At 44.7% G+C, this 280,583-nt stretch overlaps 17 protein-coding genes and 2 long non-coding RNA genes across 28 annotated transcripts; 13 read left to right on the top strand and 6 right to left on the bottom strand.

Moving 5' to 3' along the window:
* Positions 1–8,771: 8,771 nt before the first annotated feature.
* MYL2 (myosin light chain 2) lies at positions 8,772–12,643 on the top strand (the record flags this gene model as incomplete). Its single annotated transcript, XM_082293204.1, is given in 8 exon segments — positions 8,772–8,817; positions 8,820–8,884; positions 9,769–9,858; positions 10,496–10,571; positions 11,398–11,502; positions 12,158–12,233; positions 12,321–12,369; positions 12,480–12,643. Coding segments are annotated over 8 exon segments (606 nt in total). The 3' UTR covers positions 12,579–12,643.
* A 660-nt stretch (positions 12,644–13,303) lies between these two features.
* On the bottom strand, positions 13,304–22,962 carry CCDC63 (coiled-coil domain containing 63; the record flags this gene model as incomplete). The annotated part of the gene is made up of 11 exons (XM_082293416.1): positions 13,304–13,437; positions 13,617–13,808; positions 14,458–14,629; positions 15,060–15,134; positions 15,545–15,753; positions 16,438–16,619; positions 17,071–17,252; positions 17,728–17,847; positions 18,954–19,143; positions 19,557–19,711; positions 22,948–22,962. The coding sequence occupies 11 exons, from the start codon at positions 22,960–22,962 to the stop codon at positions 13,304–13,306; spliced, it is 1,626 nt and encodes a 541-aa protein (XP_082149542.1).
* Positions 22,963–38,807: 15,845 nt separating this feature from the next.
* On the top strand, positions 38,808–53,928 carry PPP1CC (protein phosphatase 1 catalytic subunit gamma). Its single transcript, XM_082293642.1, has 7 exons — positions 38,808–39,039; positions 47,926–48,057; positions 49,105–49,335; positions 50,487–50,591; positions 51,519–51,742; positions 52,127–52,261; positions 52,701–53,928. The coding sequence occupies exons 1-7, from the start codon at positions 38,985–38,987 to the stop codon at positions 52,788–52,790; spliced, it is 972 nt and encodes a 323-aa protein (XP_082149768.1). The 5' UTR covers positions 38,808–38,984; the 3' UTR covers positions 52,791–53,928.
* Positions 53,929–58,336: 4,408 nt separating this feature from the next.
* HVCN1 (hydrogen voltage gated channel 1) lies at positions 58,337–62,137 on the top strand (the record flags this gene model as incomplete). The annotated part of the gene is made up of 5 exons (XM_082293211.1): positions 58,337–58,534; positions 59,014–59,118; positions 59,374–59,605; positions 61,460–61,572; positions 61,877–62,137. 5 exons carry the CDS (start codon positions 58,337–58,339, stop codon positions 61,940–61,942), a joined length of 714 nt encoding a protein of 237 aa, XP_082149337.1. The 3' UTR covers positions 61,943–62,137.
* Positions 62,138–62,335: 198 nt separating this feature from the next.
* TCTN1 (tectonic family member 1) lies at positions 62,336–76,004 on the bottom strand (the record flags this gene model as incomplete). Its single annotated transcript, XM_082293415.1, has 15 exons — positions 62,336–62,693; positions 63,497–63,641; positions 63,990–64,115; positions 64,808–64,964; positions 65,269–65,409; positions 65,755–65,837; positions 66,174–66,299; positions 66,845–66,970; positions 67,382–67,402; positions 70,081–70,190; positions 71,060–71,147; positions 71,571–71,737; positions 72,095–72,225; positions 74,152–74,272; positions 75,848–76,004. The coding sequence occupies 14 exons, from the start codon at positions 76,002–76,004 to the stop codon at positions 63,498–63,500; spliced, it is 1,698 nt and encodes a 565-aa protein (XP_082149541.1). The 3' UTR covers positions 62,336–62,693; position 63,497.
* An 866-nt stretch (positions 76,005–76,870) lies between these two features.
* Positions 76,871–78,504, top strand: LOC309579908. The gene is made up of 3 exons (XR_014226928.1): positions 76,871–77,096; positions 77,204–77,494; positions 78,305–78,504. It is a non-coding gene; the product is annotated as an uncharacterized lncRNA (long non-coding RNA).
* Positions 78,505–82,122: 3,618 nt separating this feature from the next.
* PPTC7 (protein phosphatase targeting COQ7) lies at positions 82,123–102,739 on the top strand. Its single transcript, XM_082293633.1, has 6 exons — positions 82,123–82,706; positions 91,794–91,973; positions 94,699–94,897; positions 97,023–97,146; positions 98,805–98,934; positions 100,274–102,739. Exons 1-6 carry the CDS (start codon positions 82,505–82,507, stop codon positions 100,330–100,332), a joined length of 894 nt encoding a protein of 297 aa, XP_082149759.1. The 5' UTR covers positions 82,123–82,504; the 3' UTR covers positions 100,333–102,739.
* A 1,621-nt stretch (positions 102,740–104,360) lies between these two features.
* On the bottom strand, positions 104,361–111,621 carry RAD9B (RAD9 checkpoint clamp component B; the record flags this gene model as incomplete). The annotated part of the gene is made up of 11 exons (XM_082293311.1): positions 104,361–104,515; positions 104,791–105,043; positions 105,343–105,465; positions 105,987–106,051; positions 106,519–106,625; positions 108,434–108,540; positions 108,644–108,743; positions 109,389–109,503; positions 109,729–109,878; positions 110,731–110,801; positions 111,588–111,621. The coding sequence occupies 11 exons, from the start codon at positions 111,619–111,621 to the stop codon at positions 104,384–104,386; spliced, it is 1,257 nt and encodes a 418-aa protein (XP_082149437.1). The 3' UTR covers positions 104,361–104,383.
* Positions 104,376–110,078, top strand: LOC309579819. Its single transcript, XR_014226926.1, has 2 exons — positions 104,376–104,539; positions 109,748–110,078. It is a non-coding gene; the product is annotated as an uncharacterized lncRNA (long non-coding RNA).
* An 840-nt stretch (positions 111,622–112,461) lies between the features above and the next one.
* VPS29 (VPS29 retromer complex component) lies at positions 112,462–116,806 on the top strand. Its single transcript, XM_082293382.1, has 4 exons — positions 112,462–112,510; positions 114,707–114,898; positions 115,069–115,304; positions 115,603–116,806. Exons 1-4 carry the CDS (start codon positions 112,508–112,510, stop codon positions 115,718–115,720), a joined length of 549 nt encoding a protein of 182 aa, XP_082149508.1. The 5' UTR covers positions 112,462–112,507; the 3' UTR covers positions 115,721–116,806.
* A 598-nt stretch (positions 116,807–117,404) lies between these two features.
* On the bottom strand, positions 117,405–147,855 carry KNTC1 (kinetochore associated 1; the record flags this gene model as incomplete). Its single annotated transcript, XM_082293779.1, has 63 exons — positions 117,405–117,452; positions 117,724–117,814; positions 118,625–118,770; positions 119,300–119,389; positions 120,265–120,394; positions 120,952–121,015; positions 121,096–121,150; positions 121,488–121,544; positions 122,190–122,285; positions 122,564–122,699; positions 122,826–122,944; positions 123,492–123,570; positions 123,928–123,977; positions 124,350–124,459; positions 124,568–124,778; positions 125,700–125,773; positions 126,381–126,597; positions 126,739–126,797; positions 127,218–127,389; positions 127,666–127,755; positions 128,435–128,645; positions 128,867–128,976; positions 129,333–129,449; positions 130,063–130,191; positions 130,881–130,985; positions 131,462–131,625; positions 132,179–132,235; positions 132,701–132,842; positions 133,646–133,743; positions 133,930–134,102; positions 134,299–134,591; positions 134,953–135,020; positions 135,098–135,167; positions 135,476–135,595; positions 136,017–136,151; positions 136,497–136,602; positions 136,723–136,826; positions 137,261–137,359; positions 137,613–137,756; positions 138,234–138,350; positions 138,585–138,686; positions 138,769–138,825; positions 139,050–139,193; positions 139,893–140,004; positions 140,413–140,474; positions 140,842–140,907; positions 141,466–141,555; positions 141,649–141,774; positions 141,948–142,023; positions 142,116–142,181; positions 142,286–142,326; positions 142,704–142,802; positions 143,444–143,498; positions 143,789–143,901; positions 144,166–144,218; positions 144,540–144,633; positions 145,512–145,622; positions 145,851–145,885; positions 146,028–146,105; positions 146,618–146,690; positions 147,007–147,122; positions 147,506–147,626; positions 147,730–147,855. The coding sequence occupies 63 exons, from the start codon at positions 147,853–147,855 to the stop codon at positions 117,405–117,407; spliced, it is 6,672 nt and encodes a 2,223-aa protein (XP_082149905.1).
* A 1,232-nt stretch (positions 147,856–149,087) lies between these two features.
* On the top strand, positions 149,088–163,139 carry RSRC2 (arginine and serine rich coiled-coil 2). Of its 2 annotated transcripts, none has more exons than XM_082293144.1 (10): positions 149,088–149,208; positions 151,706–151,862; positions 152,395–152,438; positions 155,051–155,241; positions 156,189–156,332; positions 159,709–159,831; positions 159,929–160,008; positions 160,583–160,815; positions 162,091–162,180; positions 162,480–163,139. In XM_082293144.1, exons 1-10 carry the CDS (start codon positions 149,203–149,205, stop codon positions 162,657–162,659), a joined length of 1,248 nt encoding a protein of 415 aa, XP_082149270.1. In that variant the 5' UTR covers positions 149,088–149,202; the 3' UTR covers positions 162,660–163,139. The 2 variants fall into 2 exon arrangements, with proteins under 2 accessions (XP_082149270.1, XP_082149271.1); XM_082293145.1 differs by lacking the exon at positions 149,088–149,208 and adding an exon at positions 153,359–153,436 and having other exon boundaries at positions 151,769–151,862; positions 155,029–155,241.
* A 449-nt stretch (positions 163,140–163,588) lies between these two features.
* On the top strand, positions 163,589–175,174 carry ZCCHC8 (zinc finger CCHC-type containing 8). Of its 2 annotated transcripts, none has more exons than XM_082293554.1 (14): positions 163,589–163,757; positions 164,620–164,660; positions 165,332–165,406; positions 165,913–166,018; positions 166,691–166,765; positions 167,079–167,182; positions 168,478–168,543; positions 169,550–169,610; positions 169,724–169,866; positions 170,595–170,737; positions 171,451–171,566; positions 172,291–172,374; positions 172,843–172,957; positions 173,688–175,174. In XM_082293554.1, the coding sequence occupies exons 1-14, from the start codon at positions 163,593–163,595 to the stop codon at positions 174,488–174,490; spliced, it is 2,097 nt and encodes a 698-aa protein (XP_082149680.1). In that variant the 5' UTR covers positions 163,589–163,592; the 3' UTR covers positions 174,491–175,174. The 2 variants fall into 2 exon arrangements, with proteins under 2 accessions (XP_082149680.1, XP_082149679.1); XM_082293553.1 differs by having other exon boundaries at positions 169,547–169,610.
* A 5,691-nt stretch (positions 175,175–180,865) lies between these two features.
* Positions 180,866–242,583, top strand: CLIP1 (CAP-Gly domain containing linker protein 1). 6 transcript variants are annotated; one of them, XM_082293239.1, is made up of 27 exons: positions 180,866–180,963; positions 192,199–192,394; positions 192,879–193,447; positions 205,669–205,793; positions 206,836–207,052; positions 208,884–209,081; positions 209,442–209,545; positions 210,075–210,135; positions 211,178–211,210; positions 214,607–214,711; positions 216,034–216,978; positions 218,144–218,260; positions 219,187–219,244; positions 219,471–219,554; positions 220,191–220,347; positions 220,964–221,129; positions 221,216–221,431; positions 222,453–224,687; positions 225,850–225,987; positions 227,050–227,156; positions 229,913–230,033; positions 234,463–234,515; positions 239,233–239,350; positions 239,614–239,773; positions 239,882–239,928; positions 240,882–241,006; positions 241,646–242,583. In XM_082293239.1, the coding sequence occupies exons 2-27, from the start codon at positions 192,301–192,303 to the stop codon at positions 241,866–241,868; spliced, it is 6,576 nt and encodes a 2,191-aa protein (XP_082149365.1). In that variant the 5' UTR covers positions 180,866–180,963; positions 192,199–192,300; the 3' UTR covers positions 241,869–242,583. The 6 variants fall into 6 exon arrangements, with proteins under 6 accessions (XP_082149365.1, XP_082149363.1, XP_082149364.1 ...); XM_082293237.1 differs by lacking the exon at positions 241,646–242,583 and having other exon boundaries at positions 206,836–207,022; positions 239,882–240,887; XM_082293234.1 differs by lacking the exons at positions 180,866–180,963; positions 241,646–242,583 and adding an exon at positions 181,148–181,476 and having other exon boundaries at positions 239,882–240,887.
* Positions 242,584–243,400: 817 nt separating this feature from the next.
* On the top strand, positions 243,401–252,212 carry VPS33A (VPS33A core subunit of CORVET and HOPS complexes). 2 transcript variants are annotated; one of them, XM_082293165.1, is made up of 13 exons: positions 243,401–243,521; positions 243,618–243,683; positions 243,763–243,890; positions 244,361–244,550; positions 245,341–245,457; positions 245,832–246,006; positions 246,723–246,916; positions 248,573–248,699; positions 248,867–248,934; positions 249,392–249,529; positions 249,903–250,040; positions 250,184–250,352; positions 250,776–252,212. In XM_082293165.1, exons 1-13 carry the CDS (start codon positions 243,420–243,422, stop codon positions 250,967–250,969), a joined length of 1,806 nt encoding a protein of 601 aa, XP_082149291.1. In that variant the 5' UTR covers positions 243,401–243,419; the 3' UTR covers positions 250,970–252,212. The 2 variants fall into 2 exon arrangements, with proteins under 2 accessions (XP_082149291.1, XP_082149292.1); XM_082293166.1 differs by lacking the exon at positions 249,392–249,529.
* A 3,035-nt stretch (positions 252,213–255,247) lies between these two features.
* LOC309579860 (uncharacterized protein) lies at positions 255,248–255,382 on the top strand (the record flags this gene model as incomplete). The annotated part of the gene is made up of 1 exon (XM_082293414.1): positions 255,248–255,382. One exon carries the CDS (start codon positions 255,248–255,250, stop codon positions 255,380–255,382), a length of 135 nt encoding a protein of 44 aa, XP_082149540.1.
* Positions 255,383–256,974: 1,592 nt separating this feature from the next.
* Positions 256,975–260,799, top strand: DIABLO (diablo IAP-binding mitochondrial protein). 2 transcript variants are annotated; one of them, XM_082293287.1, is made up of 6 exons: positions 256,975–257,030; positions 257,660–257,768; positions 257,965–258,093; positions 258,980–259,090; positions 259,213–259,309; positions 260,177–260,799. In XM_082293287.1, exons 1-6 carry the CDS (start codon positions 256,984–256,986, stop codon positions 260,389–260,391), a joined length of 708 nt encoding a protein of 235 aa, XP_082149413.1. In that variant the 5' UTR covers positions 256,975–256,983; the 3' UTR covers positions 260,392–260,799. The 2 variants fall into 2 exon arrangements, with proteins under 2 accessions (XP_082149413.1, XP_082149412.1); XM_082293286.1 differs by having other exon boundaries at positions 257,962–258,093.
* A 3,167-nt stretch (positions 260,800–263,966) lies between these two features.
* On the bottom strand, positions 263,967–265,085 carry B3GNT4 (UDP-GlcNAc:betaGal beta-1,3-N-acetylglucosaminyltransferase 4; the record flags this gene model as incomplete). The annotated part of the gene is made up of 1 exon (XM_082293267.1): positions 263,967–265,085. The coding sequence occupies one exon, from the start codon at positions 265,083–265,085 to the stop codon at positions 263,967–263,969; it is 1,119 nt and encodes a 372-aa protein (XP_082149393.1).
* Positions 265,086–265,656: 571 nt separating this feature from the next.
* On the bottom strand, positions 265,657–272,574 carry LRRC43 (leucine rich repeat containing 43; the record flags this gene model as incomplete). Its single annotated transcript, XM_082293413.1, is given in 11 exon segments — positions 265,657–265,845; positions 267,969–268,010; positions 268,420–268,608; positions 268,897–268,986; positions 269,117–269,256; positions 269,465–269,588; positions 269,922–270,098; positions 270,719–270,956; positions 271,549–271,688; positions 271,822–271,932; positions 272,173–272,574. Coding segments are annotated over 11 exon segments (1,842 nt in total).
* Between the last annotated feature and the right edge of the window lie 8,009 nt (positions 272,575–280,583).

Raw genomic sequence — 280,583 nt, 5'->3', positions numbered from 1 at the left:
TAAACTTTTCCAGGTTTGTTTGGTTTGTTCCCCCTCATCTGACCCTTCCAGCACCTTTGACCTGCTGGGAATGGCTACAGCAAACACGCTCCCAGCGCTCAGCAACCAGAAACCCCCCAAATTCAAAAACACCCCAAATTCAGGCTGGTTTAGGGCTGTATTTTGAAATTTCTCAATGGCTCTGAAGAATCCAACCAACTTCAGCAGAAGAATGGAACCCACCCCGCAGCGTCTGGGCAGTGAAAACGGATGTCCCAGGAATTCCCTCCCTGCTTCCGCACCAAAAAAAAAAAAAAAAAAAAAGAACTTTACGTTTTCTACCCCAAGTTGCCCCATAGCCTGTTGTACTGACCACACCAGCATCCAAGGGGCTTGGAGAATTAATTCCCAATCCCATGGAGAAGCAGTACTCCCCATCAGAGCTGCGCCACAGTTGTGCTGGAGAGACCTCAGCCCCCCTGCCTCGGCTCAGTTTTGAGCACAGAAGGACAGAGCTGCCCCTCGGGTGCATTTTTCAGGCGGGTATTTGCAGACCAAGCAAGTGCAGAGGTTTAATATCCCTGCCAAGGAGCAGGGAACACCCCGGGCCGTCGTGCAGGCAGCATGCACAGCTCTGCTCCTGGAGGGGCTTCTGTGACAACTCCACATCCCAGCTGCCCTCCCCGAGACCCAGCATGGGCAAACACTGCCCACCACCACCCCATGGAGGGGGTCCCCAGGTGTTCCCAGGGGTTCCCAAGCTGCTTTGCCTCCAAAGCTGCAGAGGACGAGGGCAGGATATTTATCACTATCCTGGTCCCTTTGTCTTACCTGTCCCCTTTGGATCCCTGTGCTTGGAAGGGCTGGAGGGAGATGGTTGGAACAGACATCAGCAAATCCAGAAGTGCTCCTGCAGTGGTCACTGCTCCTAAAACTCTGCTTGCTGCAGCAGATCTTGCAGTGCTGGAGCTGTTCTCTGCACAAGACTGGGGAGGAAGCAGCCCCTCACTGCCCAGGTATCATCCTGCTGCTGGTCCCTGCATTTTGCAGGGCTCTTGGGATTCCACCAAATCCAAAAGTTTTTGGAAAAACCATTCCAGAGTTTGAGTTCAGAAGGCACCGAAGAAAAGGGACACCCTTCAAACTGCACCCTGCTCTGCAGGTGCCTCTGATTGGCACAGGGACAGGTCTGTTCCTGGGCCAGGAAAATTGTCCAAAAGGGTGAGGCAGACACCCAGAGTGACCTTGGCCCCACGCTGTAGCACAAACAGCCAGGAAATGATCTTGTTCTTCTCATCCTCTCCACTCAGAGAAATTCAGAGCTGCTCACAATCCCACAATTGCAAAACGCCTCAGGCAGAAGAACAAGTGAACAGAAAATCAAAGTTCAAAGAAAGATTTGCGGGAGCCAAGGCAGTTTGTGTCAGAGAGAGCCTGGATGCTCCTGTGAGCCCTGCACCAGCCTCTTCCCCACCTTCAGAGCTGGCTTGGAAAGGGGCAAATCCTTCTTATGGTCCTGCAACAAACACGTTGCTGGAACTAGGGAACCCCAGAAGGAAATGCTGAGCTGAAATCCCAACCCTGGTGGCATCAACAGCAAATTCCATGGATGCTCTGAGACCCCAGCCACAAGTGCCCAGGCGCTGCTCCTACTTGAAGGCATTCAAGCAAAAACCTCCACATGTGCTCTGGGAAACCAAGCGCTATAAATAGATCCCCTTATCCCCCCAAATCACAAAAATCTGGGAGTGGAAACCACTGGGAAACCACATTGAGATTTGTAATGAGATTTGGACTGCTGGTGGTGCCAGGCATCTGCTGTATTAGCCGAGGGTGGGAGCACAGGCTGTGCAAGGGGAGATCCCACTTGGGAATTCATTTCCACACCTCCCTCAGGGCCAGGGGGACGTTTGCTCATAGATGGGTCAGTAAATCCAGGTGGGATGAGTGGTCTTTGTGGGGGGACAGCTGGTTTCTCTCCATGCCAGCAACAGGGATTGCCCACTTTGTTCATGACCAAGGTGCTCCAGGGATCTGCACCAGGACAGGTCCCAGGCAGGGACCTTCTCCCTGTGCCCACAAAACTGATCTCACCCCCATAAATCACCACCCTGCTCTGCTGCCCAGGGAACAGAGGAGCCTGCTCATAAATCAGGAATAAAACTAACTTGGCGTCTTTGGTGAGCAAATTAAATTGTGGGCTTTGGAGGAATGTTTCTGTTTGGCCAAATCATTAATAAATCAATGGGACCGTAAGGAAGAGGAGAAGGACTGCACCCTGTGCCACCTGGAGTGAAAGCTGCGGGGTGGCACAAACCCCCCATGTCCCCTGTGTCCCCTTGGGTGCTGCCCCACGGCCCTGGAGCACCCCGGGGAGAGCAGGGGGACCCTGGTGCTGCCACCCCCCCTCCACAGAGGGCTCACCCGCCCCGGGGAGCGCTGCGAGGTGCAGGTTAATAAATCAGTTTGTCTCCAGCCCCATTTGCTTTGTGTGCCTGACAATAGCCCGTTGTAAATGGCAGCCCCTTGCCTCCTCTCCTGAAAGGCTTTTAATTAAAATATGGAAGGGGCTTTTCTGTGTACTTAAAAAAAAAAAAAAAAAAGAAGGATTTCAGCACACTCCCGTTCCAGGCGTTAATTTATTCCTGCCTTCCTGCCTGTTTGTGATCCATGTAAGTCCTTTGTGCCGTGATCCCGCCCCACTAGGCAGCCGAGGGGCGATGCTGGCAGTGAGAGCTGGTGATGGTGACCCAGTGCCAGTGGTGAACCTGTGCTGATGGGGAGCTTGCTCGGTCACCTACTCCCAAGGATGGGCAGAGGGACACCAGGAACCCATGGGACAGCAGTGCCATCAGAGAAAGAAGGGATGTGTGAGGCCCTGGGGCTGCCCAGGAGCTCAGGCCCAGCTTCAGTCCATCCCTTGTGGGATGATGACACTCTGACAGCTGCTGCAGAGCTCTGTCCCCATCCTGTGCAGGGGAAGGCACTGCAGCTCCTGTCAGCTGCCCTCCAGCAGGTTTGGTCCTGGGGTCTCAGAAGCCCTGGCAGAGGTCCTGCTGCCCTCCCTGTGCCCCCACTTCTGCATATTTGCCACTTCCAATGGGAAAAGCCAGGGCCATCCCAGGGCTCTGCCAGGCCTCTGCCAGCTCAGGGATGCAGGATTCTCCACGGCAGTGAGGTACAAGTGAGGTCCCTTCCGACCCAAATCGTTCTGTGATTCCATGACAGCACAGAAGCCCATTACCACAGGTGGTGGAGCTTCATGGCAGTGTCCCATCTCCCTGCAGCCCTTCTTCCCTCTCCCTTTGCTCCTCTCCTTTCTGCTTCTTTCCCTCCTGGTCCTCTCCCTGCCCACTCCTTCCATCCCTTTTCCCCATCCCTTTTCCCCCATCCCTTTCCCCCATCCTTTTCCCCCCATCCCTTTTCCCCCATCCCTTTTCCCGCATTCCTTTTCCCCCCCATCCCTTTCCCTCCATCCCTTTTCCCATCCCTTTTCCCCCCCACCCCTTTTCCCCCCACCCCTTTTCCCATCCCTTTTCCCCCCATCCCTTTTCCCCCCATCCCTTTTCCCATCCCTTTTCCCCCCATCCCTTTTCCCATCCCTTTTCCCCCCCACCCCTTTTCCCCCCACCCCTTTTTCCATCCCTTTTCCCATCCCTTTTCCCCCCATTCCTTTCCCCCATCCCTTTTCCCCCATCCCTTTTCCCCATCCTTTTCCCCCCATCCCTTTCCCCCATCCCTTTCCCCCATCCCTTTCCCCCATCCTTTTTCTCCCATCCCTTTCCCCCATCCCTTTTCCCCCATCCCTTTTCCCCATCCTTTTCCCCCCATCCCTTTCCCCCATCCCTTTTCCCGCATTCCTTTTCCCCCCCATCCCTTTCCCTCCATCGCTTTTCCCATCCCTTTTCCCATCCCTTTTCCCCCCCACCCCTTTTCCCCCCACCCCTTTTCCCATCCCTTTTCCCTTCCCTTTTCCCCCCATCCCTTTTCCCATCCCTTTTCCCCCCCACCCCTTTTCCCCCCACCCCTTTTCCCATCCCTTTTCCCATCCCTTTTCCCCCCATTCCTTTCCCCCATCCCTTTTCCCCCATCCCTTTTCCCCATCCTTTTCCCCCCATCCCTTTTCCCCATCCCTTTCCCCCATCCCTTTTCCCCCCATCCCTTTTCCCCCCATCCCTTTCCCCCATCCCTTTTCCCGCATTCCTTTTCCCCCCATCCCTTTCCCTCCATCCCTTTTCCCATCCCTTTTCCCCCCCACCCCTTTTCCCCCCACCCCTTTTCCCATCCCTTTTCCCATCCCTTTTCCCCCCACCCCTTTTCCCATCCCTTTTCCCATCCCTTTTCCCCCCATCCCTTTCCCCATCCCTTTTCCCATCCCTTTTCCCATCCCTTTCCCCCCATCCCTCTCCTCTCTCCCTCCCGCCGGGACCGGGCAGCGCCCGCTACAACGTCGCCACCTGGCGGCCACCGCGGGAGCTGCAGCGCGTCCCCGCCGGCTGGGTCGGGGGACACGGGGGGACAGGAGGGGACAGGGAGGACAGGGGGGACACGGGGGGACACGGGGGACACGGGGGGACAGGGGGGACACGGGGGGACAGGGGGACAGGGGGGACACGGGGGGACAGGGGGGACACGGGGAGACACGGGGGGACACGGGGGACACGGGGGGACAGGGGGGACACGGGGGGACAGGGGGGTGGCTCGGCCGGTCACGGTGGGGACACCGCCGGGGGGACGCTAAGGGACATGGGGGGCACAGGAGCGCAGGGTGAGGCAGCGTGGGGAGGTCACGGCCCCCCTCGGCTCCTCGCGGTGCCCGCGGGACGTGCGCTGAGCTGTGCCCGGCCTCAGCCCTCGCTGCCCCCCGGGTGCCCGGGCCCCTCCACCGGCCGCCTTTCTGCCTCGGCTACTTATTCCGCGCTCATTTCCTCTACAATTAGCACATGCTCTTTAATTAATTTTCCTCTTTTATTGCTTCGCCCAAATTATCTCAACCCCGGCGCCGTTCGCGTGCTCGCGGTGGATAACGCTGCTATTTATGGCTTTCCCTGTCAATGCTGCGGCTCAGGAGGCCAGGACGGCCACCTCCCGCCGGGGCCGCATCCCGTTTGCAGCGCAGGGCACAGCCCCGGGACAGGCCAGAGCTGAGGAATTGTCTGTCCTCATCCCCATCCTCGGCGCAGCCGCTCCTCGGCTTTCCTTGGCAGGTGGCTGCTCTTCCCCAAACTCCTGAGCTGGGCAAATCCTCCCAGCCATAACCACGGTGCTGTAACTGTCCAAGGGAAAACCGAGATTAATCAGGCAAAGCTGCTGCATCAAATCTGTCCGGAATAAGCTGTTATACATGGAAACCTTCTGAACACCAAGGGGAGAGGGATAAAACCCTCCAAAAGCTCCTGAGGATGCTGCCAGCAGAAAGGGGTTGTGTGGGACTGTGGTGAGCAAGGCAAAACCTCACACAATGGAAACTGAGGAGCAGGGATGTGCCAGAGGGCACAGAAACCAGAGGAGATGAATTTCAGCCACCAGCCAGCACCATGGCACATGGGTCACCCCCACGACTCCCCTCAATGCAAGCATCAGGGATGGGGCGACCACCTCCAGTATCTTCCAGCTGCAGCTCCGAGCTGCACAGGAACCCATCTTTCTACCTTTAATATGATTTCTCCCTTTAAAATAATCATTACCAACAAACAAATACAGCAGCCAGTGTATATAAGCATCAAATTAAGTAGCTACATGCATTTGTTATATTTGATATAGCCTTGTTAACTGGAATTTCCCAGGTTTGGAATATGTATTGATTTCAGCAAACATATATTACTTTACTGTAAGTACCAGCAGCCATTGTAGTTAATATACAACAGTTTAATTTAAAATGCATTAGTTTAATAAAAATGCATAAAACAGAAGGGAATTGCATTAGCTTCAATAAAAAAAAATTCAATTTCATAAATATTATCCAGTGTTAAAATGCATTGATTTCCTGGGAAAATGTATTGGTCAGAGGTAATTTACATTGGTTTGGATGGGAACGTCCCGGAGTGTTACATATGTATAGGTTTAGTCAAATGTGTCTGATCACAGAAAAAAATACTGGTTGGAGCAAAGGATATTCATAAAGAACCAGCGCGGAGCAAGCGGCAGCGGAGGCTGGCCCTGGAGCATCCTGGTGCTCTGAGGTGGCTGTGCCTGAGGCTGGACACCCCAGATCAGCTCCGTGGATGCTCAGGCTTGGGAGTACCGGGATGCTGCCGGGATCCCCGGGACACGGAGCCATTATCGGCCCTGGGCAGGCCTCGGCCGGGGCGTCTCGCTCAGGCGGAGCTCGTGCCTGGCACAGAGCGGGGGTTAATCAAATCCTTTTGACTCCATTTTTTATCGAGCTCAAGAGGGGCTGGCCTGTTAATTAGAAAGGCTTTTTCATGTAAAACACAGGCTCTTTTGCAGATAAGAAAGGACGATGCTTGATTTTGCCGTGGAACGGATACGTGTGTTATTCCTTGACATCCATTCACAGGCTGCAGCCACTTCCCACAGCTCTTTTGTTCACTCCAGGGCTCCAGAGGCAGATTTGTGCATACAGACACATTTAAAGCACTCAGGTTTTCCTGGGGGCCAAGAAGCCCCCCAATATCCGCAGTAGGAGAAGGATATGATGAGCCTAGAGGCGCTTCCATCTGCGGGCTGGACCAGGATCCTCACGGGAGAGCAGGATCTGGCCCGTGCAGCACAGAGGATTTCAGCTGACAGCAAGAAGTGAGCAGTGGAGCAGATGCACCGTCTTACAAATCACAGCAGAAACCCTGGCAGCCATCTGCACCCCATCCCCATCCCGGATTTCCGTGCCACCCTCGGCACCGCCGGCCCCTCAAAGCCCCCAGGCACCATCTCACCCCAACCACAACCCGGGCAACACCGGGGAGAGGACCGAGTTTGGCCTCTTCCAGGCAGAGCAGGCAAAAATGGTTGTTCCTAAAAAAATAATACTCTGGGAGGTCTCCACAGCTTCAGGGCTTCCTCCTGCACCCTTTTCCCCCATCCCGTGCCGTGCCCCGGCACGGACACGGAGCCGGGGACGGGGACAGGCAGCGCCCAGGCGGCGCCGGTGGCTCCATGGCCAACCAGTCCTGTGAAACCACCACACATCACTTCCCTGATGCTTATGGATTTTTCCTTAATGTCACAAATTAAGGTAATTGGGCTCGGCTGGCCGATGAATCCAACTGAACTTGGCAGAACGAGGGACCGTCCGTGCCGAGATTGATCCCTCTCATCCCTGGCTGTGCCCGGGGCTGATCCGGGCCCCAGCTCCCGGCCCCCGCGGCTCTTTCTCCTGCCCTTTTGCTCACACAGACCCCAAACCACATCCTGAAATCCCTTCCCTGAGCTGCAGCTCCATCCAGACGAGATGGTCATCCCGCATCAGGAGTTTTTCTCCTCTCCGGGCACTGTTCCCTACGCACTTCCCTGCTGCCTGCTGAAATCCTCCCCGTAATGCCATCCTCGCTGGCTCGACCGTGGCAGGGATTAAACACGATATTTGTGACCTCCGGGAGAACAAGGGCAGCGTCTGGGCAGAGCCCGGAGTTCCAGGCATCTGGTTTCACAATCCCTTTTGTTCCCAGCCCTGCCCCAGCCCTTCCCGCTCGCCCACCACCCTCCTCGGCGTGCGGAGGGGACAATGCCGGGCAGCGAGGCCGCCGGCCCCCACGGCCACCGGGTCACGGCCGTGCCAGGCACCGCAGGGGGGGGCTGATGGGCATCCTTGGGCTGGCAGCACCATTCCCACCCCAGCATGCCCGTACATCCTCCTCCAGTCTCATCCCCGGCAAGGAGAGAGGGAGGGAGATAAAATGAACAGGCTAAAAATACTGAAGACAAAAGGGAACCACCGAGTAGCCCGGTCCTGGCAGCCCCCGGTCCGGCTCCACATGGGCAGCTGATATGGAAGAGGTTTTGTGGGATTGCTGCCTGCCTGCCCGTGGATTCCTTGGCTCTTGCTGCAGGAATGCTGAGCCAGTGTCCGGGTAGTGTGAGCGTCATCACTCCCGGGTGCTGCAGGACGTGTCCCCGGGACAGAGCCCGGCATGGGGAGAGTTAAATGTGTGTGTCCCACCGGGACCAGGGCGAGCAAATGTTTGGCTCGGCTGGGTGACAGGTGCCTCGGTGGGGGGTGACACTTGAGAGAGGAGCTGCCCGGCTCTGGGGGAGCTCAGCATCCGCCTCCGGCCTCGCCGCAGCGCTCTGGGATGAGGCTGAAGCGGGATGTTCCCCATTCGGCCACAGGCAGGGTGACCAGGCAGCTGCTCCTGCTCCTGGAGCATCCCAAGGGAGGGGATCGCAGTGCAGGGGGGCTCCTCTGCCTCCAGCAGCCGAGCAGCTCCCGGCTTTGCCATGCCAGCGCTGCGATGGGGCACCGTGGCTCCCAAAGACGCCTGGAAGCACCGAGGAAAAACATCCATGCCCCAAGGTTTGCGGGATTGTAGCGGGGGCGGTCCCCTGGGGCCGACCCCTGCCTGCGTGTCCCAGCGGAGGGGACAAGCCCGGCGCCAGCCCGAGTGACAAAGGCAGGTGGGATTGTTCCCGTGCAGTCCCGGGTCAGCATCCCCAGTGTGGGAGCTGGGGGCCACCCGGCACTTCGTTAACCTTGAAACCCTCCCGGGCTCACATGTCACGTCAGCCGGTGACAACAACAAGCTGCTATTCCAGATTAGAGAGAGAGGGGCAGAGAAAGGCAGAGACAACAGGGTTGGGGGTGGCCAAATTACCCATTACAGCCAAAAGTGGGCATGGGGCTATTTTTAACCCCGAGGGGGGTGTATTTATTGTTCCAGCCGGGGGGAGAGAGGGAGTGCCTCCGGAACACCCCTCACAGCGACATCGGTGGCTGAGCGAAGCCATGGTGAGTACCGAGAGCCCAAAGCTCCAGCAGGAAGAGATAAAATCCATTAGATTTTTCACCAGAATAGCTTGAAGGGGCAGGGAGCGATGGACGCAACAGGGAACTGATGGCCAAGGGTCCTGTCTGCCCTGCAAAGGGAGTGAGCAAACTGGGGAGCATGTGGCTGGATCAGCAGCATCTCACAGGGAACAGAGACAGGTCTCTCATGCTATCAGAGCTTTCAAATGAGGGCAGATGGTTTTGGGGTCCAAATGCCATTTTTCTCCTTTCCCTTCCTTCATGCAGCGAGAGGAAGGGACATTTTGTCCCCCTAAAATCCTCCTCCTGACAGACCCCCATGAGAGGAAACGGCTGCAGGAGTGGGCACTGGGATGAGGGATGATGGGCAGGGTGGGACAGTGAAGGGTTCTGCAGACCTCTTTAAAATGCACATTGACCCATTTCTGGTTGTTTCAAGCCTCAGTGCAGGAGGAGGGGGATTTTTAATTAAGCCACATTTTAATATCTGCACAGCAGGGTAAAGAAACACCGACTGACCACAACCCTCATGTGCACCCTCAGCAGCGCTCCCAAAACCAGGGTTCCAGTGGGGAGATATCACCCTGGTGCTGACCCTTTAACCTGCCTGTGGGAGAAGTGATTTCACTCCTCATCTTTCCTTGGACCTATTTGGCTAAATTCACCAGGAGCTGTAATTTAAGCAGGAGTCTTAATGCCCCTCAGTATCCCAGAGCTGCAGGGGGAAACCACCAAGCCCCCAGGGAAGAAAGCCCCAGCCCAGAGCTACCATGAAGGACTCAAGACTAAGAATAGGACACTTTCATGCTTTTATTTCACCCCATAAAAAGCCAGTGAGTTAATGGTACATACTTGGACCCCTGCAGGCACCCAAGAAAGCCAAGAAGAGGATTGAAGGCGCTAATTCCAACGTCTTCTCCATGTTCGAGCAGGCCCAGATCCAGGAATTCAAAGAGGTAGGTGGGTTTGGTGGGAAGGACTGAGGGTCCTTGATGCAATGTGACCTTCAGCTCCTTCCTCGGTGCTCTCAAGTGACAGCTGGTTCACACCAGGAGGCAGCATGCCTGGTTTTGGGTCGTTTTATTTTAAAAGTGAGAATAACAACTCAGTGACACCGTTAAATCCGGCATCGCCTCCAAGCTTCCGAGGAGCCCGCATCCCGCAGAGGAGCCGGCAGCACCCAGGGGAGCCGGAGCACGTCTCCCAGCTCGCTCCCACCTGCCATGCCAGGAGCTCTTACCCCCTGCACGGCAGGCACGTGGTCCTGTGCAGATTCCAGTTCCAGGGATAACTGGCCCCAGTTGGAGGAGCTGATGGCTCAGGCTCGCCTCTCTCCCTGGTCTCATTCCTGGGTGAGAGGGCTTTGGCCAAAGAAAGGCTTTGTACAGCACTGGGGTTTGGGTTGCCATCACCCCGGGGTGCAGGACTGTGTGGGATTAGGGTGCGCAAGGCCCCCAGAGCCCATCCTGGGAGGGCTCAAAATGCCCTTGTCCCACCCAAGCTGAGGGGAGAAGGGGAAAGGCACTAAAGCCTTTGCAAAGGCTGACAATTCCCCCTCTCCCTGTGCTCCCTGCCCTCCTCCTGTGCTTCCAGGCGTTCACCATCATGGATCAGAACCGGGATGGCTTCATCGACAAGGCGGATCTGAGGGACACCTTTGCTGCCCTCGGTGAGCCCAGCTTTAGCAGCCTCTCCTCCCCAACAGCTTTGCCAACATTAGATCTGTTAATTGAGAAACACGGGGGGGGCCCCATTTAACCAACCCCTGTCATTGACTGGATCCCAGAAAAACCTCCTGACACAAACCTGAGCCTGTTAGCCTGGGAGATCCCTCATGGGTGACCCAGAGCAGCTCCCACAGCAGCGCTGGTTTATCCCGTTGGCACTGGAGCCAGCTCCTGGATTGCACAGCCAATCAATCCCTGCCTTTTCCATGCTTAGAAGCACCTGGCTGTGCCCATCCCATGGCATCCCAGGGAGTGTGGGCATTAAGGGGATTTAGGGGATTTGTGGGAGGCTGTGACACTGCGAGCTTGGCTCTGCCATCAGAGGTCAGCATGAATCAGCAACAGGGCCTGGGAGATCCAAGGACAACCCAACCTCAGGAAAAAGGATGTAGGCAGTCAGTCCCATTTGCTTCTGGTGCTGGGGGACAGGGAGAACCCCAGTGCTGGTGATCTTGACCCAAAACACCTTCCAAGGAGGGCTAAAGCAGGCTGATCCATGGGATGGTGAGGGAGGGATGCAGCACAGCTCAGTCCTTTGCATCCCTCTTTTCTGTAATCCTGGAGTCTGACAAGCCAGAGCTGGAGATGATTCTCTCACCTCACTCCTGCTACCTCCATTCCTTGTCAGAGGTGGCTCCCTAAGGATGTGCCACTTCCTTCCAGTGGGGGAAAAAACCCCAGGGAAGGGTTCTGCGGTGTGTGTTTTTTAGCCCCCAGCACACAGACCCAGACATGGACCCGTGATTGACCCAAAGCTGCTCTCCCCAGGGCGCCTGAATGTGAAAAACGAGGAGATCGATGAGATGATAAAGGAGGCACCTGGCCCAATCAACTTCACCGTGTTCCTCACCATGTTTGGGGAGAAGCTCAAGGGTGAGAGGGCACCTGGGGAGCTGGGGAGTGGTCAGTGGTGGTCAGTGGCATCCCTGTGCCCCAAAACCCCTGCAATACCAACCATCCCTACGTCCAGAGATCCGGATCTCATCCCATGTCTCCCCATATTGCTGGGGGGGGGGGGGGGGGGGTGATGGTCTCCGTGCCTCAGTTTCCCCAGCCATTTACAAACCCCAAAGGGCTGTGCTGCTGCTGTCCCATAGGAAGCAGGGACAGGAGTTCTTGCAGCACCTCTGAGCCTGCTGACACCAGCGGTGCCACCAGTGGCCCCCTGGCTACAGCCAGGCTTTGACCCATCATCCCACCCCGCTGCACCCTGAATCACATACTTAACCCAAGGAATGCAGATCTCCAAGAGGCTGCAGGGCCCCAAGGGCTGTGCCTGGAGCTCTATAAATACGCTCCAAAGATTAGATAAATGCCGGATGCCGGAGTGGTGGCGACACCGCCTGCTCTGTGCTCGCACCTCTACATGCCACCAACTTCACCCAAGTCTCCAGCTGCAGGGCCAGCATTCCTGCAGGGACCCCACTTTCCAGTCTGCCCCTCATTTTGCCCCCGAGGCTGGGAGAAGCAGGAGGCTGCAGCTGGCTTCCTACTTCATCTCCAACAGCCATGGCTTTGTCACCCACAGGTGCCGACCCGGAGGAGACAATCTTGAACGCATTCAAGGTGTTTGATCCAGAGGGGAAAGGCCTGAAATCTGCCTAGTGAGTTCAGGGATGCCTGGGGCAGGGAGTGAGGGGGGTGTCCCCCTAAGGACATCCCCAGCGCTAGCTGCGCTCTCTTGTTTGCAGCATCAAAGAAATGCTGATGACACAGGGGGAGAGGTTTTCCCAGGAAGAGGTATGAGCTCCTTCCCACCCTCTGCCAGCTTCCCTCCATCCCAACAGCCCCATTGCTCCTCCCAGCACTGGTCACACATGTCACTTTTCACCCTGGCTCTTCCCCGGCAGATCGATCAGATGTTCGCTGCCTTCCCTCCAGACGTGTCTGGCAACCTGGATTACAAGAACCTGGTCCACGTCATTACTCACGGTGAAGAGAAGGACTAGCCCAGGCTCAGGGCTGGGGCTGGCACTGCAAGATCACCTCTCCCTAGGTCACACGGGGGTTCCCTTTCCTCTTCCCCCGGAGAGGCATGTGCCTGGGAATTTGGCACGAGAATGGCATCCACATTAAACTGCCTTTTGGCAAGAGGAAATCCAGCTGCTGGTGTGAGCAGTGCTTGGGCTTGTGTGGTGTGTCTGTGCCTTGTGGGAGCCCTCAGACCCTTCCAGACCCTCCTGGTCCTGGCATCCCAGACCTACTGCACGTCACCCTTATGTGTCCTCAAGTCCCTCTGCCTCGCTGCCTCCCACTCCCAGCCCACACTGGGCTGTGCCCATCCCACCTGGTCCCACAGCCCAGGGCCAGCACTGAGCTCAGATTTACTTTAGGCAGCAGAGAGTTGTCAGCTTCTGCCAGCTTAGCAGGGAACACCCTGTGAGCACCCCCTGCATCCCACCTGCCAGGCCCTGCCCTCGGGCAGGGTGCAGGATTGGGACCGTGGTCCCCAACTCTGGCTGTGGGGAGGGCGTTGGGCTGTGTGACAGGAATGTCACCTTGTGGTAGAGCAGCTGATCCCACCCTGGCTGCAGGTGCTGTCAGCAGTGGGTGAAGCCATGCCAAAATATCACCTGGTGAGGTTCTGAAGCCTGTGGAAGGTTTTGGGCTCCTTCCAGAGAAGGAACATGGAATGATGTGCAGGACACAGAAGCTCAAGAATGAAACTGCTTCTTTAATTCGTCCCTGTTGAGCTCCTGGATGTGAGTCTCCTCCTCCTCTTGCCTGAGCTGGGGGGTTTGGCCAGCTCCTCCTCGTGCCTCCGGATGATGAGCTGACGCAGCTGAGCCCGGCCCAGCGGCTCTTCCACTGCTCAAGAGAGTGGCCATCCCATAATACATGGCTTACAGGACCCATACACCCGGTGGGGCAGGGCAGGCTGGGGGGGATGGACTGGGAAGGACATGTGGCAGCAGGGGTTGGCCAGGCAGCCACGGGGGAATTGCTGCTGCGTGGCCATGGCCCCTCTCCCCCACCTCTCTGCTCACCGATTTTGGGGTCAGTGGTCTCCAGGTCAGGGGGGGGTGGGCACAGCTTGGCCCGGTTCATGACCCAGAGGAGGCCAGAGGTTCTCTGGAGGGGGCTGATGAAGGACTGGGAGCGCTGCTCGCGATCGATGGACGTGTAGCGCAGCAGGGACTCCCTCAGCAGGAACTCCTTGATCTTGTTCTCCACGGGACCTGGGCAGGAAGGAGCAATGTCCCACAGCATCCCAGCACCAGGACCCTGCCCAAACCCACCCCTGGCTGTTTGCAGAGCAGGGGGTCCACTGACTCCCTAGAGTCAGAGGGCCAAGGCTGGGTCATGGAATCACAGAATCACAGAGCCATTAAGGTTGAAAAAGACTTCCAAAATCACCAAGTCCAACCTCATACTGAACATCCCCTGCCTGTTAAAGCATAGCACCAAGTGCACATCCACTTTATTTTTGGAACACTTCAAGGATGGTGACTCCACCACTTCCCTGGGGAGCCTGTTCCAATACTCAACCACTATTTCAGTGAAGAAATGTTTCCTAATATCCAACCTGAACCTCCCCTAGTGCAATTCCCCTTGTCCTCTTGCTGGCTGCCTGGGAGAAGACGTTGACCCCCACCTCGCTTCAACACCCAGAGCAAAGATGAGGGTTTGGGGCTCTACTGGGATGTTTATACATCCAACTTAGCTCCCAAATCCACTGGGAAGTTGGCTTTGAAAATTCACCTTGTGGACAGCCATGGCTGATGGGGCAGGGAAAGACAAAAGCTCAATTAAAACACAGTGCAAGTGGATGGTGGAGAGACACAGCCCAGAGCACGTGGCACGGGAAGATGGGCAGCCCTGACCTACCAAAAACTGGCACCAAGCTCTCCCCGAGAGGCTTCACTATCTTTGTAGTGTCGCAGTCCATGTCCTTCAAGAGGGTCTCCATGCGGGATTGGATCTGTCCCAGGAGTTTGCTGCTCTCCTTGCATTTGTTTTCATACTTGTTGGCTTCCTCGGTGGTCTGTGTTATTTTTGCCTACCAGCAAAGGTTTTGCCAGGTGTCACACCAGCCCCTCACTGATCCCACCAGCCCAGAGCTGCCCAGTTTCAGTCTGGAGACAGAATCACAGGATCCCAGGATGGGTCAGGTTGGAAGGGACCACAGTGGGTCATCTGGTCCAACCTCTGCTCAAACAGGGTCATCTCAGAGCACAGGGCACAGGACTGTGTCCAGACTGTTCTTGAATATCCCAAGCTCCCCATGCTGGGCCAGGGCTGGCAGGAGCCCTGCAGTCACCCTCTCACCATGCCCTGGGAGCTGCCCAAACCTTTGCAGGGCCCTTTTCTGCCCACACCTCTCCAGCCACTGGCCAGAGCAGCGTTTGCAGGACCAGACCCCCCTGGGATGAGTGCTGAGACGGACAGGGATATGCTGCTCTTCCAGAGGGAATTCATGGCCACCTTACCTCCAGCTCCTGCAGGACATGAGTCCGGGCTGTCTCTGCTTGTTCCTGCTCCATTGTGATGGCCATCATGTCATCCTGTAGGAACACAAGCACGTGGAGGGGGTACCGATGGAATGCCTACCTGGTGTGCCAGAGGGAGGCTGGGGGCACCCCTGGGAGCAGGGACATGTCCAGGCCAGGAGGGCAGGGCGTGGATAACCCCACTTCCCACTCCAGGCAGCCCCACAAGGTTCGAGGCTCCTGGCTCTCCGGGACACTGCAGTATTTTTGCTGGGTACACGGTGGCAGCATTGAGACACGTTTGGCTCCGAGAACACAGCGGAGTTCTAGTTTTGGCTACTCCTTTGCATCCTTCTAATCCCACTTTTGTGGCTGGAGTCAGGATCTGGTGTGGGCAGTGATGCCAGACACTCGGGAGAGGAAAAACGCACCCCAACCCAAAAGCACTACCTGGAAAGGGGAGACGTGAAAAGCCTGGAACAGACCTGGATCTCCTGGATCCTCTGCTTGAGACCCTCATTCCTGACGTTCAGCCTAATGGCATAGCCAAAGAGGATGAAAAATTTCCTGTCCTTTTCAAGGAAGTCCTCCAAGAAATCGTCGATGTCTCCGTCCGACAGCTCCAGCAGACGATTGTAGGCCACCTCATAGCTCTCCATTTGGCTCCGCTTGGCCCTCTCAGCTGCCTCAAGGGCTGAGAAAGAGACAGAGAGCCATGGTTGCCCTTTGCAGAGCCTTCCCTGCAGTGCTGTGGGGTTCGGTGCAGTGCTGGAGCAGGAGGGAGCAGGGCTGGAGGGGCAGAGGGTGCCTCTTTCACCAGGAAACTAAGCAGGCATGTCGTGGGAATGGAGCTAACACCAAGGGATCCCCTACCAGGAGGATGGAATGATTAGATTAGGTTAGATTAGATGTTAGGAAGAAATTTGTTCTCTGTGAGGGTGGGGAGGCCCTGGCACAGGTTGCCCAGAGAAGCTGTGGCTGCCCCATCCCTGGAAGTGTCCCAGGCCAGGTTGGATGGGGCTTGAAGCAACCTGGAATAGTGGAAGGTGTCCCTGCCCATGGCAGGGGTGGAACTGGATGAGCTTTAAGGTCCTTTGCAACCCAAACCATCCTGTGGTTCTATGATTAAAGGAGCCATGGCTGCACCCAGGAGCAGCTCCCTGTCCCAAGGGCACCCCAGGACACTCAGTCTCACCCAGTTATCACTGTCCAGCCTTTTGACTTGTAGGGTGAAGCTTGGGTGGGGGAGGCTGTGGGCAGGGCAGGGGTCCTGCACTGAGTTTGGGATGCAGTGCCATAAACCATCACAAGCAGCCCCTCCATCAACTCTGTGGACTTTGGGCTTGTGGTCCCAGCCACACACATTCTCCTCTGATACCTTCCCTCTGTTTGGCCTGCTCCTTCAAGTTCGAGAGATCTGTACATTTGGCGAGGAAGAAGTTCTTCAGTCTGGTCTCCTGCTGAAGGGCACACTTCCTCTCCAGCAACTTGATGTTGTACTGGATAGTTTCTCTGCAGCGTATATCCCGAATGTCCGAGATCCGCCCCAGATCCTCCATCCTGCACGTGGAGAGCAGCACTCACTCCGTGTGTATGTAGAAGGCTCTGTGTTCCTGGCCACTCCCGTGACCTGGCAAAGCCCCTGTGGTGCTGTGCCTGTTTCCAGCTCTCATCTGGATGGAGTGGAGTTAGTCCAAGGCCAGCAGCAAACCAGCACAGATTTTGGTGGGGTTTTGTACTCAGGCATAGTACCCAGCTCGGGTGGGACTCAGAGGAAAGAGACTCTTCCACAGGGCAATTCACCCCATCCAAAGAAACACCTGGGATAGGTGGAATAAAACACCCTGGAGGTACCAGTCTCCCCACACTGACCAGGCACCCAATTTGGCACCCAGATCCAGATGAGAGCAGTGAATCCTCTCTCTGAAGAGAAGTGTCTCTATGCCAATACTCATCGCTGGCATCACCCATCAGCCCCAAGTTTCACCCAGAGGGTGACAAGGCCACCTACCACTGCTCGTAGTCTTCCGTGGCTTGCTCAATAGCAGCGTTCAACAATTTATTCTGCTTAACCAGCCTTTTTTCCAGCTTCAAGTAGCAGTTGTCATAAATGGCTTTCTGGATTTGCAGGCTTACAGTCTCTTCTCGGAGCCTGTTGTTTCGGGTCATGATGGTGTTGTACCGGACAGTGATCTGGGAGAGCAAAGCAAAAAGTTGGGAACTGCTGGGGGACTGGGGGGTTCAGGTTGCTGCTTAAAGACCTTGACCAGGGCAGGGTCAAACACAGCCCAAGTTTTGAAGCTGGCCCTGCACTATCCTCCTCCCCAAGAGAGGAAAGGCAGCAGAAGACCAGGTCGATCACAACAGGGACATGGAACTGGCTTTGTCCAAGGCAAGGTGGCTCCAGGCAGCCCAGTTTGATCACAAAACAGGTGCAGACCTTCAGGCCTCTTGGCACAGCGCAAGTGCTGCATTTGGGTCACCAAGCCTGAAGGAGCCTTTGAGATATTCTGGGAATGATCAGGCCAGGGGAACAAGCCAGGTGCTTTATGCAGCTTGTGTCAACCAAATACATTTGCACCACTGTGCTTTGTCCTGACCGAAAAGGTCTCAGGCTCCTGTGTGACCCCACACATGTTCTCCAAAAGTCTCCAAAATGTTTCCTTACGTGACTTAGATGCATCTCCAGTAACTCGATCTTCTTCTGCAGGTGTTTGTGACTCTTTGCTTCCAACACCCTCCAGGTTGTGTCCCTTTGCTTCACAATCTTTTTTTCCAGCTCTAGAACCTGCACACACACAGGGAAAAAGCCCAGGAAGTATAACCTCCACCGCTACATTCTGGACTCTTGTCAGGACACGGAGCCAAAGAAAATCCCCTCTGTTGACCTGCACTACAGCAACCATGTCATTAATGAGCTCGCAGTTCAAGGAGCAGCTTTTATCCCAAAGGATCCCATCCTGCACGTGCAGAAACATGAACTGTAACTGGGAATGGGTTTGTTTTTGTGTCATGAAGAAGTGCAGCTGCTTTTGGAGGGAACTCCAGCAGGTGTTGAACATGGCACAGCAGCACTCTGTGGAGTGGAAGAGGCAGTGAGGATGGGGCTTTGGTAGGGGTATTGGGCTGGCCAGGCAGGGATCTGTGCAGTCCTCCCCCGGAATGAGTGGAGGAAAACTTCTGCCAGAAGTGGGGAGTTGCCAGAGGAAATAAATCCATGGAAGAATGAAGCAGTTGGAGAACAGCAAAGCGGGGGGCAGGTGGGGGAGGGATGACTCAGGCAAGCCAGAGTTATCATCCCTGACGGGAAGCTAACCCTGTTGGGAAAGCTCTGCAGCACCTCTGGCAACAGCAAACTATCCAAGCATGTTCCCTGGCTTCCAGCATGGGCAGCTGGCTCTGAGAACAAGGCTGAAGGGACCTGTCACTTCCATAGCCTCATGTTTCCCTTGGCCTCCCACCCCACTGCTGCCCAAATCCAATCAGGATGTCCTCAGGAGAAGGGATGGGACATCCCTCAGACGCTGCTGCTCCTCCTCTATTTGCCACATCTCAGGCAGCACTGTTCCAGCTCTACCTCTTTTTCAAAAGAATAAAAAAAGTGAAGGAAGAAGGAGAGGGATGTTTGTGGCCCCATGCAGCTGTGTGCCATCCCACAGCGGTGCAGGGACCAGTGGGACAAGGTTGAGAGTCCAATCTCATTTTTCCAGTCAGTGCTGCTGACTGAATGGGAGCCTGGTTCTACCCATTTGTCATGGTCATGTGTCACTTGCCAGGAGGAATATTCCAAGGCCTGAACTAAATGCGTTTTACATTGAGGGGTTTCAGCCACAGGTCTTACTCTGTGAGTCTGCCCTGCTGTGCTCAGGAAGGGAACAGTCCAGATGCTCTCACCTGCTTGACCAGGTCAGCTAACAGGGCTTTTCTTTCTTTGATCAAGGCATCATTCTGCATTCTGGTCTGCAAAAGGCTTTGGACCTTCATACGGTTTCTGTTTTGCAGTATCACATTACTCGGGGAATAGATCTGGCTCAGCATTACTGTCACATGTCTGTGCTCTTGCTGCAGATTTTCTATTGCTTTTCTGTAAAAATGGAACAACAAATGACATTTAGCACATCCCATCTGCCAGGGCAGGTCCTTACCCCTCCCCATCTCTGCACTGTGGTCCCCAGAACTCTTTATAAAAAAGAGGGAGCAACTTTTTACATGGGCAGATGATGATAGAACAAGAGGGAATGGTTTTAAACTAAAAGAGGAGAGTTTTAGACCAGATGTTAAGAAATTCTTTCCTCGGAGAGCGGTGAGGCCCTGGTACATGGTGCCCAGAGAAGCCGCGGCTGCCCCACCCCTGGAAGTGTCCAGGACCAGGCTGGACAGGGCTTGGAGTGCCCTGGGATAGTGGAAGGTGTCCCTGCCTGTGGGATTCTACAGGTCTGTGATCTCGGCATGGAGGAACTTCCCAAGCTCCAGGCAGCCAAGCAGAGCTGTACTCACTCCTGAGCCTGCATCTGCCGCCAGATATCGGCATCGTAGAACTTCCTCTTGTACGCCACATGATGAAAATGGGTCTGCAGCTGCCTGATCTCCACTTTAGCCCTTTTATCCTTCTCTTTAGCAGGGAGCTCCGAAACCTCCGCCGAGGCTTCTCTCTGCCACAGACAAGGGAGGGTTTGGTCACTTGAGCAAACGCAGCTGGCAGTGGCAGCGGGTGAGCGGCATCACTAGCTCCAGCTCTTCTTTGGCACCTGAGATATCTATCACCACGCCAAACACGTAGTGCTGGCTGAGCTGGAGCCAGCACCTCAATTCCAGGACAGGGAGAGACCTCCACAAGTGAGGAGGGCAGGTGATGGCAGGTGGTCGCCTCTTTTATCACCCAGCACAAAAGCGAGGACCATGTGAGTCAGAACCAGAGCCGCTCGTGCTGGGGACATGGATGAACCCAACGGGCTGCCCAGGACTGGAGCAGGAGTGCTCCTGTCCCTGACCATCAGAAGGTGACTTCTAGCTGACAAACTGCCCAGCAGGTAAGCACTGAAGGCACTTAGACCCACCACTACCCGTGTCCTCAGATGATTCAAATTCCCCAATTCTGCCTCTCCCAACACCCAAATCTCAAACCAGGGCCTCATTCCTGGCACAGGAGGGCTGCAGAAGCAGCCCCACTGCTACCCAGCACCTTGCTGGCAGAAGCAAGCCTGGCTCCCACTGCTGGAAGTGTATTTCCACGGGTAAGATCCCCACAGTAGATCCTCCACAGTCCCTGTGAAGTTCAGCTTCAGTTTGTCCTTCTTTGTTACCTTCATTTTTCCCGTCTAACTCTGACGGTTGCTCTGCAGACGCCTCGGGAAGGGAACAAGTGAAACTCTGCAGGTACAGGGTCGCTTTCCAAGGGAAGAAATGAAACAGGAGTAATGGGGCGGTTGTGTCCTCCTGCCCATCCCTCAGCACCCGCTAGCGTGTTTGGCACATGAGGAAACCATCACAGATGGCTGCAAGAGGAATAAAAGGAGAGCATTTCTGGTGATGTCATCGTGAAATTGTCGAGTTTTATAAGTAGGGGAAGAACAGATGGCTTGAGCTATTCCATCCCCGTTCAGTACCTGGGTTTCCATAGAAATTCCAGCAAGGCCAGTCCCCCCCACCCTGTGCCAGCGGGCAGAATCCCTGCAGAACACCTGGATTCAGCCCCCCTGTCCCACTGATGCCAGGCGGGCACTAGAGTGGACCCTGCATCCCTTACCCCCAGAACTGGTCCCCAGCAGCCACACTGCAGCCCCTTGGGTCTGCCTGTGTCCCCTGACACTGCTCGGCCCCACACAGGGCACTGCAGTTCCTCTCCAGCCAGGAGACAGAACCACGGTGGCAGTCGGGTATTCCCAAACATCCGCCTCTATTTCCAGCAGGAAGCTCAGGAAAGGGGAGAACCTAGAAGGGAACTGGGCCCAGTCCCACCCTGCCCTGCCCCACCCCAGGTTCTGTGGAACAATCACAGGTCTGGTTGCCATGGCAGCGTCACCGCAATGGAGTGTGGATGGTGCTCCATGGATCACCAAGATGGATCAAGCAAGGAGTTGCTGGGACCCCACACTACATGGACCAAAGGGGTTTTCATGCCCCCAAACCAGCCCTGAAGCACATGCTCCAACACCTCCCTGGCTGTGTGTCCCCAGCAAAGAGAAACCCTCCTTTGGAATTGACCCATAACCTGGCATTCAAAGCCTTTTGCTCCAACAGGAGCAGCCAGGGGTTCACCATCCCCAGCAGTGCTTCTGGATCACAGCTTCTGCTCCCTTCTCATCTTTTTCCCAGCTCCACATCCAGCTTTTCAGGCTTCCAACCTGGTTTTTATCTGTTTTACTCATGAAGAGACCATCACCACATCGCTGCCACCGCTGTTGGCATCCAGAGCAGCAACAACTGGTGTGCCAAACTGGGGGAGGACGCTGGGGACAGGGACCAGCTAGGTGGCTGATTAGGGGACAGATTGAGGCTTCTTGCCCGCTTCTCTCCTTTCCATGCAGGGAAGCACATGGGAGCTGTGGACTGAGTCATAAGAGCCATGATAATCCTTTCCCTGTAAGCCGGAGCGCGTGGCCAGCTCCCTCCCAGGGACTCTGAACGCTGAGATCCCTGGAGGGCAGGAGCACGGGGGCTGTGTTTTGTAGCCCTGGAGTTGCTTACTCAGCTGTGGGATGAAGGGGAACAGAGCAGTGCTGAAGGTGAGCAAAGGGCAGCCTGTCCCAGTTTGCAGGGCTGCGGCGAGTTCAAAGCCACGAGCAAAATCCCTGACCAGAGCATCAGCACCTCCCCCTTATCCCAGAGACTTTGATGAGCTAACAGCCCAGCCACCAAGTTCCAGGCTAATTCCCAGCCAGACAGGTTCTGAGGAGACATTTAATTGGAAATAATATTCATGGCAGAAAGCAGAATGTGGTGTTTGATAAGAAAAATCACAGCCGAGGGCAGAGCCACACTGGGAAGGCACCGGAGCCTGAGGATCCCACCAGGGCCGGGGGAAGCTCCCAGAGCTTTTCATGCTGTTCCTGCATGATCAACAGCTCTGTGAGATAATAACAACAACCTCTCCAAGGGCGAGGTTGTCACTCAGCCCTGGGGGCCCTGGCTGTGTTATAGTACACATCCATGTTCCTCACCCTCAGCAGAAACAGGGCCAAACCTCCAGTTCCCAAAAAAGGTAGAGGTGTAGGGATAAGCATTATTTTTACAGAAACAACGCCACTCAAAATCTTGTTTTCCCTTGGCTTGGACTAGTCCAGCCTCAAAATACAGCCCATGCTGTCTGTCCTTTTTGTGCTCTTCTCCATGGACCAATTCTCAATTGTTTAGCAATGAACAAGTCAGTAAATTAAACTATTCAGGAGGGCTCTGATTTGGTAGAGTCTGTGTCTGTCTCCCTCATTGCAGAAGCACTGATTTGACTAAAGAGGATTCTTTTCACCCAAACAATGCCTGACTGTCACACTTGCTCTCAGGGAGGGTGACTTCATTGTCTGGATGGACTTTTCAGCAGAGCAGTATTGGGAGCAGGAGGAGATTGTTCATAACATCTGAATCCAAAAAGTCTCCATCCTCTGGGAGAAACAGAAGAAAAGTGACTTTCTGTGCAATTTTCAACTTAACCCATCTTCCCTGATTTAACAAGTACATTCAGCACTGATTGACATGGAGAAATTATTCCTTCAGCAGCAGATCTGGGGGCTAATTAAAACTCATTGTACTATTTTAAGGGATGAATTCTGATCTGTGCAAGCCATGTAAACTTTTCCTGATTCCAGCAATGATTTTCCTGTTTCACCAGGTCCAGTTCATGGGGACTGCAGGGGATGGTCAGAGCTGGGCTGGCTCTGAGCTGAGCTCCCACCTGGGAGCGTCCCATCGACGTCAAACAAAATCTCTGGGGTAAACTGGAGAATTGGGCCCATATTTTCATGCAAATGTAATACATTCATGTTACTTAATGCCTATTTATAATAAATCCAGAACTTAATTCTACTTAACCCGTCTTTAGTGTTTGACACATGAAATCGGTGAGTCAGAGGGCTATATATGGAACTGTCAAAACTTTCTTTTTTCCCTCCTCTAAAAGCCTGGATTAAATCATAATCAAACTCCCGGCAGCTCCAGCAGCAGTGCTGGGACGAGCAGGAAGATGCTGACAACTGCTAAGGCAGCTGGTGGTGGGGAAAGATCTTCTCAGGCAACAAATTGATGGCTAAAACCTCACAGAAAAGGTTCTGAATTCAGACACACGCTACGTCCATTTGCTGAAATCATAGAACCAGAATGGCTTTGGTGGAAAGGAATCTTAAAGCTCATTGAGTCCCACCTCCTGCCATGGGCAGGGACACCTTCCACTATTCCAGGTTGCTCCAAGCCCCATCCAACCTGGTCTTGGACACTTCCAGTGATGAGGCAGCCTTCAGATTTCTCCGGGCAACCTGTGCCAGTGCTTCAAAACCCTCTGAGTGAAGAATTTCTTCTCAATATCCAATCTAATCTCTCTTTTAGTTTAATACCATTCCCCCTTGTCCTGTCACCATCTGCCTGTGTAAATGTTGTCCTGTGGACCTGCAGGGATCCCTTGGCCTCATGGTGTCACCTTACCAAGACTTGGCTTGTGAACGGTGTCCCATGAGCACATTTTCTAGCCAGGTTTTTATTTCTTTCCTCTGATGAATGTTATCTTCACATGTGCATGAATCAGCCTTCAACAGGCAAGACCAGTTTTGGCCTAAAACCGTCATGAACACATTGAGAGTTGGAGAGCTGCAGCTTTTTGCAACTGGCCTGAGTTTTGCTCTGTGTTTCTTACAGAAAATGTTTCATTTCTAATACACACCGTCTACTCCTCAAATGCTGAGCTGTTCTTTCCCTGCACGATGTCACTTCTTCCAGCCTGTCCCTCCTGGATGGGGTAGAGACATCTCTGTACAGGCAAATGACTTAAAAGTTTTAAGGCTAATTGGGAGATGTAAGGGGAGAGGAGGGTGTTGGCTGCCTCCTCGATTACAGCTGTAATTTCTCCACACTCCAAGAGGAAATTGTCATCGTAATTTCCTGCAGATGGTTTTCTTCTGAATTGCTGACACCAAGTGAAATGTGATTTCCAGCAGTGCACTGTCTCCTCCGTGGCTTTACTGGGTATTATTTCAAGCGTCGCAATAGGAGCAAGCTCCCCAAGCTTTGACTGACTTTAGGAAAATAAAACTCACCCACAGCAGGCTCTGCCGCTCCAGCAAAGCCAAATAACGTGGATTTCACCCATCTGTGCTAACTCCCAGCCACCTCTGGCTGCAGGAGGTACACCGTGCTGAATTACTGCTCAAAGGCTGCTGCCACAGGGGGTGAATGCAGGAGGAAAATAGTCGAGGATGTGCTGAAAGCACAGAAAGAAGAGACCTCCAAAAATTTCACTGGCCTGAGGTCAAACCTGGCATGTAACAAGCACACAGACACTGCAGGATGATTTTAGCTAAAGCACAAGAACAGGGGACTGAAGGACAGAGCCGTTGCAGAAGCTGCTGTCACACGAGGCCGTGTCTGACCTGGAACAGGGTTCTCTGTGCCAGCATGGGGTGGTGAGAGCCTGGCACAGGCTGCCCAGAAAAGCTGTGGATGCCCCATCCCAGGGAGTGTCCCAGGTTGGACAGGGCTTGGAGCAACCTGGGATAGTGGAAGGTGTCCCTGCCCATGGCAGGGAGTGGAATGGGATGAGCTTTAAGTTCCCTTCCAACCCCAATCATTCTGGGATTCTATGACTTTATTTTTTGTTGTGGTTTATGCAAAAGTGCACAAAGTTACTCTCAGTGGTTCTGCTGATCCCTCAGCAGTTTTGGAAGCATCAAACCCAAGCAGGAGGCAAGGTTTTGCTCCAGGCTGGGATATGCAGTGCACCAGCTCTCAAAGTCTGGCAGAGCACTTTGGCTATGGCTGAGCCAAGCTAATAAATTCCCACCATGACCTCCCACATCCCATTCCTCCCCAGGGAAGTCTGCTGGCAAATCCAGACGCTGTGCTGGAAACCCTCCATGCCAGATTGAGCTGGGGAGCACCGGGAGGGGGGCTGGGAGGGTGGTTTGTGGCTGAGGAAGCAGCACATCACAGGGAGAGTTGGGAAGGAAATTCCCTTCTCCACGGACTCCAGCGGCTCCATGTCAACTCTGGGCAGAGCTGGGCAGCACAGGAGAGCACAGCAAGTACAGCCTGGTTTAGAAGAGCTATTTCCAATTAATCGTTCCTGATTACCGTCCCGTGCAAGGCTCCTGGTCAGGACTAAGGATACCTCTGCACATGGCTTAAGGCAACTGAGGATTTGCTTATATAAGATCACTCAGGGAAACTGTTCTGAATTATCATTTAAAGGCAATTAATTAAACTGCTGCATGAGTGTTCTGCACCATCTGCATCCCATTCTTTTCTTTTCCAAATCAAATGAAGGCCACTTGATCTCTGGGTTAAGCACAGGAGGAAAGTTTCCTGGGGAGCCCACAAGAAACACGACTGAAATAAATCTGCCTGAAGGAATCACACCCTAGGCCCAGCCTGGTGGGGGGATATTGACATGGATGGCTCCAGAGCTTTCTGTCTCCTCAGTTTTGGCTTTATGGGAGAAGTTTGGGCACTCTTGTTCCCTTCCAACAGCAATCACAGCACAGGGAAGAAACCGAGTGCTCCAACTGCTCTGCTCCAGCTCTGTGACGTTAATGCCTGATTAAGTAGGTGACAATATCAGACAGTAAATGCTCAGCCAAGCACAGGCAGAGGACCCGGGTGGATCAGCAGTAGCCCTGCCCAAGATTAGCCCGGCGGCTGGAGCAGAAAGCCGAGGATGAGGCAGCCAGCAGGTCCATGGGCTGAGGCAGAGCACAAAGCTCCCTGGAGAGGAGTCAGCCCAGCAAAACCACTCGGAGCCTTTTTGTTTGATTTAGGACATGTCTCCTTGTAATTAGCCTGGCTTGGCCCCGCCGTTTTTCTGAAGCAGGATTGCAGACCTGCTCACGCCAGGAATAGCCGCTTTCCCAGGCTGCTGCCGGCACCACAGCCCTGCTCTGGAGCAGGAACAGATTGTTCCGAACAGTCTGGTCCATTTGCCGTTCCTCCAAGCTGGCTGGGTTTGCTGTTTATTGCCACTCACTCAGCAACTGATCTTTTGCAAGATCCCAGCTATCAGTGCCTCCCCTCCCGTCTGCCGTCTGCCGCTGCTCATGGCTCTTGAGGTTAGTCCAAGGCTTTACAAGAGACATCAGCTGATTTTTGCAATAGTTGTTACTCAAGAGTTCATTTAAATTAAAGCTTTAGCAAAGAAAACCCCAAGGGTTTGGGCTGCATGTTTCTCTTAGTGTAAATCTGAAGCAGCTTCCAAGGAAACGCAGAGGTGACATGAAGCAAAGCTGGGTTATAATGAATCCTCCTGGGTGTTTTCCCACATTTCTGGGACTAGTTCAAAAGGGAGCTGCACAGGGATGAGTGGGAAAAGGGAGCCTGTTTCTAACCCTGCTGCCGAAGGAGATTTGCCATGGATTGGATGTGCAGGGAGGTCATTCCCACCAGCCAGGAGCATCCTGTCCTACCAGCCACCAGTGGTCCCTGCCTTTCCCACTGGTACCTTTCCAGGTGGGTGGGGGCAGGCTGGGAAAGCCAAGGAGCACTGGGCTGGCCGGGGCAGAGGGATACAGGGATGCAGCCATCGCCTGCTCACTGCTCAGAGGGAGGAGAGGAGCAGGAGGCAGCAGAGCTGCGCCAGTTGCTTGGCAACTCCCTTGCAAATCTCCATCCTGTCAGAAAACATTTTTTCCAGCGATTTGGATGGGTTTTCACAGGTGCAGGATCAGGTTTGGATGATCAGGTGGTTTTAAGAAACCACACATTGTACCTGGAGGAACCACGCACCTGCTTTGACCAGAAGCTGGACTAGGCTGATCCCAGCCCAATCTCTGTCTCTCCATCATTACAGGAGCAAGGCTGGGGTGGCATCATCCCCTGCTCACCCCAGCCAGGCTTTCCCCTGGTATCCCATGCCTCAGCTGTCCTTCAGTCCATACCTGGCTTCCTTGAACCCCCAAACAGAGTGGCCAAACCTGACCTGGAAACCCATCCAGCTCTTCTGGGTAATCACTGTGACCTTCACTTTGGTAGTGGAATTAAAAAAAAAAAAAAAAAAAAAAAAGGCAAAATAGCCCCAAATCACTGCCAAGAAGGCTGGATCCTGGCACACACAGCAGCTCTGCACATCTCTACTTTGCTCTACTCCCACTTGCATTTCCCATGGGACATGCTCCTGGCTTTGTCGCCTTCAATCTGAAGAGCCACTGAGGTGGCAGCAGGTCCTGCAGGAGCCCAGTGTCACCACCAATGTCACCAGTTATCAACCAAGAGAGGAAGGATGAGCCACCCAAAACTCCCATTAACCCCCTCCGCACTTCAGCATGAGCCCATGTGTGTGGGAGCTGATTCTTCTGCTTGGAGCTAATGAAGAGGGAATTTCCTCAAGGGAAATAAAATGGTTTCAGCCTGAAAAGGTTTTTCTCTTCGGGATTTTTTGGTTGGGAACAGCGGCTGGAATTTTCCTCTCTGAGGTTGCTGACACAACCCCTTCTCCTCCAGTGTGGGAGGGGAATTTGGCCTGCTGATATTCTGTGCCAAGTTTAGATTGGGATAATGATATACTATTCAGGTTTCTATAGATTCTCAGGTCACTTTGAAAACATGAATTAATCTTGACAACGCAGCTGCGAGGAAATGGAGATTTCATTGTTCCTGATTTAAAGAGAGGGAAACTGAGACCTGGGGAGTACATGGTTTTTGTGAGGTTGCAGAGAAAACAAGCAACAGAGGCTGGGAGCAAACCCAGGGTCCCGAAAGCCTTTCCGCTCCTCGCCGCGCTGCAGAGCCTCCTTCCCACACAAACCCGTTCTGGAGCATCGTTTTACACCAGCCCAAAATGTAACTCCCTCTTTATATTTAGCTCCCAGGTTCTGTAAAGGGACGTTATGTAACAGACCTCAAGTGTGGCATTTTATAATTTACCAGCTCAACTTGTGCTGCTTCTAGAAAGCCGCCTGTGCACTCTATTCCCCGGCTGAGCGCAGAGTCCTCGCCCATCTCCTCCTGAGATGGAAAATGATCCCTCTGGGCACCCATCTGTGGGTTTAAAGCCCCGTGGCATGAAGTCCCCACGGCCCCAGCCAGCCATGCTGTCTCCCAAGCAATTAGTGCTGTCGCCAGCTCCATTTTTATTGTCGAATTCTCTGCCCCTGCAAGAGAAAGAGAGGAGGAAGCTGGATGTGCTGCTCTCAGAGGGCAGACACAGCCCTCACTGGTGGAAAACCCTCTTTTGGGTTGCAAAATGGTTCAACAGGCTCGGAAATTCCAGTGGAAGGTGGGAGGGCACCTCTGACCAGCTGCTTCCATCCATCCATCCATCCATCCATCCCTCCGGTGAAAATGGGTGTCCCCAAATCTGGGAGTGAGTGAGGGTGATGCAGCCAGCAGCCACCACATGGTGAGGCTCTGCTGCCACATGGTCCCTGTATCCCTGCTGCTCTGGCAGCGAGAATCTTCCCTGGACTCAGCTGGTCTTGCCAGGGGACAGGAGCCTGCCCCAGCACAGAGCAGGCAAATACCAAACCGCATCTGCACTGGCAGCCCACAGACCCCTGCCCCATCCGTGAGTTGAAGCTTCTCAGTGCTCTGAACATCCACTGACTGTTTGGAAATCTGGGATGTAAGGAGGGAAACAGCAGGGAAGGGTTTTTTAGGATCCATCCAGCCACGGAGGCTGCAGAGATGCACTGCAGGTAAAGCACCGTTGCAGGGCTGACACCTCCAAGGTGAGCTGCTGCTGCTGGCAGGACAAACACGACTGACAGCGTTCCTGGCTCCAATCCTTGCCTGCAGGCAGAGGCGAGTAGACACATCAAGGAATATTTGCTGAAGTGGCAAAACCCCCTGGCTCACCCCATCTCACCTCTCAGCCCCTGTGCTGCTCCTGGGGCCTGGGACAAGCCAGCAGCAGCCCTGGGTGGGCAGATAGATGGGCAGACAGCCCTGTTGTGCTCACCTCCAGGCCAGGACAACAAAGTGATTCCTCACTTCTTTCAGCTGAGCTGAGCAATAACGTGGAATGGCCTTAAATCCTCCGTGTGCCTTTTCCAAGTCATTATTTCTATAATGATATATATAAACTGGAGCTCCGTGGAAGTTTTGCCATAAGCTTGGGTGCCTGGTGCTGATGAGCAGCAAGAGCTCATCCAGCTGCTCACTTCCTTCTCCCCCCCAAAAGCTGAGCACTTGACTCCCAGATTATTTTAACCCTCAACATCTGCAATAAACAGCAGAAAGGACCTGGCGTGTGGCTCAGAGAGGGATGAGGAAATGACTAGAAACCTCAAATCCTGAGCTGAAAATGCAGTTTTACTAAAAATACACGTCCAGCCTGTTTCAGTGCATGAGGCTGTCCCCACCCTGGAGTTTCAGTCACATCTCTGAACATCACCATCAAACAAGTGAAGCAGAAGAGCATTAATTAATCAAGCAGTTGATGGCATAGCATTTAAAGGCTGTACTTGGGAGAACCAGGAGCAGCGAGCAGAGGATTGAAAACATCACTTTGTGCTCCTGCTGCAGCCCAGGGGAGCCAGGGACAGCCCTCAGCCTGACGGGCACTTCCAGAGCAGGATCAGTGGCAGCACAGGGATGTGTTCACCCAGCCTGGGCAAATATGACAATTCCCATATTAATCAGAGCACAATAAAAACCACCAAACAGGAACGAGCTCCCAGAGTGGCCGAGCTCCCACCACGCAAGTATCATGTATCGAGTGTTTTCTCCTTATCCTGGCCGCCTGCATCGCCGGGATTCCCAATCTCTCCTTGAAGCGCTGGTTTGAAGCCCCGGGGAATTCAGCAGCAGTACCGCAGTTTCACCAAGTGACTCACAGCTCTTCACCTTTAGATTTTATTTCCTCCTCGCTCCCTGCTTTTTCATGCAAATGTTACTCTGCCAAGGTGCTGCGGCTCCCGGAGCATTTCTGGCATCGCCTGCTGCTGCTGGAAGGAGTGAGTCTGGATGGGACTGGGCAGGTCCCTTCGCTAGCTGGGGCTGGGAAGAAAGAGACTGCAATATGCACATTTGAGAGTAAATAAATGCGGAATAAAAATAAGAGCAATCTTGAAAAAATTAAGTTAATTAAAACGTGTCTGCGGTCAAGTAGAAAAGATCTGCTGCCCTGTACCACCTCCTTCTTCACAGCTGGCAGCAGGGACCAGAGCACTCAGTCACAGCACGAGGGACACTGGGCAGTGTGGGAGGAGAACACCCAGGTCTGGAAAGGGTCATTTGAGCAACCAGAATTTAAAAGGGTGCAGGAAGAAAGAGGGCAGAGGCCATGGTGGCTGCTTGCCTTGTTTTAACTTGTTGCCCACACTGTTGTGGAAAGAGAGAGAGAGAAGTGAGGATCAAGCAGAGAAACTGTGGCTGCCCCATCCCAGGGAGTGCCCAAGGCCAGTCTGGGCAGGGCTTGGAGCAACCTGGGATAGTGGAAGGTGTCCCTGCCCATGGCAGGGGGTTGGAATGAGCTGAGCTTTAAGTTCCCTTCCAACCCAAACAATTCTGGGATTCTATGGCTGGGACAACAAGCACGTGCTGTGCCAGGACCATCCCCATGGGTCCTCTGCAGAGGTCACATGGCTGTGAAGGCATCTCATCATCAGGGCAGGTTCCACAGCACCCAGGACTTGCATCTCCCAGGGTCATCAAGCCACCCCAGAGCTCCTGCACAGACCCCAACAATGAGCAGGTTTTTGGGGTCAGCTCACAGCTTGTGTCCACCCCAAGTTTTTCCTCAGCAGTTGCCCCCATATCACTGGCCCTGGCACATGCCATGGATATCCTTCCTCGGCTGGGGAAGGTCAGTGACCTTGCCACAGTTTCTGTCTTGTGTGTGCCAAATCACAGCTATAAAAGGGAGAAAAGTTCAGCTGCAAAATACAGCTCACCTTTTTATAGAAGAATATGGTATCTGATACATTCCAGTTGAAACCCTTCCAAAAAGCCAGGTGGGACTTTTTCTATACATATATATATATATATATATATATATATATGTCTAAACAAAACCCTTTCTTTCTTACAAAAAAAAAAAAAACAACAAAAACAAAAACCAAACCAGAAATAAAGAAGAAGAAAAAAATGAACTCTGGCAACTATCCCATGCCGAGAAAGACATTTAATTGAAGCCACACAAAAGGCAGTCGGTTTCACCAGCAACTGCACTTCTATCGCCTCCAGAAAGCCTGACGCACAGATTCAAAACCGAGGATGAATGTCAGCTGTCAGGTCCCTAAGGCTCTGCTGTGACCTACATGCTACTGAGAAAAAAAACCACCCAACACTTGTTTGAGGTTGTGTTGGGAGAAGTGACAAAGGGAGCACGGCTTGGCAGAGGGGCGTCACTCAGTGGGAGCTGGGATGAGGCAAAGCCCCTCTCCCAGGGTGTGAATCCATCAGTGCATGGAGTTACCCAGGAGCAGCTTTCACTGGTCCCTTCCTCATCCCCTGTTTTAAAAGCTAAATGCACAGCAAGAACTCTGCAGGGAAGTCCAAAGGTGCTGGAAAAGGAGTGAAAGCAGAGCCCGAGAGCTGGAGGTCACCGAGGCTTTGGCCGTCAATGGAGGCTGCAGAGAACAAAGTGTGGGGTGAAAGGGGCTTCTCTGACGCCCAGCAGGTTTCTCTGTCTCTGAAGATGTTCCTTCTTCACCTCCAGAGACTTGTGATTCAGGTTGAACTACCTGGGAAGAAATGGTTTTGTTGGGAAGAGTGTTCTGTGAGTTATCATCAGACAACTTCAGGCAAGCACAAACTTTCATAAACTACTTTCCTTCTAAAATTCTGCCTCGTAGCCTCAAAATCTTCATTTCCTCTTCATGCACAACAGGAAGGGACCTGTTCCTGCATCACCTTGCACGTGCCAGACCAATGAGAGTGTTGGGATGTTGGCCTCATCCTCATAGGGAATGCAGAGTCTCACATGGGGGATCTCTTCCCTGCTTGGATGGGAATGCAGTAAAAAGATGTCATTATGCCTAAACGCATCCTTGAATCATCAAAGCTGTTCTGGCTGTGGGGTGAACACTTCCTCTAATCTCTATTTTGCTTTTTAAATGGAAGGAATGGACTGCCTGTGTCCACAGCCATTCACTCTGAGACAGAAGTTTAGCATCAGCCATCCGTGCCTGACCTGGAGCCAATGCAATGCTGAGATCTCACCCAACCCCAGTCTTGCCCTGGGCTGAATCTCACCCACCGCACAAGCACACAGGGGATTCTTCCTCCAAACAAGGAATCTACTTCTAAACTGCAAAATAATCACGTGAAGCAAAACATGGAGACAAAGAATGGGGAAAAGGAGTTCCAGCAGAGCAGAGACTGGAACAAAAGCAACAAGTTTCCAAGGCTCCCTTTTCCCCCAGATTAATGTTCCCGACTCTCCTACCTCACCTGCTGCCTCACAGCTACGTGTGCATGGAAGCATTGACGTAAAAGGCTGATTTATTGGCTAAACCCCACCATTGTGCACTCTGTCATTCGCAGCACTTGGATTTATCACCACATCTAGACCAAAACACTCGTGATTCATCAGCGAAGGCACCCGGCTGGAGAGCAGCGTGGGAGAGAGCCTGGCTGCATCGCTTTGGATCTGTCTCTGCTGCCGCCCTGAGATGGGATTGCAGCTCCCAGGGTTGTGTTTGCTGTGAAGTGCCGTGGGTGCCATGGGGAGCCTTGTCCACCTTTCCCTTGGGTCCAGCCCAAGTTTTCCCTCTCTGCTACTGGGCTAAGCCCCAATGTCCTCTCCATGGAGCTCCATGAAGCTGCCCATTGAATGGCCTGGAGGAGAAGGAGGAGAAAGAGGGTTTCCTCAAGTGGCTTAAGGCATCCACTGGATGCAGGTGCAGGTTTTTGAGCCAAGAACACAGCTCAGCTCGACTTGGGCTGGGGATTTCAGTGAGTTTAATCCGTTTCGTACACACTCCCTCAACTGGCTAATTACTGCTAATTACACAGGCTTGAACTCTGGCCATGCTCTCTTGGAGACCTGGGAGAAGCTGCTCCTGTGTGCCCAGGAGAGCCGATATGGGACCACATCTGCTGCCACAAGGCAGCTGTGACAAAGGCAGCTGTGATAAAGGCAGCACTCACAGAATGGGCTGGGCACCAGGACTTGAGCGATGCCGGTGGCAGAGGATGGGTCCCGAGGGATGCCGGGGCAGAGATGCCCCAGCAGCTCACAGTGGTGTGCCCAAACTGCAAGGACAAATCAGAAGAGAATCCAGGGATCAAAGGTGATTCCAGCCACGGATCCCTCCGAATCCTGTTGTACCAATTTTGGCGCAGTGTTACGTAAGAGCAGCCCAGCTCCTGAAAATCTGCCAGGCTCTCAAGCGGAGAGCAGCAAGGAGGAGGTGAGAATAGAAACAAATAAATAAGAATATGTGGCAGCTACCTCCACAATGGACCACGTTTCCAGATGCTGTATACAAGCAGAAATCCCAAGTGTCCAAGAGCTGCCAATGGGATTGTTCTGGAATTTCAGGAGCGTAAGGGAAAACAAAATCTGGATCAACAAAGCTACTGCCCTCTGAACACTTGTTACCTGTCGCTGGGAAGGCTTTGGTGCACCAGCCTTCAGGCACCTGCAGGTGGGATTTGCCACATATTCCACCTGCATTTCCATGGGAAAAGGCATGAATGAGCGAATTAGAGATCTCTGGGGTGCATGGAAGCTCTCTTTCTTGCTCCTGCATCTCGTGTTCAGTGATGTGTCTCCCACTGGCAGATGCACAGCAGCCGTTTGACCAACAGCAAATCACCAGAGCTTCATTCTGTTTTCACTTTCCTGCTCCCTTGACAGCCCTCCTGATCCTGCTTTTTCATGGGTTTTAATTAGAGAAGCAGCTCAGCCATGAAGCTGGGCTGAGATCAGGGGCCGTGTCCCAGGCTGCAAACATGCATCTCTGGCCAGTGCAATGAGGAACATCCACGATGTGCTCCCTTCGAGCCACGTGACGCTGCAGTTGCACAAAAATGTCCCACTTTGAAAAGCAGCTGCCTCTCCTTGTTTTGCAAGGTTTGCTCCACACCACAGGATAACTCACATCCCTCTGTACCACCACATCCAGGTGCTGAGAGTGGCTGACACTGCGAAGGGAAAGGCCAGTTGTGCTCACCCCACCATAAACCAGCTGGAAAAGGGGCAAACAGCCCTTTGCTGGGTGTACAGCACTGGCTGCTGCCCATGTTTTTCCCTTTCCCCTCAGAGAACAGCTCAGCTGAGCCCTGTGGAAGCCCACAACAGCTTTCCAGCCGGTTATGCAACTCCCTTTGGCGGAGCAAAGGGATTCCTGAGGAAGAGGGGAAGACGGGGTTCCACTTGGTGCCAAAGCGGCGTCAACTGATCCGCCACGGCTGCTCTCCACTTAAAGTAGGACAAAGCCTCCTTTGGAGCTGTTTCTCCTCTTTTTCCAAGCAGCAGAGCCGACGACATCCCAGGGATGCTCAGCCACGGACAGGACACATCAAAACGTCTCTTGTGCCTCGTGTAGTCTTAAAAGTCAGATTCATCTTAGAAATTCACCAAGAGGGTGGAATGTGCTGGGTTTTCCTAATCCAAATAGCTGTACCAGGAAAAATCCTATTGTGGTCACTGCTATATTAGGAAAAAAGGGACTTATGACATTTTCATATGAGAAGGATTTTATTGGTAGTATTTTTGTGAGTATGAACCTTCCAAAACTGGCCAATAGAATATTTTTCCGTTTGAAAATACCTTTCACCAGAAACCCATGAAGTACATCAGCTTTTAATAAAAAAAAAAAAAAAACACTAAGAGGGGAGGAATGGCAAATCATATTTCTCCCATGTCAAAATCACCTGTCTCAAAATTTTCTGAGCTGAATTTTTTTACTTTTGGTATCAAAAATGTGATTTTAACAAGCTCGAGATGGACTTGACATCGAGCTCAGTGTTGACAGCTACTGTTGAGGGCAGATTTCAAATGGAGACCAGCTGTTGAGACTGGGAAACCACTGGCTTGGTGGAAATCAACGCCTGGCTCTGGTGTGCAGGGTACACCCGTGAGAAGAGTGTAAGGAAGTCTCCAGCAGGAATCCTGCTGCTGGCTGGCTGGGATTGAGGTTTCATTCCGTTTCTGCACAAGGTTTGAGTCCTTGGAGAGCCCCAAGGCAAAGCTGGAGGCTCAGGAGCAGCCGGCAGCCCCGAGCTCCTCACAGGGTTCTGCACAGGAGTGCACAGGATCCACAAGTTTTGTTGCTGGAGGGAGATCACGGCACTGTGTGTTTTGTAAATAAAACATGACACTAAGAAAACTCCTGCCTGTGCGTCATCAGCTCCCTTTGGAACAGGACACGGACCCTTCCATCTCCAGATCAGCCTCGCAGCTTGTTCCAGCTGCTCCTCTTTTGTCTGACAAATTGGTGCCATCCACCCCCAAAACCCTGCTGAAATTTGGGGGTTAGCAAAATATTTTAGGCATGAGAAGCAAGAGGTGTGCATGAGGCTTTATCTTGATTGTAACACCAGGCAAGCTGGGTGCAAACAGAAGGAGTTATGAAAACATTGGAATCCTGGCTGTGGAACAAGTTAGGAAAAATAACACCTGACCTACAAGTCACCCATTCTTGTTCTGGCAGTGTTTGCAAAGCCCGTGTAGATCTTTGTTTGAAATGTACACAAACACGCTGAATTTCATGGGCTTAACAAATATGTAATCTACAAGTGTGGGTGCCTCGCGTTTCTTAGGATCCACCTACAAACAGGGATATATCAGGGAATATTTAATTATTTTTTTTGCACATATATTCACGTACGTATGTGTATATAGTGTAAATATGCATTATATTGTACACACAGTATAGGCATGTGTATGCATATATATATTTATATATACGTACAGAACAATACTGAAATCTCCTTATTTTTCTTCTGTATGTAGGTGGGTATTAAATATATAATATATATATTCTTAAACTTAACCAGATTATGAGCAACAATACAATAATAGAGCAACATGTGCAAGGGAGAGTGAGGACAAATCAGTGGGGAAAGATGTTTTATACAGAGGCTTCTAAGGAATGAGAGCAAAGTGGTGATTCGTGGAATTTTGTGGGGGGAAAGGAGGAAAAGACACAGAGGTCTCCGAGCTGTGAGCTGTGAGCGATTTGTGCTGAACAAATCATTCATCATTGCGTATTTAGCAAAGTAAGGAAAAAAGTTGTGGACAAATCGAAAGAAGGGGTGAGGATGTTGGTATATGAAGTGTGAGCTCCAAAATTATGGAATGTTTCAAGCCCGTGTGCAGAGTTTAAGGACAAAGGGATTTCCCTGATTGTTCCCTCTCTGGAAATAAATCTGTTGCCCCTCTAGAAACAAATCATTGTTGTGAGCAACACCAGAGAACAAAATAGTTTAATGATATTGGTAACACCTTCCTGGGTCCCTCTTCTAATCAGGGTGTGGGGCAAGGCTGGCTATTTCCTGCAGAGAAAAGCTTCCTTGTTAAAAAGATAATTTTGTGGTGGCATTTTAATATAACTCTGGCTCTCCACAGAGTCTACTGATATGAAAGGGTCCTTATTTTTTATGAGAATGAGGAAGACCCTGTGTAAAAATTCAGCTCCCTCTAAACAGGACACCAAACGTTGGCAGCTGCTGTTGAGATTTGGAGCTGGAACAAAGCACATCGTTATCAAGGTGATGACGAGGCTTCGACAGATTCACCTTTATCTGTCATTTCTCTTCTTTCCTCCTGGCTACGCCTCTTTTAACAAGAATTGACAGTGCTTTGGACCTTGCCTGGTGTGGTTCAGCAAGTGAGATATATTTTGAAGGGCTGGAGCTGTCCTTCTGAAGTACAGCATTTCCAAGTGAACTCCCAAATACATCTCCTGGGTTGCAGCTCCATTGCTGAGCTCTCCCCCTCCATCCCAGACCCCAGAGCATTAACAGGAGTGAAAAGGACTCAACACCCCACTAAAGGTGCTCAGATCCCCAAAGGACTCGTCCCTGGAGAGGAGGCAACAGCTAAAGGGTGGGGTGAGATGAGATGAAGATATTTCCAGAAATGAAAACAAGGCCAGGAAGGTTCCTCTGGAAACACAGGACCAATTTTCCCTGTTAAATAATTCAGCTAAGTCCAAGAGAACAACTCGCCCTGCAGAATTAGGAAGGATTTGAAAGAGAAAGAATGCATTCGGCGCAAGAGCCGGAGGGGGCCGTTCCCCGAGAAGGTGCAGCACAAAAATAGATGTAAATCTGCAAAGGCTGTCACGTTGAAGTAAATCTGAAGTAACTCTATTGTTTTCCGTGGGGTTACTTTGGGTTTACACCAGCGTGACTAAGATTAGCATATCAGCTTGGGCGTGCTCGATACGATAAGTGTTCGCTCGGGGAAGTGGAGCGTTGAGGCTGTGCTTGCAAGGGGCCAGAGCCTGTGTTTCAGGTAGACTCTGCGTCCTCTTATCTCCTTCCTCCTGCAGACCTGAGGTGTGCTGAGACTGCATGTCCTTTGCTTTATCACCCGCACGGATCCGAACTCTGCTCCGGCTCCACCACGGCGATGAGCTGTAATGAATATTGTATAACCACCGGCAGGAAGAATCCGGCAGGATAGTGGGAGCAATCCACGCAGGGAAGGGAGGGGAGGAGGAAAGAGCTTGACACAGCCATCCCTGCAAATTAAAGTAGGAGTAAATAAAGCAATTAAACAATATTCAACCAGAGATGCAGACTGAACAGCGGGAAAGGCTCGCACAGCCCATCTCCAGGGCAAACGCAGTCCTGTTTATGAGCACAACCTCATTTAAGTGCTTGTAGCCAAGCTGTGGCAACACATAGAATGAAATAATAGAAGTGTGAAATAAAGTAGAGAGATGCTTTTGAACGAGGAGGTTAATTCCTTTATCCATAAGGATTTGAAAGTGCTGTATGTTTGTTTCTTGAAGGATTTGCAGGTGCAGAGCCACGTGTCTGAAGGTGCTCTGGAGCTGAGGGGCTGCTCGGGACACGTTGCCTCAACTCGTGAGGCAGAGATGGCTCAGCGTGAGGTGAAGAACATGAGAGCTGTGCTACCCCAGCCCTAAAGTGTGGTGAACAGCCCCAAAATCCCACCTGAAGCCACCGTATCCCTCACGCGTGGGTCTGTGGGGCTGTGGCTGCAGTGGGGGGACGAGGTGAGGGCGATGGTGGCCCCTTCCTGTTCCCTGCAGACCCCAGCCTGCAGGAACCCTACAAGGCATCGACCTTTCTTCTCAGAAATGGTGACTAAACATTGGAACGGGCTGCACCGGGAGGCGGCGGAGTCCCCGTCCCTGGAAGCGCTCAAGGAACGACTGAATGTGCCACTTGGTGCCATGGTCTAGGTGACATAGTGGTGCACGGCTATAGGTTGGACTCGACGACCTCCGAGGTCTTTTCCAACCTAACGGATTCTGGGATTCTGTGACCGCCACCACTGGTTCCGCCGCGCTGTGACTCTCGCGACACCGGGAGGCGGCACCGCCGCACTACTTCCCGTCCCGGAAGCGGAAGGATCCCGCAAGCGGAGACGCATCACCCCGCCCGCTCTTCCCGCCCGGCCTATAAAGGGTTTCCGACGAGCCGCGTCGCGCTCGTAGTATCCGTGCGCCAGGCGAGCCCGCTGAGGGGACGGCGGCCATTTTGTTCAGTGCTGGCTCTGTGCTGAGGGGGCGGGGGGGGGGGGCAGAGAGAACGAGGGAAGGCGCAGAGCAGGAAAGGGCAAAAACGAGACAGAACGAGGAGCGGAGTTGGGCCGGCCAAGCCGCGAGCGGAGCGGCGGGGAAGGCTCCGCCCGGCCGCTGAGAGGCGATGGCGGATATAGACAAGCTCAACATCGACAGCATCATCCAACGGCTGCTGGAGGGTGAGGGTCGGGGACGGCGCGGTTGGGGGGGGGGGGGGGGGGCGGCGGGGCCAGTGCGCCGCGTCCCGCCCGCCCGGCGGGGTCTGAAGGGACACCAAAATGGAGGGGCGAGAGGCGCTTTGTCTGCCTGGGGTCTCCGCCGCCGCCGCCTCCCCGCCTGGCTCGGCCCCGCAGCCCCAACTTTCCCCTCAGCCCATGCGTTTCCCAGGCGGTTCTGCCTTTTGATCCCCCGGTGCAATGCTGGGACCAGCCGGCTGCCCCCTTCTCGTCCCGAGCAGCTCTGAGAGGATGCTTAATTTAGTAGTATTTTCGTAGGAAGATCTTTTAAAAAGCCTGGAGTGTTCTCTTGCCTTTCACGCGTACACATGGGATCAGCGCATGGCTGGGTAGTCGTGGGGTTCTGGAAATAAGACTCAGTGCGTTTCAAGAGTGTTGAGGCAGCTTTTCAGCAGGTCGGGAGGAGACTGTCATGGGTTTCAGTGGGGTTAGCTTTGATTAGCTGCTTGCATTAAAGCTGCCACAGGATTTTGGCTCTTAATTCGTAACATATGGTGGGTTTTTAGGTGTGAATAGAGGGTTGGGGTTTGGTGTTTCAGACAGTCTGAAAAAGGGCTTATTTTCTGGTATTGTTGGTGCTTTGGGGTGAAAAGAGTTGCATGGGAGTCTGTAAATCAAAAAAACCCCTGAAAGTTGCAGGGGGTGTCTCCAGCATCATCCCTTCACTTGCAGGGATCAGCACTGGACTGGGATTGACAGATTTTAGGCAAAGGGCTGAGAAGTTGCCAGTGACAAATTCTTTTCCAGGCATCAAGGAAAACCGTAATTATTCAGAGAAGGAAGCTCTCTTGATCCAGTCTCGTTTCACATGTGTCAGGGCAGGCATCTCATCTGGACTTACTCTTGAAAAGCTTGGTCAGGGATTTAACTTTTTTTCATTTGGCACAGTCAGCTGAGAGGTTGCTGAGAAAAATAATGAAGAAATGTCTTTTTTTACACACTTTCCTTCTTACAGGATTTTGCTTGTGTAATGCTTGGATAGCAAAAGGTCAGGCAGAGGAACAGAAATTCTACTCTAGAAATCAATTGGAGTTTAAAAATCCTATAGATGAATTATGGGATTATTGAATAAGTAAAAGTAAATGGGGTTTTTCCTCTGATCCGTTTTGGGTTTTGCCTGTTACCAATTTAAACTGCCCTGGTTTCAATTATTTAAAGACTTCCCTTCATAAAGTTAGACCAGGATTTTCCTGAAAATCCAGTAGTACTACTTGTAAATGTCAGGTCTCGTATGTCATATGTTTGGTGACATATTAATACATGCTCAGTTTAACTGCACATATTAGTTACAGTCCTTACTGATTTCTCCTAGTGTAACTAATGTGATATTTTCAAAGTGGAAATTTCAATTTTTAAAAGTATGGATTAGACCTTTTCCTTGAAAGAAATATGAGTGATTTCTCTGTTTAAAGTTTCAAAAAGTAGTAAGGTGCAGTATGTCAGTATGTTCTGCTTCTATTCAGTTTATATCATCATGAGATGTTTGGAGCAGATAAGAGTTCATAAATCAGGTTTCAGGTTTACTGACATCTTTTAAGAGGTGCTTCATGCAATTACAGACGTTACCTGAGGTTGCATCAGCTGCCAGAACTGAAATTAATTTTTTTTTTCCTTTATTAATATTGCTGCTGGGATTTTGGATTCCTTGAGGCAATGATTGTCTTTCAATATTTAAAACAATTACTGGTGTTAGTAACCTATGCTAGTGCTTTATTTGATTATTAAATGTCTGTTCTAAACATCTTTGCCAGACAGAGAGTAATGACTGACCTTTTTGAATGTCACTTTTATAGTTTTTTTTCCTAAAATATTGCTGCATTTTAGCACACACTGCATTTTAGATTTATATCAAACAAATTATTGTTTTTCAGTGTAGTTCTGGCAGAACAAGTGCATAATATTAGTTACACAAAGTGTGGTATGCCCGTGAGCTCTGTGTCAAGGGATACCCCTTCAGACAAGGCTGCACACAGATTAAAATCATACTCAGGCATGAAAACACTGCAAAATCTGGTTTAATAATCAGCTCACAAACTGAATTGCCCAAATCCTTGTGCAAGCTGTAATTTTAGAGCAATTTGGTATTCCATTATAGCTCTCTTTAAACTTTAAATACTTACACGTTTTTATAGCAGTTAACTTTAGGTGACTTGGCTACTAAAATTTAAAGAGTATGAGCAGGAAGCTTAGCTCTTTGTACAGGTAACAAACCCCAGAACTAAGGAGATACTTGAAATCCTGGAAATCAGTGAGCAGATACAGTTAGGCTGGTATCTGTGCTATCGTATGCTTTAGCATTGCCCTTTTGGAAGAAGCAGTGAATCAAGTCTAATGGTTGAGGTAAAGTGAAGGGTGAATAATAAATTACTCTTGTTTTTGTCCTTAATACAGGGTATTAATAATGTATTCGTGAGGGATTTTAGTTGCTTTCTATCCTGACTCCTCTGCTCAACTCACATTATTCTTACTTTTCCCCCAAATAGTGATGTTCTCCCACCCACATTAGGCTATTTAGGTGAAATTATTAGCTTGTTCTTTAAAAGGCCTGGAAGTATATACTTCAGCTTCTCATTCTAAGGTAATTATTTGAAGAGTCTTCCTTGCTCCAGATGTTTATAGTACAGAACCATTTGGCATTGAAATGTCACAAAAAAACATTTTTCAGTAGCATTGTTCTCAACCTTGGAAAGCCATTCAGGGAAAACATTGAAAATACTGACTTATTTTTGCTGTAATTGAATTCATATTTGCTCCCTTCTTTACTAATGAGGGTTCTGTCCTGCTAGGAGCAATTTCCTGCATACAGGTTGTCTGACGTCGTGACTTTTGGTAACTGTAATGTCCACAAGAATAAGACTCCTAAAGTGTAGTAAGTAACAGTGCCCTGCACTCTGAGTATTGAAATGTTTTTAAGTGTCCTTGATAGTGGATAAAGGCTCAGATATTGATGGAACTAATTCACCTTCCTGAGGAATAAGAGGGGTCAAACATGAGAGCAAATTATGCCCCTCCTAGCAGGGGTGCTGTAGGCAGCAACTGTGGCTTTGAGTGTGTGCTAAGTCCAAACTGCCAGCAGACAAGAAGAAGCTAAAAAACTCCTTGTAAGATAAAAAATCAGTGGCACCTGTATGGTCTTGGGAAGGGTTCCAGGAAATGGCAGAGTTCCTGCTTGCTTCTGTAAAGAATGAGTGACAAATCCTGAGACTCCCTGAGTGTGAGCATGGCTTCCTTTCTGTGTCTTGTCAGATGGTGTTCGTATGACTCGAGCCCCTTATCCATTTCCTTCATCTCATGTGCTGGCAGCTTTTCCAGATAAGTAGGGTCTGGTTTGGAGCTCACAGTCACATATTTAGAAAACACGATGGAAGTGTATTAGTCTTACCATGGTTACAATAAATAATGGGTAAAATAACACAGTTGCAACATACCTAAGTGACCCAAGTTGAAACGTGTTTCTGCAAATCTTTCCTGTGCTGCATCCTCTGCAGGCACTGTTAAGGGAAAACTAACTAATGAATGGAGGCTACTTTGGATAAAGCCATGCGAGGCTACAATGATGGTAGCCATTCTGAAAGCTGAAATCCTGGCTAGTGCACTAAAATCAGCAAAAAGACTCTTAAATCCTTAAACATTTCTGTTTGTACGCCCACAGATTTCTATTCCCAGTAAAGCCTGTTGTAGAGATGTCAAGGCGATATTCTCTCTTAATTTCCTTTAAATGGGGAAAGATTATCATATACTTATTAAAAATAGTTGAGCTAAAGAGCATGGTTAAGATTTTGCTAGCTATAGAGAAGATGTTTTCTTACAAATGCAGTCCTCTAAATTTTTTTTCACCTTTCTGCTAAATACAGCATTAATTGGGTCTGCAGGGTTGCTTGCTCTTTAGCTTCATTTACTGGGGTAAGAGTCAGGTTCTCAGAGATGTTAATCTCAAGTGTAGTCACATTTACTTGTGGATGAGTTGGGATGTTGTGATGAAGTTTCTCATGGAAAAGCAGCACTTTTTGCCCTCAAACCATATCATTTTCCCTAGTTTGTGTAGCTTAATGTTAATTGTTTCCTGCTGTGGTGCAGCAGTTTCTAAGAGTGGGAAATAGAAACTCCTTCAATTCCAAAGCCAAGCATTAGATTCTTAGCAATGCCATGGATTCAAATAAGTCTGTTAAATTCTGTGCTTGTTGCCCAGTCAGTGAAGCGGAGGAATTTGTCACCTCTGTTTGTGATCAGTGTGAGTACCTGTTGCTCCTCACCTGTCTGCAGTGTGGAAATACGTTACAAGATGAAAAACTTGCAGTCATGCAGAATCTTCCATTTGAGAACACTGCTGTGGACTTTTGACATACTAGAAAGCAGACTGGAACTTTTTCTTTTTGGAGCCTTGTGCACTGAGGAGATGCTTTTCCATTTCAGTTTTGAATTTGAAGCAATCTGATCAAAGCTGGTAGTGCCTGCAGTAAAGTAAAACCTTTTTTTACATCAGCCACTTTCAAGTTATTTATTCCCTTTGTGCCTGTGGTGCAAAACTGACTGTGAAACTGTCATTGGGAACTGCTAAAAAGTAGATTAAAACCAACCTGCAGTATTTTTGGAAATGTCACTATGATTGCAGACATCTTAATGTAAAACATGGTGAAACTGAGAGACTTGTTTAATAAGCCAGAAAAATGAACTGACCTGTAGATAGACTATTTTCCTTAAAACATTTTCTGTAGGAGAACTTGATTCTCACACTTCAGTTGACAGTATTTCAGCTGCTTCTTTTAATGCAATACTGAATGGAAATGAGATGTTTGCATCACTGAAATTTCTGGCGTTTTTGAACTTCCTGCTATTTTCGAATACTTCTTTAAGTATCTGTCCCTTTCATATTAACCTTGAATGACGTAAAGGACTGTGTGGCACCAAAGCAGGTATTGGAAAATGCTGGGGATGGGTTGGGATGTGGGAGTCTGTTGTACTCTGCATGCATATGGTCTTCAGACTGTTGTACGTTCTCGATCCCACAGCTCCTGACCCATTTATCCCTCCCAGGGAAATGTAGAATCGTTCTCAATGTCAGGCAGTGTTCTAACTCCTGGCAGCTGCAGCTACACTTTGTACTCGCTGTTTGCTCCCTCTGTAATGACAGGGGTGCCTCAAGTTCTTGCTCTTCTTCCTTCTCCTTCCTTTCCCCCTCTGCTGGGCGCCTGTCATACTGCACTGTTTATAATACACTCATTTTAGCGTTGGTATCTCTTGTTGTTTCCATCAGTTTCTCCCTGTCTTGGAAACTGTTAATTTTAATAGTGGGCCCTGTGTTCAAAGCAGTACCTCTGCAGAGATCATCCAGGCTCCAGGGAGGGATTTTTTTCTGTAGTCATTTCCATCTAGTGAAGAGCTTATTTTTTTACAACTTCTCGTATTCGTACAATAGAAAAGATTTTATGTGTTAGAAGACTGCCCAGACTGGACACTGAAATTCGGGCTCTAGAGAAATGATTTCTAAGAACAGGAACATCTCTGCCTAAAGAGGGTGGGAACATTTTGCTGTCTGGAAATGCTGCAGCAGTGTGTTCAGACACAAATAAAATACCACTTGAAATAGGCTGACTTTTTTCCCCAAATGATTAATCTTTAGCTTGTTCCACTGTCAGTTCCAGACTGTCATTTCTGAGAGGTTATTTTTTATGCATTGAAAGGGCAAATGTGCCTGTACAGTACTATTGAGCTGCTCTTTTGACTTTATGTCAAGCTGTCAATTAGTATCATACTGTCTGAGCTCTACAAGCTGCCTTATTTTGGTCCAAAGCAGAGAAACAAGCTGTAAACACAACATGTTTTTCACAGGGTATTATTTTTGCCTTTCTTAGAAGGACTAAGTAACTTGAAGATTCAGAGAAACCTTTTAAGAAGTCATTAAGACTGAATGTCCTGCATTTCTGTGCCAGCTCTTTCATTGTGGATGAGTAAATCCTTGCAGTAAAAATACAGATTCCTCAAACCAAGATGTACTTCTGCATTTTTGATTCTTCTGAAGCCAAACCCACTTTTGGTTTCCCAGCTTTTCAGGATATATAGGTTAATATCAGAAGAAATTGAACACACTCGTCTCTGTGCTGGCTCCATGTTGGACAAAGTGGTGAAGATGTCACTGGCAGGCAGAGCTGAACCAAATTTTCCTGTTTTTTCATCCATGGTGTCTGTTCTAGTGAGTTTGGGGAGTGCAGCAAAGCATCATTTCACCTTGTCAAGGTTTTCTACAGGCAGGTGACTAAAACTGTGTGAGGATTATACCAGTTCAAGAAAAATGTATTGGAAAAACCAAGAAAACCTGTGTCTGAAACAGTTTTCAGATCATTTAATCTTGAGCAAAAACGAATGCATATGCTTTATTCATGAGTTTTAGTGACTCAGTGCATTGCATAGTCTGCATAATATTTTGTACTTTTTAATTTATGGATGTGAAATACGGGGTTTGGTTTTAGCAATTTCTGAGAAGATCAAATCATGGCAAGTAGATTTTTGGCTTCACAGAAAACTAAATACAAGTATTTTGTATTATCTCAAAAACAAAGGTGAACTGTAAAATTTAGGATTAAGGGAATGTCTATTTTGTATTTACAGTTCAGCCAGTCTGTCACTTAATTCTAAAAATTTCTGTTCTTTATTGCTTCTGGATATTTGGCATTTTGAGTAACTTGCTGGTTGCTCAGGAGTCTTTGGAAAATTACTGTATGGATGAAAAAATTACTGTGTGGATGAAAAGCCTCATGCGTGATAAACTGCTGTGACAAAAATTTAACTTTCATTTACATGCTTCATTACTTCTGAGATACTAATGAAAGCCATGAAGTGCAGCGGTAATTCCGATGTTGGCATGGAACGTCGGTGGTGAGTGATAACACGTGGGCAGTGAGGAATGAAGGAGCAGGTAGCGCTTGAAAGAGAACACTGTTAAAGCCATGACTTTTGACCTGCAGTAATGTCACTGTCAGTATACATTGTAATTTGAACTCAAGTTTCATTCGAAGGTTGTTTGAGGAAAGGTGTTATGGTTTAGGGTACTGTCAGTGGTTCTGCAGGGCAGGCAGTGCCACCATGACTGGGGGTCTCTGGGAGTCAGTGTGCAGGGAAGGATTGTGTAGGCAGTAACACTGCAAGTGCTCATAGAGATCGCATCCAGTGACACGGGATTTCACGGCTGTTACACAGTCATTTTATTTGCGGTCTAGATAAGGTGCATGCTCACTGAACAGCGTTTTCTGTGCTTGATCAGAGGCCTGTGTAAAAGTCAGAAGCTTCTGTGCTAGTGAGAAATTGGAACACAACTGTTTTTTGTTCTTGCTGTTCCTAAAACTTGCCTCAAGCACCCCCAGCCTTTCCCACTGCAGTTCTCACTTGGCTTCATACAGCGCAAGGCCCACAGTGACGGCAGAGATTTGAGTCATCTGGAGCTTTCAGATTTCTCACTCTGAGGTTAAACAGTAGCAAAGGAATTAGACTGAAATAGTAGCTAGATACTAAGTTATTTAGGACTTCAGGAAGATAATACTACATAGGTTCTTGTGTTTGAAAGGATTCAGGCTTGTTGCTTGCTCTTTTTGCAATTAAAGACCAGACTTTTTTGGATAAGGGCATAGATTCTTCAGTCTCAATGCCATAGGAGTTGCTCACAGTAAGTCACCTAAGCTGGCAGCCTTAGCAGTGGAGGGATTATGTTTCTGGAGGTGTTGGCAGAGCGTTTCCAGGCATCTGAGACTCAAGTTCTTGGTGATTTGGCTTTGATGTGGCTGAACCAATGGGTTACATTGTAGAAGATACTCCTCCTTTTTGTTCTTCAGCCTTATCACTGTTACATGTTGTCACTGGTTTTGACACCAAATAAAAATACAGGCTTCACCAGTAATGGCATACTCACAATTTTTTTTTAATCCAATCTTAACCCTGATAAATGCTGTTGCATGCAATTTGTGCCGTAGTTACAGCACTGCTGCTGTAGAAATGTCCTTTGTATTTCTGGGCAGCAGAAGAGGGGGTGTGAAACTTGTTCAGGCCAGGCTGATGTCCTTGTCCAGAGCAGGAAGGAAAGTTTTAATGGGTGTTAAAGGAACAAACTGTTGTGAATTGTTGCAGTGGGAGAGATTGAAGCAGTGTTGGAAGGGTGTGAAGGATGGGAGTTAGGAGGGGGAAGTACTTTGGGGCTGGGAGATTGATCTCCTACTGCCGTGCCTTTTACTGTGCTCAAAGGCAGTGATGATGACAGCTGTTTTGTCATCATGATCCAAAACTATTGCCTTACTGATAGGCCTGATCTTCCAGTCCTGTGCTTATTTTTCTTCCCTGTTTTCCAGCTGTAGCGTAGAACGGGGCAGTACAGGATTTAGTGGTGCTGTGGTCTTGTTTAGGTACTGTCTTGGGCAAGGTGATTTGCTGGTTTAGGGAAACTTGCACATTTGTTGGTGATAGAATGGCAGATGCCCTTTTCTCAAGTTCAGACAGCTTTCCAGAGAACAAGCATATAACTGCGTCACTAAAAAATAGCATGTAAATAGTGACATTGTCCAGGATGGGTTTTAGAACTAAATAGAACTAAACTGATGCTATTTAAAATGTGACATTTTTAACGGAGGAAGTGTTGAGCCATGAATTCTGTTAAATGATAGAAGCATACAACTGGAGCAGAACACACTCCCCAGGGGTTTCCCTGGCACTGCCATTTCACCTCGGTACCCCGATCTTACCCTGGTACCTTCTCATTCAGTGCTACCCTGGCATTTAGTCAGGCTCTTGAAATAACACCAGGGATGTCGCTGGGTTTGATAACTGACTTCTGGCTCCTCCTGACAGTGCGAGGATCAAAACCAGGCAAAAACGTCCAACTTCAAGAGAATGAAATTAGAGGACTGTGCTTGAAATCCAGAGAAATCTTCCTGAGTCAGCCTATTCTACTAGAACTTGAAGCTCCACTGAAAATCTGTGGTGAGTACTGTGAGTTTTGGTTTGATCTTGGGGGAGGTGTCAGGTAAATACAGACCGTAAGGAGAGAACAAATGCCAGATGCTACTTTCACTTACTAACAATGAAACTAATAAATAATTGTAGCAAAAGGCAAAATAAAACCCTGCTAGATATGTAGGGCAGAGGAGTGGAGAGGGGGTGACATGTGGGAGTTGTATTTGGGACCAAAATAATCCAAACCCAAAAAGCAGCTGGTCCAGTTTTACCAGGTTGGGGGAGAGATTGACATGAAGTTTTGGAAAGAAGTTATCAAATAAAAAATGTTTGGCCCAATTGTGACTGAACAAGGGGAAACAATGAGGAAGCCCAGTATTTATTGTGCTGCCATGCAAAGCTGAACAGTGGTTTGACAGTATTTTAAAATCCTGCTGGAAACTTAAATTTCTGTTCCTTGGAATTACTTTCTGGTTTGGTTTCACCATATTGCATACAGCAGTGTTCATTTTGCACACATGTACATGTCTACTTACGCTAAAGAAATGAAGAATGTCAACTTAAAAGCCTCAATAAATGCACTTTTGAAAGCTTCCAGCAAACAGCATTTTACCTTACTCTAAAACAGAGGACTTATTTCAGTTTGAAGTAGCTCATTTCATATTTATAATATTGGTAGTCCAAAATCACGATTTAGTGTTCTGCTAGTCAGAAACAAGCCCATGATTTAAACCAAAGGCAGAAATACCAATTTCATTTTTGATGCAGTTTCACTGCTAGAATTTGAATTACTGAGTGTTTCCAGAAAACACAGTTGGTTTCTTGGAATCTTGATTTTGTTTTACACACTCAAATATTTTTGAGTAGCTACATGCAACTTCATGCAGTTAACCATTGCATAGATGTCAAAATGTGATAATTCTGTATACATTAACTGTCATTTTAAGTATGTTATGGGCAGTATCTAACTGCAAGCTTTTTTCTTTCTGAAGCAACTTTGACTTGTTCTTCTCTAGAATCAATCAAAGATGTAGTGAAGGGTCACTTAAGTGTCATGTCTGATTCCCATTGCAGGTGACATCCATGGACAATACTATGACTTGCTTCGACTCTTTGAGTATGGGGGTTTTCCACCAGAAAGCAACTACCTGTTCCTTGGTGATTATGTTGACAGAGGAAAACAATCTTTAGAAACAATTTGTCTTCTATTGGCCTACAAAATTAAATACCCAGAGAACTTTTTCCTCCTCCGAGGGAACCACGAATGTGCCAGCATCAATAGAATTTATGGGTTTTACGACGAATGTAAGTAACAGGCGTGTGTGCCTCTGGCTGGGGACAGCAGGGTGGCAGTGTTAGATGGTTCCTTCCTGACTTGAAATGCCCTCTGTGCTCTTTAGAGGGGCCCTTGGCCTATTTCAGAAAGGGGAGTCTGTCCTTGCCCTGGTCCTGTTGGATCCTCACAGTACAAAGCAGCAACCAAGTGGGTAATTTTATTTGTTGGCTGGTGTGTTAACTAACAAATCTCAGTGGTACAAGTCATCTGATAAGGGCATCTAATGAGAGATGGGAGAATTTAATTTGATGTGCATTACGGAAGTTCACCTCTGTTTCATTCATCTGAGGGACGATGATGACAGGTACAGACTGTGGATGGGGGCTGTACATAGACCTTACCCGAACACAAGAAGTAGTTTCACTGTGAAGCAGAAGCCAATGTTCCTGTTTCAAAGGATGTGATTTAATCCAGATAATGGAGAGATGATACTACTAAATTAATTGTGCACTGAAGCATGTTGGAACTTGTGTGGTGGGACATACTTGGCTTGCAGATGACAAGATGTGCACTCCATGTCTTGTTCTCCAGTGAGGAAACAAAGATGTGTGGTATTTCAGAGTTGTCTCCTCAGAGATTAATCACAGGCTTAGTCATATATCACAAATATGTTCAGGGTTCATATCTGGGAGAGTCCCTGTGAAATTTATAAAACTGTAGCGGTTTCATTTTTCAGTCCTTGTTTCATTTTTCAGTCCTGTTTATTTGCTGAAAGTGAGTTTATGTGGTAAAGCAGAATTTTAAAGAAAATCTGCTTTTCAAGAATTGCTGTCTTCCCCTGGAAGAAACGGCAAATGGCAAGATTTTCTGCAATAGATCAAATTCTCCAAGGGATGATCTTCCAAAGCAGAGTTGGGACTGGAGAGCCTGGCTGCCAACAGTGGAATGTTGTTCTGTTGAACAGACTTATGGTGTCCTCGAAGCTGTACCACACTGAGAGACCTTTGCCACTGTCTGTAAACAATAAAATAAGTCAGTGGGTATCAGAAAAGATAAATTATGTGTAGGCTCTAATGCTGACTTTTTGCAAATCTCAGTAAACTTAAGGCATCTGTGTTTGTTTGGTTGGATTGTGCTAGAAAAGCACATTGACTGGGTTTTTCTCCCCACTCTCCTCTAGGTAAGAGAAGATACAATATTAAGCTGTGGAAAACCTTCACAGACTGTTTTAACTGTTTACCAATTGCAGCTATTGTGGATGAGAAAATATTCTGCTGTCACGGGGGTGAGTAGCAGTTCCCTAGGCGATGTCTGAGGAACTGGAGTACTCAGTCATGGCAGTTTCATGTTTACCTTGCTGAAGCTTCAAAACGTAGGGATTTTGCTCTGCCTTGGCTCATGTGTGAGGAAGGGTTGGGCTCGAGGAGTGTCAGTTTTGTGAATCACAGAGCCAGTTTGGACATGATGATCTGCCCTTCCTTTTCCACCAAAAGGCACATTTAATAGCCTCTCCTTTGGAGTAGAGTCCTTGTAGGGTTTTCTAAGATGGCCAGGACTTTGATGTCTGTCCTGGACATACCTGTTTTCATAGAAGTCAGAGCGGTTTGGGTTGGAAAGCACCCTTGGGGTCATTTGGTAGAATTCCCCCAGCATGGGCAGGGATGTCTGTCAGTAGGTCAGGTTGCTCTAATTTGTAGAAATTGGTTTATTCCACATGATGCCACTTTTTCAGGTCATAAAATACAGATTGCACCTTAAATGTTTTATCACTTGTGAGTCATTACAGTTGCCCAGGGACTCAGATCAGTGGAAAATGGTCTGAGATGGGTTTGATGTTGTATTTCATCTTAACTGGGCCTGATCATCACGGGGAACATTCCCTGTGATTTCTGGTGTTGATGCCTCTTTTATTTAACAGCTCTTTTATCAGACACTTGCAAAATATTAGTGAGATTATTGTAATCCTGTAAAACGTGGAAATGGCCTTGCTTTATCTTGCTTCCAGTAAATCTCCTAGAAAGTGACTTCTGTTCCAAATGCTTTAGAACAAATGCTGGATTTAAAAAACATCAGTGAATGTCGCCATTGAGCTGCATAAAATGGCAGCGGTGAATCACTTTGAATACAAGTTATTTTTGTCCTGGATGAATGTCAGTGTTGCAGAGCAAAGCTGGACTAAGCTGTGGCCTGCCTGTGTCTTCCCTGTGAACAGGTTTGTCACCAGACCTTCAGTCAATGGAGCAGATCAGACGAATCATGCGCCCCACGGATGTACCGGACCAAGGTCTCCTGTGTGATCTCCTGTGGTCTGACCCTGACAAGGATGTCTTGGGCTGGGGTGAAAATGACAGAGGAGTGTCCTTCACTTTTGGTGCTGAAGTGGTTGCTAAGTTTCTCCATAAACATGATTTGGATCTCATATGTAGAGCTCATCAGGTATTTTCATTTTGCACTTAAAACCATAGAATAATTTAGGTTATGGGGACCTGAGGTGGTCACCTGGTCCAGCTCACGGTGCTGAGGGTCTTGTCCAGCCAAGTTGTAAATATCTGTGAGGTTTTCTTAATGTGTCCCAGTGTTTAACAGCCCTTATAATGAACATTTTAATATAAACTGACTCTCCTGAACAAGGGTTTTCTCAATGCTAATGGACTCTGTTGCTGAGCTGGTTCGCGGGACGCTCCTGTTTTGGTGTAAAAGTTTGGAATTCATGCTCCTTAAACATAGCCGGGTTTTCAGCTGCTACCTCTGGAAAAAGTTGCTTTGCACCTTGTCAGGAGGAAGCTGCCCAGACTAACTCTTTCGCTTCTGTCTCTAAAGGTTGTTGAAGATGGATATGAGTTTTTTGCAAAAAGACAATTGGTAACTCTCTTTTCTGCCCCAAATTACTGTGGAGAATTTGATAACGCGGGTGCCATGATGAGCGTGGATGAAACACTAATGTGCTCTTTCCAGGTACGGTGTCTGAAGATTTTCCCTCCTATTTAGTAAGATCACTCGTGACATTTGTGCTATTTTGAATCAATGTTTTACTGTTAAACAACAGTAACACTTGTTTCAGATAGATCTTTACAGCTGCCACATATAGACAGGGCAGTGTTTGCACTCATATTTTCAAAAGTGTGCAAAGCCTGTGCTGGTGTGAGTAGGGGGAACTGTTTTATCCTGGAATTAAATCACCCAGGCAAAGGTGCTGGCTGTCAGCTGCTCCCACTGCTGTGGGCTCTGGAGCAGCTGATCCCAACCCCCGGCCTAGCACAGAGCAGGAAACACATTGATTTCCTGGCACATTTAAACTGGTCCAGAAGACCCATGTAGTGCCTTTAGCAGTGAATTACCGTTTGACTGGAAGACAGCTAAAACTTTTTGCTAAATGACCCCTCTGTCTTTTCAGATTTTGAAACCTGCAGAGAAGAAGAAGCCCAATTCCAGCAGACCCGTAACACCTCCCAGGGGTATGATCACAAAACAAGCCAAGAAATAGTCACTTTGGCACTGCCTTGTTGGGACTTGTATCATAGTCTATAACCTCCATTTTTAAACCTGTCATGTGTGCTGTTCAGCTTGCTCAAAATAGATAATGTGTTTGTGATTTTCCTTTCCATTTGATGAATGGCATTTGCTGGTTGTAACAGCGAATGAAAGACTTTGCTCCCTCCCAGGAAAAGAGTTTGAAAGTCCCCCTGTGTCGGTGTTCCAGCTGCACACTCCACAGCATCTCCCTGCCAGCCGGGTAACTGAGGGGCTGGTGGGACCTGTACCATGAGTAGTGTAAATCTTGTTCTTTAGGATCTAAAGAGGGCACTCGTGTGCTGTGAGAGTAGAGATTGTTCCTGTCAGCGATTACATACTGTTTATACAAACCACTGTGAACTTTTTTTATGTTTTATTTCGTTTTAAAGGGATTGCTTTTCTTTTAATGTCTTGTCATGTACACGTTTAGTTTTATTGCTGTCGACATTAGGGATAACCTTCAACCTTGCCAGCACCACTGGTAGGATGTATATTTAATTCAGATACACGTCCCTCTCCGTATACTTCAATGACAATTAAAGCCATTATTTTAAGTGTTTGTGTCTCTTTCCTGAAGCCAAAGTTTGCTTAGAAACCCGTTTGTACACAACCCCCCTGCTGTGTTGGCCGGGCTTCCCATCCACGCCTTCCTCTCGGAGAGAAAAGGAAGTCCTGGCTGGAAATAGCAAATAGAAAGGCTTGTCCATGCTCCAAGTGAACATGTTTTTGTACAATTCCTGTGCGTTCAGTCGAGCAGATCACAGTGCTGAGACAGCAGTCCCGGGGCAGTGACACAAATGGCTCTGGATCTGCTGGAAGGGGTTTGTGCATTTCAGCATAAAGACTTTGTTCTACAAAGAAACCTAGAAACTCACTTGATAAGCCAACCAGAGGTGTTGATCTTGATCACTGGTTTATATAAATCTCTCACAGAATCTTGTTTTTTAAAAACTGTTGATCTTTTTTGAACAGATGACAGTGTACAATACCATGTAGTGAAAATCACTTATTAAATGAAGAAATTGTTAAATCTTCTCAGTGTCAGTTTATCACAACATATACACTACTGCTCTCCAAGGGCCTGACATAGAGAAATAAATTGTTCTGAAAACCCATGGATTCTTGGTTTGGATTTGTCTGAGCTGCAAGAGGTGATTTTAAACAGCAGTGTTTGGTTTAGCTCAGATCTGGAGCTTCAGGCTTAGCCCCTCCCAGCTGAGGGCTGCAGCTCCTGCAGCCCTGCATGTGGGGCCACTGTTTGCTACAGCCCTGCTCGGGGCTGGGCAGCAGCACAGGGGCGTGGGAGGACGCAAAGCTCGGCTCCCGTTCATTGTTCTGTGCACTGAGGGGTTGACCTTGAGTGCAAGTGCTGCTCTGAGAGGGTTGGAGCTGAGACCAGACCCATTTCCTCTGGTTTTTAATTAGAGAACTAAATTTCTGGTGAAATGGGGAACCTGAGTCCATTTTATCACTGCTCACAGGAGGCTCGGTGGGGATGGGTGAGTGTGTGCCAGCTCTGGGCACTCAGCTGTTGGCCCGCACAGGACACAGGAACAGCCTGAGGTCCCTCGCTGCCGTGTGGAAAATGCTGTGGGGAGGCAGCCAGTCCCTCCCCAGTGCCTGCTCTAGGACAGCTGCAGCGCTGGTGCATCTGCTTAGGAACAAATTTGTCACTGGAATGCCCAGCTCTGTCCTGGTGCCCCACTGAATTCCCCTCTACTGCAGTGAGTGGGACCTGTTTGCCCCAAAGGCCTTTTCTGGGCAGTCCTCAGCCATTGGTTTTATTTTTTCAATGTGTTTCTCTGAATTGGAGCCATTTTCCTACTCTGAAGAAATGTTTCCCTTCCCTCTACAGTTGATTAATCAAAAACCTCTTACTAAGCTCGCTAGATCAGATGTCACAGATTACCTGTTAAGGCTCTCTCACAAACTTACTTTCACCCTTTGAATCACACTTGTGGTTTCCTTTATAGCTCTATAATTTTTCTCCCTCCTTGTCCAACACCCTGTATGTCTGTTATTGCTGTGCTGAGTGACAGCACACGTGGAACCGGTTGGGATGTGCCTGCTCTCGAAGGGACACAGTCACCCCTCCTCGCTGGCCATGCTGCCACACCTTTGTCCTCCATGGCTTGTTTTTTTGTCTCCCCAAATGCAGTTTTGGTGACACAGGTGCCTATTCTGGGCTGTGTTCTCTGCCTGGCTGCATTCCCCGAGGCTGGGTCATTCCTCAGGCTCCCCCGGGTGGAGGTGGATGGGTCCTGTCCCACCATGGCAGCAGGAAGGGAAGAAAAGGAGCTGCTGGTCCTGCTGTGGGTTGTGATCAAAAGCTCCAGCGTGTTTTATGGCTGTTTGCTGGGGTTGGGTTGTTTTGGTCAGTGGAGGAAGAGAGGAGTATGATGTCCTGATTGCCAATTGTTTTTCCATAATAATACTTGTAGGAATATCTAATTGACACATGGAATGGCTGGAGCAGCCATGAGCCTCCCAGGGCCTATGTCCCCACAGCCCAACACCAATTCCTGCTGGCCCAGAGCTCTGTGGGTGCTGCAAAAGGATGGACTGGAGTGGGGAGGGGCACTGGGCTGTGCTGGAGGTCTCCACAAGAGGAGGAAATTGTGGTAAATCCAAATTCTCTTCAATCCCTGTCGTGTGCCATGGCAAGAGTGGTAAGATCTGAGGCACTCATGTGCTGGGTGTCCCTCAAGGCACTGGGGTGTTTCTCTGGTTTCTCCAAGGTGAAGCCTGTCCTTGCCATCCCCTGTTTTTCCACACAGGTCATGTTTGCCTGTTTCTGGTTTGCTTTGGGATGTGTCAGGGCTGTTGTGTTCAGCTCTGAGTTAAGTCAGACTGACTTCAACAACAACACATCAATTTTCCTTGGAACACGAGGACCTGGTCCCAGCGGAGCTCAGGCTTCCACAGGGGAACACAGAGATTTTCTGCACACACGTCCGTCCCTCGTGGTGGGGGTTTTCTCCTTAAACCCCACAGTCCTTACCCAAAAGGGCCTGGGTCTGCTGAGCTCTCAGGTGCAGATCTTCCCCCATTACCTGATTGCTGTTTGCTGGACTCAGCTGAGACCAAAATGCCCAAATTAAGTGGAAACCCCCAGGCTAAACATCCCTGCCGCGGGTCCAGGGCTGTAAATCGCTGGTTTGTGGTGATGGTTGAGGGATGGGGTATTTGGAGCTCCAGGAGGGTGTCACCTATGCTCATTCCTCATCGCCCTGGGAAGGAGAACAGGGATGTGTCTTTTGGGATGAGGTGATAGAAAACATTTAGGTTGCAGGAAAAGCTTTAAGCACTCTCAAGGAGGAAACCCTTAACAAAGAAAGAAACATCTTTCGGCTTTAAAAGTGCAAAACTGGAGAGATGTTCATTCCTTGGAGAAAACTGAAGTATTTCCAGTTTGGCCCAGCAGAGGTGCTTTGGGTCCCAGGTGCTTTTCACAGCTGAGTTTTTCTCAGGACTTTCCAAACCACCTTGTGTTTGAGAGATGGAGGGGAACCCTAAACATGAAGAGGCTTCTGACAAAACACGAGCCCATAACTGCAGGCAGGTTAATCCAGGCCTGATTCCTGGATTTTACGTTCCACACTGATCCCTGGACCTCCACCGACTTCGTGGGACTGATCTGTGTCCGGGCTCAGCAGCAGTTCTGGGCTCAGCAGAATCACAATTTAAGTTCACGACTCTCCTGGATCTTTGCTCGCTGTTTCGGGTGATAGGGGAAAAAAAGTTTAAAAACAGTGAAAAAAAAGTTTAAACTCCATCCTGCGTGTCCTGTTCCGGCAGTTCCCGCGAACCGATGAACCGCGGGCAGTCCGGGGGAAAAAAGGCTGCGGAAACGGGAAATGTCGGAGCGGGGCCGTCGGGGATGGAAGGGAGCCTGGCTTGGGAACTCGCTGAAGTTTCTCGGGGCGCGGTGGGGAGGAGGCGGCGGGGCCGGGCCGGGGCCGCCCCTGGCCGGGGGAGGCGGGGCCGGGCTGGGGGAGGCCCCGCGGCGGCGGGAGGCGGAGGGCGCAGCTGGGACCTGCAAGGTACCGGGGAGCGGGGGGCGGCCGGGAGGAGCGGGGCTCGGCCCGGTGGGTGCGGCCCGGGGTGGGGGGATTACAGCGGGACCCTCCCGGGGCTGCCACGTCCTTCCCCTCGGGGTCCCGCCGCGGCCCGGGGCTCCGTCCCGCTCTGGGCGTCGCCATGGCCGCTCCGGTTGATGCTGGCGACAGGAGAGGTTGGGGACTCTCGAAGTCCTGGAGGCTCCATCCGCCGGCGGCTCCAGGCCCCGCGGCAGCCCCGAGGCCGTCCCGCACGGGGCCGGGGGCTCCATGCCCGGGGCCGCTCTCTGCGGGCTCCGCTCGGCGCCCGGTGGCGGAGAACGAAGGTGCTGCCCCTGTGACGGCACCGTGGGAGCAGCTCCCTCCTCCCGGCAGATAATGAGGTGGCCGGAGCTGGGAGCGGAGACCACCGCGGCCCCGGGGAGCCGAGGGGAGGGCGAGCAGCCCGGGGACACGGGCGGACCGGTGGTGGCACCGGCGGGCTAAGGGACGCTGGCGCCGAGCTCCCCGGGCGGCTCTGGACAAGGACGGGTGCCCGGAGAGCGGGATGGGGACGAGCTGGCGGCAGGAGCGGATCTCAGAGGGTTTGTGGGTGAGACAGCCTCGCCGGGCTGCCGAAAGAGGAAGGGAGGCTGAGGGGGTTGCGATGGGAACACGAGAGCCTCTCCTGCAGTCGCGTAGCCCATCTGGAGGCTCCCGGGTCTTGCTCTTCCAGCGAACTTGGAGTTTCACCCATACGGTTTTCATTGCTGGAGCGTGGCCTTAATCAGGAGTTTGGTTTGATAGTCCTGCCCCTCTCTGGGTGCCCGTGGGAATGGGCTGAAGCCGGGATGCCCGAGGGTGAGGTTATGAGGTCAGCTCTGGACGGGAGGAGATGGGGAGGACAGTGTCACCCACCTGCCAGGCTGGAATGAGGGCATCACCTGCTTAATTTGCCTGCAAAGACTGAAATAACAGGGCGTCATTAATGTTAATGGAGGGAAATTATGGCTGTTCCTCATCTTGGCAGTGTGGCCGGAGGGAGAGGATGCTGGGGCCAGCTTGACCAACAGCTTCCATGGATCAGTGTTAGAAACACAAGGGCAGCTGTCCCCACCTCCATCACAAGGTGCCAGATAAGGGCTGGGGCTTTTTTCTCCTGTAATCAATGCTTTGTTTGGAGAAGTTTGGAAATACCTTGTGAGGAAGTTCTTTGTTGTAGAACAGCACGAGGTGCAAACAGAACTGGGAGGGCAGCGGGGGCTCCGTGTGGTGCTGGGGGAGATGATGCAAAACCAGAGGTACCACCATGAAGCAATTTCCTGTCAGCAGGGCCCAGCCAGCTGTGTCCGAATGTCACGCTCTTGTCAGCCTTTCTGGGTGGAAGATTTGGCATCCTTGGTCAGCCCCGAATGGGGAGGTGACACTCTTCTCTTGTCCCTCAGACGTTGGCAGGGTGATGCCAGCTTGATCCAGAGCCATGTCCAAGTACCTGAAGCACTTCACAGTAGTGGGCGACGACCCCGTGCAATGGAGCAACGACTATCGGAAGTGGGAGGAGGAGGAGGAGGAGGCTGGGGAGAAGCAGCCAGACTTGGAGATCAAACTGGAGCCCCCCAGGAGACACATCTCCTTCCAGTACATGATGAAAAAGCTCTTCAGCTCACACAGGTTTCAGGTGAGGCAGAACAAACCCAGGCCAAGGGCACCTGTGACAGCAGAGCCGCTGTGGGACGGAGCTCAGGGAGCAGCACTGAGCTCGTGAGCCCCCACGGTGCTGCAAGAGCAGCTGCTGCTTCTGAGCTGAGCTGTCCTGTCGGAACGGAGCTGCTCTGCTGCAGGTGCAGATGTTTCCTGAGAGGAGACAAGCCCCAGTGCACAATCACCACAGCTCTGGAACGTACTCTCCTCCAGCTCCCTGAGCCCCCCACGCCAGGCAGGGTCTGGTGGGGAGCCAGGTGGTTCCATGTGGAATAAGCATTCGGGGCAGCAGGAGTGGGAGTCCTGTGTGGGAGCAATGGAAAGCTCCATGAAACACAACCAGCCGAATCAGGGCTGTGGGCACTGGGGTGTGTTTAGCTGAAGGGCTACACTGGCTCCTCTTGCTCCTCTGTCCGTGCTGGGAGGGGATTCATGTTGGTTCTTCTCCTCCAACAGATCGGGGTTGTCTGCTTGGTGATCCTGGATGCCTTGTTGGTTCTTGGGGAATTGCTGATGGATTTGAAAATCATCATTCCAGACAGATACAATATAACCCCAAAGGTAAAATGTGGGGAAATGTCAACATGCACAGCAGTTCCCTCCCTTTGGTGGCTCAAAGTCCCCTGGATAGGCTGGGCAAGGCGGGCCCTGGACCTCTGGCCTTGCTGAGCCGGTGGTCACAGAAGAAAAGTTCTCAGCCCTTCTCCTTGTAGAGCCAAACCAGAGGTGCCCTCAAGCAGCAGAGGCTTTCCAGCCTGCCCTGCCTGTGTGCACACTGCGGGGGCTTCCTGGCTTAAACTTGTGCTCTTTTCCCAGGTTTTCCACTACCTCTCCCTGTCCATTTTAACCATCTTCCTGGTTGAGGTGGGGTTTAAAGTCTTCGTCTACCGCCGGGAGTTCTTCCACCACAAGTTCGAGGTGCTGGACGGGATCGTTGTTGTCGTGTCCTTCATCCTCGACATCGTCCTCATCTTCCGGGAGCACGAGTTTGAGGCCGTGGGGCTCCTGATCCTCCTGCGGCTCTGGAGGGTGGCCCGGATCATCAACGGTGGGTGCACAACCGGGCTGGATTTGCCAAACTTCCCTGAATTATCTGGGTTTTGTTCTCTTCTCAAACACAATCCTGGGGGTCTTGCCCTCCCAGCAAACTCAGAGTTCCACCTGTGTGGTTTTCCTTGCTGGAATGTGGCTTTAATTAGGCTGCCATTTCTTTAGAGCAGAAATAATCTGCTGCTTGTGTTGGTGTGATGCCTCGGGTGCACAGCAGCCAGGCACATTCCCCCTAAAAAACCCCATAATCTGTTCCTGCACCCTTCTCCTGGAGAGGGATGGCTCATGTTCTGAATTTCCATTGTAGGATCCTTTTGGCAGGGGAGCCCCTGTCTTCCTGAATCTGCTGCTACAGCAGAGTAGGTTCTAATGCTCTGTTCTGCTGTGACTCCATCATCCCCTTCAGGGATGCTGCGATCAGGAATGTCCTGATCTCACTCTGGATCTTTCTTGCTTGAATTCAAAGTGTTTGCCATAAAAAGAGAAATAGAAAATGTCCCTGAATCAGACTTCAGTGATTTCACTGTTGTAGCTATACATTGTTGCAAACAGATGTAAATTCAGGCACATCTGAAACAAGCGTAGCTGGAAACACTTTCTTCTTTCTTGGAGAAGGAATTTTGGGATTCCAAAAAATATGGCAATGAGATGATCTCAAATTCCCGCATGAAACCTCATCCCAAGCTCTGTCCTGTGCCTATGTGCTCACTTTTGGTGGGTGCTCTGTATTTGACACAGCTGGGATCAGAGGAGGGGATTGCTGGGGCTGTGTCCATTGCCCTCAGCCCCTTCCAGTGGGGAGAAGGTGCCTGGTCGGCAGCTGTAGCCAGAAAGAAGAGCGATGTGAGAGCAGCTTGTGGCTTTTGTTAGTTCCGAGTGAAAGTCAGAAAGAAACTGGATTTGCATGCGGCCGTGGGAGCCACGGGAGCCTCACTTTACAGCAGAACACCGGGACTGCAATTACAAGTAAATCCCCTTATCCTTGGGTACTCCAGGCTCCCTGCCAAGCTTTATGCAATGTCCACCTGCTTGGAGCAGAAAGGGACAAAGGGAATCTGCCCCACGCTGGGGTGTTGGGTGTCAGTGCCTGGGCACAGTTCCTGTCGATGTTATCAATGCAAATGAGCAGCGGCGTTGCTTTGTCCTCGGAGAACTGAACCCCCAGAGCCCAGACTGGTGCCTGGAGCACTGGAATCAGCCATGATCCAGAGGAGCTGTGTCGGGAGAACATGATGTTCTTCGTGCTCTCATCAAGCTGCTTTGTTTTATTTTTTGGGAAGAAAATGTCTTCAGTGTGGGGGCTGAGTTGACATGGAATCACCTAATGGTGCTTAGAGGGAAGTGCCACCTCTGCCTTGAGGAGACACTGCCTGCTCTCCCTGCAGCTGTGCAAGGTGAAGCCAAAGCCTTGTGGACCTGAGGATGTGCCAGGTCCTGTTCGGCCAGGCCGGAGCGATCGGCCCAGGGGATGGAGGAGCCCTGCGCCCCAGGCTTTGTTCTGCTCTCACACCTAAAACTGCTAACACACAGCAAAGCTGCCCCAGCTGCACCCCTGGGCTCTGCCAAGGGAGCAGATTCAGATTCAGGATTTGAATGACAGTCAGAGTGATTAATTCAGCTCCGAGGTCAGGCTGCCTCTCCCCAGCAGAGTATCAGTATCCAAATCCCTCCGGTGGTTGACTTAAAACCCTTCCTCATTAAGAAAAGCACTTGGGAAGGGTGGTTGAAGATGACAGAAGCTGAGCTGGAGAGGAACACGTTTAACTCCTTGAGCACAGAGCCTGTGTGCTGTGAACTCCTGCTCGTGGCTGTTTTACAATGTAAAGCAAACCCACTGTGAATTGTTCCACAGGAATAATTTTATCGGTGAAGACCCGCTCAGAACAACAAGTGTCCAAGTTAAAGCAAGCAAACCTGAAACTTGCCACAAGGGTGGAACAACTGGAACACAGCTGTGTGGAGAAGGTAAAAAACCACTTTTAATTTGGGTTTACCTGCTGCTGGGGATCCTTGTGCAAGGTTGGCACTGTTGGCTTGGTTTCCTCATCGGAAAGTGTGGGGTGAGCTGGCCTGAAGCAGCACAGCCCTGCCCGTGGCTCCCTGGGCTGCTCCTCCTCAAAGGAATGATGTCCCTACCTCTGTCCTACTTCTTTGGGCCAGGTTGTCCTGTTTTCCTGCAGCAGGAGATACATTATAGCAGTGGGAAGAGCTGTGGGAACCTGGGAAGCTGCTCGCAGGCTGTTAATGATTTGAATTTTGTCTCCTACAGGAGCAAGAAATCGAGAGGCTGAACAACATATTGAAACAGCATGGACTCCTCAGCCAGCAAAAATAGGAGGCCAGTTTTCCAAGGTGGGAAATTTTGCTTGGAGATTGCAGTGTTGGAACCTGCCAGCTTGACCTGAAAGGTTTTTCTGTCTCTTTGCTTCCTCTTGTATTGTGTTTTCTATAAACATTTTCTGTTTGACCCCACTTTGATCAGACCTTGGGATGGCAAAAATAGTTCTACTGGAAAATTATTCACATACAGTCCCTGTAAACAGCAATTTTTTTCCCTTTCTTGTACAGTTGTACAGTCAAAACCGCAAAATAATTTAATAAAGACACATCTTTACAAGCTGTACATCCAGAAAAGTACCACTTATTTAAAATAATTTCGTTTTTTTCTGTGATAGCATTCTTTGTTTGCAACAAACTTGCAGTATAAATGATAAGAACCCAGGCTGAAAAGGTAATTTCTTCTCTACCAGCTGCCTGTTCATCATCAATACTTCTCTTTGCCAACCATTCTTTTCATACTGTTGGTAGTTTCCTCATTTTTGTTGCTGTTTGTGCCACTTTGTTATTTATATAACATTCATTTCAGAAACACCAACACACCACTCCTTTCCCTGACAAAGAAATCAGCCCCAAAATAGAGGCAAACATGTGCCATCTTACGTCAAACAATGCCTTGTTCCAGTAGCAGATCCCAGTTCTGATCCTGCATTCCCTCATCTCTTCTTCCCTTTTCACTGTTCCTTCACAGACCGTGGGGCTGCAAAGTTCTTTGTTTCCACAGCTCATAAATCCATGTATTAAAAGAACTGGAATATGTAAGAACAGATGTAGGTGAGTGCACCGCTGGGAACAGTCAGACTCCAGAAAAGCCATGAAAAAGCAAATTCTAAAGGGCCAGGCTGGTGTTTGAACTTTTTCAGGTATTAGAGTGTCCCTGTGGAGAGGCTGTTTGAGAACTGAAGAGTGAGGTTTAAGAAGTGGGAATTCTGAGAGCTGGTGACTGCAGCAGGTGTTTCCAATGGATTTCAGCCCCACTCAGCTGGAAGGGTCACTGAGCTTTGCTGAAAGCACAACTCAACTGTTCAGATTTTTAAAGGAAGGTAATTAATTTGTGGGACAGGAAAAATAGCCAGAAATATGTGGCTTATTCATCTATGAAAGGAGATAAACCAGAGGCCTTATCTAATAGCACATGATGACTTTAATCAGCAATTTAGCTCTGCTGTTATGGGATAATGAACCTGCTTTCCCTGTGTGTCCCTGTGCTCTTCCCTTCCCCTCCTGCCTCTGCTGGGCAGGCTGGGGCTGGATCCCACATGCTGGAGGAGTGGTGGCTGTGACTGGTCCAGAGCCACCAGCAAATCCAAACTGACTTTTTTCCTCTCTGCAGAGTTATAATTGGATACTTTCCCCCTCATGGGGGTTTCTTTACCCTAACCCTTCTGAGGTTTTCACAAGGTCTCACCCTTCCTCTCCTGGCCAATTTTAGCCCAGTATCTACAACTTAGAAGAAAGTGATGGCCTATTACAGTCACAGGATAAACAACGGACTAAAAATAAGAAAAAGCAGAAATATGGCTTTTTTTTTTCTTTTTTTATGCATACTTACCTTAGACAAATGGATAGAAAAAATCAAAGGGTAACTTGATGTTAATGGTGGGCCAAGCTTTGTAGCCTGGCTCTGCAGGTGAAGAGATGTCAGTGAAAACCACAGAACTTGTTATAGGAATAATCCTTTCCCTTCCTGAGGGAAGCTGCAATGAAAATACAACCAGGACTTAGCTTCAGCCTTCTATTTGTACAACTGTTTTGTTTGGTCTGGGTTATATTGTCAGCTGTTATTTGTTAAAAGGGTTTGAGGTTTTTTTCCTATACATTTCCATGTTTCTTTCCATAAATGATGTATAGATTTTTATTGAAGTGTGTTTTGGCAAGGAGCCCACAGTTGTGTTTGAGCTGGAAGAGAACTGCTGGCTGTAATACATTCTAATGTGAAGTGCTGCCTTTAGATAAAGAGATTATCTGGGTCACTGTCACACAGCTGATACCCAAGGAAAACAACCCACTTGTTTCATCTTAAATCCTGTAATTTAATTACATACCTGCTTCAGTGTGGTGGTAGTGATTGTGGCTGTGACATTCACTATCCTGGCTTGTGGATTGACCAGGGATCCGTACTTAGTCCACTTCACTTCTATTCCCAGTGACACTGGTATTTGGCATGAGCTCTGCAAGGTGTTAGAAATCATCTCATTGTCTACCTTATGCAGAAGCCACTACAGTTAATTAATTATTTGTGTCATTAAAAATGCAGAATGTCCCCAGAAAGCTCACTGGGGAGGTTACCAGAGCAGCTGGACCCAGCACTGTTGCTGGGCAGTACAAAATCCTGAACTCTGCCAAGGCAGAATTTTGAAGGCTACAATCTTTAATATTTTATGAATTTCTTCTTGAACTATCACACTTCTGGTTACAGAAACCATTCACTCTTTGGTTGTAGAAGCATGCAAGAAACCATCCACAATCTTATATTGTGCTTCAAAGGATTCTGTCTTACCCTGGCCTGGTGTAAGAGGGGAAACACTGTTTCTGTTTGTTCACTCTTTCACCTCTGGTGCTTCATCCTTACAAGAGCAACACTCTAACCTGTGTTTAAACAACTCATTTTATACCCAACATGTAGCCCTGATCCATAGCCGAGGTGCCTGCATACCAGCTTGATTAAAAATAACTTCCACAGCAAGAGTGAAACTCCTCCTCCGAATATTCCATGAGTTCCCTCCAGCTTCTTTCTGCATTCCCAGCCCCATTTTTTTTCTCCAGTTGGTTCCTGCATTTTTAGGGTGTGAAGCTGAGCTGATGCTGCAGCACAGGCACAGATCTCATGAGGGTGGAGGGGTGGAAGTGGCTTAACTTTCACCTGTTCTGAGATGTGGAGCTGAGTTATTGGCACCCAGTCGAGCACATCCTGGGCTTGAGAATTCCCAAATGAGGCCACGTACTCAGGAAAGCTTTGGCCCTTCAGCACATCAAGGAGGGTCTGAGCCAAAGGCTGGCATTTCATAGCTGCTGTAATTCTTCCAGAAAACACACACAAAAAAAGATGAGTTACAGCAAAATCCATTGGTTTGGCACAGTCATCATTTCTCCTTGCTCTCTGCTCTGTTCAAGCCTTCTGGCTAGAGTTGCTAATGTACACAATCTTTCCAAGAGAAAGACCATTGTTAATTAAATGACATTTTTTATAATTAAATACACCATTCTCAATACTCCTTCAGCTGTATAAATGGCCCAGGACCTGAACAGAGCCTAAGGGTAAGGGTTGTCAGAGGGTTAAAAACATTAAATTAAAAAAAAAAAAAAAAAAAAAAGACTTCTTACCGTAACTTACAGCCTGATATCATGTTATAACCAAATAATACTGGGGCTCTGGCTCCCTGTGCTGCCAGGCAGTCCTGGGTGGATGTGCTCTGCAGAATGGTGAGTTGGCTGTGTTTGTTACTACTCTGAATGATGCCAGATGTAACACACAGTTAAGGGAAATTAAATGCTTGATGGATATCGTGGCAAAAAAAGAATACTTAATCATATCCTTAAAATAAAGCTGCAAATGCTATAATAGCTCAAGACTCCTCTCACGGTGTGAAAAAGCACCAGTGTGCAATGAAGGGCTAAATGTACCTCACTACACAGTCCCAGGAGACTGCAGTCAGGACTGAGTCATTCCCTCCTAAAACACAGCCAGAAAAGCACATTTTTATTTTTGGTAGAGAACAGATGTATTTCATAGATGTCCATGCTAGAAAGGGTTTGTGAAGATTGACCAGAGCAAGTGCAGCAAACAGAAATTCAGCAGGGAAAGGATATCCTTGAGGCCAGAATCCTGCTCTGACAGGCAGCCCAACAACATAACCAGGATTGCCACTGAGAGGAACTGGCTGTGTATTTTCCTGCAATGCAAACAGAGAGCATTAGCTCTTATCCTGCACTGAAGTGGTTGAAAAACACAGAAATATTTCAGTTATTTCAGGATTATGACCTGCCTTGAACAATGATGGTAAGACTGTAAGTAAGGCTTTGCTTTCTCTGTTATAGTCACAAGCTGGGGCTTGTAAATGTGACAGACTTTGGAGGCCTTTATAGCCCAGCTCTGAAATGCTGCCTCATCTGGGTATCCTGGGCAAGTTCTATTTTACCTTGCTGCTAACAATTGTTCTGATTCAAGTTTAATAAGTTTTGTAATTAAATGTCTTTCACCAAGTCACCTGTGACACCTCCACAGTTACCTGAGTGAAGCTGATTTCGAAGCTCTGCTCTATTGAAAGTGCTTCTTTGCTAATTGCCCCCAAGACAAAAGCAGCAGCTGCTTCTATTATTTCTCCTGTGTCTGTGTGGGTAATGTGATAATTCACCTGAAAATTAAATGTTTTAGATATTAATTTGAACAAATACATAAGAGAAACTAGAAAAAAAAATTAAAACCATGCAAGTATTTTCTTTCTTGCTTGCTTAAGAAACTAAATTCCAGGGTGGGGATATATTATATTCTCTAGAGGCTGGAGCCTCTTCAAAACTGACTTCTTGATAAACCTAAGCATAGACACAACGTTCTACTTTAAAATTAAAAGATGGTGTGCAGCATCTATTCCTCTGTCTCTCATTAGTGTGCCTGAAATCATCTTCTCCCAAGCATAAAGTAAATTCTAAACTCATGTCATTGTCTGTTGTGCCACATACACACAGTAATAACAAGGATTTCAGCCTGTCTCCATGTTGTATTGCACAGAGTTATTATTTTGTTGCAAAACACTCTCTTTTATCCCAAAGTCAGTGCTTCTCCTGTGACATGTGCTTTGGAGATGTCACAATATAGGGAAACTGCAAGGCCTTCCTGACAGCTTTGCAATTCATAGATGCTTTCCATCAGCTATAAGGGGGAAAGGGCTGCCAGACCTACCCCAAGAACTGCATTGATGCAAAGTCCATCCAAAACCATCGGGAGCCTCAGGACGTCACTACTGTTCAGTAAAGTCCTCATTCCATTCTGAGCCTGGACAACAATGGACTGGACAGTAATATTCACCTGAAAAACAGACTCATGTCAGCTCTGAATACTGGGTATAATTAATTTTGGCTTTTCTGTGTTATTATATGTGTGACCTTTCCGGGTTCTGTTCCACAGCAACAGCAGTCAGTAATTCTCTGAACAACTGCTGTGTTACAAGTACTGCTGAAGCTCAACCAAAGGGTCTGGGTTTAAACAAATGAAGAGGTTTACTTGAAAAGAGGGAGTTTTAAAGGAGAAATGTATCAGGCTTGAAAGTTTGCAGGCAGCATTTTAGCTTGGAGTTGCTAAGTATCATTACTGATAGCAAATGATGTAATTTTTTTAATGTAAGGATTTGTTTTGATCAATCAGTGAAAAATTCCCACCTACTGTAATTAATAAGAATTTTGCCCACAGCTCTTCCAACTAATTTAGAAGGATACTTACCATCTGACTTGATTTGGGCACCTGGGGGAGAATAAAAGGACAAATTAAAGCAGTAGCAAAGGTCTGACCTATTGCAAGTAGCAGTCAAGTAAAGCAGGTAAGGCTTTGTCTATTTAACTCTTCCATAACAGTAACTTTTATGTTATGGAGTTACTTGGAAATCCACCAGAGTATCCAGGAAGTGTGAAAAGAACTGCTACAATCCAATCCCCTCCTTCCTCTGATTCTTGGAATTATTCAAAGACCACCAGTTTAAGAAACCTGCCAGGCTGTGCTTCCCAAAGAAATGAAGAGCTTTTGTCATCCTGTTCCACAGTTTCATGGTCTCTAAACCAATAAACGAGAAGAAAATATCTCTCTTGTTCTATACCACGTGAATATGTGTTGCCCCACTGGAAAATTTCCACCAAAAATATTTCATGGAAAGGCAGAAATGTTGGGCCAAGGTCATCAATCAGGCCTGTAAAATACTCCCATGGAGCACCACTTTGTCTAAGGTTTTACTTTTCTGACTTTCCAATGAATGTTTGAGTCACGTCTTTGGGAAGGGACCACGGATTGGACTCTGATCATAAAGCAATTCTGCAATTATGATGGGATACTGAGAGCAGTGACTCATCCACTGCCCCAGCAGGGAACACATTCCTGGGAGCTGGAGATCTGAAGGTGATGCAGGTAGTTTGTCACATATTTATCATCCCAAGGTACAGCTCAGCCATCAGAATCAGCTGGATGAATAAAGGTCCCTGTAAAGATTAGACTCATGTTTAGGGAACGGTGCTATTTCTGACTAGGATAGAAGGAATGAGCACCACTCCTGAAGTTCTGTTTATCCATGACTGGGGTGATGGATGATGTCTTTGGAGGTCACTGGCAGGCAGAACTGCTGCCTCCCACTGCCTCAGCTTCCCCTCTGGCAGGGAAGCAGGGAAAGGCAGGAACAGCTCGTTGCTTTGGCAGCTACACACTCCCCACTAACCATGGGGTGAAGCACCACTGTGAGTATCCTGGTGGGAGATTCCAAGAATCCCCAACACTCCTTGATCTGCTGGTCAGATCAGGGCAGAGAGCAGAGATTATCTGCAACAATTCCCAAAACGTTGTTCTCACTCCAGCTGCCCATCCTGGCAGGGAGGATGAGCTCCTGGGGATGGGGCTTCTTGAAGGACCTGCTATCCTTCAGGAAGCCTTCAGGAGGCTCCCAGTAAGCCTCCCTCGGTCACTGGTTTGCCGTTTCTTTTGCCAGCAGCTCCATCTGCTGGTACTGGGAGGGCTCCTGCTCTGCCCTGTGACCACCCTGTCCCCAGTGCCATCACTTCTCTGTTGTCACATGCCACCTCCAGCTCCCTTTGGGAAGGGAACCTTCCTACAGAGCATCTCCACCAGCTGCTCGACCTTCTCCAGTTCTTGCATCTGATCCTTCCTAGCATCCAACGTGCTTTGGGCAGAACTGTGACCTCTCCTGAGCTCAGCCATTGCCTTGGCAAGCAGCACAGGGATAAGGGGTTATGGACTTTTCCACTGAGGAAAGGGAATTCATCATTAAACTCAAAACCACTCAGCTGCTGGAGCCTGACCTGAACCACACTTGTTCCTTCTGGTCCTGCAACCAACAAGAACTAATTTTGGGAGGACATGGAGACACTCAAGGCCCTTCTGAGGCAGTGTTTTCTCCACTTCTTCCACAACAGGAGGATCAAAAGCCAACATCTGGGAGCAATCCTTGGCTGATTTCAATGAGATCCTGAACGAGCAGGAGAGTGATCCCACCTGTGAGGGTGTGAACTGCTTAGTGGGCTTTCCTTGCTTTTGGGAGCTTTGGAATCTGGGAGCAGCCTGGAAGGGATCTTTAAGCAGTTACTCACTGCTAATTAAATTAATTTAAATATTTACATAAATTAAAATAATTTTAATGGTGAAGAGATTGCTCTTTCTTTACAGCCTCCAGCTTCTGGAAGAAGCCATCAGGTTAAGGTATGATGTATTTCAGTTTCATTTTTTCATGAGGGATTTCCTTGTCTTCCTGAATATCCTTACAGGGGATTTATTTATACGTAAGACGTCATCCCCCAGGTCAGAAAGGGATGAAAAAGTAGACATAGGCTTTGAAAAATAACCCCAGACTGGATTTGAGTAGGCAGGAGCCAAAGAAACTTGCTCTCAGTCACCAGTCACGTTTTTTGGGAGCATAAGGAAGGCTGTGCCAGCCCCCACTATCAAAAACTGAGGCTTGGAGGAAAGGGGCAGATGCAAAAGATTAAACCTGACAGGTTCTTCTTTCAGTACAAAGATTTACCAACTCTTAAAAACTCAGATTTCTTAGAATTATGTGTTCTGGTAAATAGGCTTCTTGGAAAAGCCTGAACATGCACAGAAACATGAAACTGCACTAGTTCAGTGACACGACCTTGGCTTTTCAAAACTATTATTTTTTACTTTATCTTTGACTATATTATTTATATTTGGCTAAGCAGAGAACAGCAAATGCTTCTATTAACAAAGCTTGAAGTAAAAACATTCCCAAAGGCTTTATGTATAAAAGTCTGCTGTAAAGGGTGATGTTTCTTCCCAACCCACAATTTAAAAATCCAAATAAAATACCATATCCCTCAGTAAACAGAAGTTACTTCATTCTGCAGATGCAAAAATACAGAAAATGTGATTATTTCAGCTATGTGACTGTTTCAAATCATACTTACTGCCAAAATGCTGGAGTTGATATAAAACAACATGCTAAGTGCTTGAATGCTGTCACATTTTTCCACACTTACTGATCTAATGCATTTTGTGGCTTGGTTTACTAAAAACCCTGGAAAAAAAGAAGTCACCAAGTATTACCGGGGGAAATGAAAGAGCAATTATGGAAAGTATAAATGAAAAACAAGACAAGAACCTTAGGTACAAGCAGAAGTGAAAGTAAATGTCATCTCTATTGTAGATAAGGTTTTATGAGAGCTGTGAAGAATGAAACTTTTTATCTTCTCAAAAAATGCTATGAGACAAAATATTACTTCTTAACTTGTAGAAAAAGCTTCATTTTTCAAATTACTTAATTTTTGAATCTCATAAGATTTTTTTTCTTTCACAAGAGTCTTCAGTCCTGTAATCACCACCATGACTGTTACGAGACCACATTTAATGATGACAGTGGGCTTTGGAAAATGCAGGTGTGGGTTTGGTTGTGGCTTTTTTTTCCACCTCCACCTCTGCAGATTTTCAGGAAATTGCGTGAGAGGTTAAAATGCAGAGCTCAGCCTGCAAATCTGACTGGTGAGAGGAACCCCTGGACAAAGGGAAGCTGCCAAAGGCTGCCCAGGCAGGTCTGGCTTGGTGCAAACCCCTCCTTCCTCAGGGTGTCACCCTTGTACTGTTTGATTAAACCAATTATGCCAAACAGGACGTTTTATTGTTGGATAAACAACCCATTAACAAGATTCTCAGGGATTTACATATCTCACTTGGAACGTTGAATAGAGATGCAACACAATTTCCATTCTATGTCTTTAAAAACCAAACAAAGCAGAGAAACAGAAGCGATTTGAAAATCATTGGCTCATGAACCTTTATCTGAATTCTCCATGGGGAGTGTGCCAGCTTTCTGATTGACTAATCTCAAGCCAGAGCAGAATACTCTAAAGCAAAAAAAAAAAAAATTGGGATTGAAGTGCATTTTCCAACCTGCAGGATTCGCATCAGAGCACCAAGAAGAAACAACAGGACTTGGCAGCCTTAGAAATGCATCCTCTGTCTGCACAGGAACACCATACTGCCAAATAAAAACCACAGTCAGGTACACAGATGTGTTTCAGCCCATGGAAAGTTTCAAAGCATTTTTATTAACAACAAATATGAATAAAAACAGTACTTATTTCCACAGTATCTCTCAATACCACTTTGTGCAGCAATGCTTCAGCCACTGCTGCTTTATGTTGAAAATAGCAAAAAAAAAAAAGTGACTTATTTTTCAAAGATCTTAAAAATCTAGCTCACTTTTTAAGTAACTAAACACAAAATATTACACTTCTTTTTACATTTCTGTGTTTAAAGATCAATATAAATTTTGCCTCTTCCAGCAGAACTGCATTATTTAAAAGCAGATGCAAACAATGCTGATTTATTCTTTCTGGAGCAATCTAATACTAATTACATCAAATATAATTTACCTCCTATTGAACCAGAGATAATTTACCTCATATCTGTACGTTTCATTTGCATCAGGGGGATTTTGAGCATCTGTATCCAAATTCCAGCTGTCAGGCTCAGCACTGAAAGTAGCACCTCCAAACTTGTCAAGTAACTGATCAAAATTTTCTGGAGTTGGGATTTCAGGGGATTTCAGGTACATGGCTTGTTCATCTGCCAAAACATTAAAAGAAGGAGGTAACTTTAGGGAAAAAAAGATACAGAAACAATAGTTAGTAACAATGAGACAACTTTAAACATTATTTATTTAGGATGCTAAATTATTTACAAAACACCTCCCCAAACAATATTTGTTTTTTCCAACAGAGAAGGCCAAGAGTCCCAGATGATTAATTCCATGTTTTCACAAGTGAAAGGATCACAACATAAGGACTGTGAGCAGACAGAATTACAAGTTTTCTGAGAAGTTGAAAAAATAAAAATAGTTTTAAATTTAGTCTTTTTCTGGTGCCTAAAGAGCTTACAAAAAATAACACCACAATGCTTAATACTGCCTACAATTCTACTTACAGTTTGTAGCATGAATGCAGAAAATACTGGGATTGACTTGGTCAATTAATTTAAATATCCTTTCTGGTGGATTTGCTTCAACATCAAGAGAATATACTGCAGCTTTCTGACTACACAGCTGGCTGTCACCTCTGCAAAGAATAAAAATAATAAATGAATTCACTAGAAGTTAGTGTTGACCAGATTTTCAAATTCTTTTCATGTACTGAGGCAGCACCAGAAAAATAGAAAAAGCATGAAATTACTGGGTTTAACACAATTTGTAGAACAATTGTGCATCCTTAGAAGGCTCTGTGCTTAATAATAAATAATAATAATAGAGAATTCTCCCACATTTTATTTAGCAAAGGAAAATGTGAGCAGCAACATGAAGGAAGGTAAGAAACAGAATGGGGGAAGGGAAAACCAGTGGCAATATGAGAGAGAAAATGCCACATTGGATGGGATTTTGATGGTTAAGGCCCCAAAAATGCAGGGCTGCACCACAGGCCAAGCAGAGCTCAGCAGTACTTTCATTTCTACAACCCAAGTGGGATGTCAGACCAGGAAAACAGGTCAGTTTTGTGGATATTGGAATAATACCCATTTTGGGCAGGGAGTGGGAAAAATTCCTACTTGAGATGCATGTGAAAGAAATGGCAGAGTGAGGAACAGGAGGTGAAATTACCCAGCTTGTCTTGGGGAAGTGTTTAAGGCTGTGCCCCAGGTTCATCAACAGCCCAGAAGTGCAGGAGAATGTGCCAGTTCAGACCCCAGGAGCACTGGTGTGTCCTACATGCTACAAATACAAGCTGCTGATCCCTGTGAAACTGGTATTTAGCAGGATAGAGCAGTTAAGGACAGGCACTGGAGAAGTGAAATGACTTTTAGAAATTTTTAAGCTCTTCCATGAGATGAATAATTTGTTAATAGGATCCCATCATAAATCAAACGCTTTTGCTGCTGTTTCAGATGCCACAGGGCCTCCACCTTGGGATCAGCCAAACTAACACAAAAATGCAAATGTATGTAAACCTAGATGTAAATAATGAGACCCACAACGCTTGCAGACACTGAAAATCCCCTGGATTTTCATGCAAAATAAACGTTTTACACAAAAGAATTTGGGGAAAGAAACACGACTTCATTTGAGGCATTTCTAGTTGACAAAGGCAGCACGGTCACCTGAGGCAATTAAAGTGTCAGTCAGGAGGGCGTTGATTAGACCTTTCTGATCTATAGAAATACCTATAAATGGGGAGCAGGAGTCTTTGTGTGCCAGAACAATAAGAAACCACAGTCTGGCATGACTGCTAATTCAAATTTCAAAGCACCAAGAATAAACCCCAGTGCTCAGATTGGCATAATTTATACAGAAGGTGGGTTGAAAAGCTGCACTTATTGTTCTGAGAAGTCACCATGAGATTTTTTGCACATTATGATTTTGAAGTGAGCTTTCTTAACTCCTTTTGAGAACATGGGATTGGGTAAAGGTGTTTCCAGATAAACTAAACAGCTCTTGGCTTTAATCTGTCGGTATAATGTTTCATTTTAGTGTTTGTGAAGTGGCAGACTGGCAGTGGGGGAGCAGGTTGGGATGGTGACTTTTAAAATTAGGGTCAGAAAAATGCTCACACTATTTCAACAAGCCCTGAATTGATCCAGTGTGTAGCTGATATCATAAATGTAATCAAAGAGGTTACTGATAAATTGCTGGTGATCTACAGAAGTGGCCAGATGGTTCTGTGGTACCAGTTTTCTTAACTTCCAGACACTGCATTGATGAAGATGCATCATTCTTCCCCCCCAAAAAAGCATCACCACCTAAGTGCCCACAGACAGGAGCACAGTGAAACAGGAGGAAAGCAAGGAGCATGAGAAAAGAAGGATTGAGTGGGAGAGAAGTGGGTGGGAGGTGGATTTGCTGTTCTGCCTGGTTGGGGCCAAAGTGCAGGAAGGACTGGTGAAAGGGGGTTCAGGATGGCAGCAGGGAGGGTTAGGAATTGATAAGAGGAGAGGACAGAGGCATGCAGCAAATGAACCAAGATTTTGTACTTTATGGTTATTTGTCCACTCACGTGACCACAGGAACTGAGCATGTGGTGAAGAGGCTGAAGTCCTCAGCGCTGCAGTCGGGGTCGCAGCAGCAGTTGATGTCACACTGTGCCACCAGCAGGTCACAGACACACAGCTTGGCAACTGCACCAGAGATTGAAATGAGAACTGGAGTGGGGACTTCATAGCATGTCCCAAATGCTTTCACTTTTCACCTCGCCCTGGTTTTGACAGTGGTCAGAAGTCTTCTCCAAATTCACGTTTTCTTTAAGTCATTTTTAAAAGCTATCTTTTCTGCTACTGAGCAAATTTATTTGGAACACATGGACAAAACCAAGACATATTAAAATCTGTTCCCTGAGAAACAAAACCCCAGCTCAACAGGGATTTTGGAGGTATGATAATATACTCAGCCCTGCAGAGGAAAAAAAAAAAAAAGAGATAAACACACCTTGTTTGTATCTGCTTGTTTCAGCTTATTGGGAAGAAAAATAAAACATTTTGAAAGAGCAGAGAGATGTTTATAAGTATCGAGGATGTCTCAAGGTGCAGGAATATATTTCCCTGATGTGCCAAGACAACCACGGTTGACTTATTTGAAACTGTTTTTTCTCTCTGTTTTTAGATACTGTGATATATTGCAATCACAGGCAGAGTAATTGCTAATAAGTTTGTAAACTGGCTCAATAAAACACACTTGGCAACTTCTTCAGACTCCGAGGTTTTCAAGTTTATAAATTCAAAAAACAGTAGATATTACTCTACTGAACTGTTTGTAAGAGTTGCTGTTCTATAATAAACCTAGGCTTAAAAATAGCACAGAATGAGGAAAATTAAGGCCAGTGTTCTATAGGAAAGACATTAAAATACTTTTTTTGTAACTAACTCTTGTTTTATTTCACTTTGACTGTTGCCCCCTGGATGTTCTCTGACCACCTGAACAATATCCATGTATTTCCTGGAATCTCTGAAGTTCTGACTGTTCTGTTAGCTGAGCTTAGCCCTGGATCCTTAGCTCACCCTGTAAACAAGAGAAGTTTAAACATGGATGATTAGATTGCAAAGTTATGTCTGTGAGATGAGGGATTTAAGTCTCTTTTCCCTAAGGACGTAGCACTGGGATGGGTTTGATTTGGCAAATAACCCATGGAAAGCTCAGCTGACGGCAACACCACCGGGATATAAAAGAGTAGCCAATTATACAGTGGGAAACACCTGAGAACACAGTAACGAAATTTTGTGAGCTCTACTTTTATGACAATGTATCCACAGCACCAGGGCTCAGCCTTGGGACAAAGTGTGCAGCCAGCTCGGAGCTCTCCAAGAACACCCAGGGCCGCTCTGGGCTCCTCCGCCAGCTGCCCGCTGTACTCAGAGCAGTGCTGGATGCAGAAAACTCTGCCCTACAACCCCACCGACCCTCAGAGCTATGGCAAGCCCAGCCTTGTGCTGTCCATGCCACGAGCAGCGTGCCCAGGGCCTGGAGGCTGCTCAGGGGCTCGCTGAGTCTTTCTGAGGAGGCTCCGAGCCTCGGCCGCAGCTGCCATGGGGTGCCCGAGCGGCGCTGCAGCGAACCCCAGAGATTCCCGGGAGAAACCGGGCGGCTGCCACGCGGTTGTGCCAACCCCGGGCGCCGCAATGAGAGGGGGAGGCCGCGAGAGGGGCTCCCCTCAGCCAAAAAGCGCCGCCGATGCCCCGCAGCGCCCGGAGGGCACCCACCGTCCGTAACCGGGGCCGGCACGCTGCGGGCCCGGGCCTGAGCGGCATCATGAGTGTCTGCGGGCTCTGCGGCCGGGTCTTCTGCCCGGAGCGGCGGCGGCGGAAGGAGGAGGAGGAGGATAAGGACGAAGAACACCCCAAGCCCCGGCGGCGCCATGGCGGCCGCCCTTAGCAACGGCGCGTTGCCAGGGCGCGCGGGGCGTCACGGGAAGGGCGGGCCCCGCCTCTCGCGAGACTTGGCGGGGCGGAGGGGAAGGGCCGCGCCCCGGGGAACATGGCGGGCGGGGGGCGCGGCGGGCCCGGCGTGCTTGCGGGCCCTTCAGCCGCCGTCGGGTTCCCTCATCGCCCCGCAGCGCGGGCAGCCCCTGGGAAGAGGCCACACGCAGGGTTCTGGCTGGGTGTGGCCGTCGTGGTGGTGCTGGGCGGCCGCTTGTGTCACCCAGCGGCCTCAGGCACGGCTCAGTCCGGCGGTGATGAGGGGTCGGTGCCCCCCTCAGTGCCACGGGAAGGGTTTCAGGTGTCGTGATCCAAGTGTAATCCACGTAGGTGGTTTGGGAAAAAGTAGATGGAAGGCCCCGCGTTAAAAAAAAAAAAAAAATTGGGAAATGGCCCCTTGTGAGATACAAAATTCTATATTTCACATACTTTTGCAACGTTGTTTTTAGTAATCTTCCCTTAAAGTAATTTTTTAAGTGTTAAAAGTTTCTCCTTTTGAAGATGCTGTGGGTCCTCAGTGCTTAGTGAACATGCTCATTAATCTTGTTAGTAATCTTTTCATGTGCACAGTTCTCTTTGAGGTCTTTTTCAACCTAAATTTTTCTAATTTTGTACTAATTTGGAAAAACTGGGCTAGAGAGTGACTAAATGAGCACGGTTCCTTCAGGTTACCTTAGAGATGTCACATCCAGCCTCTAGTTCCAACCAAGAAATTAAAATTTTAAATTAATATTCATGAAGTTTGTGATCTGCATTACCTGGCATGGGACCTTATTGCTCTCTACAACTGCCTGACAGGAGTTTGTAATGAGGTGGGTGGAGATGAAGCTCTTCTCCCTGGAATCAAGTGACAGAAGGAGAGGAAATGGCCTCAAGCTGCGCCAGGGGAAGCTCAAGTTGGAAATTAGGAAGAATTTCCTCATGGAAAGGGTTGTCAAGCATTGGAAGGGGCTGTCCAGGGAAATGGTGGAGCCCCCATCCATGGAGGTGTTCAGAAAATGTGTGGATGTGGCACCTGGGGACATGATTAGTGGTGAGCATGGCAGTGCTGGGGTAATGGTTGGACTCAATGATGTTAGAGGTCTTTTCCAACCTTAAGAATTCCGTGATTCTTTGATCTGTTTTTATTCCCCTGACCAGGTTCATGACTGTCACCTTGAAGGGAAGGCAACAAAACCTCTAAAAAGCTCTAATATTCCAGCTCCATACATTGAAAATGGAAATAATTCCACAGTGCCCCTCCTTTGCAGTGTCCACGTCACAGGAGTGAGGAGTTACAAAAGACAGAGCACTGCCAGGCCACCGAGGTCATTTGATGTTATCAAGGAGCTGGTAAAGGATGGATTTGAAACAGCTCCATGTCATGTGGCAAAATCCTGGAGTCATCCCCATGGAAAGGCCTCGTTCCTCCAAGGACATGGTGACACAAAGGTGAGAACTCGGTGTGCTCCGCTCTACCTCAGACCTTACACCCCAAAATCACCTCACCAAAAATAACCTCCAACCTGCCTTCCCTTGGAAATGTAATCCAAAATCTTTGTGTTCACCTTCCTTCATGGGGATGAAGAGCTGGTGTATTCAGTCTCTTTGTTTCTTTGCTGCTCCTGAGGTGGCCAAAATGCTGCTTCTGGTGTTGGGTTTGTTACTTTTTTCAAGCTTGAAAAGTGACTTCAAACATTTCCATTTTGAAAAGGAACTGTAAAAAATGGCACCATAGGACTTTTTTGGTTTTTTTGCTTCTCACTGAGGCTGTACCAGGACTGGCTGCAGCCACTGAAGAGAATGCATGCCTGTATTTGGAGGAAATCCTGGGATCTTTACAACTCCATCTCTTTCACTGTCCCACAGTGAAGGAACAAAAAGAGAGGCAATCCAGCAGGAGGGACAGCTAGGACAGTGGCTGAGATACAACCTCCCTCTGGAAAGTCCCTTCAACTTCCTTGACTAAGCTCCCACATGGTCAATTAACAAGGAAGGAGATGTTTCTCCTCCCTACAAGTCCTGCAAAGTTGGAAACTTGGAATTTATTTTGCAGGCTTGGAGGGAGACTGGTGCTTGGTTTATTTATCATCACTGGTTGTGATCTGTGTTCTTGTTCCACTGCAGTGCCATGAGATAATGAATACTAAAACACCCCTACTTGTTAGTTTACATGCTTCTGATGCCTTTAAAATCAGTAAAAAAGGGCTGATGACATTGCACAAGGGAAAACAGAATTTAATCCATTCTTCTTGCATCCAGAATTACTTGGCAAAGCTGATGGTGCACGGGGGACCAGACTCCAAGATGAAACCAAGCCTTGCTGAAATATGAAAGCACAGATTGCACCCTGGCTGAATGTGGGCAGGAGCTGGATGAATAAAGAGGTATTAATTCTTACTGCATCTACCATTGAAATGTAATAGAAGTGGGCAAGTGTTCAAAAGCAAAGTAGGATGGAATTAATCTGTTTTTCTCATGACCTTTTTTTTCCACTCAGGAGTGTCAGGACTTCACTCACAGCAACAGTTCATCTAAACCTATTTCCAGTGCTTGCTGTAGTAGAAAAAAAACCACCTTTGTCATGCAGAGAAAGGCAAGACAAAAGCCAAGTCTAAGGAAAACTATTTTAAAACCCATGCCCCCCCAAAACCCACCCTGGTGCTGGACTTCTGAAACAGGTTCCAAAGAGCAACTCTAAAAGTGCAGGATAAGGTCAGGATGTCAATAACTGATGCTTGTTCTCCATCAGAGAGATTTTAATTTATCCTGTCAACATGAGTTAATTAATAATTAAAGAGGGAACTGTGATCCTTATGTGGGAGGTCCTATAAAATGAAAATTCAAGCAATTTGAGATGCAGTAGATTCCTGTTTATTAAAAAACGAGTTCAGGGATTTACTCTATTACTCTTTCAATTATGGTTTAAACAGCAAGCTTCTGATGTGCATTTAAGCATTACAGAAGCTGTGGCTGCCCCATCCTTGGAAGTGTCCAAGGCCAGGTTGGATGGGGCGGGATAGTGGAAGGTGACCCTGCCCATGGCAGGGGTTGGAATGAGATTGTCTTTGAGGTACATTCCAAGCCATTCTGTGATTCTTGTTAGTGATCTTCTGACTCTGCATCTTCTCTTGACTCCTCATGTGGGAAGCCTCATATGGTCCTTCTCACATTAGTTTTCTGTTTAATTCAGCTGTGCTGTCTTGAACTTCATCTTTTCAGGGCTAACATCAGGATTGCCCTATGACAGATCACTTTAAAAGTCCAAGTGGACAGGCATTTGGAATTAGAGTCCAAACAAAGTCAAACCAGGCTGAAATAAATTGCATTCTGGTCTAGCACAACATTAGCCCTTAAATAAATAGTGAGGAGCTGGGGCAGTCTGTACAGCAGATGGCATTACAGGTAATACTTATCACACTCCAATCTCAGGGCTAAGATAGTTGGGAGGGAGGATTGACGTCAGCTACAAGTGAATCAGTTTTAAACAAGCTGAAAACCTGCTTATGTCTTCAGCACTTGATTACTTTGTGCAGCACTTCTGCTTTGCACTCCCCGGTGCATTTATGGCTCTGAGCAAGCCTAGCAGGAAGAGTTCATTCTGTTTTTGCAGCTTAAGTGAGCTGATGTAAATAGATCTTGGACTTTGAGGTGGGAAGATTCCACCCAGCTGCAGTAACCAGGGGGATGCCCTTTGCTCCAGTTTTTGTGCCAAATTTATGCATTGGGGAATTTTAAACAAATATCACTTGGCAGGATATAGACCCTCAGGGTACAAGAATAACACTGAGCAAGGCAGCAGGGCATGGGCTGGGAGGGATTTACAGGGAGAACTATCCAGGCTGACATTGAACAGTGGGGAAAACCAGTTCTGAAGTATTTTATTAAAAATAGTTGGGGTTTGTCTCACAGGAGCCCAGAGATCCTTTGAATGAAAACCAGGAGCAGTTTTGCATCTGGGGACTGCGTCCTCGTGCAGAAGTGACAGAGTTCATCAAAGGTTACTAATTACCATGTAAATTATGAGGTCATCTGGCTGTCTGGACAGACCTGGGTGGGTGACCTGGGGTAGAATCATGGGATCACTAAGATTGGAAAAGACTTCCAAGATCAAGCCCAACCTTTGACCAAATACCCCCATGACCCCTAAACTGTGTCACAAAATGCCACATCTACTCCTTTTTTGAACACTTCAAGGCATGGTGACTCCACCACTTCCCTCGGGAGGCTGTTTCAAAGACTTTCAAGGATGGAGGAGCATGAAGCTCATGGTGTGCCTTTCCTTGGGAGCACTTATGGAAGCACAGAGTCGTGCTCTGTCTGTTTGTCAGCCCTGAGCTGTTCCTCAGCCTGTGAGCCACGGCTGCTGGGCAAAGTGGCACAGAGAGCACCCTTCCAGCTCTGGGAAACTCGGGACTGAGGCATGGAGAACTCAGCTGTAGCTGGGGAGATCACAGGCTGAGCAGCACAGCCAGGTAATGCAGGACAGGTCACCTTGCACCAACTTGAGCTGCCTCAGGGCACTGCAGGCAGCAGTACAGAACAAGGGGTTAGGCCAGGCTGGACTTGAACTAGAAAGGACCCGGACAAGGTGGAGGAAGAACAAGACTGAGGGAAGGGAAAGAATGATTCTGTGGGGGAAACTCTGCAAATATGTGCTTCCCTTTCCTGATAAAGTCATCGAGGGTGTGAGGCACTGAGATGAGCTACCTTGTTTGTCTGCTCTCACACCCTGCCAGGCCCTGGCAGCAGCACTCCCTTATCTCCAGCACGTTGGCACATTCAGCTTTGCAGCCATTCCCTAATCCACCGAACCGGGCCTGGGCTGCTCCTCATTCTCTTTCTCCCTGTTCTAACAGGAGGATTAATTTTTTAATAAGTTTGGATACCATTTCAGCTTTAGCTGGATAATTCTCACGCATTGCTTAAGCCTTTAGCAGTTTAAGGGGAGGAATATTGTCTCTGTCAAGGTACACAGGGAGCAAAATGCCTCCCGTGTGATAATGAGGGTGCTGCAGCAGCGTTCCTGTGGGCTGGGTCGGTGGAGTGTGGCACAGAGCTCTTCCTTTCACTGCAGGCAGCTCGGGGGACAGGTTTCACACCTGCCTCTGCTGTATTTACACCTCTATTGTTTCTTATTTACGACTCTCGGGTTATGTAAGTGGCAGCAGCCTCTTGACGTGTACCCACGGGAATTAAACGAATTTGCAGAGCAACCTGCTGGGAACTTCCAAAGGGACAAAGCCATTTTTTGCACACCCACGAGCAGCACGGAAAACCGAGCTGCAGAAAATGAGGAATTGGGTCTTTTTGAACATTGTGGGTCTCTACAGCATTGATGCCTTCAAGTTGTTGGTGTTGAAGTTGTCTAGCTGAGAGCTTGGTGTCACGCTCGACTATAATTAATGTGGTTTTAGTGGGGTTTGAGCGACGACTGCACAACACGCCCTTCTCGTGAGGGTTTTGTTTGGCATTTCACGTTCCTTAACCAAAATGGATTAACTGCCAGCGCTTCCATGGAGTTGCAGAGCAGCCTCTCACGCGCGGCGCTGAGCTGGCTCTGTCCCCGTTCGCACCGAGCCGGGGAGAACAGGGCGAGTCATCCTTGGAAAAAAAACCCCACATTTCTGCGCGGCGTGACTCACATAACCGTCCTCAGCCGGCACGAAGCACCGGCGGCCAGCGAGTCCCCGCGAGTTATTCAGAGCACGCTAGACACGCGGGGCGTGGAGGGCAAGTATGTGGGTTAGGCGCAGCCGCGCTCGGCGCGGTGTGGAGAACGTTAATTGCGCTAATTGCGGGTAAAAGGCGGCGGGGCCCGGCGGGGGCGGCGCGGCGGAGGGGGGGGGGCGGGGGCGCGGACCCCGCTCGGCGCCGCGGGGGCTGCCGGGAGCCGCCCGCTGTTATTGTCCCGCAACATGCAAATGAGGCGGGGCGGGGAGCCAATGGGGGGTGGCCGCGCGCCGCCGCTGCGCACGCGCGCCGCGAGGGGGGAGGCGGGGCCGACCTCGCGCCCCGCCCAGCGCCGGGGCCCTCAGCTCAGCACGCGCGGCGAAGATGGCGGCGGCGACGGGCGGCGGGGCGCGGGGGCGGCGCGGGCGGCTCTGACCGGGGACCGTGGGCGGCGGGGAGCGAGCCCGGAGAGAGACCCGAGAGCTTCGCGGGCAGCTGGCACAGCCCCCCTCGGGGGGGGGGGTGTGGGTGTGGCGCGGAAGGCGGGGGCGCTGCCGGCGAGCCCGGCCGTGAGGGGCAGCGCGCGGGCCGTGCGGGGCAGCGAGGGCCGGTGAACCACAGCCGCAGGGACGAGGGTCCGCAGCGGGCAGAGCTCGGAGCAGCGGCGGCGCAGGCCGGCGGGCAGGGGAAGGAAGGCTGGCGCCCTGCGGCGGGCGCTCGGCGGGCAGGAGGCGGCTGCGCCGGTGGCTCCCCGCGTTCCTGGCGCTCGGCTGCTGGGCGCCCCACGCCATGTTCTCGGTGCTCTCCTACGGCAGGCTGGTGGCGCGGGCGGTCCTGGGTGGCCTCTCGCAGACAGACTCCCGCGACTACAGCCTGGTGACGGCCAGCTGTGGCTTCGGCAAAGATTTCCGCAAGGGCATCCTCAAGAAAGGGATGTGCTACGGGGATGACGCCTGTTTCGTGGCGCGGCACCGCACCGCGGATGTGCTGGGTAAGTGCCCGGGCTGGGGGCTGAGGTGGCTTCGGCCTCGCTGTGTGACCCCCCCTTCTCTCCCGGAGCTGCACATGGCGAGCGGCTCAACCTCCGGTCGCAGACAAAGGAGCTGGTTCTGCCTGTCAGTGTCACCATGAGTTCGCTTTTATAGCTTCCCAAGGAAGCTCTCGTGTTCTTTGTTGCAGCTCTGTCCGCCTTTGGCGTGGGGGGTTGTGTGTGCCGGCTGTCCGGGCCCAGCCTGGGCGTTTCACCTGTGGGTGCCTATAAGGCCCGGTGGCTCCAAAACTCAGAGAAACAGCTCCCAGTGCGTTTCACTTTCTTTCTTTTAACACCTAACCGAGCCCCGTGTACATGCATTGCATTTCCACAGAAAAGATCACTTGAACAGGCACTTCCTGATTTTAACGCGTGCAATGCCCTTGTCAAGTGAAAGGCAGAGTGACATTGAGACTGGAATCAAATGTCAAGCTTCAGTTTCGTTGTTTGTTCTGGCCTGATTGCACTCTCTGGTTTAGAATCATGGGTGAAATAAATCTTAAGGGTTCAAATTTTAGAAGTAGTGAATAATTATGGATAATCAATAGAATCTTCGGGCTATATGCGGCATTGCTTTTGACAGTGCTTGACCTTTCTCCTGTGTACTCAAGGTTGAATTTGGCTGACTGACACTCTCCACAAGTTAGTTGTGGTGTAACAACCAGAAGCAAATTTTCACCAAAACTTTGACGCTCCAAAAAAAGCTTCCTCCTCCCTGTCCCTTTCTGTGGTTCATTTTTTGCATTCATTTATTTTAAACGGGTGGTGTTGCACTGTGGCATCTCATGCTGTGGAAGTGGTTGATGGTTCTTCAGTTTGGCGCTGTCATTGTAACTTGGTTGCCATTTAGTAGAGCCGAGACATTTTCCTCAGGAAGCTGTAAGTTGGTGCTAGGTAACAGTTATTGCTGGTTGTTCTCAAGGGAGCTGTTACTGTAAGTGATGCCACAGCTTTCAAGATGTGGAAGCTTGGTGCGTGCATTTTAGACACTCTCCATCTTCTCTCTGGTGCCTCTTCCAGATAAACTTTTTTGGATTAGAATTAGCTGTTGGACACCCTTCCTTTAGCATGTGACTAACCCTGGCTGCCTTTAAAGTTCATGCTAGGCCAGCACTGATAAATAACTGAGCAATTGGTGTTTGCCCTTAAGAGAAATGCAGAATCTCCTGTATTTTGAAGCGGACTCTTTGTGCGGGGAAGGAATAGATTTAGCCCCATTTGATGATGTTTAGGGGATTTTGGCCATATTTGGTAATTACTGTATGTGGACCTACAGTTTGTCTTGTGTTCCTCCTGGAATCAACAGAGAGTTGCGTTTCTAAGTTGGTCTTTGCATTAATTTTCATGGCAACTTGGAAACAAACAGAATTGTAGCTCCACTTAAGGATCAAACAGCAAAGAGGGCAGCAGACCAGGATGTCTTAAGTACCAAGAAGCAAATAATTTAAATAGAAAAGCTGTTGGTTTGTTTGGTTTTTGAGTTTTTCTCCCCTGGTAAAGCTATTTTTATATCAGTTTTTTATTGATTTTTTAATATGCATACTGAAACCCCAAAATCTCTGTACTTTCTGCAAAAACAGGAATGTTCCAGTGGGTTTTAATGCTTCTAACTTGATGCTTTTTCTTCATCTGTAGCTCTTAAGTTTACAAACAGTAGTTTTCTCCCAGTTGCTGCTGCTGGGATCATCTCTTTACTCTCTCAACCAGCCGTTTTGCACTGCTGCAGAGACAGTTTCAGCACCACCAGTGTTTTCCTGCCCTCGATTCCTCTTACTCTCATCACAAATCTGAGGTTCCTTAATGATTTTTTTTTTTTTTTTAAGACCCTCATAAATTTTGTGCTACTTCAGTACCTAACTCTGCACCTCAGCAAAACTGAGCTGCACTTTTGGGTTTCCGACTTAATTTTTTGACATTTAAGGAAGAGGCTCACCTGGTTTGAGCCAAAGTGAACACTTGACACAGTAAATTTCAAGTGTATCACTTGGAGTGAGTAGTCATCAGTGACAAAGCCAGGCCAGATAATTAATTAAAAATTCCTCTGTGCCAATGTTTTCTAGAACCAGTGTATGGAAAGCCTGCCTGTGTGGGATGGATTGGGTGTGGTGGAACAGTGAAAGAACTACTCCCAGCCGTTTGGCATGAGTGCTTGGGGATTCATTTTCTTAGGTCAAACAAGAGTTGACTTGGAAGCGTGTTTATGGCAGAATCAAAATGCTAAACACTTCTTTTGTTATATGTGTACTGTATAGTTCAAAGGCTGAATGTTTAACAGTGTCTTCTAGTCTGAGCTTTGTCCTTTCATGGTAAGATCAGCAGGAAGCTTATGAAGAATCAGGTTATTTCCAGTCCTCCCGTAGTTGTACAAGCTTGATAAGGCCTGTTACTGGTGTTCTTGAATACTTGAGAATTTTGTCTCATTTGTGCTTTTGTGTGGAACTTACCCATCAAATTTGTGTGGTTTCTTCCCATGCTGAGCACAGGGAGAAACAAGAAGCTCAGAACAGGAGCTTTTCCTTAGGGATCACCCTGAGAAAAGGAAATGGCTTTACTGCTAATGTTAATCTCTAGAGCTTTACAATTCAGGCCTGTGTTTCCTTTCTCTGCTGCTTGTACTACGATGTACTTTTCTGTTCATTCACTGCCAGTGTCTTGAGTGTTCAGATCCTCAGAGTATTGAGATCTCTCACAGAGATTTGGGAGATGTTCTGTACTGCTTGATATCTAATGCCTTTGGAACTTTTGAGGACAGAAATACTGTTTTTTTCAAAGCTGAAAACCAAAACTCTTCAGGAACTGACACCTCTGTTTTTTCTCATTAGTATGGAGGATTTTTGCTACATAGAGAACAAGGCAAATTTTTAAAATTAGCTTGAACAGTTTTATAACCATTTCACTAATGTACCATTAAAGCCAGTGTTTTCACCGCTGGAAATTTTGAAGTGTCACATGCTGGTGATAGTTTTTTTCCTTAATTTTGGGATCTGCCTTTTCTTGCTTATTCCGGCCTTATCAGGCTCCTGATGTCTTTGCTCGTTTTTTTATGGATTTTCCAAGCTGTTGTGTGACTCATTATTGAAACAGTGCAGCAGCCAATGCGCATCCCGTGACAGCATCACTTATACAATGTCTGTGCTGGGTACAAGCTTGGGTGTAGCCAGTGTGACTTGACTCTTCCAAACTATTTCTGTCCCCCAGGAGTAAGGAAAAACTGTCTCACAGCAGGAAACTGTTTGTTCACTGCAGAGTTAAAATTTGACAATTGTTCTATTTGCTGCAAATCTTGATTTTTAGGTTTTGAGGGGAGGGAAGTGTCTAGGTGCTGCAGGGCAGCTACTCTAAAGGGAAAGGAACTGCACTTGGTTTGCAAATTAAGTTTGTCAGCAGCCTGCATAGGAGGCAGGTTAAACTGCAGTGACAAAGCCCCTGGAATATTGTCAGTGTCACTGTCATCAGGAAAAATCAACTTCAGCACCTAAATGGATTTGTAGATGAAATGTCAAGGTTGTTCTGGCAGCTGTAGAGGAGGAAGGGATTCTTACTTGGATGCCTGAAGGTTATAGAGGACTGTGTTAAGTGGTTTATTTGGTATCATACCCATTAAAGAGATTGCTGCCTTATCACAACTTATCACACTAAAGGAGGTGAGAATCGCCCGCCTCCCTTGGAGTAGCCTTTCACCTACTGTGTTGGAGAGCTCAGGGCACCTGGGAGGCAGTGATCAGAGATTTGCAGAGCTGCACACATGTCTTAGTTCGAACAGGTCACAGGCAATTTTCTGTTTAACATAGGGAGTATCGGTGCTGGAATTTGTAGGGAAACTACAGGTTGAGAACTACCCCATTAATAGTCACACTGGCTGCCTTTCTTGTCAGCAGAGCTGCTCTGGAGCAGCATTGAATAACCTCTGAGAATGAAGCTTATATCTGGTTATTCTTCCCCACAGTTTCTGCAAGGACACTGCACACAAGTGTTCAGGTCAGAATTTCCAGTTAACACTAGTTTTAGCTGTAAATGCTATTGATGCTTGGTGATGGCAGCCAGTTTTCCATTCATACACAGATCTTGGCCTGAAGGAAGAGCAGATTCTGTCAGAAATCAGGGAGAAATAAGCAAAGCTGAGCACAGTACCAGAGGTGAGGGTTAATCATACCTATGTCATAGGAATCCTTGGAAAAATCTCCTGCTCTTTGCTCTGGTTCATCCATGCTGTGAATACTGAGCCTGGGATGGGTCAGGCTGGCAGGGATTTATTTCAGTGTCTGCCCCCAGTACCTGTCCTTTCTCATCAGTTCCACAGTCACTGAACACCCTGAGAAATTAAATAGTTGTGACTAGGGAATTTTTTGTAAAGCCTTCATAAATAAATTATAGTGTTCTCCTGGAGCTCCCCAAATCCAGTGAGTGTTTTCTCAGGCTTCAATAAAATAGGGAAGAATTCTACCTGGAAAAATCTGCTTCAAGAACGAGTATGCTGTAGTGGGGGGGAAATAGATATGAGGAACTGTTGCTTTCTTCTGGGAGTAGATGCACAATTTAATGTTTCCAGTTCCCTGTTTCTCCTTCAGTTTGTTCTTCAAGATCATTGCTCACTTTGCCTTTGTTTTTTGCTCCCTGTTGTCACTTACCCAGTTACTCTTCCAGAACCTTTCTGTTTCATGCAAGGGTAGTTTAAGTTTTACTGTAACAGTATGAATAAGTAACCTTTCCTTCTGTAACTTGTTAGCAGTCACACTCAACCTGCCTTTAGGGATTTGTATTTAACTGGGCTATTTTCTTTGTCAAAACCCTGGGGAGGGGATAGACACCCTTTGGCTCTGACAGATCCAGGGAAGCTGCTGAGGGTCAGTGCTGGCTTTGAGCATTGGACTTGGTTTTGATGGAGAACCTGTCTAGGTGTGTGTGATTTATCCTACCACTGATAACACAACAAATCTTATCAGTTTATCTCAGTTCTGATATGTTGACAAATACTAGGTGCTATATTTCAAACTTGTGTGGTGCAACTCATTGCACCTTTCTACCATTTTAGCCTTCATACTTGATGCAAAATTCAGTTATAAATATATCCTTTTGATGTTCTTTTAGCAGTGATTCATTGCTATTTCAGGTAAGAATCTCAAGAAATTGAAAGTTCAGTAGGATGTGCGGAGTGCCTTAGAAAGTTAATTGTGGTTGCATGCAAAAGCAGCTCCTGCTGATACATTTGTGCCTGCCTGGTGCTTCTCTGTGTGATTTTTATTCTTGGCTGATGCAATATTTCAACGTATCCATCTCTCAAGAGATTTTTGGGACAGGGTGGTGCTTTTGGACTCTGACTGCGGGCAGGTTAATTTCCCAGTTAAGCAGAACTGGCCCTCATAACATTATTTATATTAAACAGGGTTTGATCAGTATCAGGGGTTTGTTATGAACTCTCAGGCTGTTTAGTTTATATTTGCTCTGAACCAGGCAGAACACCTGGATCTCACACAAGTGAGTGGTGAAAAGCAGATATTGCTGCTTTCAGCACTGGCTGGTTTTCCCTGGGCTTCTGCAGGGAACTCATGTGCTGGCAGGCAAAACAATTTCGCATTTGGATTTCAGCTGCCATCTTATCCCAGGTGCTTTTAGCATTTTGAAATCAGCTTTAACAAGTTTCACTGCCAGCATCTTCCCTGGCTCAGTTTCAGTGCTGCAGCATCAGTCACTCGTGCTTTGTCTTGTAACTTCCTGACAGGTGTTTCTGTAAGAGAGATTTTGATACTCTGAATCTTTGAGGAGTTGGAAAAAGCCCGTTTTTGGATTGACACATGCAGCAAGTATTTTATCTGGCAGGCATATTTGTGCATTTTCCAGCACAAGGCAATGTAGTGGAGTGTTAACTCTCAGATTCTGAGAAATCTCTGTAATATAGTTAAATACTTGAGAAGTATTTATTCTTCTGAAGTAATTTATTGTGAAATTTTCAATTGCTTTATTTACAGTGGTGGTTCATCTGGCTGCAGGCATTGCACTGTCACGTGGATGTTTGTGTAATTTCTGCATGGACTTGAACAGGGAATAGCCACAGAAATGTTCTTTCTATAAAATTTTCTCATTTACTCAATGGCTTGAATGAAAAAAACCCCAAAGTTTGTGTACAGTTCAATTTCAGCAATTCTCAGCCATGCAGTTTGTCTTTAACGTCCTGTGATTCCTAATTTGTAACATGGTTAATACTGGAACACAATGGTTTATGGCTCAAAGGAAAACATGAGTATTTGTTGAAAAGGTAATTATTTTGAATATATACCCTTTTTTTTTCTTGGATGAAAGCAAAGGTATTATATATAAATAGAGTTTGGCATTATTCCTTGGGAGTGATCTTGCCAATAGCAACACCTTTGAATTTTCTTTTGATGACAGAGGGAAAACCTGGTATTAATCAAAGTCGAGTGTTTAGTTTTTGCTGCTTCTGGAGTTTGAAATAGTTTCACTCCTTATTTGCTGTATATCAAATAGCACAAAGTTTACTTAAACTTTATTCTCATTTACATTTCATCTATTTCAGTAGCAGTTTACTCAAACTGTTTCAAAATCACATATTCCTCTCCCATGTGAAATTGTTCAATTTACAGAGATTCTACAATGCAAAGATGCTGGGTTTATTTTAAAACCATATTGAAAGTAGGACAGGATGATTAAAGGTCTTGGCCCCAAACCTTTATAAACCCCCTGCTTCTCCATTTGGGGCAAGGCCAAGAAATAGAGTTGGTAGCTGGTGGGGGGTTGTGGAGGTGTCACTAAAAGCAGCCTCCAGGGCCTGCTCCTGAATGCAGTGGTTGTGTCAGCTTCTGTGCCGGGGTGGAGCAGGGAGACAGCGGAGCTGTCCTGGTGCTGTGGGATCAGACAGTGTGTTCTCTCAAGTGTGGTACCCAGCAAAGCCAGAGGAGCTGCTGGTGGATGTCTAGAGGGTGATTGCTTTGGAAGGCACTGGCAGAACCTACTTAAAGCTGTTTATAGCTTGCAAAAAGCAGACAGACAAAGGCAGTATATGGCTCAGGACAGAGTATGAAGGGTGCTGCCATGATTACGGATTCATATTTCCTGCCTGCAGTAAGAAATGAACAAAGAAAGTCAGATGGCATGCTCATTTTTCCTTTAAAAATTTAATAGGTTTTGATAATTGGCCTTCTCAGATGCTTGCTGTGGTGGCTTTCTGGTACTCTGTGCTAAAGCTGTAGTGTTTCTGTTCCAGTGTTTCCCAGCACTGATGTAAAAGGCTTTCCTGGATGGCTTGAGGGAACTCCGTAGCTTCTGCTGAGCTTTCTTTGTAACTGCCTTGGGAGCCAGGAGCTTTGGGCAGCGTTTATCAAACATCATCTTTTCATTGCATTAACCTGTTGTTAGTGAGGCAGTGCAGAAATACATCTGGACCATATTCATCTTAAAGGGAAGGAACAAAAAGTTTATTTGGTACCTTCACATAAAGCACCATCATCTGACCTCAAGCTGAGTTTCTGTTTTGAGTTCTGGATCTAGAACCTTTCCTTTATGATCTGTTATTCTAGGCTTGTCTGTGTGGCAGCAGAAAGCAAAGGGTTAATCCAGTATTAATATGAGGTTGTGAGACCTGTAGGGAGAGGATTAATCTGTTCTTGAAGGATCCAGAAAAGTAATTTCTGACAACGCAGGGTGCTTTTGCATGAGCTTCTTGCCAGGGATTGCTCAAAGAGGTGAATGCAGGGATCTGCATTCCTGTAACATTCTTCTGAGAAAGCAGAGGGACAAAGCAGGTGTCTAAAAGGTTGTGCACTATTTTAGGGAGAAATCTGATTAATGTTGATAGGCTGTTCAGAATCTGCCTATAACCTCCTGTCAGATTATAGTTCACTCCAAGGTCGGCTCTAAACCTCCCGTCTCAGTTTCAGACCATGTCCCGTGTGAAGGGCGTTCAGAGATGAGGAAACTGAGTTTTATCTTCTCACTCACATTTGCATGCCTTTGATAATAGCGGTGTCTTTTTTCCTGAGCAGACACAATCCTTTTTTCCTTCAGCACAATCTGAGCTCTGAAATTCATTTTTGGTGCTTTTATCATGAACATATTTCAGCTTTACTATGTTTTGGAAATCTGCTTGAAATTATTTGTCTCGTGCTGAGGATCAAAAAGATTTTTGGAACAATTTCCACAAAGTAACATTTTAATCTCAAATAATACCTTCAGTGGTATTTTGCTTTTGTCATTTAGGCAATTGGAAGAAGTTCAAAGTTCTTAAACCAAATGACCAGCAGAAAATGTGTCTGCTGCTCACCTCCCTCTGATCACCCCCTTTCCATGACCACAGTCACAGTCATGTTTTCCATGTGGTTGCTTAGAAGCTTCCCAGGCTTTGGTAGAATTGGTCTAATTTTCTGATCTCCGGGTTATTTTGAATAATTGAAAATTGTCTGGATCACGGTCAGTTTTCATTCTCTTGCTTGGCTGAAGCTGTAAGCAACAAACTCTCCTTGGAAGGGGTAGGTCCCAGCATTGTGTTGGTTACATGGATTTTGGAAAACACTTGTAAAATGGGGATTTATTTTCTACAGATACTGAGAACACCAAATAGAAATCATTGTCCTTCATATGAGTAGGTAGTCTGGGAAAAAAAACTGTGCTGCTGAATAGCAGCAAGTGTTTCTGTGTCATTTCTGTACTAGTTAAAATGTTGACCTTCACTTTTAAAATTAGTGAAACCTCTTCCCTTTTAATGGACTGATGAGAGGTTAATGGGATTGAATCCCCATCTTAACCCCAGATTTCTCATTATTTGTTCTCCAGTGGAGACAGCCTCTTCATTCTCAGCATTAGACTTTTACCTTCCTTTCAGCAATTCAGATTATATTTGGAATTTGGTCTGGGAGCTGATACCAGAAGTTATCTTAAAAATACTCAGAAATTTGTTATGTTAACCAAAAATGTTTTCCAAGCCGGTGTCATGTCCTACCTTTTAGTTACTTAGATCATAAGTGATGCAAATAATTAAACCCTTTGTTTTGAAAGCCATTTCTGTTCAGGTAACTCTGGTTTTGTGTTTCCTTGCAGGGGTGGCAGATGGTGTAGGTGGCTGGAGAGACTACGGGGTTGACCCTTCTCAGTTCTCAGGGACTCTCATGCGAACATGTGAACGTTTAGTAAAAGAAGGACGGTTTGTTCCAAGCAATCCTGTTGGAATTCTCACCGCAGGCTATTGTGAGCTGCTGCAGAACAAAGTACCTTTGCTTGGTAAGACACCAAAAATATGTCAGTTCAATCTGGGTTGTGTGTTACCTACACATGGGCTTACTGAAGGGTGCTTGAATCTGTTATCATTCTAATTTGCAGGCAGTTAACATCTCTTAATTAACTGAAAACATAGAAATGTAGTTGCCTTGGTGGCATCCTTATTTTCTCCGAAACTGTTTTAATTAATTTAGTAATGCAGGGAGTGTTGATGTGTGTGTATTTATCTATAAAATACAAGGCAAACAGTCTTTCTGTGGGAAGGGTGAATTCACCAGAGTTTGCAGAGCGAGTTCTGCAGTGGAACACACTGTGCACATGTGCTCACTCTGTATTTTATATGTATAAATAACTGTTCTCTGCTAAAAACTCTTCATGGCTGGTTGTGGCTTTCTGCTTCAGCTATGCAAGGAAAAATATTTTCTGAGGATAATTGGATGCAGTTCTGTTCATTCCTGGCCTTACTCTGCTCCTATTGCCTTTTATGTCCTGTGGACTCAAACCCCAGTTGGTTGACTTCAGTAATTCATATCATGCGATCTCTGGTAGCATTATTTTTATAAATCTTTGGGGGGGGATTCATTACAGATCTTTCTGAAAGCCAGCTGAAGTAGATGCTTCACATATTCTGTGTTAACCTTGGTGGGACACAGGGCATTCAGCTGCCTGGGGACTGGAAGCAGATAGAGGTGATACTTGGCCTCAGCTGACAACTCTGCCAAGGGGACACTTCTCTAAAGGACATGAGACCTCTTCTGCACCAAGAAAGTGTTTGCCCTGCATGAAATGCACAGGGCTCACCTGACCTTAAGCTGCTGTGCCAGAGCAGTGCTCTGTGAGCTATATTTAACTTGTCTGCTGAGCTGGGAGCAGATGTTCTCGCATTATATGCCAAAAGAATAGGTTGGAACCTCAGGAGTGACCTTAAGTGTCACGAAAAAGCAGTGGTCAGTAATTACATTAGGATTTGGTGTGTTGAATGGTGCTTATTTGTGCAAAGCAGATGTAGCTGTAAGTGAGCTACAAAGTGGGGCACTGGCGAGAGCTCTCCCTACGCCTTTGGAGACGGAGCAGCTCGGCTGGGCTTGACCTTTGCAGTGCTGAAAAGCAGCGTGTGCTGAGTCACAAGATCTGCATTCCACACATGGCCTCCTGGTTACACTCTGCTAATAGAGTTAGAATTTGAAACTAATGATCCTTAGTGTTTCTCCTTTAACTGAGAACAGTATTTTTAGTAAGAGGAATAAACCCCTGGAACTGCCACAGCAATGCGCATTTAGAGTTTATTTAAAATAAAGGGACAGGAGAAGACTTCATTAAGAAAGATTCACTAGGCAATAACTTTTCCTTGCTGTTGTGCTTTAAGCCTGGATACTTGGTTCATCAGGATTGATCCAGTAAATAATATAAAATAAAACTGAAAAGGGGAGAATCTGTGCCATTTATTTAATCACTCTTGTGTTGCAGAACAATTTTGGACACTGTCACATATAAAATCAGAATTTTTTCCAGATATACTGCTTTGACTTAACATTCATTAAGGATGGAGAAGGTCCTGTGTGTTCACTAGAGAACAGATTCAGGGCAAGTGCATTGCAGGGAACTCTGTATGTTAGAAAGAGAAACATCTGGAACGGGCAATGCCTGGAGCCAGCTGGACTTCTGCTCTAGCAAGCCTGATCCTAAGCTTTGCTCACTGCAAGCTTGTGGTCTGTCCAACATGGAGCTGTGCTTGGAAAATCCTGCTGGAAGAACATGGAGGTAGAAGATGAAGACAGTTCATGAGCTGGTGATAGGGGGCAGAAGTCGAGAAGAAATGCTGTAGCTGTATTTCACCCCCTTGGGCATTAAAAGGTCTTTTGGTGGCTGTGCTGTCCTGTTTGCAAAATTGAGCGATGACTGTTTGCTGTGTAGGACTTCAGGTTTCTTTGCAATACAGCATTTTTGAGGCTTGCAACCAAGCACAGTTGGTGGCTACTTCCCAGTGAATGAATGGAGAATTCCTCAGTGCCCTCAAGCATGGCTGGGATGGTTCCAAGCACAGTTGACATCATGTTTCTGCTATTACTTTAATTTGGAATAGTATTTGTCTCTGAAACATGTTTTCCTTAAACTTGTGGAGTTGGTATCCTGAAGACATGACAGGATTATTATTTTTTAAACCTGAAGCAAGCTCAGGTTTAAACCTGAAGCAGAGCCAGGCTGGGAGGAAAAGCATTTCATGTTCTGAGCAGAGAAATGCAGCAGGACCTAATACTTAATTGCAAACAGTTCTTTACTTGGTGTGGTTTATTTACAGCTGATGAGTGAAACTGTGTGGAGAGCTCCTAGTATTGTATGGATGCTACTAGAATTCTATTATCTCCATGATTTTGGAATTTCAGTATTTTATGTGAGTTCTGTAAATCCGGTCCTATAGCAGAATGTGCTGACGTATGTTGGGATGGAAAACTGTAAATAAAGCCAAACAAAACAGGTATTTGTCAGCATAACGTGTTTACCAAAATCAAAGCAGGAAGAGTAAATTCTACACAAAAATCATAGTTTGCATTGCAAAGATTTCTAGCATTTTGCTAGTTTTATTTTATATTAATTCTGGCATTGTTGAGTATTACCATTTCTCCTGACTTTTAAGCTTTGGTAAGTGTTGTAATAATTGAACTATTGATCAAATCAGTGAGAGAACAAGCAGTTTCTGTAAGGCTGACTGCAGTCACTGTGTTTGCAGGGAGCAGCACAGCTTGTATAGTAGTCCTGGACAGATCAAGTCATCGTTTACATACAGCCAACTTGGGAGATTCTGGATTTTTGGTAGTCAGAGGAGGAGAAGTCGTCCATCGATCCGATGAGCAGCAGCATTACTTCAACACTCCCTTCCAGCTGTCAATAGCTCCACCAGAGGCAGAAGGAGTTGTCTTAAGTGACAGGTAAGGGGGAAGAGGAACCTTAATTTTTAACCTGTGCATGTGACCAGCTCCCAAAAAGTTGCAGTTTTACTGCTGTGGGGCTCTTCTGTAGCACATAGGATTTAAACAAATATCCAGACAGGTCCTGCACCTGCCACCCTCCCTCTTTAGATAAAATGGGAACATTTCTCACCTTGTACTTAACTTTGTACCTGTTGCACAGTCTGAATTTATTGGGCTGTTCATGGTGGCATATTCCCACAGCCATGGGCATGTTCTGATCCATGGGGAGATGTCACCCACTATAGCTGGTGTGTGGACAAGTGGCTGGACTTACCAGCAGCTTTGGTTCCAATCCCTGTATGTGCTCCCTTGGGACTGTTTGGAGTAGCTAATTTAGATATCTTGGCACCGAGGTTGCAAGTGCTTGAAGAATAGAGCAGAGGGACATGTGACTGTAACTTGTGTTTCCAACTTGCTGTTTCCAGCAGCATATTGTATTTGACCAAAACGAGCAAAAAAACTGTTTGGCGGAACACCAAGCTGGGAATGAGAGTATGAGGAAAGGACAATCTGTTCACAGAAATGAGTTGTTTCAAAGGCAGGCTTGTTCTTGTGTCTTCCCCTAGGAATGTCAGGCTGATCCATCCTGACTTTGTGAAGTCTCACCAGTAATATGAAATAAATTCAAAACCAAACAGCTTTCAAATATGTGTTAAAATGCAGCTCTCAGAAATGTCTCCCTCATTAAAGTAATACCCCTCATGTGAATATGAGATGGTAACAGAATCCTCAAAGAGTGGCCGTGGAATACAGGGAATGCAGTAGGCAGCTGAAGTTTTGGGCTCAATGAGCTTGAGTGTTTTCCAGCCTAAATGATTCTGTGCATTATCAGGGCTGATGCAGTAAAGGTTGAGACTTTAATCCAAAATAGCTCTTTTTGAAAGTGTTGGTTAAGCTGTTGAAACTCCTGACCATTCTTGTGTGTGGTTTTGTTTCTTCATCCTGCAACTGCTGAGAGGAAGCCAGGGTAGGACTCTGAAATTAGAACCTTTCAGTATTCCAAGCTCTTTGTTAGACTAAAATTAAATGATGGTTCGAAATTCTAGAGCTGTAAAAATCTTAATTTTCCTGATACTCTCTGTCATCTGTAGGAAGATCATAAAAACAAAGAGCAGAAGGATAATTGATAATGTCCAGTGGAAGTCAGGGAAGCCAAGTAATCTGAGTCATCCAGTAATAAGGAAAGCACAAGATAAATGTGCTCCCACACTTGAGCTCTGAATCATGATTACAGCTTTCTGCCTGGTTCCTGCACTGTTCCTGACGTTAATTAGTACTCATGCTCCTTGTCGAAACGCTTCTCCTGTCCTTTTTTATTTGTTGTCCCAGTTTAGTGATGAATTTGGCTATATATGGGCATAGGCAGGCAATCTTAACTCCATCAGCCTTCCTGAAGCTACACATCAATTGAGCAAAGCAGCTCCTCTGTGTTTTGGCAGAGCCCAGTGGCCTGGGATGCAGCAATTTCTCGCTTTTACAGACCCCTGAAGAGTGTTTAAAAATGAAAGGTTTGTTATGTTGTTTCTGAGAATCAGATTTTGCAGCAATATTCATGTCCAAGCTAGGTGTTTTCTCCTCTTGGTGTTGTGTAATGTGTTAGACACAAACATTCCAACAGACTCTGGTAGCGATTTCCAGACGTGTTTCATATTCCATTGAATTAGGAAGTGATTCAAAATCCTGAAGTGTTTGGGCCAGGCTCTTTATGAATTGTCCTTTCAAGTACTGCTCTCTTACATCTTCAAGATGAGCAGAAGGAAGCCCTGAGCTGCCATTCTGCTTAATGGTTTCCATGGAGACACACTCCTGAAGCAGATTAGTTTGCAGGATTGTTCATGTGGGAATTTTAACTGCAAATCCTGGGTGCAATAACTGGAACAGGACCTGTTTGCCATCACAATGCCTGTGGTGGGGCTTTCCTGACAGCCCATCCTGGAACTAAAGCTCCACAGTGAGTGATTATTTCTTTCTCTTGCACAAACCACCAAAGAGTAGTGAAGTGCAGGAGCTGTGGATGTGCTCTTTGAGGTTGTTTGGTGTCTTTGTGAGGGCTGGAGTCCTTTAACCTCTGTCCCCTCCCCAGCCCTGAGGCTGCTGACAGCACGTCCTTCGATGTCCAGCTTGGGGACATCATCCTGACCGCCACAGACGGACTGTTTGACAACATGCCTGACTACATGATCCTGCAGGAGTTGAAAAAGCTGAAGGTGAGTGTGTGTGTCCTCAAGCTCTCACATCTTTTGTGCTGGCTAAACCTTTATAGTTACTACCTTTACTTCTAATGCACGCAACCTTTGTGTTTTATATAAAAACCCCACCACAAAGTGCTGTATCATTAAAAGGCTTTTCAGATAATACCCCATGGGAGCAGTGCAAGGGACATTGACCCCAGAGGGCTTTCTCTTGCATCTGCATCCAGGCTGAATCCAGAAGCAGCAGCTTGGGCATAAATTTCCCAAGTGACAGCTGGTTCCATGTCAGTAACTGGTGAGGGAGGGGGAGAGGAGGAGGGGAAGGGAAGGGGGAGATATATGTTCAGTAGCAGGTGCTGCCTTTGGCCACACACTGCACCTGCAGGTTGGAGATGATACACAGGAAAATAGAGAATCCTCTTCTGGGTTACTTGAGGGTGAGCTTACACTTAAAATAACTTCCAGCTTCTCTGAAGGTTTATAAACCAGTAATTCTGACACAGTATGGGCTGTCTGAATTGTGGGTTGCACATGCTTGAAAATCTTCAGTGTTCTGTAAAAAAAAAAAATCCTGTCAACTGTTCCATGTTAGTGACCACAAATGTTCTTTTTAAATAGTAAGAATATGTTAAAATATTTTAACTTGGCTGAGAACATTTAGCTTCAGGCTGTTTACTTACAGAAAGGAAAGTACACTTAAGGAGATATCAATATGTATAAACTCCTTGAGGAAACTATTTTGCTGTGAAATGCAAATAAGAGAATTACAGTGTGATTTTAAAGAGAATTTGGCCTCCTCTTATCCTGCAGCTCCGCAGGTGACTAATGTGTCACTGGGGCTGCAGCCACCTCACACCCTTGTTTGCAGAGGGTAAGGGTGTCCAGGCTGGCCACTGGAGCTGGCATTCCCTTGTGGAAGAAAGCTGAGCTCCACCTTTTGGTGTGTTTGGGAAAGGCACCGGAGTTCCCCAAGAGGTTCAGCCAAAAGTTAATCACATAAATGCCTGCTAATTCCCAAACCTGCAGGGAAGGCTCTTGAAATGACAAGGCATTTAAAAATGGTTACAGACAAAAAGAGCAGTGGTTGTCTGTCATGTTGGCTTGAGTGAGGAAAGCCTGGGAGTAAAGCAGCAGAATTACTGAAACAGGGAAAAAAACATCTTGGAGAAAGTGTGTGTGCTCTCAGTGCATTTTTTCTCATCCGACTTGAAAGTGCCCCTTCACCCCAAGTGTGCTCTGGTCAGCTGGGGTGAGAGAGCCAGAGGTGCAAGACTTGCACTCAAGATAAAACAAATACTTCACCAGAGCCTGCTTGGGAGGCAGGGAAGGTCCTTGTAGGGTGCCCTGCAGGGACAGCTGCCAAATGCTCTGTTCCTTTCAGATGACATAGTTTAGTCTGTTTTGAGTAGTATTCTTCTAAGTTTCTAAATTCTGGAAATCCTCCAAACCCAAGTCTTGAGCTCCTGGTGGGGGTTTGAGGTCTGGCCATCCCTTGTGAAGATCCACAGTTGTAACCCAATTTACAAAGCCTAAAGAATGGGGAAGGCTCTGTTTGCAAAGGAATGTGATAATTAATGCCCTGGCAGTGAGGGATCTCCAAACCTGACACGGATCAGCACAACAGCTTCTGTAGGCTTCTGAATAAGAATAAACTTTTTTCCTCGTGAATGTAGAACTCCAACTACGAGAGCATCCAGCAGACTGCACGGAGCATTGCTGAGCAAGCCCACGAGCTGGCCTATGACCCCACGTACATGTCACCCTTTGCGCAGTTCGCCTGTGACAACGGATTGAATGTCAGAGGTACGAGCTTCTCCTCCTCCCACTGCTGCTGTCTTGGGGAGATCTTCAGCAAAGTGAAGTTCTGCTGTTCCAAAATCCAGTAGGAAAACAGAACAGTAGGAAATGTGGTTGGCAGGAGAGCACCAAGCTCGTGTGGGATTTGGCAAAGCCCCCAGGGCCTGCACAGGCCATCCCAGCCCCGCAGAGCAGGAGCCTCCTGTGGGGAAGCAGCTGGAGCATGGAGAACACAGTGCCCTGATTGTTTTATTTTTAATCTAATCTGTGCATTCCTGCCCCAGGAGTCCTGCCTGATAGGAGTTCTCCAGTACTCCTGTACTTGACTTGTTGCTTGGATTCGGGGGTGTGGGTGGTATTGTGTGAGGGTAGTTTTTTGTTTGGGTTTTTTTTAAGGTCTCATCTTACTGCTGCATTTCAGCTGAGGTTCTGCCCACTCTTTGGTAGATTTGGGATTTGGTTTTTGGTTGAATTTGCAACCCTTGTATCACTGGCATCCCCATACTGATGTCTCTGTTGGTTCTACTTCTGTTCTTTAGAAGGGTATTGGTGGAACACCTGGGAGACCTCAGAGCCTGAGCAAACACCTTTCTTTTAATAATTTTTTACTTTTAAATAAATAAATATAATTCTGCCAGTAGAGATGTTCCTATCTGTATCAGAAGGGCAGGATTTCCTGCAAGAACCTTAAGCCCCTTTCCTCAGGTAGCAGCTGTCACACTTGGGCTCCGTGTTGCTCCAAGCTCAGTCACTCAGTAATGAGGCTGCAGATCTCCAGAGCCCAAGGGATTGCTTTGACTTCCCACGTAACAAAATCTCTCCTCTGGGCCATTTCTCCAGGATTTCTGTGTTGCTCTGGCTGTTGAGGATTGAAAAATAACTACTAAAAATGTTAAGTAGCTTTTAGGAAGACCTGAGGTAATACAGTGCTGAAGAAGATGCTAAAGAGGTGTTTGATTTACAGTGGAAATTCCTGAGGAGATCTGATTTCATGGCAGTTTACATGTAACAAAGCAGTGTCAGGTGTTTTGTGCATTTATTAAAGAGTCTGCTGAAAACAGGCTTTGTGCTCTGCCAGCTACCAACAATGTTCAAGGTTCTGACCTCCTTTTCATAGTTTGATCTCACTGGAGCTGAAAAGGAGAGTGGTTTTGTGCTGTGTTACATGTCACTGCTCCCCTCGTTTTGGAAAGGAGGTGGGAGAGGCAGAGTTTGTGTCTATTCAAACCAAGTTTTGAACACTTAAACCGGTTTTTAAAGAGCTTTCTATGGGGAATGTCACAAATCATCAGAAGACAACCCTCTGTGGTTTGATGAAATAAGTGGGTTTTTGCTTCCATTGCAGGGGGGAAACCAGATGACATCACCGTCCTTCTTTCCATCGTAGCTGAGTACACAGACTGAGGGCCTGGCGCTGTGCTGAGCTCCCTGGGCCCCCCGGCCGGTTTCCTGCTGGCAGGATTGTTCCTTCCTTCCCAGCTGCTCCGGGCAGCCGGCCCTGAGCCCGGAGCCTGGCCAGAGACGCAGCTGAGGCCCTTGTTAAGAACCACTCGTAGTCCACTGGTCTTGGTCTGCCAGCAAGAGATGAAGAAGCTCAAGGCTTGGAGCTTGTCTTTGAGAGCTTAGTCCTTGTCTGGAACAGGGGGAGGATCCATCCCACAGTGTTGCCGCGTTGGAGATGTGACTTTCCAAGGAGTAGAATTGGTTGATCATCTTTCAAACTAGATCAATAGGTAACGCCTCTGCACGAGGGCACATTACTCTATTTACTAGGAACGTTCGCTGTTGTTGACAGATTCGCTGGTATGTTACAGACCCAGTTCCATAAAGCATAGTCTTGTTCCAGTGATAGCCGAGGTTTCGTGTTTCTGAGCTCCAGTTTTCAGGAGATTTATAACTGCTGTAAACATTCTGCTCTTGCCATCCATGGTGTCAGCCTTAGGAGCCTTTTCTAGTACGAGATTTCAAACAAACCTAGTTCAAGTTATATGGATGCAAATGTGTTTTGTGATTTCAGGTGCTTAACTGTGATCTTAAAAGTTCTGCAGATCATTCGTCCATAATGGGCCTGGTTCTGGATGTTTTGGCTGTGGATAATTATTATTTTTTTTTAAACAAAAATTCTAGTTCAGTCTCAAACAGCCGAGCTGGCCACAGTTGAGGTCTTTCAGCATTTGAACCCATCTCAGCGTGGGATGATGGTAAATGCTACGGTGGGAGGTTGCACAAAGAACAGCTCATCCTCAACTCTGAGCATCTTCACTTTGGGTAGATAATTCTGTTGTTGATATAAAACATAATTCGTGTTAATAATTGCCACTCTTGCTTGTAGAACAGAATATGCTGCACCAGTTTAAGTCCAGTTGATCCTTTCTGACTCAAACAGGCACCTCTTTGCTTCTGCTGCGGCAGCGGCAGCCAGTACGAAAATGGAAACTTAATGAATAATCAGCAAAACTTACATTTCAACTAAAGTTTAGGGGTTTCAATGATCCTTAATGATGTTTACAGTTATCTAACAGCCACTTCGCAATATGACATTTCCTTTTCAATGACAGTAGCTCACGTTTGTCCCCCCTCTTCCAGCCAGCTTTCCTTTTCCTTTCCTGAGGCTCATATGAAAGCTGAGAGCTGTAAAGATATATATATTTTTGGTCAGTTTTTCATTAACTTTTTTGCTGGTAGAGAAGTATGTAGAAATAAATTAAAGCCATGTTTTTATATATAAAAAGTCGGGTAATGTTGCTGTTTAGGTGAGTGCAGTTAAACTTGGTCAGTAAGGAATCTTACCTGCTCTCAAGAGGAGATTTTTACTACCTGGTTTATTGTATTAAAACTGTTTAAGTTTGAGGTTACCTCAACTTGTTTAAAGAATTTTTGTGGACTTGTACTGTATATTTGCGTAACTATGTCAAGCTTTTATTTAAGGTCATTTAACATGTACCATGTACATGTCATTTTACTATATTTCAATGCATCATGCTTGTAACAGGCATTTCATTTATAATAAGTGATTAATTTGGGAGCTCTTCAGTAATTTATCTGCTATTCCTCAATTGGCATAATGTTAGATATCTACTTTAAATCACCTTGTAATTACTTGTCAAAATGCCTTAACTACCCTAACTTGACCAAAATAGGATTTTGGTGAGGGTGTGGGGAGGATTATATTAATGAAGAAAAATTAATTAGTTTTGCGACACACGAACAGTGAGTAGTGGAGAACTTTGCACAACCTGTCAGTCCTTGTTGTTCTTAACCTGAACAAGCTGTCTCTGGCTGTCTTGGAGGAATGTATTCACATGCAGAACAGGGCTTTGTTTCTTGTTTGGGAGGGGCCTTTCTCTCCCACTCTGGGTGTCTTTACATTTTATCCAGTATTTACTCGCATGCTTCTGGATTAGAGCAGATTTGATCAATTCTTCTTTCCCTTGCCCTTCCCTTGAGGCGCTGCCCCCGTGGCCCGGGGCTGTTCTCTGCTCTCAGCACAGTCCCCAGCCCTCCTGTCGCCCCTTCCCGGCTTTCCAGACCTTTGCCTGGGGACATGTGCGGGGTCAGAGGGACAGAATTCCCGAATTTCTGTTCCTCCGGGGCCAGGCGCGCTCTCTGTCTGTATCCACAAAGCCGTTTGCCTCATATCACACCATGACTTGTTGGGTTTTTTTTTTTTAATAAAGAACAAATTTGGGTTTTGATTTACAAATCATGAGTTTTTCCCTCACCGGGCACACCAAAGACCAGTAAAGCTTTTAGCTTTTCCATCTGTTTATAAAGCAATACTGTATTATAAAGAATTGATATTTTTATCACATGCTTGATTGTTTTGGTTTTTTTTTAAGACGTGCACTCTGAACATATCAAACCTGATTTTTTCCTATGAACTTACGCTGTCTGCGCACAACTGATCTTTGGAGAAGGAAATGACAGGGCCCGTCCTATCAAAAATAATTCCCAGCGATGCATGAAGCAGTAACACTTGCTAGGGGTTAGGTGAGTGGGAATGTTCACGAGAGGAATGTACAAGGAAGGTGTTCCCTGACTTGGAAGCGAGAGGAGCACGGGCTGGCTTGGAGCTGCTGCAGAGGGTTGTGGTTTGTTTTGGGGAGCTGCTGGGTTGGGAGCAGGGATCTGGAGGAGCAGGAGGAGCTTTGTCCCCCAGCAGCCTGGGATTGCTGCAGCAGCGGCAGTAGGGATTGGGGTGAAACAGGGTAAGATGTGGTGAATTGGAAAAGCTCTGTGGTTCCTTGCTATTTTCCTGGCTATCTTTGGGAGAGCTGCGACATACAGTCCTAAATGTCCTTTTTCAGGCTGAAAACAAAACCAAACCAAAAACCAGATTTGGGACCAGGCAGTTACAAGTGAGTCAAGGGGAAGGGAGGGGCAAAGGTCTGGCAGGGATGGATTTAGTGATGGAATGTCCATCTCTTGGTAAGGAACATCCTTTCTCCAGGGGAGAAGCAGCTGGTGTGCGGAGAACCCGACTGTATGCAGTAGTTTCTGACAAAGATAGCTGAAACAATGAAGCAAATCTGAGTCTGTATCTGAGGATGCTTTTTTGTTGCTGTTAAAATGAGACTATCATCTATGCTTACCTAAGAGGCAATTATGTGAATTTCATGTCTGAGGTATAACTTATGCAGGAATAGTTCTGTAAATACATTTAAATAAATTGTAAAGATATTTAATAAATATAGTATTTATACTAAAACGTGCTTTTTAAAGTCAAGTTGCCTGCAAACCCTCTGTTTGTTGGTGTGGGGATGTGGTTGGTGGCACAGAGGCACAGCCAGGGCTGGGGTAGCTGGGCTGTCACTGTGCCCTCCCTGCCCTGTTCTCAGATCCACACCTGAGTGACACCCAATGCCTTCTGCAGCAGTCTGGCAGACAGGTAACAACCCTGAAACTGACAGGGAATTTCAGTGTTTTATTCCAGTGTGTCTTTGGAAATACTGCACTGCCCCTGATGTGTGGTGGAGGAGACACAGGGAAGGAAAAGAGTAATGCAAGTCTGAAACACAAACCTTTATTTTTTAAAATGCAATTCTGTGACAACTTTGGTTGTTCAGTTAAATGCTGGTTCTGCAGAGTCTCTGTAAAAACTTGAGTTCTGGAGCTGGGCTGGGTTTGGCTGTGGCAGAGGGCATGGTTGGGTTATTTTTCCAGCACCCTTAACCAGAACAGCAGCTTCATTTGCCTGATGTGGTAACAGAGTTTGAATTCCAGCTGAGACTCTCTTAGTGAGAGTGTTCTGAGAGCAGAACCCCAGCAGTTCCTGCAGAACACACAAACCTCAACAGAGTCAACTGTGACCTAAATTTGTGCCATTACAAGAGCACTGACAGTTCCAGAACGTTCTGTGCTGCTGGGTCACAGCACCAGTGACAAATGCTGGGCCTGCATTGCCCTTCCCTCCTGGGCAATCCTCACTCTCTCTCCTTGGACCCCAACACTGGAACTACAGAACCTGGGAGCTCTGCAAGGCACCAGAATCCTCCTCGGTGTCACTGGCTGTCACCAAACTCTGGAAGGTGTCACCGATGGCCTCCTTCTCCTTGGAAGAAACAGCTCCGAAGAATAAGGAATGAAACTGGAAAATGCAGTATTTGTACAGGTAAGAATTCTGTGATACAGAATTGGGGCATTAAATATTTGTGAAGCCTTTGCTACTTCAAGATCTTTCTCAGCTGCAGCGTTTCCCAGTGACACCCACCTGCCCCCCAGGAGTGTTGCCAGCAGTGGTGGGGTTTTCCAGCGGTGCTGCTGTGACAGCTGATCCCACTGAAACCTCCAGTGCACGTGGGGGTGCTCAGCCAAACAGCGGCTGTGGGGTTCCAGTGCTGACACCACGGGGAGTTCTCTCACCTTCTCGTAAGGAGCCTCTGTGGCTTCTCCTCCCACTGCCTCAGCCGTGGCTGCTCCTGCTCTGCCTGGCACATCCTTCTCCGTGCCTCTGGGAATACTTTCTGCCTCTTGGTTTGCCAAAGCACTTGGGGGTTTTGCAGAATCCATGCTTGGAGTGTTTCCCTTCTGCTGTGGCTTTTTGGAAGCGGCCATGTCTGCCTTGCTGGCTCCATCCATGGAGGTCTGTTCAGATTTATCCATAGGTGTCTTTGAGCTGGATTGGACAGAGTAGGGCAGTTAGGAACTGGCTTTGTGTTTCATTGGAATACCCTTTTTTTTCTGTTTGTGAAAAGATTACAGCTTTAGAGGAGATTCTCAGCATCTTCCCTCCTGCTGCAGCCAGACCCCATGGAGATCAGGAAAGCAGCAGCTTGTACAGTGTTCTCTCTTGCACCCCTTTGTTGCTGTTGTGCTGCTGAGATGTTCCTGAACCCCTCTAGTTCAGAGTTTTCCTGTGAAAACCTGAGTTTTTCACCCTCTTAAAACCTCTTTTTCACCCTCAGCCCCCGTTACCTGTCCCAGGGCTGTGGGCAGCAGGGAGGCTCTGGGGAAGCTCCCTCCTTCTCAGCCTCACACAAGGTAGCCAGGATAAAGCTGGCCTCCAGCAGCAGGTCCTCAATACTGAAAGCAATGGGTCTAAACACAAATATTGAGACAAAACAGCACAGAGAATTACAGATACTGTGGGAGGTGACACAGATCCTGTGATTCTACATATGGGTTAAAAAGTGCCTCTGAAAAGCTGAAAATCTGTATTTGCTGCAGAGGAATGAGAGAGGGGCTCCTGTTGCAGATCTCACTGCTCCAATGACCAAATGCTGTGCAGTATCAAAGGAGAGCTTTAAATATGTAATTGTTAAAATTCTATTTATTCAGAAAACGTTTCTGTAAAGTGCTAAATAAATCATGGCATGCATGAGACTGAGAGCCTCAGGTGTCCAGGTAATTTATACACAGGAGCTCATCAGTCAGCACGGCTGCCTTGGCAGTGCGCATGCCTGGGTTCAGTGCTTTATGTGGAATTACAAACTCTACTCCTGGATCACAGGTTAGAAATGGCTTTTGGTTTGAAATGAAAATCTGCTCTAATCTGCAGTTCAGTATTCACTGGGTGACTGCAGGGAGTCCAGTCCAGTCAGGGCAGTTCCCACACGTACTTCCCACATCTGTCGAAGTGGATGGACACAGGAACACTGGTGGCTTCGGAAAACGCCAGCAGGCCCTGCAGAGAAGGGGGGGTGAAGTGCTTGTTAAACCCAGAACATTAATATTTGAATGTAAGTTTATCCCAGCTGCTGTTTACTGGCAAAAAGAGGGGAAAAGTCTGCTGCTTCTAAGAATGATTTCTGTCCTCCCTTGCCAGAGCTTTGCCAGAGGAGGTTCTGCATGGAGAACTTCCCTGGTCACGATGCTTTCCCTGGGGCAGCTGTGCTGTGTCTGCCCAGCACAGAAACCACATTTTTGTTTCAGAAATGTTTTGTTTGCCTTTCAAAGGCTGCTGTGAGGGGCTCTACTGTGTTTTGGGGATCCTGGGGTTTAAAGCTAATCCTCAAGCAGGTGCTGAAACCCTGCTGCTGTCAGGTAGGACACAGCCCAGGGCCACTCCCCAGGGACGATCCTGTGTTGTTCTGGTCCAGTCAGGCAAGTTAATGGGAAATGGGGTTTTTTCCAGACAAATTCTTACTTTACCCTCAGTTCTTTGAGGCAAAATGTCACTTCAGAATCTACTCCAACTTGAAAGTAGTCAAATTCCTCAGGACTGAGCTGTATCTCAGTAAGCATTGTCCTTGAAAAGTCTGTTTGAGATAACAACAAAGTCAAGGACTCACAGAAGTTTGAACTCAACGAAACTGTGATTATAACCCTGAGGTTTTTACATCAGCATTGTTTGAACAAATAATTGTGTTTTTATAGTGGTTAACAGTAGTGAATGTTTAGCTCATATATATATTATAATTAAGTAAAATCCTGAATCTATCTAGAGTACATTGTGTAGATTTAAATGGATTTTAGCAGAACCTGTTCCATGTTCTGCTGTGTGATCTAACCCAATACCTGCTGCTGTTTTTGCAGATCTGCTTCTTCACACAGGCATCCATCACTAATAATCCAGCTGCCTATTGTTGCATGGATGGGAAACCCAAAATGCGGCCTTGCCTTTAACAGATTAATCAAAATTGCTGCCAATCACCAGAGCACAATGGAGGTGGACTGAGGCTCTTTGTTTTAACAATTACAATCTTTTCCTGACCCTTCAGTGGCAACAGGAAATTGGCTGCTCATTTTTAGGTATTCAGTTGTTTGTTACCGTGGCTGTTAATAGGTGTGTGAAGAGAAAGTGAGAGGGCGCTTTCCTGAAGTGTGATAGTCCCAGAGAGCTCAGAGAAATTCCCCAGCAGCTCGAGCTGCTCCCCGGCAAAGCCAGGCTGCTGAGGGAGTGTTACAGGCGATTCTCTCTCTTCCCTTTCTCTGCTCAGGAGCTTTGTTTCATCTCAGCCTTCAGGGCCCCACCGAGAGTTCAAGCAGGCTCTGGTAAGAAGTTCCTTGTAGCTGCGGCAGGCGGTGTTTGTCACACACGTGCAGCTGTGGCTGAGCCACAAAGGAGAGCGGGTCTGGGCAGAGGGTTTGATTTCTGTGAAACCTGAGCGTGGAATCCCCCAGGCCACGGCCAGGTGAGGTGTTCAAAGGACACGGAAGGTGCTGCAGGCAGGGAGATTCACCACGAGCACAGTACCTCTCACTGCCCCTCCTCCTCCCTCCCTGGGGTTTGGTATCTCTTTACAATTGTACCATTTTTCACTTTCTTTCTGACAATAGTCCTGGTAAGTGAATGTTTCCAAAGTAACCACATTTGTCATTCAAAATGTAATCTTTGTATTTTCAGTAATTTCTGCCCTGTTTCACTCCAGCCAGTTTCCTGCTCTCCCCTGCCTCTTAGCCCAGTTCCCACCCCTGTGCTCCGGGCTCTTCCCAGGTCATTATCCCCAGCTTTGGTCATAACAAGTACGAAAAGAATCTCTTTATTATATGATATACAAGAACCTCTACTTCAGAACCACAATTATATCTTCAAAATTAGTTTGAGTCACACCCCAAGAACCTACAGCTTGTTCTCCGTGTCCTGGAGATGTGACCATGGCAGTAACAGTGCAGGGCCTGCTGACACTCTGTGCTGTCCTCAGACTAAAATATACTCTCTAATGATATCAATTCTGTAATTGTGGTATTCAGATTTAAATAGTTCTTTTTAAAACATAAAATTATCCCCTTTTTCCTGGCAGTTGCCAGGCTTCTGCTCTTGCAGCACAGTAATTACCTCTTTCAAGCCTACACCAAGTGGCGTAATTTATTTCAATTGGCTGCTCAGTCTGAGATCTGCTACTGACACCAGGAAGATGTTTCAATTTATTTCAATTTATTTAATTTATTAAAACCAGAGGGTGGCAGCATGACTTAAAATCTCTCTCTCTAATGTTCTGTTAAAAATATCGTTCAGCCATAAAATTCATCCCACATTTATATAATGACAGTTATTATTCCTTGAGTTCACCTCAAAAAAAGCATTAAAACCCCAAGTATTGGTTCACATTTTAAATTTCCTTACCAGTGTCTTCCTCAGTGTAACTCTTGAAACAAACTTTCATTGGAGTTACTGACAAGGTTATTTCTTCTTGACTGGTTGGAAAGTGAATCATCACATCAGCCAGCAGCCTGTAAAATGTCATTCAACACTAAAATAATTCTATCTGTGACTATTTAGCATTTGTTACATTAGAAAGTAAAACTCAACAAAAAAGAATTCTGTGTTTGTTACCTGGAGTGGACTTTAAGAATGTTTGGACACATGTGCTTTGCAAAAATGGCCTGCAAGGGATCACACTCTTGGAATGTCAGGTTATAGGTTTTTACAACACCTGAGTATAAAGGAAATGAACAAAAATCAGTTCTGGGCTGTAATTTAAAAATGTACTTTTTTTTTTTTTTTAAAGTATTAATTGTTGAATAGAGGAAGTAACCAGGGGACTTAGTCCAGTTACATGGAAATAACTCACCACAAACAGAAAATGGAATCCACCTGCCATCTTCGACTCCCTCCATCCTATTAGCTGTGCCTGGACAGCATCCGAGTTTTTTAAGGATTCACAAGAAATACATGAACAGCAACAAGTGCAACAAATACAGGGTGGGAAATGGCCTCAGTAATTAACTGGTAAAATAATATAAAAGGGGGTGGAATGCAGAAGCCAAACCCTACAGATCTCTGCATTTCTGGGTAAGGATGTGCTAAGGGAGCTCAGTTGTCTGGAGAGCCAATTCAGTGATTATCCCATTATTGGTAACACGGGCTGGACTATTGATAATACAAACCACTGCCTCCAACCCAGCACAGCTCTGTGGGGGGAGATGATGTTTATTTAGGAATTTTCCAAAGACTGATGCTGATGAACATTCCCAGGCCTGCTGGGCTGAGGATGAGACCAGCTCCTGCATTGATAATGGCATGAAATGTTGTGGGTTTTAACTGTTTCTCTGTGAGGTCACTTCCCCAGTGACCTTACCGTGCCTGCAGAGGAGCTGAAAGGTGATGTGGTGGTCATTGGGGTTGGTGAAGATGCTGCATTTCTCTACATTCCTTTCCAGCACATTTACACATCTAAACACAGGGAGAACTGACTGTAAAAAAAGATAAATCAGTGCAGAGGTTACTCCCTGAACAGCTTTGCAATAAATATCATTTCCCTGGGTTTGTACCCTGGTTTATCTCAAGCTCCTGCACTTAAAGCTTCCCCAAACTGCTCTGGGGACTCTGGGAGAGCCCAGGCTGATCCTCACCCATTATAATTTCAGCTGGAAATTGGGTTAATTTGCTGTTGTGTGCAACGACTCATTAAAATGTACCTTAATTATCAATTTACAGGGGAGGGATAACTGCTTTTCCTTCTGACACGGTTGGGACACAGCTGTCCAGCAGTAATGTTGGAAAAACATGGATGAGAAGAACACACATGCATATGCTGACCTCGAGGAATTCACTGATCTTAAGGCAAGCTGGAAATGGAATCACAGTCATTAGGGTTGGAAAAGACCTCCAACATCATTGGATCTAAGCACTGATGGAATAGAAGTAAAATAATTTATTAACTCAAAACTATCTCATATTGAACTTTTTAAAAAAAGTCTCCTCTGGGCTTCAGTGCTACCAGCAAACCTGGAAATGTACATCTCCAAAGGATTAAAAAATTTAAAAATACTTACTTTTAAAATTGATTTTAAAATTATTTATAAAAATAATTGAGTTACCCAAACACCCAGAGCTCAGCTTGTGGTAGGGGCATTTGAGGGACATGATCCATACAAATGAGCAAAGACACCACTCACACCTCAGAAATTCTTCAGGTATTAAAACAAATAATCTCCACTTGTGGTTTTCCATCCTCCCAGTGAGTCAAGGAGAGCTGATCACTTTTAACTAAGAAACCTCTGGAGAAAACACTAATTTTGCTGGAAATGGTGTTTGATTAATCAGAGGCATTAATGGATGTGTTCTTCCTGTTGAGTCACAACAGTACAAAACATGTTGTTTTTAGAGGCAGCTCCTGTGTGGTACAAAACTCAAACGTTTTGACAAGTGACAACAGAACTGAACCTCGTGGCATTAATCCAGATGTCCTGGACAACAAAAAATCAAAGGATCTTAGGGCAGAGCAGGAACAAAATCTTCCATGATGGAATCTGCATAATTACAATCACAGAAAATATGGCATTTGTCCATACTGAAAGTGGAGAGAGCTGAGAATGTGATGGACTGAAAGGCACCTGTAGGAAAACACAGTATCCAACAGTAAAAATACTGGGCTTCCAAGAAAGATTTTAAAATTAGAATAAATCAAGTTCACTTACACCTTTTTCTACAGGGTCAAACCAAAATTCATCACTAATCCGTGCTATGGCATGTATTGCTCTCCCAAACACTGTCAGGGAAAGAAAACACTGCAGTATGCATTCTAAATTAAAATAAAAAGGTGACACTTCACTTTCTCCAGAATAATTCAAGAAGAAACATTTCCTTCAAATGTATAGGAAGTTTGTAAATTGATGGTGGAAAATGTTTTTTTTTTTCTTTTTAACTGAAATTTTAATTTTCCAAACCCATGATGTTTTGGAAAGCTGACTCTGATGAGGCACCTCAAATATTGCACGTCCCTTTGCAGCACCTGGTGTCACCACAAATTAATTCCATCAGGCAAAACTCCACCATTAAAAATGACATTTAGCAGATGGAAAGTCTGACAAGAAACGGGACATCTGGAGAGATGGAACCCTAAGAAACACAGCGGAACCCAGCAGAGAGCCTTGGGATTCGCCTCCGGCAGTGGCAGAGCAGCTTTTTCCACAGCATGCTGCACCCAGGATTCGAGCTGTGCCTCTGGAGGTGCACAGGGAGACACGCAGCCAGGCCACGGCACCTCCACCTGGGAGTCCCCAAACCCAGCGCTCTGCTCCGCATCCCACACAACCGCCCGATCCCGCTGGGATGAGGGAGAGGCGGATCCCCAGCTCTGCTCCCAGGGATCGTGTTCCGCTCGGGGCCGCGCCTGAGGGCAGCGCCAGGCGCCGGGAGTAGCGCCGGCCCGTCCCGCTGCCGGGACCCACAGCAATCCCCGCATGTGCCGGGACCCGCAGCAATCCCCGCATGTGCCGGGTTCCCGGGCTCCCCGGGCTCCCTGGGCTCCCTGGGCTCCCCGGGCTCCCGGTACCTCGCAGCTGCGCCCCCCCTATCACGCACTTCATGGCCGCCCCCCCCCCCACCTCCCTCACGGCCGCGGAGGGCGGGAAACGCCCCGGGGGTGGGGCCTGCGCCGCGAGGAGCCCCGGATGTGGAACCGTGGGGTCCGGGAATTGCAGAATTACGAAATTGTGGAGTTACGGAATTGTGGAATGTCCCGAGTTGGGAGGGACACGCAGGGATCATCGATCCAAACTCTGGCCCTGCACAGACACCCCAACAACCCCACCCTGGGCATCCCTGGCAGCGCTGTCTCAACGCTCCTGGAGCTCTGGCAGCCTCAGGGCCGTGCCCATTCCCTGGGGAGCCTGGGCAGTGCCCCCTCTGGGGGAGAATCTCTCCAGATACCCAACCTGACCCTCCCTGACACAGCTCCAGCCGTTCCCTGGGTCCTGTCCCTGCTCCCAGAGCAGAGATCGGAGCTGCCTCTGCGCTGCCCTCGGCAGCACCAGCTCAGAAACAGAGCCAGGAAACGCCCCCGACCCGAAAGCAGAGAAGGGCTGAGCATGGCACTAATTGGCATGGGAGGCAAGAGAATCATTAACCAATAAAATACTAATTAATAAAAGAAGTGTGTAACTTGTAGCCAATGAACACAAATTCATTTGTTTCCCAAAATGCATAAATAGTAAAAAGTTTTGCTAGTTGGGGTGCTTGGTTTGTGGGACACCACGGAACAGCCAGGCTTGCGCAACTCCGAAATAAATAAATCAGTCTTTCTCTCCCTCTCTCGTGTCATTATCGGCTCCTTTTGCGGACAGCTCTGGTTTCACGTGTGTAAAAACCCAGTCAGCGGCACGAACGCGTTCGGCGCTGTGTTCTCCCTTCCCAGCCGCCGTAGCGGGGGCGGTGCCGGGCGGGTTCCGGGAGGGCCGGAGCGGAGCGGGCGCGATGGTGAGAGCGGGGGGACCCCGGGACCGCCGGGACCCCACCCGGGACACCCCGCACACCCCGGGACCCCCGGCACGGCCACGGAAGCCGAGCCCGACCCGGGCGGGGGAGAGCGGGCGGGAGGGCGGTCCCCAGCTGAGGCGAGGCCCCCAGGGGATGAGGGCCGGGCCGTCACTGCAGGAGCCCCGTTTATAATTTGTATTAATTTTATCGTAATCGCATTAATTTTTTTTTTTTTTAATTTTCTTTAACGCTTCTTTCATAACATCGACAATTCATTAATTATTATTTGCCCGTTCATTTGGCTGTGTTTTCTCTTCTGTTGCTTCCTCTCGTTTAACATTGATCATGTTCCGCCCTGTTTCTCATCCCCTGCAATCAACTCCTTCATTCCAATCAGGCTGGGCACAGAGTAAGTTACTCCTTGGCTCTCGCTAACACCCGTGGTAAGGGCTCGTTCGTGTTACTCCGTGTCAGTGGCAGGTGGCTCAGATGAATTTAGGGGCTGCTGGTCAATCCACGCTCCAGGTCACACCCAAATTCCTGGCAAAATCCAAGTCTTTTATCGTTCTCTGCCACTGCTTTATGCTGCAGATACCTGTGACGATTAAACACACTGCAGTGCTGTTCATTGTGTTTGGTTTGCCAAGCTTTTCTGTAATGAATGGGAAGTGAAATGTGATTTTTGGGGAAATGTGGGGCTGAGAGTTTGTCAGCACAGGGAATGTCTGTGTTGAGTGCACACACTGCTGGCATGGTGGGTTGTGTAAGTGGTAGGATAATTTTATTAAACATCGAATACATAACTGGCATTGCACATTTAAGTCCCTTAGGCAGTAGTAAGACAATCTATTGCCACTTAATCAAAATCACTGTTACTCACTTGTTACTCTTCAAAGACCATAAAAAAAGTCTTTCTTTTTTTTTTTCTTTCCTCTCCTGGTTTAGTTTTAGATTGGTTACTCATTGATTAAAAAGCTTTTTTATTGCTTTACTGGTACTTCCAACCATCTGTCTCCTGATGGCTTTGATGGTGGCACTGAGATGTTCTTAATAAAAAAAAAAACCCCAAACCAATCAAAAATACCACCCAAGTTCCCCCTGCCTCTTTGAGGGCTCTTAGCCTGAAGGTAACTGCATGGCCTAAAAATACATGAAAAAAATCTTTAAAAATACAATTTCCTAGCCTAGTTATATTTGTTTATAGAAATAAGTCTGGGCTGTGTCCTCTACAAACACATTTGAGGGTATCATCTTAGGAACTGCCTCACTAACATGAAGTGGAAGATAAAATCCCTTTAATATGGAGCCATTCTTTGAGTTACCAGGGCTGAGTGCCTCCAGATCCAGGGTTTTCCCAGTGCAGTGCCATAACATCCCCTCCCTGCTTTGTAAAGCTTCTCATGTCCTTTTTGCACAATTAATTTATCCTGTGTTGCTCGCATTATTGCTTTATTTGCAGATTTAAAGCCTGTGCTGTTAAGCCACAGCCTTGCATCATCTCAGTCCTTAATTTTGAAGCCCCCATTACATTTTTATTCTGATATCTGTTGCATTGAAACTATAAATGTATAGAAGTGGTAACGGGAACACTCTGTGCAGGGACCTGGATTGGCTTCTCTGCAGTGTCCTGTTTGTATTTTGTTGTTACTTTTTAGCTTTATTCAGTTTTTCAGTGGTTTCTACAGTGAGGACTGTGAGCACGCTTCCTTTTCTGGTCAGCTATTAACACATGTTGCAAATTTGCTGCTTTTTAAAAATATCTTGGTATTTTTTTTTTGATAAGGGGAGAGAAACTTGGATGAAGAGTTTTTTAAGAGAAGTGGCTGCAGTTTAGCCAGGTCTGCGCTTGAAACATGTCCTAGAGAAAAAAGAAAGTGAGACAGTTTATGGTGGTTCCCAATTTTGTGTAAAATACTTAAGGTAATACAATAGGAATTTGTTATCTTGCACTGTTGGCTTTCAGCAACAAAACACAAATAATTCTGTAACTTGTGTTTGTAAAGCTCCCTCTGATCACGGTCTGGCAAAGACCCTTGTTTCCCTCAGAATAGAGCAGTATTCCATCACCATTCCATCCTTACTTCAGCAGCTTTTAGATCCAAATGCAAAGTTGTGACTCTGCAGAAGACATTGCAGTGCTGACTGTGCCCTAACCCGTGTCTGTAACCCTCTCTCTCCCCTGCCCTGCCCCTGAAGTTGGTGTTGGTGCTGGGAGACCTCCACATCCCCCATCGCTGCAACAGCCTCCCAGCCAAGTTCAAAAAGCTGCTGGTGCCTGGGAAGATCCAACACATCCTGTGCACAGGGAACCTCTGCACCAAGGACACCTATGACTACCTCAAGACCCTGGCTGGGGATGTTCATGTTGTCAGAGGGGACTTTGATGAGGTAGTGTCCATTTTTTTGGGGTATCTTTTACATAAAGGTGACATTTGGGTTCATTCAATTAAAAGTCATGAATTGAGTTCCTGAGCTTTCCCCTTCTTGGTGTTGCATAGGGTTGGGTTTAAAGAGGAATCTGTCTAACCTGGGTTTGCTTTATTTTTCTTTATTTGTAGAACCTGAATTATCCTGAACAGAAAGTTGTGACTGTTGGACAGTTCAAAATTGGGCTGATTCACGGCCATCAGGTGATCCCCTGGGGTGACATGGCCAGCCTGGCACTACTCCAGAGACAGTTTGATGTGGACATCCTCATTTCAGGACATACACACAAATTTGAGGCGTTTGAACATGAAAACAAGTTCTATATCAACCCAGGATCAGCTACAGGAGCCTACCATGCCTTAGAGAAGTAAGTGAATATTAGGGGGATTTTTTCTTTTTGGTAACAAAACTGAATTACAAACTCCTGAGGGTTGATATTTATGATTTAAATGTCAGGGAGAGGATAATTACAGTTGTGTAACTTACACAGCTGTACTTGCTCAATCTCCTTGACTGAAAGATGAAATACAGCCTCAGATCTCATGTGCTCTACTTACAGAATTAATACCCATTTTTCTTAAAGTGATTTCTGTTAAATAGTGGTAAAACACTGCTAAGGGGATTATAGACACACAATCAGTATGAATTTTTTCCTCTCTTTCCAGCAACATCATCCCTTCATTTGTGCTGATGGACATCCAGGCTTCTACAGTAGTTACATATGTCTATCAACTAATTGGAGATGATGTGAAGGTAGAAAGAATTGAGTACAAGAAATCCTAAAAATGTTTTTGCTTGTCTGGTATTTTTACCATCTCCTCCTGAACTGCAAGTTCCAAAACTTGATTGCTCGTTTACAGCCCTGCACTGTCGCTAACAGCTTAACAATGTAACTTCTTGGTCATGAATTTAAACAACCTCGTGTTTGCTTTTCTCTGTATGAATTGATTTGTAAAATATTCCATTAAGATAACTGTCTAAATACTGTTCCTTAATGTTGTAATAAACTCCACTTCATAGAAAAGCTGAGCTTTGTGAGGTGTTGTTGGGGAAGAATGCAGCAGTTGTGGTGGTTTGACGTTCAGCTTCTAAGGGATGCTTGTACAGGGCTTGAACAAAGACATTGAGGCCTCTGGGACCAGGCTGGGTTTGCTCCAGAATCCAGTTTATATTTAATTTTCTCAATTTACCATTCTCAACTAAGTTAAAGGAGTAAAATGGCTTGAAAGTATTACAATTACCTCATAATTTCACTGTAAACAGTTTGAGTCTTTCTCTGATCAAAGCAGTTCCAAATCTCCCTGTGCTTTCATGGCTGATGATCTCGTTAAATCTGTAACCAGTGAGGAGAGGCTTTCCTTTCTTTGTGGCTCACATCTGACACTCCATGTGTGTGCACTTTGCTCCATGCACAGAGGCTCTCAATGATGTAATTCCATGTGATGTTCTCAAAGCTGCTGAAGATAAATATGGCTTGCTCAAGACAACTGCACCTTGTGGCTCCTCTGTTCCCACAGCTGCAGGGAACTGAATGTATTTAACAGCTCCCCTTTCTCACAACTGCTGTAACTTTCCAACAAAACAGAGTTTTAGCTTTGTCTCCCACAGCAGAACGTTTAGAATGAGGGGGCAGTTTCCTTGGCCTTTGGATTATGACTCTTCCATCAGCTGGAACCCTTATTTCTGTGTCATGAACTGATTAAATAACTTATTTCTATTCAAAATAAACCTGCTTTGCCCTGGACAAAAAGACATTTCAGGCTGGTGTCTCAGGAACCTCTGGCTAATTGCACTTCATGCAGTCAGAGGTAGGTTGAAAAGAAAACCTTGGCACAAGTTGTTAAAGGAATTTTATTGACTGGAACATCAGTTGATTGACAAACTCATAATTAAGATGTTTATAGAATACTGTAAGGGGCAAAAACTGATGAATAAGTTTATTTTTTAATTTATATTGTAAGGCCAAAATTGACACATAATTTTATTTATTTTTACTGTAAGGCCAAAATTGATACATAAGTTTATAAAATTACATTTAAAATTTGTCTGCAAAGTATTTTACATGAACCACACCCCCTGCAGTTTTATAAAAGCTTATCACAATGATGGCAAGGTTATGTTGTTGTGAGTGACATCTCAGAGTGCTCCTGACAGCAGGCCTGAGCATGGAGAAATACAGAAGTAAAGGAAATAAACGTTACTCCTTCCCAACGTTAAAGTGCTGAGTATGAACTGTTGACTACAAACAGGAAATTCTGCTGTGAATCTGAACTGTTTTCAGGGGGATGGAGAATGGAGGAGAAGCAGCCTAGAACAGCTGAAAAAATGTGGAGAGGTTGTGGACTCTCTTGGTAAAAGCTTTGGGGTTTTAGTCTGATGTTCTCTTGACCAGGACAAGAGTTCTGAATGCACAGCCCCTCCTCCTGCCAGGAGAGGGAGGAGGGGAAAGGGTAAATCTCAACCTAATTTATGGCAGTTCCAGGACACAGGACCCCTCTGATCCAGTCAGGTACGTCTGGAAGGTCAAAGAACAATGTTAATAGGGCTTAGGAAAATGGGATATGATCCAAGACCTGGGAAAGTCCTTGGAAGTGTGAGGGTTAGCATGGCACAGACTTGGTTCAGGTAAAACGAATTATTTGAATTGATGAAGGGATGTTTTATTGTATACAATACATGTTACTGAAGTAGATCAGCTAAAAAGTATTTTTGCAAAAAGTTGGGTGAAAATCTTTAGAGAAAAAAGGAGAAAATACTGCCTGAAATGCAGAAGTGGTTTGTTTTACCTGCAGAAGATCAGATGCTGGGATGTCTGCCAGAGCAGGATTCCCACATTTCTCTTGATACTCTTGAATCAGGACCGTTGCATCATCAAGACTGTAGGAGGCAAAAGCTGATCAGCTTTATCAGATGAAGCTCTCTAAAAAGCCAGTGATTTAAACAACAAGTAGAAAAACAAAGTATGATCCCACAGTTTTGAAGTCAGATGGGTCCTGCCATTTCCCAGTAGAGAAAACAAGCCTGGCTTTTTCCCTGGGCTGTTAATAAAATCAATATATTCTAGAATTTAAATGTTTATTGGTTCCTGTCCCAGTTTGAGTGTGGGATAAATGGTAACCCTCCCAGCCCAAGGATTTGGGCTCTGGCCTGAGTGTCCCCAGATGTGAGAGGAGCCCAAGTGCTGTGAACCACCCACAGGTGAGTGGGGCCCAACCCAGGACCTTTTGTGATTTAAGTGGAGCACAAGAGGTGCTTTTAATTCTTGAAAACTTTGTGGCAAAACCACTAATTCCCAAGTCTTCAGTACAGGCAGCTCATTAATTTTTTTTCTGAGTGTTCTTATTGCTGAAGCTATGACTCTGTGATGCCCCCTCGAGCTGGATTCACCTAAAGGTAAGGTCAAGATTTTGATTATTTCACTCTGGTTGCTTCTATTTTAACTGCATTTCATCTGCTGTTAGTCCAGGTTTAACAATCTCTTACTTGGTCTTGAATAGCTGTAAAACTCTGTCCTAAGTATGCAAAGTAGTGAGGTGAGATTTATTTATTTAACTTAGCAATACTTCAAAACCCCTTAGACACCAAGTACTAGAGAACCTCCAAACAGATGAAAATCAAATAAAGGTGAGATTTAATTCCTGTAATTACTACCAGTTACACCTGGTTTTTTACCATTTATTAACTTACCAGTTATTTTTGGCAAAATAATCCACCAGCCCTTTTATTCTGTGGGTGTTTATCAGGTGTTGCTTCAACAGTGGGTAATACTTGGTTTTCCAGAACTGTTCATAGAGCTTCTCATTGATGATACTGTCCAAAACCAAAGAGCTGATCTGTAGATTTTAGTAATGAAAAGTATTAATATTTTAGACAAGAGATTTTACTTTTGAAAGGAAAGAGCTTATAGTTTTCATACTGGACTCTATAGAGAACAGGGGTTTTTTTTTATATTTTGTTTTTTTAAGTGCTGTGAAATGGCAGATTTTCTGAAAACTGATCCCAGATTCAGAGAGGGAAATGAGTTAAACTTGCCCATAGGGAGGCAGCTGAAGGCAAGGCAAAAGTGCAGTTTCCTAAATCCTTTGGCCTTTTAGCTTCAAATATTTATTTCAAAAAAACAAGGTGGTTCTGCTGCCCTCCAAACAGGGGCAGCCCAGAATACAGCACTGGGTATATCCAAGAAGTTTTTCAGTTGCACAACATAAATAAAAATGTATTTTACAAGTATTTGACATTTTTTGAACATTCTGTTAAGTAAGGCTGGATAAGATCACAGGAGAGAGAAAAGAAGGTCCTGTGTACACTTATCTATCAAAAAAGCCTCCAACTCAAAGGGAAGTGAAGTAAACTTTATTTATTTACCTGGGAAGCAAATGCTACCAGTTCTCCAGTGTCCATGTGTTCCTCTATTTGTTGCAGCACAGTTTCTTTCTTACACGTTGATAACAAACTCTTGTGAAAATAAGTTACAAAACATTATTATTCTGTGCTTGATTCAAGTAGGAACTCTCCTTCCAGAACAAATACTTAATTTATTCAGAAATATTTTGAAATTCTAGGTGCAAACATAGAATTATCAAACCAGGATCTGTGTGGTTGGATGGAACGTGTTGCTTTTAACTCTCAAATGGTGTTTTGCTGTAGCTGTCACAGAATTTTTTGGCTGAATGTTTTACACTTAAGCTGTGATTTGGGGAAACCTTCTGAGCATAACTTTAATGACCAGAAGCCTAAGAATTTAAGGTGCCTTTACTGGTCCCAGTTTGCTCGTGACAAATATGGGAACAGCCTATAATGCTTCATCAGGGAGAACAATGCAGAGCATAAATTAATAGAAACAAATGAGGAGAGAAAGGAAAATGTCAAGGCTCATGGATGGTGAGGATATGGCTTTAAGGCGAAAGGTTTGTATCAGAACTTGTGGTGCCTATTAAACATCTTCCTTGGAAGTCAGGAGCTTTCAACTCAACACTCTTCCAAAGTAGGATTTAGTATTTTTCTTACAACTGCTACAGCTTGGGTTTTACTGGGTTTTTCCCCATGTGTTTTATGGGTGGGATCCCATAAAACATCCTCAAATTCTCTAAAGGCAAAGTCATATGACAAAGCTACTGGGGATGACTGGAGCTTTAAAAGAAAAAAGAAGAGGAAGTGTTCACATGATCCCTTTAGAAGCCTTTGGGGGTGGGAAATGTTGAGCATTCATCAGCAGGGATGTGTTTAAGTTAACTGGAATTCTGAGTTACCACCTTTGACAGTCTCTGGTGAGCAGGACATGCTTAAAGACATTTCCCTTGCAGAGACAGGACACAAAACTTGTTATTTACCTGGATTTGCTGCTCTCGCTTCTCAGAGTGAGGAATGACCAAGAGGCACCCCAGGGCAAAAGCTGGGAGGTCCAGCTGGGTGTATTGTTTAGCAATTCCAATGATATCCAGGTCAGCCAGCACAGGACACCTTCAGGAGATCAGGAGGGAAGGTCTCAGCTGTGATTTGTTTAACTGGATGGCTCAGTGCTGCCAGCACAACTGCCCTGAGATTTGTAAGTCAGGTAGAGCAACGCATTTCTACCTCACATTAATTTCAGAAATGGCCAAGCAAGTTGAAATTTCACTGAATACAAATGCATGGGGATTTTCTAGCCTGAAAAAAATCTCAAATCCCAACTCCAGTTTCTCTTTCTAAGCAGCCAAGGTCCTATTTTGAGGGGAATTGCTGGCCAACTGTTGGCCCAGAGCAGAGCTTTGGTACAGATATCTGCACCAAAAGATCCAGTGTAGGATGCCTTTCAAGATAATCTTTAAGGTCCCTCCCAACCCAAACCTATTCTATTTCCTAACTAACTTTTGGTTCACATCAGGCTCTTTGAGCGCTGGTGGTTCTTTTGAGCAGGTCGGAGCACTGTGGTGAAACAAATAATGAAACAATGTGCCTTTTACACTGTAAAGGCAATGCCAGTCTGGTTTATGGACAGGATGTTTAGGAGCAGAGTTAGGTCAGCACTGTGAACTCACTTGAGCAGAAGCACAAAGCACTCCCGGCACTCCTGGAGCTGTTTGGGACTTGGTGGGCACGAGGCTGAGAAAGAAAGAGAACAAGGTGTAGTAAATCTACAATCAAGTTACTCCAGGAGCAGGACAGTGAGTTACAACCCCTACCTGTGAGGAAGGGGGACAGGACCACACTGCGCCAGGCTTGACTGAAGCTGGGAATCTGTTGGCAACAAGGTTTCTTTCAAGTAACAGCCAAAAGCAGGTGTAACCAAGTGTGTTATAAACACAGACACCCCAACCCACTGCACCTGGAAGAAGGCTGTCGATATTCCTTTTTACTTATCCTGGATGAATTATTCCCTAACATTGCTGTCCTTATCTCAGAGTCTAAGATATTCTGACTGATGGCAAAATGATTCTGTCCAGTGTTTACTGATATATTGCACTGTCATAAAAATAACAGGAATTCAAAAAGAATCTTTTCATGGCTGACATGCAAAGACTCTAAGTTTTTGTTAAGTGAAGAAAAGATGAGAAGCCAGCCACTATTTGCTTACCTCCCATAATGAAGGAATCCCAGTAATTGCAACCAAAACTCTTCTTAGATACTGAATCTGGAAAAAAAAAACATTCAAGTACTTTGGTGTTTCTGAAGATTTGGCAATAATCCACAGGACTGCATTTAGCTTGTTTTGTCTAGAGGAGGCAAACTTAGAGTTTCTTAAGGTACTTTCTTTGTATTCCTTTGATACCTATGGAAATATGCTTTGTAGTTTAGTAAATTAAATTATCAACCACACTGCCAGGTACATCTGTTACCTCCTTAGGCTGCAGCAACTTTACATAATGTTTGACAATCACAGGCAATTAAGATTCTGAATGCCAACAATCAGGATTTCCATCACATTTTAGGGGTCATGTTTTGTGTATGTATATATGTACATACATGTATGCACAGTTTGCATATATTTGCACACAAGAATGTGCCTGTTTATGTTATAAAATGATAATAACATGAAGAAAATTATCAATTTATTCCCACAGGATTTATTCTGAAGGGCTTTTCAAAAAATGGAAGTACAACAATTTCAGATCAAAATTCAATGCTAAGACACAAATTCCTCAGATCTTCACCAGTTCAGTATCTCAGAGCCCAAAGTAACCATGGTTTATGATTTCTGTATCTATCCCATTCTTCAGCATAAAACCCAGCCTTTTTCTCACCTTGCTGAAGGACTTTATCCTTAAAAATTCCTTACCATATTGAAGCCCAGGAGTTTCTGTAGGAGGCCATTCCAGAGCTGAGAATCATACACTTTGTATTCTAAACTAAGCTCTGTCACCAGTCTCACAGCCTGAAGGGGAGCAAGGACACGCTGCATTTTAACAGAAATTCATGATCTTCAAACCTTTACAAGCCACTTTCAAAATTATTTTACACACAGTAGGAACAAAACCTAAACCATCTAAATGGGGTATAATTTTATCTTCTAACTGCAGGAAGGGTAAAGCTTTTATCTGTCATCTCCAGAGAACATTGAAGCAACATCTATTAAGAAAAGCCTGTGCTTTGCAGAGAGGTGTAGATTCACACAGTGTGTAACAAAATTTACAAAGGATTTAAAAATCCTACCCTGGGTTCATGACTGTGGTTCTTCCATAGCCCTTTAATCATGCCTTCCTTGGGACTCTTGTGGAATGATTCATAAGTAAATGGAATATTCAAAATCTCAAACTCTGCCAGATAAATGCAGCACTTCAGAAAATACCTGTGACAATAAACCCCCAAAGCAGGAGTTAAGTGATGTTTATATTTAATCCACATATTCAAGCTCAGGATAACACTGAAAAGTATCCTTCTGTTGCTTTAATAATATGGAAAAAATTCATCTTACTTGACTTTCTCAATGGGTTTCTTGAAGAGTGATTCCACAGTGTTGGTATCTGCCAGGTAGAGCAAACACCTGAACGCTCTGGTCCTGTGAGCAAATGTCAGCTGAGTGTCACCAAAGGGCTGAGGGGAAAAACAGTCCCAAAGTCACAACAATTGGCTGAACAACTGGAGAGGATCATCCTAGAGGTATATAACCCTCTAGGTTTTCTAGATTTAAGATTATTGGTGCAGGCAAGAAAAATATATTTGAATATTTGTGATATATAAGATCACAAATATAATTATTAAGTGTGGAAAAACTGGAGGTTAAGGTTCTGTTTAAACAATTTTAACACTTTCCTTTATTCCACCCAAAGTGAGCCAATGCCTTACACCAGCTTAAGGCACACTCTAAAAAATGTTTAGTGAAGTTGTTTCAGATAATATCAGCAATAAGTTTAGAAAACCCAGAGTTCAAGGGCTGCTCTTGACAGTCAATAGCAAAATTCAATGAAAATCCCAGTTTTAACCCAAAGGTTGGTGAAGGGGGAAAACACAGAGCTCATACAAATCACAAACCATCCAAAACACAGATGCAAAGGCCATAGGTTGAAGCTCTTGCAGTTAAGCAGACAACATTTGATTTCAATAAGAGGTGAAAAGCTAAAATAAGAATTTAGCAACTCACAGATGTGACAGATGTTGTAATTGCAAAAAGCATTCTTGAACTGTAATCCATCGGGCGAGACTGAAGTAGGTAAATAACTCTGCAAAAATGGGTTTGTTTTTAATGCAAGCACAGCTACTGAAACACAACACATCAACAGTCATTGAAATGTAAATATTTCACTGTCAAAAAGAGCAAGGATAAGTTATTCCAAGGATATGAAAAAGGAGGGGAAAACCTCCAAAAATCTAGTCTTAAGCACTTGCATCTGTAAGTTACTGTCAATGGCACTTTGTGGCATAAATAAATATTGGATGATTCAAAAGTGATGTCAGCAGAAAGTAAAAATAAGAACAGTGAGTTCTGAAGCACACACATTTCAGTTTCTTGAAAGATCCATTTTTAACTGGCAAGTTAAAAATAATTCACCATATTATAGGTAAGACAACACACGTACCTTCGGAGTTCCTCATCTTCCTGTACCTCTCCAAAGATATCTTGGGTTTTCTTTAAAAAGAAATGAAAATTTAGATGAGTTTTCCACATTGCTTGGATAAATAGCTGGGTCATATCCCTGCTTAAAGCCTGGAATCAGTGTTTGATGAGGCTGATATATTTACAAGTGCTTTATTCCTTCAGGCTGGCTACACAGCACCAAGGGGAAGGTTTTAATCTCTACACAGACAGAAGGGAAAGCACTTCAAATCCTTCTCACCAGAGACAGCAGTGTGCTATTTTAGGAAGGTATTGAAATCTTAAATAGATTCAGGAGTACTACAGGCAATTTGTGTAGAACAACCTCAGTTTTTTTGAACAAAAAAACCCTTCATATTTGATGTAACTGGTCATTTTCCTTCAAACCCCAAAGTGATGACTTACCCCTGAGGGTGGTGTGCTTGGACACAGCCATTTGGCCAGAAGTTTGTCATAAATTTTGTTCATATCCAAGTTGTTAATCTCAGCTATCTCCTTAGCTGCCACATGGATATCTACAGGAAGAGGTGCAGACAATGTTCTTTCCAAACCAGCATCACCTTGCTTGGGGTTTTTTAAAGAGCTTCTCTTTGCTCCTTTGAGCCTGGATTATGAAAACTCACCTGGATAATCTCTGCCAGCTGGATTTTGGAATCTTTGGTCTATACTGTGGTGTTCATACAGTAAAACAATCAGATTTGCTGGTTTCCCAATGGACTTTAGATGCTCCCCAGTGTTCAAGTTATTTGTTATCAGGACATTTTCTGTTGCTGCTCTCTTATATTGCAAGTGTAAGTTCCTCTGGAGGATTTCTGCTTTCTCACATGGCTTATCCTTTAGCAAAACACCACAGTTTTACATTAGAAAGCCTCTTTTACTAAAAAGCACAAGAAAAAGTAATCTTAACTTTTTACAGACAGGATCAGCTTTTCAGAGGTGTCCCCACACCTGTACCCACAGATATTTTTTTCTGCAGACAGAGAGGATTAACCCTGTTGCTCTAGCTAGGAAAGGTATTTTGAAAAAAATTGCAAAGCTATGTTGTGAAAAAGCCAAATAAAATATGTGGCAGTAGGTAAAATGAAGAGATTTTAGGGTAAAATGGAGAAGAAAAAAAGATTATTATTAAAACTCGTGGCTGCTCAAATTTTAGTTTAATTTCAGTTTAATCTGGGCACAATTCTATCTGATCATGTGACTAAATAGAGATAACTATTTAGTGTTCTTTGTGCCTCAACAACTCCATAGGAAGTTTGATATTTATGATCAAAGCTGAGATTCTTATTCACCTTTCCCTGAGAAAGGAAACCATGTAAAAACAAGCCTGAGAATCAAGTCAAAGCAGATTTTTTAAAATATAACACTGCAAACAGCTAAAGAATCTTGGAACTCTGAGCAAAAATTAATAATGCCATTGATCAAAGCTGGGTCAGGTTCCACCTCATTCTCCTGCAGCACGAAAAATGCACACAACAGGAGAAAGAACAAATTATTCTTCCCTGAAACTGCTTATTTTTTGTCCAAGCTCCAAGAAGACGAAGTCTGATTTTTGCAGGGTGTTAACAGGAGAATGTTTCAAGACAGAGAGGATTCTTCTGGGGGGTCACTGCCCCAAAAGTATTTCTCATATCAGGGTTGGTTATGGTACAATTTACACTCCACTGCCCAAACCACCAAAAATTAAAATACAAACTTAAGTATTTTGTAATTTTTTTGTAATAATTCCACAACAGTCTGGCAAGCCGTTTCCATTACCTGAGCTGTAGCACTCTTTAGCCACTTCTCAGCCAGATGGAGACAGAATTTCAATGCCTGGACATGGTCAGGACCTTTTTAAAGATCAAAAAAAAGGAAGGGAAAGAAGTAAATAAATTAAGTTTTCATTAATCTTTCCTACAGTATATCCTATACTCATTTTATTTTGAAGAATTAAAAAAAAATCAGAAGCTATTTAAAATATTAGGAAAACTCTTGTGTCTAAAGACAAAAAAATATTATTTATTTGGATTCAAATAGCAGAAAAGGTAATTAAACTGGGCTGAAATATTGGCTTTTGGTGGAAAACATGTCTGAAGATGGTGTGAACATGGAGAAACTTTTGGCAAGACAACAGGGCCAGGCTGGCTGGGGCTTGGAGCAACTTGGTCCAGTGGAAGGTGTCCAGGTTGGAATAGAATTGGTTTGGGCTGGTAGGACCTTCAAGCCTTTCTATGATTCTATAAAAAGAGGGGGAAAAAAGGATTTGATGGTGGTGCTGTGACATCAAATGGCTGTTGGTCTAACCAACTGTTCAAAACTGGATGCAGGAGCGTTTTCATCCTCAAACTTTGTTGGGTGTTATTCAAGATCAGTGAACAAATGTTTGCTCACACCCTCACTCTGCTTGTCCCAAGCCTGTTCCCCCCCATTCCTTCCCCCATCGCATTTGCAACCCACCTGTGGGGAATTCCTGGGCAATCTTGTGAGCCATGGCCACAGCCCACTCTGGATTGACTATGGACAGCATATAGGACTGAAGTGCCTGCACAGTTTTTATGGTTTCCTTGTTAACAATGGAGGTACAGCCATGGTTTCTCATTTCAAATATTTTTGGTTTCAGTTTTTTTTCAAAGACATGTCGAACTGCAGACATGTGGAAGGTATCCAGGGAAACCTGGAAAAATGTTAAAGTAGATTAAGAGTTGTCAGAGCTTCTACAGTGAGGCCAACATCACACACAAGAAAGATGAAAACTTCTTTTTTTGGGGTGTGGGGGAATAATGTTTAAATAAATTCCTTCAAGCTGTTACTTTACCTTCATTAGCTTGGAAATCAACAGAAGTGTTGGGAAGGTTTCCTCACTGAGCTCTGCAGCTGAAAGGGAAAAATCAGTTGCCTGTGAAAGTGTCACAATCCACTGGCAGCTTCCTCTGTGAAATTAAGCACTTTCTGTTTATTGGTGGATGGGGACCTCCATTGGGAGAGAAAGGATATGATTATAATTATCCCCACTGGCCTGGGAAGTGGGATACATGGATAAATTTTAGAGATCCCAGGAAAGAATTTGAGGACAAACCCTGCATTGTATTTATCATCTTGGCTCCTCTAGGCAGCAATCTGGGAGCACAAGTGCTTTCAGAAGTACTTGAGATAAAAACTGCATTAACAAAGAATTACAGTTAATATACAACATATACTGTAGCACTTTAAATATCACAGATAGCAGAGAAAGGGAATGTGATATAAATATATATATATATATATATATATGGCCATAAAAAATGCTGAACTTACATATAATGTTCCAGAAACACTGGGAAGTTCTGAAGAACAGCAGGTGAAAGGGCAGCCTGGTGTGAGCAGCTGGAGACAAGGGAATCATCTGTTCCAAAAGATATTGGTGTTCTAGGTCCACTGGTGGAGAAATTCTTGAATAAGATTTCAGATGTTTGAGGAGGCTCAAAGCCTAGGGGAGAAAAAAAAAAAGAAAGAAAATATAAATAAACAAACTATTAAGTCCTGGAGGCAATTTTTTGGGGCCAGTTGTTAAATACCTGTAGACTTTTTGTCCCTGCTACAAGAATTGCTGAGAAACTACTAGAAATCACTTTTTTTAAGGCTGTTTTCTGGGGGAAGGATGTGTACATGGAATAATTCAACTGATTTCAACAGTTCTGAATGAATAATAAATAGACAAAGCAGAAATGAGATGCCATTAGCAAGGTAACACATCTGGACATACCTGGCTCAGCTGGATGCTGGTGTTCTTCTCATCAGCACTCTGGATAACTCTCAGGACAATTTCCAGAGTTTCATAGTCATAAGGATCCAGCTGTTCAAAATAATCATCTATTTGATAAGATGTCACATGATTTGTCTTATAAAAACATACAAGTGAGTTAATTTTTCCCAGTTTTAATACCTGTTAATTACCAGTTTTAATTACTGTTTCTTCAGTGTTATGCCAATATAAGCAGCATGACATAATTACCTAAAATGCATTCTTAAATCCTAAAAAAAGTCATCAGGATTTTCCAGAAAGACCAAAGACGTGCTGAAAACAACAACAAAAAAAACCCCAACAACTAAAAACCCACCCCACAAAAACCCCAACCCTTCAAATACAAAACCAAACCCCATCCAAACAAAAAACCACTCCCAACGTATCATTTTTACCCCCACCTATTTTTAATGCAGAACTTATCCAGTGTATTTAGAAATTACTTTTTAAAAAAATTATTTTCTGGCTGGTTGTATTTAAGGGAAGTGGGGATGAAAGGCTCCTACCTCTCTTTTAAGAAAATTAGGTATGTTGCTGTAATTTCTTTTGCAGAGAAGCAGAAAACTGAAACTTAACATTCACACACTATGAAAACTTGGAAAAAACACAACCTTTTCAGTTTCTGTGGAATTATTAATCTGTCCTTCAAGTGACATGCAGCATTACTAGATGGAGATTCCAGGGATTTGGCTGTGGTTTTTGTTTTGTCTTTATTTTATCATTTTTTTACCTTGCACAATATTCCACTGAGGCTCATGACCAGGTATTTGGTGCTCTTCAGCAGAGGAATTATTTTTAGTGCTCTGCCCAGTAATGTGGAATGAGGTTGCCTCTCACTGCTTTCTGCAGAGTCATCTTCAACATCATTTGTGTTTGAATTCTGGAGCAGAAGGGTTTCAATGCAGAGCTGCAGTGCAACATCACTGTCCAGCATGAAAGAGCTAGGAAAGAACAGAATATGATTTTCTCTGTGACCTTTGGTGTCATCAAGGAGCTTCTTGCCTTATGAATGAATTAATCCAAGGCCTCTATGTATTCTGAATAGCATTTTTCAAAAAAGAACAGTTTGCATATTATATTAATTAAGATTTATTTAAATCAGAATAGATTTCAGTGCCCATGGCTGTTCTTACAGCAACAATAGATTTAATAGGATCAGTACCTGCAGTAATTCAAGATGAGACCTGTGTCTACTTCTGGGTTTTGTACCAGCACTCTTATGAGTTCTTTCTTCCTTATTGGTGGCTGTCTAAATACAGTCTCAAAAGAAATCTACAGACAAAGAAACAATTCATCTTCTCACCTTATACAGTGAAGCATCTACTTTAGTTTCAACCCAAACACTTTCATAGCAGAAAAAAGCAGTGTATTTGCCAACTATCCCCTGTGTCAAATAATATTTAAGAACTTGAATTTTCTTTTGCAGCCCCCTCAATTACTGCATTTCTGTTTCTGATGTTTATTTATGCAGACAAGCAGAATGAAAAAACAAAAACAAAACCCCAACTTCGCTTACATTTGAGTGGTAAATCTGTCTAACACCCTCCCCCCTGCATCTCAGATTATATTGGTATTATTAACTGATTAGTTAATAGAACCCTAAAGTAAGTAAATAAATAAAAACTTACACCAAATTTACCAAGCTGGATACCCCATTCTGCATCAATAACCAATTCCTGGAATTTTCTCTTTTCTTCTGCTTCACCATATTGGTCAGCAAGCTGTGCTCCCACCAGAGCTACTGCCTAGAAGGAAGGAAAAGGGAAATGAATACAAGTCTGATAAATAATCTGAAATTTGGGAATCCTGAGGTCTAAACCCTTAGAGGAACTTCAAGTAATTCATGATCACACAACTGTATAAAATGAAAACAAACCTCAGAGAAGGTGTCAGGACTACCTCACCTCCTGATCTGGCAGTTCAAAGCTATTTTAAAATTTACTTTCTCAATAATATTTTCCTAACATTGTAGAAAGTAATACAAAAGGTGCTTTTTAGGCACTTTCTCAGAACTTATATTACTCTCCCTCCCCATTTCTTTATGTTTTACTTCCCATCTTCCTTTCTATTTTAATAGATATATTCACTCATTCCATTCTTGAGAACTGCTGCCAGAGAACAACTTATCCAAAATAAAATGTAGATTTAAATAATGATGGGAGCTGAAATAAATAATTTCAAGCTTTGGAATAAGTCATGATGAGGTAACCCAAGGCATAGGTTGAAAATCACATTCATTTTGACAGCAAGTGCCTGTGGTACTTCACACTGTGGTACAGGGGCAGCTCCTCTCCCAGTGCCCTGGGAATGCCAAACATTCTCTGTTTGCTGAAGAAACTCGAGGCCTTGGGAATTTACCAAAACTTTTCTGTAATTTTGCCATGAATTGTTTATGATCTCCCACAGCTTATTGAACATCTCTTCCTTGGGCAAAATACTGCAATATCCCAGGGCCAACTTCTGATCGATGACATGAGAGTTGAACACCTGTGGTTTGGGAAAAAAAAAAGATAAACCTTAGGAATTTATTTAATTTATTCAATAGGTCTCTTTGTATCAAGTGCAACACATGAAAAATACTCCATAATTTTAGACATGTATTGGGCCTTTAAGTTAGAAGAAAAAAAAAAGAATAAAAATGCATTTCAGGATTTGAAATTTAAAATCTGAATATCCTGAAGCCCATCTAAAAGTGACTTCCCTTAGTCTAAACTGCCTTAGAAGATGGTAAACTGCAAGTTTTGCACAGAGCTTTTTAAAAACTACCAATCTAAAACAAGTCCAGGATTTAAAATGAGATAGAGAATACCTACAGAACATAAAGGCCATCCCTATCATTTGGGACCTTAAAGGATCCCCCAAAGGTGAGGCTCCCTCTGTACAGAACCTTCCAAGCAGAGTGATCAGAGCAGGAACAAAGAGCCACAGGCCACAAGGGACTCAAATACTCTTTGGAAAAAGCTGTTCAGGGAGGTGGTTGAGACACCATCACTAAAGGTGTTTAAAAGATGTGGAGATGTGGTGCTCAGGACATGGTTTAGTGGTGGACTTGGCAGTTTTAGGTTAAGGGTTGGACTCCATGATCTCTAGGGTCTTTTCCAACTGAAACAATTCCACGTGGCTGCCAGGTAGAGAAGAAGAAAGTGGCTCACTCACCCCTTCCAGGGGATTCTTACCTTGTGTAGTAAGTTCAGGGCAGAGGTCTTGATTACTGAACTGCTCCTCTCTTTCATGGCTATGAGCAAGCTTCTGGTTTCAGTGAGTAGATCTCTGTCTTGTGGCTGTTATGAATAAAACAGCACATAATTAAAAATAAATTCTAAGCCTTCAACTTCTTGTCATTTACAGCACAGTAGGAGGTACTACAGTAATTTTTATTTTCAGATTTAAGACCTTACAAAGATTTCTTCTAGATCGAAAAAGGATTTGTTTTTCAAGTGCTTTTGAATTGAGGAATATTTCTTGAATATTCTACTTGCAACTTTTCCCATACTAAACAATGGTAAAACAACTAATTAAGAGTAAACACTTATTAACACTCATTCTAGTCTCTGCAGGAAGGCCAGGAATAAAAGCTCAGTTCTGAACACACTTTGTAAAGAGAGAGAGGACAATGAAAAATAGGGAAGAAACCACCAGCTCCTTTCACAAACTGACTCAACCTCTGATCAAGTGGTGCTAATAAAAGGTCACGGTGAGAGCCTTTCCCTGCCTCCCCAAATCCTTAGAGAACTACTCTAAACTTGCTGAAAGTTACCTTTTCATTCAGGGCCAAATCCCTGGTGTTTGAAATGACATGCTGGAGGCAGGATCTGACGGCACAGAGCGTGAGCTTCAGGGCCAGCTGGAACTGGCTGCACTCCAGCAGGTTCTGCACTGCTGCAGAGAAGGGAGATCCCACGGGCAGCAGAAAGTTATGTCCTGTGAAATATTTCAAAAACAACCCCAGAAAGTAATTATGAAGCATATTGTTCTTGGAGTTAATATCAGAGCAGTTTCTCTTTTTCTTCATTAAATTTATAGTGCAGGATCTGCTTAGTTCCCTTTGAAACCTCGAATTCTCAGGGCTTTTAAATTTAATACAGATTCCCATTTTAGTTTAAAACCCACAAGTTTTTGGCCAGAAGTTGTCTTCTTGGACAGGCTTTGATGATTCTCACTCATAGTGGTAGAACTTCTGTCCTAAGTAAAGGCTTTGACATGGTAGAAGGGTAGGGATTACCACCCAAACTGGTGACTTCTGTGCTGAACCAAACCACCCCTTAAAATAGGGCTTTAAGAGGAACATTTAGGCACCTGTGAAAATCCCCTGTGAGTTAGTCATGCTTGTGTAGGGTGAATTTAAACCTCATGTTTTCCAGTGGTCTGTTTATACTTTCATTGTGGTGGATCTGCCCTCGTGTCCCTGCCCATGGCAGGGGGTTGGAATTAGGTGATTTTTCAGGTCCCTTCCCACCCAACCAGTGTGTGGTACCTTCCATAAACGCTCGGTGTGCCAGGCTTATAGACTCCAAGGGATACAGCTTGTCCTCTGAAAGACAGAAAATGCACATCAGCAGAGTGCCAGGAACTCAGCATCACCAGGAAGTTTGGGAGAACCCTAAAAATACCACAGGGACAGGGCATAAAATAGAGACACGTGAACCTCGAGAGCCATTTGCTGCTATTTTTAACTGTGACTGCTCAGAATGTATTTTTGAGGAAGGAGTATCTCTCAGACTCACAAAGAAATCCAACAGTTTCCAGTAACTACTTTGTATGTAAATCCCTTGGATGAGACAGTCAACATTAAACTCATCTGAGAAAATAAGAACCAACCCCAAAGTCATCTTTCCATTCTACACCCCCTAATGGGTATTTCTACTGTGAGTTTGTCTGACTGAGATTTCTGAGGTGATAATTTCCACACACATGCTAAATTATTCCTGTTTCTAGATAAGAATCAATAAGAAACAGAGATTTTATATTGTCCCAATGTTCAGGAAAGTAAGCTTACCACAAATAGGCAGAACAGCAGAAGCAAGTTCATATGCAACTGGAAGAGATGTTTGAGGATCAAGGACTATCCCATCTTCTTTAAAAAAATCATCATAAGTCCACTCTTCATAAGGATCTTTATCAGCTCCAGAAGATGTTGTCTAAGTAAGAACATTGTCAAAAGCACACACAATAAAAGGCAGAGTTAGTAACTCCACTAACAAACCAAGAGGTTTCTGTTTTGGAATACAGGAATAGAACATGATGTTCATATTAGAAAATAGTACTTCTGTGCAATGGCCAGTAGCAATAAATACATTTCCTACCTAGAGTGGCCACATTTGTCTTTCATGTTGCAGTTGCAAAATATTCTCTAATTTAATGGAGGCTTTCATAAATGTTCTTGGCCAAACGTTATAAGCAAACATTTTCCAAATGGATAATTTTCTAGAAAAATAACATTTTGTGCATAAACAAGCCCAGCCACTTTGCTCTACTCCACTCCAGCTGTAAGAGCCCATTCATTTCAAGTAGCCTAAAGCACTGCTTGACCTAAACAGAAAACAAAGATGCTATTCAAGAACTTGATCATCTTAAAGCTTCACAGAACTCTTGGGAAAGCTTTCACATAATACATTAATTTAAAAGCCAAACCCTCCCTGCCATACTTTCAAGCCAGCTCTCTGCCAGTCCTGGCAGAAGCTGTTTGACAAAATCACTATTTTCAGTAGGATTTATTATACTGAAGTTTAAGTGGAGAATGCTACTTGTGCTTGTCCCACAGCTGCACTGCTTTTAGGACTCAAATCAGTTTATTCTTTAAGCTGAAGAACACACAAATTCTAGGAAATCTTTATTTGTGGAGCTCTGTGTGGATTTTGTTGTTGTTGTTGGCTTTTTGATTAAAGAGTGCTGGAGAAATGAGAGGGAAAATAATATATACAGTGAACAGCACAGAAAATACCTCTGCTGTAAATTCATAGTTGTCCATTTGGCACTGTCCATGAATTGCCTTGGCAAGTGAAGTATATTTACACAGTTCCAGACAATCCAACACTAAATCTGTAAAAATACCAAGATCAGTAGCAGGAATGGAAGGTTCATATGTCCTATTAAAAGGAAACAATTTTGCAGCACCTATTTTCACAGATGCAGATCTAGAAATTCACTTTGTTTTCAGGTTTGTCGAACACTGTTTGGAAAGCTGGACTCCCAGCATGAACACAAGTAAATACTAACAGGAATTACCTGGACTACACAGTGTAGTTGCTTGGCCAGCCAGCTCATAGATCACTGCTGGAAGATTCATCCCATGAGGAGTGATCATTGGAACATCAGCTCCCAGCATACGACAAAGCCTTAGGCATACTGCAAACAGCAGCTTCCCTGTATTTTCATTCCACCTATTTTCATGGAACTCCCTATTAAGAAAGAAAAGGATGTTAAAAATAAAAAGCCAGTAGTTCTTAGGGTTTTTAGTTAAGGCCACATTCTGTTCTGATTATTTAACTGAAACAAAAAGCCTTTTCCTTTGCCCTGCATAATTCAAAAATGGGGCAGAAATAGTTCAGAAAAGCCTAGTAAAAGTGATGATCTTGAAAAGCCTTGCAGTTTTACCTGCATATATTGACAGCCACTTCCACTCTTCCACCATCCAGTGCTCTCAAGGCCAGTTTTTCTCCCAGTTCATGCTCCGAGACTTGCAGGAGCGAAGCCAGAATGTACAACCTTGGTTCAGTGTGAGGGTTCTTCAGCTTGCCACCCCCTGAGTTACAATTCACTGCCTGCACATTTCTAGACTTGGATGCAGATCTGATACTTTCACAAGCACTTATGTGATCCTCCAGAAGTGCAGATATCAGTGAAGGGTTGCTGTATTCTTCATCTGAGAGAAAGATACCAAAGTATTCCTGCAACAACAACAAAAAGATTATATGTTTGTATCCATGTAGCTTCCTTCAAATTGCTTATTTTTTTACCTACTGTCCTGAGATCTTAATAAATTATTACAGCACTCTATTACGAAATTTTTGAAGTATTAGCAATTAAGGCTTTAGTGAGAGAGTCTAATTTTTGGTTTAAATAGACAACTCAGTTCTAATTGGGAACTTCCCCAGGCTAGATTAGCCTTAGAATCAATTTGAAGTCAATAATAAAAACAACCTTTGCACATATGTTGTAAATACAATTAATTTTTAATATGATCCATGTGATAAGAACAATTGGAATAACTACAGTAAATCAAAAGGGATTTAAAACAAAAATACCCACCTGCAGGGCAGCAAGTGTTTCAAACAATTTTAGGTTTTCTTCACATTCATATTTCTTCATGGGATTGTCTGTTGGAGGAGAAAAACAATTACTTTTTGATTCCATTTATACAAGCAAGATGTAAGATGCTGAAGATGTACCTTACCTTTTTGAATACTGAACTGGAATTTAAGGATGTCCACGAGTGTCTTAGTCATAAACATTTGTGATTTTTGCTGCAGGAAAGGAAAAGGTTTGTATTTTTTGTTAAAATGTTGCTAGGAAAAGACTTGGGCTTCAGCTCTTAAAGTACAATGCAATGTTCCACAAACTTCTCAAGCAATGATTACCAAGTCTAAGGTACAACCAGTTGAAAAGCAAAGGAACAGAAAGTTATTTTAAATATTAACCCTCTACAGAAACAGTAAATATAGGTGTAATATGTGTTTACTCCATAGTCTGTTAGGTCTCCAGGAATTATCCCCACTTCTCCCTTTTCAGAATAACTTGTGTGCACACTTTCTGATGTGAAAAGCCTTGGTACCTCTTCAGGATCATCTGCTTTGTTCCGTAACACCAGTCTTCCCCACAGAGTCAATCTCTCTGCAACCTCCTCAGCCTCAGCAAGAGGCAGAGATCTTAACAAAGTCAGAGACTCCTCTCCCTGAAGGGAGAAAAAGAAACAAACAAAATTAAAACAGAAACAATAAAAAGAAAAGGACATTTGCTTTTGGAAAGGCTGAGTTATGGGTACATTCTTGTTCTGATGCAATGGCTGCACGATGGCCAAGAGGGTAAGCAAAAACAATACATGAAAATACATAGAGACTTCAATTCCAAACTCAGCTGGTGTATTGTAGGTCATAACTTTCATCCTATTCTGCCACAAATGAAGGATAAAACTCTGACAAAGGTCTCATTTTCCATGTCAGGCATAGGCAGTTAGGTGTAGAATTAGTAATTTGAATTAAAAATACATATGTAAACTGCTTATAAGATTTCAGCAATACAACTTGCCCCTGTTTTGTCAAAAGGCCTCAGTGTCTGTAAATTTCAGGATCAACTGACATGAAGTATTTCCTTACCCTTTCTTTGTCAATCAGGTCCATCATCCTCAGGAAGCAGACTTCCCCAGCAGGCAACATGTATGCTTCTGCAATTTTCAAGGCATCCTCCAAGCAAGCAGGGGTATTTTGCTTAAGAATGTATCTCACAAGCCTCTGTAAGAAGAAAACAGAAATGGGCTTTAGTTTGCTGATAACAAGGATAACAAGGGAATTGTTCAGCTTGTACCAAGCAAGTTACCTGGAAGCTTAAAACTTTTATCTAGAGAAAAGCTGACTGAAATGTAACTGGGAGAAAACAGGGCTTGGGGACAGAATTAGCCTGAGAACTCTGAAAATTCCTCTGGTTCCTCAGGATATCAAGGAACTTCTCCAGAAATACTCACGTTTTCTCCTAACGAATGGGAGATGTTAAAAAAAACCCCCAAATGTTAAAAAAAAGAAATCACCAAGTGCTGTTCACTGTGACCTCTGGAGAAATCTAAAGTCTTGACAACTTACCATTATCATCTGCTTGTCCTTTAAAAGATGGGTATCTCTTATCCCATAGGCTCTCAAAAGCCTCTTCATCTCCATCAGTCGGTAACTTTCCTGCAGTAACTTCACTCTGGGGACAAATTAAAGCATCATTAATTCCTTTGCTACCTTCAGCTATGGGATTTAATCATCACTCTACATCAGATACACAGCATTCCCCAGCCAAGGGTAGACTGTGGATGCTGCTTACTTGACATGATTCATTTCCAGATGCTGTTTGACCAGCTGCTCCACTGCTGCACCCCATGGCACCACAGCTCCGTGCATTATCTCCAGAACTGCATCAAATTTCAGCTGCAAAAGGGACATAACCACCTCACTTTTCAAAATAAGTTTCAAAGTAGTTAGTCCCTTGAAGTACTGTTCAATGTGACTGATTCCTTAGGCAAGTATTTTATTTCCTTGCCCAATCTGCACTTGCATAAAGGCATTTATTGTCATCCTATGATGTGTCAAGTTAGATTGGAAAATGCTTGCAGTCATTTATGACACTGTGGTTTCATACATGTTAAAATTGGTGAGTTTTCCATGTGATGACACCACAACTACAATTAAATCCTCAAAGAACATCACAGGGGAGATAACTAAAATAGAATTAGAAGAAGAACATACTATTTTCTCCTCATAGCACTCATGTAAAAACGCACTCAGATGATTATGTAAAAACCATGTTTCGGTTTGAACTGATGTGTTGGACTCACTTGATGCCTTTCATAAAATATACTTACCTCTGTGTCAGAGATGCAGCCAATGACAGCTACTGCCTTGGCCTCCCAGGCAGTTTCAAACACTGAAATAGATCGTGTCCGACAACGCTCCAGCAAATCCTGTGTATTTTGATGAAGGTGATTAGAACATTTGAAATCAGGATAAATACTCCTATCTTACAATATGAACAAAAATGTAAATTTTTCTGGATATTAAGGGATTGCTTCATAACTGAAATAGTAACTATCATTAAGTTCACTGACAGGAATAATAATCTAAAACATTCAGTTGTAAATTCAAATGGTCATCAGACTTGGTTTCTGCTTCCTCATGTTGAAATAGCTTTCTTCAAAAGGAAGAAAATGTGGGTACCTTGACATACTGTAGAAGAAGCTCATCTTTTTGTAGGTTATGTTCACACAGGTAGGGCTTTATAAACTTCTCCAAAATTGATGGGACAAGCTCTGGTGCCAAAATTTTATCAAGCATGCGAAACACAATAGTGGTTGCGTTTTCCTGGGCAGCAAGTGGAAAAAGGCCGTGTTAGAACATCACAGGTCAGTTCAAGGCCATTTCCATCTCTAATACATAATCCAACATCCAGAGTCCACTGAAATCAACTGAATGATTTCAAGCAAAAATCCCTCTTAAGCTCAAATAAACCCTTTCATTTACAAAGCTTTTCTTGTTCAGTTGTACTTCCAATTTCTCTGTTGCGAATGATTGGTCCGCAATAGATGAGCTGTAATAACCTGCAAACCATGGAGTTTGAGCCACACCTTCTCACAGTATCTTGTTATGTTATATTTATAACCAGAGTTGAAAGAAAATTTGTAAAGAAAATTATCAAATAGTCTTAGCAGCTTATGAATGCAAATTTCACCTACCATCCATCAGGATTCCTCCTTTGTCTGACTTTTAATCACATGCTCTAAGGTTCTTCTCTTTTCAGAACAAACTGAAAAGCACTTTTTCAAGTGTCTGCAGTGTTACCTTTTCAAAATCACAGAATGCCAGCCTGCAGTTGTATTTTCTGCACAGATTTCTCAGTTCTTGTAAATCATTTACCAACTTCTTTAACCTCTGTATCTCTTCACAGTCACCACACCTCTGAAACACCGTTGAGAAGTGAAATGTTAGGAGACAAGACCATTAAGAGGCTATCATCAACATTTTTTAAATCTTGAAACACAAGAAAATTGGAACTTGGTTCCTTCCTTTCATGGAATTAAGTCAATCTTCACTAAAACCAAGTGACCTAATTATCATCCACTCCAGCTCTAGCACAGAGCATCTGTTTGAAGTCTCTTAATAGCTAACTCTTGTATTTGTTACATTTCTTACCAAAGGAGTCCACTTGCCAAAAGCTGTCACTCCCAGTTCACCTTGATTTTTACTTGTAAAAAAAATCTCTGCTACTTGGAGTCCATTTTCAGGCCAGTTTGCCTGTCCAAAATAATTGATATTAGTAAACTGTATTATACATCTAGAAATACAAGATATGCAAAGTTTCTGCAGTGTGACTTACCTTGTCAGTTAATTCAAGGTTTCGAGCAGCTTGTTCCAGCCATTTTGCTAAAATTTTCTGAAAAAAATACAGTTATAAGTACAGTTATGCTATCTATCAAAGCAAAATTTGCCATTAGAAACTTCTTTAGAAAGAAATAATTTAAAATACAAATGCTAGGGAAAAGAATCCATTTCAAAGACAGATGAACAAGTTCCTGACATTCAGAAGTCTGTAGGTCTGACAGTAAAATCATCTTAATCTGAGAAAATTACAATTTGCAGCTCTTAAGTCAGTCTCACCTGTCCATCTGGCACAACCCTCCTTGAGAAGGGGATCACAAAATTTTTAAGCCACACACACAGTTCCTTCAAAGGAGCAGTGAGATGGATGGCATTGAGCAAATCCTTCAGCATTTTCTCATCAAAGCTGCTTTCAAAATCGGCCTAAAATATTAAACCAGAACAATTACAGATCCATGGAGTAAATGTTCATCTGATGCTCTGTAAAGCTGTTTCACTAATAGGAAGAGCCAGTAAATTTCACAAATAAAAAAAATCTCAGTAATCATAGACAGAAATTAAATAAATAGCTCGGTTTTCTTAAAAAAAGACCTAATTGAATTAATTTCTTTACAAATTACACTGTTCTATTACTTTCAGACTTGTTCTACAGTTCAGTCTTATTAAGAAAACAATGGACATGGAACTGAAGGTCCTGCACTAAAAAATAAAATAACAGCACACAGCCACTATCTTGAATGCATCATTCAGAGTAAGAAGTCTGTGTGATTATTTTTAAAGGATCTTAAGTTTAGGCAGCAAAGGTCCACTTAAAAATTCAGAGAGCTGTGCTTGCAAGAAAGTGAACAGAAGATTACAAGCACTGCAGAATAAATCACATTGTTCTGACATAGGAATATGAATTCTGATATCAGAAATACCAATTTATTCCTAAATCAATACCAAATTCAGCCTCCTAAGGATCCAGGTGAACAGGTAATCATTGTGATAATAGCTGAGATTCTGCCATGGACCTTTGCTTCTCTGAGGAGCTGTTTTGTAACAGCCCCTGTGAAATAAGGCTGGAAAATTGAAGAGATTTAACCCCCTCCATAAATCCCAGAGATGTCTGTGCCACCTCACCTGATGCCTAATCCAGAGGTACTGTGCACAAGACAAATTTCCTACTTCCAGCTGATAAACAATAATCTTGAACATGTCCTCATTATGCAGGAATTCTGCCCAAGCAATGCCACTAAAAGTGAGAGGGGGAAGAGAAGCTTTGTTAAATGTCATTATCAAAGGAATTGGGGGGAGGACTTCAAAGCTTTTCTGCCTAGTGCTGTATGCTGTAAGAAACAACAGGAGTGGTACACTGTGATTGTATAAAATCACAATCCCTCCTATACATACTGAAAAACAGCAACAACAACAAAATCTATTTAAGTGCACGTGCAACAGATAATTTATGTTTTCAGCATAAAGGATGACTCAACCTCTCTGCATTCTCCCTTCTCCACAGCACAGGATGGGAAACTTCAGGCAGAGAAGGAAGAGCTTGAAGTTTAATGAAAACTTCATATAAAAAAACTAAAATAGTCTTTATTTCAGTGGTACAGTCTTAACAATCACAAATTTACATCTTAAACAAACACAAACAAACCTGAATTTCTCTAGTCCAAAAGCTTCATAGAATGTTGTAAGCCTTGCCTGAGCTCTCAATACCTGAATGTAGATGAGATTTAAGGTTAATATCTGGCTTAACATATTGTTACATTACATGATTAGAACACTGATTCTCCTTGAAGGCAGATGAGGCCAGTTTACAACAGGACTAAACAAGAAACAAAATGAAAAACCTAAAAGTACTTTAAGAAAGGTTCTGCCTTCCACTTATGAAGCATCTGAAACTGAATCTTTCTATGACTGAAGGAGTGGGTTATTTCTGAATCTGTCATTACTGTGGTTCTCTTTCATACTATAAAATATAATTCTGTTTAGACTTTAAAAAAGTTCAGCAGTAGTACAGTTTGTAAAACTCTACATTACAATTGTTTATATGATACTGCAAATCCAAGAAATTTGTCCTCACCTCAGCTATGGATACTGGAGCCCCATCAGATGGTGGAGCATTGGTTCTACTATCTTTCTTCAAGATCTGAAAAAAGGACATGAAAGGGTTTGGCTGACAACTCAGAACATGCCAGACAGGACTGTGAGTGCAGTAAAGACATGAGCAAAAAGTCAGGACTTCCGTAAATTGGGATTTTACAATGTTAGATTGGATCTAACCTGATCTGGTCTAATCTGGTTGGATTTCTGCATGGATGGAGGATTAGACAGATAATGTGTATCTCTGGTTCTGTTTGATAAGGCAGGAAAGACTAAAATAGTGAAAACAAAAAAGGTGACCTACTTTGAGCTTTAGTTTGAAAATTAATATTTTAAAGGTACTTAAAAAAACTGCTACTCAAAACTAAACCCTGCTTTCTGATGCAAGAATAAAACTGTAAGCTCTTTTTTGCCCTTGAGCAATACCAAAAATGAGGTTGGAACAACACTTGCTGCTTCTTCATGTTTGGTTATCTAGGATTTATAATGCCTTTACTTTTGCCTTTTGGAATGGCTGTAACTGGTTTGTGGCCCTCTCAAGTTGTACAGAAGGGTGGAATAGAAGTTGAAGAGTAGAAGAAATTGCAACAAATAAAGCCCTTACTCTGACTTTAGCATAATTCAGCATTTCTCGAGTGGTTTCATACAGTGGCCATGGAGCATTTAGGCAGTAATTCACAACAAACTGGTTGTCCTGTTTGCATAAGGAAAACACTGAAATTAATTCCAAGTTCCTTTATAATTTGAATTGCTTTAGTAGAGAAAGAGGGTAGAAATAAAAACAAACCTGAATTTTTTGCAGATTTTCTTTGGCTTCATTCTCAAGATCCAGCAAGGCTTCCCAGCCATAACTCCCAACACAAGCTAAAGCCAGTTTTTCTAAAATAGTGTTTGCTTTTACTTTGTATACAAGCTGTTTAAAAAAAATAATACAAGTACAGTGAGTTGTTTTAAAAGGTAACACTAACTTGGTAATATTTGTAATATTTTTAATACTTTTTATTGGACTATAGGGCAAGAACCTTACTCATAATTTCAGTTATACTGATTAATCTCAAATGTGTTTATCATGAATGAACAACTCACCTCAAGATCCAGTCCAAACTGAATAGCAAAGTTCTCTGCTTCAGTGAATTTGTGTTTGTGCAGTAAACGGCTCAGTCTAAGGATGAAATGAAATAAACAACTTCAATATAAGTCCAAACCAGATATTAAAAAAAATATAATACAATGGTGTTTCACAGAAACCAGTACCTATTTTCTGGCAAGGCTTCAGTTAAACTTCTCATCACAACTATAGAAACTGGGTCTTCAGAGGGCCTGAGGACGACAGGGGAAACTATGTGAATTTATCAACTCCATGTGGAAGTAATCTGGCATTTTTATATAATAATGAGCTAGTTACAAACAAAATATTATCTTACTGATGCTTTTCATGAATTCCTTCCAAGAAGTATATTGTATCCTGTAGTGTGCAATAACAGAAACCATTAGGTGAAATGAAATAAGTTCCAAATAAATCCAGAGCATTTTTCTATGCTAAGAGAACTTAAAACTTCCCTCAATTTTTAGCTGTAACAGAAGCAGGAACAACTGGCAGTTCTATTAAATAGTGCAAGAGACCTCAGACTAAATTTAAATTGTTCAGTTTGCTTCATAATAGGATATTTTTCTCAATCCTTTAGGGACATTATTTAATCTTTCTTTGTATAGTTCCTGCATAATTTCTAGCAGAAAATGGTTCTAACCTAACAAGAATAACAGAGTACCCTCTTCAATATTTACACATATTAAGACAACTATACTTCTTCAAAGAACAAAAAGAAAATCATCTAAACCTACTGTGCAAATCCCACTTTGAACAAGGGAAGAAACAAGAGACACTTGCAGAGAATAGAGCTGTTGCATAGTGGGCAGTGCAAAAACCATTAGGCTTTTCATCTAGTAAAAAAAGAGAGAAAACAAAGAAGTCAGAATTACTTTTTCTCTTACACTGGCGAGAGAGTGATATTTGCAGAATCATTTCTGAAATCTTATGGAATTAGAGGGCAGTATTTGTAGGACTTTTTATGGAATGCAGATCTCCAGTTTGAGGGAGTTTAATGAAATTTCTGATGTTGTCTCCTTCTATCTCTCGGACTATTACGTATAATTTGACAGGTTTAATTTAATTTTAAGAATTGTATAATATTCATCCCGGTATTTTATTTCTGTTAACTTCACTGACTCTATCTGGGGGTAGATGCTGAAGGCAGCAGAGACATTGCTCTAAAGAAATCTGTGAAGAGGTGTAAGATAATAATAAATGTTGCTGCTCTTCCTTGTCTGCCTACCTTAAATACCAAACAAATAAACCCCAAACCATCCATAAAAACCCCAACCAGTGGGACAGCTTGCCCTGGTCACCATCACAAGAATCCCAACAACCCTAATACACAGATGGTCACATTTCAGTTTGGACTTTAAGCTCCTCAGAATTCTCTATGCCCCAAATATTTTGCCACCTCCTTCCCTCTCCACCTTTTTTCCTATGAGCAATTGTGTAACAACTGAGGAACAGAACAGAGATAAGGAGATTATACCTGTTTGTCATCTGGCATTGTCATGACAATCAGTTTAACGTTGGCAAGCCCTTGCCTAATGGATGAGAAAGAGATAAAAAAAACCAAATCCTGCTGTATGAATCTCAGGTTAAAGCTTTAAATTATTTTTACTTCTGAGTTTCAGAAACTTCTGCATTCCATGAAAACACATGCATTTAACAATAGTTGTAGACTTTAATCTGCAGCTGTACGGTTTCTAGCACTTTTTTTAGAACAGCAGTTGCACTTTTTCACACATTCTGCTTAACCTTATCTTGCAGTTCTAGGAAACAGCACCAGACAACTTTTCACTTCTCAGAACTGATGCCACAACGCTTTACTTACCAAGTGACTTCAGAAGAATCTGCCTCAGTAGTTAGAAAAAATTCTTCAATATGTAGTAAAGGCCAATCCCAAATTAGAGTGAGAGAATAAACATCCCATGTGCTTAAGATGTTCTAGATTTTAAAAAAATCGATATGATTTCATATTTTCTTTGTAGAAGACTTTTTTTGAGCAAAATATTACATTTCATGGCTTAAATAATGAGTAGGAATAGAATTTTAAAAAAACCAACACAGGAAGATCAAGATGGTCTTGATATAAGTAAATATAAGCAACTTTATTTTACAGAAACTTTCCTTTAAACCTTAAAAAATATGTTTATAAGCTGTTTCAAGAACATTGTAAAGTGAAGATTACACACAAATCATTACCCATACCTCTGTATCCAAAACAAACAGCTGATTATCAAGGACTTGAAGTTTTGCAGCACCTAAAAAATATTAATATCACATAAATTCCTTATTTTTCTTGAGATAGGTATCTGAAGCAAAACATATTCAAACATACAACCAAGCATTGGCAATGTCATGGTTTAACCTCATGGAACTTCTAAAGTTTAGCTTAAAGAGAATTGTGATTTATGTATCTAAGTTAAACTGCAATTTTGAAGCCCACATTTTGGCTGTACCTTTACAAAATCTGTTCTGTTTGGTACATGTGCATTTGTTAAAAACAATGAAATATCTGAAAATTAGTACATTCTGCAATTAAATACGAAATCTTGTCTATAAAAAGATAAAACCTTCTTCACCTTGGATCAGGCTTGAATCAGCAAAACTTTGAGCAGACACCAGGGCATTGGTGGGGTCTACCTCCCATTTGGAGAGCACATGATCACCTTTACCCTGTGAGGAGAGGCAAAGTAAAATGAGGTTAGAGAGTAGATACTTGACCATTGACATGTCTGCTTCTACAACTGATCTTTAACTTGGAAAGCTGCAAAATTAAATTAAACTTTATTCTTCTACTGATGTTCAGAAAAATACATTGATTTCTTTATTTTTCATTTAACCTTTTTCCTTTCTCCTTTCAAGACTGGTCTTTGTTACAGTGATTGTTAGTCAGCAGTTTTTGGCTCTTTGAAAAACAGCATGTCAAAATATCCACTTTCCATTCTCATAGAACATAAAAGCTGAATGAAATTACACTGGGCCTACTGAGGAAAATCCCACTGAATTCAACAGGCTTCAAAAAATAAACTCAGAGGACTTGTTTCCAGTCCAAAATAACATTTCAAAGCATGTTTATATTTTAATTTTTTTATTAGTTCCTGTACTTAATTCATGCTTAAAAGCTTTATTGAATTAGACCTTGTTATTTTAGCAGAGCTTTGTTGAATGGGAAGCTGCTTGGAAGATTCTTGCCAGCTTTTGTTTTGTCTGTGAGCTCAAAGATAGTATCTATAAACAATCCAGCCTGTACAGATCAGGAACCAGTGATTTACTGAGCTCATAAAACCAGGGTGAAAAGATTTTCTCCTCATCCACCATAACAAAGTAATTTTGGAAATGACAAAGTTATTTCCTTATGAGAAAAACTACAGACAGGCTGCACACGTGACAACCTTTAAATTTACAGTGAAGGAAATGAAAGGCAAAAAAGTCTTGGTGCAAAAAGCTGATGAGCTTCTTTTGAAACCACCTGGAGACAAATTTTGTTGCAGAACCAAACACACCATTATTGATAATATAAAAATTGTTATGACCATGTTCTTAGTGCTTACCCCAATTATCAAATGGATTTTGTTCACTGAGTTGCTGATCACAAAATCCTGACAGCCGAGGCTGTGATGCTCTCCCGTGGCAATGAAAGTTGTCTTTATCTGTTCTTGTAACTTGTGGGGTGGGAGAGGAAGGGGATGTCAACAGACAGGGAAGAAAAAGAGTCATTTATAGAACCAGTGGGTAAAATCTCTTCTCATTTCTAAACGTGCAGAAAAAGTAAAAATCACAGCTATCAGGGGAATACTGGACTGGTGAACAGTCGATGGAAGGTACAGAGCAAAGTTTGGTTACAAACTCTGCACTTTTAACACGTTACCAGTTTTGCAGGTGTTTCTTACTTGCTTTGCTGTAGTCATATCCATCTTCTCAATTGCTAAATATCAAAAAAAGCAAATAAAATCAGTGTTAAAACTTTTTCCAAATTTACAAAAGGCACTAAGCATCATATAGGAAAGTTTTTTAATACAGGGCTCCCTGTTCTGATGAAATCTAAAGGGGTCTGTAGCTTCTCCTACCTTCCTGTGTTTTAGCAAGTGGGACACGCATAATGCAGAAACATCCATTGCTTGTGAGAATGAACATGTGATAAACACCTAAAAAAACCCAACACAAATACTTCAAACTTAAGTATTCAAAGAAGACTTGCTTGTAAACAGGACACTGAAATAATTGACACCAAAAAATCATCTGACCAATAGATTAGACTATTTTAAACAAAATTTTTGTCATTTCCAACTAAGAGCAGAATAATATATTCTATTGTGACAGAACAGGGCTGGGAGCTTATAGATCAGAACTACTAAAATCTGAAGTCTGATAGAAGACAGAAGGAATTCTTCCTTTTTAAGCCTTTTCATATGTTTAGCACAGTCTCAAAAGAAAGAGGTGTCAAGTTCTGAATGTTTCCTATGGTATTTGTAAAATAATTAATGAGATAAAGAATCTTATACAGCTTTGGTTTGCATTGTGCACATAAAAAGAACTTTCCTTTATGCTTTCCTGTATTATTTATTTTGTAATCTCTTTCCCTGAGAGATATTAAAGGGGAACAAAATCACAAAAAATTTGCACAAAGGGAGAGAAAAAAAAATCATCCAGTTCTTACCTGCATCCACATTATCTTTTACAATAAAGAGATTTAAGTAAGTCTTTTCAGTTGAAGATTGTTCAACCAAAATCTAAAATAGAAACAGTGTGAAGAGTATTAGTCTGTATTTTATTAAAAAAAAATTGAAATACTGATCATCAGTTCAAACTTCTAACTTTTTTCTTTCATGATGGCCTGGTTCTTGTTTATGCATGCCATTCCTAAATGTATTTTCCTTATTCATTACTCAGGGGAACAGAAGTGCCCCTTTCACCTGTTTGGTTAGAATATGTTGTCCCAAGGTAAAGATGTTTATACTTTGGTATTTGGAAGAGAGATTAAAAAAACCTCAAGAAAGTCTGAGAACAAAACGTTTTCAGCAAAATTAAATAGAAAAGTTACTGTACCTTGGTTAGCAAGGTTTGTTTTGATGGAATGTGGATAAGATGTAAACTGCCTCTTCTCTCACCAACCACAAGAAATTGATTTTCTTGACACATACCCACTACATCCACATTAGTATCTGAAAAGTTCCATGGTAAAATGTCAAATATTAAGGTTTGGGGTTTATGAATAAACATTCAGACAAGACTTGGACAATACAGCATCCCAGATTTCCTCAAAACAAATTGTTTTGACTAAATGAAATACGGAAAGGGGCCTACAGGGAGTGGTTTTGGTATCCATTATTCCCACTTCAGTGAAAAGTTAGGAAGGATTTTAATTACATTGTACTGAAATAGTTAATTGTTCAGAAGCCAAAATCACTTTTTATTACTTAGGTACTTGTTATAATACTTCCTTTTACAGGCTAGTCAGACACTTGCTATGTTTTCCTGTACAAACCTACGTATTTTAAAAGCCAGTTTTCACTTGCAAAGTGAAATTCCAAAGGAATGAACTCACCAAACTGAATGTGCATCAGAAGAGACAGCCCAGTGCTGTCCAGAAGTGCCACAGATCTGTCCACAACAACAATGCTGCCATCCCTGGAGCTGCGTGCGTGGAGCTGAGGGTTCACAGAGACCTGCGAAGGGAAAGGTTGTTACACACAGGAACACTTTAGAAAACCACGACAAAGTCCAGGTAATTATTAAAAAAGATAGAAGCACAACTTTGATGGGTTGTACCTTTTCCGAAGATGTGATCTGCAGCCGTGTATCCACCTGGTACAAGGCAGTGCCACAGTTGTGTCCCAAACCCACAAGGAGCTGCCCGGTGTCATCGTTGAGCAGGAGCTCAATATCGTTCCACATCTTTGCCTGGGATAAACATTTCAGGAACATCTTGTAGAGCAAACAGCTCTAAAAAGTTCTATGGCCACAAACAAGTTATTGACTGTATTACTGTGTGGAGACACTGTGCAAGGATGAAGGGCTGTACAAGAAGCCTTGTAAGGATGAACAGTGTGTTTAGAACCAAGTGAGCAGTGGGGATCCCGGCCTGGCTGAAGGCAGCTTGGGGGGAACAGAGTCCTCCCCACTCTGACAGTGCTCTGACAGCTGCTATGAATATCCCCAACCCTCAGGGACCCTCATGGCCCCTCATGGCCTCTACTGGTGACAAAGCCCTGCCCACAGGGACCCCCATCCCCTGCCCTCAGGGAATCACTGCCCCTCACCGCGGTGACAAACCCATGCTCACAGGGACCCGCATCCCTCACTGCGGCCGGTGACATCCCTATTTCCAGAGGAACCCGGGTCCCCATGGTCTCCCCCATCCCTCACCGGTGACACTCCCGTGCCCGCAGGGACGTCCCGATCCCCTCACCGGTGACACTCCCGTGCCCGCAGGGACCTCCCGATCCCCTCACCGGTGACACTCCCGTGCCCACAGGGACCTCCCGATCCCCTCACCGGTGACACTCCCGTGCCCACAGGGACCTCCCGATCCCCTCACCGGTGACACTCCCGTGCCCACAGGGACCCCCCGATCCCCTCACCGGTGACACTCCCGTGCCCACAGGGACCTCCCGATCCCCTCACCGGTGACACTCCCGTGCCCGCAGGGACCTCCCGATCCCCTCACCGGTGACACTCCCGTGCCCACAGGGACCCCCCGATCCCCTCACCGGTGACACTCCCGTGCCCACAGGGACCCCCCGATCCCCTCACCGGTGACACTCCCGTGCCCACAGGGACCCCCCGATCCCCTCACCGGTGACACTCCCGTGCCCACAGGGACCCCCCGATCCCCTCACCGGTGACACTCCCGTGCCCACAGGGACCCCCCGATCCCCTCACCGGTGACACTCCCGTGCCCACAGGGACCTCCCGATCCCCTCACCGGTGACACTCCCGTGCCCACAGGGACCCGGCTCCCCTGACCGCGCCCCCCCCCAGCCGCTCCTGCGTTTCAATTTGGCGGGAGCCGGGACAGGCTCTACGGGTCGCGGCAGTGGCCAAACCTCCGCGAACGAGAACGCGCCTCCCCGGCCCACAACGCACCGCGCTCCCCCGCGCTCCCCCCGCAGCGCCACATCCGGGCACCCGCAGTGAGGGCGGGCGGGGCCGCGCGCGATCGCTGTGGCCGCGCAGCCGAGGGAGGTCGAGCCCTGCGAGGAGGTTGCTGAGGGGCGGCGGCGGCGGCGCGGGCTCTCGGTCATGGCGGTGAGCGGGGGTTGCTGCCGGGGTTTTGGAGCGGGAGTGGCGGGGAAAGGGCTGAGGGGGGGCAGAGCCGGGGAGGGCCGCGTCGGGAGCCGTGTGCGCTGAGACACAAAATGGCGCCCGCCGCGCCTTCGGCTGCGGCGCCATGATGGGCTCGGGGAGGGGCGGCCGCGCTGCGCTCAACGCTTCAATCCATGTCTCCAGAAGTTTCTGTTTCATTCCTTGGGGCTTGGAGAGAGGCGAAGAATCCCTGGGACTGAGCCCCGGTGGTTCTATGGCTTGGGGGAGAAGTGCTGTGGCGATACTGGCGTTTCTCATGGGGAGTGTGGGGCGAAGCTTCTCTGTGAGGGGAGCGTCCTGCTGTCTGTGCCGTGTTAAATTTTCGTTTCTCTACTTTTCTTCGCCCTTTGTGTTTGGTCACAGGTTTTTTTGTATCCAGTTAATTTCCTTCCATCCTGCTTTTTATGGTTAATATCGATGGGAAGCGCCTCTGCTGTAGTTACCACTGCCCTTCATGTTGAAACAGGGTCTAAGTGTAGTTTTATTTTCTCTGAAAAAATTCTGTCTTCTGGTAACGTATAAAGGAATTTCACCCCTGACTGGGTTGAAGAATCAGTAAGAGTTATCAGAGACTTTGCCTGATGTGGTTAATTTTTTCAAAAGTTGTTGAATAGTTTTGACAAAAAAACCCCAACAAACCGGGCTTGAAAGTGGTAGAACTTTTCAAAGTTGACTTTAAGCGTTTTGCGGTGTCTAATCTGGTAATTAAGTATTTTGTCTTGAAAGTTGGACCAGTGGTGAAACAGAACAGGGGGACTGTAAACTTCTGGAGAAAATTCTTTTAAAATTATTTTATTGTTGTTGTTATATAACTTACCCTGTTAAGATTAAGATACATTTTTCTGTAAAAGGACTTTAATTATGTGCACGGGGTTTTGCACTTAGATTAAAATATTACTAGTATGGTCAGATGTTCCTCTAAAGTGTAGGTGAGGAGCTTATTCAAGGTAACACTGAGCCTGTGGCCAGTCTGAGAACTGAGAATAATCTCCCTGAATGCTATCAGCTTTTTTATTGCTGGGGGTTTTTTTTGTAGCACAGAGATTTCCTTCAGGTGCAGAGCACAAGGGCACTAATGAGCAGCACTGTGTAAATAATGAGATTGGTGGCCTTGGAAAATGTGGCAGTGGGCTCAGTTTCACTTGGATAGTGTGTTTTAAATTCCAGCTAATTTACACTCTTAGCTGATATTCTCGTTCTTCTCAAGTAGCTTCAAAATGTAAACAGTAGTGGCTGAAATATAAATCCAAATATTTACCTGTAGCATGTAATGAAGAAAGTCTGCCATTAGTACACAGTATATTAATGACAATCTGTAATGCCTGTTGTGTAAGAAAAAGCAGCTGCTTTGTTTTCAGAGCAGTGGATGTAAATGAACATTTGAGAGATTTTCACATGTCTTGTTCAATTTGCAAACCGTTGATCAGTTGCAGTGAGTGGACAGCTGTAAGTTTGAGTCGTCTGCTACACTAAATGTCTTCCTGAGTAGCGATTCTGGGCCAAATGATGACCTTAGTGACATCTGCAGCCCCATGGTGTTCAGAAGGTTTGATTATGACTGGCACTTAGGAGATCAGGACACAACCAGTGAACCTGTAAAATCATTAATGAGAGCAGATTCACCTTATCTGTGTGTACTTTTTCACTCTGTTCCTTTCAGTGCATTGTACACCAGTTGTACTCATTTACCTCTCACAGACTGAGTTATAGAGTATCTTGATTTCACAAGATTAGTTTTTGGATTTAGTCCTCCTAGATCAAAGTTTAGAAGGAGTGAAGGGAACATCTTGGTTTTCATTATCTGAGAAAAATGCAATATTGTTGGAACAGGTGTAAGTGACCTGTATGTGGTCTCATACAAATAAATATTTTTGCACAGAGATACTGTTGAGGTGTTTCCTCATTCCAGAGTTAGCTGTCTAACACTAAAACAATGCACCTTGCAGCATTTCTCTCTTCAAAGTTCATTCCATGTTTCAGAACACTCTGGGGATTTTGTGCTGTGCCTCAGTAATGCCCAAACTTGTGAGGTCACTCAGATCTGTTGGGACAGCATTGTCCTTAAGTAATCCTGGTCATGGAAATGCCAAAAAGTGATTGAGCTACAAACACCATTTAGAGAAAACTGCATCAGAGTTTAGTGTTACTGATACTCTCAGAAGTACATGGAAAAAATAAAGTACACTTTAATGTAGTGAGAAAGCAAAATGTTCATTTTATATCAGTTCTCTTTATTAAAATCTTGAAAAATCAATTTGCATGCATTTACACAGTTCACTGCAAGTCTATAAAGCTATTGTCCGAGCATGGGATGAACACAGCATTGTCTTTACAGAAAAAAAATTAGGTGTATCTTCAGAGGAAGCCTGAGGTAAATTGGTTGTTTCTTGGTTTTCAGTCCTAAGCTTCTGCTTTTTAAACGTCCTGTCTTCATGTGTAGGGTAGTGATACAGAACGAGATGGAGTAGTCCCAGAAAAAACCTCTCCAGAAAGAGAGAAGAAAAAGGAACAATCAGATGCCTCCAGTTCTCCCAGAACATCAAAGCATCATTATTCGAGATCACGCTCACGGTCAAGGGAAAGAAGACGGAAATCAGGTATGGTCTCGATGGAAGCAAACTGCTTGTAGAGCTGAATTCTCTTTGAAGCAATTTTGGGAAAAACAGACCTAGCTCTAGTAACTTTTTAGAACTGGGGAAAAAATGGATCTACTAACTTCAGGGGTGTATCCTAAATATTGAAACTGCTGAGGGAAAAGGTCTTATCAGTGTTGGGGGGATCGGGGAGGGGGGACGTGATCAGACCGCACCAAACAGGAAACTGTCTTATTTTGTTTCATTTTGATTAGATAAGCGTAGACTGGGATACTTTTGCATGGTTGTAAGGAGAGTAAGGTTACCTGGCAGGAAAACATGATTGGAGTATGATGTGGGTTAGTTTTTCACCATCAGTGCAAAGAAGTGGGACTAACAACCAGAGTTTGCTTTCTGCAGTAGATATTCAAATAGTGCTGTTTGGTTTTTATGTTTTGACTTTAAGGGGTGGAGTAACAGAAAGGAGCTAGAAAGATTATAGCCAGGTGATTGTCTCTTTATCTTGGTAAATGACAGTAAATGTTTTCTTCTCCAGATGCTGAAGGCAGAAAACACAGAAGCCGGAGCAGAAGCAAAGAGGTAATTAACACTTTGTAGCGTTTAGGTAATTGTACATCTTAAAAAATATCTTGTAGTAATGCACATATGTATGTGTAAACCTATATAAATGACTTTATGGTAAGTACAAGAAATTGAAAACTTTAAGCTTAAAAATGGATATGGAGAGCCTTTCATAGTGAAGCATGATTGCAGCCATCATGTTGACAAGGTAATAGCTTTATAGAGAGTGCTTTCAGAAACTAGTAACTTAATTTCTTTCTTTTTTTTTTCTTCTTTTTTTTTTTTTTTTTTTAATTTTTGTGGAAACAGCCGAGGGAGTTCATGTGGAGAAGTAGGATGGTGTTCTTGATCACTTTTACAGAGCTTCCATTATCCAAAAGCCTTGGGTGGCTTTGTTCCTGGCCAGTGTTCAGGACTTTGAATAATACATACCTGTCTACTTAGGTGTATTAAAAATAATTCCCCACTGGACTGCGCTATGTTTATTGCATCCTTTAATTGTAAAGGCTGTCATAGCTTGACAAACAAGCTGAGTCAGCTGGAAATGTGACAGTAGCAGCAAAAATTTCAGAGGGCTGTCTCTTAAAATAAATAAATGTGTATATATAGGGGAGTGAGAAGAGACAGCATCAATAATGCCTTAAAAATAACTGGCTCACACACCAGAGAAGAGCTGAAACAAGCAAACCAGGAGCATCGAAATAATCATAAAGAAGCTTAAGCCGTGTGGGGCAATAGGCTGGGTCAGATAAGGGACTTTTTAACTTCAAACCCGGGTCAGGAACTTCTCCTTCCCACATTCCAATGGAAGCTCTGTTTAAAAAAAAAAAAAAAAAAAAAAAAAAAGGAGGAAAGAAAAATCTAGGCGAGTTTTTGTGAAATTGAATAATATATTGTTTAGCTCACATGATAACATTTCTATAATAAATCATACTCAGCGTGCTAATGCGCGAAGAGACTGAACTGAAGACGCTGCAGACTCAGATAGCAAAATTATAAGCCTACTTCATGATAAGGTAACTATTAGTCATTCAAACTCATATTTCCCTTAAAAATATCTTAAATCCGTTATGGGATATAATGGTGGTTTTATTACTAAGTGTGTGTCTGAAAAATGGGATTAAAATAAAAAATTCTAAGACTCTTTAAAGATTAAAAACAAAGGTGTTTAAAATCCTGTCCAGTGCTTTGCTAGGTTGTTGGATCTAATCTTACACAATTTATTTAGCAGCTTTTAAGTTTCACAGAGTGAACAGATGAGAAATTATCTCCCACAGTAGATGTACTGTTGTCATTGATTTGCAATATTAAGCTCTGTCTGTAGACTAAATGCCGAATGTCAGTAATTCTTCTTAGTATGTATGTGAGAACTATTTATATAAAGACATACTTAAAATTAGTGTACAGGTAACCTCAGATGTAACAACTGATTATTATAGGAGTTAAAAATGAAATACTGTGGAAGCAGGAAAAATATCTAATATTTGTTAACTTGAAGAACAGTAATCAAATATATTTAGAAATGGATACCAATTAATAAAAAGTTAGGTTTGGACAAGTGGGTATAATATATTCTCCAGATTCATTTGAGAAAGAGTTCTGATGGAAGAAAAGGTTTTATGAGTAGTTAACAGATACAGATAAGCAAGAAAACCAACCAAACAACTTTTGAATAATTGGGGTTTATCTAAAACGAATGTATCATGCTTGATCTGTGACTTGAGCAGAACATTATTAAAATGTAACACTTAGTGGGCTATACTTGTGTGCTGGAAAGGTTTCAAAACACACTGGATATATTAAGAAAGGGTGTTGATGTCACGACTTAGTCTCTAAGGAGAGCACTGGCAAAAATCGGGTCTGACCTTGCTAAATATTTTTGGCATTGCAGCTATAAAAAGGAATTTTTTTTTTTTTTTCTTTTTTTAAGAGGCACTGCAGGAAGGAATTGCGGTATAGTGGAGCAGCATATCTGTAATTTAAAACTACTGTGGGAAGTCTGAGTGATGCATGTTCGTTTGAAATACTAAAAGTGGGGTGTCAGCTATGTAAATTATCACTTTGCTTAGTAAAAACTGTTGGAAGTTACTGAAGAGAGTTTTGCTCTAGAAAATAATTACCCAGTGATGACTAGAAGATTTTTTTAGTTCTAAAAGCAAAATAGTATGTCTGTAACTATGTGTGGATTTTAGTAACTTTCTACATGGAAGGCTTAGGCAAATATTAAATAGTCACTGCAGCTCTGTTTATATACATGCATATTCATAAATTGTCAGGTTCTTTAAGATAGGTACTTATGTGCTTGGAATGGAGACAATAACTGTAAAGGACAGGTTTTTTGTTACAATGCTGTGAGTCTTATATGGAAGCACTGTAAAGATACCTTGATGGATACCTTAAAAATCTTTTATAGACAGTGGGAGGAGGGAAAAGGGGAAAAAATGATAAGAGTTCATTTGCAACTTTGGGTAGTTGGTGGCATTAGGTAAAGCAGCCGTGGCTCATGATTGAGTCACACTCCTAAGGTTACTAATGTTGCATCACAACTTAGCATTTTTATCTTCTGATACCCATACTAACTCTCTTTGTTGCACTATTTTCCTGAAAGAACCAACTTCTTCTTAAAACAGGCAAGAAGACATGAATCCAAAGAGAAGTCCTCCAAGAAGCACAAATCTGAAGACCACAATGACAAAGAGCATTCTTCTGACAAGGGAAGAGATAGCCTAAATTCATCTGAAAATGGTGAGGAGAGGCATAAACGCAAAGAGAGAAAGTCATCCAGAGGGAGGAGTCATTCAAGATCCAGGTCTCGGGAAAGGTAAGTTGTTATATGTGATTATTGTGTGAGTGTATTTCCAAAAGGCATATTTGGAATTATTGTAGACTACTGAAGTACAGCTGAGTTCTGTTCCTGACCTAGTGTAAAGCATCAGTTTATATTGCATGTTTCAGTTTTCACTGGCTAGTGCGTTTGTAGATAGTTTTTTTGCAGATTGGTTTGAAATAAAAGTACAAAATAGCTCTCAGACTTTATGTAGGGATGTGTCTCATGTTTATAATTGGTATAGAAAATATTAAACAGAGTATTAAATGTATCCTATTGTCAGTGACAGGAAAGCAAATACGCCTTAGGCTCTTTACCTCCTAGATCATGAGCTTCCTCAGAGGGAGTGCTGGCCAGTTCTCCTTGCCTGGTAGCCCACCCAGCATGTTCTGAGGGTAGGAAAATTGCCTGGGACAAACAGGCTGCTGCCAGCAGAACTTCTTCCTTTGTAGCTGAGGGATCTGCAGCAAACAGGGTAGCAAGGAACAAGCTTTGGCTAATGACAGGCTGAGGGACTGGATGTGACTCACAGGCTGGAATTTGAGCATCTTTCCCAGAGGTCTTCAAATACCATGGAGAGGAGCAGGATTTTGTTGCCTTGGGTTTAACACTCTTAAATCAGATTAGTTTGGCTTTATATTTGTTTTGAGATGTACACTTCAGTGAACAGCTAAAAATAAGTGTCAATGAGTATGGTTATTTACATAAACTGTGCAGCTCAGTTGTGGCTGGTGGCGGGGTTTGGTTCCTTTCCCATTTCATCCCTTAGACCTACAGCTTAACCTGTTCTAGGCATGAGAATTTCCATGTGTAGTTTGTAGTCTCCCCACCCTGCCTGGTCCATTTTTTTCTCTGTGGTGACGAACCCATGTGTAAGTCCTTAAGTACAAACTGCATTTGAACACAAGAATATGTATAAGAATTCGGGGCATGTGTTTCAGACGTCATCGTAGTAGAAGTCGTGATAGGAAAAAATCCCGATCTCGCAGCAGAGAGAGAAAGCGACGGATCAGATCTCGCTCTAGATCAAGATCTAGACACAGACATAGAAGTAGAAGTAAAAGCAGAACTAGGAGCAGAAGCAGGTAAGTGTTGCCTTCCGTATACTTGGTGACGTTTGGTTGAACATTCTGTGGTGGGCTGATGGGATGGATTTGCCATTTAATGTCTGTTCAGTGCGGCTAAATGTGTTGGGCCTTTTTGCAGCTGTGCTGAGAGAGTGGGTTCAGGACTGGGTGGCTTGCTTAGTCTTACAGAGACGTTTGTCCTAGACAGCTGAAAGGTCTCAAACTCTTGGCTTTTCATAGTTTGACTTCTTGTTACCAATATTACTGAAGTGGGAAGAACTGAAGAATAAGATACAGGTGACCCTTTCGTGTGTTTGATTAAATAGTAGTGTGGTTGGCATAGTGGTGTATTTATCCCTTCAGTTTGTGTATGTAGGAGAAAAGGAGAGTTTAACTGGGAATCACTGGCTGTCAGAGCAGATACACAGATCAGAAACTAGTTCTGATCAGCTCCACAAAGTTAATTTAATTTTTCTGTGAAGTGACAGTCGATGTGGTGTTAAGGTGAATTTTGGTTCAGATGGATCATTTCTGATGTGAATGTACTCTTCAGTGTTAGTGATTACGAGCTCCTCTTTGTCAAGTTCAGCTTGAGAATATTTATAACATTAATTTTTTTCCCTTGAGTGTTTTGATTTCTTCCTTTAATTCTAGAAGCACTTGATCTAGATACATACTGGCTTGGTCTGGGTCTGTGACAGAGTTGAGATTCCATACCTCACGTAGGATATGCTGAAGTTGACATTTTCATCACTGTATAGAAGTTAATGTTTTTCAATACTGATAATGCATTCAGTATTTTGGTGTAGAATTCTGAGTCTCTGTATCACCTTTGCATTCTTAATGCCCTGTAGGATTTTCTCAATGGTGAAGCTGAAATACAACTTAATGACTGCTACAGATGTTTTGTTGAAAGTAGTTTGAATGAAAATCAGTGTCCCTGCAGAGCTCCAAGAAAGTGTTGACAGTGTTCCAGTTCTCTTAGTGTGTTTTCACCAGAATATTTTAAATTGCCCTATGACTGGTTATGACTACTCAACATTACAGTGGAACATTGGAGTCTTAACAATCACACTCGTGTAATGCTACAACATCCCTTGTGAAACTGTTCAGAAGACTTATCTTTCTGAAGAAATAGTTGAATTACATGGTTTGTGTCATATTTTTGATATGCACTTTCTACCAAACATTGAGCTGGGGTGAGTAGAGCTGGGTCTGCAGTTGGTACACGTTACTTGTATTTAATGGTATTTAAGCCACATTCAGCACGTTCTGCAAGGCTTTGGCTCCCTGTTTTTGCCAGTTACTGTAGATAATGTGCACATACTGTTTTTAAAAGTCATTTTGAATCTTGTGTTTAATGGCTCCATAAAAACTTCATGCCCCCAGAATAGATTTTGGCTTCTGCAGTGGAATTCAAATTACCTGAAACAAAACATCAGATGTGGGAAGAAAACATAAGGGATAGTCATAGCTTAGGAGTTTCTCCAACTGGAAACAGGCCTCGTGGGATACTGGTGGACATACTGCAAGAATCCTTTTCTTTTAAGTACTCTTTGTGTCTTGCACATCCTAGAGGGTGCATGTAAATGAGGCATAAGTCTTTTTTTATCCGGAGCTAGAACACTTCATCAAGTTCAGGGCTCAGACAAAGCCCAGAAAAGAAAGTGACTTACGGGGCAATCCTCAAGGCAAACTCTGCACAAGCCAGATAAACATGATGTGGAAATCTACCGTTAAAGCTCAGCCTGTGAAAGGAATTCCCTCATTCCTGACATCCAGTATTTGTTGTGTTACAGTGAGCAGGCTGTGGCAGGAGCATTTGTAAATGGCAGAGCTTGACTTTCTCTTGATGGTTCTTTGTATAATCTCAAGCTCAGATTTTGAAGTGATCTGTCCTCACAGGCATTTAAACCAATTTTTTTGTTTGTGAGTGCCTAGAACCTCCTAGCAGTTCTTTAGTGGTGTGGCTCTGATTAAATGCTAGGTGGAAAAGATGACACCAGCTGCTTGTTTCAAATGGAAATACTTCAATACAAAAGCTCAAATATTTATTTCCTTGATGTTTACCAGTGCAATAAAGCATCAGACCAAAGACAAGACCAAACAACAATAGTCAGCACGGGAAAAATGAAGGTATCTTTGAAACATGCATTACATCTTATCTCAGGAATGCAGATCTGTCACTTCCCAGTGCCTGAATCTGCATCTTGTCATCTTCTCTGAAAAGATAAGTCTTGCCTCCTTTGTATTCTACCAGATTTGTCATGTAAACAAGGATCTTTTTGTAACTTCAGTCTGCCTTTCATGATGTTTGTAGATGCTGCCCAGGTTGCAAACAGAAGAAAGGGAATATCTGAATGCCATGGAAAGTGGCTGTTGTCAAGTTAGCCATTATCCCCACTTAGCTGTTATTCCAAATGGGTGATAATAACATTTTAAAAAATTGCAGAAACACCTTTGTGCATCTGAGCTTACTGATTATGGCAAATCTGGGAAAAGTGTGAGTGATATCACCTGTAAACTGAGCTTTGTTGAACACTCTCAGTGACTGTGACTTCTTTGTTTGAAACACCAGTGTCAGAGACTTAAACTGGGATAAACCCTATCTCTTGTACTGTAGATATTGATGATCCTGGCACAGAGGACTGCCAATAGTACTTTTTATGTATATTTTGAGTAGCTGTTATTTAGATGGGATTAGATATAAGTGTCCTAAGAATGACTCCTGCTTGGAGGGAGGTGGGGAGAAGGTTAGTAAAGAAGAGTTGAACTGAATACTTTGGTATTTTGCTTAAAAATATATTCTAACTGGGTCATTTTCAGATGGTCAGGCTCCAGGTAATTTATGCTTCAGAGTTCTCTTCCCAAGAGAAACCCAAGACAAATCACATGTTCAGCTTAGTAGACTCCCTCAAAGCACATTTAGGGGAGAGTAGTAGTAATTTCCTGAAGTACTATTCCACTTCTTAAATTGGGCCTCTTCAAAATGCTCCTTATTAACATAATTACAGTGCTTGGAGGTCTCTTATGGTTTTAATGCATTCTTCTAGCTTGATTCATTCAAGTTCTCTTGCAATTGACTTTACCAGAAATTAGATGATTTTCCTTAGGATTTAGAATCTCTAGAGCAGATCTATTTGTTCTGAACACTTAAGTATGAGAGGGTAGATGAATACCCAGAGTTGTGCATTCTCGTACAGCTGGAAATCTTCAGTTTTAGCTCTGTGTTGTTACAAGGCAACTGTTGTAGTATAAACTCTCTGAAAAGATTTTCTTGAGAGCTCCAAATTAATTATAAAGCAAATTTTCAATGCTGTGATCAAATACTTTATGAAATGTTAAGCTGCAAGTGTACCTTCATTGTTTTAGCAACTGTTAAATTTGGTTACAGAGAGCGGAAGAAAAGAATTGAAAAGCCCCGAAGGTTCAGCAGGAGCCACAGCCGGAGTCCGAGCCCTCCGCCTTTCCGGGGACGGAACACAGCTATGGATGCACAGGAAGCCTTAGCCAGAAGGTCAGAAGTTGTGGTGATTTTAATGATATGTGACATGACTAGGCTCCTGATGTTGATTTTGCATGTCTAAATGGTTTTTATTTTCATGTGTCTTTAGGCTGGAAAGAGCAAAGAAACTGCAAGAACAGAGAGAGAAAGAAATGGTTGAAAAACAGAAGCAACAGGAAATGGCTGCAGGTAGTCCATGTGTATTAGATTAATTCTGAACAGCAGTGTGAGTGGAAGATGGAGTAGGCCTATGTTAATGGAGTGTTGCAATCTTATTTGACAGATGGGCAGGTTGTCTTTATGTAATTACTAATAAGAACCACAGCGAGAACTAGGAAATGTTGAAAAAACCAAAACTAAAAAAAAGGAAACTAAACCCCAACAAAAACTATTGGGATTTCTTATTACTTGCTGCGTGTACAAGAAAAATGTTGTATCTTAGGCTGTTAAAGTATTTTATGATGGCCATTGGGCTGCTACTTGCTCAGGGGGCTGTTTAGAACCACAAGGTGCATTAGTTTCACTTCTGGTTCTGGTTTATTTAAAACTGCTGGAGGCATGTTCCTTAGTTGACAAATCACATGTATTCATTTTATCATGCATTTGTTATTTGTGTACTTCCAACTTCTATTGAAGGAAGAGTTTGAGGGGTTTGGCTTTTTTGTTTGGTTCTGGGGCAGGTTGGTGATTGGGTTTTGTGTGTGTGTTGGGGTTTTTCCCCAAAGTCTGAAGTTACTTCTAGCAAGTTCCCTTTGTTCCTCAGCGGCTGCAGCCACAGGAGGCTCCGTCATCAACGTTGCTGCTCTGCTGGCATCAGGGACACAAGTGACCCCTCAGATCGCCATGGCAGCGCAGATGGCAGCGCTCCAGGCCAAGGCACTGGCAGAGACTGGCATAGCTGTGCCCAGCTATTACAACCCAGCAGCAGTGAACCCCATGAAGTTTGCTGAGCAAGAGAAAAAGCGGAAGATGCTTTGGCAAGGCAAAAAGGAAGGGGTAATGTTGGCTTTTCTTACCTTCATAAACTTGTTTGGGAATATCTTGTACTCAGTTTAAGGGTGCTGATTAATGTTATTTCCAGCACAACTGCTTTCGTACCGGTTAGCAAGTTTTAATATCAGCCTGAGGTAAACTTTAGTAAAACCAGGAGCTGTGCTTTGATGATCCTTGCGGGTCCCTTCCAACTCAGAATGTTCTGTGATGTAGGAGTGAAAGGATTAAGATAATTAGTCCTTCCGTGATAAAATAGTTGTGACAGAAGAGTCAGGGAAACCCCAAATATCATAAAGCCTCATAATCTGAGGTATAGTTCGATCTCAGTGTTACTTGTGTCAGTTTACCTACGACTTGCAACTAAGCATCAAATCCAGATGGCCTCCCCTTACTGGGAAGGGATGGCTTAAGGTACAGAGTGTATAATTGACCTCTCCTTTGTTGGACTGTGGAGATTTCTCATGTGGTAGTTGTGTCCTCTCCAGTTACCGATTTCAAAGACAAGTCTGTTGACCTTGCTGGTAACTTTTCAGGACCAGAGTAATGCGATATTAACCCTAACAAAAGTTGTAAATAAAAATAAGCCTTCATGCTTTTGTGCTGTGTCAAATGTCTTTGCAATTAATGAAGTAAGAAAGGCACTTGTGGCAGTTGCTTTTTTGAAAAGTTGCTGGATTTCTGTAGAGTTTTTGCCTCGTGGTACTGTGGAAAAAATGGCCATTTTAATATTTGTAGTTTTGTCTTTTGTTACTCTGGTATAGAAGTGTTTGTTAGGCTGGTTTGCATCATGCCGCAGTTATGTAACAAGCTCCCTTACCTTTTCACAGACTGTTCCATAAGATGTGAAAAACAAGCCAGTTCCCATGGCAATGGTGGGAGACAAAAGGGAGGGCAGGAGAACCCTGAATGCTCTCTGGGCACTTCTTCCTGAATTGTGCTGTATATTGATTAATTGCAATAAACAAATTCGGTTTTCCATAATTTACCTTAAGCCTGAATTCTCACCAGGCTTCCAGACCTTTGGAAATGCCCAAGGAAGGAACATACCTCAGTTTTGAACACCATGGTTTGGTAGACTTCCCTCACAAAGAGCTCCTGTGAGGATGCTGCAGGAGGAATGTCAGACTTGGAAACCTTTTACTTCTAGCTGTGGTACAGAATGGGCTCATCTTTAGCACTGTTTCTTTGCTTGCTGCTCTATTGTGCTATCAGTGGAATCTTACGTAAAAAGGTGACACGTTTGTTTTGTTGTTTCTTTTTTTTTTTAATTCTGAACAGGATAAATCACAGTCTGCAGAAATATGGGAAAAACTAAATTTTGGAAATAAGGACCAAAATGTCAAATTCAGAAAACTGATGGGCATTAAGGTAAAGAATCCTGAATATGTAATTAAGTTTATTAACTGCAGGATAGTGATTTCTCTTTTCATTTTAGCGTACCTTAGCCAGTTAAGATTTTAAGATAACCTGTTGTAGTTAAGAGCTTGTAACTATCTACTAAGTTCAGAAACAGCATCTAAATTTGAATTTAATTCAAAAAGCAACTGGGTGAAGGCCTGTGTGTTTCTTGACACAGAAAATCTGCACAAGGATGTTGCAGCAATAATCTTGTAGGAATTTGTGAGCCCCTACTTGCCTGGAGCTGATGTTTTGTGTTCTGTTTCCAGAGCGAGGATGAAGCTGGCTGCAGTTCTGTGGACGAAGAGAGTTACAAAACGCTGAAGCAGCAGGAGGAGGTGTTCAGAAATCTGGATGCGCAGTATGAAATGGCAAGATCACAGACTCACACGCAAAGAGGAATGGGATTGGGGTTCACATCTTCCATGCGAGGAATGGATGCAGTTTGAAAAAAGAAAGGAAGAAAAAAAAAAAGGCTGTTTTGGAGTTTGGGACTGTGAAAGGTTCTTGTTCACATGTTGGGTCCTTGTTCACCAAAAAGCTAGCATTCTAGCTTGCATGGGTGTTGCATTGACTTTAATTTATTGAAAAATACAATTTTTTTTGTAAATATCAGATTAGTGATACTGGTGTTAGTGTTGTAATCAGGTTATACCCACTTCCATTAAACTTGACAGAACTAGAGGAGGACAGTATTTTTTAGTTAAAAAGTTCTACTTTTCAAACCAAGCAGCAGATGGGATGAACTCATACATGGATATTTCGTGTCCACTGTCTTGTGTACTTTTGTACTTTAACCTTGTACAGTTATTTTCAATTCTTGAAACATGAAAGAAACATTGTGTAGATGTTATTTAGCGGTCTGGGCCAATAGGCACATAATCCAGTGCAAAAAAACTGGTTAATAATAAAGACTTTTTTTTCTCTAAGGTCATATGGTAATTTGTCTTTTGGGCCAAACTCCCATAAGCCAGTTAAGAGAAGGGAAAACTTAAGGAGGTTTTGGTTTGGTTCTTTTGAAGTAGGATTTGCCTAAAATACTGCAGTGAGGGGCCTTACTGCAGCCACCCTACTTCAGATACTCTTGCCCTGCACGCTGCTGCCGCCCCATCTCTCTGCACCTCTGACCCTTTCTCAGAAGAGGAAGAAAACTCCCAAACCGGGAGCGATGCCGGTTCTGGAGGCGGGAGCGCGTCCTCCATTTGTGAGTACGGCAAACGCTGCCGCGCCGCCTACACCTCCCAGCGTGCATCGCGCCCAGGCACCAGCCGCTCGGTGGCTCGCCGCTCCGATGCACGTTGGGAACTGTAGTCCGCGGCGAGCGTCGTCCCGCGCTTCCCGCCGCCCTTTGCCCCCGCCCCGCCCTTCCTGCGGCGGCCAAGATGGCGGCGGAGGTGGACTTCGGGGACCGCGAGCTCTTCGGGCAGCTGGAGGGCGAGCCTGGGCCGCCCTCGCCGCCCGCCCTGGAAGAGCCGGACCCGCTGCTGCAGCTCTACGAGCGGCTGCGCGACCGCGACGAGACGGTGCAGCGGCTGCGGGCGGAGAATATCCTGGCGGTAGAGGCAGGGCCCGCGCCGGGGCGGGGGAAGGCGGGCGCGCCGCTGCCGCCGGTTCCCTTCCGGGCCAGCCCGTCCCGGCCCTCACGGGGGGCTCCGGCTCCTGCCCGGGGCTCTGTGGGAAGGAACCCTTGGTCTCCGCCGGAGCCCGGGCGCGTTCCGAAGGGGGAGAGTACTGAGCTGGGTGGGGAGGGGGAGCCGAGTCTGGTGCTCCCAGGCTTCCTTTCCATGGAAACTTTTATTCTCCGAGCGGCCGGGCGCGTGCCAGCCCCACCTCAGGAGGCGGCTCCGTCCTGAGATGCGGAGATGGCTATTGAAACGGCTCTCTGAAACGGAATTGCTGCGTTCTTGCCTTTCCAGGGAAAACAAACGCCTGTGTGTTCACTTTGACAATCCATTTTAACGCAGCTACAAATAACTTCAAATTGTTGAATTGGGACAGGTTCCCTGGAGGGTTTTTAGGTTTGCTGCTGCGGCAGAATGGAATCTGAAATGTGTTACAGTTTATTTCCCATTTACAAGTACGTGTGTACTACCGTTACCTTTCTTTTGTTGATGGCCGTATATATTTTTAAAATAAAATATTACAAATCTGTTAATACAACCATTGCATATAGTGCATGGCACTATCTGGATTGTCACAGCTAGTCCTCTTTTTCATTTGTTTGTTTTCATTTTATTGTGTTTCTTCAGCAACAGGTGGATTCGTAAATAATCCCCTGTGCAGTGAAAGGGAGGAACTGAAACTCTATTTGTTGTTCTGTGAAATTCTTGCTTGGTGTTTTCTTGTTTGCTTTGGGTGTGGGTTTGTATCTTCCAAAGGAAATCGTATTCCTTAACAATAAGTTAACATCAGGAACTTAAAAGGAAGCTGAGAATTCTGACTCGTCCTAGGTATGTTTATGTTGACTTAAAACACTGTATGATTTCTGTAGAGAGAATATATTTATTTATATGTATTTATTTATATTTTTATGTATATGTGTATATATAGAGTTTATCAAAGATAAAAGCTGGCTGAGGTAACAATCTGCCACATCTTGTTTCAATGTCCTAATGTCTTCTCAGGTGTTGGGCTTCTAAAATGCCATTCCAGTTCCTGAAAAGTCTTTTGGAATTGAATAGCAGGAACTTGGTTGGTATTGCTGTAACCCTATTTGTGTGTATCTGTTTTATGAAACTCACCTGGTCTTCAGGGAAGCAGTTTTAACGTAAAGTTCAGCAGTGAGGGAAAATTACATTCAAATGTGTGAATAAATCTTAATTAGAAGATTGTATAAATTTACTGACGTTAGAAGAGCAGGAAGAGAATTCTGTTCATGCAGAATTAAGTATTTCTGCAGTGTGGGGGTGTTTTGTTCTCCTTCCACCTCACACCAACCAACCTGCTTTGCTCAAGAGGATAGTTTCTGTTTAAGGAAATAGGATAGGAACTTCTTAAAAGGACAGATTTTGTATTGACCAAACCTTCCTCTCTGTGAGGTCCAGACTCAGCTCTCAGCTGTGTGATAAAACTGCTGGGGAATATTTACTATACCCATTGTCTGTGTTCTGTGCTGTTCTAGTGGAATCTCAGTGGAAAACTCCAAAGTTGATGGACCTCTGTTGCAGATTTTATTTATGAACAATGTCATTACTAAGTAAGTATTTTCAGGTAAAAACAATCCTGACAGGAAACAGAAGCTTTTTTGTTTCTTTGGAAATAACAGTGTTCTGCCCAAAGGGTGGATATAGATTTTATTCAATAACATACACTACTGAAGCTTGAAGGGGAGAAAGGATAATGGGCAGTATGACAGGAGTTCTGTTGCTTTCATTAGCAATATCTGGTTTTATCACAAAATGAAAGGTGACTTCTAGGAGCTTGGAGTGGGTCTGAAGACCAGTTTGAATTTCAGGAATGTTGTGGGTAAAATATAAGAAATTAATCTTTCCCTGCCTTGGAGTTGATTTTTTGCCACACTCAGGTGCTCTCTAATATCAGATTGCATTTGTGTTGGTGGGGGTTGAGAGTGGGACAAAAAACAATTGGATTTTCCCCTTTTCTAAGTTATTTAGTAAATGTTAAATGCTTAAGAAAAGAGACATCTGCCCTTTGTTTCAGCCTTGCTCATACTTCATCTCTCTGTACTTTGTTCCATCCCAGGCGGTATCATCAAGAAATTGAAGATTTTATTTGTAGTTTAGTTCAAAAATATGAAGAGCAGAAGAGAAGTGAACAAGAAAAATCACACTTGAATGCTAAGCCACAGGTACTTTAAAGCTCAAATTGTCACGAGATGCTTCTTCTCCTCCATTTCTGTAATGGGAATATCGAAATACTGCACTGTTAAATGTAACAAAAATCAAATCAAGTAGTTCTCAAACAGATGTATGTCCACTTGTTCCAAAAAATAGAGCCCAGGGCAAAGAAAAGATCCTTTCTGCCCATGAAAATGCTTCTTGAAAATTGTCCCTAGTGAAATTTCAGTGAAAGAAAAGTAATAAGTTGGTTTAAATAATTAAGAGAGCTTAATGCATCCTCTTCTTCATTTGGCCCAACTTTGAGTATATGTAAGAAAACAGCTGAACAACAGAACCTATAAATTTACACTTTCTCCTCCTAGTTTAGAATTTTGATTCTTAATCAACCTTCACTTTTGAGTAAAAGGGTGGAATAGCACATTTCTCTCCATCTTTCCCTTAGCTTTTTTGGTGAGAATGAAAATGTTACTATGCAGTGTATTTCTCATCAAAGAAACCATTAGAAAGGGGCTGTGTCATGCTTTGGGCTGTGGAAGGCTTCATGACTAATGTGGACATCTCCATCCTACTGTTGGTAAAAGGACAGGAGCTGATCCCCACATTCTCATGCCTTTTACATCACTAATTCAGGAGCTCCATTGATTTAAATTAATTATTTTTATTTTTGCTTTCCCTGTCAGCCCTCCAGTGTTGTTCTGGAAGAGGACTGTAAAGGAGCCAGCTCGAGTTCTAAAAAAGTGAAAGAAGCTTTTAGTGTAAGTTTTTGACTGTGCTCCTCCATGGTAGGTCTGACTCTTCATTCTCCACATTCAGTGTACACTGCCATTAAAATAAGATCTGTTAACTGCTGTTACACTGATAAACGAAATTTAAATTCAGCATGTTTTGGCTACATCAGTGCAAAAAAAATCTTACATGTACAGGTGTGGGCTTGTATTAATTGTAAATTCTTAGAGAATGGGGAAAAAAACCTGGACGTATTTCAAGCAGTGTAAATTTATAGAAATGCTACCAATCTCACCTAAATACTGACACATTTCTGACAATTCTCTGACTTTTTTTCTGCAGGTTGTAGGAAGTGTTCTGTATTTTACCAATTTTTGTCTCGATAAACTGGGACAGCCTATTTTAAATGAGAATCCACAGCTGACAGAAGGATGGGAAATACCTAAGTATCCTGTTTGCTAAAACACGTTTCTTTTTCCGTTTGTCAAATCCAAAGAATTCCAGTGGGTAAATTGAACTCAAATTCTCTTCAGTGGACTGTGTGTTTCTATCAAAACCATATTAATCATTAGAGATGGGATGCTTTAATGAGTCATTAATGACTTTTTTACTCAAAACAAATAAGTATTTTGATATAATTGACTTGCTGATTGCTATCCTGAGAGTGAATGCCTTATCCCCATAAATACATCTTGTGAATTTAGGAACTTCCTGGGCCAGTCCCTAACCAGGTTTGGAATGACAGCTCGTTGCTGATTGAATAAGTGTTCTCCCTCTGTAAAATCCACTCTCTGGGAGAAGAAAAGGGTAAACTCAAACATGCTATAAAATGCTTTTTTCCAAATGTGAGAGCCAGAGGGAAAGTCTTTTATTAAAATTTAATTATGGAATGCTCTTAAACATGCATCCATTTTAAAGTTGCTTCTTTACTGTTTATTAAAGCCAATGTTTGAAAAGTAGAATTTAGGGAAATGCTGAAAAAAGTTGGAAAATGTTGAAATGTTTTTTAATATTGAAGTCTTCCATGATAAAAGAAATTGGACAGGACATTTCTCAAGTAACATCATCTCCCCAGTTTTCCAGTATTGCTTCTGTCCTGGAAAGACTCAGGACAAGAACCCGTTTCAGAGTTCATTTCTGCAATATCCAGTTCTTTAGCTTGTAATCAAGGTCATGTCATACACTAAAAATGTCATACATTAAAAAATTACTTGTATCTGAACATAAATTGCAAATTTACAATCTCCCAGCCTCTGGATGAAGGAGGTAGATGCCTAATGGGAATTTCTCCTAAAATGCCAAGTTAAGTGTGGCTGAACTGATTCTGAGTGAAATGGTTCATCAGGCACTGGCTTCTAAATGACCAAAGTACTGCTCTCAGTGACCCTGTCGTTTTGAAACTCTATCAAAATGTGGTTTAGTAAGATTGCATTGCTGTGAAGCATTTCAGAATTATTAATGGAAATTTCTGCCTGTAAACAAGAGGGTTGTAGTTTTAGCAAGTGCTGGTAAAGCATTGGGTAGAAATTTAGGAGGAAACATCATAAGCTCATCTTAGCAAATAGTTTATAGTAGATATCATTTTGTAGTTTATACTCTGGATTTCATATCAAGGACCCATTTGTAACTTAATGCAGATGAGTCAGTGTTCTACTCAAAGCACTGTTAAGTTTTCACTGATATTTTAAACAAAATTGAAATTTTGCTTCATCCAGTAGCAGTTCCTTATTGAAATCTAAAGATATCAGCAAGTTTTCAGCCAGATTCTCTCCCTAGATGGACAAGAAATACAAGTAAAACCCAAAAGGTTTGTATTATTCCTAAATATAAAGTTTTGAGCTGAAAAGTTCAGATGCACTCTGTGATTATTGCCCAATTGATAAACCCTTGGACATACTTTAAATTAAATAAACCAGAGCTGAGCTTTGCAGTCAGTGGGTCTGTTCTTTTATTGACTTTCTTTAGAAGGGCCCAAAGTCAGTGTGTGAAAAGTTTCTGAATTTTTATACTTAGTTCTTCTGTTTCTTGTCTTTTTAGTGATTGGTTTGTCATCCTTGGCACTGGTGTTGTGTCATGGTTACTGTTTAGTAGAACAGCTCCTGTCTGACTTACTTGATAGATTTTTAAGACAGACTGATCTGAGAGTTGATCAGTGTAGTTTTTGGGTGTAGTTTTTATGGGAGGTCAGAAGTGAAGGGAATTCAGTTTCCAGCTGGAGTTACCTTGGACACACGTTCTTGTGCCACACTTTTGTCTCCACTTCTGGTTCCTGTCCTAATTCAGTAAAAATGAATGTTCAGAAAATAAGTTTTCCTCTGAAATCTTGGTTTTTTCACCCTAGTAATATTGCAAATGGTACCTGCCACGGTGTGAATTTACAAGGAAGATTTAAGTTGAAGCCAGCTGCAGTTCCATTCCAGGTTTTCAGTGCAGTTTCACAAAATGCATTCCTTGAAACTGTGGGCCAGGAGTTTCCAAAGGAATGGTCCTGCTCTGCTGTTTGTTTCTACTGGTGACTGATTCCCAGTATTGTGAAAAGGACCAGACCTCTGATGTACCATTTCCTATTTCCCTCTGCCCTTTCCTCATTTCCCATGTTTTTCTTAGCACTGTGAAATCAGCAGTACTCTGTTCCTCTATTTAAGGACTGACAAAAGTTTAAGAGAAGCGGAAGACAGCACATGACATCAGCAGTGAATGATTTTTTGTCTTTCTCAAGTCTAAACCTTAAAATCTTTCAAGAATGAAAATAATTAAATGTATTTAACATTGTAAAGTTGTTTTCAGGTTTAATTTGTGCATTTTTCAAGCAGGCCCAAACCTCATTGTTTCAATTGTGGTTCTGAAGACCATCAAATGAAAGACTGTCCAAAGGTAAAGTCACCAGTATTCCAAAGACTGCTGCTCTCCAAGCTTTATGTTGGGTGAAGGAGTGCATAAATTGTAAGTTGTCCAACTCTAAACTTCCCAATTGTATTATCTTTAAGCCACGAAATGCAGCTCGTATAAATGAGAAGAGAAAGGAGTTTTTGGAAGCTTGTGGTGATTCGAGCAATCAGAATTTTCAGCAGCGTTACCATGCAGAAGAAGTAGAAGAGAGGTTTGGAAAATTTAAGCCAGGAGTAATTAGGTATCTCTTTTCTTTCCATTTACTGTTGCACTGCTTTTCTGGAATACCTCTTCTGCCTTTGGAGTGCCAGATGTTAATTGCCAGAGTTTATTAAGTCCACCTGTTGCTCTTAATTATGAGTGTATTATGTTTGAATTTGCTAAATAGAATTTTGTTTAATAAATTGCAGAGATACTTTTCAAATGAAAATTCACTGCTAGCTGAATAGTCCTACTCTTTCCCTAATGCAGGGAGATAAGTATTACTCTTTGACATCTCAAATTGCAAATTTATGATGTTCCTACTAAAAATATATTCAAAAGTCTGCAAATTTTGAGCTTTGAGTGTCCTTTCCTCTCTATTCAAAACATTTAAAGAAATCACAGTATTGTGTGGCAGTCTCCAAAAAAATCACTAGTAAATTCAGTGTCAAGTTCCACCTTTCCTGTTGATAGCTACAGTCAAGGCCATGAGTCAGAAGTAGCAGGTCAAGTAGGTTATTCTTGGTGTAGAACTAAATCTAATAAAGGGTTTAAGCATATCAGAAAGGCAAAAAGTTGTATTTCATATCAGAGCTGGCTTTGATCTAGAGTTGTTATATCTGGGATTGAAATGCAACACAGTTTGAGCTAAAACTCAGCTGTTCTACCTTGACAGCTGAAAACTCCACAAAATGTTCACAACGTTTTGTCACCAGTTAGGGATTTTTCTGGATGACACTTTGTTTTCTGTTTGTTTTCTCGACTTAGTGAGGTCCTTCAGGATGCCCTCGGTGTGACAGACAAGAGCCTGCCGCCGTTCATTTACCGCATGCGGCAGCTGGGGTACCCCCCGGGCTGGCTCAAGGAGGCCGAAATGGAGCACTCAGGACTGGCTCTGTATGATGGGAAAGGTGAGGAATATGGGGCTGCAATGCAGTTTTAGTATGAGGCTGTGGACTGGCTGCACCCTCCTCAGGAGACAAAAAAGTAACTGGTTTGTAAACCTTCATCTTCCTCTTGGAAGAGTTGCAGAGAATGTTGCATATCAAGTCTTTTATTCCTGTAAAAATACACCTTTTTATCAGCTATGGTGTAACAATGAAACAAATTCCATAATGATTGGATTACAAAGATGGAGACTGTCAGTGGGGTTTCACTGTTAAAACCTGGAGTTGGGTGAAACTGCAAGACTTGCAAATCTCTTTTTGTCCAATTTCCTCTCCCTTTTCCTCTTACGTTTTATGAAAGAAGCTGTAATACTCAGTAACTTACTCTTATATAGGAACAAAACCACCAGCAAGCAAACAACACATTTCTTGAAACCCAACTTAAGTAATTTACCAACTTTTTGCTAATGACCAACATTTATACTGCATCTCAGAACAGTCCTGATGACAAATTCTGAGGGTGGTAATGGTACCTGAAGAGCAGTTGTGTAGAAATATCCAGCTGGTTTCTGGGGAGGCTTCATGCCTGTATCTGATGGATTTGGTCACTCTTACTGCGTCTGTGGATTTCAAAACCTTCTCTCAATACTTAGATTCCAAACCCCTGTTCTTAAATCCTGTGGATGTTTTCAGTGGTGTTCTTAATTAACATCAATAACAATTATATTCCGTTATAGGTGATGTTGAAGGAGAAGATGAGAGCTCTCCCCAACCCAAACGTATCACTTACGATGTGTCAAAGTTGGTAAATTATCCAGGCTTTAATATATCCACTCCCAGTGGGATCCCAGATGTGAGTAGCTGTTCTCTGTCTTCTAAACCACATGCTGAATGACAGTAATTGCTTTTAGCAAAGAGTTAAATGTTTTGTATTCTGCATCTGGCAATTTCCTTTCAACAGTCTCTTCTTTTTACGCCCTTGGTTTGGGGCTGGGGGTTGTAATTAACGTGACATCCGTCTAACTGGTACTTGTTACAGTTCTTGTGCTAGGGTCTGACAGTGCTGCTGTGGGGATTATTTCCATGAGACCAACAGGACAATTTGCTGTTTTTTAAACGCGAAACCTCATGCATGAATGGCTGTTTTTTCCATACGTGTAAATTTTCTGAATGTTCTTGGACTGTGAAAATCCCTGTGGGTGTTTCCATAAATATAATTTTGATCACAAAAAATGACATCAGCTCAGTCAGTGAGCAACTTCTGCAAAGCTTTGTAACAACTAGAATTAAACAAGTCAGAAGGCCCACATCTTGGGTGCCTGCTTAAGCACAGAGCACACAGGAAATGTGGGTGCTGCGCTTTTATCTTCAAAAGCATTTTAACCTGCTGTCAGTGAATTCCATCACTGATCTTAATGCCTGTGCATTAAAAAGAAGCACTTGTGCATTTACACCTTTACATTTGCCCATTTAGTGGCCTCCAAATGTGTTTATTCATTCAGGGTTATTAACCAAAGTTCTGTTATTAACCAACCATATGCAACATTATTTCTCTTTTTTTTTTCTTTTTGCTGTAGGAATGGCAGATGTTTGGTTCCATCCCCATGCAACCATCCCAACAGAAGGATGTTTTTGCTCACTACCTTTCTAATTACCAGGAGGTGAATATATCTCCTTGTTATTAAAAAAAACCAATGTTGTCTTTTAGTGTAGGTCATGATCATCTCTTGCTTGTATATTCTTTCTGCACAAGGCGACAGACTTTTTATTGACACTAATGGGGGTGAAATGCTGATCTGGCTTCTGTTTTAACAGAAGATGGCTTTGTGTTTAAAATGAATTCCATTATTTCACTTAATGTTAGCAGATCCCAGTTGTGCAATGATTTATATTGGGAAAAAAGTTTGCTGTGAATTTACACAATCTAGAAGTTCCAGAATCCCCTAATAAGTGAGAAGCTTATTAGGTTGCCATAGCCATGGCATCCCTCAAACATCAATGTCTATTTACATACCGGGTCCCCAAATAATTGTATAGTTACAACTTTGCCTTAATTCTTAAAGCTGGAAATGTTAGCCTGTACACTATAATACTAATTCTTTTCTGTTTTGTGGATATTTTCTCTCCAGCCAAGTCCAAAATCCAGCAACAAAAGGGCTGCGCCTCAGTCAAAGTCTCATCACTCCAAACGACCAAGAGACGACAATTCAGAGACAGCAGCAGCTGACATGGACCTGGACTCTGGTATCGTCATTCTGCATTTTTTTTCCCTAGGTTCAACTTTTATTTTCAAAATAACTTGCTCTGAATTGAAATGTGAGAGTTAAAAAGAGAAGCCAATGTGTTAGTAGTCATTTTGGTGGTATTTAATGTCAGAGCTGACAGAGGCCAGCAGTGTCCTACTGCAGTGGCATTTGGTGTGATTGTCACAGTGGTTTTCATATCTTCCAGTAGCAAACAGGAGGTTTCAGGTGTGCTCAGAGCAATTGCAATGTTATGTTAAAAATTCTGATCTCTTTACTTCAGGAGCATCCTAAAGAAACTTCTGTTAAGAAGACCCCCAAATCCCTAAGTCTTTGGATGAAATAACATAAATTTGTAAGCTTACAGCTTCTTAAAAATGGCAAACTCAGGGAAGGAGGATTCAGTGTTGTTTACATGTTAGAATAGCTGGAGAAACTTCTGGCTTTCCTTTTGAAATCCGTTATGAGGAATCCTTCATTGTGTCTCAATCTGAAATGAGTTTGTTCTTAATACCTTCAAGAGTAATTTTTTTTCCTTGTATGGCTGGCAGAGTCAAAATCCCAAAAAACAGTTTTGGTGGATATGAAAACCTTCATAAAGTTTGTTCTGTCTCAGCTGAAAACCAAGGATGAGAAGACATAAATCTGGTAGTTAATCAGAACAATGGCACTCTGAATCCTGTCCTGGTCAGATTTGAGGTTATAAAAGGTGTCTTTTCATCTCCTTCTAGATCTGGAAGGGGCACAGAGATCTCAAACTCCCAACAGTTTTCAGTTCCAACCTCCGCTGCCACCTGGGTCTCCATCGATGTCCACTCCTCCGCCTGTGCCACGAGGAACACCCCCACTCACACCCCCTCAGCCTTCCACACCCACCCACTCTCCCCTCCCTAGGACTACTCCACCACCAAACCCTTCCAGTGATAGTCCTCTGCCCAAAATAGTGGACTCAGTCATGGATGAGGATACTCTGACATTGGAAGAGCTGGAGGAGCAGCAGAGGTTAATCTGGGCAGCGCTGGAGCAGGCGGAGAGCACAAACAGTGACTCTGATATTCCTGCTGACACACCTTTAACTGGGAATTCCCTTACCTCATCGCCAGCCAGGAATGAAGCAGATCTTGTTGCAGAAGTCAGGTCACCTGAGAAAGTGATCTCAGTGGAAACAGAGTTTTCTGACATCAGTGAGCAGATCCCAGAAAACGAATGTTCTATAACCAGTCCAAATCTAGAGGACAGTTTGCTTGACTTAAAGGAAAATCCTGATAATGCAGTTTCTGAAGACCTGCTGGATGATACCCTGCCTGCTCCCAACCCTGAGGTTAATGAGGAGGAAAACACAGGTGGTAATAAAGTGCCCACAAGCACTGGATCATCTGTGAAAAAATCTGGACTTGTTCCTGACATGAGCAAGTTTGCTGCAGGCATCACACCATTTGAATTTGAAAACATGGCAGAATCAACTGGGGTTTATCTACGGATAAGAAGCCTGTTAAAAAATTCCCCAAGAAACCAGCAAAAGAAAAAGACTTAAATCTTAACTGGTCTTTTGTTTTCTTAAGTCCAAATCCCTTCTGTTTCCCCCCCAGTTTTACAAACTCAGATAACCTCCTTCATCTTACAGGAAAGAGAAAATCTTGACAAATGCAGGTCTGTCCTGTTCTTCCTTAGTATCGAAGTCAGTGCAGGTTTGATCTTGTCCAGGAGTAGCAACGCAGTCAGAAAATGTAGAATTTTCCCAAATTGCATGCTTCCACTAAGGAATAACAGGACTGATGATTTGTTAAGAGCATTTTATTTGCCAATACTCGAGACTCTAAAATGCAGAGTTTGTGGTTTGGTGTTCATTATTTTGGCTAAGATTTTTATTGTCCTTGAGTTCCAGGTGGATTGGTGATTTTTTTTAATATCTGTCCTTTGTACAATAATCTACACTTTATACATTTTGCTAATTATCCTGTAGATAAGTTTAATATATTCGGAATGTTTTTAAAAAGGTCTGATGTTAGATTTCCCACATGAAAGTCTTGGCAATTGGAGGAAAATAATTGGGGATTACAGTGCTATTTTCACCATTTCAAGTATTTTTATAAATTATTTATGTGGGTCTGTTTTAATTGCCACTGTATCTTTTGTAGCATCGTCCTTCATGTAAACTTGCTGTACATACATGTTCGTGGTTGTCTACAGAGGTTTAATAAATGAGCTTTTAGCTAAAGAGTTTTTAATTGGAGTCCTGAAGCAGCAAAATGCTGGTTTTTGAAAATCGGCTGCTGAAGAAAATTGGGAAAACAAGGTAAGCGAAATGAGGATGAATATAGTTTAATATTTTAGGAAGGGCCACAACTGTTGGCTTCAGGTTTTCTTAATCAAGAAACTGTTAAAATTCTCTTAGCTATTTAAACAGAACCTTGCCATATCATTCAGTTTTCATAATCTGAAGAGCTGCCCTCTTCTGAATGCTTAGAAATGTTACAATCCTGCTGATTGATTGTTCTAACACCTTTTTCTCCTTGTCTTGGGAGGGACCTGTGGCTGAAGTGACTGTACGTTGTTCAGTTGCCAAGAGAGGGAGCACTAGGTTGATGTAATGTATTCCTTGGAGCTGGTAAAGCATTTGTCCTTCCATAAATGCAGGAAAAGTCTCCCCAGCCAAGTGTAATGCATAGTAAACCAAAGCATTTTCAAATATATAACAAAAAACTTGTGAGGGGGAATGTCGATAAGATAATGTTAGAGAGCGAACTTAATTCTTTAAAATTCTCAGCTTTGCAGTTTGTGCATATTGCCCAAAGATCTTTAAAATACATGATACTAGCACATTCTGCATTTGAATTTCTACGAGGACCCCAGGCCTTTTGCAGTTTAAACCTTTATTTACTTCTCTTTCTTTTTTTCTTCCTAAACTTTACAGGAAGGCAAAACCAAAGCACATTCATATGTGAATTCTGAGAGGCTGAAAGATCTTTTTGCAGCATTTACCAGTTCAGTTTATTTGGTTGAATTTGGAAAGCAAGTCAAGGTAAATGTTCATCATATGTTCTAAAAGGAATGGCTTTTTCCTTCTTAGTTTATAGGAGAAATAATATTTTTATAACAGGAGTGGACAACAAAATAATGTGCTGTTTCCACCTTCTGCACATGTTTAAAGAAAGCTCTGTTGAGAAGCATATGGAGGTCTGGTACTTCTTCCTCTTCCTCCTTCCATGGAATTAAAAGCCAGTAATGACAGTTTACAGGAGCCTTGGTGTACTGCGTCATTCCCATGTGGATGATCAGGGCAGGAGGTGATGATTCCCGGTGCACACCTTTGGGGTGTGTTGGGCTGCTCATATTGGAAACACGCAGTTCTCTCACCACGCCTTAAAGATCTGCTTTTTAATGGCTCTTAGGAAATGCTACTGCTTGAGTAGGACATGCAGCCAAAACTAAAGGAGTGCTTGTGGTTTCTTGGAGCAAGGCAGAAGAGTACACAAGATGAAAATCACCTTTATGTGCTTAGAACCTTTTACTGCTCTGTATGGTCCATCCTCGATCTCCCTTCCACTTAATTAATTGGTCACAACAGATAAGCAAAACAGTTGTGACTAAAATACTTTCATTTGTTATTCTTTTGCCTTTCAAATTGCAAAGGAAACTTTTATGAATGTTCCTGTAATGCTTTTTTTTTTCCTTGAAATAATACTTTTCTGTTATGTTTTGATCTCAGAAAAACAGGCAGGGGCTGTTTAATTTCTGGGTTTAATTTTAGTAATTTAGTTTCAAGTAAGGATAACCATACAAAATTCTGGCACTCAGAGGTATCTTTTAAATCTTCTCTTGGAGGTGGCAGTCATCATGGATAGTGCTCTGAGAAAACAACCAGTAAGTAAAACTCCTCCTGTATTTACCTCTGCTGTAAGGCACACAGTTAATTAGGGATGGGGAGTTATCCCTGCTGCTTCTCTCATGATGAGGAATTCATTCATCTGCATCTCTTAGCCATTTATCTATAATTCACTGCTCTATCAAGTGCTACATACTGTTGCACTGAAGATGCTTGTAATTAGTGAGGTTTTTAATCTGTCAGCTGTAACCACTCAAATGGGTTTTGTATATTGAAACTGCAATCAGATCACACTCTTAGGTCCTGAGGAAAAGCTGAATAGCAAAGTATTTTGGGTCCTTTTAAGTCCCATTCCCTTGGTGATGGGTGTGGCATAATAACCTAGATTAGATTTTACTAAAATGAATGAGTAATAAAATCTGTAATGAGGTGGGTATAGCATGAGCAGGCATCACTCAAATTTTCCCACAGATTCCTGTGGCATAGTCGTGTTTATTTACAGCACTTGGAACACCAAAAATATTTTAAAATGCTCATGCATGTCTAAAAAATCAAATCTCTGCAAAATATTCTGGGTGTCAGTCAGGTGGGAAGTTGTGTCTTAAAAAGATCTGAATTTCTGACTCTTAAAATTTTATAACCCAATTCACAGCACTCAAAATGTCAATAAAAGAGAAATAGCCGAGATTCTAGAAGAGATCTGAAAGACGTGGTAGCTGCTAAAAATAATTATTTTACTGCAAGCTCTGTAAGGCAGCATAGCTGGGGAAAAAAAAAAAAAGGAAAAACGAAGAGGAGGAAAAAGCTCCAATATAATTACAGTGTTTCAAATGCCTTGGTAGTTGCCATGGAACCCCGTAGCACCTTCATTCTGTGCCATGGCTGTGCTGCCCCTGGGAAGTGAATGCCACTGAAGATTGATGCCGTTCCTAAGAATACAGTGCAGAGTCATTGCTACATTTTGGGGGGTGGGAGGGGATGAGTCAGAGGGAGGAATTGGTCGTGATTCCTGGAGTAGCTTGAAAACAGGATGGATTTAATAACGTGGTAATTACTGCATGGCAATTGGACACTTCCTAGACTTCAGTTAAGTACAGCAGCAGAGATGTTACATAAGGTTTTTTACAACGTGTGTTTAGTTGTCACCCATGACTGAATAAACATTTATTTACCCTTTCTTTAGAATTCATCACTCAGTAGGAACAAAATCCTTCTGCTTTGCTTCGCTGTAGGTGAGAATTCAGCTTTTATTGGTATTTACATAAGTGCTGGAATGATTTGCATCTTTATTAATAGACTGGTTTCTCAGTTATCAGGGAAATGAAGCACTCGTCAAGATGAACATCACTGTTAATTTAAGCATCTTGTTAAAACCAGAATGCAGAAAGGATTCTTTTTAAATTTATTTAAATACAGTTCTCTGTTGTTTTACCCATGTTGAGTAGAACAAATAATGTAAAATTGGATGAAAGCTTGTCTTGTGTAGCTCACCAAATAACATGGGTTTGGAGAGCTTTTTCTTTTATTGCTGCTGGGTAGTCTGGCTGACCTGGGGAAGGGAACCAGTAAGTACATTAGCAGTGAAAAGACTTCTTGCAGCCTTTACAGAAAAGAAACTACAGAAAACAGTAGTGCAAGTGCTGGGATTTTTGAAGCAGCACTTCTGAGATTAAATAAAAAAGCAATTAGCTGCCTTTTCTGTAGCAGATGTGACCATCAGTTCTATATAGGAATTGCCAGATGTGCATATTGAAGAGATCATTCAGATGGAAAAAAAATTTGTACTCAAAATCTTCATACTTGGGTGAATACATCCCATTGAATAGAAAAATGGATCTCTTCAGTCAGGAGATCCTTACATTCAGTTCTTAAAGGACAACATTTTGGCTCTTTAGAAAGCTTCAACAACCTTGGACCCTTCACAAATTTGAAAAGGGGGAGAAACAACTGCAACTGGTGTTCCCACGTTATTGAGAACAATTTTAATTCTAAAGCGAGCCTTATACTTGTGGCCAGGATGCCAGTAGTTATGTCAGCATCCTGAATTTCCCTGGAGCATCCAGCAATTCCTGTTTTCGTGGAGTTATGAAAATGCCTATATATTATTTGTTGACTGATCTGATCATGCTGATCAGAAAATAGAGCCACCAGGACTGGAATCAAAGATACTCTGGCTTTCAATCATATCTAATCCTTTATAGGAGTGTGGTTTATAGTACCAGGATCTTTTATTACAATGATTCCTGCAAATTGGCTGTGCCCTACTGGTGCAGACTGGTTCACAGGGGCTGTCAACCATTTCCAGCTGGGATGAACTGAAGTTACAGTTGCTCCAAGGCTACTTTTTCATGGTATGAAGTCAATTCTGGTCAAAGGATGGATAACAAACTCTCTTTTTTCCTACAGGACTATAGGATCTTGAAACTGAATCTGTTCAGTAGGAAGTTACTGGAAAAAACAGTGGCACATTCCCTTGATCTTTGTGACATTCTCAGTTCTTGCCTTAGTACAGGACATTTTTACTGTAGCTTTGCAAGGTAGTGAAGCAAAACTACTTACACCTTTAAACCATGTTTTATCCATTATTTCCCCACTGTTACTGACTGCTTCCACATTATGACAAGTTCTAAAATAACAGCAGAAAGTTGCAACTTCTAGTTTCCATCTTTAAGCTGACTTGTAGTTGCTGTACTCTGTCCTAGACGCATCAGTCTGGTATTGCTTATACAATTATAGTGCTGTGCACTGAACTGCAAGCATTTGAGATGAACTTATGTGGTGGCAAATTAACTGAGAGACAAAACATCAAATTAATGATGGAGAATGATAGATACACTTAGAGAAAAACCCATTCGACATTAGCATGAGATCAATACAGAAAGCTCACATCTGCACCTCCACAAAGAAACACAAAGGTTCACCATGGTACTCTTAAGCCAGCAGACATTTTGGGCAAGTATTCTGTAAAGTTAGTACAACTCTCCAGTTTCTACTCTAATTTTTGTGTTAGGGATTATTTCCACAGCTAGGGGCTGCAGGGTAATTTTTTAAAAAAGCAATCCTTTGCCAGTTCTGCACTTCTAAATACAACCCAATGTTTAAATCCTGAAGTCCTTATTCAGCAAAACTTTTATCAAATTTTGCAGGGAGAAAGAGGGGTGGCTGTTCGTGGGTTCGAGTATCTGTTTCACCATCTAATGGCCGTGGCAAGAGATTGTGTTTAACGTTTAGGAAGTGAAATTCAAACAAACATTGCTAAATGCTGATGTAGTTGAAACCTATTATTTGGGGGAGTGCATCACACCATTTTGTGCTTTACCGTGCTGGATTAATGCCAAAGAACGAAGCCAAAATGAAACACAAATTGCAATCAGTCCCCAGCAATGGAACTGCTTTCTCATCACCCTTTTGTTCGAATGGCATCATGCAGAAACCAAACAAGCTATGAGACTGCAAACTGAGGTTTGCTTTGTGAGGAATTCAGCAGTGATGGGCCAGCTCTGGCTGGGCTCTCCTGCCTGTTTATAAGAGGGGAAGAAGTGAAGCAGAGCTGTTTGATTTAGTCTTGAAAATCGGTATTAAATTGATGATGATGGCGTTGGAGCTGCTGCTCCAGCTGTTTAAACTTTAGCAGTGGGATAACGCGGGCTTCCAATGTGTTGCTTCACAAACACAATAAAAATAAAAATATTCAGTACTTTGGGATGATAAATTTCTGCATGAGAAATTTCTGGGCACCAGGACAAAAGGAAAATGGAGCGAAGCAGCAGACAGTGAAGTTATTCACCCACTACAGCGATGTGCTTCACACCTCCCCGTCTGTGCCCACCCTCTCCCCCTCCCACCCAGCCGGGCTCTGCCGCAGCGACGGCTCCGGGACCACCGGGCGCGGCGGGGTCACCCCGAGCCGGGGCAGAGCCGCTCCCTCCCGCGAGCTGCGGCTGCCGCGGGGCGAACAAAGCGGGGGGCGGACAAAGGGAGAGGAGGGGGCGCGCGGAGCTCGGGGGCACCGCCGGTGCCGCTGGTGCAGTCCCCGCCCCGGCGGGCGCAGACGTTGTGCCCGCCCCACTCCGCCTCCTGCGAGCCGGGGCGGCGCCGCTGCAGAGGGGGAGCGGGAGCAGGAACAGGAGCGGGAGCAGCAGCCGGGGAAGGCGGCGGGAGCTGCGCTGGCGGCGGGGCCGGTGAGGCGGCGGATCCGGGGGGGGGGGTCCGCCCTGAGGAGCGCGCGGGGCGGCGGCGGCGCCTGAGGGCGGGGGGAGCCGCGGCCGCCACCTCCCGCCTCGGGGCCTCCGCGCTTCCCGTCCGGGCGCCGCGCTGGGCGGGTCTGAGGGCGCGGGGGTCGGCGCCGAGGGGCCGTCAGGGGCAGCGGTGGGGCCGTCAGGGGCAGCGACGCCGGCGGGCCGGGCCCCGGCGCTGAGGGCTGTTAGCGGCCGCCACACGTGCTGCCTGCGCCGCTCCGCAGCGGCTGCTCCGGCGGCGGCCCGGCCGAGCCCCGGCGGGACGGGGCGCTGCGGACGCGGGGCGGCCTCGTCTCCCTCAGCCCGCGGGGTGGTTGTCCAGAGCGGGGGCACGAGGGGTGGATCGCTGCCTCAGATCGAGTCTCGCCCTGGGAAGCTGCGGTGCTGTGCTGGGTCACCGGTGGCTTGAGCGAGTGATTCTGAGGGAAGAGATCTGCATATTCCTTATATTCCTTGGTAAGTGCTGACCTGCAATTGCCAGCATCCTGCACTTACATACGGATATTTTACTAATAATCTACCTTGGCATTTTTGCTTGTTTTTTTTTTTTTTTTATGGCCGCTCCCCATCCTCGCGTTGTTATAAAAGCTGCTGGTTTCCAGGTGAGCTGCTCTTGCATCCCCTCAGGTGGCTCAGGAGAGTTTGCTGCCATGTTCTAGCCAGTGTCAGAGCTGCGGGATTCCCTGGCACAGGCGCTGCTCCAGGCCCCTCCTGTTCCCGCTATAGTGCTGTACCTCAGGCGATGCAGTGCTCCCTTTTCTATGCCATAGCTGTCATGGGGCACAAGGTAATTGGTGCTGTTGCTCACAGGGTAATGTGGCTCCTGCTGCATAAAAAAACAGGAGTTACTTTTCCCTTTCATCTTTGTTCTGATTCCGTGCTTTAAGTAATTTTTGAAAATATAAACAAAAGCCGACACCAAAGAAATCTTCCAGAACAGAGCATGGGGAGGAAAACTTACTCTGTGATTGCATGTGCTGATAATTAAAAATATGACTCTGAAATGAAGACTTGTTTCTCCCCACCCCTTCACTTACCCACTGTGCTGAATGGGCAGGGTTTTATAGAAGTTCACAGGTTGCTTTGAGATCTTTGAGCAGAAGGATTTTAAAACATGTGATACTTGTGTTGACACGTAGGAAGAAGCAAGAAAAAGAGGTATGAAAGAGGAAATGCCTTGATGCTGGCTGCTTTGCAAAGTATTTTACTGAAAGAACAGAAATATGCATTCTGAATGCAATGTAATTCTGAAACTAGCAGCGGCAGAGAGCCGTTTTCCTGAAGTGTGTGTCCGTGTGCACCTGCTGCAAGAGTAGGAAGATTGCAAAGTAGATACTGTGGAGGAAAAGTAAACACCTCCCCTCCACCCACAGCAGCATTTCTTATTCTAAGGAAAGTTTAACTGTTCAGGTACAAAACTTCTTCATTTACATGCTGGGGATTATTAGTTCTTGGTGTAAAATGACAAGATTTCAGGATTCTCTTCCTGCCCAGTCCTTCTACACATGCTGGGAGATTTTCTCTCAGTGCTAGAGTGCACTACAGCTTTGTGTGTATTGAAGGGAGAGGGATGAGTTGGCTGAAGCAGAAAAGCTTGGAAATGTGACCTCAAATGTCCATATCTTTAGGGATCAAGAGGGAGATTTTATTTGGTAAAAAAAGAGTTTTATATAATTTGTATGTTTTCCCTTAAAGAGAAGATCTCAGCTTTCTAGGGAGGGCAGAACACCAGCTGTCTTGTATGCTCCTTCCAGATGGATTCTGTAGGGAATAGCAGCCTCTTTCCTCATGTGATTACACTGTAGGAAGGAGCAGAGCTCCTCTGCTGATTGCTACGACTTCCTAGAGCTCCTGAAGATGTCCTGTCTGACTTGCAGGTTGTATCTGTTTGCTGGCTTCTGACTGTGGATATCCAAGACAGCCTTTTTTTACTCAGCTTGGGTAGATTGCATAATTCCTTTAGTGTTCCTCCCTTCATCCTTTCAGCCCTGTTAAAGTTTTTCTTGGGAGGGACTGAGAATATTTCAGAATAGGTCCTCCTTAAAAAGAAATAGAGAGCTCTGCCTTGCCAATATGATTTTTCAGAGCTGCTTTTCTTTCTCTTTCTAAAACACTCGGGTCAAATGTTAACTCTGTATGTTGAATGCAAGTTTTCTAATGTTTGAACATGACAACCATGAATGAATGCAGCTCTTGTTTAATCCTTTGGCATTCCTTAGGGACTACTGGCTCTGCTGGCACATATAAAGAGTAACTCACTGGAATCCTTATTGGAGCGGCATGTTTGGAAATGCCTCAGATGGATGGTGTTTTGTTATTTAATGAAAGGCAATTATATACTGCATTAGCTGTAAGCTCAGCTGCCCTCAGCCCCATGCTAGTTTCTGCTGGAGCAACCATTTCGTTGGTGTTGACCAGCAGAACTCCTTCAGCAGCTCCCTGATGGTTCAAACACCTCCTGCTTGTGCAGGTGTCTGTCCTCCACATCCATTTATTTTTGCAATGATGCTGCACTCTGTGACTGACCCTCAGAAAGACCCATAAGTCTTGTACTGGCTCCTGGCCGCCCAAAAGGCTGTGAAGGATTTAGAAGATGTATCTAAGGACATGCTGTACAAATTTGTGCTTTAACACCCACCTAAGTTTTTCCACTTGGAATATCTCATTAATTATTTGTACAAACTCATAAGAATAGTACCATACATTCTTTGAATTTATAAGACACATCTTCACTCTACTGTTTCTAGAAGAACCACCATTAAAAGCCATTTGTTTCCCCTGATCTTTATAATCTTACTGTCTATATTTTTAGCTTATTATGAGGGGAAATTGCAAGGCAGAGAGAGAAACTCAGTATTGTATAGAATTAGCTTATTTGACACTCTCATTCTGCTGCGCTGCTTGGCAGCAGCATCCACTCAATCACAGCAATATTTATCTGAGTTCTGAATTTGTACTTGTCCTGAGCTCTCTGCCAGCCATGCAGCAGTCATGGTGCTAATTTCAAAGGCTAAGAACATGGAGAGCTAAAAAGAGACAGCTGACTTGATGTTTTCACCCAATGTGAAACAGTTACAGTTTCACCCAAGTCTATCAAAATTAAATGCTTACTATAAAAAGCAGCATCTTTGTTTCAGCTGCTTCAGTTGTAATTGTATTAGGGAGAAGCTTTGTGCCTTTAAATGCTTTGGGGTTTGAGGCTGATGGGAGATGATATTTTCTTTCTCATAATTTAAATTGTAGTTCCTAAAAAACTTGATGCTCTACAATTCCAAAATCATCATTTTATTGTGACTGATTGCACTTACTGGCATGGTTGAAGTGCATTATCATCAACAGAAGTCAGTGTGGACAGTCAAACAAATTTTTCTTTATCTTATTGAAATGGAGGTCTCTGGGGAAAGACAAGAATTTATTGGGAAAAACATAGGAAAACTAGTAAGTGATGATAATGGGCTTAGCAGAAGAGGTGGCAATTAATTTACTTAGATGGAAACTTTCTCTACTCCTCAATCCTTGACTCCTTCTGTAGGGAATGATGTGCTGAGGAGGGAGGATCATGTGCTTTCTGATCTTTTAATAGACCAGAGCAGCAGTGTTTTTATAATCTGTGTTCAACTTGAAGTGTTAGAGTTTGCATCATATTAACAATTATCAGCTCTTCCTGATTAATTAAAGATAGGCAGAATCTTTTTTAAAAGACTGAACAGGCTGTGTTTGAAATAGCAATAGATTGAGAAAAAATTAGTCACAAATTGCTGGCTTGAAATAGTTTTTTAGTGCTACAGACATCCTCTCTCATTTGTACTTTATAAGAATATATTCATATTCAGCATGTTCAACAGTCTGTGTTTCAGTGTTTCCTTACTGAAGATCCTGAGGCATTTAGGAATCTGAATGAGCATAGCAAGTTCTAGAATGATCGAATGGGGGGACTTAAAATGTCCTTGATGCAGAATTAAAATCCATAAGCAGAGTTGAAGCTTTGATGAATTGCCTTCCTCATAGCAGTGCTGTAATATCTGACTGATGGTTTCAGGTCCTAAGCCTCTTACTATCTTTGATCTGATTCATCTTCTTCTTAGTACACTTTCTGAGTTATAGGAATTTACCCTGCCTCTTCCCTTTCCTTGGCATGTGCTGGGAGAATCCTGTTTATACAATTTGCAGCGAATATCCTGTGCTTCCCAAGGTAGAAAAACAGCCTTGTATCTTATTTAGCAACTTAGCAATTCCCTAAAACCAATTTTCAGTGGATTTGGGTCTCATCATGGTTGCCTTCCTAACTAAATTAAGTTCAAGTTTTAGATTATCTCCAAACAAACTGGTAACCTGCTGCTGTCAAATGTATTGATGGCAAATTCTTTGCTTCAGAAATCAGTTGTTCTAAAGGTACTGGGAGAAACTCAAGACTCTTTAAACACAAGTCTCTCTCCTCCTGGTTCACCTGCTTCTGTGAATCTTGTAGGAATATAATTTATTTTGATTAGAGATCTCCTGCCTTTTGTTTTATTTAGTTGAAATTACTCAGCAGGTTGAAAAATCCAAGGAGAAATACAGATTTATGTGCAGGCCTGGCTGATGTTGAAAGATGATTTAAAAGTCTTTGGTTCTGAATACCCTAGGATCTGTGAACTCATGTAGAGAACTGTTCCAGTCATCTCTGTGATACAGAAATACAGCTTCTGTTATTGATTTCAGTTAAGAAATAAATCTGAAGTTGCTGGTTGAGCTGTAGGTTCCCATGTCCATAACAAGGGACAGCGTTGTGGGGCTTTGGGATTGATTCCCAAACATTCTTCCCCAGTCCCTCTCAGTGTACAAGACAGAGGGAGCATCTTTGAGATCTTAAGGAAACAGGGATTTTCTCTTGGGAGTGAAAAACCCAGGAGCTATTTCTGGGGATGTCCTTAGCCCGGGGTGCGATGGTTTGATGGTGGGATGAGTGATGACAAGGCAGAGTGTTTGTGTTACAGCCCTGGCTGGGTCTGCTCCGGAGATCTCTGTGTGGTTCTGTCTCACTGAGCACACACTGGTTGCCTCAGATTAAGGAATATTTACCTAAACCAGTGCCCTGGAAAACAGCTGAAAGGTTTTTCAGGCCCTCTGCCACTGATAGTGTAGCTCTCTTTCAGTTTCTGTTGGGTTTTGCCACTCTTCGTTTCAGGTTGAGTTCATCACATCAGTGCCACTGTCAGAGGAGCTGTGTCATCCCAGTGGGCAAACTTCCCAAATTCCTGCAGGCTTTGGGCTCGTGTTATTATGGCAGCAAAAGCAAACCGTGTTTGGGTTAGACTAAAGCCCTACTAAAACTTGCATGCGGCTGTAATTTCCTGGAGTTATCCTGGTAGCAACTGTGAAGGCACTTCAGAAAAGCAAGAATTGCTTTTGTTCTGTTGATTTAATAGTTATGCCAGGTTAAATTAAGTAGAGATGCACTTCTTCCAGAGCCTGTCGCTAGTAAAATTCATATTTATGTTAAAAACACAATATAAGAAACTGCGGCTTTGAGGTTCCTGTACCTCTGGAATTCTTACAATGGTTATGTTGGATTGGGCTGGAATGAGCTGAAGTGGAATGTCATAAGGATCCTGTGTAAGTTACGAGACCTTGTTTATTTTCTTACTAAATTTTTATTCCCTGTACCAGTACCTGCAAACAACAGATTTGAAAGGTCTGGATTTCTTTCATTATTTTCTACCTGATCAGATGAGTTTTAAGTGAAATTTTTTTTCTGCCTTTAAAGGTGATGTACAAAACACTGGTTTGATAGGCACCTGCTAGCTCTCATGTTTTGATCTTGGCACTAAGCAGAGCATAGTAACCCAAATAAATATGTTTTCATGGCACTTGGCATAACAAATACTGAATTAAATAATGTCTTTTCTTCTAGTAGTGATGTATCTGAATGCTGTATTCAGATCATCGCATTACTTGATTAATTGACATGAAAATCAGTGGTTTCTGGAAGACAAAATGAAACTGAAGTCGTGTTTTTAAATGCTCCCTTTCTCTAATTGCTGTGTGTTGAATGAGTAATCAAATATTGACTTCCAAATGCCAACTCTTATTCTATTGAAATCTTAAATTCTTAATTCAGTTTGTTTTCTGTTTTATATATAAATTCTTTCTTAAATTTTATTAGTTTCAATGTGACCAATACCCGAGGATGCCTCTAATTCCACAGTCTAATCACTGACCAGTGCAGTTAAATTCTTGAGCAATGTTCAGATGCTCGGTTTGGTTTAACAGTGGCCTCTGCAGAGTTACATCAGGACCACCATAATTTGCTGTTTGTGCCTTGCTTTGTTAACAAATGCCTACGGTGCTTTCTGGTGTTTCAGTCTGAACTTGCTGCCCATTCAATAAATGCATCAGAGCTGACAAAACACATGAAATTTGCAGTAAAGTCAGGAGCATGAGGGTCAGAGAGAAGTTCATTTGCCTTTTCACTGTCTGGCTTCAGTGGATCAATGCACAGCGACCTGGATGTGAGTTCATTGCTCTAGAATAGTTGTATTTAAGTAGTGAGTGGCCAGGAACACCAAGTGTGCTGTATCACTCCAGAGAAGCTCTGTAAAGTGAATGCATGAGGGCTTCCAAATCCATCCTTCTGGTTTAGCAACTTGTAGTTGTACAGGACTGGCTGTGAGTGAGACATTAACAATGGATATTGTGTGCTCTGGAATATTTCATTGTAAACGTAATGCATCACTTGCCAAGTGGTGATTCAGACTTTTTGGGTGCCCAGTAAGAAATATCTCCAGTAGACCCAGATTGCAGCAGAGGAAGGAGTCAGGATTAGGAAGATTTTTTTCCCAGGATTCAGCTTCTCTTGTGCCCCCTCATCCAGAATTGTTCCTGTAAGGATGCTGGTGGGCATGTTCCAGTCTGGTCAGTTTGTGCACCTGCTGTGCATGAATTACTCCCCTCAGAATCTTCCAGAATTTGACTCTGATCTGGCTCATTCTTGCACACAGAGAAATATTCTCCAAGAGGTAGCAAGCAGCAAAGAGCAGTGCAAGGAGAAGGCACTGATTTTCTTCAAAGCCAAAATGTGGTTGTATTTTTAAATCAGGTATGAGTTTCAAAAGCTTATAAATTTAACTAAAAGCATTAAGTACTTTTGTAAGTATATATACACTCATTTTTTACAGGAGTGTAATAACAGGAGACTGCAAATACAACTTTTGGAGCTGCAGGAATTAGATCTGAATCATACAGAACGTTTATGTGCTTCAGTTTTAAGACTGCAGTAATTTTAGGAGTTGTGTTCGTAAGTGTGTAGGGTCAGAGCTCTTGGAATAACTCATGGACTTGGAGGGGAAATCTTTCCAGGTTCAAAACTCCAAGTTACTTTCTCTAAACTCCAGATATTTGAGGAATGATTCATGAGCTCCTTCAAGCTTGGCAGCAGCAGCTGAACAACGAGTATGAAACAGGTATTTAAGAAATGCTGTTCAGGCAGAGATTTCAAACAGCACTTCTTGTGCTGAGTTTGTTTTTCTCTCAGGAAGGCGAAGTTACTGCATCATGGTGGTCTTTGGAATATGTTTTCCATTTGGCTTTTCTGCAGAAGGATTTTCTGCTTTATTTTGGTCATGTTACCTTTTCCTTGTGGTATGGGAATTTGTTTTCTAGGTGCTTATTGCTGACTGCCACAGGGGTTGCATGTGAGGGTCACTGCTTATAGGCCCTGTGAGATTTTTCAGCAGTTACCTGTTCTACAACCTCCTTTTAGAATATTTACTCTTTATCTTTTAGTGTGACTGTTTATATGTGTTTTGCAAAGCACCTCTATGCTCAGCACAATTAACAAATCCAGTGGTCTCTTTTTGATCTTAGAAATGCATTGGCATTACAAGGCATTTTCCTACAATATTTAGTCTGTTAATGGTGTTAACTAAGTTAAATATTAACCTTTTTAATTGGAAATGTTTTGAAGAACTAGGAAAAGCTGGACTTAATTATCTTAGAGGTCTTTTCCAACCTAAACTATTCTGTGGTTCCACTGGTATTCCTAAATTCTTGTTGTGATTACAGGGTTAAGTAGAGTGAGCTGACTTTTCTCCCTATGTTCTTATTTAATTTAGTTCTTTTTGGAGTACTATTTGTTGAAAATAGTCTTGAAAGGAACATTGGACAGCTGCTTTCTTTTTATTACAGGAATTCCTTTTTTGACAGTTGGAAAATATTCTGCTTTTAAATTCAGGGTTATGTGGCTACATTTTATTTATTTATTTTTAATACCAGCTTGCCAACAGAATTCATATCTATTATCACATTAGTAGGATTTATTTACTTAAACTAGTGGTTTCCAACTTGCTGCTTGATCCATGCAATACTCAGAGGTCTGTAGAAGGTAAATAAGAATAAGGATATCATTAATCAGTTAAAATTCATATTGTGTGTAGTCATACATTTCCAATAATGGCACAAGTGTAGAGCCTGTGCTTAAAATCTCTTTTTATGCTCAGTTTTGTTCCTGGTAGAACCTGCAGTAGAACACTTCTGTGGAATATATTATCACTGGCTTTCCAGACCTTTCCTTAGGTTCCTGATAGTATATTTTGGGACACAGTAATATTTTTGCCTATTGGTTATAAGGATCCTTTTTCAGAAGAGCTGAGACAGGTTCAAGGGAAGAAAGAACAAATTGAGACAAGCAGTGAGCTGCTGTCTTTTATGAGAACTGAAATGAGATCATTGACATCTGGAGCCTGTTAGGATATGTTGGAGTGTGTCATGCTTAAAATCACTTGATGCAAATTTATGTGTTTTATGAGCTCCATTAGGCAATGCTACTACAAAGGCCCTGTCCCTAAGACCAAAAGTTGTGTTTTAACTATTGCAGTAAGGCAGTCATTTATCAAAAAGTGTTGCCCATAATTTTAGCTTTTATTTTGTCTGAATTAAGCTACAATTTCAGTAACTCTGAAACCAGGACATGAGGGATTGTGTTACTTCTGGCCTAATTGAAGGCCTGTGCATTGAGAAAAGCAAATGACACAGCAAATATATAACCCATGACTGTGGAGAGCAAGATTAAACTATGAATGAGTACCCTGAGCCAAGAAATGCAGTGGTGGAACATTCTAACTTTCTGTTGAGCAGAGGTTTCTTAACCATCTATTAATAAATAATTAACTGAAACTGGCAAAGTCTAATTGTGTGGTAGTATAGTGTGTGCTTTCTCTTGATACACCTGTCCTTGCACAATGTAGTTGCAGTGGTGCTGGAGTGGTCTTTGGGGGCAAAAAAAGTGGTAATGTATGGAAAAGAATGGCAGAGTGCTGGGGAACAGTTCCAGGTTCCAGGCTTTAGGAAAAATCTTCCTTAAGGAGGACTCCCCTTGGCCCAAATTTCCATCAGTTTGGTCTTTGGGACTGACTGTGAACTAAAAAGGACTGAGCATGATGCTTCTCCTGTTGCTGTATTTGTACCAAATCCTCCTTTATCGTGTATAGTTTTTCCTGTTTCGTGGATTTTGATGGGTTGAGAAAAGTAAGGGAGGCGAGCATGGAAATTCTGGAATCGGAGAGGAGGGAATAGGGCCTGTAGCCTGAGGAAGGGAGCACATGTGTAAGAGACAAAAGAAGGCTTTTCAGGTCCTTGGTGTGTAAGATCAAAGTGCAGTTTTAGAAGATTTCTAAAATGAAAGATAAGGAAATATGATGCAGACTCATAACTCTGCAGGCAGGTGGGTGACAAACCTCTGGCAACACTAGGAGAAAAAGGTTGAGAAGTCTTCACGGCACTTCATCATTTTCATGGAGCAGAACTTAAATTGTTGGCAAACACAATTACATCCAAGATGGTAATTCATGCTCGTTAAAATATAACATTATTGCAGACTTAGAAAATGCCTTGAATTTGGCATGGCAGGTCTTGAAATAGCATGAGGAATGTTTCACTTTGGTGTTTAGGTTCACAAAGCAGTGAATTGATTTCTAGGAACACTGATTAATAATTCATAATACAGGAGGGATAAATCTTAGACTGGTAGATAAAGACAGGGTTGGTTTATTCTCCTTAGTTTTCCTTGCTGCAGCAGAGTTCTCTCCTTCTGCCAGGTTTGTTTTACCTTTAACTGGGTGCTGAGCTCCCAGTTTGCACCCCTGGGTACTGGTTTGGGGAGGCTGCAGCTGCCCAACTTTCTGTCCTGACAGGTGCCAGAATGCTGAGTAAAGGGCAGGACTGAGACCTGCTTTGTAGTTCTTGTTTGACGTGTTCTGAGCAAACAGTTGAGCAAACTCGCTGCGTGCCCATTTCCTTTTCCCCTTCAGGTTTTTGTTTAGGTGTGTGCTGCTCCTGTTCAAGTGGCGTAGCTGTTCTGGCAGTGCCTCATATAAAAGTCAGCACAAAGCCAAGCTGTGTTCACACAGAGTAGTTTGTCCCTTTGAAGATGGGGGAGAGCAGTCGCCTTGAAGTTCGGCTTTGAATTCATATTCGAGGTAAAAAAATACAGATTTTTCATTAGAGATGAAAAAGCCTTTCTGGAGCTTTTGTCATCAGAAAGAAGATGCCTCCTGTGGCAAAACACTGTTCCCTGAAAAGCTTCTAGCTGTCTTCCAAGTTCTATCCTAGCAACGTTGGGAAGAGTCCCTCCTCTTAGCTGGGGCACTGGTGGGGACTGCGAGCCAGCATATCTTGTGATCTGAGGTCACAGAAAGCTGAGGTGGCTCTTTGCTTTTCAGTTGTCATCATGTAATTCTTAAACAATTTAAGCTTTTCAGTTCCAATCTCTTAGAAACCTTACTCCTTTTATCCTGAAATTCCTGGCTGTCTTATTTTCTCTTGCTGTTATTGCTCTAGTCCAAAGTTGTTTTTGCTGGGATATTGCAACACTGGAAAAATGTGACTGAAAAGAGTTGTGTGTGTGTAGCAGTTAAATCTATGTGTAATGTTAGCTATGCTGTTAAGGGCTTTGTTTCTTAAAATAGCCTTTTAGTTTAAATCTCAAGACAAATACAGCAGCATTCAGCAAAGTGAGTTATTTTGATGATTTAGGTTTTAATAGGAAATGGCTTTCAGAAGATGGGGAATTGGAAATGCTGCTGGTTGCTACTGTAAAGCAGCTTTTATAATGCATTTTATACACAGATTGTGTATATATAGAAATCCCTTCTGTAGGAGTTAACACTGATCTTTGTTCATGTCTGATCTTTTCATATATAGGTTTATTCCAGAGCTGAAAAAGCTTGAACAATATATTTTATCCATGTTTGGAAAAAGATAGTTGCTACAGACGAGGAGGTTAACCACTGGTATTGCAAAAAGATGAGTATGTTAAAACCAAGTGGACTTAAGGCTCCTTCAAAGACCATCAAGCACGGGGGTACATTGCTGAAAACACCTACACCCGTTGCTGCTGGTAAGGAATAGTTAAATATCTTAATTGTTCCCTTATTCATCTTCTGACAAAAAGTACTTTGAATGCTGTAGTATACGCTATTTTTACTCTTTACACCAATGTATTTTTGCTTGTATTTCTGATTTTAAAAAATCAGATGTGCTACTTACAAAAAATCTAAAGGTTACTAATTGGAGATCAAGCAATTTTCTTCAAAGAAACCTTGTCGTGATAAAAATGCTTTGGTAGTTTTTGAAGTCAGACCTGTGATTTTTACAAGGTTTTTACCAAAACCTTCATTAAATGCATTCAGTGTCTCTGTCCTTAGATTTTGAATTATTTTTTCCCAGAGATGACAGTGTTTGCACAGGAAAATTAGGAGTTGTGATCTTCCTTTTAGAAATGATGCTTTTCCAGATGTTTGTTACACTGAAACTAAGTAATGATGCTCTTTGGAATATTAATGTATTTGATTCCCATTGTTTCTCATTGTGCTTTGATTCAGCTCCAGCAGAGAAAGCAGCTCCCAGTGAGAAGACCTCAAGCACAGCCCCTGCAGATACACACGAGGAGTTTGTGGATGATTTCAGAGTTGGGGAGCGTGTTTGGGTCAATGGAAACAAACCTGGCTTCATCCAGTTCCTGGGAGAAACACAGTTTGCTCCGGGGCAGTGGGCAGGGATTGTCCTGGATGAACCCATTGGGAAGAACGATGGCTCAGTGGCTGGAGTTCGCTATTTCCAGTGTGAACCCCTGAGGGGAATATTCACAAGGCCATCCAAACTGACCAGGAAAGTGGTGACAGAGGACGAAGCCAACGGTACCCAGACAGCTCACGCTTCGAGAGCCACATCACCAACATCCACGTCAGCTGCTAGTGCAGTGTCCTCATCTGCTGCTGCACTTCCCCCTTCAGGAATTCCACAGAAAACTCCTCTTGCTGCTAAGGAACATGCAACTCCTTCTCAGATTAGCAATCTTTCCAAAACTGCCAGTGAATCTATATCAAATCTCTCAGAAGCTGGATCACTAAAGAAAGGAGAAAGGGAGCTCAAAATCGGAGATCGTGTTCTGGTAAGATTTCCCTGTCTTGCTTTTGATTGATTAATTGAAACTTCTGCTAATATTCAAAACTTTTCTGCTGTTTCCTTGGTCAAGATAATGTAAATTTATGCTCTAGCTTTCTTTGTCTGGTTCTTCTGTAAACAAGCTCTTTGCATGCTGTGGGAATATCTTGGCAGTACCAAGATAAAATGGTTATTTTGGCAGGTTTTAATCTATTATGTTTTTCCACTGTTTAAAACACAGCATTGTGTTTAACAACATATTTGTAGCTTATCTCTCTGTGTCTTCAAGAGCTCCAGTCATGCTAAATAAAAACCAAGAGTGTAAGATTTCCATGCAGGTCTTCTGTCCTGTCCAGGGCCATGTCTTTAGAAAGCAAACAGTTCAATAATTGATTGTTCCTGAGTGGTGATAGGCAGGAACAGAAGCAGTCACATAATGCCACTGATCAGCCAGGAATTACATGTGCTCTTGGGGATGTGCCACATTACTTGGCTGCCCTTCCTAAATCCAGACCCCTAAATGCTTCTGCCAGTGTATCATCTCACCTTTTTAAAAGGGAGTTGATTTGTTAGTTTTAATATTTTTTAAAAATAATTATCAGAAAACTGGTGGTATGTTGTGTGTTATATTCTAAATTTAAAGACTGTTTATGTAGCCTTCAAATATAGCTGGAATGATCCTTTTATGCCCACCAGATCTATGATCACTGTAGCAGAGACCTGATTTTAGGTTTGATTTACTCGAGTGCATCATTAAGCTGAAGATTTGTCTCACTCTTGCTTTGATACAATCTCTTCTTATTTACAATATAATTTTAGAATTTCCATTGGGCAGGTGTCCTGGCATAGAAATATTTCTGGGGTTAGTGTAAGGACATTGTATAGAAAAAAATCCCCCAGATTTTATTGTTTGTCCTGCATTGCCCCACCAGATAATAATTCTGCAGTGAATTAAACTGATATTTTAATTTAGTTCTTTGTATTTTTAAAGGAAGAATTTGCCTCGTCTTTCTGTTTAAGGAGAGCTTAAAACACAGGGCCATGTTGAAGAAGGAGACAAAGGTGAAGTGAGGGCAGGGGTTGGCTGACAGCTGGATTTGGGCTGAGATGTGTTTTCTTGGAGTGCCAATGGAAACAAAGATTTGTGGTTTATCCCTGGCTATTTCTGTCAGAGACTAGAGCCCTGTTGTCCTCCAGACAACATCAGGGCTTTAACCACTTGTGTGCCTTTTCCTCAAGGACCTTTGTGAACCCTCCTGGGATGTCCTCTTTGGGTGGGAGAATTCTCTGGTGCCTGTGAAGGCATCACTCTGCCTTCCCTGTATCTAATTCCTGCAGATTGCAGAAGCAGCATATCCGAAGTGCCACAGTTTGATAATAATAAGGTCTCAAATTCTGTTTGTTAAGTAGGACAAGTTAAACTTAGTATTTCATCCTCTCTACTACCTCTGTTTGCCTTAAATCTTCCTCTTGAGTCATCAAATTGTAGTTTGAGGTTTTGGGGTAATTCCTAGCACAGTGTGTTGGTGATGCATGACTATAATTTATATAGCAGTATAAGACACTCAGGAATGTGAATGTTAAAAGGACAGGATCCTTGTTTAGTGGTTTTTAATCCTTTGGGATCCCATGCTAATTGTTTGTATTAGATCTCAGACTCTGCTGTCTTGTCTAATAATAATTCAGATGTAAGTGTCTTAAGTGGCCAGGTTAGTTCAAATAATCCTAAGTTTGGCTGAATAATTGATTCATCTGTTAATATTTTTTGCCTGACACTGAACTCCTGTCCAGCACTGTGGACTGTAGAGTTGAGATGTCACTGAGTAATTCTGGGAACTGTCCTCAAAGCCTACAACCAGCACCAGCTGTTGGGAAAGACCTGCCTGTCACTTGTGTCGCTTGCTCAGCCATTCCTGCTCCATCAGAGGGACAAATGCACCTGGCCTGCTCCATGTCTTTTGGGTTTTATTTATGCTCACAGCAGCCCCTTTTCAGTAATATGTTACACAAGAGGATGAAAGGCTGGGTGGAAGTTGTCAGTCCCACCTCAGCACAGAATTTCTCCTCTAAGTGACAACGTGGCGTCACAGCCCCGTGACGTGTTCCAGTCTGAGCACACCATTGCAGGGCTGGAGAGGCTCAGTGCTGCAACATCCATCAGTTTTTGCAGCTTGGACCAACTGCTGTGGGAGTATTTTGTAAAGGTTTTTTGATGATTATGGACACGTGGGGAAAACAACTGCTGAGAATTACAGTGTGAGAACAGGGAGCCTCCAGCAGTGTAAAACTGAAGTTCAGAACAATGAATTCATGATAAACAAAAGCTCATTTGGGAGTCCTATTAAAGCAGCTAATTGGAAAATGATGTCCTAAAGGGCAGATTCATAGATGGGTAAGGCACAGCTCATCAGCCAAGATTACATTCCAGAATGGACATCAGATGGCCTCAACTTTATTGATCTTAGTGTGTGATCTCAGGGTGTTACACTGAAGTATTTCAATCTGTTAAATTTTTTTTTCCTCTACCTTGGATTCTAAAATGTTCTTAATGGGAGTTACCTTGAGTGGATCAGTTAAATTACTTTAAGTTTCTTTTTATTGTTGGTAACTTGCTGGTTTTGGATGACTTCAGCAAAAAAAGGCAAAATCTTGCAGCTCTTTTTGTCTGCCCAGTCTGGATTAGCAAGGAACAAGAGGCCATTCCAACAGTGTTTACTAATTCACATCTCAACTTTTTGTGTTACACAGATGTAAATTGGGCACAAGTTTGAACCTGAAATGTTGGGTTCAATTTCAGGCTTTCCCAGCAGCTCAGCTTTGTTGGAATATTTTCCTGTTCCTACAGAGATATTCTGCATTGTCCCAGCAAACTGCTGCCTCAGTTGTGCTGAACCAGTGGTGCTGGGATGAGGTGGTTTGGTTAAAGGCTGTTATGAGCAAAGAAGTCTTGAGGATTTCATTAAAGCTCCAGTGCATGGCCTGTATTGTTTTGTGTGGAGAGAAAAGATGCCTTAGGCTTATTTTCTTATTCCTTTGATCCCTAGTTGTTTCACCAGTCTTTTGTACGCTTAAAGTTAGAATTACCAAATACTACATGGTCTCGTATTAGAGTCCTCCCAAACTTCTACAGAAGAACTGATATCTTCAAAATATAAAGAGTTAGTAATAAAGGAAGCTTCCAGTGAATGTATCCCTGATTTATTTGATTATGAAGACACATACTATGTAATCTTTCCTTAATTCAGATAACATTAAGAAGAATAGTGGTTACATACAGATTTGGGACACTTATTCAGAGTGAAAGAAAAGAAATTTCAGAGAAGTAAAAGAAAGAAAATTTCGGGGGGGGGGCAGGGGGGGGAACGAGAAAAGAAATGCCACAGAAAATAAATTCCACTGCAAAAACCAAGTAGAGCTGTGAGGTGATCACCTGTGTATTCTCAAAACCAGGCTTGCTCAGAGTATCTCATGTGAGGTTGTGCTGAACAATGCTACAGATACAGAGACAAAAAGAGGCAAAACAAGCAGCCTTGCTTTTTCAGGGGGCAGAAAACCTCTTTTCCCAAAAGAGCTTGTATATTAAAAAGATGTTGACATCAAAACAGAGAGTGCTTCAAGGTATTGGATATGTCAGCTGTGGGTGCCTGCAGAAAAATACTTAGAACAATCAGCTACAACCTTTCCTGTTTTTTCCCCTCAATTTGAAGAAGACATTTCCAGGCCATTAAATTGAGTTGTAAACATCAGAAAAATAACTCATGGTAGACATCAATGCCCATAAGGGAAATATAATAATCATGGAGAAATTCCCATTGTCCTGTTGTCTTAGAAGTTCTCTTTCTTGAGATTCCAGAGGAGTCAAAGCAAATCAAAAGCAAATCAAACTGAGTGAATACGCAAGTATTCACTGAAGTATTATAGCCCTAAATGGATGTTCTAGTGGAAAAGGACCTTTAGATTTCTGTCATTTACTCCTCAAAGATGATTAATTGAAACAGCACCCTGTGCTCTGTTATCTTGGGAATCTCTGATGATAAATGTCTCCCTCAAATCTCAGTGTATCTGAGCCATATTCAGCAAGCTTATGCTTAATTTTCCTTTCGCTAACAAGAAATCAACGCTACCTCATGATAGTACGTGGAAATGTTGAAAATATAGGTAGAGAAGTTAGATATTTCAAAGAATTGTGGTTCATTATGTGTAATTTACTATTCAGCTTTTCATTTGGTGCATTGATGTATCTCTTACTGGATAAAAATAGGGCTGAACCAAAGAAGAGTTATTAATGCAAAGAGTCATTCAAACAGCTCTGTATTAGGCATAATTTCCATTCTTAACATATGATGTATGTTCTGGAATGTGGATGTGATTTAGCAGTTAGAGAGAGAAGATTAACTCTGGACAGCCTGATCTTGTATTTGGGGATTCTGTAACACAGGAAAATTGATGTGGAAATCTGCACTTCCTTCACTGCCCTTGTCCAGCCTTTCTGGGCTTAAAGACACAGTGCCAGAACTGCAGTTGATTTTCCTGCTGAAAATCAGGCTCCAGCTTCAGCATTTGAACCTGCTATGAATAAGAATTCCTGTGCAAGAAGTGCCAGTGGAAGTGCTGTGCTTGGTGCTAAACCAGATGGGGAAAGAACAACAGAAAACCAATTCAGAAAACAAATTACTTGCAGGCTCAGCCAGTTTGGGTTTCCTGTTTGAGTTGTGGCCAGAGAACCTGTTTGCCCTGGTGTTGCACACTTAGGATTTCTTAAGAGCCCAATGCAAAGTTGATTTTAAAAACAAACAAACAAAACCCCCTGAATTACCCAACCAAAACAAAGCCAACCTGTTAATAAAAGAGAGGAATCTGCTTTATGTGACAACTGTTGCCCATACCAAAAGTTGAAGCAGCTTTGACAGCGTTGTCAGCTTTTCCCTGAAGGGACCAGATGCTGTATTTTAAATAAATAAATAAAAATCTTATCAACCTAAGGGGCCTTAGCCTTCTCAAGGGATTAAAGTGCTTTCATTCATTTAACCAGTTACAGCTTCATCACAGTCTGCCAAATCTGCTGCTTCTGGGGCTGAGCTGTAAAGCTGGAACTCGGCCTCCGTCCATATGTTCACAAGAAGATGCAAACTCAATTTACGGGCGTGTGCTGATGTGGCCTTTTTGCAAAGTTCTTCTCTGTGCATGAGTGCCATCTAATTTCTCTTTATTCCCTGTTTTACAGAGCTGGCTATAAGTTACTCCTTGCTTTGTTGTTTCTTCCCAAGGTCTTTGGTGCTGGGACAGGCAGGGGTTGATAGGAGATTATTGTCAGATTTGTTTCCACCCGCGTAACCTATCTGCAAGTAAACGTGACATAGAGCTGTCAACTGATTACATTCCAGGGCTCTTAAAAGCAGCCACGGGAAAAAGAAGCTTCACATGTAGAGGGGAATGTCTCCCTTTAGCATTGCCTTTTTTCTGGATTTTACAACTTTCTGAATAGAAAATGCACTGCTGAGCTTAGTCTGTCTAAAAATCTATGATAATATTTAACTGTTATGAAAACAAGTATTCATTGGTGGTGTTACAGTTAAAACAGTGCCAAAATATCTGGCACAATGTGTGCAAAAATGGAAAAGGAAGAAAAATTTGGAAGTTGGGAACATGTGATAGTTTTGTGCTCTCCTGGGGCTCTTCTCTCAAGCCTCCTCCATCAAATGTGACAGTTTTAACTGCTCAGTCACACTTCTGCTTTATCCTTGAGCTGAGGTGACTGTGAGGTATTTTGATGGCTTTGTCATGTTAAGTCAAGGATGAAAGTAATTCCTATATTTATGTATATCTACTTAGGCAGAGTATTTTGGATACTGTAATACATGATGTAGATTAGTTTGCTAAGTGGCTGCTACAGCATGAAATACATGTATGAGAAAATATCTAAGGGATAAGGGATATCCAAAGGCTTTGCCTGCAATTCATCACCCAGGTGACTTTCCCTATGCAAACCTCTGCTTTCTTTTAATGTTACTTTTAAGCATTTTTCAGGACATGTCATTACCTACCTGCTCACATCTAAGGGGTTAAATTTATCTTAGAGCAAGGCACGATTTGGGTCTGAGTCACTCTGTTTTGGCAACTCCTTATTTAACTTCGAATTGCATGTGAGTTACTGGGATGTAATGGCAGGGACTGGTGACTTCCCCACATGCTTTGGTAGTAGTTAATTCATTTTGTGTGTGTGGATTCCCTGGCTCCCTTCCCCTCTCCCTGCCTTCCCAAGGGGGAATATCCAGGAACATGTTGTCCTCAGTCATTTCAACACAGGATGGGAGAAAGAACAGTTTATTTACTTATTTTAGTCTTTGCTTTTTTTGTGGTGGTGATGAATTCATGGGTGGCTTTTGTAGTATGGAATTGCTTGGGGGGGGGGGGGGGACGGTTTTTGTTTGTTTCCTTTGTGTTGGGTGAATCAATTGAACCTCAATAGCACTTCAGTTTTAGTTACTAAACTGTTTTCTCTGGAAGTGAAGGGTTGTGTGATAGCACAGTGTGTGAGTATCTTATTGCACGTGAGGTTTTTTGCCCACTTTGGCCTTGCTTTTGAACTTCCAAGTTGACTGCAACCAAACTAATTGAGAAATTGAGAGGTTTCAAAGCAAGTTCTTCTGAGTTCCATGGAAACAGCCCAATACAAGGTGGAGGCTCTGCCCACCAGTTCTGGAAAAGCTGCAATTTGCCTTCACAGAACTTTGCACATCAGAGAATCCACATGATCAAGGCTTGTCTGAATCCTGTTCCCATCAATGGAAACAGCAGAAATCCCTCTTGCATTTTTAGATAGTGAAGTCACTCAACCATAATATCCAATGCCACAGGAAAACTGCTGTCATTAATCCTGCTATTCACAGAATTGCTGGGTTGAAAAATGTGAATTAGGGAGGCTAGTTTAAAGTTTGGGAGATGTTTAGCACTGTTCCAATCATGCCGTGATCCAGTGTTGGATGTTACATAGATATTTCTAAAAGGAAATAAGACAGTCTGAAGCAAATATCTAATATCTGTCTAATCTCAGCAAAAAACACAGGCAAAAACTGTCAGAGAAAGTAAATGCTGACAAACTAAAACATGGCCGTTTTGTCAAACGCTTTTGTTTCCTTCTCTGAAACTATAGATTTAATGGAGAAAATGCCATTACGGAGTTACGTGGTGGGATTATTACTCTTTTAAAATTCTGGATACTATCTAACAGTCTAACTTCAAAATTAGCACTGGACATTATTGATAGATTTAAGAACTCTGAATATTTACATCCTTAGTTATTTGGAAAACCCGTTGGAATTTGGCAAGAATTCAGAATACAGCTGGAAAATCACTCAAGCAAGAGAAAGTATCTTGCACTAAAAGATTTTAAGAACTTAAGATGTTAATTTTCGAAGGGAATATTGAGGTGTCGTGCTTAAAACCTGTATGTACCTGCATGGTGGATGCTGCAGAGCTCTGTAATCTTCCAAAACAAAGCATAATGAGAGCCAGTGGCCAGAGGCCACAGTCAAATTTGGTTTATTTGCATTTTAAATATGTTTGGACAGTGGAGCGATTAAGTATGAAAAGAGCCTGTCAGTGGAAGTGTGTTTCCTGATGGATATCAGCTCTGCTCCAAAAACATCCCCACAGAAATTAGCTCAGTACAGTTACAGGGTTAATTACAGATGGAATTGGGTGAAATGGAAAGAACTGTTCCATGAGAACCAGAGGAGATGATCCCATTGTTCCCTCTGGCCTTGAAGGGGTGAACAAATCAGTTAAACACAATTTCTGTTGCCAGCTGGAAACAGTTCTGCTAAATTTGGAGAAACAAGAGGAAGATGATTCTGATTAGAACGTGATTAGTGGATCCCAGGTGTTTCAAAGGCTCTGTGTGGCTGGATGGGTTTTACTTTTCCAAATGCTGCATATTGTGGTGCTGAATTGTCCTGAAAATGCAGAAATAGCCAAGTGATGCTTTCAGGAGTCACCACAAGTTCGTGCTCGGTTAGAAGGGGAGACACAGCAGTTGTTACTCACCTTTTGCCTCCTCTGTGCAGGTTTGAATAAGTGATATTGTTACACTGACAACGTTCAGACCCTGCCCATCCTCTGTTCCACCAGCACTGCTCAAATCACACTCTCAGTTTTTAGACCATCTCTCTTTCCCCCTCCCTGGATTACACTGGTTTATTTGTTTCCTACTTCTCCTTATCTTTGGAAATGTGGCTCCACAAAGGTTCTCACAAGGTCTGATGTGTTCATCCCCCTGTCCTTTCACCAGGAGGTTTTTAACCACTTCAGGTTTCCAAACCCGTTTTGCTATTTCACTTTACCTGGCAGCAAATTAATGTCAGCTCAGGTATAATTGGATAACTGGAATTTAATCGCTTTTTGCATGTGTTTCACGTAACTCTAGCGAGTTCCAAGCAAAATTCCTCACCTCACAATGACCTGTAGTCTAACCTAGATTCTCTGGAGTATTACAGCTTTGTGTTTTACAGCTTGACTGTATTGAGTGTGGGAACTGACTGAGAAAAGGTCTGGCAGTTCTTTTCTCTATCTATTATTTAGTGACCTGCCTTAGCATGAAAGAAGGTCATGGAAAACTGTCGTCGTGGTAGCTGTGCTCCACTTTTTCATAGAACTTTTAGAAACCTTTTAATAATTTTTCTCCCTGTTTCTTTTAGAAACTGACCTTTTTTGTTTTAGTCCTTCACGCAATACGGGAGGTAGATCTGCTGGCAAATGCAACGAGTTTTGTGGTTTGGGGTTGGGTTTTTTACCTTTTTTTGCTCTAATTCTTGCAATTTTTAAAAATAATTTTTCTGTAACAGATGGTATAATCTGTAAAATTCTTTTTTCATATTTGTTGGAACAGTTGAGTTTAATCGTGTCAGGATCTTTTTTCCCATTTATGGCACTATTAAGTCTGTATATGTACAGCAAATTTCATCATGAAAATTCATTTCAGCCTTTACCATACTGTGTTGTACAGTAGCACCTCACATTGTGCTAGCAAGGGAATAAATTATTATTATTTTCTTCTCAAGGCAGGTGTTGCCACTTGCAGGTACTAATTGCAGCTGGAGATAAATACACTGTTGGGAGAAATGTCTGTGAATGATTGGAAGCCTTCAGTAGTCTCAGGCTTTATAAAGCAGAGCTGACCTGTCTTTAAAGCTGAAATTTAGAAAGTTTTTGCTTAAAACTGAGCAAAACTGCCCATACAGACCTTCACCAATTCTCTGAGCATGCCACAGGGTGCTCCGATTCCTGCTCTTGTAAGGACACACAGAATGTGCAGAAAGAGAAACGTAGTAGCTGGTTTTTCAAAGAAGCTGAACTGGGTTTGGAAAAAAGCAAAAATTCTTTGGCATTCTTCCTTGAGTCCTGTTTAAAATAACCCAGGTACCATGGTTACAAGACGAGTCACTTTGCTGCTTCTCCCAGGAATCTCGTGTTGTGCAGCCCCATCTGGTCTGGGATATGAATTCCTGCATTTGCTGGCTCCCACCAGGCAGTGGGTCACGGGCATTGCGGGGGCTGGAGCAGGTCCAGGGGGGCTGGGCACTGCCAGATTCCTCCAGGTTGTGTCTCCCAGTTTGTGGTTTGAATGTAGTATCTTCAAAAGAAACACTTTACATTTTTTACATAAACATGGAAGATGAGCACGGCCAAGGTATGAAAGAAAAAGGGATGAACATTCTGCACCCAAATTTAATCTGTGTTATCCTGGAGCCAACATTATGTGGAGGTTTACTTACGGTGTGAGTTGGAGGGAACAGATTGCAGCAGTTTTTCCTGTCCCTGGGAATCCTTGCATGGAGTTATCCTATTCCACCACAGTGCTTCAGACACCTCTTACCTCACTTACCCCACTTACCTTCCTATGGAAACGTGGTGGGTGGCTGTGTTTAGGTAATTCATTTGGGTTTGTTTAAAAAAATCACCACAAACACAATCACATGCCACAAAACAGGAATAAAATTCCACTGCCTGGCTCAAGGGTTCTGGAAAAGGAGCTTGAGGAATCTCTCTGTTCAACCCCAAACCTGACTATTGTCTTTGAAGGGATGCTCCTTATCTAGGCCGCTGTTCTAGTTTTCCTGTCTAATTTCTTAAATGGGTTTGTAGAGCCTCTTTTGATTTAACTCTGTGTTTTCAGGTAGAAAACAGTACAAAACTGAGTAGGGAAACAGCTTCTAACCAGAACTAACCAGTCTTTTCACCGAAAGTTCTGTTCCAAATTTATCTGTAGAGAAAGAAACTGCCAAACAAAACAAGACAAACCCAAACAGACAGAAAACCCTACCCAAACTTGCTGGAAAAGGAATAAGAACTTGGAAGACTCAGTATGGACTGATAGTGCAGTTAAAATTTATTTTTATGTTTGTACTTAGGTTAATGCTATTTAATCTCTAGAAAAAATGGATAATGTCTGAGGGTGAATAACGTATCCCTCAATTTAAGGGGTAGTTCTTCCCAGGAAACACTTTATCAATGTTATATATTCCCTCCTCACCACCCTGCCACAGAGATCTGGATTCTGTGTAACTCTTTGGGTGGTTACAATTCTTTTTTTCTGAGCCAGTCCTAGTGCTTGTTTGTGTGTTCTCTGCCAAGAACACCAAATACCAAAGGTTCTACGAGTTACTATATTAGGCTGAGTCATGATAACTGTAAACTTTGTGTGTTTTTATTCCATGGAGAGTAATAATTTGCTACAGTGCCACTCAAAGCAGGATCTGAAGGTGACCTGCAGTTGTTCCAGAATTGCTTCTAATGGTGAGAAGGAGCTGCCACCTCAAGTGCAGACAAGAGGTGCCTCTGCCACCTTTCTCACTTGAATAATATCAAAAAAGGTTCATTATGCTCCCTGTTTTTCTGAGGTTTGTGTGGATTAGGATTATTTTTCCTCATCAACTGAAGCCTCATCTTGCTACTGGAGGGGAGTTGATGAGCCAGAAACTGGAGCACAAATGTGTGTGGCAGCTCCTGGGCACTGACTTGGGACTTTGTGGACACATAAAGTCCTCGATTCCTCACGGGTGACCTTGTGAGGGAACACATCCCAAATGGAATAATGTGAATTCTCTCATGTGCTGTGATGGTGCACCTTAATTATGGCACGAGGAGCTCGGTGTTCTCTAGTAATCCTGGGAAGTTCCCTCAAGAAATAGAATGTCTGCTGTAAAAATTATTTGAAATATTAAATTACTTTTTAGTTTAAAAAAAGAAAAGTCACAGTATTTTGTAGGAGGATTTATTCAAGATCTCTGCCAAGGCCTCACAATATTCCTGGTTGTATAATGTGGTGGAAACCATGGGTGGACATTTTCAAGCCATTGGTGTGTTTTCCATGTGGAATTTTGTGAATCTCTTGAAGACGTTTCCATCACCATGTCCCTGCTTTCACAATGCTGGATGCAGGCTGAACAGATTTTCACAAATTGAGGGCACAACATACTGTCTTCCTGAACTTCAGGAATCCTGCAGTTCTGGCTTGTGGCTCTTCCTGGCAAGTGTCAGCCACACAACACCTTTTCCTTCTTCACTTAATTTAATTCTTCCATCCCCTGGGTGTTACGAAAAGCTGTAGCTCACAGACATTGCAAGTAATTGGAATGGCTGTAAATATTTAATATTATAAGTCTAAAAGCTGCTGCTTTCTAGTCTTTCATTTAGGAGTGTTTGGGTTGGGTTTTTTTATTCTTGAAAGTGAAGAAAAGATAAAATTATTCTCTCCTCCCCAAGGATTCAAATAGCAGGTTATATATACAGTGCTCTGTATCATGATTTATATCAGTTCTTTTAAATACAAGAGGGCTGTACTGTGTAGTTTATCTGAATTATTCTTTAGAGAAAATATGAAAGGATTTTTTTTTCATTTCATTTCTTTTTCCTCAGAGAGTTAGAATAAGAAGTAAACAGACCTTAGAAATCTGCTGGTAGAAATTTTTGTGAAACTCTAGCACAAATCTGTTGCATTCAGTACACTGGTTATACTGTGGCTTGTTAAATATATTTTTGGTTGTGAAGATCAGTAATTTTTCAACATTAAAACAAACTCATAGACAAAAAAAATACATAAATTGAAGTAAGAACTGATGGTGTCATTCCCGTGCTTTGTGAACATGGTTATGCCAAAAGCTTTTTCACTGAACTCGGTATCTTAATTTGGAAATGCATTAAATGCAGGTGTGTGCCTTATTTCTTTAGGTTGGAGGAACAAAAGCTGGAGTCGTGCGTTTTTTGGGAGAAACTGACTTTGCTAAAGGAGAATGGTGTGGAGTAGAGCTGGATGAACCCCTGGGAAAGAATGATGGAGCTGTTGCTGGCACAAGGTCAGTTTGTCCCCAGATTTACTTCATGAGATTCTTTTCTGTATTCTCTTTTGGGGTTTTATATCTTCCTTGAAATTTTCAATCAGGGGAGAGGAGGGAGGTTCCAAACCTGCCTTGTCTTCTGGTGGTGGGGAGGGTTGTTGCGTGATGGTTTGAATTTTCTGATGCCAGCACTTTTCTCACATTCATGGGATGAGCTGATCTCTACTCCCATGTGAGTTTTATTCATAGACTGGTAATGGAAAACACAGTTTCCTTCTTTTGAATGCCTGTTTGATTTCTCAGCTTGGAAGGAATGCTCAGTTAAGAAAATCTCTGGATATCCAATAGTTGTACTTAAGTGAAATCTTCCAGCATCCCAGGAGCTGGAAGCTCCTGTTCCAACAGTTGCCCCCTGGTAGAGTTTGGGAGCAGTGTAGCTGCTTCTGCCAGTAAGTCACACTCAGAAGGCATTAATTAACACCACAGTCTAACTTTGTTTCTCATTTGCCATAAGGACCAGTCTTTTACCTCATTAAAAAGAGGTTTTACAAGGATTGTCCCACCTTAACATAGGTGATCACAGCTTAAAATTGTAAGTGGCTTTTGTCTATATTTAACCAAAGATACATGTTCTGTATCATCAAATATGCATAAATGATATGTATGTAATAAAATATAAAGCTACTTGATTTAATTAAAATCTGATTTCTATTTTTAACTCTCAGCCACCACATTTGTTGGCAGCTCAGAGGAATGTGATGAAGGGAAAAGCTATGGGTATAAAACTGAATCTGAATGGAAGTTTTTAGGAACTAGAGCTGTGGTGTTCACTCTGAATTTCTGAAGTCTGATACGATCATGCCGTTTCAGCTTCTCAAAGTTCCTTTTCCAAATCTGGTGTTAAATAAAATTGCAATCCAATGCGGATGAGATGGTCACCAGCTGCTCTCCTGTCCTTTAATACTTTTATACTCCTGATCTAGAATTCTCCATGAACCCAGACCGTGTGTGTGAAATAAAGTTAATTCCTGCTCTCCTCCGTGTGCTTTGCTTTTGGAAGGTATTTCCAGTGCCAGCCCAAGTACGGCCTGTTCGCCCCGGTGCACAAGGTGACCAAGATCGGCTTCCCCTCCACGACGCCGGCCAAAGCCAAGCCTGCGGTGCGCAAGGTGCTGCCGACGCCCACGGCCCTGAAGCGCAGCCCCAGCGCCTCGTCCCTGAGCTCGCTGAGCTCGGTGGCCTCCTCCGTAAGCAGCAAGCCCAGCCGCACAGGACTCGTAAGCTGCTTTTTCCATCGCGTGCTTCCCCTTCCCAGCCCCGAGCCCGCCCGAGCTCGGCTCGCGCAAACGGGGACTAGAGCAGATCGTGGGCAGAGCACACCGTACGTTTCATTGTGCTCGTCTTCATTCAAAGCATGCATGAAGGAAGGAAACGTTAGCTAGCCCTGGAGAGCAGCTGAATGTTTGAATATTTAATTCAGGCTAATAGAGTGATGGCAATAAGAAAGGGGCTTAAGGACACCGACAAATTTCTCTGGCTGCAGTCCCCATTTAATTCATTGTCACTACCTCTGTCATATAAGGTTCATGTCTGAGGATCTGGTGTGCACTGAAGCTTCCAGAGATCACACTTGTTTTATTTAAGCAGGAAGCTTCACGTTGGCTAAAATGTTAAAAATTTCCTTTTGCTGCTCAAGAGATGAGTCAGCTGAGAAATGCAGCAGGAGCAATTTCCAAGTCTCTGCTGACAAGAAGCCTCTTTCTTTCCTTTTAGATTTGGTTTTAATCTTATGAATTCATAAAGGCTGAGTGCAGTGGCTCAGGTGAAATCTAACACAGTACTAATTCCACCTAATACACTTACTATGGATTCTTTTGAAGTTGCTCTGTTACATAAATGTCCTAATCTGCAGCAGTAAAACAGAAATCTGAGAAGGCTGAATTTTGAGAAGTCTCTTTTATGGCAATTGAAAATATAGAAATAATTGGATTTTTCCACAGTCACCCTAGATGTTTCCTTTTTTTTTTTTTTTTCAAACCAAAGTCCATTGATAGATCTGATTAGGAAGAGGTGACTCCCAGTGATGTGGAACAGGTTCCCTGTCCCACTGACCAGCAGGTGCCCAGAGAGGTGACTTACCCTGGTCCTGCAGAACTGAAGCAGATTAACAGAGGTCAGCAGTCGGTCAGGGCACCAGGGTTAATACCTGACCACAAAAAGGATTTTTATTTGGCACAAACAGTGGGACTTCATTCCTTAATCCATTCTGGAAGTTGCACTTGCAGCTGCAGAGTGCCCTCTAGTTTGGGATCTCAGCATTAACACATGGAGCCAAATGCTTTATTCCATGTGCTGTGATCCCCCAAGTTACACCTTGTGAATGTCTAAAATGTATTTGCTTATTTTGTTGTGTCCCAGGGCTTTTGTATGATTTAGGCCGTAAAATACAAAGCTGCTGTAATCCATTATTTCTGGAATTAAAATTCCAGCTTTCTTCCTGCTCTTTTTCTCAGGCAGCGTGAACATTTGGTGGCCATCCAAGTTAAAAGGATTGTCCAAATAATTCTGAGACTTTTTCTTTAAAAGTTAAGCTGCTGGGGAAACGAGATTTCCTGTAATCAGTTTTGACACAGCAGACTTTTCGTACTTCAGTTTCTAGGAAAACTAAAACTTTTCTGGGAATTGCTGGACTCTCACATCAACTGCTCAGTTGTTCAGGGCTGCTTCTATTTTCTTTTACCTGGTAACTAGAGGCACGATGTTTTTGGCTTGCTGGAAAGCTGCCTTTCTTTTTTTAATGCAAAAAGATGCTTAGGAACATCCTGAGCCAGCCTTTGTGTGAGTCTCCACCTTCAACTGAGGCCTTTTATTTTAACTTTATCCCTCCTGCCTCCTCCTGTGCCTGCTGCTCATTACAGGGCTCTGACCACACGTGTTGTCCACTGTTAAATTCTGGAAAATGAAGTAATTTAAGTGTAAAAGGAGAAGGTACAGTAGGTCACAGAAAGCATTTGCTTTACTAACCCTGTGTTTGTGGAGTCTGGAGATATCCCCTGTTTTTTTTTTCACTTGGTGCAGGATGATTTTTAACACATTTATTTTGTGAAGTTGACAGAAACCTCTTCTCGGTATGCAAGAAAAATTTCGGGCACCACAGCCCTCCAGGAGGCCCTGAAGGAGAAGCAGCAGCACATTGAGCAGCTCCTGGCAGAAAGGGACCTGGAGAGAGCAGAAGTTGCAAAAGCAACGAGTCACGTAGGGGAGATAGAGCAGGAATTGGCTCTGGTTCGCGATGGGCACGACCGGGTAAGAGAGTTACTGTTCTTTTGAAACAGAGTTAACACAATGGACTTAACCTCTGAAATGATGTTCTCGTATTGAAAAGGGCTGGGAGTAAGATGTGGTGTGCTAAAAGTAAAATAATCCATACCTGTGAGATCTCCCTTGTGGGATCTTTGGCTTGATGATATACCAGATCTACTGAATTTAACTCATTTTTGTTGAACTTCACTACAGTCTTTGATCATATACATATTTGATAACATTCCTGTCACTTGGCCCATCACTTCACCAATTGTGGTTACTGAGGTACAGATACATAACTTGGAAAAAATTCATGTATTTCCCAGCTTAGTAGACTTTGGTTTTATTCCTCTTCCTGATTAGCACGTGCTGGAGATGGAAGCAAAAATGGACCAGCTCCGAGCTATGGTGGAGGCAGCTGATAGGGAGAAAGTGGAGCTCCTCAATCAGCTTGAGGAAGAGAAAAGGTAACCCCAAACTGTCCTCACTAATGTAATGAATGTTCTTGCTGTGCTGCCCTTGTGCATCTTGCTGTTCATCCTGACTCCAGACATGTTTCTCAGTGCTGGAGTTTTGATGCAATGTGACATCTTGAAGGCCTGTGGATTCTTTGGATGTGTCCTGAATTTCTGACTGTTTCCTACATGAATGGTAGAATATATAGAATGTGAGATCAAACTGCTCATTTAGGTCACATCAGATCATGCAGAAGGGTGAAAAAAGGAGAGAATCAATGATGATTTAAAAGGTTTTAATACAAAATACCCTCTTCAGAGCTGCAGGAATACTGATGCCTTGCTTGGTCAGTGGTAGTGTTTTAAGGACAGCAGTTTTCCCTCCCTCTGATGCTTCCTGTGAGAGGTTTCTCCCTAATATTCCTGGCAGTTTGCTGGTACAATGGGAATGTTGTCACTGTCATTCTGATTTCCACTGAAAAGTGAGCTCGAAAGCATTTTCTTCCAAAGTTACCTGAATTTTAATGAGTTGTCCCCACAGGAAAGTTGAAGACCTTCAGTTCCGTGTGGAAGAAGAATCCATTACCAAAGGAGACCTAGAGGTAAAATATCTCCAACTTTGTAAAGAGGATATCCAGGAGGGCACAGAAAGGCAGGAATCATTAAAAGATACAATCCTGGTCCAACCACATGAAAATGATACCCAATTCTGCAGTCCTTGAGTAAGCCAATTGTCCCCAAAATTGCAGGATTGCACCCCAAATTCAGTTACGCACTTCAGCAAAGGCTGTGCAATGGCTGTAGTTACTTAGAGAAATTAATTCATAGGAAATTCTGTCTTTTGCTGTTAAAGGTAAACACTAAGAGAAAAAAATAGTTTTGAAATTACAAAATCACAAGTTAATATTTATGCCTTTGAAAATGAATATTGAAGTCTAGTTCTGTTTGATCCATTTTTTGATTAATTTCTGTGCTTCCCTTAGGGAAGGTTGATTAATGAAGAATGTTTTGTCCTGAGAGTTTGCACATAAAATCTAAATAGCAATTAATATGTGCAGCTTTTATCTATTGTTTATATAACCATAATGTTGGGCTACAGCACATTGTGTTGCTACACAATCACAATAGAAGATATTTAGGGAGGGATTGCTCTCAGGTATTTGAACACTGCCAGTTTTTATCCCAAAATTGCAATTAATAAGCAAGATACTTTTAGTTGCTCTACTCTGTTGTCTAATCAGAAAGATATCAGAACTTCTTGCACAGCATAAAGTACAACCTTAGTTAACTGTGTTGCTGTAAAGCATTTGTGATTTAAGTGCTAGCCTTACGAAAAATACTCATTTCATGTAACATTTTTTATTTTAGTCTTCCATTCATTTTAAGATACCTATCTAGACTCATCATAGAATGCTCCTTTTATTGTTTAGTCCATGGAAATATTTCAGGTTTTTATTTTCTGTTAAATCAGTCGATAGTCATGGCAAACCATCCTAAAGACTCTGGTTTGTCAAGCTGCTTAACTTGGGGGTGTAAACTGAATTCAAGCTGATGAAATGTCTCCTGTTGTTTGTATTGGAGTGGTAGTGCTGAGACTGCAGGTGAAACATTTTTGTTTGTTTGTTTTTTTAATTTTACTGATAGCGAAAGAGGCAGATTTCGGAAGACCCAGAAAATGTAAGAGGGCACTTAAATGTGCAGAGACATCCCGTGTTAACAGATTGTGTGCAGAAAATGCTTATACTGATTCACTAACTGCATAATCTGTTATTGAGACATTGACTCTGGTATTTGTGTGCATGTTGCTTTCAGAGCAATTACAACATTTCTTGGAAAGAATGTGTGTAATGACTAAACGTGGTAATCCCCATTAACTGCAGACAGGTCCAGGGTGTCATTAGAATTCTTTGGGGTCAAAACCTCTGCAACTCATTGAAGAGTCTAGGAGTTTGTAGAACATGACTGACCAGCATCCTGAAGTGACCTTAATTTAAATGTAGGGTTTTAGCAGTTTTCTTCACAAAATCCTGCCTGCTCTCTTACAAGATCCTGCTGCTGTTCAATAGATGATGATTTTTCTGAGGGAAAAAATCTGTCTGTTCTTCATCTCCCCGTATTTTTTCCTTTTTTCTGTATGAAATGCTAAAGGGAGAGATGATTAAAACCATCTGAACAATTACTGGGCAAAGCTGTCTGATTTTATGGAACTTCATGTAGCTCCTCTTCAAATTATGTAGGAAAAATGTGTTACTTGATAACAGAAATGGCCTTGCAAGATGTTTAAGGAGCCCTCTTGCTTCCCCAGCTCAGAGTAGTAAAATTTTAAAGGTAAATTTATCCCAGGCTGCCTCCTCTGCTGCATCCCCAGCCAAGACAGGAAGTTCTAGAACTGGTTTTCCTGCTGTGCATCCTTAGGGGTTCTCTTTGCAGAGATCTCTCAGGGATCTGGGTCTCCTCCAGTCTCCCTGTCAGGTTGATGCTTTGTTAGAAATAAATCTGCATGTTCCCTTCCTTTCTCTTGTTTTGTGCACTCCTTCTTTGATCCCATCTTTTCTCCTGACTTCCCTGTTCTAATTTTTCCATTAAAATGGACGTCTTCACTCTCCCAAGGAGAGTTTCCAGGCTGATGCTCCCTGATCCCGGTGGTGTCCTGTGATTGTATCCCAGCACAAGGGGACTGGAGGGCATCTTCCCCCATCCATAGAACTGATGGTCAGGATTTATGGCCTCAGCACAATTTCACAGTTTGATGGAGAATGTCACAGGCAGGTTTATTCTGGAGTGAAAGAGTAGCCAGAATACACAAGTGCTGGAAAGAGCTGATGTCCAGCCTCTGAAGTTTGGGTGGAATTCTTGGAGGCTCAAGGCAGAGTAAGAATCCTGTTTCCACATCATTTCCCTAATTGTAAAGCTCTGGAGAAGGGGAAGGTGATTCCTTTGGCTTTGTTGTCTCTTTCTTTTTTTTCCTGTTCTTTTCCATCCAAGTTAAGATTTACAATCAAATTCTTTTCTTATTTTTGGGGTACTCTCTCTTCTCTGTTCACTGTGCTCTGGGGTTCCTCAAAGAGAACCATAATCAGTAAGAATTTCTCTCTACATCATCAGGAGAGAAATTCGAGCAGTTCAAAATTTTGCAGTGATTTTTACCTTGGGGAATCTGGAACCTGTCCCTCGGAAATCAGATTTGATTAAAGGATAAGCTCTCATGCTCTGAATGGGGAAAAAGGTGTCAAGCAAAGATCTCTGGAGTATTATTTTTTAATCTTTAATTTCCATTTTGGCAGGATTTTAACTTACTTGCCTTTGTAGTGTGTAAGAGATGGGATTTAAAACAACCCAGTAATCAGTGATGGTCTGTCTGATCTTAGGAATAGTAAAACACTGTCTATAAAATTCATGATCAGAGGCTTTGGGTTTTATGTAGCATTGAAAAACTTAAGGTTGCATATTCCGAAGGCACACAGGGACAATTCTGCAACCACGAGGTTTGGGATTTCTTGGTTTTCAGTAGATCCCCTTGGTGAGTTAGAGCAGCTAAGGTATGAATTTCCAGTTTTAAAGCCAATTGTTTTTCATACTTACTTACAATTTGGTTGTGGATCAAAGCTAATACTGACCTGTGTCAGAGAGAAAACTGAATTGTAGGCACTTACTAAATAGTTATTTCTCTTAGAACACTTAATTCCATTTTCAAAAGCTGTGGGCAGGAAAAAGAATAATCTGTGTTCTGGTGGGGCATTTTTCCCTGTTATACCCTGAAGATCTTCCACTGAGAGAGAAACAGACCTGCCATGGAATTTCAAAACATCGACAAATCTAAAAAGCAACTTTTAAACATTTGTGGACCAAGGAACTCCATAGTAACACAGCCAGCTGTTTAAAAAATTAGCCCCCTTGGATGTCTGGATGCTTTTGGGAAGGAAGATAACTTGCTGCTGCCAGAAGGAATTCTGCATTTGGAGAAGTAGACAAGAAGCTCATCTCCATCTTTTGTATTTCTCTTTCTTTTTTTTCTCTTCCCTACTTCAGAGGTGCAGGTCAGGTTTGAACTACCTGCTGGACTTTCCCTGCATCTCCCAAACTTCAGGCTCTCTTGCAGGCCTCAGGGAGTATCTGGATATCAAGACAGAATACCAAATATCCTGTGTTCTTGCTAAAAATTCTCTTAGGAAGCAAAAGGCAGGAGGTACCTGCTCACTTCTGTTCATCTGTGTCCTGCTTCTCTTTAGGAACCTGTTAGAATTCCAAAGATCTCACTTTTTTCCTACTTCCACACATTGTTCAATATATTTAGACTTCAGTAACTGCAGAGCAACCAGGCTGATTCACTTTTTTAATCTGGTTTTGAGGAATCTTGTTGCTTGCTTCCTTCCTGAAAGAGGAGAAGAGGGGGAAAAAAGAGGAAGGTTTTGGAGTTACAGACAACCATTCTCTTTCTGTTTCTGTTCAAATAATTCAAACCGTAGTGACAAGTGAACCTTCATGTTCCCAGGTCTTGGCCAGAAGCATTTTTATGGCTGAGACTTAGAGACAGCTACTATCAAAAAAAGAAAGTTAAAGTTTTGATTTGTCACATGAGCTTCAGTGGAGAATTTTTGTCCCCTTGTTAGTAAGTAAATTTTTTCTAAACTAAGCCGAACATATTAAAGGAAAAAGGTAGTGGGATGACAAGGAGAGGGACTTACCATCCTTTTAGAACAGGTAGAGACATATATGCACATATTTATATTTTTGACATAACTATTCTAATTTGTGCTGAAAACTTCATGTACTGATAAATAACTTCTACTCAGCTGCATGAAACTTTTTTTTGTTCATATTTCTCCGTTTGCTATTTATTTATTTATTTATTTATTTTACACATTTTATTTAATTTTTACATGCCCGTCCATTCACACCTTCAGCCCATCTTCCTCATCCATAGCATTTCCCTGTCCATTTTCCCCCCCTTGCATCCTCTCTGCTCACCTGTTAGAAGGCTCTGGCAGCACGGCCTGCATGTGGCTCCTCCTCTTGTGCTGGCATGTGATGGTGGCACCGTTGTGTTCTCTTCCTCTCCCTCTCCACTAACAGACGCAGACCAAACTGGAGCATGCCCGCATTAAGGAGCTTGAACAGAGCCTGCTCTTTGAAAAGACCAAAGCTGACAAACTCCAGAGGGAGTTAGAAGACACTAGGGTAATGGTTTTCCCTGTTTGAATAACGAGCCTGATCTGTGTTGTGGAAGATTTCTGATGGCATGATGCTTGGGGTGACACGTGCTGGAACAGGTCCTTGCTCCTGTCGTAGCCAGAGCTGGAACACTGTAAAAAATTAGCATTAATTTTGAGCTTCCATGGGGTGTGTGTGTGTGCCAGGACGTGTGACTCGTTGAAGAACTCAGGTAAGATGTCTTCACACTGCAAAAGTAATCCTTGGATCCAAAAGTAGCAAGATGGGACTGTGAGTTGACATAAAGGAACATTCAGTAGCTCATTTTAAAAGTTAGCAGATTTCATTAAACCCAAAAAAAATAAGATTGAACTTGCCAGTCCTTTTAACACAGACTTAGTATTTAGGGCCTGGTTTTTGAGGTCTTCAGTAGCTGCTGTACTACTTCCTTTGCTAAATCATGGTTTGCAGTGGCTTTCTAGCTCTTTTTTTCTCACCAATGACATAATCTTTTAATGGATATCCCAGTAATTAGTAATGTTGTTGCCTGTCAGAATATAACTGACATACCTTGTCCCAAGTCAGAAGTTCAAGAGATGACAGTACTTAAAAGAGGGAAAAACAAACAAAAAAAAAATATATATGCACACACATATATTCATGCTCACACATGGGGATTTTCTTGAAGTTGAGATGGGATGAATAAAAAACCCAGGATAAATATAAAACCAATAATATAATATGTAATAAGTACTTTTAAAGAGCAGCTGCAGGTAAGTAATATCTTGTCCTGGAGGTCAAAACAGTAACTTCCTAATTAGAATTAATTCTGGGAGCTTTGCTGTAGCGCAAACTGCTCCAAAAGTCAGTGAAAAGCTCAGATAGTGTGAGGAGACTTTTTCAGAGAGAATGGAGCTGGTATAGAAGGAATTTCAGAGGATTTGTAGGTTAAAAATGTGTTTGTCGTTTTCTCTGACAGTATTGTAGCTGGTGTGAGAGGAGTTTGGAAGGAATTATTTCAACAAAGACCTCAAGGTTCTCCATTCTTTTCCAGTCTGCTTTAAAATGGTTCTGAGGAACCTTTTGTTAATCATTGATAATATCCATCAGGGTGGTTTGTAAGATTTTTGGCAAGTTATTTCTAGATAATATCAGAAGAATGAATTTTAGTAAATTCTACATTTATAGACAAAACAAGATGCCTGTGATACATGATGAAATTGTGGACGTTTTTCCCTTTTTGAAGCAATTTGCAATGCTCGGTGGAAGCTTTTCAGCAAGGCCAAGAGTGTCTTTGTATTAAATGTTCTTTCATAATTATTATTTTCTTAAAATGCTGTTGATCATAGGTGGCGACAGTGTCGGAAAAGTCCCGGATCATGGAGCTGGAGAGGGACCTGGCACTGAGGGTGAAGGAAGTGGCTGAGCTCCGAGGGAGGTTGGATTCCAGCAAACACATCGATGACGTGGACACTTCTCTTTCCTTGCTACAAGAAATCAGTTCCTTGCAAGAAAAAATGGCAGCAGCTGGCAAAGAACATCAGAATGAGATGAATTTGTTGAAAGAGAAGTTTGGCCTTAGTGAGGAAGCCTTGCAGAAAGAGATCAAGTCCCTTTCAGCCTCAAATGAGAGAATGGCAAAAGAAAATGAATCCTTGAAAACCAAGCTTGACCACGCCAACAAGGAGAATTCCGACGTGATAGAGCTGTGGAAGTCCAAGCTGGAATCTGCAATCGCCTCCCATCAGCAAGCAATGGAAGAGCTGAAAGTTTCTTTCAGCAAAGGTGTTGGGGCTCAGACAGCAGAATTCGCAGAGTTAAAGACTCAGATTGAGAAGATGAAATTAGACTATGAAAATGAAATGTCAAACTTAAAACTGAAGCAGGAAAATGAGAGATCTCATCACTTGAAAGAGATCGAGTCGCTGAAAGCAAAACTGGTGGCAGTCGTGGAAGAGAAAGAGCAAAACCTGGAAAGCCTGAAGACCAAACTGGAAAGTGTGGAAGATCAGCATCTAGTAGAAATGGAAGACACTTTAAACAAATTGCAGGAAGCTGAGATAAAGGTAAAGGAGCTAGAGGTACTGCAAGCCAAGTACAATGAACAAACCAAAGTTATTGATAGTCTTACACCACAGATCAAAGCTGCTGAAGAAAAGCTTTTGGACCTTGCTGCACTTGAGAAAGCCAATTCTGAAGGTAAATTGGAAATCGAGAAACTTAGCAAGCAGCTTGAGGCAGCTGAGAAACAAATTCAGACTTTAGAGACTGAAAAGGTTGATGGAATTAGCCAGGTTTGTATCAACATCCATCCTTTTTGTTTTCTTTTGCTTTTATTTTACATTTGTACCATTTTAATCTGCTATGGAAAATACATCACAGAAAAACCAAGTTTTACTGAATGGGTATCTTGGGACCATCTGAGGAGGTTGAGAGGAGCATTAACTGGGTCGTGTCTCAACAGGTTTCTGGTGCTCCACCTGCACCAATAAGCAAAAGGAAAAAAATCCTTCTGCACTTCCTTGCTGCAGATTTGGGCATGTCTGTGCTGAAATCTTCCTGTTATGGAAAAGTTACTTTGTTGGCTTGTTTGGGAGAAGAATCCACACATCCTAAGGTTTTAACCTTTGGGAATAGATAAAGGGACTTGGGGCTTGGTGGGGAAATATTTCCTTCATGACCTTTCCCCTCCTCTGACAAGGTGATGGAAGAGGCTGTTAAAAACAAAAGAAAGCACAGAAAATCCTGGTGGAACTTTTCCTTAAGCCCAGGCTCTGCAGGGATGTTGCTGGCACTGTTTCACTGCACTTTGGAACCACAGAGTGCAACTCGATCCAGGATTTTCCTTGGGTTTGGATGAAACACCTCTTTAAAGCTGATGGTAGTGAAGAGTAGAAGGAAAATAACTGGAAAGAGCTTTCCTAAACCCTTCACAGGTGGTTCCAAGATATCAGATTTCTACCTCTGACTCTCTTTTCGAGATTACACTGGGTTTCTGCACTATCCCTGGGTGTGGTACAGAGCCCTTGAAAAGGTTCCCTCCCCGTGGATGTGTTTTGATCTGATCAGCCAATTGAAGCACAAATCAATCAGTTCAAAAATACCAAACGAAAAAGAACCAAAACTGATTGAACTAATGCTGAAACTTGTTCGAAATTTTAAATGGACTCAAAAATGTCTGCCATTAAATAATGTATTCATCATTAATGCCAAAATAACTACATTTTAATTATTTCAAATCTATTCCAAGATGCAATTAGTGCTGTGATGTATGTAATCATCAGTGGAAATCAGCTTCACGCAGTTAACCCATCATGGTTTTTTCTTCATTTTTTTTAATTTTTCATCTTAGAGTGATTTTAATATTACAGTTATTTCTTTCAGATTCACCTTTTAATTTTTCTAATTTTTCATTCATGTTTGTCATTTTATTTTACTCCATTTTATCACCTCTGTTAGGCCAGTAATCTGGCCAAAGAACTGCAGGGCAAAGAGCAAAAGCTTCTTGACCTTGAGAAAAACTTGAGTGCAGTAAATCAAGTTAAAGATTCTTTGGAAAAGGAACTTCAAGTTTTGGTGAGTAATACCCAAAAATTTTGACTTTACTCTTTGGATTTTGGGTTTCATGGTGAGAGTGTAATGGAAATCTGTGGATCAGCTCTGAGCAAAGCCTTCCAAAGGTGTTTTACTCATGGAGAGAAGGGAAGGGGTTCATGGCTAATGAGATCTCTCTCAGTAAAAAGATCATTTCACCTGAGTGCTGTGTTATCAGGTGTTATGTCTAAATAGAACTCATCTATTTATGGATTGCAGATAAAATTAAACCAAATCAAAAGCAGCAGCAGTTTAAATTTAGACTGCTCATTAAGGAACACTTAATGGCTCTTTATTGTAGCTGTGGTACCAACTAATGCTTGCTACACACTTCTTAAAATGGTTTTTCAAGACATTTCTCATTTAAATAAATTTCCAAATACTCTGTTGTTGGGTGGGGTTTCCCTGAGGAACTACACTGGCATTAGTAACAAAACAATGGGAATTTTGGTCTTTCCACGGCCAGTAGTAAATACTCAGAGTTGGTGGAAGAGCCTCACTTGCCTTCCTCAAAATCTTCCCTTTTCTTCACTGTTTGGCATCAATTCCTGCTGGTAAAGCTGGAAAACACTGCTAGGAGATGGCTCACAGGGTTGCAGGTGTCCCCTGTGCAGCCTGGGAGCAGCAGGGATAGAGACCCCAGATTCTTGTTTCCTACCCTGGGCTCTGTGGCAGCTGAAGGAGGAGTTACTTTAAATGCTGAGGTGCTTGCAGCTAAGGCAAGGGAAGATCTTGCTATATGTTGCTGAATACATCTGTGCCAACCTGTAACTCAGAAATTTGAGATCTGTTTATGTTAGGAGCGAAAACTATTTTATTTTGTACATGAAAAATACCTAATATAAATTCAGTGGTTGAATTGTACTGTTATTACCAAACCTTACCTTAAGTTTTTATCAATTTTTCAGAAAGAAAAGTTTAGTAGTGCAGCTGATGAAGCAGAGAATGTTCAACAAGCTATGCAAGGTATGTGCTGCTAAAATAAACAGAGAACTAAAAAGCTGCAGAAATGAAATGCCAACAAAATGGGTTTTTTAAACACTTTCAAGCCTGATGGTACAGCAGCTTCAGTGGCTGTGGAAAGGATGGGATTACTTGCAGCCTCTCTGAAGGGTAACATCCCTTGCAAGTAGATGGAATTGTCTGCATCTAAGTAGTTACTAACTTTATTTTCCAAATTTTACTTGCCTAGAAACGGTGAAAAAACTGAACCAAAAAGAAGAGCAGTTTGCACTCATGTCTTCAGAACTGGAGCAGCTCAAGTCTAGTTTGACTGGTAAGGAAGGGATGAAATTGAGTGTTTTGGAAATGCATCAGCTGTGTGCTCTGGTGTGGCTCCTGTAGCCTGTAGGAGGCTTTGCTGTGCCTTTCTCCTTGTACATCTCTGTGTAAAACCAGTGTAGAGGGAAGTCAAGCATGATTTGTGCCCTGAAGCAAACCTTGCCTGGCGTTGTTGGCATGGGAGAAGTGATCCCAAGGGCTGCCCTTGCCCCTGGCAGTTCCTGCCCTGGCCTGAGCCATTTTTTCACTGTAGCTTCATGTTGCCTTCATTATTCATTTTCTGTTGCTCTGCTGTACAGCTGATGAGTGGTTTCACCTGCAAGACCTGCAGCTCTCTTCCTCCTCTGCTTCCTTCCCCTCTGAGACAGCAGAACTTATACCCACTTCTCATGGTCTGAAGTGAATCACTTCAGAAACAAAGGGCTCGTGGCTAGCTGCTCTTCACTGTTAAGAGTCCTTAATCTTTTGCTGCAGTTACCAGTTCAATCTATCATCATTTTTCATTTTAAAGGGGTGATCTGTGAGGTCTGTAGCATCAGTATTGCTGTTTCTAGTTCTTTACAATCCTCTAGCTGTTCTGTGCATACCCTTCCTCTTAAATTTACAGCTTAACAACCTTTGTTTTGCTCAGAGATGGAGAGGAAACTGAGGGAGCGAGAAGAGAGGGAGCAGCAGCTGATGGAAGCAAAAGCCAAACTTGAAAATGACATTGCAGAGATCATTAAGTCATCAGGAGACAGCTCTGCCCAGCTCACAAGAATGAACGATGAGCTGAGGTTAAAAGAAAGGTATTTCATCACTGTCAGAGCATTGTCACATCAAAACTCCTCTCCCACGCTCCCAGCTTCTCATTTTATTTTTCTGTAAATATCTGAACAAGATGGTCCTGAGTGTCACATTGATATGACAAGTGAACTTACTCTAGCAAACTAAATCAATCTAAACAGTCTCCTGGGAGTGATTTGAAGAGCATCCAACATTGATAATTCCAAAATTCTTATGTAATGTCCTTCTCATTGCCCAGAGTAAATGACCTCTTGAATAATCCAGACTGTTGTGATTGTGCTTCGTGATTATTTGATTACCTGATCAGCTCCATTTATTTGGATATATAAAAGACTTGGGTCACATTTTTGTGAGAGAAAATGTGGGGGTTTTTCCAAATAAAAATTGTGTGTACAATAGTTGTTCTTCACCCTTACAAAACCCCAGATGGGGAGCAAAGTTACTTGGTCTTCCCTGTGTATATTGAATTTAGCAGAACACTCTCTATCTGTTAAACAATTAAATCTCTTTCTAAATGCTAGGTCAGAATACAGAACTTCAGCACAATCTTGGCTCTTTCATCTCTGTGCTTGTGGTGCTGTCAGCAAAAAGTGATGTTCTTTCATTTGGTCTTTCCAGGCAGTTGGAGCAAATACAACTTGAGCTTACAAAAGCAAATGAAAAGGCTGCTCAGCTTGAGAAAAACGTGGAGCAGACAACACAGAAAGCTGAGCAGAGTCAGCAGGAAACCCTCAAGATTCATCAAGCAGAACTGAAAAGTCTGCAGGATCAATTAACAGACATGGTAAGAACAACTTTAAAAGCACTCAAACTGCAGAATATTGTCCCACTGCTGCTAGAACAGAGTTTTGCTGTTTTATCTTCCACCAGAAAAAGGAGATTGAGACCAGCCAACATCAGTACAAAGATCTTCAGGCCAAGTATCAAAAAGAAACTTCCGAGCTAGTGGCTAAACATGATGCAGATATCCAAGGGTTTAAGCAGAACCTGCTGGATGCAGAAGAGGCACTGAAAAGTGCCCAGAGGAAAAACAACGAGCTGGAGGCACAGGCTGAGGAGCTGCAGAAACAAGCAGAGCAGGCCAGAGTAAGTGGCTTTTGTCACACTGCATGTGACTTAAAGTTTAAATTTTCTGTCTCAGTGACTGGTTTTCTCTCTGCTTCAGCCTTTCATAGCCAGATTTTTGCAGTGTTTCTGTTTTGAACTTTTCCACAGTACGTGGATTTGGGTTAGGGAGGAGAAGCCCACAGGACAAACTGGTTGTTAGTTCTTTTCTAGATTACGCAAGATTTGATGAGAGACAGTTCTTTGATACCAGTTAACATTTTATGTTCGTAGATAGCTGGCTCAGCACAGCCAGCTGGAACCAGGTGTCATTCCCTGGTTTTTTATATATGCTTGATTTTAAGATGCATTGTGAACCACTTCATTTAGAAGTGCTACACACCTTTTGGTTTGTAGTATGATCTGCAGCTATTTAATGTGTAGCTGGACTTCAGCAATTTTGATTTTTCCTCCTGTTTCCTTGACATTACTGCTTGCTTTCATCCCTCATCAATTATTTGCTACAATCTTTGCTGTATGATTTAGCAAATTACTTAGTGTATAAATTGACACACAATATTGACACAACTGATGTGGTGTTTTGAATTAAAGGGGTTATGACAATATATTTTTGATAGAATCATGAGGAGAATTATCTATGGGTGAAATTGAGAATTGGAAGTCAGTGTCTAATAGAACTCCTTACATTTTAATTCATTTAGAGTCTCATGAAATCATTCTGTGGCTCTTCTTTTGAATAATTTACAGTCAGTCAGTTTATTGAGAATAGTTTTATAAATTACATGAAATTTGGATGGAGGAAACATTAAACCATGATTTTTTAACACTATTTAGCCACCAAAACCTTTTCTTGTGGATTACGGGTGTTCTGTAATGTAATGGGGGTGTCTGTCAGCAGCTGAGTTCATACAGGGACTGTGTGTCAGTGTATGCACTTTTAAAACTTAAATTACAGTTGCTCTATTTGCCCTTAAAGCCCATTTCTCATTCATCTGCTTGACTTGATTTTTGTTTTCCCTTCTCCCTGACTTTATTTCTTTAGTCCTTAAGCTCTGTGTTAGCCTCATCCAGAAAAGAAATCGAACAAATGTCAGACAAGATGAGGGCTTTGATATCAGAAAAAGAGACTTTGGCACAGGAGGGGAAAACTTTAAAATTAGAGAGAGGTCCCTTGTTATCAAAACTTAAAGAATTGGAATCAAAGATTTTGTTAATGCAACAAGACCAAGAAGAACTGAAGGCAGAAAATAAAAGAATCCTAAAGCAGAAGGAAGAAGCTGAGGCCAAAAGCCAGCAGGAGAGCACAGAAAAGGGAACATTGGTTTCTGAGAAAAGCAAATTACTCTCTGAACTTGAGGCAGTGCAGGCAAGGCTGCTGAAGGCAGCTCAGGAAAATGAGGCTCTGCAGTCCTTGGAGTTCACCTTGTTCCAACAGCTGGAAGAACTTCAGGCCAGCAAAGATGCCGTGGATGTGGCATGTCAGAAACATGTCAAAGAATGGGAAGAGCTGGAGAATTACCAGAAGAGACTTTTGAAAGAGAAAGATGCAGTTATAAAAGACAAAGATGATGTTATCCAGAAGCTGGGAAGTTCCTGTGAGGCCCTGGCCAGTGACCAAAGGGAGCTTCAGCAGCAAGTGTTAGCTCTGGCTGCAGAGAGAGATTCAGCCCTAGGGGAGGTCTTGGCTCTTCAAGACAGGCATGAAGCCCTGGAAAAGGAGCTGGGCAGGGTCTTGCAGAGCCTGCAGGAAGAGAAGGAGATGCTCCTCAAAGGCACAGAAGAGCTGCAAGTGAGTTTAGACAATGCAGTCAGTGAAAACCAAGTGTTAAAAGTGAGAGAGGAAAAGATGCAAACACAGCTTACCAAAGTGATGGAAGACACTGTGGAGATGGAGAATTCCCTTGGGAGTCTCACTTGTCTTCTGGAGGAAATGAAAGCCTCAAGAGAGACACTCAGTTTGGAATGTAATCAGTTACTTCGAGAGAAAGAGGCTCTTTCTTCATCAGAACAGAGGCTTTTGGCTGAAAGGGAGCAACTTCTCAATGAAAACAAGGCAATTGCTGAGAAGCTTGCGAAGGCCTCAGCAGATGCTGAGCTTTGTGAGAGAGTCTGTGCTGAGAACATGAACAAACTGACCTTGGAAAAGGAATCTGTCCTTCAGAAGTCGTTGCAGTTTGAAAAGCATAATGAAGCTCTTCTCCAAGAGAAGAAGGAATTGGAGACAAAATACTTTGAGCTTCTTGATGAAAACAAATCTTGCGCAAAGGCAATTTCTGATCTGAAGAGAGAACGTGAGCTGGACCTCTCGTCCAAGAATGCTCTGGCTCAAGAGAATGCCACGCTCCAAGATTCCATTGAAGCCCTGAAGGGAGAACTAAGTAAGAAGACTGTAGAAAATCAAGAGTTGATGGCCTGTAAATGTGACCTTTCCAATCTTCTGAAGGAGGCCCAGGATGCCAAAAGAGCATTAGAAGGTGAGCTGGCTGCTGCATCACACACCGAGCAGGTCCTGTCGTCTTCCTTGGCGACCTGCTCCTTTGCCAGGGAGATGCTGACCAGGGAGAGGGATGAGCTGCAGGAGAAGTGTCAGAAATTAAACAGGGAGGTTGCTCTTATGAAAGAAAACTTAACCTTAGAAAAGGAAGCTCGAAAACTGGACGAGGAATCGTTTCTGTTGGGACATAGGGAACTTCAAAGGAACATCAGCTGCTTAGAAAAGAAGGTAGAAGAGCTGAGAGAGAAAAGTGAGGAATTTCTGGCTGAGAAAAAACTTCTAGTTCAGGAGAAAGAAAAATCTGAGATGAAACTGGTGGAAATAATGAAAGAGAAAGAAACCCTCTGTGCAGAGAAAGAGCAGCTCACTTCCAGCATGGAGAGACTGAAGGGTGACTTTGCTTCCTTATCCAGCTCAGCAGCAGAATTCCAGGGCCTGCACAGCTCAATCTCCAAGAAGATGGATGAGCTCAAACACGAGAGGGAGCTGATGGAAGAGGAGGAAATTGAGTTGCTTCAGGAACTGGACAGCCTGAGGGATAAGCAGGAAAGTGTGGTCATCAGTAAGGAGGGAACAGTGAATGAGAAGGGGAAATTCTCCCAGGATTATTACAAACTGTGTGAGGAAGTTAAACTTTTAGAACAAGCTAATAGTGACCTCTCAGGCAAATTGCTGGAGTCTCAGGGCCAAAATCAGATGCTGCAGGAGCAAATGAACAATCTGATTTTGAAAGTAAAAGAACTTGAGACTCTCCAGACCCAAGCAGTAGTGCAAAAACCAGAGGTATTGAAATTCATAGTTAAAAGTCAAGTCTGGGGCTGATTCTACTAACCGTGAGCACTAACCCCTGATTTCCTCTCTGCACTTCACTGCACACTCATAACACACTGCAGTTGTGGGCTCTCTCAATGTGGTACTTGGGGGTTGTTGCAAGTTGCAGCTGTGAGTCTGAAGGACACTTAAAATTTTTTTTAAATAATATTTTTAACTACAAAAGCCTCTGTTGTTGCTGAATGTTGCAAGAAAACAACATGAACTGTGAATAAAAGGAAGTTGTGTTCCCTGAATCTCGTAGGAGACATTGAGCAGCTCCTTCTGGTAAAGGGTTCTGCACCTTAAAACCTAAAGTAGTAATAGATAAGGTTTTAGATTGGATCTTTGTGCAATTTTATGTTCAATTGCAGCAAACTACAAACCTGAGTTACTCCAAAAAATATAAAAGAATGTGCTGCTCCTGTAAATGTAATTGGATAAAAGCAGTGTTAGAGACAGGGAAAGACACTGACAATTCTGATGTTCTTTTTATTCACAGAAGTGTTTTGTATTCACCACCAACAAATTCTGTATAAAATACTTTGATTTTCAGTTTGTGTGGCTTGAAGCCCAGAAAATCCCATTGAATGCAAATTGGAATCGAGATATCCTATAGATTACACCTGCCTAAGTATTTTAATATCTTTGTGAAGTGTTTCCTTTATGAGGCCATAATGAACAATACTGAAATAATGCAATAATTGGCTTTATCTCTAATTCCATTATTTTCCAAATTTTTGAGTTTTTGTAATTCCATATTTTCTGAAAATATACCAGGCTGTTGGAAGTGAATATTTGTTGAATTACTACTGCCTAAAGAGGTGAGAGGTCTGAGAGCAGTCACAGTGGTGATAATGAGAAATCCAGGAATTAAAATAGAGGGAATTCCTCAGTGGTGACATGAGCATGAGGTTATGATCTGTTTCTGCATGGAATTGGATCTTCTCTTGTTCACTTCATTTTATACTTTATGCAGCTTCAAAATGCAAATAAATTCCCAGCTGAAGTCCTTACTTGACTGGGAAGCAGCTTACAAACCATGGAGCTCTGCATAAAGTATTGATCTTTTGCTGTCAGAGTTCCCGTTGGTACTAATTGGGGATTTTTTTTCCCCACCTCCCTTTATATCCAGGTGGCCAAACTGGCAGAAGACGTTTTCCAGGCAGTGGAGCAGGTGACCAAGGAGAAGGATGCCATTCACAAAGAAAAGATTGAAACTTTGGCCTCTTTGGAGAGCTCAAGACAGACAAACGAGAAGCTGCAGAATGAAGTAATCACATTAAATGCTTTTCTGTGAAAAGTTTTGCCTGGTTTGTGAGAGCAACTGTTGAATTATAGAGAATTGGATTAGGCAGGAGAGGATTCTGTCATTTTCCCCTGTGAAAAATCACTGGATGAGTGCAGAGTGATGGAAAATGCACGTGGTTTTATGGTCAGGATTATTTTGTATTTTGCACGTGGTGTCAGTCCAAGGTGCAGCAGTTCCTGTTGGGATCTGTTCCCAGGCTGTGTCTTCCCACCACTCTGTGCTGCTCCAGGGCCTGAGGAAGGGGAGGATGCCCTCACCCTTTGGTCTTCTGCAGCTCCCATAGCACTGGGAGTGAACAGCTGGGCTGCCCTAAGTGCTGGAACGGGAACGATTTCCAGCAGGATCTGCCGGCTCGAGAATTAGAAGTGGTGACGTTCATATGGGAGGGGTTCCCTTTCTGGATTAAAAAAATCCACAAGGTCCTGTAATGCCATGAGAATGGCTGCAGATTATCTGTTATGTAATATACTGTGGGGCTGGATGCAAGCAAATCAGGTCCATGAGCTCGTGGTGTTACCATGGGGGACACAAGCTCAGGAAAACCATGTCCAACATTTGTCCCATGCAACAAGATCTCTGCAAGGAATTCATTTCCTGTGGGTGCAGGCACAGCATTCAGCCCTCCTGAGTCAGAAAATAAGGTATGGAAAGCAGAATTTATGAGTTATCTTAGAGGAATAAAGATCAAGGGAGCAGCTGATTTTAGCAACAAGCTTTGCATTTAAAGAACAAATAATGCTCTGAGTGCTGCAGCAGTTAATGGAGCTGAGATGCTTTGGGCTTTACCTTGGGGTGTTGACACCACTGCTCTCCAGTGGACTTGGAATTCTTTGTGCTGCTCTATTTGAATGCAGAATGTCTCATAAAATTTGTTGTTGGACAAACACGTCAGTCCAGACAGGCTGGGTTAATTTAGGGGCTAAAGATGGAAAAGGAGGAGCTCAAGCCCCCATTTGGCTGAGTATTGTTTCCTGAGAGCAGGGTGGTTTCATTGGTGTAATGAGGGGTTTTTTTCTCTTTAAGTTGGACATGCTTAAACAAAACAACCTGAAAAATGAAGAGGAACTTAATAAATCGAAAGAGCTTCTAAATCTGGAGAACAAGAAAGTGGAAGAACTTAAAAAAGAATTGTAAGTATTTCAGTGTTAAATCTGTTCATTTTTGTGGGCACATGTACCTTTGATTTTTTTTTTTTTAAATTGTCTTTCAGCACCTTTCTGGTATCCTCACTTATAAAGCAGATATTAAGCTCAAAATTAAATGTGTGGCATGTGCAAAACTTGACATCAGAATGTTGCTACTAAATTGCTGAAGGGAACTGAAGCAAATCCTTGGAGCATAGTTTGAAATAATTTGTTTGGTGGAGGGTTCTGCACCTGAGGGCATGAGATGATATTAAAATCTTTATTAGAAGAGAATTCTGTTTGATTTAATTACAAGTACACTTGGAGTGTTAAGTGGCTTTGTTCATAGAATATTTGATTCTGCTTCTATTTTTCATTGATGGCTTTATGAAGTTTATTTCTGTGTCCCTACTGTGTATTTATTCCTAACTGGTACAAACCAAATCCTATATATGGAATGTAAAACTCAAGTTAATTGTTGGTTATTGGAGCTGCTTCACTGGAGAAACAATATTTTACATACTACAGACTCACGTTGTGTAACATTGGACACAAACAAATAAACTGAAAGCATTTGATATAAAGTAATTTTCCCTGTGGAATATCATTGTAGCAAAGCTTTTGCTGTGCCACAGGGAATAAAGATCCCAGTTATTGCTGCTCTGCCAGTGGCTGCACATCCCCAGCTCTCAGAGGTGCCATGCATTAAACCACAGACCTCTTTCCACCTGTGCTCCAAGAGGAATTTCTTGGCTCATGGGGTGAGAGCTGGAATCTCGCTGACAGCTTAAGAGCAGCTTTGACTAATTATTATTATTGTAGTTCCATTTGTCATTTTGTGACAGCTCTGAGCCACTGACAGCTCCAAGGTGACACTGGGACACAAGGGCCACCAGCTCACAGAATTCAGTGTCTGGCTGTGACTGGCAGTTTGTGCTGGTGGCTTTGGAAAACCTTGGTGATTGCATAGACCCCTTTGAGAAAAGCAGGATTTCTTTCCAGGAGCAATTCCTGCCTCAGTGCTTGTGGGAAATGCCAGAGCAAGTGATTGCTGGTTGCTCTAATGAAGGGATGAGTAGACTCTGATATGGTGAACAGGCAGCAGATACTGGGCTGTAATTTGCCAGGCAGAAATTATTTATAGGAGATGCTGCCTTGAAAATCTCCAGCACCAAATCAAGCACCTCAGTTCCCAGGACCCTGATCACTCTGGAGAGGTTAATTCTGTTGTTTCTTAGACTGCTGCTGAACGTGGTCTCTGATTATCAGAGCTGAGACCTTGGGGAGAAGGGGAAGCTTTTCTAGTTTTCAATTGATCTTTAATAGTTACTTTGTACCCATCAGCAGGGTGTGGTTTGAGAGCACAGCTCAGGGGTGAGCTGACGGTGAGGAGAGCAGAGGGAATGTGCTGACGGTGAGGAGAGCTCCCACGGGAGCTGGAGGAATGTGCTGCCTTTGGAGGCAGGGGATGTGACAGGGACAGGGTGTCCTTTGGGAAAGAGCCTTCCCTGCAAGGCTGGGGTGAGGGAAAGCTGCAGTGCCGTGGGTGCTCCCAGGGCCATCCCTTGGAGATTCCTTGGCACGAACACAGGAGCACTTCAGGCACGCTGACCCCAGTGTTGGGTGTGGGATTTTTATAAAGCCCTGAACCATCTGTGCCTTAATGCCAAAAGAAGAAGGAGAAGGGGTTAGTGCTCAGCACGGAAAAATAGTTAGAAATATGAGATGGGAGCAGTTTGCTCCAGTTCAGGGGGATCAGGGTGGGAATTAGTCAAGGTGAGACCAGGTAGAAGAAATGACTGAGAAATCAGAGTCCTGTGAGATGCTGAACGCAAAAGTAAATCAGACTTTTGTCTAAATCTGCCCAGTAAGAGACAACAGATCCTTGTATTTTGAAGTGCTTGAATAAGTTTCTGACTTATTCTTCTACTTCCCACAGTTATAAAAGTATTTTTAATATTCCAGTCAGGGTTTAAGTCTGTAGTATTGGTACACAGGACTACTGAGACTCCTTTTTTAAAAAACAAAACAGTAATAAAAATTACTATTCAGTGAAATTAAGGGTGTCTTTTGTGCTTTTCAAAAGATGTAAAATCTTAAAGATTTTGTGTTAGTCACTCATGTTACAGCTAGCATGCAAAATATTTTCCAAAATCTGTTACAAATAAATGTATTTTAAGGAAACCACATTCATTAGTAGCAACACAGGCTGATGAAAGCTGCAAAGTCTTTTTTTCTTCAGCTTTGTTTTTGTCTCATTTGCAATTTAGTGTCTGTTAAAATAATGGAATAGATGAGGTTTTGCTTCCTGTGATCCTGCACTTTCTTGTATGTTTGGATGTCAGACCTTGCAGGGAGTAGGAGCTCTAAGCTGGGTTTTTTTCTTGTTGCCTTTTTTTCCTAGTTTTCATTTTCTTTTTTATGCTTTTAAGCAATTCTGTTTTACCTCTGGCTGCAAAGTTCCCTTCTGCGAACAGTCCAGGCTGCAAACATTGCCAACCCTCTGGCCAAACCCTGTATTTCCAAATCCCAGCCTTGCTGCCCATGGGAATTCCCGACTACCTGAACCACTGCGAGGGGAAGGCTTTGTGCAGCCGCAGGGTTCACCCTGTCCCTGTGTCCCCAGGATTGTCACTGCTATTCCCGATCCCTCAGCCACGTGACCCTGATGTATTTTTCCAAGCTGTGAAGCCGCCTCTCTCCCCCAGTTTTCCCTCGCCTCTCCCGTTCCTATGGTAACGATGCTCTCTGTGTGCTCGCAGCGAAGCGCTCAAGCTGGCAGCGGCTCACAAGTCCCAGCAGCTCGAGGCTCTGCAGGAGGAGAACGTGAAACTGGCCGAGGAGCTGGGCAGGAGCAGGGACGAGGTCTCGAGTCACCACAAGGTAGAGCGGCCGCAGCGGGCGGGTAGAAGCTCCGCCGGAGCTCCGGGGCTGCCCCGGGGAGCCTTGTGCTGGAAAGGATGAGTGGTGCTGGGAACGTTTGGAAATAAATTTGGAAGCCACCTGCACGGGGAGGTTGGAAGTGCAGGCTGACAGAAGGTTATGTAACCCGGGAAGGATACTTGGGAAGGCTTGGGAATGAGCATAAATTAAACGTGCTTTAGCCAAGTGTATTAACAGAGAGTTGCTATTTCTGTCGGGAGTGATTTTGTTATACAACTGTGGAAATGTCCATCCACCTAAGGAAATGTAGCTTTTAAATTCTTATTCCTGCTTTCCCCACTGAAAACAAAGAATACTTAGGATGTATTTCAGAATGCTGTGTAAAACTCCTTGGTTGGACTTGTGCTGTGCGTGTGTCTGCTCAAACTTCACACTGTGCTGCAGCCAGGCTGTGGGTCCTGGGGAACAGAACCCCTGTAAGGTGCTTTTTTGGTGGTACTTTATTTTTTTATTTTTCACTATTATATCTGAACACATTGTTGGAATTTTAAAATATGAGCAAGTTACTCAGCTTGTATCACTGGTACTTGCCAAAAGGTAAAATAGATTTACAGCCCCTAATGTGGTGGGTTTAGTTCTTGTGGAGCAGTTCCAGTGACAGGCACACTGTGTAGGAATCTTGGGAAGATCATCCAAAAGCAGGAAGGTAGGAGACCAGGGTTTGTGTCCTGCCTTTCTGAGAGAGCACCTGTGTAGGGAGGGGATCCTGTTCTCTGTGTGTCTTGGTTTGAAAGACAAGTGTTTGCTAAGGAAGGCAGGAGCCTCCCTTGGAATGGAAAATGTAAGCCCCTTCCCTCCAAATTACTATAATTTTGAAATTAAGGGGCTTTCAGGCAGTTACATGAAAAGTAAGAGTAACAGTTCTCTATTAGTATATAGAATAAGGCAATAATACAGAAATATTGGCTTAACCTGACAGAGCCAGGATATGACCTGACACCCTGCCAGGCAGGGTGGTGGTACCAGTCCAATTCAGGCATGGCTGCAATCCTCTTTGAAGTGATAGATAAAGTTCTGTTGAGGCAGTGATCCTGTAGAAGTGTCTGATCCTCCTCTGAAGGTCTAGTGGTGGTTATGTAGCTCTTGTCCTCTGGGAATCCAGTAGGTAAGGGCTGACTGTGTTCCAAACTCCAGATTATATCCAGGTGGGAATGCTTGGCTCCTCCCCCTGGGTGGGGCATCTCACAATGGGATGACCTAATTCTGTGAGTCATGGGGTGAGTCCTTAATTGCCCATTAAACAGAGATTGCTCCCAGCTGGTGTTATCAGGGATGAGTCATGGTAGGAGATAACGAACACTGCCCCACCCACTTTTGGATGGGCTTGTGAGGATGATAAGAGAATACATACCTTTGGTTACATCTTACACTGTAACCTAGGTCACCCTGACAGGGCACAGACTCTTCCATGCTGCAGCAGGCTTGATATTTTTAAAGCCAACAGGCTGATTTTTATCCAGGGGTCTGTTTGGAAGTCCTGAGGATGGGTGACTACAGCCCTGGCCAGTTTGTAAATCCTTTAGCTACTGGCAGGAGTAATGCTCAGACTCCTTCATCCTCAAGAGCCTTTGGCGGTGACGAGCAGAGTCCCAGACGTGTGGGCTCAGCACTGACTCATTCCCCATCTGAGGAGCGGAGGGGGGAGAGCACATCCCAAACAGCCACTGGGAGCTGCTCTCCACTCCCACAGGGTTTCCTAAATTATTGCAGAGTCTTTGAGGCAACCTGTTATTTCCAGGCAGAGTTGTAACTTCAGAAGGATTTGGCAGCACTGCTCAAATCTTTCTGCATTTTGACACATGGAAAAGCCCTGAGAGAAGGGACCCCTCGGCCCCCGAGCCATGGGCTGGTTTTCCCCCATTCCATATTCTGTAAAAAATCCAGTCCGGGTTTTCCCCCATTCCGTACTCCGGCAAAAAATCCTTTCCGGGTTTTCCCCCATTCCGTATTCTGGGAAAATCCAGTCCGGGTTTTTTCCCCCCCATTCCGTACTCCGGGAAAAATCCAGTCCGGGTTTCCCCCCCCCCATTCCGTACTTTGGGAAATATCCAGTCCGGGTTTTTTTTTCCCCCCCATTCCGTACTCTGGAAAAATCCAGTCCGGGTTTGTTTTTTTTCCCATTCCGTACTCTGGAAAGCTCCAGTCCGGGTTTTTTTTCCCCCATTCCGTACTCCGGGAAAGGTCCAGTCCGGGTTTCCCCCCATGCTGTTTCCTACCGCGGGATTGCCCGGGAGCTGCACGTTGTGCTCCCAAAAATCTGGGCAGTGGGGAGGAAAGCAGAACGCAGCAGAGCTCGGGCTGCAGAGGCTCTGTGCAGGTACCTGTTAAATGCATCAGGAAGGGGCAAACACGGGATTGGGAATTTTGAGCTGTTGTTATGGTATCCACATAAATTCTAACAGGTGTGTTGTCAGTTGGGTTAGAGGATCCGTGGCTCCTTTTGGCACAGTTTGCAAAATCAGTGGATCCTTGAATGATTTATCTGGACATCTAAAGGTTAAAGTGTCTCGCACCAGAGATGCTGAGGGAGCTTTTCTGTATTGATCCGTAAATAATTAGCTGAGTGTAATTAGTTAAAGAGTCACATTCAGATAAATACTGAGCTCAGGGAACTTTCCTGGCTTCGAATTATTTGTTGTGGCATTTTGGCAGCCTCAGACCTGCCCAGGCATTTGAAATTAATTGGAGAAGGTGTAGAAATACCCAGCAGCTCAGCTGGCCCATCTTTTGTTAACATGTGCAAGGTCTGTTCTGAGGGTGCCGAGTGTGACTGTAGAGAAATGCCAGTGCTGGCAAAGGACAAGGAATCCCAAAAAGCAGCTGGGAAGTGTGATGCACAGGAGATGTGTCCCCTCACTCTGGAGATGTGCAGGAGGAGAGGGGCCTGGAACCCAGGTGTTAGAACGAAGGTCTGGAGAAGCGGCCGAAGCTGCAGCTGCCTGGGAGTCACATTTCTCAGACTTGTCATATTCCTCCCTTTTTCGTCACCAGTCTGTACAGATGTCAGGGGTTCACACAGGCTGCCTCAGGGCAGGAAACAAGACAGAAACTGGGAATCAGGGGATGCTCTGGTGCTGCTGGTGGAACTGGATTTTGACTGTGTTTGACCTGCAGGAAAAATGTGCCCATATCCCCATAGTGCCTTGGCTGCTCTGTTCTCCCACAGTGGTCACTTGCCTTGAGAGACACGTCTTGATTTGCTTTAAGAATTATTTATAGAAGTCTCTCTACACCCTTCTAGTATCTATTTTTCATATCAATAAAAGCTGTCTGATTAAGCCCAGTGAAATGATCCTGGTTCATCCCAAACCTGGAATGTTTAACAGCACTAGCACAGGGAAGGAGAAGGTAACTTGTCAGGAAATGTGGAGGAGATGGCTGCTCTCAGTGAGCTGCATTTAGCTGAGCTGGGGGCTGGCTGGCAACCCACCTGCTCAAGGAAACTTGTTTAACACCTTCTGTGCCAAACCTCAGTATCTGCAAAGTGCTGAAAGAATTCCCTCCATCAGAGACAGGAGCTGTTGTCAGGGCTCTGAGGTTTCCATTATAAATGTATGTGTTCCTGACCTTGTGGATGAACCCTGGAAGCTTGTGAAATCCCAGTGGAAACTGTGCTCAGGGAGTTCTGATACAGACAGTTCTCAGCTGTAATTGCTGGCTTTGTCCATTGAATAAGAAGGAAGGAGGAGATGGTGAAAAATAATTAATTTGCCTGAAAAATACTTGTTTTCTTAATCTTACCAGAAGCTCAGTTGCCCCACTGTTTCTGTGTTGGGCCTTTGCAGTTTTGTTGGTTTGTATTTCCTAACCCAGTTTGGACCCAAGAACCAACAACAATAATTTCAGTTGAAGGCCTTGCTGGTTTTAAGGCAGTAAGAGTGACCTCGCTGAGTTACAGCTTCAGGAAGTGGTAACAAACACCAGCCCAAGAGCTTTGGGATCAATAATTTATCTCTGAGTAACGGGGCAGTAACAAATACGGATCAGCAGTGCAATGATCCAGCACAGCAAACCCAGCAATTCACCAGTGCTGAGCTAAAAGTAATGGCCAGGCACACAAAGGGTTCTTGGGGTGTGTGGGGGCCCTGGAAATATCCTTTAACACTGGTCTCACACCTCTGCTGTGTGCACAGGACATGGAAATGCTTATAAAGCACCACCAGGCCCTCAGTAGCTGATGTTTTGGTCACTGAACAGTTGGTGTTTGAGTGCATGTGCTGTGCCAGTAGAAAATCTGCTACTTTGAGGATCTGGGGGCTCTGCAGCCTCTCCCACTTCTATTTTATGATGATAATGATGCTCTGATATATTATACTAAGGAAACAATCTGTAGTGTATCAACTGGAGTCTGTCTGTACTTGTGTTTCAGCTGGAAGAGGAGAGATCAGTACTCAATAACCAGTTATTAGAGATGAAAAAGAGGTAAGTTGTTCCTGCTGATGTGTGTTAACCCCACAGTCCTACAGAAATGTAACACAAAAACACTGCTAAGAGCTGTTCTTTTCTGTTGTGTCATGGTTAAAAGTGCTGAGTTGTTACACTCATTGGATTAGAGATGGAACTGTCCACGTTTGCTTTAGTTCCACACCTCCCACGTTGTGGTAATTCTTACTTGCAGTGATCAGTTTAATGTTTGGTTTTAGTCTGCTCTGGAATGTTGGATTGTCCCTTGGTCTGATAAAATGTGTGTGCACAGATCTGACCCGGCAAGCTCTTAAGAAATAATGGACAATACAGTGATGCTGAGGAGGGTTATTAGAGGAAAAGGGGAGAAGGAAAGAAAAGTTACTGGGCACTGACTTGCTGCTCTCATGGTTTTGGGCTGTCGAGTTCCTTGTGGGTTATTGCAGTTCATTCAGCACTGCTTTTAAATGCCAGGAGATTTGTCCTGGGTGACTGGGGCATCCCTTTGTAAACTGCTGCTCAGGGAAAGGTCCCAAGTCACAAAACTGAGTGTCTGCAGTGTGTGCATGGGAAGCTGATCGGCCCCTGTGCCTTGAGAGAAATGGGGGCTTTCCAAAAGCTGTTACATAAATCTTTAGAAAACAACACAGCTCCCCACGACACCTCTGGTGTTCCAGGAAAAGCAAACCAACCCCTGTTAAATTTTCTGGCTTTATAATGGTCACAACAAAGAACAGTGAGTGGCACTTGGGTGTTTATGCACATCCTTGGCCACTCAGTATTATCACTGTTCCCTTCTTCATTCCCTGACAGTGTTCTCTGGGACTGTTCTTTTCCGCTGTTCCAAAGGACAGCAGGCACATGGGGTGTTTCCCAAGCCAGTGCTTCCCCAGGGAATGTCAGAGTTGGATCAGCTGAACCTCCAGCTTTAACCAGCTTCATGAGCTGCATCACCAGCCTGTTACTGAACATGTTTTAAAATGTGTTTTCAGTAGTGTAACTCCTGGAAGTCACTTGAGGAAAGGAAGGAGGGAGTGGGGACCAAGTCATTCAATACTTTCCAGCAGTTCTGTTTCACAGAGAACATTTTCAAAGACAAACTCTGTCTAAGTTCTACAAAGGAAGGTGTGTGGCTCTGATCTGATCTTCCTTCTCCTGTTTTACTCTGGGTGAGCTGCCTGAAATAATCCAGACACTTATGAAATCAGTGAAGTGAATTTTACCATGACTTTACCTTCAGTTGGTTACACCAAAATGCCCCAGTTTGTGACTGGCTTAATGACGTTGCTCAGCAGTGTTGAATAAACTGCAATAGAAGAGGAAAATGAGGAACGGGAACAGGGGAAAATGAGGAATAGGAATAGGAACAGGAATAGGAACAGGAACAGCCTTGCTGGGGTAAACTGCAGGCACTGGGGCTCCGAACGTGTCAACATGTGGCACAGCTGCTAATAAAAAAGTTAGGCTGAATAAAGAGCTAATAAACTAAAAATGATGAAAAAAAGTCTCTAAATTCCCAAATTCCACAGAATGTGGTGATGGGAAGATGATGATTTCCTCCTTTTGCCTTAAGAATTCAAGCTGCTGAACAAGAGCCATCTTTGTGTTTCAGTTAGGTCAAATCTCTAGCAATGGTTTTTTCACCTTCTTTCCACCCCCAGGAATTCTCTCCCTCTATTTTAGCATCCCCTCATATGAAATAGTCCGGCTGGGAGTGCCAGGAGTTTGGTGTTTGTGGATCATGGGGGGTTCTGTGTTGCTCAGCTCGTTGGGTTCAGTGTGGGTTGCTGTCTGACTGTCTTTGAGCTTCGCTATTTATCGATACTCATTTCATTCCTCTCTCTTCCCTTTCCTGCCCTTGCTTCCCTTGCTATATCTGTGTGTCTTTAATGGTAAGACTCAAGAAAGTCTATCCACGTTACAATAAATAATTTACTTTTTTTTTAGTAAAGTTGTTGTACATATTTTGGCTGCCTTTGTCCCTTGGTGTCTTGCTTTTGTTTTGTAAAACACTCAGCTCTATATATATATACATATATATAAAATGAAAAAAAAATCTATATATTTTTTACCAAAACAGAAGAGGCCCTTGGTGCAAATATTGTTCTTCCTTACAGTATTTTGCATTTGTACTCCATGTTTCTAACATGTGGTTCTTGTTATCTTGCATTTTTAAAGCTTACCCAGTAGCACTTTAAGGTATTTGCTTCATTCTTAGAATTTCTTATTTTTGTAGTAAGGGAAGAATCTGGGTGATTTGTTTTCTAATGTTAAACCAAAACAAACCTCTTTCTCCCACCACTTCCACACACTGCTCAGAACATGGTTTGAGCTTCTCAAGAAAGTGAAGTTTTAAAATGGTATCAAAATGAAAAAGTAATTTTTATGACTTTTTATTACTTTTATGGTAAGCAGATGTTTTGGACTTGAATTGACAGGAAAAATGTTTTAGTTCACCAAATCAATTTTTTTTTTCAAATAAAATAAATCATTTCCACAAGATTTTCCTTGCAAGCTCTCCCAGTGCAGGTATTTCACATTCAGCAGCTGCTCCTTGGTTTGTCGTGTGTGACTCCCACTGCACACGATGCTCCCAGCATCATCCACTTCCAGCAGCAGCCAAGACTCTGCCTGGAAGTGAACTGTGATCCATCCACACTTAGGGATCAGCACCTTTGTTAGTTGTAGCTTCTCCACTTCCAGCATTTTTGGGTCTCCCACTGGAGCAGCTCCTGGAGAGACTGTCTTGGGAAAGAAAACCCAAAGCTCCAGCACAGGGACCTCCTTCCCCTCTTGTTTTCTCTCCTCTTTTCTTCTCTCCTTTCTCTCCCCTTGTGTTTTAGCATTCGAGGCTCCTGTATTGAGTCTGTAAATATTTTATTTCTATTCTTACACCCTGTTTGCCTTTTTCAACCACCTGTGTTGTGGTGGTTGAAGCCGAGCCCGACAAATGGCAAATTAACCATGTTTGTGCCAAAAGCATCTGTTTGGTCCTGATCTCTCAATGAAGATCTGACCAAGTGGAAACATTGGCTCAATCACAAGCTCTTGAGCATGGGCTGAGTCCCTGGGGTTTCCATCTGCCCTTCCCCAGCTGTGTGCACGGCACAGGGATGCTCGGGAGAAGTCTCGGGTGCAGCAGAGCTTGTGAGCAGCAACTTCCAGATGTGATTCCCAGATGTCCTCAGGGTTTACTTCCCAGCAAATCCTGGATTTGCAACTCTTCTCTGTCAGCAGCACCCCGTGCACTTGGTGGCACATTCTTTCCTACACCACCACGTGCCTTTGATGCACTCAGCAAAGCACTGAAAACCACAGGATAGGCTGGAGCACTGAGAATCCTGCAGGAGAATACGGAGGTGGCTGTGGAGTTTTTGAGTGCTTTGCTGACTCGGGGCTGGCCAGGGGCTCTTTACATGCCAGTGCCCTTCTGGGTTTTATTAACGAGACTATAACTTGTACGTGGAGGCAAGATCACACAGTCTGCAAGTTGCTGTGTTCCACTTCTATTGATTCTCTCATTGTAAAAATATACCAAAATCAAATCAAATTTTGGTTCTTGTTTGGTAGCTGCCTCAGCTTTTCTAAACCCCAGATTCTCCACTTGCTGCTTCCATTCCTGAGTACAATCTGAACAATGGAAGAATTGCATTGATTGTGCTCTCATTGTTGAGTTGCCCATTTATCTCGAGTGGGTGAGATTTACTGTGTTTCATGGTCTGGGTATCGTGGCTCTCACTAACTGTAGATACCACAGAGATGGAAACTTTTCCATTTGAGCTCGATAGCTGTCTCCTGAGCATCCTCTCACATGTATGGGCTCTGCTCCTGATGCTTCAGCAGTCCTGGAGAGTGTAGTGCAGTTTGGAGTCCCTGCAGGAGCTCAGAGCTGATAGCAGCACTGCTGCCTGTGCTGAAGAGCCAGTTCCTCTTGGAGAAAAGTAAACAGTTTGAAGTCACTTTTTTGTTGTTTTCTTTTTAAAGCAAAACCTTCCAGCTTGTAAGGATATTTGTAGCAATGCTCCTCACATCAGAGGACAGTTACTCACTCTGTGTGTTCTGTGAGCTGTCAGGAAGATCTGCTTGCACCAGTGTGAGGGTGCCTTGAGGCAGGAACTGTAGGCAGAAGTTGTATCTGTTAGACCCACAGAAAAGACTGGGAAAACTGGGCATATGTACACAGAAGGGTGTTGTGCCTGCTTTGGAGAATTTCTTTTTAACCCTTCTCCCATGAAGTAATACAAATCCCATGTTGTTTCTCCATGTGCAGGAAATGATGATGTCACTAAAATTAGTGAGGACCAGCTGATATTTCCAGCCTCATCCATGCTTTGCATGACAACTTGTACAATGAGCTTTGCATGCCTGTTTTGTTGCTTTTTAGTAATTTTCAAGAAGTAACAAAACTCTCGAGTTAGGTTTTGTGGAACATTGTGCAACATGTTTGTTTATCCTATATCTCCCCAGTCTGTTAACTTGCTCCTTTAAATTCAAATGGATACGGTGCTATGCAGATTCTGGCATGTACTACCTAGGTAAAGTTTTTGCTTTGTTTCCACAGTTGTAACACCTGAAATGTTTATACATATATAAAACCTTAGTCAAGTAGCAAATTGTAATTTGTTTTTTAAGAACCACTTCTTGCAGTAGTTTAATACTTGAAATTAAATGACACTAGGCCACTAGAGTTATCCGTTCATTAGATGACTTCCGGTTTTACTTGGTTTTCTTTTAGAGAATCAGCTTTAAAAAAAGAAATTGATGAAGAGAGAGCATCTTTACAGAAATCCATCAATGTTACTAGTGCCTTGATCACACAAAAAGATGAGGAACTGGAAAAACTCAGACATGAGGTAAATGAGGAGTGGGATGATTCCTAATTTCAATTAAGTTGCAGCCAGAGATTTTGTGTGCTGGCTCCTGACGAGCTGGCTGATCATTTTTCTTTCATGTGGCACAGTTAAACCTTAGCCTCAAATCTTTAGATACCTGTGCTGAGACAGGTGATTCCTGGCACGTGATGTTGGTGGCTGTTCAGCCCTTGCTTCAAGGGCTGTGGCCTTGGTGCTCTGACTTGGTGCTGGAAGGTCCAAGTGCTCTCAAACAACTCTTCCAGATCACGGTGCTCCGGGGAGAAAACGCTTCTGCAAAAACCCTGCAGTCAGTGGTGAAGTCACTGGAGTCTGACAAACTGAAACTTGAGGAAAAGGTGAAGAACTTGGAGCAAAAACTCAAGGAAAACAACGAGCAGCCTTTAACTGTAATGAGCCCCTCAGGTAAAGCAAGAGCCACGCCACTGTCCATGCCCTCAGAGACTGTGACATTATTTCTGACTGAGCCATCACACCAGTCACATTGTACCTTGTTTGGTTTTTTCTTTACAGGTGATGCTGCTACTCTGCTTCAGGAGGAAATTGCAAGAGAGAAGCAGGTACTGGATGTGCACATGAGCATGCTGAACCAGCAGTGGGGCTGTAGGGGAGGGGAATATGCCAAACTCAGTCCTTACCAGGTTTTATCAGTCAGGATTTTAACGGGCAGATTTATCTTGTAGCCCTTAGCTTCTGAAGGGAAATATCAGTAACAGTAAATACTAAGAATAAAGTCATGAGTGATACTGGAGAAACAGTTCAGATTATGGGAATGTGAGGAAACAAGCAGGAAATAAGGGTGGCAAGTTGTGCCCTGCAGCCTGTCAGAGGTACAGCCCAGCAGAGCACTCACTGCTCCTTGGCCTTCTTTCTGAAGGTTTCTTGGATGTGCATGAGGAAAAGCTGTGGCCCACCTGCAGCTGGTGCTTGCCATCTTGGAGAAATGGCCTCCCTGAGCTCCCGGGTACCTCTAAGCTTCTGCAGCTGAAAATGTTGGCCATGGCTTCTCCCTAACTGCAGAACTGGACTCAGAACAAGGGTTGGCAGCAGTGGAGAAGGAAGGTGCTCAGCTGGCACGTGCTTGGGGCCAGGAAGATGTGATGCAGAGTAGGACAGTCATAGTGACCTCGTGAAGTGCTGTTTCCCAGGGGTCTGTGCCAACAAATGCCCAGAAAAGATGGTCAGAATAGAATCACCTTCTGCTCACAATAAAGCCTTTGTTAGATCATGAACATCAGTCACAGTGATTTAAAAATGTCCTTCCCAGTATTGCAGCCATCAGAACTGTCATGAACATACACTAACCACCAATCTTTTTCTGGTTTTCTGCCTCCCTGAATTCACCTGCCGATGGCAACCCTTCCTTCCACCAGGGCGAGGTTAGTTCCACTTCTTTGCTTCCCTGTTAATTTGCCAAGTGTTCCTTGGTTACATTCAGCAGCGCTGAACCCCGGGGCTGGGCCAGGTGCCATCCCCCTGCCCCTCTGACTGTCCTTGTCATTGGCTCTCCTAGATCGACTTCCTGAATTCAGTGATAGTGGATCTGCAAAGGAAAAACGAAGAATTGAACTTGAAGATACAAAGAATGTGTGAAGCAGCCCTCAATGGCAACGAAGAGGAGATAAATAACTATGACAGGTACAAATCCTAAAGGAAACCTTGGCTCTGGTTCTGGGACTTGTTGGTAGAGCAGTTTGGGAGCTGTGTGATGCAGCAGCTGATCTCAGCTGTCAGGAGGGACAGACAGAGCTTTCCCCAGAGAGCAGTGGTTGAATCCAGCCTTCTTCTTACACTGTGGTGTAACTGGTGGTGCAAATGATGCTCTGTAGTTATCAATCACAAATGCTGATGTATTGTGACATGTCTGTTGTCAGACTTGGTGAATCCAGCCTTTTTCCAAGTGCAGAAGAGTCTTTGCTCTCAAGAGGCTGTAGCTGTGTTGGGATGGGAAAATCCAATCCAGAGAATTAGAACTAAAACCTAATTGATATATCATGACTTCACCTGGCTTAAGGGAAAAGAGGACCTAGCTCACCTGTGTTTCTTTTAGATGTCTCTGCACAAATACTTGCAGAAACAGTGGCTTGTTTAGTAAATATTAGAGTGTAGGGGATTGTGGGGGCACTGCAGGGTGGTGGAGAAGGGGTTTGTATCCTATTTTTTGTTGGCCTCTGTGGCATTTCCTGAGTCTCAGTAACCACGAGCTCACTGTGCAGGGCCGTGGGCCTTGCTCCTGTGTGACAGAGGCACTGACTTGTGCTGGTGCTGCTCTTGCAGTGAGGAGGAGAGCCTGTCCAAGAAGAAGCCCCGTCTCTTCTGCGACATCTGCGGCTGCTTCGACCTGCACGACACCGAGGACTGCCCGACGCAGGCGCAGGCGCTGGAGGAGCCGCCGCACTCTGCCCACCACGGCAGCCGGCGCGAGGAGCGGCCCTACTGCGACACCTGCGAAGTGTTCGGCCACTGGACGGCCGACTGCAACGACGACGAGACCTTCTGATGGCGGGGCCACGCCCTGCCCCACGGACCTTTGCACCACCAGCAGCCGCGTGTGCTGAATGTCAGGACAAGGGACAGCGGTTCTCGACCCCTCGCTCCCGCTGCCCTGCCCGCCTGCTCCAGAATCCCTACAAGCATAAATATTTTGCTCTTCCACTAATAAATACCCCCTGTCCCTTTTTAACGAACTTCAGTGAGAGATAAATAAATGATTTAACAAGTGACTTTATGCTGTTTGTTTCCAGGTTCTGGGTTTGTCCCACCCTTAACAGGAAATGCCCCTGTGCTGTTGGATCTATTGATGGGAAAACATGTATAGGAATGAAGCACTAGAGTTATATTAAAGCTTATTTAAATACCTTAAAAATATGCTGTTAATTTTCATATTTGCACTAAACCATTTTAAGGCTGAATTTGTACATTTAGATTTTTAAGCTTTTTTTTGACACTGGACTGAGTTGAGAAATATTTCATCTTTATTTTCATTTACTCCTTTGAGTGCGATGTCGCTTGGTGCCGTGAGCTCTGGGTTGTGGTTTGGTGTGAAACGTGGAAATGATGCAGGTAAGGAGCTGCTGGGGGTTTTTGGAAACCTGTATGCTGTGCACACCTGAAACAGTTTGTGGGCCATCCCTGTTTTGCATTCTTTCAGCTTCTATATAGTGCGTGTGGTGTGTGTGTATATATGCATATATATAATAAAGTTATATTTTGGAAAAAAAAGAAGTGTGCTTTCTTTTCTGCCTTTCTGTTCGGAGTGTGAGGGGTTCCACGTGGGGACAGAGGTGCCCAGGGGCTGCACTGTAACTCACAGAATCCATCAGCTGGGAAGGGACCTCTGAGATCACCAAGTCCAACCTATGACAGGACACCACCTTGTCACTGTGACCAGGGTACTACTGAGTGCCACGTCCAGTCCTTACTTAAATATCTCCTGGGACTCCCACACCTCCCTGGGAAATATTTAATCACCCGTTCAGTGAAGAGATTCTTCCTGATGTCCAACCTGAACCCCTCCTGGTGCAGCTTTAGGCCATTTTCTGTCCCTTGTTCCCTGCGAGCAGAGCCCGACCCCTCCCCTGCGGCTGCCCCCTCCTGTCAGGGAGTTGTGCAGAGCCAGAAGGTCCCTCCTGAGCCTCCTTTTCTCCAGGCTGAGCTTCTTTCCCAGCTCCCTCAGCCGCTCCTGGTGCTCCAGATCCTTCCTCAGGTCCGTTCTCTCCCCTGAACACGCCCCAGCCCCTCAATGTCCTTCCTGAATGGAGACCCCGGAACTGGACACAGGACTCCATGTGCGGCCTAAGCAGTGCCCCGTGCAGGGGGGAAGCGGTTCCCTGGTGCCGCCGATCACACCGTCCCTGGTACAGCCCGGTGCCAGTGAACACACACGAACACAAACACGCGTGAACACGGACACGCCTGACCACGTACGGACACAAACACCCCGCGCGCGCACGCGAGCGCTGCCGGCGCTGTCCCCTGCGGCCCCGCCCTGCTCAGTGCGGCTGCGCGGCCCCGCCCCGCGGTCACGTGCGCGGCCAGGCGGGCGGGGGCCATGGCGGCGCACCTGAGCTCGGGCCGGGTGAACCTGACGGCGCTGCGCGAGGCGGGGCGGCGCGAGCTGCGCGAGTTCCTCGACAAGTGCGCGGGCTCCAAGGTGGGCGCAGCGGGGCCGAGGGGGCGGCGCGGGCTCCAAGGTGGACAGGCGGAGTGCAGCGTGCGGCCGGTCTGATCCCGCTGTCCCTTCCCGCAGGCCATCGTGTGGGACGAGTACCTGACCGGCCCCTTCGGGCTCATCGCGCAGTACTCGCTGCTCAAGGTAAGCGCCGCGGGGTTCGGGGGCAGGCGGCCGGGCCCCTCCGGTCCCGCACTCGGCTGACGGCCGGGCCTCCACGCAGGAGCATGAGGTGGAGAAGATGTTCACGCTCAAACCGGGCCGGCTGCCCCCGGCCGACGTCAAGAACATCATCTTCTTCGTCAGGCCCAAGCTGGAGCTGATGGACATCATCACGGACAACGTGCTCAGGTACCGCGGGCAGGGCAGCGCAGGGCAGGGCGGCCGTGAGGAGGGGACAAGTGTGGCCTGAACCACCTGTGCAGGGAAGGAGGAACGATGTGCAGACCCCAAGCTGCAGCACAGCCACTCTGGGGCTTGAATGGCAGTGCGAGACACCCTGGGCAGGAGGGTTTCACCTTGGCTGCGATGCAGAGGGTGCATGCCTTCCTGTGAGGATATACATTCCGTCTAATTAATTGGAATGAGTCAGGCTTGGATTGCTGTGCCTTTTGAGAACTGCAGGACAACCATGTCCCCTTGCCCTGGTGTCAGAGCTGTGGCTGCACAAGGCTGGACACTGACATCAAAAGCTGGAAGTTGACAATAACCCAGTGCAGAGTTTCAGTTTCATGTGAATCCAGTGCTCCCTGCCCGTGGTTTGTGCTGCCCCCGTGTGCAGTGAGTGACCGTGTGCTGCGCTCCTGCTGTGCCTTTCCTAGGGAAGACAGAGGCCGCTCTCCGCAGAGGGATTTCCACATCTTGTTCGTGCCACGCCGCAGCCTCCTCTGCGAGCAGTGGCTGAAGGAGCAGGGCGTGCTGGGCTCCTTCATCCACCGCGAGCAGTACAGCCTGGACCTGATCCCCTTCGACGGAGACCTGCTCTCCATGGAATCCGAGAGCGCCTTCAAGGTGAGCACTTGACTCATCCTTGAGGAAAAATGCGATGTGGTTTTGTGCTGGATGTTGCTGGTGGTGCAGCAGCTCTCAGAGGGTTTGCAGGTGACCTGCACAGCAGGGAAAGGCCTTGCAGAGCAAACGGGGCTTGATCCTGAGGCCTGAACTTTGTGTGTGTTTTCACACTAAATGCTGAAGGAACAGTCACTACACCGAGCTGCAATCCAGTTCCTCCAGCTTCAGCTGCTGGTGTTATTGTCACAAATGGAGTGTTCCCAAGGCTTAAAGCACTCAGGTGTCACAAGGAGCCAGCATGGTTTGTGTTGCTGCTCAGCCAGGGAGCCATGTATGATGGTTCTCACTGCACTGAGCATTAACAGCTGTCACATCCCAGCTGTATGTCATGCATTCCCAGAGTGCTGCATCCAGGGACAGGATGGTTTGGGAGTTTCTTGGCCCTCTCTGTCCTGTGATGTGTAGCCCAGAGGATGTGTCAGGGCTTGCAGCTGTAATGAGGTACTGGGTGCTCAGATTGGCCTAATTAGCAGGAGAGGGTCCTTGCAGTCACTTTCTTTTACTCCATCAGACTGGGTTTGTGTCCAGAGTTCAAAAATATTATATTGTCTGGTCATCAAAAAAATGATTTCATGTAGTGACAGCACAGATAACAAGGTCCATATTTGCCAACAGCCATAGTTTGTCCCCAGCCTGTGTCTCCTCTGAACTGTTCACATGGACCTCATTCTGCTGTGGAAGCAGCTGTGTTGGATTGACACCTTGCATCAGAATCCCTCTTGTTCTTTAGGAATGTTACCTGGAGAGCGACCAGACCAGTCTGTACCATGCAGCAAAGGGGCTGATGACACTGCAGGCTCTCTACGGAACCATCCCGCAGATTTTTGGGAAGGGCGACTGTGCTCGGGTGAGGCTGAACAAATGCATCTTGTTCTTTGGAACTGCCTTAAGGAGTGTTTGGTTAAATGCACCTCTGGGTTTTTTTAATCCAGCCATAACACACACTGCTTCTCTCTGATCAACCTGTGGTTTAATTGGTATCTTTTGTGGTGGGGGAGTAGCTTGAGGTGTATGCAGTGCTTTGGCCATCGCTGTCTTGTGGAGCTTCAGAGAGCAGCAGAGAAGGACTTCTGTTTTCTCAGTCTCATCCTGCCCCGTCCATCAGCCAGTCTGTACCTCCTGCCATCCCCTTCCCTTACAAGCATGTGCCTGTAGGGCCCAGAGGTCACATCCATCTGCTGTGGCCTGCACCATAACCAGAGTGATGTGATTTCCTTCCAGCACGTGGCCAACATGATGATCAGGATGAAGCGCGAGTTCCCTGGGAGCCAGAATTCCATATTTCCCGTCTTTGATACCCTCTTGTTGCTGGACCGCAATGTGGACCTGCTGACCCCGCTGGCCACGCAGCTGACATACGAGGGGCTGATAGATGAGATTTATGGGATTCAGAACAGTGAGTCCTGCAGGGAAGGAGCAGGTTTCCCATGTCCTAGGAGAGGTTTCCCGTGTCCTGGGGCAGGCTGCAGTGTGTTGAGTGGGTTTGTGCTTCACTAAATGGGTGTGGTGTGGGAGCAACTCAGCAGAAATCAATATGGGGTTGGTTCAGTCCCAAGCTGGAGCCCATCAAGATCCACTCTGGCTCTTTTTGCCTGGGAGGAGGAGCCAAGTACAGTCTGTGGTTACTAAAAGGGGTATTCTGGCTGTTGGCTGGCTGCAGTCACAGTGACGCAGCACGGAGCGTGTGAGTGGAAATGCTGGTGTGTGCCTTCAGCATCCATCCTGGCTGGATCACTTGCCACACTGAAGGAACAGGGACAGTTTGTGAAATGCCATTTTCAGAATGCTCTCCTGCCCTTAAAGGGGTAAGAAAACTCCAGAGAGGCATTTATGGGCTGTAATCCCTCCTGCTGAACTGGACGGGCTGCCTCCAAGCCTCTCTGAAAGCAGGGCAGCTGGCACTCGGGTTCTGATGTTTCTGTAGGTCCCTGGCTGAGTACAGTGAGACTCTCCTTAATTAACACACAGGCACTGAGTGGTTTGAGTGTTTATATTTGCTTTGCTGCTCAGAGCTGTGTCCAGCTCAGGGGACACGTTTCCACAGCCTGCTGATCTTAACTTCTGGTGATGAAGTTCCAGTCCTTATAAGGGTCATTTCTCTGCATTTGGTAGCTTATGTGAAACTCCCTCCTGAGAAGTTTGCCCCAAAGAAGCAAGGTGAGGGTGGGAAAGATCTCCCCACTGAACCCAAGAAGCTCCAGCTGAACTCTGCAGAAGAGCTTTATGCTGAAATCCGAGACAAGAACTTCAATGCTGTGGGGTCAGTGCTGAGCAAGAAAGCCAAGATCATCTCAGCAGCCTTTGAGGTAAGACCTGTGTCCAACACTGCATCAGGTAATTCACAGTCTGTCTTCAGCAGGGCTGGGACTGGCAGCTCAAGCTGCTCCCATGCAGTAATCCCCCATCCAGAGAAAAACCAGGTAGTCTTCAGAAGCCTTTCCAGTCTGTTCCCCTGCCCTGGGATGAGGTCAGCTGCACTTGGACTGTTCTGAGTAGGTGTTGGTCAAATCTCCTTTTAAGAAGCCCGTAGTAACGTGGATCCTCATTTCTCCCCACACCTCTGTTATGGGGCTTTCCCTCTGCTCAGAGCTTGCCTAACCCACCTTGTGCTGTGTGAGCCCATAGTTCCCATAACAGGAATTGATCTCTGCAGTCTGCAGAACAGTCAGGTGCTGCTTCCAAGAAGCCAAAGGTGATTTTTAGTGTGCTGATCAGTTCCACTTGGCTGCTCTTGTTACCTGTTCCCTGAAACGTCCTTTCCCCTTCAGGATGCCAAGAAAAGGCTTTAAGCAATAAAACACTAGAATGTGCTTTCACAGACTATTATGGTTGGCATCAAAAACAGTAGAAATGTGCAAAAGACAGTTGTCTTGCAGGAGGTTTGAACTTTAAATTCATGCTCACGTGTCACCTCCAACAAATCTGTGTGGGGCACATTTGTGGTTTTGTTGAAAACATCCTGTTGATGAGTCATAAACTGAGGTCCCATATCTCGTCTTCCTGACCTCATGGGTACTCTCAAAAGAATTTGTTTCATTCTTTGGTTGTATTTCCTTTGGGGGGGCTTTTTTAACCTCTTCACCTGTGCCACATCTAAGATGAGGTAGTGGTACCTTAACTGAAACACTGAGTGCTCAGCCTCATCCCCCAGTGCAGGTCTGCTTCTGCACTATTAGTGCTGGAGGTGCTAAAGATGGATTGTTCATACTGGTTGTTAAGAAAAGAGAATTTTAAGAAATTTTCAGCAGTAATAGGTGATAATGAAACAGCAGCATATTGGCAGCAGAGGACTAGTTAAATTGCAGGCTCCATCATGATTCTCCTGCCTGCACTTGCCCATTTAAATCCTTCACATATGAGTCAAATTATTACTATTTTTATTCCAAGTTGCAGCAAGAGGCAAGTAGCCCAAATGCAGTGCAGACCTTTGGAGCTGAACTCTGCATGGTGCTTCAGCACATTCTGCCTCAAAACATGGCATGTTGTTGCCATCAAGTAGAGTGAATGGCAGACCCTGCCAGCCCAATTCCTCAGCACCTTTCACTCCTACTCCAAGGAAGGATGTTCCCCAGCTCTGACAGCATTGGCCTAGAGCTCCATGTCAGCCAGCAAAGTAATTCCCCTTTGTGTGAAAAAGGGTGTTTTCCGTGGTAGGGAAACTGAGGAGCAGATAGTGATGGCTGGAGTCATCAAATGTGGATAAAATGATTTACAACACTGGGATAATGGAAAATAACAGTCTAATGATCCTGCTGTATTATGTGCTGCCTCTTCTCATGAGCCAAATGCTGTTACAGGTAATGCTGTGACTTCAGTGTAAGCATCTAAAGCCCTTTGTCTAAAAGGCTGCATGGCTCTAAACTCCCTACAGGGAGTGCAGTAAAACAGTTCTTTATGATAAAATGATCTGGTTGGTGTTACTAATGTGAACAAGGCCTAACCCAAGTGATGGATTTCTTCAGGAAAGGCACCACGCCAAGACTGTTGGAGAGATTAAGCAGTTTGTGTCCCAGCTGCCTCACATGCAGGCAGCGAGGAGCTCACTGGCAAACCACACCTCCATCGCAGAGCTCATCAAAGACATCACCAGTGAGTAGGAATAATGTAAATCCAGCAGGATGCCAGATAACGTGATGGACATCACTCAGCCTGGCAAAAACTGGCTTTGCTCCATCCAGTGCACCTCTGCTGAAACGTTAAATGTAAAACATGAGCTGTCAGTTGCTGTTGTATTGATTTGCATTCTTTTCCCACAGCATCTGAAGATTTCTTTGATAATTTAACAGTGGAGCAAGAGTTCATGTCTGGAATAGATACAGACAAGGTAAGTAGATAATGGCAATTAGCAACTCTTAAATCTTCAAAAAATGGGGTTTTTTTCCATTTGGATTTTTTTTGAGAGGAAACATCTGATCTAGATGATGTCCAATGAAATGGATCTCTGAATTACCTGTCACTGCCGTGCACAGCTGGGGTGCTTTACCTGTCCTGGGGCATCCCATGCTCTGAGGGATCAGTGGAACATAGAAGATGGTTAATAAGAATTTTTCAGTACATCAGGCAAAGCCTGGCTACTGAGTGTGGAGCTGATGTGCTCTAGGGAGAGCCCAGGTGGAACCAGTGCTGGGTCACTGTTATACAGATGGTCCTGAGCTGCCTGGAGAGCAGCTGCTCCTCTTTCGTGTTGTTTTGGAGATACAGGCAAACTAGATCTTTCTTTGCAGGTCTTACAGCCACTTTAATGATTCTTTAAATAACTGCTTATGTATTTTATTTAATAGGTTAACAATTATATTGAAGACTGCATAGCTCAAAAACATCCATTAATCAAGATACTGCGTCTTGTTTGCTTGCAATCTGTGTGCAATAGTGGGCTGAAGCAGAAGGTTCTGGACCATTACAAAAGAGAGATTCTCCAGGTTAGGCTCTAGCATTTGGAGGAATAAATTCCTGAGAAAATCCACATCAAATCTTCAGTTCTGCACTTCAATTCTAGACAGACACATCTTACTCCTGAATAATGTGCACAAAGGGAGCACTGGGTTTCTGTCTGAGCTGATGCTTGGGAGGTGCTTGTGTGTTTTACAACGTGTAGATACAGAAGTTTGTATCACTTTTTACTATTATGATTTAAACACTCTACATTGGATATACTCTACAGCAATCTTAACTGTGAAGCTTTTTTTAAATAAGCATATTTTTTAAACAAATGTGTTTGCTTTTTTTTGTTTGTTTTAAACACTAGTCATGGGTTATTGCTATGGTATTAAAGGTGATTTCTTCATATTGCAGACTTACGGCTATGAACATATATTGACCTTAAACAATTTGGAAAAGGCTGGACTCCTGAAACCCCAGACAGGTGGCAGGAATAACTACCCAACGATCAGGAAAACGCTGCGCTTGTGGATGGATGATGTTAATGAGCAGGTAAACATTACCTCTAACTACAGAATTATGTGCAGCAGGAAAACCTCCTTTTTTATTTGATGTTATTGATTTCTTTGAGGCTGTTTTGCAGCATGAGGTAGCACTGACCTGCTGCTCCCTCTGTCTCTCTCTGTGTCCCCCAGAACCCCAATGACATCTCGTACGTGTACAGTGGCTACGCCCCACTGAGTGTGCGCCTGGCCCAGCTGCTGGCCCGGCCGGGCTGGCGCAGCATCGAGGAGGTTTTAAAGATGCTGCCAGGGCCCCATTTTGAGGAGAGGCAGCAGCTCCCTACTGGCCTTCAGAAAAAACGTAAGTTTGGCTTTGTTTTCCCATGGTTTGCAGGGAAATGCATCTCTCTGAGGGTGGAGCAAGGCAAACTGAAATCAGGGCGGGCAGAGTCCAGGTCTCTGTTTCATGTGCTTGTCCCACAGCAGTGTCAGATTGACCTAACCCTCCTTTGACAAATTATTTAACTTCTCATCAGAGTACCAAAATAAACCCTAAACTTACACTGTGATTTTAATAAGTGACATCATGTGAAAGAGGGTCAGTGTCATTGTCAAACAGAAGCACATCCTGTAGCAACTCCAGAGCTGGGAGCAGACTGTGGATTGCTGTGCCCCAGGCTGCTCATCTCCTTTAATTCAGGTCATTTGAGTTTGACTGATAGTTGATGCAGGGGAGCTCTAAAAATCAAACCAAGCCAACCTGGAACTCTGTGTGAACCCACAGGTCAGCATGGTGAGAACAGAGTCACCCTGGTGTTCTTCCTGGGGGGGGTCACGTATGCGGAGATCGCTGCGCTGAGATTTCTGTCCCAGATGGAGGATGGAGGCACAGAGTACGTCATTGCCACTACAAAACTGATCAATGGAACAACCTGGATCAAATCCTTGATGGAAAAACTGGAGCCTGCCCCTTTCTAGGGTGTGTGGTGAGAGACAGTCAGTCTTGTGCGACACAGGCACGTCGGCTGCTGGTCCTGGCACGGTTGCTCCGCCAGCGAAACACAGCAGTGAAGGAAGCTCTCCTGGGACCAGCTCATGAGCCAGTTACCCTCATCTCTTCTGCACTTGTGTTCCAGCTGTCTATGGAAGTTCCAAGTAGACAAGCAGGGTTGAAAGGCACTAAGGATAAACAGTTAAGAGAGAGATCCCTGCTCATGGTCTGACCTGGAGCCAAGAGCTGGGGGAGCGGGAATGGGCCCTGGTCCCTCTCTTTGGCAAATTGCTGCTTTTTTTCTTTCAGTTTGGCTTTGGTGGGAGATGTGATTACTGCTTTTTACCTTTCTAAAGTGCTGAGGAGGCAGGATGTTCTCTATTCCTGACTTCGTACCAGTATTCCCAGACTGTTTATCTCTCCCTGGTGCCTGATACATTCCATGGATGCATTGGATGTGTTAGTCAGAGATCTGCACACAGCTGTAACTGTGATCCTTAAGCATTTTACTTCACTTGTCTCCTGAAGGGAGCGCTGTGAGGGGACTTGTTTGTCCTAGGTACACCCACCTGACTCTGAAAAGCTCCTCCACAGTATGAATGACATCAGTGTGTCCTGAGTTTATGGTTGAAGACACACAAACACTCCCTGTGTGGGCCTTGGGCCAAAAACAGCAAGAGCAGGGACCCAGTAAACAGTGGGTTTAAAACAGACACTTTTTTCAACCCTCTGTTCAGGTTATAAACTGTGGTAGTTGCTGTCACAAGCTGTTGTAAGTTCAAACTTTAAAAATGGAATTTTCCATGGGCTTGGTGGCTGGGCCTTGGTGTACAAGAGGCAGCCTCTGGCTCCAGAGGCTGGGAAGGCCAAGCAGGGTCTGTGGTGGTGCCTGTGCTGCTGCTGGGCACTGTCAGTGTCCTCACAGGCTTTAACAGCAGCCACTGAAGCCTCTCCCAAACTGCAGTTCAGTCTTAAAGACAACAAAAAAAAGCCCACTTCTCACCTTAAAGCACTCTCTTAGCAAACATTTCTGCCTTAGTTATCATGTACAATATGTCCCAATAAATCCTTTCATTTTTCCAAGTTGTCACAGTTGTGACTGTGGGTTTTGGTCTTTTATTCTATTTTCTGAGTTATGCCAAGTCTGACCCTCCACAGACCCCCTCTATCTGTTTAACTCCAGTTGACTTATTAGAATAAAATAAAGATGTATTTAATCTTTTTTTGGAAGTGTTTGCACTCTCTCTCTCTCTAGAATACAAAAATAAACAAAATAAAACAAAGCCCTGCACTGTGGTAGCTGTGTCCTTGTCTCCCCATCCCAGGATAACTGAATAACTGAATTACTTCAGTTGAAACTTTTTCTAACATCCAGGTGTTTTTAAATTAAGGCTCATGAAAAATTTCATAACATACTACATTAGAACTATTTGTGGGATTTCTTAACTTTTGCAGAAAAATACAATTTCAGTCACTGGAGGCTTTCTGCTTTGGGTGGGGAGGCAACTTGTTAGACAGACTTAAAAAACATGCTGCAACTTCAGTGGTGCAAGAAGAGCAAACATGGATTGTTTGCTCTGCAATTCCACTTAAAGTAGCTAATTTCAGAGTATTTAAAAGGAAAACTGAATTAGGTTTGAATCAAAAATTAGATGTTACTGTGCAGAGAAAAACAAGAAATTGATGCAGAGCAAGAGGGTGTCCTTGGGTTGGCCTTGAGGGTCCACATAGACCTACAGATAGTATCACAATTTCCAGGGTTTTTTTAAAATCTTAACAGTTGAACAAATCCCAAGGAAATACTCACCAGGCTGGTTTCTGAGCTAAGGTCCTTCTGTGTAAAAGCTATACCACAGGTGAATGAAGGAAAGCACAAAAAGGCTGGCTCACCTTTCCCCAGCCAGCAAGTCAATAACACTAGAGGCAAAACTTTTTTTGATAAGCATTTACACCAGACACTTGGTAAACTCTTAATTCATCACCAACATTGCTGCCTATTTTTTTGCAGCCTGCACCAGCACTGAGCCAGAACTGTGTAACCACTCCACCTAGACAAAGCCCCTTCCTGGAACTATTCAACAACAAAATAAAAGCCATCCTGACGTTGATGAATTCCCTGGAGGAGCAATTACTATTTAACAGGCTTCCTGAGCAGCTGATGATGTTCTGCTTCTGTCCAAGGCCCTGCTGACCATGCGGGTAATAATTTGATAACAAGAGAACCTAATTAAATTAAGGGACCATTTTCTACATCATAATATCTTTGTAGGTAAAAGATTTGATTTGCAGTACATAATCTTCCTTCTCTCTGCTGTCTGCATTACTACAAAAAAAGAAAGAAAACATTACCCAGCCTCTGCCCCAAAAGACTTTCACTTTTCATACAACATTATCAGAAGCAGTTTTGCTAAAAAATAAACATGCAGCCTGGCTCCCTCCTCCCCTCACTGCAAAGGAGCTGCAGCACTTGTGCTCTAAAAGGTCGGGATGACTCCTTGGGAGGGAGGGTAAGGGTGACACTACAGCAGTGACCTGGGGACAGTGCAGGGATTAGGGGACCTTCAGCCCCCACTGCTTTTGGTAAAAGATCCTGGCTCAGCCTGCACAGTCCCACCTGGGGGATGAGCCCCAACTGTGTGTGAGCACCCTCCTTGAGCGGCTCACAGAGCACAGGGTGCTCAGGGAACAGAGCAAGAGGCACTGCAGCCTTTGAGATAACAGAATAAAACGTGTAAGATGACATAACGTTTTGTTAGAGGCAAACCCCCAATCTCAACAAATGCAGGTTTTGATCTGGTGACTCTAAGCCCTGGCAGTGGGACTCTGGAAATGCTGTTGCCAAAAGCCCCCAGGGGAAGGGGAGTGTTCGGCTGCACCGAGCACCACGAGCACCACGGCGCTGTCAGATCATAACCGGTGCTGACCACACCTAGAGCTCAGTCCTCGTGTGGGCTGCACACACACACTCTGCTCCTGCTGCCAGATCACAGCGGGATCAGCCTACGGCACAAACTGCTGCAGGACAGAAATTCAAGGGACAGCTGCAGACCAAAACTAGGGAGAAACACAAACTTGCCGAAGTCGAGCCCGTCGTCTGCCTGGGTAAGCAGTTTATTTCTTTATCAGCATCTTTCTAGCTAACCAGAAATCTCGCACAGCCTATAGACAGAAAACTAACGCTCTGAACAACAGGGAAACCACAGCTGTTTAAAAATGCTGAAACTCCTGTACTGTGTACGTGTGCCTGAGCTTGGAACGGAATGGCTGAACTCTTTTAACAACACCAAAAAGTGAATTCTTTATCACAAGAGCTCTTTTAAAAACATTCTAAGTGGTGGGATGGGAATTCAGTTTAGTATAGCTGGCTTTAGGCTGTTCAGAAGAGAAATAATCCTTTCGGGCTAGTTTTTATCCTAAAAGTCTGATTTTAAACTCCCTTTATGTGTTCGACCAAGAGCATCGATATTGTTGATCAGGCACAGTTGCAATCAAAATTTAAAAGAACATGTAAATTGAAGAGATGATAGAATTTTTCAGGTGGGTTTTCACAGCTTCAAATCTAAAAAGCCAGTGACTTTAGGGAAAAACTTCAGATTTAATTTAAACTAACAAATGAGCAATCACTTCCAAAGCAATGGTACATATGACAATACAATACAGTTACAAGATGAATTCTAAGGCACCTTATCCCATTTAACGGTTATTTTTAACGAGAGATATAAATATTTGCCTGTGCAAACTTGTATTTAAGCCTCAGTTTTCGTCATTCTTGAACAAAAGGCTCAGTTTGTGCCAGTACCTCCATTAGATGCAATTATAGCATTAAATATTAATGGTGGCTTCCTTGGAGGAATTGACCACTTTGATCAGAACATGCTGTTGGTAATGCACCATCAGCGGCCGCTCTGATCCTGACGCTTCCTGGACGCACAGCCACTGCCCTAAGGGAGAGATTCCAGGAGCCAGCTGGACTCTCTAAAAGCCCCCAGCCTCATGCACACAGCCGTGCCCACTGCCTGTGTCTGGCTTCCTTACCAGTTCTGACCCAGAGACTTTGATTAGATCCCAAACTCTCTTTCAACACCTTGACAGGACTGAACAGGCCCACACCAGTCACTAACAATCCTCCAGGTGATCGACCCTCCTGATCACACGATTTCCCCCCATTGCAGGGTGGGCTCCCTGCTGTGAAGACTCACCTTGTCCTTCTGCTTCCAGGCCGGGGAGGAGCAGGGAGCAGCCAGCCCCAGGGAGCCGGGAGAGCCATGCCGGACTCCTTCGCCATCCACTTCCTCAAGGTGCTGAGGGAGCTGCTGGCCTTCGTGCTGTTCAGCTACACGGTGCTGCTCGGGGCGCTGCTGCTCGCCGGCTGGACCACCTACTTCCTGGTGCTTAAATGAGAGCTCTGCTCCTGCTCCTGCTCCCACGGGCTTTCCAGAGGCACCCGGCTCCACGGCGCAGCCCCGCACACGGGATGGAGGCTCCTTCCCCCTGCGCCAAACCTGCAAGAGTTTTGTGCTGTTACTGCCTCAACACAGTCTTATTTTCCTATGTAAAAACAATAAAGGTTAAAAGAAAAGATATCCCTGTGTATGCACTTTACAGATCCTTGTGGCTCTTGCAGATTCTTTGTGCCTCCTGGACGTTTGTTTCTGTTCCCTGAACTATTAAAAAGCCTCCCAGCAGTTTTCTCCTGAGATTCCCACCCTGCCAAGCGCAGCATAGGGGACGGCAGGGATGCAACACCCTTCCAACATCTCAACAAACAAGTCCTGCCTTGTCCTACTCTGCCTCATTAAGGGTGTGAATGCAGACACACAGAAATTACTTGTAATTTGTTTTAGAAGTCCTGGAAAAAGACATTTCAGATCAGCACAAGGTTCCCCTCTCCCTACAGTTTTACAAGGTACAGGGTTGTTACCAGGCGTTCTCAGGCTTTTCTACAAGTGTTTAAGATTAAATGAAGGATGTGTGATACACCACTTCCTCAGTAGTGTAACCTGCTCTGAGTAACTGAGTCTCTGAGAACAGGAGAGAGAGTAGGAATTTCTGCTATAAATAAAAAGAATTGATCTAATTGATCAAGGCCTTTTTGTGTGGAAGCCTTTGCTGGAAAAGGTAGAGATTATCACTAGCATGGAACTACCCAAAATGAAAGCAGCATCGTGTACTTTAGAACAACAAAGATGAATTAAACCAGTGAAGTGAGGAGCAGCATTTGTGCCTCTAAGTTGGTGATCATGATCTGTCCCTGCTGGAATTACCTTTTACCCAATGGGAGCTGATTTCAATCCAGATGCAGGGTTGGGTTTTTAGTTTCTTCCTTATCTTGGGGGTTCTGCCCAATGTCCTTGTGGCCCATAAATTCTGTAGTCCTTGTGTCCAAAGCCTTCTTCCCAAGCTTTGTTAATCATCCCCAAGATCTAAGATCACTGAAACACATCAAGCCCTAAACCTTAACGAGGTAATTCCGCCACCAAGTAATTTGGTTTTCTAACACCTGGACACCACTCAGCGCTTGTTGGCTGCTCTGTTTCACGGATGAAATCTTGTTGATGAGGCTTGAAAGCTACAAAGATCAAACCCCAAAGAACAGCCCTTCTTAAAGAAAACTTTTACACATTCCACATTTTGCAACAATTAGGCAGGACCCTGTTTCAGTAATCCCCTTCTCACTCCCAGCAACTAGGCAAATTGTTGCCTGTTTCTGACCCTCAGGATGTTGGGCATCTCAGCAAAACACAGAGGACCTGTCTCCCAACACCACTTGTGCTCCACGGGGCTGTGACGGCGGAGGGAACGCGAGTACATCCCCGGGGACATCTCCCGCTCCCTCCCTCAGCCCCTCCTCCCTCACGTTCCCGCCACAGCCCTCACGGCCCCGCGCGCCCCTTCACGTGCCCCCGCCCTGCGCGTGCGCCGCGCTCGACCCCGCCCACGCCCCCCACGCCCCGGCAGGTGTGCGCGGTGACGTCACTTCCCGCGCGCCGGGCGGGCCAAGATGGCGGCGGGCGGGCGGTGGCTGCGGAGCTGCTGCTCCGTGCTCAGGTACCGCGGCGGGCCGGGGGGAGAGGCTGAGGGGGAGACGCGCTGCACGCACCGTGCTCCCCACCCGCGGGCTGTAGGCTAAAGAGTACAGGGCATAAAAGAAGGAAAACCGACCAGTTGTTTTCATTAAAGTGCTGTAGAACAAAAGAAATTCTCATTTCTCTGTGCTTCTGTTTTTCCGCTCGAGTGTTTTCGTGATAGACCCTGCCCCCAGGGCATTTGCACAGCTTGGGTTGTAAGTAAAACTGGCCAGAGAGACCCAAGTGTCGCTGGATTGTAACAAACCTGTTACATTTCTCATCTGCATGTACCTCACGCCAATTTTAAGCATATTTTTAACCTATTTTCCAATATTATTGACTATCAGCAGTGTGCTGGTACCAGATAACATACGTTTTCTCTCTGAAAGCATTAATATGTATTAGTTACTATGCTTGTCTTTTCTTGCACTTACAATTAAACACTAATACCAAATTTAAAACAAACTTACTCATTACTCTTACATAGCTGCACCATAGAAGCCTGGCATAGACAAGTTCCCCTGGAACAGCTTCTGGGTGTTTTCCTTCTCTTTGATCCCTACTCCCACTGCACACAGGGGTGCTCAACTTTGCCTCTTGCCTTTCCAGACGCAGCTTCCCCGTTCTGGCCAGTGTCCGGCAGCGAGGCCTCTCAAGTGGACGGTGGCACCAGGCTGTGGGGCTGGGGGTGGCCCTGTGCGCTGTCCCTGTCGTGGAGGTACCCCCAGCATCCCTTTCCTTGCAACAGTTTAACACCCAAACCCACCTGTCTGGCCTGGTTTTCCTCCTGGGATTGCATCCTCTGCGAGCTTGGCCGTGCAGCCTCGCAGCGAGGCTTTTCCTCACCTTTGTGTTTGACTGGCATCCGTAGGAGGGCGATGGAAAGGTCACACGGGTGTCTTGTGTTGCAGCAGCAGGGCTCAGGGTCCCTCAGCAACGATGCCCTGATCAGAAGAGCCGTGTCCCTGGTGACAGACAGCACGGCCACGCTGCTCTCCCAGACCACCTACGCGCTGATCGAGGCGCTCACTGAGTACACCAAGGTGAGCTCGGGGGTCACACGCCTGGCACGAGCCACTGCTGGGAGTGCCAGCTGGTCTGGCACTAACTACACCTCTTAAACCACGCTCAAAATGAGCTTTTGCAAAATTAATTTAACCAAAGAGGTGTGGGGGGTTGAAGATGTCAGGTCCCTCGGGAGCTGTGGGGTCACTTTTTTACACCAAATGTGGAAGTTACTTTGAGCTTTGTTAAACTGTTGCTTTTGGATTAAAATTTGACAATCCTGGAATGGTTTGGGTTGGAAGGACCTTAAAGCTCTTCCATTCACATGGGCAGGGACACCTTTCACTATCCTAGGGTGCTCCAAGCCCATCCAACCTGGTCTTGGACAATTTCAGGGATGGGGCAGCCACAGCTGCTCTGGGCAGCCTGTGCCAGAGCCTCACCACCCTCACAGCCAAGAATTTTTCCCAAACTAACCCCTACCTAATCTCATCTAACCCTTCCCTCTGTCAGTGTGAATCCATTCCCCTTTCATGTCATTCCATGCCCTTGTAAGAAGTTCTTCTTTTTACTTAAGGCAAAACAACCCTGGAACTCAGAACTGGGGCTGAAGAAACTCACAGCAGTTATTTATATTACCTGTGTACTGAGTTCTCTGTTCTTGGGCATTTTATTGCCCTTCTCTGCCTTTCTATGGCCATGAACTGAATTCCATCAGAAGAACGGAGTGAGTCATGCATAAGTCTGAAACAACAAGACACAGTTTTAATTTTGCAAATAAAGTGCCAGTTTGAGTAAAGCATTTGCATTCCAGTTTATCAAGTATCTGAAGAGTAATTTTGCTAATTAACACCAGGTAACACTGAGACAATGCCAGAGCTGTGCAGGTTGTCATGGTAACTGTGCAAAATGATTCCTTCACAGGCAGTTTATACCCTGGTGTCTCTCTACAAGCAATACTCAGATCTCCTTGGGAAAATGAACTCAGAAGAGGTGGATGCAGTCTGGCAGGTGGTCATAGGAGCCAGAGTGGATGTAAGCAAACAAACCTCCCTTCCCTCACCATCTGCCTCTCTAACCCTGCTCACAACATTCTCCACAGCTCAGGAGAGCTCTCAGGTCTGTTACACCTTGTTAATGCTTTATCCTGCTCCTAGATGACCACCAAGCAGCAGGAATACCTCAGGCTGGAATCCAGTTGGATGACGGCGCTGCGGCTGTCGGAGATGGCGGCAGAGGCTGCCTATCAGTCGGGTGAGCCTCTGCCCCTCTTCCCTTTCTCAACACAGCTCAGACACACAATGTACATTCAGTTAACGTCACAATTGACAGCTGCTGCCTAGTTTTTAGAGATCGTGACCACATACATTCTTTTTTTGGCTACAAGTCTGTAGATGCATTGAGAGCTAGGCCTGGAAACTTCACATGTGGTTTAGGTCAAGACAAACCACGGCCAAAAATGTCTGAGGGAAGAGTTCAGTTATTTTTAAATGCAAAGCTCAAACACAGTCCTGGGAGCCACAGAACTGAGGGTGCCTGTGAGTCCAGTAGAGCTTTCCAGCTGGGTTCAGTTATATTAAAAAAGGTACAAATTTTGGTCTGTCGTCCATGGAGAGATTTGAGAGCTCCAAGGTTGAGTTATGGGCTGGTTTATGGTGAGTAGGCAAAGTTACTGGAACAGAGAGGGGAGGGAAAGCAGTGAATATACAGAGACACCCTAAGTTTGTAAGTGCCTGGAAAAGACCCAGAATCTGTAGGAGCATGGAGGAGAATGGTGGGAGTTCACAGTGCCACAGGTGTTCCTACTGCTGTAGGTGCCAGGATGGGACAAGGACTGAAAGGTTCTGGCACACAAGGACTGTGCTGGGCTTAGCTCTCAAACCCACTGGCACAAGCTGATCACTCCTATCCAACTCCAGCTGTATCCTACTGGGATGAAAGAATTCAAGGGAGCAGTGAAATCTCAAAGCAGACAAATGGTTTGAGGTAAATGAACAGTAAAAGCATTGAGCATTAATACAGCCCAAGAGTCACCACAACACAGCAAAGCAGAAGATAATCCCAGCCATTTCCTTAGCTTCCAGTGCTCCTGCTAACCCGTGTGTCAATCCTTCCCTCCAGGTGCAGACCAGGCCTCCGTAACAGCCCGCAGCCACATCCAGCTGGTGAAGGCCCAAGTGCAGGAGGTGCGGCTGCTGTCCCAGAAAGCAGAGACCAAATTAGCTGAAGCTCAAACAGAGGAGCTCATAAAAGCCCAAGGAGAGGACTCCTCGTTGCCACGGGGTGTTTTAGGAAATACAGATCCAGGGGATGACCCTTACCTTCGGGAGGACTGAACAGAACTGGAGTCTGAGGGTCAATCACAAATTGAACAGTCCCAAGCTCTTAAGTGTGGGATAGTGTAAAACTGCTGAAATAAGCCTGTGATTCTATTTTTTCCCCATGAAAACGATTGCTTTACAAATCAAGTATTTGGAAGGCCTCAATTTTGTTTGTAACTTACCTTGTTTGTAATACTTTTGGTTTCATTTATTTAAATGCTTATCTATGCAAATGTGAAGACTGTTAATCACGGATGGCCTGGTGTTAAATGTGTCTCTGCTTGGAGGGTCCTGCTGCTCCCTTGGTGTGTTTGTGGGAGCTCATGAGGGATCAGACAAAGATGTGTATTTAAAGATCCTTGTTTTTAACCTGTGAGGTAAATGATGTCTGTGAGGAAATGCCTTTATTAAACTGTGCAACAGCAGCTCTTTGTGGGTGTGTCCATTTGGGGAAGAGATTAGGCCCTGCTTCCTATTTGATTTTAAAAGATTTTAACCTCTGAGGTGGCAACTGCACCAAATTACACTGAGCTACAGTCAGGGGGAATGTTTGTTCTGGAGCTGAGAACTTCCCATGGAGTCACCCAGGCTCTTGGTGCAGTTTTGTTCAGCACAGCAACTTATTTCGCCCAGAGTCACCTCTGGGGAAGGTTCCCCGGGAAGCAAAGGAGAGGTTTGATTTTCAAGATACTGTGGTTATAAATGAAACTGTTTTGGCAGCTGCTGTGTACTGTTCTACAAAGCAGTGAGCAACAGAGAGTTTTACGTGTTTGAATGCTTCCCAGTGCAAGTTTCAGGAAATTATCTTCATCATTTCTTTCACAAGCTTAATGTTTCACTGCAGGCTTCAATACCACAGGTGTCTTTCACTGTGTTCATTTCCTAACCTGACAGCTGTTGTGAAATTTGCTTTGTAGAACAGCATCCACTAGAATTTTATCACTGATGTTTGGAAGCAGTTAATCCCCATCTGCCAGGTTGTGTAAGAAAACACACTAATCAAAAGTTTTTCACCACCAATTAGCATCTGATGCACTGCATCTGTGTCAAGGTTGCTGTTACTAAATTGAGTTGTGCCTCACCAGGAATTTTCTCACCTGCAGCATAAATTGTGTCTCATGTTGGCTGCCTTTGGAACAAATGCAATCTCAGGTGCACAGCACTGTTCATTTATAGATTAAGTAGTAAAAAAAAATTAACAATCAATCTTTCCTTGCTCCTCACTGGTGCTGCTGTATCCAAGGAGGATAGCACAGTCTGGAATTCAGCTCTCAGGGAACTGCCAGTGTCTCCTGTGCCAAACACAGCTTTGGGCTGGAGCATTAGGGAAAAAAACACTATGATGAGAGGATTACTTGAGTGGTGGCACAGCCAAGCCCTCAGGAACCAAACGCACCCTCAGATCAACCTCTAACCACAACTGCTCTCATTTGATGCCTTGTGCAGTTGCAGAACATCTGCCAAACCCCTGATCTGAGTGCGCAAACAAGTTGTGTACCTTTCAGGATGCCACAGTAACTCTACTCAGATGTTTGCATGGCACTGCCAGGAGCCTGCAAAGCCAGGAAAGTCCCTTTTCCCCTTGTTCCCAGCCCTGCTGTGACCCCACTTCTTGTTTGACTGCATGTCCTGTGTTTTCTTCCCAACAGCTGTTCCCACACACATCCAGCCTGACGTGACTGGAACCAACCAGTCAGTCCAGTCAAGCCAAAGTGGGGGTGAGGAGCACAAATGGCTCCAATTCACCTCCAAAATGGGGCAGAAGAGAGTCCCTCACCTTTGTTAGGAAGTGAGAGCTGCCAGTTGGGGATTAGCCCATGCACCTAAGCCCACAACAGACATGACATCATGCTCTGTGCTCCTGAGTTTGCATTGGGAATCATTGAGTGGATCACAAAAGTGCTGGCACAGCAGCTCACAGGGCACCACGGTGCCCACTCTGCCCAGTCTCCTCTCCAGGACCAGCAGCAGTGCCCAGAACATGGGGTCTGCTGCTGACACTCGGCCTTGTTTACAAAGCCAACACACCTGAAACTACACACAGTCACTTTCTCAGCTACAGTTAATTAATCCGTGTTGGAGCTGTAGCAGAAAACACAGCAGCTTGCAAAAGACCACACTGCGGATGGACACCCACCAATTCTTTGAGACAAACCCCTACTCACATCTGGCACAAAAACAGCTCCTGTGAGGTGGCACCTTCTGCCCCAAGAGCCTGAGTTAGCCCTGGGGCTCAGCCAGAGCTACTCCAGGTGCTCCAGAGGGCTGAGGGAGCACATTCTGCCAGCAGTCCCGCAGCCTGTGCAGCCCTGAGAGCTCCCACACCCCTGCTCTCGGGGTGTCCCTGTCTATAGGACAAGAAATAACCTCCTGGCAGCACTTCCCGGGCACCTCTGAAAGCTCCAGCTCCCATCTGGTGGGGGATGGATGCTGGGCAGCTGGCACCAGAGACAGCAGTTACAACAGCACAGCACAAAGAGCTCTATTTTCTCTAATCACACACTTCCTCTTTACTCATTTGCTTTTTTTTCCTAAGGCTTCCAGGCTGTTTCCTGCTCACCCACAGCTTCTGCTCTAGCAGCAAGACACCCTGACACTGATAAGCTTCACAAAAGTACTACCAAAGCTTAGCTCTGTATTTGATCTTTTCTCAAACTAGCAATTCCAGCACATTCAGATTAATCACTTTTGTGTCAATACATCTTGTCTGGACAGGGCAGAAAACAGCAGCTGCTCACAGAAAAGGAAGTGGCAAGTATCCATTTCCACATAACAGTATCCTCTTTAATGTAAATACCCAGCATCAGATTCTCAGCCTTCCCTGCCTCTTAGCTTTCAGGATACCTAAGAATATTCCCATGAAAATACTTTTCAAAACTATTTTATTTATACACAACATTACAACAACAACAGCAAAAAACCAAACACCTCCCACACAACATGGGAAGCTACAGCCACTCTTCCTACCATGATTACTCAAGACACATTGCTCCTCTCAAGCCAGATCAGAAAGTGTTTGTGCAAAAGTGTCCAGTGCATGTAAGCCTGTAGTGAACTTCTGTAAAAGGCAAAGGGCTGGAGGCAGAGCCCAGTCCTTCAGATCATCATCATTGCTGTGTTAAGGCCGTATCTTTTTGAAGCTTTTTCGTCCCCACTCCACTCCCTTTCTCCTGCTGTCTAGTAGGAGCTGTGGGGTTGCTGCCCTGGGACAGCAGACCCAGCAGGACATACTGGCCTTTCTTCCACCCCTTCAAGTACATTTCAAATGCTCTGTCACTCATTAGTCATCGCTGGCTGCCCCACATGAGACTGACTTCGGCCGGTGGTCAGACACCAGTGCAGGTGGCACTTGTGACTTCCCCTGGCACAATCTAGCCGGGAGGAGCCGAGTCCCCGGTGCCATGTCTCATGCAGCCACACCCCCACCCCGTGCCAATTCAACTGCTTCAAGTAACCCCCGACAGAAAAACACTCACTGCAAAGCAAACTCCGACGGCTCCAGTGCAGTCTGTTAGTAATGGACACGTTTCTACCACAACCTGATTTTTAGTTTAGGTACCCTGTCACCAGCCACAATCCTGCTGGGCTCATCAGTAGCTCCTTTTCCAGCCCCTCCTGTAGCTGTGTGTCACCGACACTGCACACTTAATGCTGTCATCCTTCACCAGCGTCCACATGATCCACATCTCCGTTGGGTTCAGTCTGTGCACAACCATCAGCTCTTTGTACAAGCACGGATCAAAAGGATTGAAAGGTCTCTGGATCCCGAAAGTCTTAAAGCCAGCGTGATTCTTTGGGGTCACTGACATCTTTGCCAGACACATTCCCACAAACACATCATCTATGGGGAAGAGCTCCGTGTCCTCTGCAGTGCTCTGGAGGCGATGTACTGTCTGCCTAGACATCACATAGCCCCCTCCTCCTGCATAGAGAGGATAGAAGGTGGCTCCATACATGGGCTCTGGAATAAAGTATTTGACCTTGGTGTTCCTGATGGGCCGGGCATTGGCGATCACGTCCCCAACAAAGAGATCCTGTTCAGGGTCCAGCTCCCGGAGGAACTCAACGATGTTGTAAGTGTTGACAAACACATCATCATCACCCTTCAGCACGAACCTGGCGTGCAGGCAGTCCTCCGTGAACCAGCGGAGGAAATGCAGCTCCTTGAGGGTCAGGTTGAAAAAGTCGTCAACAAAATCCCACTGCAAGATGTCATCAAACTCCTGGCTCTCGTAAGCCAGCAGCTGGTGCAGGGGCTGCACCTGGATTTTGGCCTCGGAGCGCCCTAGGAGGAACACCAGCCTGATGCGCCTGCCCCCGATGGAGACCTCCTTCCCCCATGTATTCCTGATGGCCACGCGCCGCTCCACATTGATGGGGGAAGACTTGATGGCCAGCAGGAGGAACATCTCTTTGCTACACTTGGAAGGCCTCAGCAGGACTGAGAAGTTCCTGCAGTGCTTGTAGGTTAAGAACACACGGTGAGGCTCCGGGAGGGTGAGAGAAGAATTGGCAAAGGTCAAGTTCGGCAAACATTTGCTATGCCCAGTGCTGTCCAGAACCGAAGGCAGCAGTCTGTGATCTGCTACATCCACTTTCTGCTCTGCTGATGATGCTGCCAACTTCGCCTCCTTCTTCATGTAGAACACACAGGCCAGCAGCGTGACTGAGAAGGTGTAAAGCGCGAAGCTTTTAATCCTGGGATACATGGCAGCCTCCGGTGCAGGACCGGCCCCGGGCGGGCAAATGAAGACGAGCCGTTCCCTCCCAGGTGGGACGGGGACGTTTCTCGGTGCTTCCCCCGGTTCTCACCAGGACGCGGTGCTGCCGGTAAGGACGGTCCGGAGCCCCCGGCCCCGCCGGGGCGCGCAGACCGGGCTGGAGCCGCCGCTCCACGGTGACCCCCACACAGCAAAACCCCGGCTCCGCTCTGTGGAACAGCCTCCTGCACAAGTCACCGGGAGCTGCCGCCGGCGCCGCGATTTACCGGGAGCTGCCCCCGACCCCGCCCCGCAGCTTCTGCGCTCCGCCCGCGGGGGGGAGGATGCGAGGGGCTGGTACCGGCACCGTGGCAGCGTGTCCCAGGCACGGCCCATCCACCTTACACCCCGCACACCCACCCAACACCCCCTGCCCGCTCCAGCTCCTGCAGAATCTCAGCACCAGCCCCAGACCACGAGGAGTCCCAGGGCATCTCCCAGCTCTGGCGATTCGGCTAAATCAGGCTCCACCAGCGTTCCCGTGCGGTTTATTTCCACTCACGCTTCTGCTACGGACACATCACTGAGTCTTTCCCACTGCCACGGCCACATTCTCCTGGCTCTGGGTGCTGGCTGCCAAGGGCCACCGAAGCAGCTGCATCTGGAACTGAACCGTCAGCAGCACGGGCTGGAGCTCTTGACCCTCCGCCACTTCAGCGGTGTCTTTGTTTTTTCCTTTTCCTGTGGAAAGAAGTACATTTGTCACTGTCTTGAGAGAGTAAATCATCCTAAAAGCAGCAGTGTGCAAGGGTGTCAGCACTGACTGGGCCTCGAGGGAAATCTATTTGAATATGACTTTGGATAAGAAACCCAAAATGCATCTTTAGGCTGGCAACTGACCTGGGTGCAACCTTGCTTTTTGTTGTGAAATTGCCCTAGGGCAAAAGAAAATGCAGAAATAAATTATTTCAAGGATCCTGGGAAATCAAATGTGGGGTAAAATGAGACCTACGTGAAACTACTTCTGAAGACATCCTTCAATGTCTGGGCAAATGGCTCACTTGTGACAAAGCTCACTGCCTTTCCTCTTTGAGCTGTCTGGAAGCGATCCCAATTCCTCTGAGAGGACTTATTATTTGTGTGCATTTGCTGACTGAGGGATGCAAATCAGCCTCAGATCCCAGCTGTGAGAGTGCCGGTCCCTGCACAGCCTCGCTGGACACACGGCTGGGAGCCATCCCCTGTCCCCTGGGACATGGCCACTTTCACAGCTCCAAGGAGGTGCGTGGTCCCCAGGTGATAAGCAAGTGTCAAACAGCCCTGCAGCAGCTGGTGTCTCTCAGGGCAGGCAGGATGTGCAGACACTGCAGGGCTCAAGCAGTACCCCCAAAAGCCACAGCTGAAGTGTTCTTATGAGTCACGGCCATGGGACACTGGGTGTAGCGAGCTGTGAGGCAGCTCATTTTTAGGCATGGTGAATTTTGCACTCATGCTTTGAAATATGCACACAGTGGCCTCACAGTGTGGCCGAGACAGCCCCCACCTGCACAGATACATGGGGACACCAAATTAAGCATGAATCTCTAATTGCTCTGGGTTTCCTGCAACAGCGGCGTTTCTGTGCACACAACAGCACCTTTACCCTTGCTCAAGCTGAAGGAAACCTCCTGCATGCACTGACCCCACACTGGGGTAGAAAGGAAGGAAGAAACAACCACGGCTGAAGTTGAGCTGTTTGACAGCAACTGCCTGCTTTAGCAACAGGCTGAGTGTAGATTGGAAATACACATCTTTTTGTGGGGGACAGCAATTCAGGGAATTTTCTTCTTTTCAGGTCATTGGAAGAGGCCACAGGCTTCCCTGAATGCAGACACAGCCAAGGACTGCAGAGCTCTGAGAGCCTCCCCACAGATGGGGACCTTGCTGTGGGTGACTAGGCACAGGAAAGCAGCCTGGAGCTCTGTGGGTTAATTGCACTCTTAAATCTAATGCCAGAGCAGGAAAACAAGGCTCCTTTGGTAGCTCTGAGTGATGCTGGGAGGCCTGGCCCTCTCCATGCCCTCCTTGACCCATGAGCAGCTTTTCAGCATTGCTTGGCCACTCCTTCCCTCTCCCACTTCCCCCTGCTCTTGCATTACCCCTCCGATGTGCTGGCACTGCTATTTTTGCAGTCAAAACCAAGATTGTTGGAAAAATAACCTGCAAGAGGCAGGGCGAGGTTTGTTTCTGGCAGATTAAGCAACACTGCTGGCTGAGCAGCCCTGAGCTCCGCACTGGGGAGGCAGGGGACGCAGCCGGTGGGGTCGGGGTGGTCTCTTCCTGGGTGATAGCAGACTGGGATCTGTTCCTAGCCCTGCCATGGGCTGGCTGGGGGACCTGGGGCTCTCTGCGCATCTCATCTCCAAACCAGAGAGAACAATAATCCCCTCTGCAAAGTGCTTTCAGATGCGATTTGGCAATGGATGAGGAGCTCATTATGCATCCCAGGCAGCCCTTCCTCAGCTGCCCGCCCACGCCACCGCCCACATTTGGTAGCCGACACAGTGGGCAGCACTTTTCTCACCCAAAAGTCTGCTTTGCCCTTCTCCCCTGGCACAGAGTGCTGTAGGTGTGTGTCTCCCAGGGCAGTCGGCAGCCCACCCTCGGTGCTTGTGCAGACACCGACTCACACGGTCTCCAGGCTGTCTATCCTGACAGCGCTGCAGTCAATGTCTGTATTCACAGCCTGAGGCTCAGGATGTGAGTAAGTCCCTGCTCCTGGAGCTGGCAGGGTGGCCAGGCCCTGCTCCTGTTTGCTCTCTCTCACACACACCACCCTCTGCCCTGCCAGCTCCAGCCTCTGTCACCTTTGGGAGACGTCGCGGTTTTCCGGCTGGCCTGAACTCCTTTCACTGCTTTGGGTGTTTTGCTCTTGTCTGTGCCTTTTTTCACCTCCTGTGGAGAGAGATATTTCCACAGTAAGGCTGTGTTGAAACTCAATGCCCTCATTCAGTCCTGTGACAGCTGTCACCATCTGGGTGCTGTCACCGGGATTTCAGGGACAGAGGAAAGAGGTGAGGGGGAGCAGGAGCACAGCAGAGTGGCTGCTAAGAGAAGAGAATCCAGGAAATAGGAAGCTGGTACAGCTGGTATGTGCTGCCATGCTGAGAGAAAGCACCAGAGGAAGCACGAGTGGCTGCTTTCACATTCTTGAATGGAAAAATAAACTCATCTATTTTCCTAGGCCCAGAAAAAGCAGCAGTACTGCTTGCTAATATCAGCCTTAAATAACCACACCAGCAGCGATGGATGGTGGTTATACTGAACCCCAGCCTGCAGCCTCACCCTGGGACATGCTCCTTACCTTCTCCTCCATAACTGGAGGTTCTGGTGGTTTCTGAGGGATCAGGATCCCAAACTCACACACAGTTGCCACCATGTTCTCGGTGGCCAGCAGGGTCTTCAAGGTCACCCTCCTTGTGCCCAGAATGCTCCGAATAGGAGGGTCACTGCGGAATTCACATGGCTGCTGCTTCTTCTTTTTCTGCTTGTCCTTGGACACAGGATGGTGCAGGACACAGGGACAGGTCTCAGCAGAGGGTTGGGGTCCCTTTATCAGAGAGAAGCAACCCCAACCCAGCCCCTTGCCCACCACTGCATCCTGGCCAAGGTGTGTATCAACTGCCTTCCCCCCATAGCAAAGGGGGACTTTGGGAGAGGTCTGGTTTTGGGGGTGACTCTCTGACACACTAAACTGATCCAGGAGAAGGATCCTCATTCTCCCATCACTGTTTTTGCAACTCAGATGTAATTTGGTCATTGTTTTCTCCCAGCACCCTACCTTTGCACTGTCCTTCTTCAGCTCCTGTCCTTCCTTCTTATTTGTGGCAGCGTTTTCTTCTGCATCAGCATCCACAGGCCATGAGAGCACCTGCCCGGAGAGGAGCTGGCTCAGCGTCACTGCCATCCTAGCCTGCCTCCCAGAGGGAACGTGATACCCCTGGCTCCACAGCAGCTCCCAGCAGCTCTTCCCCCTTCATCCAGCTCTGCCACACCCTCACCTTCTCCTCCACAACAGAGACAATGGTTCCAGCCTCCAGGTAGGACTTCAGCCCCACCAAGTCCTTGGCAACGTGTTCCTTCCTGTAGCTGAAGTCGATGGTGTCTGCCCAGGGCTGTCCAGGGGTGGCAAACACCTTTGCTATAGGAACACAGAAAAGTTCAGAGGAGACCTCTCTTTCCCCAGGACAGAAGGACCCCCAAGACACGGCTGGTGCTAGGTCATTATCCATCAGTCCCAGAAACAGCTCAGCTGATACTGTGAGGGACATCCTGATGCCACCACATCCCAGGAAGAGCTATAAGCCTGCCCTGAGAGATGGGAGAGAGGATCTATAATTCCTCATTACCAGAGTGGGCCTTGGGCTCCTCTGTGGCTGCAGACTCCTGATGGCTCTTTGCTTCTCCTGTGTCCTGAGCAGAGCTGTCCATATCCAGTGTGGCCATCGTGGGACTCTGGTGAATTTGCGTCACCTGAAACAGAGACCAATCTGCCTCCAAAATCCTATTCCCCAGACCACCCTCATGGGAAGAAGGAACATCAGTGCCAGGGAAAGGGTCTGCCAGTCAGCAGGAGGGGGGCTGTGAGTGCACTCCCATGTGCAGAGCTCTGGGCTCCCCAAGAGGGATGTGGAACGTGGGCAGCTGGGTCTTGTCCTGCCGGATGCAGCCACATGGGAATCCTGTCCCCAGCACTGCTGCTACCCATGCCATGTCCATCACCCCATAGCCTGGAGATGCCCATGCTGTTCCCCCTGCTGTGGCCTGCCATGCTGGTTGTTTCTAGGAACACAATCAAACACCAACCTCAGGGCTGCCCCTGTCCTCAAGCTCCTCTCTCTCTGCAAACTCGTAGGTCACACAGTAGCTGTAGGTGATTATTGGACCCTCAGAGCCAAACTTCAGCTGCTGAAAAGCTTTGGGATCAGGGAGTCCCATCATCTCCCCAATGCTCACAACCACTCGTCCTTCATTCCTGATCAGCTCTGAAAGAAAGACAATCTTGCCATGAAGCTGCAGCACGTTCCCTCCAGAGTGAGGAAGGAACAGAGCAAGCAGAAACCTCCAGGTCCCTCCACCTCCTGGCATGCCTCGGTGCCACCCTGTGCAAAACTGTGACAAACCACTGCCACGTGGGGTCACTCCAAAGCCATGCAAACACCTTCTGGCTTGACTGCTCTGTTCCTTCTACATTTGAGTCTCCAATAAGCACATCCAGCACATAAACTCATTGAGTAGGGACCATCAAGAGAAGCTTCCCATCCCGAGCGTCCCAGCCTCCTCCTCTCATCCCAGTCAGGGATGTGCCACGGAGGTGGCACCGCTGTGTGCAGACAGTGCAGCACCATGTGAGCACCTTCCCAAGTACAGATGCTCCTCTTGCCACAGCTCGAGAGGGAAACACATGGTCTGAAAACAGGTGGTGTCTGGGAAATGAAGCTGAGGCAGGCCAGGACACTGAGGCAGTGCTGGGACTGGGATGGGTTGTTCTTGGCCCTAAGGCTGAAACTACCTCGATGGTAATTACAGAGCTCCACCACAATGAAAACCCCGCTCCTGAATCACAGGGTCAGCACGGGCAGCCTCAAAGGCGGGGGCTCACATGGCTGCCTCGCCAGACCATGGAATTGCTGCCTCTCATCAGGCTGTATGTGGATGTCATCGAGGATGGACAGCTTGGGCAGGCTGTCCACGAGGAAGCCTCTGTAACTGGGGATGAGAGCCAGTGGGTTCCCTTGGAGCACCAGGATGCGGAGATTCTGCAGAGTGGACAGCTGGGAGACCAGCCCCTGCAGGTCCGTGAGGCTGTTAAAGCTCAGGTCAAGGGAGACGAGGTTTGGCCTAAGGAGAGAACCCAGGGAGGGAGGTAAGGCAGCCAGCACCCATATGAGGATAGAGAGCTACTGCCCTGCAGCAAAAACAGAAACAAAAGTTGTGTTTCCCCAGCACAAACTGGGTTGAACTGAAGAATCCAGTCTGGAGGCCAATTCCAAATTCCTGAGCCATACAGTCCATTGTCAGTCTGCCCCACAACACAAAAACATTTCTTTAGCTTCCACTGACGACCCCACTGCACCATTTGGTGATGCAGCCTACACCTCAGAACCTTCCAGACTTCCAGCAGGGGCTTTGGGAAGGACATGGAAAAAGTAAGCTGCCCAGGGAAATGGGAACTGTGGTGGCAAGGGTGTCAAGGCAGTTCCCCTGGTGATCCCCCCATTCCACACCTTGCCAAGGACCAAGACAACCTCTGGGCGTAAGACAGAAGACTGCAGAGACAGACTGCTCTGCACAGAGAGTGGACACAGAGCAAAGAAAAAACCCTTCTGAAGGGCTGTGATTTCCCAACAACGGCCACCTCGGTGGCTTGAGGTCTCCTGTTCGTATCTGCCCATTTCCCTTTCAGCAGCCCATGTTCAGCCTGTGGCATTACCAGAAATCCACAGTGAAGTGCTTTTCCTGGGAAGGGCCACACAGCCGATTGTACCCCAGCCCCAGGTGCTGGAGCTCTGGGGGTGGCCAAGCACACAGGTCCTGCAGATCATGCACAGCGTTGCAGCAGAGCTCCAGGACCTGCCCGGGACAGAAGAAACTACAAACACCTTTGCAATGAGCTGTTCCTGGCACCCCCTCAAACTGGTTGGCTTTCACTGTTTTCCCAGATGGGAATTCCTGCCCCATCCTGCACAAGGCCCTGCTCGCTCACCTTCAGAGCCCGGGGCAGGTGGGCCGAGGTTACTTTGCTGATGCGGTTGGCACTGAGAATGAGCTCCTCCAGCTGCTGGAAGCGCAGCACACCCTCATCCACCTCCTCCACCTGCAAAGAGCTAGGTTTGGCCAATGTGTCCCTGAGGCACCTTGTGGCACACGTTGATCCATGTGACATCCATGTAACACAGATTAGCACAATGTCTGGAGGAGGCTGTGGTGTTCCAGCTGCAACACCTGGGAAGACCCTAGGAGAGGAAGGTGTCATTCTTCCAGGATGTTTTCCCTCACAGCAGGAAGACATGGTTTCCTGGCCTACAGCTTTATGGGCACCAGCAGCTGCACTTACTCCCTTGTCGAGTATCCGCAGGGACTTGACAACCTGGAAGACTCTGGAGCTGCGGAGGAGCTCAGGTGCCAGCACGGCCACTTCCCGCAGGAGCCGGTCCTGGGGGCTGCAGTCGTGGGGCAGGGCCCAGGGGCTGTGCTGGTCTCTCAGCAGCTCCAGCAGCACCTCGGGGGTCTCCTCTCCCGGCGGCACGGTCTCCTCCAGCCCTGCTGGCTCTGCATTGAGGCAGGATTTGTTCTGCGGACAGGGAGAGAGGAGAGGCAGTGGCAGCCCCGTGCCATACCCCATGGCTGTGCCCCCCCAGACCCTTACCCAGCTGCCGAGGCTGCAGGGGAAGTCCTGCAGCCCCAGGTGCCGCAGGTACTCCTGAAAAGCAGCCGAGACGCTGCCGGGTGCTGCCATCCAGCCCCAGCCTGGCAGGGAATCCCCTGGCTCAGCGGCTTGCGTCCCTGTCGCTAGGAGATGGTGCTGACACGAATGCCATGGAACCAAACTCTCCAAGCAGAGCGTGGAGCAAGTCTGGGGCAGCACCAAGCTTGCCAGGCTGGGAATAAATCCCTGGCTTTCTGGGTCTGCCCTGTGTTCTGGGGGCTGCTCCCCACCAGGGAAAGAGCAGGTGGCCTCATGCTGCACTTGCAGGATACAGCATCAGCATTCTTCCCTGGCCGGGGACCTGTAGCATGGAATTTGGCATTTTTCTTATCTACGGCCTGAGTGTCAATCAGGTTTCAGGGAGGAACCCGTCAGGGTCTCAGTCAGCTTTGAAAGTCCAGCTCTCCACTTTATGTGGAGGGCACTGCCACACAACCATGTAAGGCCATCAGAAAACAAGCTCACAGCTGAAAATACCAGCTCCCACACTTGGAAAAAGTAGGTGAGCTCTAGGAACAAAAGCCACAGCTGTGTCTCAGGTCAGTGTCAGGTCTCCACAGATGGAGATTAATTTCCTTTTTCCAGCGATAGGTGTTGAGGCAATGGCTACAAATTCCACTTTAGAGAGCTGACAGGGCATCAATGTGTCAGCAGAACTTCACCAAATGAATTGCAGTTGCACTGTGGTGTCTGATGGTTACGTGGTGGAAAGCTGAACTTCTCAGGTTGGGTTTTACAGGACGGATGCCGACCTGCTCCCTTATCAGCTCAGCAGCTTATCACAGCCCTGTACAGACCGGAAAGGATGTGCAGAGCATGCACAGGCTATGAGATAATGGCATGTCCTGGAGTGGAGTAATCAGGTAAAGTGCTGTCCTCAGGAGAAAAATGAAGTAAAGTCTTCTGAAAGTCTTAGAAAAAGCATCACCAGTGGTTGAACCATGTTTTGTGGAAAAGCAAAGCTGTAAAAATGCTGCTGCTTTTATTTGCATCACTATTTAAAATAACTGGGCCCCATTGCCTTCAGTGCTGCACAAAGAGATATTCCTGCTCTTGGAGGAAGACCAGATCCCAGTCCTCCCTGGCTGTGCCCAGCTGGGAGAGCTGGAAAGGGACTGGCAGTGCCCAATGGCATCTTTTATGTACCTTCCAAGCATCTTCCTGTGGGCCACTGACCAACTGCATCTCTGCAGGTTTGGTGCTTCCAAACAAGAAACCCGCCAAGACCACCATTCTGTCTGAAAGGAGTCATCTGTACCCACCACTCCCTTTGTAGGGACACTCCTAAAGAATGCCACGCACAAAGAAACGTCTTCTCTTTCTCTCTGTCTCCATCTCCCCCTCAAATAATAAAACCTTCAAAGAAAACAACTGTCTGCTAGAACTGTCCTTTCCCTAGGCCATGGTAACTCATCTCTTCCTTGGCATTATTAAGCACCTGGGAACAAGGGTTGTGCAAGAAGAAAGACTTCCTGGTGGGATGGCTCCTTCCCTCTGCTTGGCTCCCTCACAGCCCATGGCAGAACCACCTTCACTTTGTGAAACTCTGTTACTGTGGCTTCAAGCAAAGACTTGAGGGCTGAAATTACAGCCTGGTGGGATCCCGGTGCACCATGTTACAGGGGAAATATCCATTACCATTTCAAGCCTTGGGAATTGGTTCAGTCCTGAGAACAATCCTTGAACCAGTCCCAGAGGAGTTCATTCACACACCAAGCTTTTTCTTTTCAAAGAGGGTTATTGCACATGAAAGCCAGAACTGATTATTTTGCCACCAATATATTGAACCTTGAAGGTTTCCTGGTGACTTGACACATACTCATCTTTGAGCTATGACTACCTTCCAGGCACATCTCTAACTCCAGAGGTGGGAAGAACAAGTGTGTCTGTGTCACAAAGGTATTTCCATAGGGGTTTCCTCTGCTCTTTCTGTCCCAAGCCATCAGGAGTTTTGCTCTTCTGATCACAGCCTCATACTTACAAATCCTAGGGATAATTATTCTCTGTTTTGGTGTGTATGAGAATTTCTTGCACTTGGTACTAGAAGCAGAAAACAGAGAGATGGGCATCAGGGATGGGGAGGAGGGTATCCTGAGCATCCCTTGGGAACAGGGTCTTACAGGCATCCAGCAAAAGGATTTATACATGGAACTGGAGGCCTGACCTACCTTGCACACAAGCACTGGCCCACTCTTAAACTGACTCTGAAGGAGAAGCAATGGCTTTGGGTAGCAATGACATGCTCCCAAACACCTTTATAAATAAAACAAGAGTTTATGTTCTAAATCCCACATTTTGGAGAGCCCAAGGATTTAAATGGGATGGCCAAGCCAAGTATCCCAAGCTCCTAGTCAAAGAGATGACACAGGACACCCTCTATGTCAGTTTGAAACTGCACCTAGATCACAATCAGTGAAGACGTATCTGATGTAATCTTCAAAAAAGAAAAAGCCCCGAATTATCACTGGCAAAAAAAAAAAAAAAGAAAAAAAATACTGTGACGCAGGACTCCACAGCATTTAAATGCAGGCTGGCTGGTCCCATCCACAGCACTCCAGGCAGGCAGAAGCTCCAGAAGCAACTCCAACGCCAGCTCCCAGCCAAGCCACTGCTGTCCAAGCCCACCATGGAACGCAGAGCAGGTGGGTATGACTGACCTTGCTACAGGCTGTAAGGTTGCCCTGGTTGATGTTCATCTTTAGCTTCATGCCTATATGCTTTAAAAATGCATCACGCTGCACAAAACTATTAAGATTTGCAAAAACTATGCAGAAGACTGAGACTAATCATTGTATTCTTTCCTTTTGGTTTCCTCTCTTCACCTGAATGCAGAGATCAACAGGTTTGCAATCTTCCTCTTCTGTTTAATGGTTCCTTTGGGCTCCTTGGCACCAACAAAGACATCAGAAAGCAAATTGAGTACAGCAGAGTGGCAGAAGAGTTTCACTACTGACATACAGCCCATGTCATCAGTGATAGAAGACCAAGCACATGACTTGTTTGAATTCTATGTAAGTGCACCATTTTCCATGTGCTGTGTCTATGTCTGTGGAGAAATCTCTTGAACTATTATAAAACACAAGAAAAACCATGAGAAAATAAGTATTTGGTTTAGAACCTAAAGTAGGCTCTTCTCTGTATTCCATGCAAGAAGGAAAGCATTTACATTGTGTTATTTCAGGGCACAGTTGAGGCAAGGGCAGCTGCAGAAATCTTGGGTGACTTTGCCTCAGCTCATTGCAAGCTGGATCTTCCTGATTCACAGTGTTCCTTCTGAGCATTGGGCATCTTCTTGCAGGACTTTAGTCAGATCACTGGAAACACGGCAAGAATTGCTTTGCCCTTTATTCTGACCCTAGTGCTTGAGCACTTCTGCTAAAAATCCTGTTCACCCATCCTTTCCTTGGAGATGATAAATTGTTCACTGAACCCTGGTGTCAATGCCTCAAAATTCAGTTCCTGGGGTTGCGTTTCCAAGAGTATGTTGATAAAAATCAACATTGACATTTCCTCTGAATTCATTCTTGAAATTCAAACCATCTCTGCTGAAACAGATGAAAATACACTCAGGCCAAACCAGATCTCTGGCATAGGTAAATTTTGCCCCTACAGCAAAGAACAGAACCCAAGATTTAGAAAAGCTGAGAACCAAGGAAAGCAGGGCATGGGGAACTGCATACTCTGTGCAATACCTGCTTGATCAAAGGGGTGGAGGTGTTAATATACAGACTGAACCACAATCAAAAACCCTACAAATGGGTACACAAATGAGAAGGGGAAACCAAAGGACTAACAATTTTTCTCTCCTCTTCCTTCCCCACAGCAAAAGTGTGTCTCTGCAACCTTCCGTCCTCAGCCTGAGGAGATCAGCTCCAAAGCCAGAGACATGGCAAATAAAATACACGAATGTCCAGCCTTCCATGCAAATTGCTGTGTTTTGCACGACATCTACAACATTCTGAAAACCCTGGGAAGTGACATGGAAACGCTCTGCAAAGAGAGCCCCAAAGACGTCATCATGGCCAACCTCAACCAGCTGAACACGACGCTGAGCCACGGCGCCGCCTTTTACACCTGCAAGGGCCAGGACCCGCCCCAGGGCGAGGCCATGAGCCTGGCAGACAGAAAGACCTACATCTGGTGGTTTTTAAAGAGGTATCAAGACATCATGCAAACTGCAGTAAAACTGTCCTCTGATTAAATGCAGTTGGTTAAATGTGACTTGTCTGGGCTTATGGGATCAGTCTGATGCCAGGATCAACATTGATTGTATTTGCTTTTCTCTATAATAGAGAATATAATCTAGTTTAATTTAATATTTAAAGGATGAATGTGTTATTGACTGCATTTATTATTAAACTATTTATACTGTATTATTTGTGATAGCGTATAAGGATGGACTAACGTGAGTCAAAGTAGTTTAATGAACCAATCCTGGCATATATAAGCAAACGGGAAAGTGTAATTTTAGTAATTTTAATGTTATTTATATTTTTATCTTGCAGTTATTTTTCAAAAGAAAAGTTGGTTGCCAGCAGGCTGATTTTGTACTTCTCTCTCTACTACTGATTTTTATTTATGAATTTATACAACACAACTATTTTTATAAATCTATTTAAGCATATATTTAGTTTATATCTATATATATATATTTATTCACATTTTTAACTCTTATATTTTAATACTGAAAGGGATGTATTTTCTGCTTAGTAGATGAAAGGTTTTACTCATTTCCCATTGTTACCTGTGGATAGAAACTGGAATTTAATTAAAATATTAAATAAAACAAATATTGCTGGATTCTCTTTTTACTAATTCTTTTTTACAATATATTTTGCACTGGCCCTGTTCTGCTCAGACTTCTCCAGGAAAAGTGGGTTTGATATCAACTGAGTTGCTGCCAGTCCCCAAAAGTCTGCGGGGGGGGGACTCCTAGAAAAGCACTCAAGTTTCCCAAAAGGAACAGAGGCACCAAGCTCCTTGCTGGAGCCAGGGGAAGAATTCCTCCCAAATGGGCTCCATTCCAGACACAACTGTGGAGATGTCACATAGTGGTGACATGCAGAAGGTAAAAGTCCAACTTCATCTCCTTCATTTTTAATAGAAAAGGAAGAATGGTTGGGGAAAAAAAAAAAAATCACTGCCTGGGGATGTGCTTATCCCCAAGACTGAAGCAACACCTGCCTGACCTTTTCAGGTGGGGTCAGCAAGCCGCTCTGAGCAGGAAAAGAGTCACATCCCGAGGTCTTAAACATCACCACTGCCAATGACTGACACAAACCACTTAAGCCTGGCTGAACCAGAGGATTACACAGGGCCACTCCCTGTCATTTCCTCTTTTGTTTCACCTTCTAGATGCATAAATAGCTCAACAGTCCTTAGAAAGGGAAATGCTTTCTCAGCAGTGCCAACAAGATATCAAAGTGAGTCAGATGCTCTGCCCCAACTCACATCATGGGAAGAGCTACCTGAAAAAGAAGAGTTGTTCTTCCCCAGAGGGGAAGACTCAGACCAGTCACTGCCTAGAGGAAAAGGTGCCAGCCCCAGACAGAACAGTGAGAGAACACCTGCAGCCCTGTGGCTTTCCTGGTGCAGGGTCATCAGGGCTCAGATAAATCCTCCCCAGCCCTGGAGAGCTGCAAGTTGGGCCTGTACCACGAGGGGCATCTCTGCTGTGATCATGATTTGGTCACCAGCAAAGATCTCCCGACAAGCAGTTCCCCATTTATCCCGACTGAAAACAAAGCTTTCGAGGCCTATGAGGAATGAACAGTTTGGATGGAGGAGCCACAAATGGGCTCTGTAAGGAGTGTCAGAAGGGCAGCAGCAGCAGGACTCAGGGATGTGATGAGTCTCATCTTTCGTGGGTTTATTTCCATTTGGTGGTGGAAAGGCATTGGCTGTATGACACACACACACACCTTGTTCTTAAACAGGAACATGTTAAACATCTCTCTGGATGACAACAGGGGCTCTTCTGTGTTTGCACACAGGGAATTCCCCAACACCCAAACAACCCACCTCCTGGAGAAAGTCCTCAGGGATGAGAATAGGCAGAGATGAGCTCCTAAGGGCAAATATAGGTTAAAATAAATAAATAAAAGTCTAGTGAGCATTCCATTCCATTCTTTTAGCTATAAAGAGAGCCCTGAGCTGTCTGCCCCCTGAAGGGCCAATTCCCTTACAGCAGTGATTTCATTTGGCATCATTTTCACAGAGCAAGCGTAGGTCCACTTTTGGCAGTGTTCACAGATTAGCAGAACCAGCCACAAAAAGAAGCCACTTCACAAACTCTCTTGCCACCTCAGCTGAAGTTACAGCAGCCTCTCTTGAAATCACCACTAAATCAGAAGTACAGAAACAGTGCTGTACAGCCACAGCTTCCTCCCAGAGAGCTTTGATAGCATCGCTGCAGTAACTCCGGTATTTGTAGTGCTTGGTCAAGATTGAAGGCAGGCTGAAGAGTTGGTTTATCACTGTTGAAACAGCACTGCTCTTCACTCCCACCAAAATGCTTTATGTGAGATCAAGCTTGTGATTTCTGAAAAATTAAATGCAGAGTTCAAAAACTGCTGTACCTCCTGGAACTGCAGGCCTGACTCATCAGAAGTTCTCATCAGAAATACTAAGTCAAAGGCACCAATCACAAGGGTAAGATCAACCAGCACAAACTCTTGTGCGGTAATTTTAAAATAAAATCCTTCTTTTCACTCTTCTATTACCTTTCACTTCAACTAGAGCCTCAACGCTGCTTCCACTAGGCAAGAAAATCCAAAATGCCAGGGAGGTGACAACTGAAGCACAGAGAGCTGGAATGTCCTACCAGGGAAAAACAAAAATCAGTCATTAAAGGCAGATTTATTAATTTCCTTTCTTAAATGGACTTAAGAGCTCAGTGCCTAACACTGACATAAATTCCATGTGAATACCATGTTATCCAATCTCAGTGCTGCTCTGCAGAGTATCCACTGTCCAGGCAGTGCGTGAAACTCAAATCCAAGCCTGCAAGAAAATAAGACTATCAGGGCTCAAGATACTGGTGCAGCACTTCAGGCTTAATTAATTTTACCTGTTTTGGAGAAATATCAGGGCTACCTGGGAATTACTGTCTGTTAGAAGGAAGTGCAGAGACAGAAAAAGAAAGTTTTATGCTTAGTTTCATCACCCGAGCTCACTCTCACTGTTGTGCAGCAACTCCAAAGAGAGGATACAAGCTCTGCTCTGGGACTGCCAAACACACAGATCCAAAGGTAACCCCAGCACTGTTCATTATGAGCTCTTGTCACATTTTAGAGGTGCAAAAAGGATGCTAAGTGCTAGCCCTGGTCCAGGAACAATTCTACTTACCATTTCCCCACTTCCAGTTAGAAAATAAAGGCATTACAACCAGTTTCTTCCAAAAAATATCCTTTATTGTTTTGGTTGTAAATATAAAAAAATGCATTGCACAATTTAACAGACCTACTGAAAAGTGCTACATATCAACAGCACAACAGAAGTTGTCATGCAACAGAACAGGAAACCTAAGCAAAGCAAGAGCACAACCTGAAGTCCTCATACCTTCAAGATTTTTTTCCTTTTTTTCTTAACAAGAATGAATTCCATTCACTTAAAACACATTTAAATACAAGATTAGAAGAAGAAAACGAGCTATTTATTCATTGTATTGTTAAAAGGCTTGCTCATAACATTGATATCTTTTGATTGAAAACCTTATTCATGGTGGAAAAGTTCAGACAATGGCTAGAAATTAATTCCATTAATATTACCTAAGGTGTGTTTCTTTGTAACTGAAGTTACTGTAATTGCAACTGAAGAACTCAAGTTTTACAGATAGAGCTATAGTTTGGTTCTACCACTTCTGCTCTAGCACAGTAAATGAGAAGAAAATCCAACCAAGAATGAAACAAAAGAAAACTAGAACTTTAACTGATGTTGTAGGAAAAATACTGGGGTCCTATAAAAGAAAAAAAACCCCAAAACAAATAATCTCCTCTGAAACTCAAGTGTATAAATTAGGGAGTAACAGAAAAACTCCT

The sequence above is a fragment of the Coloeus monedula genome (genome assembly GCF_965178545.1).
Source record: "Coloeus monedula genome assembly, chromosome: 18".
Classification (NCBI taxonomy): domain Eukaryota; kingdom Metazoa; phylum Chordata; class Aves; order Passeriformes; family Corvidae; genus Coloeus; species Coloeus monedula.
The sequence above is the reverse complement of the archived record's forward strand: the minus strand, read 5'-3'. Positions and strand labels throughout refer to the sequence as shown.

What these genes read in the sequence shown, in the direction of transcription:
- ZCCHC8 (XM_082293553.1), top strand. Translation starts at nt 163,593, where the DNA reads ATGGCGGCGGAGGTGGACTTCGGGGACCGCGAGCTCTTCGGGCAGCTG. An exon ending in CTCCCAGTGGGATCCCAGAT is followed by an intron (nt 171,567 to 172,290) that starts GTGAGTAGCTGT and finishes TTTTTGCTGTAG; the next exon opens with GAATGGCAGATGTTTGGTTC. An exon ending in ACCTTTCTAATTACCAGGAG is followed by an intron (nt 172,375 to 172,842) that starts GTGAATATATCT and finishes TTTTCTCTCCAG; the next exon opens with CCAAGTCCAAAATCCAGCAA.
- VPS33A (XM_082293165.1), top strand. Translation starts at nt 243,420, where the DNA reads ATGGCGGCGCACCTGAGCTCGGGCCGGGTGAACCTGACGGCGCTGCGC. An exon ending in ATCACGGACAACGTGCTCAG is followed by an intron (nt 243,891 to 244,360) that starts GTACCGCGGGCA and finishes TGCCTTTCCTAG; the next exon opens with GGAAGACAGAGGCCGCTCTC. An exon ending in TCATCTCAGCAGCCTTTGAG is followed by an intron (nt 246,917 to 248,572) that starts GTAAGACCTGTG and finishes GGATTTCTTCAG; the next exon opens with GAAAGGCACCACGCCAAGAC.
- CLIP1 (XM_082293239.1), top strand. Translation starts at nt 192,301, where the DNA reads ATGAGTATGTTAAAACCAAGTGGACTTAAGGCTCCTTCAAAGACCATC. An exon ending in ACCTACACCCGTTGCTGCTG is followed by an intron (nt 192,395 to 192,878) that starts GTAAGGAATAGT and finishes GCTTTGATTCAG; the next exon opens with CTCCAGCAGAGAAAGCAGCT. An exon ending in GAGCTGAGGTTAAAAGAAAG is followed by an intron (nt 220,348 to 220,963) that starts GTATTTCATCAC and finishes TGGTCTTTCCAG; the next exon opens with GCAGTTGGAGCAAATACAAC.
- PPTC7 (XM_082293633.1), top strand. Translation starts at nt 82,505, where the DNA reads ATGTTCTCGGTGCTCTCCTACGGCAGGCTGGTGGCGCGGGCGGTCCTG. An exon ending in CCGCACCGCGGATGTGCTGG is followed by an intron (nt 82,707 to 91,793) that starts GTAAGTGCCCGG and finishes GTTTCCTTGCAG; the next exon opens with GGGTGGCAGATGGTGTAGGT. An exon ending in GGAGTTGTCTTAAGTGACAG is followed by an intron (nt 94,898 to 97,022) that starts GTAAGGGGGAAG and finishes TCCCCTCCCCAG; the next exon opens with CCCTGAGGCTGCTGACAGCA.
- VPS29 (XM_082293382.1), top strand. An exon ending in TCAGAGGGGACTTTGATGAG is followed by an intron (nt 114,899 to 115,068) that starts GTAGTGTCCATT and finishes CTTTATTTGTAG; the next exon opens with AACCTGAATTATCCTGAACA. An exon ending in GCCTACCATGCCTTAGAGAA is followed by an intron (nt 115,305 to 115,602) that starts GTAAGTGAATAT and finishes CTCTCTTTCCAG; the next exon opens with CAACATCATCCCTTCATTTG.
- PPP1CC (XM_082293642.1), top strand. Translation starts at nt 38,985, where the DNA reads ATGGCGGATATAGACAAGCTCAACATCGACAGCATCATCCAACGGCTG. An exon ending in AGCTCCACTGAAAATCTGTG is followed by an intron (nt 48,058 to 49,104) that starts GTGAGTACTGTG and finishes TTCCCATTGCAG; the next exon opens with GTGACATCCATGGACAATAC. An exon ending in CACTAATGTGCTCTTTCCAG is followed by an intron (nt 52,262 to 52,700) that starts GTACGGTGTCTG and finishes CTGTCTTTTCAG; the next exon opens with ATTTTGAAACCTGCAGAGAA.
- RSRC2 (XM_082293144.1), top strand. An exon ending in AGATCCAGGTCTCGGGAAAG is followed by an intron (nt 155,242 to 156,188) that starts GTAAGTTGTTAT and finishes CATGTGTTTCAG; the next exon opens with ACGTCATCGTAGTAGAAGTC. An exon ending in CAGGAAGCCTTAGCCAGAAG is followed by an intron (nt 159,832 to 159,928) that starts GTCAGAAGTTGT and finishes ATGTGTCTTTAG; the next exon opens with GCTGGAAAGAGCAAAGAAAC.
- DIABLO (XM_082293286.1), top strand. Translation starts at nt 256,984, where the DNA reads ATGGCGGCGGGCGGGCGGTGGCTGCGGAGCTGCTGCTCCGTGCTCAG. An exon ending in CGCTCACTGAGTACACCAAG is followed by an intron (nt 258,094 to 258,979) that starts GTGAGCTCGGGG and finishes ATTCCTTCACAG; the next exon opens with GCAGTTTATACCCTGGTGTC. An exon ending in AGAGGCTGCCTATCAGTCGG is followed by an intron (nt 259,310 to 260,176) that starts GTGAGCCTCTGC and finishes CCTTCCCTCCAG; the next exon opens with GTGCAGACCAGGCCTCCGTA.